Source organism: Halichoerus grypus, chromosome 11, assembly GCF_964656455.1.
Source record: "Halichoerus grypus chromosome 11, mHalGry1.hap1.1, whole genome shotgun sequence".
In the NCBI taxonomy this organism is placed as follows: domain Eukaryota; kingdom Metazoa; phylum Chordata; class Mammalia; order Carnivora; family Phocidae; genus Halichoerus; species Halichoerus grypus.
The window spans coordinates 28,418,311-28,706,668 of record NC_135722.1 but is presented as its reverse complement, the minus strand read 5'-3'; the positions used below and the strand labels follow the sequence as shown (position 1 = coordinate 28,706,668).

The window sequence follows — 288,358 nt, the reverse complement described above, 5'->3', positions numbered from 1 at the left end:
ACTGGCAAGAGAGTTACTCCATAAAATGAGAATGGAATGGAATGCACTCTCACCTTTGAATTCAAGTGCATGTTAAGATTTTTATCTGAAATGAATTCTGATTCATATCAACTTGGACTAAGGGAAAAAAGACATTCAAACATGTGTTTATGCTTGTTGACATGGGTAAAGGATACACCTTAAATCTGAGTCAGAATAGAGAAATGCGTACCACTGATTCAGTCTTACCAAGAAAGTCAACACTCCACATCCCCCAAGACACAGGGAAATTTATTTCAGTGATTGTGCAGTCACTGTACAGCCATAAGAACAAGCTACACTGAGTGCCCTCAACCCTCTCCACACCACTTTGTTCTTTTTAGTTATTGTCTCAGTTCCTCTCTCCAAAACTTTATTTTCCGATCATTTCAGAAAAAAAGAGAAAGGGACATACCTTCCATGGATACTTTAGAAGACTTGATGCTGGTACAGAGAGAGGAGAGAGGGTTGACTTCCATATTGTTAGGAGAGAATTTGTGTCCATGGCAATGGACATCACACACACACACACAGAATAAAACAAACTCATCTCTTTGGATAATGATGCCAGATGCTTGCAATCAGCTATCTTCATTAATTTGAACCACTCAAGCCTTTCAGTGGAGATAAAATGGAACTCCCACATTGGTTAAGATTTAGAGCTTGGCTGGATAAGTCCTGTCAACAAGAAGCAGCAGGTTTTTCCATTTCTTCACTCTTAGCTTATAGTCTACATTCCTCGGATAGACAGTCTTACATTACCTGTTGCTTCGTCCATGATTTCTTATCAGAAATTATTTTAAAGGATATAAAACCATCATATCTAATGGCTTCCCATCTCACTCAAGGCCCATCATCAAGCCACCAGCCAACCACTCACACACCATCTTCATTCCTTCTCCAGCCTTCTCCAGGCACACTAGCCTATGTGTTAGTCCTTGAACACTCTAGGCATGTTCCTGCTCCGGGCCTTTGCACTTGCTATTCCCTCTGACTGGCTTGCTCTTACTACAGTGTACACGTGGTGAAATTGGGTCTTAACTCAAATGTTGCTTTCCCAGTAGTGACTCAAATGTTGCTGTCTCACCTAAAATTTTAACCTCCTCCATCTCCCAAACAATTCTTATCCCTTTTCCTAACATAGGATATGATTCACTTTTTCAATCTTATTTAGTCTGTCTCCCCACTTGAACGTGGAAAGGACAGTGTTTTATTCACTGCTGTGTCCTTAGTGCCAGGAACAATGCCTGGTATGTAGTAAGGGCTCAATAAATACTTTGAATGAATAAATGAATATCAATTATTTACCAAGGGAGACAGTCATCTCCCTTTATTCACATATAAAGGCCTTTTCATGGGACAGTAGAAGCATTAACATGATACTCTTCATTGTAAACAGCTACGAGCTCTTACCATGTATCCAGCATTATGTGAAATGCCTCACACGTGTTATCTTATTTAATCTTCACAACCAACCCCTAAGCTGAGTGTGATCATTTTTAGTTTACAGTGACTAAATGAGAAGCCAAGGAGATCAAGTAATCTGCTCACATTGGCATATTAGTATGAGGTAGATAGAGCTCAAATGCAAGTTGAAGTTTGTCTAACACATAGGTTTCAACCAAGGGTGATTTTTACCTGCCCCCCCCGCCACCCACCAACCTCCCCGGAACATTTGGCAATGTCTGGAGACCTCTGTCATTGTCACAACTGGAGATTGTTACTGGCATCTAGTGGGTAGATATCAAAGATACTGCTAAACATCCCACACTGCGCAAGCCAACTCTCCACAATAAAGAATTATTCAGCCCAAAAGGCCAATTGTGCTGAGGCTGAGAAACCCTGGTCTAACCCCATAGACTGTTCTTAGTCACTTTGCAGTTTTGCTCGATTAGTTGCTAGTAGCAGTGAAAATGGCATCAACTCTTCTAGAAAGCAATATGATGATAGTGTTTCTCGGGAGTGTCAAATGTTTTCATACCTTTTGACCCTGAAATCCTACTTCTGTAAATCTGGCCTCAGGAAGTAATCTGAAATGTAGAAAATGTCCCCAAATATTTATCATGACATTATTTGTAATAGCAAAAAAATGAAAACCACCTAATGTCTTGTAATAAAGGAATTATTAAGTAAACTCTGGAATATCCACTTGTTGGAACATTAAGCAGCCATTAAAATGATATTTATTAGCGTTTTACAGGGAGATAGGAAAATGCTTACATAGAAATGGTAAATTTTAAAAATTAGTTTTCAAAATTATGTATGCAGGAGGACTACTTAAAAGCTGACAAAAATTTTATAAAATTATACAAAAGAGGTGAACCAGAAATACACTAAAATAGTAATAGTGTGGTAGGACAATGGCTGGTTAATTTATTTTTTTTCTCTTTCAGTACTTCCAAAATGTTCAATAATTACAATGTATTCATTTTTTAATGAGGAAAAATACATATTTTTAAAAATAAGGCTTTTTTTGCTCTTGTAAAAAGAAAGAAAGGTAAATAAGACAACTGTCCCTAAGCTGAACTTCAGACCTGTTTGTGGTGGGTTTTTTTCTCGCCAATGGATTTATTGTGTTTAATTAGTTTTTATTACGATTCCTCTTAGGTAGCTTTTGTCTTTGCTGTGGGAAGAATGTCATGGTTAGTTATTTTATGGCAGCTGCAACTAGCTCCATCTTTGCCTGAGTATACCTACCCAAAACATTTCACTCGCTCATCTTAAATTGGTCTTCTAATGTTTTAAAAACAGTTGAGCCCATTAGATCAAAGAAGTTCTACCCTTAGAACCAGGACTGCCATCAAGGCAGGTACTATTCGGAGCCCTGAGGGACACAAGGAGGATGGGATGTGCATGGTTAAGCTCCTTTGTATGGACCTACAAACCCCGGAGCCATGAGTCTGGTGACTATGAGTGGGCTCTGCACTCCAACAGGCCTTGCTTCGAATTCAGATTCACACTCACCAGCGTACCTTTAAGTCAGCTCTTACCCCTCTGTGCCCTCTCTGGATTCCAAGTCTATGTTTAAATCCTCTGTAGGAAATGCTGTTAATGTCTCACAGATCCCATGCTCTTTGGATACTGTGACTTGGAACCATCCACATAAGAAAAACTTGTCCCACGACCCACCTAGTGTCTTATCCTCATCCCGCACCCCGTTTTCCAGATGTCTTTCATTTGAAGGAAACTTTAGGCTTAGCCCATAAAAGTTATGATACCACCTATGTAAGCTCCATTCAAGATGCTCTACCTTTGGATTTTGTTTTCATTCAAAGCTGCCTTCACCCTGTGGACTGCCAGGGGTAAGACTTGGCTTTCTGGTCCACCTGAGGGGCGGCCTGGGACAAAGAAGGAGCACAGACAAAGCTGCTACAGAGGTGGCATCCTCAGTCACTCGGACACTATTTGGGAAACGAAAGAAGGGACACCTCGGTTATTTAATTAACCCACGGAGTCTCTGGAATGTAAACATTTTCTTTGTAAAGCCCTGAGACCTCTCTTATTTCCAACCAGCAGGTCCTTATTTCTGTCTCTCCTGTTCTCTCTGCTCTTGACCCCGCTGTAATGCATTGTTAGATGACTTGTTTGCACAGGTTTTTTCTTCCCCCCCGCCTCAAATTCTTGAGGCATTAGAAATTTTCTCCCTATCAATTTCCCAGGGACTGGCCCTCTATTCCCTAATGGCACCGGACTGGTACAGACGGCAGACAGTGCCTCAGAAACAAAAAGGAAAAGCAGGAAGATAGAGATACACAGAGCCAGGCTCCCCAGCTATTCCCCATGTGTCCCACCGACAATGCTGTGTGGAAGGGAAATTGTTCTATCAGCGACTGTGTGAGATTCATGACCCCACCACAACCTTGAATTGGCCTTTAGTTGTCGCTGATGGGAACTGAAGAACAGCGCCTGTCGACATGATTGCTACTCTCCAATGAATCAGAACATACAGGGCGAGGAGCAGCACATTAAACCAGCAACAGAAATATATCACTGTACTTTTATATAGATGTATTGCTTTTGCCCAGGCATATAAATGATTGGGCCAGGCACTTATTTTTTTTCAAGGACTATAAATTAAAAATAAGCTAACGGTTTTTAAATTATGTTCTTTAAAAAAAAAAAAAAAATCAGGGTAGCTATTTTAAGGCAACAGTCAAATATTTAAAGATCATCTTATATGGATATTTCAGCCCCTGGCATGGGGAGGAAAATCAGCCCTTGCCACCTGCACTCAGGTTACTTAATACGTGGGCACCAGTTTATCATGTGCTGTCATTTGCTAATTGATCTTTTTAAAAAGTAAATGTTTCCCATATTTACTTCCCTGCCTGCTTATTGATAAAAGTATAGTTCACAAATTTAAGTTGTGATTTAAATAGACAGCAAGCATATTCACCAGCCTCCAACAAGGTGCTGTAAGAGTCAAGGTGTTCAGAGAAAGCTAAGAGAAGGGATCAATAATTCTTAAATTTAGGGGTTATAGGGCCCCATTGAGAATATGCTGAGGCCAGTGGACACTCTTCCCAGGGGCACACAGGCATGCTTACACTTATAAGCAAAATTCTTCATTTCACTTCGAGGACTCCCAAACTGTCTGAAGGCCTTCCCTAGAGCCGGGGTTGAGAGATCCCCTGCCTCTGAAGTCATCATGTAAAGCTCTAAAGTGACACTGGGAGGATGGTGGTCAGCTATGAAGCATGTCTCAAGTAGTTGGTTACTAACAATAGGTAAAGTATAGATACTTGCAAATGATTTACTTTTTAGAAGTATGTACGGTTGAGGAGCTTCAAAGGTTTTCCTATAACAGGATCATTCTCAACTATCACTGTGCCAATAAGACTTATGTGGTCTAAGCCCTGCTTACCTCTCTGACCATCACCTCTTACGGCTTTTCTCCTCACCCTAAAAGTTCCAGCCACATGGTTTCCTTTTAAATTTTCAGCTCACTAAGTTCTTTCCTGCCTTGGGGCATTTTTAATGCTGGGCAATGTTCTAGGCACAGTTTGAACAAGGCCCCAGTATCTATCTTTTGTGGATCTTAAAATCTGCAGAGGGAAACACACAATAGGTAGGTGAATAAATCTATAAGTCTGATCATTGCACATGTTATGAAGCAATTAAAGTAGAATGATAATGGGATAGAGAGTAATTGATGGGTGGCCAGGTGATGCCTCTTTGTGGAGATTTTACCTGAGCTGAGAGAAATGAGAACCAGCTGTGGATCAAAGGAAACATTTTGCAGTAGCAAGTGCAAATGCCCTGAGGCCAGAAAGAACTTGGTTTGGAAGGTCAGAAAGGAAGCCATGTGGCATCTGATATGTTCTCTCAGGGAAAAACTTAAATGATCTATGCTGCTGCCCAACTCATTGATACAACATAAAGCAGTTGTGGTAATTACAAATTAAGTCCTATATTTCCCTGCAATAATTTTGAGTTTTTGTCAAAATATGGGTATGCAAATCCAAGTAATCCAAGACCAGGTTTGAGATGGAGTAATATGAGGCTCAGAGGGGTTAAGTAATTTGCCTGAGGTCACACAGCTGGTTAATAAGTCAACTTAGTGGAAGAGACCAAAGCAAAGCCCTGGCTTCTGCATTTGCAGGGTGGTATTCTTGCCTTGTACCACTCTGCCTCCCTATGGTCTTCATATAACTTACCAAAGGCCCCTTTTTCTTGAAAACTAGTCTGGTGCCTGGTTCCATACGCAATTATGGCCCAGAGACACACCATCATTACATAGTTTTTACCTTTATGAACTTTAATTAAAAATCTAGCTCAGTGTTCCTTGATGTCCTGGGTTTACCTATATAGCCAAAGGTAAGGTAAAAAAAAAGTCTCATCCCTTAAAGAAAACAAAAACAAAACCAAAAACACAACAACAAAAAACCCACTATCCCCTCTGGGCCAGGCATTGAGATCAGTTAGACTATTATAGGTTCTGGGTCCTCACTTGCCTCTGGTTGGGCTAGCAGATAGGACAGATGGTCTTTCAATATTGAATGTCCATGTTAAGAAGGATAATCATGCCTCTACCCCCTTTGTCCCTCTGGGCTCCAAATAGCAACTGAATTGACAGCAGTCTTGATTCTGAATACGTGTAGAAATTCTCTGATCTAATGGAATCAAATATTTTAAAACATTAGAAAGAGGGGCGCCTGGGTGACTCAGCCAGTTGAGTGTCTGACTCTTGATTTTGGCTCAGGTCATGATCTCAGGGTCATGAGCTTGAGTTCCATGCTCAGTGGGGAGTCTGCTTGAGATTCTGTCTCTCCCTGTCCCTCTCCCTCTTCCCCCTCCCCCCCATGTTCTCTCTCTCTCTCTCTCTCCCTCTCTCTCTTTCTCTCAAATAAATAAATCTTTTGGTAGCTATAAGCTGGCAAAGACTAAGCTAGGTCTAGCCACTACTACATAACTAACTACGGTACCAGTACTAAACTCTCCATAACAAAATTCTAAGAAAGAGTTTGGTCCAGTCCAATCTTGAAATGCCCTTTTGAACTTCTAAAAAAAAGTTCAGAAAATGAACCTAGCACTCTTCTAGTGCCTCCGATAAAACTCAGGCTCACAGTCCTCTCCTCCAGCATCTGAAATCTATCTTCTTGCCAACAAGTTTCTCTCTCCTTTTTCATACTGCTGGTGGGAGTCATGCCTTCACAAGCACAATTTGGCTATTGGGTATCAAGATGCTCTAAAAACTATGTAGATTTTGACCCAGTAATTGATCATGACAAAATCAGAGATACCTACAAGATTATATGGCAAGATAGTCACAGCAGCTTTATTTATAATGGTGAAAAAATTGAAAATAATCTAAAGGGGCTTATAATCTCCCAAAATGTGTTCTGTGGAAATGGGTCTCCTAATATTCTCTGAACATACATATACAGGATTGGGTGATTAAATGACTTTGAGACACACATACGATATCCCTCTTTTGAAGAGTCACAAAACATATTAGGTAAATCTTTTCTAAAGAATTCCTACAGTAAAGAAATCTATTTTAGCATGTTGAACTTAGTGTTTCTCAAATCACATGGCCATGGAACCCCTTTATTATATAACACTTCTTGATATACTCCAGAAATAAGGCTCTGCGAAATATATTTCAGTAAATACTAGGTTAAATAAATTTACATATTTGTATTATGGAATGCTTCACTGGTATTTAAGACAATGTTAAAGAAGATTAATTCTATGGGATAAGTACTGATGATATATTGTTGAGTGGGGGGGAAGTAGGTTATATAACAATGAATATTGGATTAGTCTAATTTTGAAAAAATGAATATGTGTACATTTAAACCAAAATAGTAACAGATTTGATCTCTTGGTGATGGAATTACTGATGGTTTTTTTCTTTGTGCTTTTCTAAATTTTCCCAATTTTCTATAATAAATAGGCATGAATCTTGTTATGGGGAAAATATTATATATTTTTAAATAATTTCAAAATAATTTGAGTTATCGCTATAGACTGAATATATCCTCCCCAAATTCATATGTTGAAACCTACTCCTCACTGTGATGCTATTTGGAAATAGGGCATTTGGAAGGTGATTAGGTCATGAGAATGGAGCCCTCATGAATGGAATGAGTGCTCTTGTAAAAGAGACCCCAGAGAGAACCCTTACCCCTTCCTCCATGTGAGGACATAGCAAAAAGACAGCCAGCTATGAACCAGTAAGTGGGCTCTCACCAGCTACCAAATCTGCCAGTGCCTTGTCCTTGGCTTTCTCAGCCTCCAGAACCAATGAGAAATAAATTTCTGTTGTTTATAAGCCACCCAGTTGATGGTATTTTGTTATAGCAGCCCAAATGGACTAAGTTATAAAATTGCAAAAAAAAAAAAACCAGTACAGAAAGTTTTCATACACTCTTTACCAAGAGTACTTCCCCTTGTATTAGCATCTTACAAAACCACACAATGACTGAAATCAGGAGTTTAGCACTGATGGAATACTCCCATGAATTTCACCAGTTTCCCCACTTCTACCTTCTTTTAGGTTCAGAATCTAATCCAGGCTCCCACATTGTGTTTAGTTGTCATGTCTCCTTAGTCTCCTACGTTCTGTGACAGTTTCTCAGGTTTTTTCCTTGTCTTTCATGACCTTAATACTTCTAAAGAGTCCTGGACTAGTTATCTGTAGAATGTTCCTCAACTTGAATTTGTCTGAGGTGTTCTTAGGCTAGTTTCATGCATTTTTGACATTTTTGTAAAAATGTCACAGAATTCGTGTTGTCCCCTTCCCAGTACATCATATGAGGAATTACATGATGTAATATTTTATTGCTGGTTTCATGAACTTTGATCACTTAATAATTATCTTTTGGGAAGCTATTTTGAGACTATGCAAATCATCATACTTTCACCTACTAATTTTAGTATCATAATGATTCTTAACTATACAAGTTATTACTGTTGTTTCCTAATATCATTCCACATTTATTAATTAGAAATCTACCATAAGAAAGAGTTGCCCTTTGCTTCCATTTATTTATTTATGCAACTATTTTTATGTAGGTGTGGACTAATGGTTATTTATTTTATTCATGGGTTATCATTAATGATTTTGGTTTCTGAAACCATCCCCGATTTGGCCATTCAGAGCCCCTTCAAATTCACTCCTGTGTGCTTTTAATATGTCCCCATCCTTTTTTTCAGTACTACTTTTCTTTCTGGCACACAAAATATTCCAGAATCATCTTGTGCTTTCCTCTCTTCAGCCCTGGAATCAAACATTTCTCCAAGAGAAACCAAGATGTAGGTACATTGCTACCAGGGAATCACTGGTTCTAGGCCCTTCTAAGTGGACAGAGTTTGGAAATACACAAAGTGTACTCACACACATGCATACAAAAATATCTTTATTTTGAGGGCCCCTGGGTGGCTCAGCTATTGCGTGTCTGCCTTCGGCTCGGATCATGGTCCCGGGGTCCTGGGATCGGGCCCTGCGTCGGGCTCCCTGTTCCGCGGGGGGCCTGCTTCTCCCTCTCCCACCGCCCTGCCCCGCTTGTGTTCCCTCTCTCGCTGTGTCTCTCTCTGTCGAATAAATAAAATCTTAAAAACAAAAAAATCTTTATTTTCTTATCTACCCCTCTTTATCTATCGGGGACTTCATGTTGATAATACATTTGATTCCAATCAAACTCTACAACATTAATTCTAGTCTCCCCACTTTTATTTGTAACCCCTTTCTCTGACAGTGAGAGACCTGGCTTTCATTACCCACAATACATTTATTTATTTGTTCAGTCCCAGAACACACATAAAGAGTTTCAGAATTTCTAGCCCATACCATGTGAAAAAAATTAACTTACCAACTGGAGTATAGTATTTGTACATAATTATTTTTGTCTTTAGCTGAATCATAAGTAAGTACTGCTTCCCAACATGACTTAGGTTACTTCTTCTCTTCTCCTTTTGGAGTGGTCATATTATTATTTTGTCAGTTAGGTTCATTTTTCAGTCAGGTTCACTTTTATGGTGTGTATTCCATTGGGGATCTTCTCATATCCTGGTTGATTTAAACTTTATAAATTTATTTTGGGGGTGAACAAAATGTACCTAAGAGTTAGAGCTATGTATTAAAAATTACACTTGGGGTGCCTGGGTGGCGCAGTGGGTTAAGCGTCTGACTCTTGGTTTTGGTTCAGGTCGTTCAAGTCATGATCTCAGGGTCATGAGATGAAGCCCCACATTGGGCTCCGAGCTTAGTGCAAAGTCTGCTTAAGACTCTTCCTTCCTCTCCTTTTGCCCCTCCCCCCACTCTCTCTCTAAAATAAATAAATAAATCTTAAAAAAAAAAGTACACTCAAGGAAGTGTCACTCTCCCTGATCCCTACTGTACCTTTCCTATTCCCCCATTCTTTCCATCCTTTTCCCATCCACCACCTCTCAGTAACTAATTCAATTACTTTTTAGTTTTTCCTTTCTGCATTTCCTTTGCACAAATGAGCAGATACCTATATATTTTCTTATATCTCCTTCTTTCTTACATGAGAGATAACATGCTATAAATACCCTTTACACTTTGCTTTTTTTCATTTAACAGCATATCCCAGAAATCATTCCGATTCTTTTTTATACTTACATAGTACTTTATTGAGTGACTATGCCATAGTTTATTCAACCACTTCCCTATGTGTGAGTATTTAAGTTCTAATATTTTGCAAGTACAACTAATGCTGAAATGAATAAACTTGTGCATATGTATTTACATATTGTTGGACATCTATCTTCAGTATAGATTCCTAGAAGTGAAATCGCTGCAACAAAAAGTAAGTGAATATGTAGTTTTGTTAGGTATTGCCAAATTATCCTCAAGAACGGTCATGCCAATTTGCATTTTCATCAGCAATATATGTTTGTTTCAGGGTGCCTGGCTGGCTCAGTCTGCAGAGCATGCAACTCTTGATTTTGGGGTCATGAGTTTGAGCCCCTTGTTAGGCCTAGAGCTTACTTTAAAAAAAAAAAAAGAATGCTGGGGCTCCTGGGTGGCTCAGGCAGTTAAGTGTCTGCCTTTGGCTCAGGCCATGATCCCAGGGTCCTGGGATGGAGCCCCGCATCGGGCTCCCTGCTCAGTGGGGAGCCTGCTTATCCCTCTCCCTCTGCCTGCCGCTCCCCCTGCTTGTGCTCTCTCTGTCAAATAAATAAATAAAATATATAAAAAAGGAATGCTTATTTCTCCATTGTCTTGCCAACAGAACGTGTTTTCTGCTGGCTAATTTTTACCAATCTAATAGGTGAGAAAAGGAATGTAAGCTGAGTGTTGATTCACTTTGCATTTCGCTAATAATGGCTGGTGGCTTGAATATATTTTTATATGTTTAAGAGCTGCTTCATATTTTTTGTGGGTGAATTGTCTTCATGCCTTTTTCTCATTTTTGTATCATGCTTTTGGTCATTTATCCCTCAGTTTTTAAGAGTTATTTATGTTCTTAAGTGGATTAGCCTTTTGCAGAATACATAACAAATATTTTTTTCCCAGTTTTGGCTATTTTTGACCTTTTTGAAGGCATTTCTGCTCTGCAAAATTTTTAATTTTATGTAGTCAAATTTATCAATTTTTTTGTCTCTGCATTTCATTATATAATTTTAAGCATGTGCCTATTCCTTACCTGGACTTAGACACTCCACTTCAGTGCCAAGAAAAGTAAGAACTTACTCTAGGGTATTTTAAACCTGAGAGAGAGTAAGGAAGTAGAAAACTCAATGGCCCTGCGATCAGGTGGGCTTTATTCCCACCTCATTCACTTTCATCTTTTAGCTGTGAGACCTGTGGCAAAGTATTTAACCTCTCAGAGCTTAGTTCTTCTCTTCTGTAAAATGGGATGGTAAAATCTACCTTGTGCTGCTAAAAGGATTTGAAATGCTTATTTCAGTGCTTGGTACTAAGGAAACATTTATTATTATTAGTAGTAGTAGTAATATTCCTAATACATCTAATTCTAAGTGATAACTTAATGAAAATCTCAAAAGATGTATCTGATATTTTGTTCCCAACATTATCTCATCAAGACTCTACCACTTTTGGGGCACCTGGGTGGCTCAGTTGTTAAGCGTCTGTCTTCGGCTCAGGTTATGATCCCAGGGTCCTGGGATCGAGCCCCACATCGGGCTCCCTGCTCGGCGGGAAGCCTGCTTCTCCCTCTCCCACTCCCCCTGCTTGTGTTCCCTCTCCCACTATGTCTTTGTCAAATAAATAAATAAAATCTTAAAAAAAAAAAAAAGACTCTACCACTTTTATAAAAGCACAGAATCTAAAAGATTTTCTCCCATTTACCTGTATGTTCATCAAAATTGTTCTCCTCTTTGCTTTCTGAAATACTTTATCTTTTGAAATGCTATCATGTCTCTGTTCTATAATGCATTCAGAGAAATGTGAGGATGAAAGAGTTAACATCCATAAGGCACACTGAACTGACAGATAAGAGCATCAAAATGAGTTCCAGAAAGGATCCTAATTAACCCAATTCATTATCACCTTATCTTTCCAAAGCCCTTTCCTACCTCCAGATCCAAGTTCAAAGTTTTGTGGTCTTTCCCAAAGGACACTTGTTCCATAGAACCAGGAATCTTCAGCTGACACTGGTTATCGTCAGTACCACAAAGGTACTCATTGGAATTCCTGTTGCCAACTGTGCTCTTGCCTTAACCGGCAATTCCTTTTCAGCTTCCCCGTGAAATGAAACAGATGCCCGTAGGGAAGTCTGATGTCACCTTTGTTTTCAGTACCATTCAAAGCAAATACAACCAAGACTATTCCCCTAATCCTTTGGCAGCCGCTTCTAAATTATTTGAACATGATGAAGTTCCCATCTACCAATAAGTTAATTAGGTGGATGTGTGTCCTTATAGAGTACAGATGTCTTGCAGGACAAAAAAAAACAGGAAAAAAATTGTCTAAGGGCCCCATGGATGGGAATAGATCTTCTTCTACTTAACTGATGTTTGTTTTTCTCATTGCCTATTCCCAAGGGAGTGATTTGGACACAGTCCTCCCACCACCCTTTCGTAATTCCTCAGTGCCTCAGGGCACATGCAACTGATAGAGGGAAAAAAAGAGTAGAAGTGACAAATAAAAGGCAACCAACTTTGATTGCACATCTACTAAAATCTGGGTGCTACATTAGCTACTTAGAGATACATTATTTCAATGGTCCTTAGTCAAGGGGATACCACCCTCAAGTGGCATTTGGAAAATTTGTGGAGCCATTTTTTGTTGCCATAATAATTTAAGGGTACTACTGACATTTATAGAGTGGTGTGGTATAATAAAAAAATAAATACTTGTCCAAGTTTTCTGGCACAAAGCCCCTAAAATGCTTGGAATCTTCTGAGCGATAAGAGTGTCTTTTGTCTTCTAATGAGATGGCTGTTAGGCAAGGAGTGGGGAATGAGATGGGGGGATGGGCTGGGGCATGGGGGCCCTAGATACCTTCAGGATGAGGGGTGGTCACCAGAAAGACCAGCCATGATTAGATTGTTGGAACTTTATACACTCCTCCTCCCCCCACCCCCCTACCCCGCCTCTGAGGAGGAGGGAAGGGCTGGAGATTGAGGTCAATCACCAAAGGCCAATGATTAAATTAATCATGTCTACATAATAAAACCGCCACAAGAAAATCCTAAACAATGGGGTTTGGAGAGCTTCCAAATTGGTGAACATATCTCCATCCCAGAAGAGAGGCAGAGTGGCATGCCCAGAAAGAGCAAGGAAGCTCTGCACCTCCCTCCACCCCAGACCTTGCCATATGCATCTCTTCCATGTGGCTGTTCCTAAATTGCATCTTTTATAACAAATCTGTAATGGTAAGGATAGCACTTTCCTGAGTTCTGTGAGTCATTCTAGCACATTACTGAACCTGGAGTAGGGAGATGGTGGGGACTCCCCAAGTGTGGGGAGGCTTGGGCACTCCATTTGCAACTGGTGTCTGTAGTGGGGGAGTCTTGTGGGAATGAGTCCTTAACCTTGGGATCTGCACTAACTCTAGATAGCATCAGAATTGAACTGAATTGTTGGATACCCAGTTGGTGTTGGGAGAATTGGTTGTTGGTGCTGGAAAAAACAACAAAGGTGGGGACCAAAGATGCCTCATGCTTGACATCCTGCAGTGCATGGAACAGCTCTGCAGAAGGAAGAATTGTCCTGTATCCCACATGGCTTTCAAGGGGCTCACTAGTGCAAACCTGTTTAAAATTATCTGAGCCTAGAACTTCATTTTATTTACAGAGTATGTTTGGCATAGTTTTTATATAACTTTGCAGAAATGCAACTATTATGTAAACCGAGGAAAGACTGCACTTCATTTTGTGTACTGTGGTGCACTTGAGTTGGTAACACAACACAGTTGTATTGGTCTGCATTTGTCCTGTCACATATATGGTGAAAAATGTAGGTGTAAACACTGGACCAACTCATTATATTGTCTAGTGTAGTTGTGCCTGAGTATTTATAAATTATTTTATTATAAATTACTTTGCTTTTATATTTTCTTTATTTCACATATGGGCATCTTGGATTTTTAATGTGTGTATATAGGGTATGTTATTTATGAATTTTATTTCAGGATAGTAAAGGAGGCATTGCAAAATATTTGTAATAAAATTACAACATTTGTTCTAGGAGGGTTGAGACTCAATGTATTATTTCATCAACTCCTCACAATGATTTTGAGATCTCTTATTAGCCCCGCGTTACATATGCAGGAATTGCAGACCAGAGTGGCCAAGTCTCTTGCCCCAAATCACACAGCCAGTTAGTAGCAGAGCCAGGATTCAAACTGTTTCTTTCTGGTTCCAAAGGCCAAAATTTAGCAAAAATAAGAGGACAAAGGCTAGAAGGATGAATTAAGGGAAGGATAAGGAAAGCAAAAAAGATTGAGGAAAAAGTATGGAGGAGAAAAAAAGATGCAAATTTATTTTCGTTTCAATTGTTAAACTCTGATGACTCATCTAAATATACGTAAAAGGTTTTCACTGATACTGTTTGGTATCTGTTGCACATAATGTATATTAAAAATACTGAGGATACAAAATAATTTTTAAGTACATGACACAACCCTATTTTTGAAAAACTTGTAGTTCAGAAGATAGAGTATCTTCACTTAAACAAACAACATGGTCCAGCATACCTTAAGTCCAAAAGGAGAGGGGCAGCATCATTTATTCATCTAAATGCACAGCCTAATTTTAAGATAGCCTTTCTTGGGGCGCCTGGGTGCCTCAGTCAGTTAAGCATCTGTGTTCAGTTCAGGTCATGATCCCAGGGTCCTGGGATCAAGCCTCACATCGGGGTCCCTCTCCTGCTCCCCCTGCTTGTGTGGTCTCTCTCTGCCAAATAAATAAAATCTTAAAATTAAAAAAAAAAAAAATCATTCCTTAAGATAGCCTTTCTTTTTCATGCCATAGACAAGGAATGAGAAGCTAAATGGTTAAACGTTCAATGAAAACTTCGTGTGGCAGGATCACAATTTTTTCCCCTCCTCAGTAAAGCTGATTCCTGTATCTGAGGTTGATCCTGGCTTTATGAGACACAACTTAGGCCAGTTTTACTTTTCCATAGCTGACGCTTGGGGGTACCCAGATTTTACTGGAAAAAATACCACAGCCCGAAAAAGGGAGGATCAATCAGGTTGCCAGTAAATGCATCATGCTTGGTGCCACATCCAAAAGCCACAGCCACCACAGGGTAGATGAGTGGCCCACTTCCTGATCCTGTCTGCTGCTCCCGGTTCGCTGGGACCAAAGTCAAGGGAACTGCTGTCTCTTTACCCCAAAGGGAGTTATTTCCCTTTGAGGACTCACAGGCAGAGGCAGATTTCTGTGAAGCTAAAGAAGCTTAAGATTCAGGGACCCTCATTTGGGAGGGGGCACCAATATGTTCACATGGTCATAAGCTTTAATAAACTTCCCAAAACTAAGATATTGTAACTACAATTGGTTAAAGCCACGGTCTCTTTCCTTTTGGGCATCTCCTCTCACCCACATCCGTTTGTGCCAAGAGGGCGTTGGGGTGACAATGGGTATTTTCAGTTCCAGCTAAGAACGTGGGATGGGAATACATTTAGTTGGGGTATAGCAGGATATATTTTTGGGGTTAACCTTCACTTTTCTAACCTTGGTCATTGTGTTTCTTTTCATCTATCTATCTATCTATCTATCTATCATCTATTATCTATCTATCTATCTATCTATCTATCATTGAGATATATTGACATATTAGTTTCAAGTGTACAGCATAATGATTATATATATATGTATATATATAGTATGATGACTCACTTCTATACACAAATAAGTATGGCTATCTGTACTGAGATAAAAATGGCTTCCAAGAATATTCTTATCACTGATTACGCTGGCTAACCCATCACTGAGCACGTCATGAAGATACAAGGCCACAGGGTTGTATGGCATTACCAAAGTGTCAGACGTTCATAGGTCATGTGGAGAAGCAAGGTATGAAATGTTTAGAGCCAGAAGTCGGTCTGTGGAAAGTTCTTCCAAATCCTAGAGTTCATATATAAAAGAAACTTATGGAGGCTTTCCCAAATTTGACAATATTAAAAATGAATTGATGTTACCCATCACAACTGGCATGGTTGAAAAAAATACTTTTCTAATCTATCAAAAATAAAAGACAAATTTTGATATTAGAGGAAAGATTGAATTATCCTTCTCTTCTTTTCCTTAGAATATTATAAAATCATTGTCAAATAAAGAGTTATTCAGAATACTGATCCAAAAATGTAAGGAATGAAAAAGTATTAGAGAGGTAAAGGTTCTGAGCACTCAATTTCAACGTGTGGCAGGGTTTTTCTCCCCCCTTCATCACCAAGCAATTCTTGAACACCAGCTGGTTGTCTTACAGCTCAACTCAATAGTGGCTGATCCCACAGGTCAAAGGCTCAGTCCCACAAGACTACCCCCCTGTCCAACCCACTTCTATCCTCCACCCTCACACTTCAGACACTAGTCGCAAGTCTAGGTTATAGACCAGAAGTTCCCACGACCCCATCCTTGGGTTTGACTGATTTGCTACAGTGGATTACAGAACTCAGAGAAAGATTTCATTTAATATATTACTGGTTGGTTATGAAAGGATGTAGCTCAGGGACAGCCAGATGGAGGAGATGCCTTGGGGGAAGGGATATGGGCCTTCCAGGCCCTCTGCAGACTCCACTTTCTGCAAATTTCCACCAACCTGGAAGCTCATAATTTCAATTATGAAATTGCCTCATAATATAACAAGACATCTTTATGGTTCCCATCACTTAGGGAATTCCAAGGGTTATAGGCTCTCTGTACCAGAAATCCTTTTGGGGTTTTATGGAGGTTTCATTTCATACACATGATTGAAGAAATCATTGGCCATTGACAATTGATTCGACTTCCAGTCCTTTTCCCCTCCCTGGATGGAGGTCAAGGAGGTAGGACTGAAAGTTCTAACCCTGTAAGTTCTCCAAGGTAGGTTCTCCTGGCAACCAGCCCCCATTCTTAGATGCATTCCAAAAATTGCCTCATAATATAACAAGACACCTTTATTGTTCTCATCACATAGGGAATTCCAAGGGTTATAGGCTCTCTGTACCAGAAATGGGGACAAAGACCAAATATGCATTTCTTACTATAAATCACAGTATCACAGAGGTGTATTGGGCAATTTATTAATAAAATTATTATGTTCTTTTTCTGGATGTTGTGATATTTGGATTATTGTCAGTTTTTTAAAATGTGTAATTTGTTGCAATTTATTTTCTTATTCAAAAGAAATATTTATTTTGTACCTAATTTTTTTATCACTAATTTTATATCATTTTTCTTAAAGAGAGCCTTTCAAATTGCATAAGCTTCAGGTCTCACAGGACTTGGGTTCATCCCAGCTCATGAGGCTTGGGTTAGTTATTTTCCAAGTGCTGGTATGCAAAGATGGTTCATTTCATATGGTGCGAGAAAGCTAAAGCTTTAATTCATGGTGGGAGTTAAGGGAGGAAAGATTTCAGGTCAATTGAAGACAAATATTTTTTTATTCAGAGCCTTATAAACCTGAAGAGGGAAGCTATGAGGAATAGTGAGTTTCATGACAGCAGAACTATTTAAGTAAAAGCTTCACAATCATCTGGCATGGCCACTGTCATGCGAGTCCAAGCTTGGAAGGCTGTTTGGGCATAATGGGCTTGCAGGTAGACTTTGCTGCTGAGAGTATCTTCTTCCTCCTGTCTGCTGTACCCTCGGACCCCTCCTTGTGCCCCCAGACAATGCTCTTGCAGTAGAATCTTCGGGAAGCAAGGGGTGAAACGGGGGAGTAATGAGGGCAGAAAACCAGGAACACAACAATCTTTTTATGAAGAGGAACAGAGGGCTCAGAAGTGAGATTAATGACATGGCATGTTCAGCGGTTGAGAGGGAATCCACAGCAGACGGTTTCTAGAAACACCTTCTACAAGCTCCCCAAAAACCTAATAATGTCCTAGGGGAAAGGCCCAGCTTTTCACTAATGGTGGAGGCAGTTGCTTTGCCATTAACCTTTTCAAAGGGTCACTTCCACACCATGAGCCCAACATGCCACCCAGAAAATGTAACTGAACATCAGTTTTGCTTTTTCTCTTGCTTAACTGTTTTAAATGTCCTTGAACTGCATTTCTCCACCAGGCTTAATTTTATGGATTGTGGATTACATTTACTGCTCAGCACTTCTTGCTCAACCCTGGACAATTGCAGACCTACTGAGTTGTTAACTCACATGGTCAGCATTAATGTCTGAGACTAGTTATACCAAATGACCGTAGCATAGCGTGATTAACACCTGGCCTTAGAGCGGCCCAATGAAATCAGCACTTTGGTTCTTCTTTTTCACCCAGCACAAACCTAGGAGGAATGTACAAGTAATGGCTTGGGTTAACTGTGCTTATCTTCCAAAGAGTTCAAATTTCTACCTCAATCTCACTAGCTGCCTTATCTTGGAAAATTGCATTTGAAAGCTGCAGGATGGCCACTTTCCCCATCTTGCATGCAGCTTGCAAGATTTCAGAGAAAGGTGTGACTTCTTCATTGTCACACAGAGTCAGTAGGTTAGCCTGTTTTTTTTTTTTTTTTTCCCACTAGCCCAAGTTACTTGGTTAGAAGAATTCCAAAAAGTTGTGGTAGAAGCTACAAATAGCTTTAGAATCACAGAATCTTGAAGTTGAAAAAGACCTTAAAAGTAATTTATTATTTGCATCTTTCCATCTGGAACATCTCAAATAGAGGTGAGTAGAACCTGCGGCAGGTATGACCTGTACCCAAAGGCACCTTATCTACAGATCAGGATGAAACTCCACCCCTGCCTGATGAATAGACCCAGGAGAACAGAGCACAGGGAGCGTAACTGGTCTCTGAGGGCACACGTAATCATTACCAAAGGGCTCCCAGTTCAGGGCTAATAACTTCGTCATCTTTTCTGGGTCTTTTTCTCATTTTGTCAGCCCCTTTCAGTGTAGATTGTCGTTCTGTGAAAGTCTGACATGTGTCTGGATGCTCAGGTTAGGAATGTCAGCAAGTCTATTTAGGAGGAGGACAATCTGCAGCTTCTGAGAGTGAGGAGAAAATTCTGAAATGTCCTCTCCTGATTCACTCAACCGTCCCTCCCACTGCTCCAGCGAAGGGGAGGTTGACAAATTCCTGATATCAAAACCAGCTGTCAGAACAACATAGGGTAATAGCTGTCCTTGTCAAATGCACCAATTAATTCACCTGACTGTCAATGCTAGGATAATTGATAGACTCCACAATCTGGCTGAGTAATGAAAGTCAAAGGCATTACTAAGTCCATTTCACCTCCTAACAGGTCCTACAGTGGAACTGGGGCTGTCAGAGCTGGATGATATTAATAAACCCCTGCAAAAAACTACAGCTTGATTTTTAAAAGTACGTGTGCAGGCACGGGGAGAGAGGCTCCCTAATCAACTATATCTGTTACTGTGTGACCAATTCCTAACAATATTAACCGAAAATGCTCAAAGGAAAACATGGCAGATAAGTAAACATTCTACTGGTTAATTCTAAGGTTTGTTTGCATGTGGATACATCATTGTTTGGACAGGCCATTAAAGACTGCATGCAGTAGCCTGGACCTTTCTGCACTACTTACTCCCTTTGCTTAAAGTAGAAAATAGAAGTCTGGCTCAACAGATGTATAACCAGAAGATTTGGTAGAAAATATTCCTTCTTCTTATGACAGGAAAATCCAATGACTACCATGCAATGAGAACACTCATGGCTAGAGATCTTTGCTGAACATATGGTGATATAATATAAAATGTGGAATTCCAGGGTGACAGTCACAATTAGATCATTCTGGCGGGGGGGAACCAGGGAAATTAAACGTCTGGTAGATTCCCTAGGAAGGCAAAGAGTCATTTGCAAGGAGGTCAGCTAAGGAAGGGCAAGTAAAGTATACTAGGTATAAACAGGAAAGACATCAAATAAAAGAGTCGTCAGCTCTGTATCTGTGAACAAGGTTGAACTCTGGGGTGTGCATTCTAACTTTGTAACATGTTTCTTATACTAAGGTGTACTATTTGCTGAGCATGAACAATCCTCAGCCCCAAAGTAACAGTGATAACAATAATAACAATTCATTGATCACTTGCTATGTTCAGGTACTTTGCTTAGATTTAATGTACATTATGTCATTTAATTCTCACAACAGCCTTATGAGACCGATGGAAGCGAATGCACATTTTTAATGTCACAGACTTCTAGCTTAACAGAAAGACACTTGTGATCTCCATCTCAATTTTCCCCCAGTTCCTCCCTCCCAAAGAGGAAGGATTCTTTCTTGCTGGTAGAGGGACTAAGTACGGAGCTAATCATTAAAATACTGACAGAAGGGTAGAAGAATACCTTGCTACTGCTGATGGGGGTGGGGGTTTAGTTTTTCAGGAGTATTCCAGGAGAGAGGCTTAGAGCAGATGCAGGAGTAAACTAAGTGGGTGGGGGAGTGCACGGAATGAATAAATACTACTGGGAACCAAGGATTTAAATCTTCTATAACATCCTTTGAGGGAAGCCAGCAAAAAACTGGAATATCCTTTCACCTACTCTGGGCTGTTGAAATCAGGGCTTATTATATAGGACATTACTGAGGTAGAACTACATGATCTGCACGTTCATTAGGATTAGGGCATAAATATTACCCATTGAAAGACAAGGATATTGGAACTCCAAGAAATTACATAATTTACCCCCAAGCTTTCAGTACATTTGTGGAACTGTGATTTTAGCAGCACAGATGAAACTACCCATTTTCCCGTTCCTTCCCATGCCATTCTGGAAGAGTTCCATATTCAAGGATTTTTCTTGGCCAATTACACCAAATCCCTTAAAGCCTCAACTCAGAATTTAGCTGCTTTTGTCTCAGTAATAATACTTCCAAGCATGGAGTGCTTACTATGTGATAGGTTATGCCAAACACTTGACTTATGTTTTTTTCTCATTCCATCCTCACGTCCCCCCCCAACACAGGTATCATTATGTCCATGCACAGAAGAGAACAACGAGGCTGCAGGAGATCAAGTGAATTGGCCACGGGTGCACAGGCAGCAGATAGCTGCATCCGAAGTTGAACCCAGCTCTGCCTAACTGCAAGCCTCAGCCTCCCTCTCTTTCCCTTAGGATCATTTTGATGCTTCAGGTAAAGGCAAATTGTCTGTGGAGAGCATCTTGAATCTTGCTCAGAAACCCTCCAGGCATCCTTCTCAACTTCACCCCTTTTCTTTCTGATTGTTCGGGTCTAAAATGGCCACACCATTTGAATATCCGAGAAGAGAAATGCCGAGCAAAAGAGTGAGTGGTGAATCCCAGGCAGGCTGGGGCGCAGGAGGTCTGGCGCAGGGGATTAGCTTCCTTGGAGCAGCCTGATTGATAAACCGGGATTTGCCTATGCAGGCAGTCTTCAATTTGGATTTGTCAGGATCAGGAAGATTTGTTTTCTTCTGGAGTAATGTGAGGCTCGGGGTGAGTTCAGCGTAATGTACTGTTGGTTCACCTTGACTATGATCTTCAAAATCACCACCATGTCTCTCGAACTACCCACCTAAGAAAACACTGGCATGGATCTGTGTAGTGTCTTCCAATGACAATAGTTTCTCTTGGAAAGTAAAACATTTTTCTTCCTTTCTGTACTTCATCTTGAGTGAAATTGTAAAAAAAAAAAAAAAAAAAAAAAAAAAAAGATACAGTGATAGAAAGGAAGAGAAAAGAAAGAAAGGTCCTGTCCTGATTTTTTTCCCCAAGGATCACAACCAAGGTCCTGGTATCAATGAAAAGTAGATATTTGGTGCCCACTAAGGTCGCCCCTCTTTTTTTCCCCATCATTCCAAACTCCAGAGGCTTTCATTTCATTTCATTTCATTTCATTTTTACATTGGCCAACTGAAGCTGTCATGTTCAAGAGCTAAATGTGTTGTCCTGCGTGGGCATCACATCCATCAATTAATGTTTCTGCCTTCTGTGCTAAAGGAATTATCTCTAAGTTCATCTTGATGAATTTTTCTCTCTACCTCATTACCCAAGCTAGATACAGCTGAGACTTCTCATGTTTAATGGCAACCATCTTACACACATTCTGATTCTTTTGAATGCACACATGCCTATTTATAGAGGCCCATGAGCATCCCATTGACTATTTTTGCATTAAAGACCCTTAAATTACAACAGCCATACAAGTCCCTTGTAAAATAAAACCAAGCATTATAGAAGTGTTTTTAAAAAGGGAAAGTCCTTAAATAGAATTTCTTTTCAATGAACAATAAAAAGTAGAATCACACCATAGGGGCGCCTGGGTGGCTCAGTGGTTAAGCGCTTGCCTTCAGCTTGGGTCATGATCCCAGGGTCCTGGATCGAGTCCCGCATCGGGCTCTCTGCTCAGCGGAGAGTTGCTTCTGCCACTCCCCTGCTTGTGCTCTCTCTCTCAAATAAACAAATAAAATCTTAAAAAAAGAAAAAGAATCATACCATATATATATGTACGGTATATATATATATATATATATATATATATATATATATATATATATTATTGCAATTTGATTTTTTTCACTTACTTTATTTCAAATCTGAGTACACAGTAATAAGATGGGCATTAATAACTGTTACATTTTTAGAGTGTATTTAACTTTTATAGCACATTCACATTTAATTTCTTAATTGCTCCTCAAATGGACCTATGAGATTTTATTAGAGTAGACCCTCAGCCACTAAGAATCCTGAGGTAAATTCCTTATATATTTCTCTGTGTTTACTTGCTTATGTTCTCACTCTCTCAATGGAATGCAAACTTCATGAGGACAAGGGACCCCGTTTGTCTATGTCAGGACTGTTTCCCACTGGTATACAGTAAGCGGTCAATAAATATTTGTGTACAAGTAAATAATAAATAATTTGAAATAGTTCTATCTTCTGGATAAGTGAGTTTGGATTTTAAAAAATCTAAATGAATTTATTGCTGAGATACATAAAAGGCTTTCTTGCCTGTTAAAATGGAAGTGTATTGCCCATAATCTAGCTATTTTGGAGTGGTGTGAGATCATTGCTGTATCATTGCTAATTACTTTGTTGTGTATCATACCACCATGATTTTAGGGCTCAAGATACATCAGGCTTTTTGCCTCTACCCTAAGTGACTTAGACATTCATTTGATTCTGCTTGGCTCTATGAGTTTTCTGACTTAAAAAAAAAATCAGTGACAACTGATAATATTTTATTTCAGCAAATATCTATACTGAGTACCCAACATATGCTAGATTTCATCATGATTACAAAAAACAAAGGTATAGTGCCAAGGCACAAGATCATGTAATCATATTTCCTTGATGTCAGTACACAGGAATCCTCATTTTGTATCTCCTTCTGCTCTGTAATATTATATGGTAAATTTAGGAATCAATAACTGTTAGCAATGTGTGTAAAGTATGAGAAAGCAGGCATAGAAATAAGGTGTCTCCTATTTGTATTGTTAAGAGATTCTGTATGCAGATTGGATAATATCTAGCTGGTGTTTACGGAAGAGTTGTTTTTTTTTTAAATTGCATTTGATTCTCAATCATGTTTAGGGAACTGGGTTCTTTTTAGAGAAGTATTATTCTATGCCCATACAATAGAAATGAAACTGAAACCTGAAAGAATAAATATCTTGCCTAAGTTTTTATTGCTAGTTAGAAGCAGAGCCAGAACCAAACTTCATCTTTCTTAATCACTCACTCCATAGGTTTCCTACCAGACCACAGACTCACAAGAATTTGTAACAGAATGACAAGGTATACAAGCAACACTTATATGCATCTCTGTGTAATACTCCCAGTAGTCTTCCAGAATAGGGGATGAGGGTCAATTATCTTCTTTCCTATTAAGCAGCTGTCTTATGTGAATCTGTCAATATCAAATCATATAAGAGCAGAGTTGAGGCAAAGTTTTGCAATGTGTGTGTAAGGGAGGGGGACTTAGAAAAAACAGGCACAGATATGGGAGCCAATTCAAAAGATAATCAGCTATAATCTCTTGCTATTCTCAAATCTTAAGCTTTTACAGTTGCTCTAGGTATTAGTTTGGGTGGAGTAAAAGCACCAAGCAATGTCAACCCAGAGAATGCAATGTCAACACAGTTTTACTTCTTGTGAACTTGTCTTCAGCTCAGGCTTTTCTTGGGCTTCTTGTTTAGATTAGTTTCCAGAGCCAGGTCACTTGTGGCTCAGGCCTTCTACTGTCCTAGCTTTCTGAATTTTCATGATAGGTGGTGACGTTTGTGTTGACTGACGTTATGAAGGCTCTTCATGCAAGTGCACCTTTACTGAACAAAGTCACTAGAAGAAACTTCCCAACATATAAATCAAATCATGTCCTTTGATCACTTAAACCTTCTACCCTCTTCATATGGTAATTACAATGAAATCCTAAATCGAAGTTTGCCAAGAGGGTAGAACTTAAATGTTCTCACCTCTGTGTGTGTGTGTGTGTGTGTGTGTATGTGTGTGCTCTCACACACACATATTAATTAGCTAGTTGGGAGGAATCTTTTCCCAATGCAAATGTGAAATATCTTACAGTTTTATTTGTCAATTACACCTCAATAAGGCTGAAAAAAAAAAAAAAAAGACTACAATCCTAACTCTTACCAGAGCCTACAAGGACTCTGGAGGTTTGGCACTTGTCCCAGCCCCTCCCCCTCTGCTCACTGGCTATGCTCTGGCCACACTGGCCTCTTTTTCTGCCCCTCTCTTCCTGGAAGCTCTGCATTTGCTCTTCCCTCTGCCTGAGCACTTTTCTTCCAGATCTTCGTATGTCTGCCTCATTCTCGTTGCTTAGGTCTTCACTCAAATGTTTTCCTGTCAGAGACTTTTTCTTTGGCTACCCTCCTTAATGCCACCCACCCTACCCTGCCGGTCAACTTCTATCCCATCACGCAGTTATTTTCTTCATACATTTATCACAATTTAAAATTATCTTTTAAATTTACATTTTATTTTCTTTCCTCGCTGAAAGAATATGAGTTCCACAGGGCAAGGACTTTTAGACTCTCATTTATTGCTGTTTTTCCAAAGCCTAGAACAGTGCCTAGCACATGCAGGGGCTCAGGGTTTGGATGTCGAGTAAATGAATAAAGAGCTCACAGATTAGATGAACACGGATACCTCTCATCCCTGCTCAAGTACGTGGTTCTGCTTTTGAGCTCATTCACAACAGTCAAGCCCTTCTGACTGTGGTAGATTTATAGTCAATAATTCTTGCCCACACTCATACCAGGAGGATCATTATAGAGTCCATATTAATAAATGTGTTTACAGGTCATACATAATGACTGCAAAAGCAATAATTATTATTATTATTATCAACACGTATTGAGCTCGTGCCAAATGTCGGACTCAACACTTGTCTCACATTTATTTCTAATCCTCGCCACAGCCCTGCCAAGTAAGTGATAGAATCCATGTTTTGTGGAATAGGAAAGCAAGGCCACACATTCATTATGTCTCAAACATATCTGCAGGCTCCAATACTCCTCTCAGCAGGTGTAGCAATGCTTACTAATAAACTCCTACTCTGAGCAGACACGCTGTCCGGGACTGGGGACAGAGAGGCTCTCAGGGAGGGATAGGAAATGAGAGTGGTCTCGGTGCTGCTGACCACATGGGGCTGTGGAGACACTGTCCCCATGCTCTGGACCAGCCAGAAAAGAGACTGAGCAGCGGGATGGAAAGAGTGTGGGAATGACGCCCATAACAACTAAGGGTTAATTAATTTCCTGTTTAGGGGGAAATACCCAGGAGTGTGGTAAGCATGCCAGCTTCTTTGAGATTCTGCCTGTGCAATCCTATCCCCTTTTTTGTTATAGTGAACACTTCTCGCAGAACCCATCTGCAAAAGACATTTCCACGGTGCGCCCCTCCCCCCCACCCCCCCCACCCCCCCGCCCCCCCGCCAGACAGCCCCCCAGTCCACGGCACTCCACTCTGTTGACAGTGCGGGCCTTCGCTCCAAGCAAATACCCAGACCTGGCCCCTTCAGAGTTCAGAGGTGGGAACCAGTGGGGGAGGGGCTGCCAATCGGTGTCCTCCGCAGATGCCCGACACTGATGCGGGGGAGGGCTTTGTGGGGGGAAGGTGGGAGCTGGGGTGTGCCCAGCTGGAAGCCGCCCGTAATTGAACACTCGCAGATGGAGACTGAGGGTGATGTGGTAGCCCCGGCTGTCGGCCGCTGCCGCCTTCCAGGCCCCCTTCGGCTGTCTGGGACTCGGGATTCTTTAGGAAGGGCCTGGTGCGGGTGGGGCAGCCTAATAAAGCAGCTGGTCTATTAGAAGATAAGCTTTGTGGAGAATCACACAATCATTCCGAATCCCCCTAATCCCAAACTTTATTGCCCTAGATAATAAGCTTTGGTGGCGACGCTCCATTGAAGTACGGAACTGTCCGCAGGCTGGAGGCACCTGCTGTGTCGCTCAGCTCCAGCGCCGCCACCGCCTTGCACACGATTCAGGGGCAGGTGCACAGCTCCCGCGTGGGCTCCCGGAGGGAGGGAAGGGGGCTGGTCGCGCTCCCCTGAGGGGCTCCAAATACTCTGTGCCCAGGAGGCCTGGCTTAGGCCTGAGAATGGTCTCTCTGAGGCTCGTGTATTAAGCCGTTCTGGGGACTTGGGAAATAAGGAGCAGGAGGGAGCATTTGTTTGTTGGGGATGCTGAGGCTTAGAGAAAGGACCAGCCCTGTGTGCAGACCTCGTGGTCAGTGGATGATCAGTCTCTCCCTTCCTCCTGCAATTCCTTCTTGCCACTGCCCCTGAGGCCCACCTTGACACAGGCTGTTTCCTCTTCTGCCTGTTCGCCTACGTGTCCCCCACGGGGGCTTCCCTGTCCCCTACCGCCATGATGCCGTCTGTCTCCACCAAGGAGATGTGTGTCTTTTCCTATGTGTCTCTCTAGTTCTTAACTCACGTCAACACTGTAGCCCACACAACAATTAGTCAAACAATCAATTTCTTCTACTCCTGTCTCTTCCACTAGACTAGGGCATCCTTAAGGGCAAAGATCATATCTGATTCATCTTGTCCTCAGAATCTTGGAGATGCTCAAAAGATTTACCAAAAAAAAAAAAAAAAAAGAAGAAGAAGAAGAAGAAGGAAAGAGACAAAAAGAAAAGGAAAAAAAAAACAAACAAGCAACCTAAAGGCATATAAAATGAATCCTATATGGCCACTGCGAGTAATGAAGCAGATCTACACATACAGGGCATGAGGTTCAGAGCATATTGTTACGTGGAAATAATGTAAAGTGTCAAAGAGTGTTAAGAATATTATCTTATGTTAAAAAAAAAAGTAATGCTGATGGTAATGGTTGCCTCTGGAAAGTATACGTGGAAAGGGGTTAAAATAGGTAGAAGGGAGACTTACTTTACACTTTAAATCCCTTTGTAAAACTGAAATTGTTAGCATGTGTGAATATGACCTTTTTGAAAGGGTAGAAACAAATCCACTCGCCCTTGTAGAAAGACAGTTGTTGAATGCACGAATAAACCCCCAGTTCATGCTCAGGTCTTACTCCTCTTATTCATCGTTCAAACATGATCTAGAAAGGCGGGATGTGTCCCCCCAAAGGCGTTTGCAGCAGATTCAGTTCCCTGAATGCAGATGAACCTGTTGGGCTGGAACAGCAAAGGGTCAGTTGCCATCCAGGAGCTAGGAAGCTATGGACGAGAAGCTTGGAAGGTATAATGCAGGAACTCAACACCTGCTCCAGAATGTACGACTATGGATGGGAAAAACCAAACTGGCATTTAAGGAACCTCTGAGGAATATTAGATCTGGCAGGAAACATCTTTAAAGAAACCTGTCAGCTTTTCCTTACTGTCTGATTAGGACAAAAATGTTCAAATTCCCCTTATTAACATATACTTTCTCGCTCCCCGCCCCCCCCCCCCCCCGCCCGCCCCCTGCCCTACCTCAACTAGGGTTATAGATGCCCTTTCTGGAAGGTCTGCCCTCCCTCAGATGTACATGACCTAAATTATTTGGCTCCACTCTGATGGTGTATTGATTACTTCCCCATCCCCATAAACAACCTCTTGGCATCTCTCCAGGGGACTGCCTGCACTAGATTAAATTAAGAGCAATCCTGGCTTTTAACAGGGCCTCTCCACCAAGCAGTTGCTTTGTAGGAGTGATTCATGAGTTTAGTTAATGATCCTAATGGCCTCTAATCAGACTTACCCCTTCCTGCAGCATAGTCTTTGGGCTACATAGAACTGGATTTAGGGAACCTTCATTAAGGTTGGGTATATTCCCAAATACTAGAGACAGAATAGGAGAACAAAAATAGTGTGTGCAGTCACCTGCTGAACCAAACGGAGAGCTCCACTCGGGTGGAAATGGCTAATTCTCCTCTTTGAAGATGGCATCCTGGGGACTGCCTCTTCTCTGTGGGTTAATGTGGCCATAAGAGTTCTTTTGGTCTTCCTGCGAAGTTGCTCTTCCAGCTTTTGCTTCTATGTTTTTATAAAATGTGTGGTTGTGGTTATGATTCTGATGCACAGAAGTTCAGGAAATCCCTGCCTCCTTTCCTCAGGGGGGTATTTAGGTTTTAAAATAATCCCCAAAGTGCTAATGAACAATTCAGGACTCCTTCATGGCTTCATTGAAGGATCCCATGATAAACTTTGCCCCACAAGGCTCTGTTTCTCTAGAAAACGCCATATTGCTTTTCTGTGACCTTTCTGCTGACTATGTTCACCTTGATCTGCCTCAAGGAGCCTCTTGGAGGCCAAGGCAGGTGATGTTGACTTTTTTGGTAACTGACGTGGGTAGACAGGGTGCCCTGAGTTTTAGGAACTTCACAACTAATCTTCTTCCCAAGGATAGGACAGTGTAACACAGTGAGAGTTTAGGGCATTGGAGTAAACCTTAGTGGCCAAATACACAGAGCTCCTAGGTCCATCAGCACACAAAATGCCCAAGCCACTAAAAATCTTCATGTGCCCCAGATCATCTACCTTTTAGGGAAATAACCTGTATCATTGATGTAAGTGCAACGGTTCACATTAAATATATTTTGTACGTGTTGAATATATCACGGAAAGTGTTGAAATGCAGGTAACTAGTTGGCACGTTATTACATTTGCAGACATTCAACTAAATATTTATTAGTTTTGATTTTCTGCTTTTTTAAAAAAATATATTGGAACAGTATGTTTCTCAGATCTCAAACACTGTCGGTCTAATAGTCTGGGTGCCCTGTCTAGGTCGCCCAAAGGATAAAAGAGCCCTGAAACCATCCTTTGTTCCCTAGAGGAGTTTATGGTAATGAAGGCAGGATTCTGGAGGGCATCATTTTCACTGATTGAACAGCGGCACCCTTTGGAGTGTTCCAGAGAAGTGTGTCGACCAAGGATCCCTCCATTGCTCTGAACTTCCAAGGAACTCTGCTTGCTTCAGTTAGCCTTTGATGTGTGACACACCACCCCAAAATGTGGCTTAAAACAATAATTTGTTATTTTCACGATTCCGTGAATTAGCTCCAAGGTTCCTGCCTGGGTTCACTCAAGCAGCTGCCTTTGATTGAAGGGTCAGCTGGGCTCAAAGACAGAGATGGTAGGCCTTCCGGCCGGTGTGGCAGTGGGGACTGGTGGCAGGGGTTGCTGGCTGTTGGCGGGGATGCTTCACTTCTCTCCCATTTGGCCTCTCTTCTTCCAGTAGGCTAGACCAGCTTCTTTGTAGGGTGGCCTCCGAGCAGCATTGTGACAGTAAGTCACAACCGCAGTCCAGAAGCAAGGGGTGGAGGAATAGACTCTCCTCCTGGACAGCGAAGGGTGCAAAATTACAGGGCAAAGGGGCCTGGCCACTGGAATGGAAGGAATTCGCAGCCATTAAACAAGAGACCACAAGCATGGCACAGAAGGACTGCAGGTCCCAGAAGCTAGGGAGGGGAGACTGTCTAGACCCTTCTCCTCTGGTCATTCCATCCTTTCTCTTGCACTGCTCGTACACCCTGCAGAGAGGCTACTGATCAGCCCTTTCCTTTCCTTTCCTCATCGAGGAAATGTGGGGTAGGTGCTTAGCTTTATCGGTCACGGGAGGAAGCATGGTACCTGAATGAAATAGCAGAGAAGAGCAGGTTCTCAAAGCAAAATGCTTGGTTGGAATTCTGGCTCTACCACATACCAGTTGTGATACATAAACAAGAGATAAACTCTCTAGGCTTCAGCTTCCTCCTCTGTAAAATGGGATGACCATCGAATCTTTTCTTTCTAATTCTGTATATATGTGTGTTGTGTGTGGATTCAAGGAGGAATGTTCTTTTGCTTCAATATCTGATATTTGTTGTCATAAGTATTAGTTCTTATTATTTTCCAAAGAGGCAGAATTCAAATTAAAAAGAGGTGTCTGAGATAAATATCTTCATATATATTTCTAGAATCTAAAAGAACAAAGAGAAATTCAACCTCCTCAGTTACCCTGACATTTAAGACCCTGTTGTGCTTGAATGTGGGCGAGGGAGTAGCATGAAAAGGGTCCACGTATTATAGTCAGACCAACCTGGGTTCTAATCCTGGCTCTGCCAGTTACTTATTGTGTAATCTTTTTTTTTTTTTATTTTTTAAGATTTTTTATTTATTTACTGGAGGGACGGAGATAGTGACAGAGATAGCGACAGAGAGCAGGAACAGGGAGGAGAGGAAGAAGCAGGCTCCCCGCTGTGGGGTTCGATCCCAGAACCCTGGGATCCTGACCTGAGCCAAAGGCAGGCGCTCCACCGACTGAGCCACCCAGGCACCCCCTTATTGCATAATCTTGAGCAAACTACTTACCTCATGGAATCTCCGTTTCCTCATGGGCAAAGGACACTTCACAACAGCATACACAGTCACAGCGGAGTAGATGTGAGAATTCAGGTAACTTGGGCCAATCAGCGGGCACACAGTAGGTGTTCAAAATACACTAGTTCTCTTCCCTCCACTTTCTGAATTTCCAGTTTCCCGCCTGAGTCCAAATAACAAATTCAACGATACTTCCTGAGCGCCGGCGTACAGATGAGACTTGACTCTTAACAGTTTTTTGTTTGTTTGTTGGATTTGCGGGTCTTTGTCAGAGGCCCACAGAAAGAAGCAGCCTCCCCTCTCTTGAAATGTTAAGTATGTTTTTGTCCTATTGACAGTTCTGTTCTGTCCCTTTAAGGAAAAGACCCTGAACGAGCGGCTCACCCCATTAATGCTAAAGGCTGTGAGTTTTTCAGTTCTACTGAACTCGGCATGACCCCCGCAGACAGTAATTGCTTTAACATAGGGTTAGGCAACAGCAACAAACTTGTCTAAAAATAAGCCGGGGCTTAAAATACAACTTAACCTGGGAGATTTAAGTAGGTAAAGAAGATGGCTTCTCTCTGGAATTGCTTCTTGATTAATCACCCCATCTGAGGCTGTAGGAAAAATGACAGTTTTCAAACGGGGCTTTAAATGTCTACCATTCTACTTTTCCATACTGGCAGGAAGCCAGGCCCTGCAAGCCATTGGTTCTTAAAGGGGACAGGTTCCTTTGGATTTTCCTGAGCCGCTGCTCAGGAAGACAGTGGGACAGTAATGGACAAACTGATAGAGTTTCCATGCTCTTCACTGAAGCTTTGTCCATCTTCAGGACAAACTCGAGGAGCAGCCGTGGAGTCTGGAGGAGGGAAGAAGCAGTATCTGGGGGTATTTCCAGAGATGCTCAGGGCTCAGGTCAAATAGGCTTCCATGTGTCCACTAGCTTCTTTCCAGTCACATTATCCAATATCTTGCATTCTACGAGTGCCCCAGTATTTTATTGACTTGTCTCTAGTCAGCCCTCTGTCCTTCCTGCTGGCCTCTTGTCAATCCCAGGGCTTTTCCCAGCCACCACTTCTCTGAACATCCATGCCTTGAGTTTGGGAACCTTCAGTTTGCAGCCAGTCTGGGGATCACCTCCCGTTCACAGTTGTACCTCTGTCCCAAATGAATTTATGCATGATTTGGGTTAGTCTTGCTTCTCCACCACACCTGCTGGGCACCCATAGCATCACTGGAAGATAACCAGTGGCCAGTCTCCTCGTCTCCATGTCCTTCTATTGGACAAGCTGATTTCTGCCCTCACCTCACCCTGGACATAGTCTCTGTGGGCTTTAGGTAACTTAGGCTTTATCACCTAGGCCTAAAGCATGCCTCCAACTGGTGGGATTTTTAGACAAGTGTTTCATCTGGCCTTGGGAAAGAGATTCTTACCTAAAAGAGATTTCTTCTTGGCTTGAAACCAGATAAGCTCTGTACAAGGATATGTTGGCTTAGTGCTTTTCACATTGTATTCCTCATCCAAACCCCAGAGCTCTGCAAAGGATTCTCTAGGGATTTCCCACTTGGTTTCAACTAGAGTGGTTCTATTCTGGCCAGTCTTGTATACTGTATTGGAGGAGTTCCACCTAAGATTGCCTCTTTTGCCTGTAACATTCATCTCAAAATATCTGCATAACTTGCTCTTTCTCTTCCTTTGTGTCTATGGTTCAATTTTTCTCCACAACCACCCTACGTAAAATGGCAACACTACCTTCCCCAATTTCGTACTTCCTTCATCATAGTATCTGACGTACTATATAGTTAATATTTATGGTGATTCATGCTCCCACTCATTTTTGTTGTTTAGTACTTCATCCCCTGCACCTCAAATACTGTGGACATGTAGGAAGTGCTCAATAAACATTTGTCCAATAAATGAATAAATTATACTTACAGAAAGAGTCCCAGAATTCTAGGGTGTTAGGTCTTACTTATCATAAGTCAAAATGACTTCTTGCTGCAATCATCTTCCTTCTTTTTATTCTATTCAAAAATTTTATAGCCAATTTCACTTTTTTGGGGGGTAGTGCAATGTGTTTCTTTGAGTTTTAAGACACGTATAGATTTGTGTAACAACCACCACCATCACAGTCAGGGTACAAAATGGTTCCATCATCTCCTCCCACCCCCAAACTTCCTACACTGCTCAAGTGAAGTCACATATTAACCCCACCCTAACCCCTGGCACCCATTGATCACTATAGTTTTGTCTTTTTGAAAATATCAAATAAATGGAATCATACAGAATATAACAGTTTCAAACTGTCTTCTTTTAGTCAGCATAATGTCCTTGAGATTCATCCATGTTGTTGTGGATAGTAACGGTTTGTTCTTTTTCATTGCCAAGTAGTATTCCACTGTATGGATGTACCACAGTTTGTCTAAGCATTCACCCACCGAAGGACATTTGAGTTGTTTCCAGTTTCTGGTGATTATGAAAAGAGATGGTATAAACATTTGTGTACAGGTTAATGTGTAAACCTAAGTTATCAGAGCTCTAGGGTAAATACCCAGGAGTGGGATTGCTGGACCATATGATCAATGTATATTTAGTTTCATAAGAAACAACAAATCATTTTCCAGGTCTACCATTTTGCATTCCTAGCCTTAATGCATGAGAATTTCTAGTTTTCTGTATTCTCATCAACACTTGGAATTGTCAGATTTTCTTTTTTTTCCCCTTCCTTCTCTCCCTCCTCCTTCCTTCCTTCCTTTGCCATTTAATAGGCATGCCGTGGTAACACATGGTGGTTTTAATTTGCAAGTAGTGGTATCTCTTTCCCTAATGGCTAGTGATGTTGAACATCTTTTCTTGTGCTTATATGCCATCCATTACCTCCTCTTTGGTAGAGTGTCTATTTAAGCCTTTTACCATTTTTAATGTGATTGAATTTTAGACTTTTTTCTTTTTAATTTTATTTTACTATGTTATGTTAGTCATCATACATTACATCATTAGTTTTTGATGTAGTGTTCCATGATTCATTGTTTGTATATAACACCCAATTTTAAGACTTTTAAAAAAATATATTCTAGCTTACAAGACATAATGTGATTTGCACATGTTTTCTCCCAACCTGTAACTTGTCTTTTCATTTTCTAAATAGTGTCTTTGATAGAGCAAAAGTTTTTGATTTTAATAAAGTACAACTTACCTTTTTCTTTTCTTTCATAGATTGTGCTTTTGGGGTCATATCTAAGAACTCTGCCTAATTCCAGGTTATGAATGTTTTCTCCTATGTTTTCTTCTGAAAGTTTCATAGATTTGGGCTTTACAATTAGATCAATGATTCATTTTGAGTTAATTTCTGTATAAGGTATGAGGTTTAGGTCTAGGTTTATTTTTGTATTATCACATTCCTTTATTTTGCAAGTCTAATTGTTCTAATGCTATTTTTTGAAAGGACTATGTCTCTGCATTGAATTGCCTTTGCACATTAAGAAAAAATTGGTCATACTGTATGTTCTATTTTGAACTTTCTATTCTATTCCATTGAAGTATATATCTATCCCTTCACCAAAACCACATCTTCATGATTAATGTATCATTATAGCAATTGTTAAATTCAAAGAGAATCAGTTCTCCAACTTTGTTGTGGAATAATTTTCTAACTGCTGTCATCTCGTGCTCTGAAAGGAGGAGAAAGTAAAGAGAAAAATCTTTTATTGAGCACTGTCTATGTGACAGAGAGTGGACCATGGAAATTTACTGTATTTTAATTTTTAAAACAATGCATTTCAGGTGGGTATTATTTTACCATTTCTGAAGATAAGAGAACTGAGCCTCAGAGAATTTTAATAACATACCCAAGGCTATGTAGTTAATATGAGGCAGAGCCAGGACTTAACCCCAGATCAGACTGACCCTCAAGCTTGCAACCTTTCTACTACACAATAGTTCATGTCAACTCTTCTGGATTCAGGAGGTATGGAATACGCCTGAGGATACCTTGAATCCTCTGCTGGACTTAATTTCAAAAGAATTTCAAAAGAAATCATTTATGTTTAAAGAAAAAACCCTCTGTGATTTCCCAAGTTATTTTGTTCCCATGGTTGAGATGCAAACATATTCTTATTTATACAGTCTGAACAGAAGGTTTAGTTTGGCCTCTTGAAAAACAGTGCTCAGTTAATAATCTAAGAGTAGGTTGTCACACTGGCTACAGGAAGATAAATAATCAAGGATTCTAAGTCTTTAATTTAATATAACTTATTCTCATTAATTAAATGCCAATTACCTGCTTGTCTTTCCTGGGAACTGGCCTTTGCAATTAATCTTTTTAGAAACGTTGTACACACATGCTCACAGAGGTATTAATATCACTCTCAAGATTTACAGGCACTGGACTCTTTGGCTTAAACCATCCTCAAACACTCTACACTGTAACCGCAGATAATCGTCATAAATTTCCTGACCTTTGACCTAACTGGTTCTTAAATTTCCATTCCCTAACGGGCTTGAGGAGTTCGTATTTATCATACTGAGACGCTTACTTCTAAGGATCAACGCATTCCAGCAAGGCTTGGATTTCAGATCTCTGACCCATCTTCCTACTGGGGGTTTTTGCTAGTCACAGCAGATAAGACTCCTTGGGGACTAAGAGAGTACTCTGTCCTCTTGACTCCCCTGAGCAAAATCATTCATTCACAGACAATATAACCTTGCAAAATACCTTGAGCAACTTGACCCCTTAGAAGCCTTTTGAATGCCCCACCTGTACTGATGTAAGCATTCGATGGCAGCACATATCCACTGCTGGGAATACTCCCATTCCACCCTTTAGCAGCTGCTTGTAAGTATCTGCACTTTTTATTAAATTTCTTATCCTCTAGACTGCTTATTCCTTATGCTTGCACATAACTATACATTTTATGGGTGCTATAAATTTAAGTCTTGCAAGTGGCTGGTGGTTTGCTTTGCAGAGCTAGTCTTGAATGTGTGCCCTCTAATTCCTTATTTGAGCTTGACAAAACAAGGAGACAGAGAAGGAAACCAAATTTATTGAAGGAAATCTCAGTTTACTTGCAAACTCAGAGTCACAGCTTCCTACATCTGATCAGCTTCCATTCTTTCTTTAACATTTCAATTTCAGTGCCCAGAGTACAATGATCTCCATCTCAATCACTAGTTGAATGTTCTTTTTCATTTGCTTATTTTTTTAATTTAAAATAGTTACACATGCACATGCAAAGTGAATTTAAAGAGTGTAGAAAAGTACAAGGGAGATAAGTCATAAATCAACCACTGGAATATATAAAAAGTCTAATAAATGATTTGATAATGGTAGCACGTATGTACCAGGCACCATGCTAAGCTCTTTGCATCTGTTTTCTCACTGACTTCTCTCAATAATCTTATGACATCAGTACTGTTATCCCTTTCATTTTATCCTATTTTTATTTATTTATTTTTTTAAGTAGGCTCCACGCCCGGCGTGGAGCCCAACACAGGGCCCAAACTCACAACCCTGAGACCAAGACCTGAGCTGAGATTAAGAGTCAGATGGTTTACCAACTGGGCCACCCAGGTGCCCCATCACTCTCATTTTAATGATGAGGGAACTGAGGCTCAAAGAGATTAAGAAATTTGATCAAAACCTCTCAGCTAGTGAGTGATGGAATCCTATCTTGAACCAAATCTGTCTGACCCCAAATCCCATGTTCCAAATATGATACTAAAAGTGTGAGCTATTCACCACCATTATCATCTCAGACTCATCTTTTCAACCATATGCCTTGTGACTTAGCTTAACCATGTAACTAAAAATCCATCTGTTAGGAGTCTTTATTGTGGACAGGGCCAAACATCTTGCTAGAGATGCTTCATAGCTTAGCTTGTACAATTCATTCCTTGAGTTTGACCAATCCATTTCTCCAATTTGTAGGAAACAAGGAAAACTGGGCTGGGGATTTCTCAATAAGTCATTATCCTTATATGTAAACATGGCACTATGTTTCCTATCAGCACATCAAGGGCTATAAATTATTGTAGCTTTTTTCTCCTTTAGTAGCAGAGATAAGATTTGCCTCAATTCACTTACATTCTTTGAACCAATCTCCGTGGTCACACCAATGAGTTATTTTAAGGTGCTAGGGCTGAAATTGTGTGGGGCTTTGGATAAGAATAATGAATACTTGTCCCCATTAACACGCTGCTCTGAGCTAAACTCAATCTATTCCACTCATTTGCCAAAGGGTTAGCTTTAGGTCTTACATGACCCTGGCTACTGCTGATTAGATCAGGGGTATGCACATGACCTAGGGTAGCAACTCAATGACTAGGAAGAAGCTGATCAGATACTATTTTTTTACTAAGCATCAGAAAAAGGATCCATGAACAACTACTACTGAGGTGCCTGGAGATTCTTGGCTTGTTCCCTCCCTAGGCTTGCTTATTTCTTCTATTTATTATGCCTGTACCCTTTAAACTGCAGCTACCCACGCCCCTGCTTTTTTCAAAGTGAACTGGAGTGAATTTTGGTTCCTGGGAATCAAATATCACTTGGACAAGAGAGACATATTAAACTTTTTAAATATCAGAAATAGCTCTTTGGAAGTACATATGGGTAAAGGTCTACCAACTAAAAAGCCTAAGATGGTATGTATCAGACTTGAAAGAGTTAACTTCCCACAAAGAACTAAGGGGTTGACTTCCTTCTCTTCAGTTGGGCCCAGATTAATTTTGGTTGGTTGCAAATGGTGTTTTTATTCAGGAGGCATGGGACATATGTGATAAATGTGAGGACTATCATATGTCTTATAAAGAGCTAATTGTTTGTGAAAGATGCTCTCCCAGTGACACGCACACACACGTCTGATACACACTAGCTGCCGGCTCTTCTATAACAATTTCATTAAACTATCCGCCCTTACACCAGAACATAATGTGACAAAGCAAAGATTGTCTTCTTTGACCTTGGCAAGATCTGGAAACATTAAAAAGAGATCAAATACTTTTTTTTTTTTTAGAATAAACAACTTTATGAAGACCTAATCACTCTGCATACTACATTCAAGCATAGGACTTATAAGCCATTTTCTCATTAACGCTGTTGTTAATTTTCATGCTGTATCCAATTTTCTCTGTGTCTCGAACTAACCACTTACTCTAATTTATTAGCTTAAGAATTGCCGAATTACAAAGGTAAGAAAAAATTGTATGTTTCACCTTTCCTCCAGAATTAGACTCCCAACCCAAGGAACTGGAATTCTTCACTATGGAATCATTTCCCCCCATCCTTTAAATTGGTGTTTTATCCAATCTTTGGCCTCTGGAATGCTGGCAGACACGACTCAGAGTAGAATGTAATGTACTGTTTCGTGTCTTTGTAAAAGTCATTTTGCATTTATCTTTAGAATTATTTTATCATTTTACGGACAGTTTAACATATTTACTCATGTGTAAATGGACAATGGGTGAAGATTAGAGAGGCTTCATTTGCAATGAAGACCTCAGTAGAGTCTCAAAAAAAAAAAAAAAAAATGGTTGAGCTACCAGCTAAAGATTATAAATTGTGGATATCAAATTATGCCCATAATCTCTAACCTTTAAGATACTGCTTTAAGAAAAGACAGACAGAAAATTTCTGAAAAAAATGAATCTATCTCCGCCTCACAAATAGAGTCTTGAAACTCAGCACTGTACTGAAGAAATACTTAAAGTCTTGAGTTTATACTTAATTCTTTCATTGTAATTAGAGAAACATATTTGTGGAGAGAAAGTTTTTGACTGACTTACTTGGAATAAAAAGGAGGCACCCTAAAACAGTAGGAAAATTCAGGAACTGCCCCAAAGCTTTAAAGTAGTCAGGGTCCTAGCCCATGGGAGAGATAGTCCATTCTTCATTATTTGGGTGTCCCTTTCAACATGACTTTGCTTGTATCAATGTTAATATTAGCCAGAGAAGTTCTAAATCCTTGAATAATAGAGAGTGCATTCATTTGCCTGTTTTAAGACATATCATCCAAAAACTGAAAATTTAAAAGGCCCCAAACTTTAATTTCTGAGATTTAACATTAGCCAGACCTCTCTGGCTTATAGACATGTTCTCCTAACTACATGGTACAAAGGCCAATTACTTTGTATTCATTTCTTTTTCCAATAAAACATATTTGTCCTCAAACTTTCTTAAATGGATTTACTGATACATTTTCCTGTTTACACACGTCATGGCCAAAAAATAAAAGTTATAAAATATAAGTCGTGGTCTGCAAAAATTCCTAGAGGCGACTGAGACTGTGAGTTACAAGACAGCAGGTGGAGAAAATGGAGTAGCACCACCGATTTTCACACAGGTCACCTGAAGGAAACAGGTTCATTTGCTCTGATTCAGGTCAGATCAGGTGATTAAGGGTTTGGTTGGAGCCTCTCTTTGGCCCAACTCTGGACTAAATCTTATGCTAAACAGAGTGTCTGATGCAGAGTGGCCACACGATAAATATTAGTTACTGGGTGCATGGATGTAGAAGTACAGATTGACTTCCCTGACCTCAATCTAATATCCCTGGGGTACATGTTACTGGCCACTAAAAACACGTGAAAAGTTATTGACTGGGTGTGCCACCCCACTTCCAAACCTCATTCTAGGAATGAGGACTAAAACAGAATCTCTTTGACTTCAGGTGAGCAGTAGAAACATTTTGTAACAAACTAAAACAACTGTACATAGATTCAACTGGAGAATGACAATGACCATTTTACAAAACTTTCAGATGAGAGGGAACTACATAAAAGAAGAAAAATGACCAACATATATCTCCGTCCACAATGCCTCTAGGTCAGCAGTAATTATTTGGGGGGGGGGGGGTTGTGGTAATGAAAAGAGATTGCCTCCACTGAATTACTTTTAACACAGGTCCAAAGTGGTGGTGATGATGGGGTTCTTTAAATAGCTTCGAGAATACTGAGCTTTAAAAACACTAGGTGATGTCCTCAGCATCCCAGCCAAGCTCCTCACAGCAAATATACCAACAATCACAGCATTACTGTCATGGATATAAATATTCATATCAATAAATGGGATACTGCTGAATCCACAAGTATCGCTGGAATAGCCTACATACTGTCACTTCACCAGAGATACATCTTTTTTTTTTTTTTTTTAAGATTTTATTTATTTGTTTGACAGAGAGAGACACAGTGAGAGAGGGAACACAAGCAGGGGGAGTGGGAGAGGGAGAAGCAGGCTTCCCGCGGAGCAGGGAGCCCGACGTGGGGCTCGATCCCAGGACCCTGGGATCATGACCTGAGCCAAAGGCAGACGCTTAACGACTGAGCCACCCAGGCGCCCCAAGAGATACATCTTTTATTTCTTGGGAAAAGTCTTCTGTAAGAGTAACATCCTCACAAAATAGTTTCCCATGTGCCGTTGTGTTGTGTTGGAAAAACCCATCACATATAGACTGTGATGAGGGATCCAGATTTCCTGGGCCCCTACAAAAGCCAGCAGACCTCATATTAATAAAACAACCAGGCAACTCACTTGCCTTCTTTGTTCAAGGGAGTCCTAACATCAGAGAAGATAAATATATCAATTCATAGTTTAGAGAAAGAAAGTGATCAAAAGACATACACAAGTCACACCTCAGCCTGGGAAATCAAAAGGTTCATTTGTGTTTAGATCTAAACCTCTTGCTTTCTCTCCTTCCTCCTCCTATTCCCCCAACCCCCACTTCACTGTTTTATTGAGCAAATTTCTCTGCACAATCTCTAAACTGAAATAATTTCATAGCAATTCCTGGATGCTGTACCCATAGACCTCACCCTTCCTTGGGAAGATGATCTAATAAATGCAAATGCAGGAGAAATAAAATGCCTATCTATCATAGTTCCTGAATCTTTTCAGAACCCGTAGATTCCATTCGTAACATGTGAAACCAACATACTGCTGCCACTGCAACTAGTGGTCTTATGAGTAGCTCTAGATTTTTTATTTTGGTTATTTAATCCTTTAGAAAACAACGTAAGGAAGTTCTTATCCTTCTGGACATCTTATTTGAATTCCATTGAAACAAGCCAGTCAAGGAAAAGGGTTAATTTGTTATACATTGAACGTAGTATTGTTGAAGTAGACACACACACACAGGAGATACTTTAATGCGGAAACAAAGCTGTGATAAGTATTTTTTTTCTTATTTCTATAACTTTCTCAGGTGAAACCTTCCAAGCTGTATTTTTCAACTTTTTGAGTTAAGAATTAAGAAGATAAGCATGGTATTTCAAATCACACCACCATTTATTAATGCTACAGATAGGAGGGCTGTGTTTAACATTTCAGGATCTCTGTATTATCTGATGCTTCAAACTGTTTATCTACATTATCGCCATCATCTAATGAGACAAAAACTTCGTGGAGTGGCCCCTTCAGGTGTTTGAGTCAGTACCAGATCTTACTTAGGAGAATGCTACACTCTGCACTCTCTCAAGGAACCTTCAGCAGTTAAGAATTATCTTGATGTTCCTATTTATCTTGCATTTCTGATCTACCAATCTATGCAAAACCGAGGGGGTAGTGGCCAGATGGCTCCGGCATGGGGAGTTCAAGGAAGTGGGACAAATTGAAAGCAGGAAGGGAACTGCACTCAGGCATGTAATACCTTTTCTCTTCCTGGTAAGTGTGAGTTCAAGAGAGCTCATGGGGGAATCACTGTCCACACACAGCTTCGAAGGACAAAGCTTCTGGCTTCCATACCCCATAATGCAACCCTAGCGATCACACCCACAGGAACCCAAGCTCTTATAGCCGAAGAGTCACAGACCACAGTGGACACCTGGACCAGCTCCCCAGGAAACCCTGGTCAGAAGGATATCAGTGCAGCCCAGGCCAAAGTCACCCTCCAATACAAGTGGAAAACAGCATAAAGAAACATGTGCTCAGGGTAGTATTTCTCCAGAGAGCTATTTCAGATTCCACATAAGAGTAACTGGTGGCCTTGGATAAATCATTCCTCTCATTTATGTGCTGAACGGGAGAAAACAAGTCAACAACTGATGCATGCAAAAGCATTTGGAGGTGATGGATGGAGACATTATGGTGCATTTCGTCAATGGCATGCCATTAGAGAAAACCATTTCATAGAGTAAATTAAGAAAACAAACCAGCTACGTGACACACTTGGAACTGCCACTGGCCAGACCGGTTTTTCTCCTCCAGGAATGAAGCTGCATGGGATTGACATTATCATCATCACTCAGACTCCCCTTGCTAGGTTAGCTGCCAGTGCTTGTCTGAGACTTAAATCCCCAGCCTGCACGTCCCTATAACGATGGCCACTCACATAAGTGGGCAAACCTAGCACAGATCCTTTCTTTTACTGCTCTTTTGGACTATCATTTGAATCTTACTGCTATTTACCTTCGTGTGTCAATATCTTGCTTTCTTCACCAAGTTGTAAGGACCTTTCGTGACAAGAACTGAGCCTCGCAGATGAAGCTTGCTGGTACGGCACCGTGCCTGCAGTGCGCGGGAAATGGCTGCAGATTTCATCTGTCTTTAACTTCTCCTCTCTTTCTCACATACCTGGCTATTGTCTGCCCAACACGGATTAATTCATTGAGACAGCATTTCTTCGGGCATGCAGAAGAAGAGACCTGGTCGCTGACCTCAGGGAGCTCACAGGCAGACCAGCAACAATCACAACATGGAGCAGGGGGCAGTGCCCGTGGGGGACACGGCAGTACCAAAAGGAGGTGTTCTGGGTATGAGCAGGGGGATTCAGGGAAGGCTTCCAGGAAATAGGAGTCCCTTTGCAGGATTCAGTAGTTGGTACCTGAGCACTATAGCCAACGTGTGCAAGGGCATGTTGGTGAGCCCAAGCCTGGAGCATTTGGGTTCCAAGTCATTTGCCGTTTTAGAAGCTTCTACTGAAAATTTCGACCTATTCTCAAGGTCATCCACTAAGGTCAGGGCAGAAATGGGCTATGAGATTACAGGCCCCTTCCCTTGGTAAGCGGGCTCTGAGAGCACTCGGATGCACCTCACGGTAACCGTGGCTTCATAAAAACCAACGCTGATTGATGGGTGCGGGCTCTCTGCCTCTCCGTGTTTAGTCTATGGGTGCTTTTAGTACCACTGTGGCCATGCTTCTTAATGGAAATGCATTTCTCGCTCTCACCATTACCCAGATATAGATGCTCTCAGATATGAAAGGCCTTTTACCTCAAGATTTTTGTCTTGTGAGACAACCCTAATTCAGGAAGGATATAGGAGGAGTTGAGAAGAAAGTACCACAAATGTTTTGTCTTATAGTTTAGAGAGAGAGAGAGAGAGAGGAATTTAAAGAGTTCAGTTTATGTATGGCGTGGGTTTGTAGCTCCATTACCTTGACTTAGTCCAGTTCAAGGAATTCACTTTCTCTTGTGAAGGGCTCTGAATAACCTGGAAAAATAAGCTAAATATTTCCTTTTGCACCCCCCCACCCCTCTTTCTTTTGCTTTAAGAAGTTGTGATGGACAGCATAATAAAATCTTCCATGTATAATGATAGAGCTCTGGGCCTAGGATCCTAGTGATATTAGCATATCAACTCTGATAAATCCATCGGGAGGTAGGATTACCCCCGTTATGCAGGTGTGGAATCTGAGTCTCAGAGAAGTCAAGTAGCACGTCCAAGGCTACCCAGATGGTAAATGGCATTGCTGGGATTTGAAAGCAAGCACATCTGATTTCAAAGTCAGGGGCTCTTCCTGACACCCAATGTCTTCCAGACTGGACATACGCATGTAGGTCAAAACACGTGACAAAGAGCAACATCTCTGTTGTGGGAGGAGGAAAGGGGTGCCCATCAGAGTTGTTATAGGTGGACTGGTTGAGAGGAAAGAAAGTGAATCCTCATGGGAACACTTGGAGGTCAGATGCTAAGGTTTCTTTCAAATAATCAGGTTTAATAGTAATAAACTACAGATAGGCAGAGGTTGTTTTCTGCTATAAAATCACATTCTGTCTGGCCAAACTGATCTCTCCATCTTTGGTTATTCCTGAATGTCAAACTGGAAAAGCAGTTCATGCTCAAAATTAAGAACTCAAATGCCAATGTGGAGCTATCTCTTTTGATCTGCTGTGTGACCATGGTGGCGCCACTGACCCTCTCTGAACTTCTCTTGAGTTGCAGGGGCTGACTTTATGATGGGCACCAGGGAAGAGGGAGGCTTTTCTGAGAGCCTTTGGAATCAGTGTGGTTTTCTCTTCCATGGAAAGGCAAGATAGGAGCAGAAAAGTAGAGATGACATCTTGAAAAGGAAGGGAAAGTAGCTCTAAACTTCTGGAAGAACCTTGTCAGAGAGTGGACACACAGGCAGCGATCTTCCTACTTCATCACAAAGTAGGAGAAAAAACATTTTGCATTTAGAAGCTGACATCCAGAAGGGGGCCTGGAACCTTCTATAAAAGCACCTATTAAGAATGTCCGGTGCTGGAACCCTCCCCACATCCAAATGTCTCCTGCTCCAAACCTAGCAGTGTTTCCAAATGCCTCAGCTTATAGCCAATTTCTCAAAAAATTGAAGTAGACTTTAATTCACTTCGGTTTCATAATTAAATGAAAAGTAATGAAAACTTTTAGGGAAGTGGGAACAGGGCATGAAAAGATACTGAGAAACCAAAATAAAAGATGGATGTTCGGTCCTGATGGAGCAGCACAGCCTTGCTGGGGGAGGGTCGGGGGAGGGGACATTATTCTGGGCACAGGGAGTATTTTATCTGCAATTGACAAATCCCAAATCCTCCCAGCTTCTGTTTCTCCCTACTTAAGCCCTGGGTCACAGTATTTATTTACTTAAGTGACAGAGATGAAGGCAGGCTTAACGCTGGCCACCTGTCAGAAGAACAGTGACCTGCCTCTTAAGGGGGTTTCAGCAACCCTCCCTCATCTTTATAAGACAAAAGGGGATTGGGAGAAAATGTAGAGAAAAAATTCACTAATTGAGCTTGAAGGAGAGGGTGACATGGAATGTAAAGACTCCAAGGAAAGAGAGATGCTGAGATCCACGGGTGCCATTTAAAGCAACTCTAAAGAGTACAGACCCCTTCCTCTCCTGAGATTAGAAGGGATTTGCAAAATATGATACCCACACTGAAAAGTCAGGCCCCCTTAGCTGCCTCTCACAAATGCCCTTGGGGTCCTTCATATTCTTATGAAAGAGGTTCATTATAGTTTCCAAGGAATGCAAACCAATACACTTTCTCAGAAATAATGCCACCGGTGCTCTTGAGGGTGAGGAGGCAACAGACAGGTCCTGCCTGGAGAATTTCAAGGCAGCATGGGGACCTTATTTAACAAACTGGATGCCAGGCAGTGATCTCCACAGCACAACTTACGGCCACTTCATCATCATCGACCCCCTTTTACAGCGATGGGAAGTACCCAGCCGAAGGCATCTGAGCCCGTCCGAGGAGGGGCTTGGACTTGAGCAGGCACACTGGCCCCAGGTCTGTGCTCAGACCACTACGGTGCGCTGTGTCTCAAGCAGAGAGGAAGTGGTCCAATCCGAAGGATGCTCCAACAGCTCCCACATGAGGGGTAAGACATGCCCCCAGACCCCCTATCAGTTTTCTATCAGCTCTTGAAGGGCATCAACTTTTCTAGTCCAGAGGCCAGGTGATAAAAAGGGCAGGGCTATGAATTCAGACAGACCTGGTTTTGAACCTTCCATTTTCCTAGGGAAATTTATTTAACTTTTGGAGCCTTGGTTTCCTATCTATAAAGTGGGGCTTCTGTGACCTCTCCCAGGGTTTTGTGAGGATTAGAAACAAAATATGAGACCTGCTCAGCAGAGTGCCTGGTGATGAAAGGATGGAAAGTGCCAATTTGTAAGAGCTATTTCAAATGTTCCTTTGTTAGAAGGCCCAGTGGAGAAAGCTTCAGGCCTTTGGACAGTCACCCTGGCCCTCCTGGAGGCTATTCATACATATGGAATGGTGAACCTGGACCATGAGCCAGTCTACCCTGTAGATTTAGCAGGCTGGGTTGCTTCCTGCCCCCTCACAATGGAAAGCAATTTCAGTAAGTGCTTAGCTTAATTAGTTTGGGTCCAGACGTGCTGTCAAGAGCTGTACATGCACACTTGTCATCATGATCATCCACCTGTCTCTGGAAAGCCTGCTTTTCCAGAAGTCTGAGCTTAGCTCCAGATGAAATTTCCATTCAGTCACCTCTCACTCCAGCTCCCTAGGAAGAGCCCTGAAGTCAACACCTTCTTCTATTGATGTGGCAGATCAGAGGAGGGTTGTTAACTTCCCACAGTACCTCTTTTGGCCCATCATGGCTACTATGGTCATGGGCCACCTCTGCTTGGGAAGCTCAAGCATCTGCTAGGCGAGCTCAGACCAAAGTGTCCACCACACACTCTGGGTGGCAGCCAAGACGCTTAATCAATATTAACAACTAAGATGGTTACACGTGAGTCTGAGCTGGACTTCTGGCCTAAAACATTCTCTCTACCCAGTGGGTACTGAAATCAAGGATTCTTTTCATCAGTTACACCAAAAGAGTCCACGAGAGAAGGAGGAAAGGAAAATCTGCCAGAATACAATCCAAGGGGCCCTGGAATGTAGACTTCTGGGCTACACTGCAGTTTCAAGATCATGCTGTTTTTCTTCAACGGCTGTTCCAGAGAATATAAAAAAGACATTACTCAGTTTACCACACCCCACCGCCGCCTGTTGAGTGCTGGCTGCCATAACATTTTAGTGATGGACATAAAGAAAGAACAGCAAGGGGGTGACAGTGACCGCTCCTGGGGACAAATGACACTGAGTAGTGGTTACTCTCTTACCCACTGGTTCACCCTCTCACCACCAAGCACACAGCCACGATAGCATCTTCAGCCTCCACTGCACGGTGACCCTTCCTATAGAAATTACAATGGCCAAGACGAAATATTCACCCTCTGAAACCCACGGCAAGATAGATGACAGTGTGATGGAAGGAAAGAGTAGACTGAGTGCCTTATCGATCTACCTGCCAGCCTGTGAATGGTGGGTAATAAAAATTTATTGAAAATCAGGAAAAAAAATCACTTATTCTAATTCTTCTGGAAGGCAGTACTAATGTTGCATATGAATAAATACCCGCTCCTTCCCCAGGACTAAAACCACCATCCTACCAGCCAACCCTCCAAACAGGACAGATTTAAAAATCTTGCAATTTTATTTGCATATAAAGGCCGCTAGATATAGAATATCACAATAAATTTAAAAGAAACAACTGCTTTCCTAAATTTCATTAACAAGATAACATAAAATAGAATAAAGCTCAACAGCATTTACAATGGGAAAACAGAAATGACTATTAGCGACAATATTTTGTGCTAGCGAAGATTGCATCGACACACAGTGCAAAATGGGGGGAGGGAGAGGAAGTAAGAAGACAATTCAGGGTATTTAAATATAAAGGACGACTAAGCCTCATTTTAGTTACCTTCCATTGCATCCACTTAAGTCTGTACATGCCTGTAATTGTACCTAGACTTAACTCAAGCTCTTTGAGACCTTGAGTTCTGAGAAAATGTGTCAGCCCCTTCGGACTTCTGATGCCCTGCTATAAAGCATTCCTTCGCAGTTGTCCTTGGCAATATTAAACTCCTAACTTAGCCATAATACACAAAAAATATTTATATATATATAAACCCATACTGAAAAGGAGTCTGCGCACTCAATTGTTCTTTTAACTGCATGAAATACCTGCTCTTGACAGATTCCATTTCCATATTTTTAAAGCTAAAATAATTTAAAAGAAACAAACAATGAGACCTTGTATAACCACAATATGGATCTCACTAGCTAAGCCATCCTTTGAACGAGGGCCATTTTCTTCCCTGGACGCAGCTTTCTTTATAGTGAGAGTGTGAAGAGAAGTCTTTTCCACGCCTACTTTTGCTGAAAAGATTGCTATAAATCCAGGCCAAGTCTGCAAAAAAGAAGGGTTACCAAGAAAACAACAACAACAAAACATCAAAAAATAAAATACTTCAAACAATACTCTTAAACAGTTGTGCAAATCTGGGTGGTTTTTAAAACACTACCTACCTGTTTCTCTCTTTTTTTTTTTTTCCTTTTTCTTCCAGCTTAAAGCATATTAAAATAAGACTTTCATCACCTTTTAAAAAGAAAGCTTGGCTGTCCTTTGGCGAATACTAACAATTTACAATGGCGTGGCCTTTGAGAAAACGGAAGTCATTTTACAAATTCACAATGCTCCTTTCATTCCGAATGGACGCCCCATTAAAAAAAAAATAATAATAAAGAAGAAGCACAACCTCTAGCGACATTTGTGTTCCAGTAATTTACAAAAAGAACTCACAGGATTTGGAAATAAACAAGTAAGAGAATGTAAGTTTGTAATTAGAAAAATGGCAGTTTATAGACCTTCCCTCACATTCCAATTGGGCTTTTAGAGCTTCAGGAACCCTGTGGGTTTGGAAGGTCAAATATAATTGGAGGGTTGGTCGGCTGAAAGCTGACTGTACACGTTGAGGCATTGATGTACGTTGTATAACCGTCGGTCATAATGCCGTAACCTGTGGAGACAGAGTGTCATGCTTACTGCAATATATACAAATGACAGTGACTCAGTGCTGAGCTGTCAGGCAAGGAAAACTAAAAAAATCTTTGCCAGTGGGCAGTGAGATGAGATTCAATGAAGCCTCCCCAGATGATAACAGCTTTCAGAAGCTGCCTTCCAATTACATTCTGTTTTCTTTAAAGGGAGAATCCTCTACTTCAAAGAAAAGTGATTCCTTTTTTCCTTATTTAAGCATTAGATTTTTCAGGGAAAGACTGTGATTTCTTTACTAGTGAGAATAAAGAAAAAACATTTTTTCCCTCTTTTTAAAATATGATTTTCATTTCAAAGCCCTGCATTAATTACTGAGTTCTAGGAACAGAAAGAGTAACGTAAGAGACTCCTCAGGGTACCCACATCCAAACCCCAGATGGGCTTTGGGACAGGTGAGGAGGGAAAGAGCACTGCATTGGGATTCAGGAGGGGTGGATGCTCAGGTTCCTTATCTATGAGATAATCTCTAAACTGCCTCAATGAAAGTTAACAATATGTGATCTTATCTCCCTCCAATTGTGTGGCGTTGGTGCTGAGTTCCCTTTCATTCAAATAAGTCAAGTAATCAAATATCCAAGTGATTTGCAGAGACCCCGCCACAGGATCGAGCAAAAACACTTCCCACATGGCAGTATATAAATCTCTTGTGACCTATTGGAAGGAAGCTAAGGAAGTTTTTCTGGGTCTTTCGTATGTATGTCCCTTTTATAATTTTTAATTTGTTGAAATTTTTAACATGTTTGCAAGTTTGCACATTTCCCTGGATACCTTATATCTACCTTAGAGTCTCTGCATTGAAGTTTGTAATTCTGTGTTGGTCTCAGGCTCTTATGGAATAGAAAAATATGCACGTGAAAAATTAAATTACCAGGACTTACAGAAATAACTGAGGTTTTTTTTCCTCTTTCCATTTGCTAAAATTTGTCCAAGTAAGCCTGTGGAGAGCTTAATGAGGGTCAATGGAAAAATCTCTTAAGAAAAGAAAAGAGGCATTTAAAATGTGCACTGTTTAGTTCTGGGGTCATAAAGTCTTGTTATCTCTCTCCATCAAGAGGTTGGTATTTGCCCTCTCTCTGCCCTCTTCAGCTGTCTTAAGTGAATAAAAGTGAGACAAGTTTATTTGAATATGATCTCCTGCCTTTTAAGCAAGTTTATTATTTTGGGACATCAGTGGAATTCCCCAATTGTCTGGCTAGTTTAAAGCTAATTAATGATTAAAAAAACAAAAAACAAAAAACACGGATGAAATACAAACTCATAGGCATGCTGCAGGAATTCAAGCCTGATAACCGTCCCCAGAAATGCCAGTTAGACATGAGCTCCCATCCCCCATCCCCCCGCCAATCCTGGATCATGCCTTAGAGAAATGCCCCCTTTTCTGGGACTACAGCTCAAAGTCAGGGTAGGATGATGCCCACTCTTGGGAAGCTGCACCCCTGCATTCCATGTGCTCGGCTGGTGCCTGCACTTGGAGCACGATGAATTTTCTTAGGCACCAGTAGGATGATTTTCAATGCATATGCTTTTAATTCCATGCCTAACCCGGAAGCCAATGGATTTGTGGGCTTTGAAAAACACACTTCATTTTTTTGCTTCATCAGACACATAGGCCTAAACAACTCGCCTGCAGATTCCTAAACAACTCCAGAGGACAAGCTGAAAGCAGAAGCTGGAGAAAATACGGCAGCTGCCTATCTAAAGGCACCCCCAGCACACAAACCTTCGGAACCAGGAGAGACCAGCAGGGCCAGAAAAGCGAAGACCTGCTGAAAGACAGCTTTGTAGCTGTCTAAAAACCCTAGCTTAAAAAGGAAGGAAAAACAAAACCTAGAACCGTAAAGTTTCTGGGAGGCTTTCAGGTTCTGTGAACTTGACTCCAGCTTACCATGAAAGGCAGAACTAGAGGCAACTGGACCAGTTCCCATTAAGGCGAGATTTAATCATTCTGTTTAGCCTCAGCCTGACCTAAGAACGCCGATAATTTCTGAGAAGTCTGAAATGGTTTTCTGAGGTTAGTAAGGAAATAACTACCTGCAAATGTGCAGTTCCTGCCACTTCTGTTCTGTAACTTTCACTGCGTGTCCCAAGTTATTTGCTTCAGAGAATGCCTTGTCTTCCTGGGTCTTCATATGCGTTCCATATGAAACAGTATTTACAGGTAGAAAGAGGTCATGGAAGTTATTTAGTCTAATATCTAGGCCATTTCTTCTAACTATCTTAAAGAAAAAAAAAATTGTCCTTTTTGACCTCAGGGCTCCTCTACAGTGGTGGTTAGCAAACGTTCCTCGTCAGAGCCCTGAGATTCCAGAAGTTGCCTGGAGGAGTGCTGGGTTTTCCGGAAGGTGAACCAGACCTGGTTCTTTCTCTCCACTCTGCTTAAAAGAGAGCAGCTCCATATAAAATCTGTATCAGCTTTTCAGGCAGGTGTTTCTCCTAATCCTTCATCTTATATAAGGGTTCTACCACTGGTAAAAGTTGCTCCAGTCATTCCCAGGGTAGCCAAGGTCCCCATTCTGGAATGAGATCATGGCTAATGACACATCTGGTGAACTCCTTTCGTCTGGTCTTACCTTCATGGATTCCACCAAATACATGGAGTTTGGGTCGAACTCGCCTCTGGACCGTGTTTAAAAGCTCCACGCAGCCCACTCTTTGAAGCTCCTTTGGAACCCAGTCTCGAAAGCCTACGGGCAAAATGCAATCAATACTCTTAATTTTCCTTCTTCAGGTAAGGTTTCATTTAGACTTTCAGGAAGCCATAACTCACAGAAGGTTTATTACATTATCTGTAATCCTAGCCTCTCCATTAAAGCTCACAATGGCTTTTAAGTAACTTTTCACTTGTCACTTTGTCTTCTTTAGGTTCTTGAAAAAAAATTTTTTTTTTTTTGGTTTCCATTTTTTTTTTTCCTTCCTGTTAATTAACATTTTTTTTTTTTCCTGTATGGGATTTGATTTATGCAGCCCCGGTTTCAAATCTTCATGGGCCTAATGACATTTATTCCCGGCAGTCCCGCAATATCTCTTTCTTTGAATATTCAGCTACTTTCTCCTTTTTTATTACATCTTTCTTATAGCAGTTTACTTCTAAGATGGCTCAGAGAAGACAGGCTTAGGAGAGGCTGTCCGTAAACTGGCCACCAGATACCTGGCTCTCCTTAGGTACATCAACTCTTAACCTTTGGTGGTTCCTGCTGACCAAAGCTTGGAACTGTCAAGCTCCTCCTGCAGTCTCATCTCTAGCAATAGGCAACAACGTGACCTCGTGGTGGCATCCCGTAAGCTGGGGCTAATTGACTACCTTTAAAGTAAAAGCCACTTACTTCTATGCTTAACGCAGAAAATCCATAAAGACTGACATCAATTATAGCACAAGTCAGGTATCTGAATGATTATGGTCAGAAATGGAACCCATATGCCTCAGCAGGATGGGTGTAAAGAAGGCAGGTGGGACTAACAGCTAAATTGCCATCAGTGGGAATCCATACCAGAGCTCCATTAGGTGATTTCTACTATTTAGAAATGATCGGGCAGAAAGCGACAGACAAGCTTATTCCACTTTGGCAAAACTGTAGAAACGAAAACAGAGCATCTCTGTAAAAATATGTTACCTGGGATGTGGGAGGGGGAGTGGTTGGAAAGAACATCAGATGAAAAAGGGGGGCCCTATAAAAATTCAACCAGGGGTTTCAAAACTCTGTTAATTAAAGGAAAAAATCCTTAATCCACAGTGATCGGCATATTCCCTCATGAATGTGTTCTTCTCAAAGGGGGAAAATATCTTACTCATATACGATCAACCTGAGAAGGCATCCTGCTTCTACCATAATAGTAAAGTCTTATAGAGAGATGGCTTTCCTTCTCAGCAGGACAGAATTCAAGGCCAATCTCCATCCCACACCCCAATCCAGCATTTTCACAAGAACCCCGATAATGCACTGATTAAGGTTCAACTTCACCGTGCCTGACCTTTTATTTTGGAACTCCTTGATGAAGAACTCACTTTGCTATATGCACAGCCACTCTCTGGATTACTCCATGTTTGCTACAAAGAGAGGGACGGTAGCCTCCCTATGGAAAGTTCCTGGGATGTCTGAATTCTTCGGAGGCTAGAATTCAGACTTATTACTACTGTCACTGGCTTCTGTACCAAAATTAATGGCTTGATGAAACTGTGAATCAATTGTTCTGTTCAAAGTTGTGTTCCAAATAACACTTGAGTCATGTAGATGTTTCTGTGCTGAGAATATCCAAGTCTTATTTACAATAAACAGCCTAAGGGGAATCATGTCTGTACCCAGGAGGCTGCTCAGGCCAAGGATCAAGTTGGCTGGGATGCTCTCTCTGTAGGTCTCGCTGGGCAACTCACGCTGATCAGAATATTTAGCTAGCAATTCAGGAGTTAGTCTCTAATGACTGCAAAATAGGGAAATTAATTAATTACGGATGATACATGTTGTTAGTAAGTATAATCTTTTAAAACATGGGATGGGACAGGATGGAATAGGGAAAAAAGCATGGGGATGGTGATTCCGAAATACTGAAAAAGTCAGGAATTGCTAGATCTTGTGCAAATCTGGACAATTTCCCTATCTGCAACAAGGTTGGCTCCTCTTCTCTTGCTTCTCCCTATCGTTAAAATGTACCACCATAACTCATGCCTTGGTCCTCCCTTCGGCTGTTTCTATGTGAAACGCAGAGCACTGCCTTGGTAAGGGAAAGAAAGCAGTCCTAAGTGGGTTGGAGGAAATAATATTTACAAGGATTAAATTCACAGTAGGGGACATGTGTTAGATTTTTTTATTTTTCAGGCTGACAGAGGAGGGAAGTGATATGGACAACAACCCCAAACCACGGGGAAAAATTGTGAGAATAATTTATTTTGTATTAAGTGTTTTCTTCCTTTTTCCAAACCAAACTTTGCTAGTACTGTACATTTGGACATTTAGTAGGAGCGCAGATTTCATGTTATGTGTTTTTTATCACAATTGAAGAAAAAGAAAACTCTCCTACAGAAAGTGAAGTATCTGAATGTCCTGAGGACACCTTTGTTGGACAGGAAGGGTCCTGGCGTAATAGATACCAGACAGATGGGGACCAAGGTGATAGGAGCATTTGAAAAATGTTCTGTGGCTAAGCCAAAGAGATAACAAGTTCTTGAATAATTAAAAGATAATTATGTAAGTCAAAGAATCATCTTCTGGACCATAATCTGCGTAACTAAAGATGGCTTTGAAGCACACTGGTGGGTGATCTAAACTGGGTGTAGGTTCAAAGATTCTGTAGGATGAGTATCTTTAAGTAACTTTCAACATAAATCCTTACTTAACACCTTAGCTTTAAAAAAAAAAAAAGGATTCTTTGCTCCTATAATCAGCTCAAGTGTTAAACTTTTAAAGATTTCCTAGGAAATCTTTATGGAAAAGGAAAATGAGCTACTTTACCTTATCTTTGGGGGGAGGAGAGAGAGAGAAAGAGAAGGGGGGCAGAGGGAGAGGGAGAGAGAATCTCAAGCAGACTCCATGCTGAGCACGGAGCCCAATGGGGGGCTCAATCCCACTACCCGAGCCAAAACCAAGAGCCAAATGCTTAACCAACTGTGCCACCCAAACACCCCAAATGAGCTACTTTAAACAAAAGTTTCCATCATTTCATTCCTTCGCAAGCCCGCTGGTTGGGAGGTCTATGTCTATGTCTTCCTTCCATTCCCCACTCCACCTCCCTCACCCCTAAGTGAGTACAGTTCTTAAAATAAATGATCAAGCTCAAAAGACTGTGGTACTCCATACTCATTTGATTTTCCCTGACTCAACTAAATAAAAAAATTTAATTTCAAGAACACCTGTAAGCCCAGCAGAACTGCTGAGTTTAATTATCATACTGGTTTCTTTTAAAGACATTGACTTTTCTTTTTGTGTTCACTTTTTATTTTTTGAAGGAAAACGATTATATCCCTGAAGCATTTATTATGTTTTATTATTATGAAAAAAGGCATCTCTTATGACAAAAGGACAACCTTTGCTTCACTTACCTAGAGGAGGTCCGTGGGTCATGAGTATGTCAATGCCCTCAGGGATGAGGTTCCACTTGTCCAGCAGAGACTGACCTCTGGGCAGGTTAAAGCCCCATCCATTAAACCACGGGGTCCTTTGGGGGAGATAATGCACACGGTATCAGGCCAGCAGAGCCGCGTTTCTGCTCTACAATATTTCTCTCTCGCACATTCCCCGCACGGTTTGCATTGCTCTCTTTTCTCTTTTTGATGGTTGGCCCTGGCAGCAGGATGCTTTTTTGTTGACTGCTTCAAAACCAGGGCATTTGAAAGCAAGTGTGGAGCCGGCGAATTGTTCAACCAGAAAGGGGCACAAGAGTCTTTACAGTGGAGACTTTCCCAGCAGACCTCTATCAAAATTTTAACAATGCTTTGTCTTCTCCCCTAAATCTCCATGCTTCCTAAGATGCCTAGTCCCAATCCAAAGCATTTCCACCCTTCCTGCAGTATCTCAGAGATCAGAAATTCCATCAGTACTCCTTCCTCCCCATCACTGTGACACTGCTTCCCCAGAAGGATTCTTACTAGCCTCCCTGGCGAAAAGGCAAGTGCTCTGAAGGCACAGCGTGAACCGCTGTACAGGGAGATGTTCTGAACAGCCTGGACTGGGAACGCTGAAAAAATATAGGGGCTCTGACAGGTGAGAGGGGGGACAGGGAACAAAGAGCAAATGTGGGCTTTTCCTCCTGTCATTAAAAGGAAAATCGGGGGGGGGGGGTCATTCTGGAATCCGCTCTCCTGGCAGGGAAGGTAAGCAGTCTACCCTCTTGGAAACTTCTGCTTCACGAATGAGTTTCTGAGACTGACTGCTTCATGCAGAAGTGAATGGGGTTTTGGTCCATCCTGTGAGCACCTCTAATTGGAGCTGAACATGCGTCTACCATTTATAATAACATGAGAATAACCAATTTTTCTCTACAAATACTACTGGCTAAATCACATCAGAGCAAAGCAGTTCCCAGTGCTGTCCTACTCCCGAACATCTAGCTATAACCTTTATTTTCCGAAAATGACTCTTTCCCCTTCTGTAGGAAAACTCCAATTTGCTAGTGCATACATGCAAAAGACAAGCTGGTCAATTTTCTGGCTAAGCTGAACTTTCCATGCCTACTGAGAGGTGACCCCGTGTCCAAGGCAACCTGGTCAATCACAGCTAACCAAATGAGGTCACTCTTATTTAAAGCCAGTCATGGGCCAGACTATCAGACCCTGTCAAGACTCAGAACTCAGAATGGTGGGGGGTATGTATAGGTAAGGACAGGGTGAAAGGAGGCCAACTGAAAACCATGTGAAAATCCATCTCACAAATGAGAACCTCAGTTCCCACTGAGGCGCTTGAAAGAAAGTTCCAGAGATAACAGACTGTGTGGCCCCAGCTAAAAAAGTGAAACCAAGAAAGTATCTGACCTGGTTCCTAGAATTATTGTCCAAGTTCCTAAGCCATCCTCAGGGGCTTACTTATAATACCAATAATAACTTTCAAAGCTATTAATTGTTGAGGGCTTACTCTGTTTGGTCAAGGAACTATTCTAAACACTTTGTTTGTATTAACACATTCAAATTTCACAACGAGCTCATGAGGTAGCTACTATTATTAACTCCATTTTACAGATGAGGAAACCGAGGCACAGAGCGTTCAAGTAAACACAACCAATAAACTGGACATGAACCCCAACAATCTGATTCCAAAACCCATACTCTTAGCCATCACACAACTCCTCTTCTGACATGGTACTTGAATTAACTTCCTACCTGCTCTGGGTGAGCCCGTACTCTTTTAAGTTTGAGTGTCTTGTTGCTTGAAGCCAAATGAGCTCTGAACTGGGATCAGGTGCATGGTTCTGAAATCCAGCAATGAGATGGGGAGTGGACACCCATGGTTTCTGCCTGCCCAGCTCTTTCACCCTTCTTTTGGTAATGGCATCTGAATTTTCTTTGGAGAACCTCTCCCTCCCCCTCTCAGTACATGTGCTGTGCTAAGGCTGACTCATCGCTGCTCTAGGATCTCTCTGAACAGAGACTGGTCTAGGGATGTACATATGACCAAGCTGGGAGTCATCCTCAGGCTTTTGCTGGTGCTACTGAAAAAGAGCCCATGGGTTCTTCTCTGGGATCCTGGGATCCTTGTGTAGGCTTGGAATTGCCTGGGAGCTTTGTCTCAGCCACCATGCTGACAGCCTGTGCTTGAGGGTCAAACCATTACAAAAAAAAAAAAAAGGAAGAAAAAAAGAAAAAAGCCAAGCAAAGAAACAAGTGTACCCAGAGGATCTTGTTGGACATATGGATCCAGCTGTGCCTAAAGCCAATCACACATTTCCTTCCAAGTATATAAGCTAATAAAATATTTTTCTTTTTATTAACTTGAGTTAGGTTCTGTTTCCACAAGTGAAAGAGTCCTAATACATAAAACTGTTGTATTTAGGTTAAAAATGACCTCTGTACTTACGGGAGGCAACAATGTCTGCACCCACTCCCACCCCAAAGATGTCCATGTCCTGATCCCCGGAACCTGTGAATATATTACCCTACCTGGCAAAAGGAATTAAGGATGCTGATGATGGAGTTCGGGAGCTCATCATGCTGACCTTAAAACAGGGGAGATTATCCTGGATTATCTAGGGGGTAATCACATGGGCCACCCAAGGCGGAGGAGGGAGGCAGAAGAGGAGAATGGAGTGATGTCATGTAAGAAGGACTCAACCTGCTGTTGCTGGGCTCTGCATGTGAAGGAGGAGGAACAGAAGCCAAGGGACGTGGGCAGCCTCCAGAAGCTGGAAAAGTTAAGGAAAGAAAAGGAATTCTCCCACAGAGCCCCCAGGGAAAACAAACAAACAAACAAACAGAGCCCCGCTGACATCCAGAGTTTAGCCTAGTGAAACCCATGTCAGGCTTCTGACCAGCCAACTGGAAGACCATAAATAGGTTCACTAAACTTGGGGTGATTTGTTACAGCAATGAACAGGACACTAATACAGTCCCTAACAGGTCTGAGCCGGCTGGCTCTACCCTCCAGGAGCTGTAAGTGGCGCCGGGTCTCACGAAGCACATGTGCAATCAATCAGCACAGATCTTGGCAGCCACACTGCTTTGCTCAGCTAAACGCTGTGCTCTGGGTTTCCTCGGAGGAAAAGGCAGTGCTTGCTTTCTTATCCCGGGCTGCTAGGGAGGCACAGACATCACAGGCCTGGGGGTAATGCCAGGTGGGCCCTGTCAGGGCTCAATTAGTCCATCTTGCTTGCGTTTATCTTCTAGGACTTCCTATCTTCAGGTTCTTAAACATTTTCATTAGAGTCTGAAAGAGACCTTTCCCAGTTTGGGATGCCCATCCTTCCCGTTCATTTTACCGTGACCCCTTTCCACGATCTGTCTTAAAAGTAAAAAGAAAAAAAAAATGCAAGTTCAAAACCCAGTGAAAACTCAGTGAGCATTTTGGCATGAGAGAGAGAAAAATAAGCAAAAACATCTGTTTTCCTAGATTTTGAAAACAAGCTTCTGGGCCTATGGTTTCTGTCTGAATGGCAAATAAAGAAGGCTTGAAAGAGTCCCAAGCACACCCAAGTAGTTGGTACAATGAGTAGTTGGTACTCTGATTTCGCTGCTAGAGTCTGTCTGTGGGCAGTCAGCCTCTGGACCCCCAGGTCATCCCAGGGGATTCCAAAGTCAAAGGAACAAGACTTCAATTTTCAGTCTTTCTAATTTTCTCTCACAGGGTCTTCTCGGGAAGCCCACAGCCCTAGTACCCCAGGAAGTGCTCAGTTTTGTAAGTGCTTTGCAAGAACAAGACAAACCCATTGTCTTTGGAGACCCCAAATTTCATTTGGTTAATGTTAAGCTTGTGACAAAATCCAGAAGTTTCCAAGTTAAGGGTAAACTTTAAAAATATCTGGCTTTCATTTTGACTCAAACCTGTATGTATGTGTATGAGACTGAGACAGAATTTAAATTATAAGAAAAGGAACATTTATCAAGGCCCTGATATGCTTTACACAGAGGTTTTACATAGACTATTAAACTTAATTACTCATAACAATCCTTGAATTATTATTAACAATCCTTGAATACTGCCAGCTCTATTTTTAGATAAAAAGGCTGAAGATCAGTGATCTCCAGTAACTTGTCAATATTCCCAGGATTGGTTAAGTAGTGGAGCCCGGATTCCAACACGGATCTGCTGGCTCCAAAGCCTCTGTTTTTCCCTTGCACAAGGCTGAACTAAAACCTGCTAGACCAATGATGGTTTTGACTCTCCCACTTACAGAGTAAAAACAGGGCTGCTCCATACAGTCTCTTAGGCTGTGCGCTGTACGACCTCAGGGGGTGCCGTGGTACTGTGTGATCGAAGTGGCTCTTAGTAAAAATGGAGTGTGACTTCAACGATGTTATTATGGCTTTTATGGGATAATTTCTCTTCCTTTAGATCCTCCAGATAAGGCCTTTTCCACAAGACAGTGGCCAGGCAATGGGAAAAGCAGCCCAGTGACGGGTTCCAGAATTATCCCAGCATGGCCATAATAAATAGGGGCACACAGAAGAGACCTGTGTGCTAATTCTCATGCTGGCATCCATTTACTAACTCACGTGAACCTCTGCTAAGAGAGGGATGGTCAGTGGGCCACTTTCCTCATCTGAAAAATGAATGAGTACATGGATTTGATTACTGGATTTCAGTATTGCTTGTAGGTTGCAGAAATCTCATGCGGGAGCCCCACACCCAAAGCAGGTTCATGCAGGGGTGCTCTGGCTGGAGGGCTGGGAAGAAGGGGCTCTGAACCTGCTCACTCACTCGGCTCCCTCCTCCTTTCTGACCTCTGCTTCTAAGCAAAGCCAGCAAAGCCCGGCACTTGATGGTCCTTCTGTGATCAAGAAATCCTAACATTCGGTAAGTCTGTGCAGACTATCAATGTTCTAAATACTGTGAATCACTCTCAATGAACTGCCTAAATTGCCTATAAGGGACCGAGTCCAGTGTGGAAGAAATAGCTGCACCGAGCCGAGACCAAATGTGTCAGCATCAATGAATAATGCTTTATCCAGTTGAGTTTCAACCTGAAACATGAAACCCCAGCAGTGAGCCCATCAGGGGTTCACTGGAAAATATGTGCACAGTCGACCTCCAGAGCCCCACAATGGATTTTGTTCTGTAGCAATGGGGGGTGAGGGGGGAGAGGTGGGGGGAGGCATCCAGGGGAACAATGTCTATTGCCTCAGCCAAGGACTTAATAATTAGCTGTGACTAACAAATACCACATGGGAACCAACTTGTAAGAAAATGTCCCACAAAGCGCCCTATTGCCCGTGGGCCAATCAGAACCCGTAACCCATCCCCTTATAGAGAAGGATTCGAAAACTCTGGAAGGAAGGGGAGCACTACAGCTGCCTGAAGCCATTGGACCGAAGACTCAGATGGATGGAAGCTCTCGAAATTAGGGGCACTTGGCTTCTCGGGGCCGAAAGTCCAGGGGCAGGCGCTAAGGGAGTTAATGTAGGCAGAACTTGTTCCAAACAATGTCAACACAAAACAGGTTTTCTATATGGAAGCAGGTTGAGATGAAATCGCTGCGAAGGTCATCTGTGTTTGCAGTTCACAGAAGGGAACTGCTGGACCATAAATCTGAGGTTGGGACAGGTGAATGGCTGTTTACACTCCCCTACCCACATCAGTGGGGGTTGGGCACACCCTGGGAAAGCAGGATTTGGAAAAGAGAAGGTCCTACTTGTTCTGCTCAGATGGGGGCTACTCAGGTTCACAGCTCTGGTACGTGCTGGTCAACGTCTACAAATTCCCCATGTTCAGACAGGTCCCGGGCAGGCTGCATCCCAAAGACTCGGGATTGTTATAAATAGTCTCCTAAGTGCCTCCTGCAAAGATTAAGGCTTGGGAGCCGGGTGAGCTCCGCTGGGACTGTGCATGGAAGGTGTGAAGGGGCAAGTGCAAGGGCTCACAGCTGGTGTGCTGGCCATGCCACTTAGAGCTGCGAGGACCTGCGGGTTCTGTCGAAGTTCGCCACACTCGTTTTGGAGGCAGGAGGTACGAACATGGATTACGGAATCACAGATCAATCAAGTCCCAGGTCTACCGGCTTGTCGGTCTCCTCATCTTTCAAATAGAAACAAAATATCTGTCTACGTGGGTAAAGTGAGACAGATCATTTATGCAAAACTTTTGGCAGAATACTGGCACAGAGTGTTAATGTGCAGCTTTTAATTTATATATAGGATATATTAGCAATATACACACAGGTACATACACACACACACAGTCGCTCATGTTACTTTTTCTTTCTAGAATTTCCCAAGCTTCGGCTCATCAAATAATAGGCCCTCCTGCTCCAGACTTTTGAAGAGTCCCCAATGAATAGGCAAGCATTGCTAGATGGCGAGATAGAGCCTGATTTCCTCCAGCTGATTACTTATTAAAAGGCACTTCCTCAGCTCACTTTTGAGTGGAAGTTTTTCAAACAGGCACTCGCTCGCTCGCTTGCTCAGTCTTGCATAGACAATCCTGTGGAATGTAAGAGCACAGGGCAAAACGTTAGTCAAGGCTGCTTAGCTAGCTCACAGGTGGTTAGATTTTGACAGGCTCTTAAATTGGGAAAGTTCCAGGAAGGGCGTGACTTCGGGTCCTCGGAATATTAATAACAAGGCACTCGGAGGCTCACTGGCGGCATGGACAAGCTACTAATTAACACCATCGCTGCAGCCTGGCATCTCCAGGAAGCAAGATTCAGAAGCCAGGGGCCAGTTTCCACATACACTTTCTTTTCTAAATGGCACACTTTAGGATTGCAACCTTGCTCACGCCTGGCTCTCCCAGCCGCCATCGGCCCCTCCTCGACGGCACATCACACCGGGTCCAGCAGAAGCTAATTTAACCACCGCTGGTTAAAATCACACCGCACTTCACAGCCCCCTTCACATGCCATGAAGCTGTCATGATAATTCTTGATCTCTAGCTCACCTGACAGCTCAGCCCTCCCTTGACTGCAAAGCTTCCCATAAGTTAGAAATAGCAGTTTCTCTAGTACCAGATGTGTCATCCTGAATATCCAGACGAAAGGCAGGCACCTGCCCCACTCCCTTCCTTGCCTCCTTTGCTCTTCTTAGCTCTGGAGTTTGTGAGGAAGCCAGCCTTCTCTCCCAAGTCCCTCCACTTGGCAGCCTGGAAGGTACCCTTCCGTGCAATTAAAAAGATGCTCTGCATTAGCCCATGGAGGAACGTCACACCTTGTGCAGCGAGGAGACCCACACACACCAGTTGCCGAGGCTAGGAGAGAGAGGGACAGCTTAACTTCGGGGCAAGATTTACAGCCCCGTGCAGCTGCCTGGGAAGCCCGCCTGGCCCAAACCACAGGCTCAGCTGCCTCGAAGGGGCAGTGCCGGCTTCTCTCTCACCCCAGCTGTCTAGTCCCATCTCTTCCCTGTGACTTTGTAATGCGCTCTTTCCTTATGAGGGCCCTGGGATGACAACACACACTGTTCTGATAAAGGGCAGGCCGGGGTGAATAATGCGGTCTGCATGCTGGGGACAGCATGGGAACAAATCTCACCTGAGGGGGTCACCTGAGGCCCCTGAGCTGTGAGCAGGGCCTTCACAAACCAAAGGCCTGCGGTCTTTACAAACACGCCAATTGTGACCCTTTTTCGGTAACGAATAAGGGAACAAGTATCAGAATTAAGCCTCTGCTACCCATTTTCCTTTCCCCTGCTGGAAAGGAGATGGTGTAAGCGGAGTTTGCTTTAGGAACCAAGAAAAAAAACAAACCCACTACGACCTGTTTTCGAACCTGGTGTGCCTTGAATTGTTAAAAGTAACATTAAAGCTTCTGTTGCCTTCCCATTGAGCGGTGTGGGAGACTCCACTCATCTGTCATGCGAAGAGCCTGACAGGGCAGAGGAGGGGCCACAGCAGGACCCCTGTCTTGGGGGGCAGGTGAAGCAGATTTGGGGCATGCCCAGGTGCATCCAGAAACAGCATTTTGTTTTGTGGCTGAGGAAATTAGAGGACCAATACCAGGGTGCCCGGACCAGAAAATGGGCCCTGCATTGCTCTTTAACCCCCATTAGGGAGAATTCCTCAAAGAGGGTATCAGCCAACTCTCCCGGGTTTAAAAGAAAAACGGAGGCTCAGTGGATGGCAAGGAGTAGAAAAGAAAAGGAGCATTCCTCTTTTTTTCTTTTTTGGTGATTTTTAAAATTGTGGTAAACTATATATAACGTGAAACTTACGACTTCAGCCATTTTTTTTTTAAAGTGTATAATTCAGTGGCATTCAATACACTCACAGTGGTGAGCAACCATGGCCACCATCCAGCTCCAGAACTTTCTCATCATCCCAAACAGAAGCTCTGTGCCCACGAACAACCATTCCCTCTCTCCGTACCCTCCCCCCAGACCCTGGCAACCACCATTCCACTTTGTGTCTCTGTGAACGTGACTACTGCAGGTGTCTCATGGAGGAAGAATCCTGCCACATTTGTCCTTTTGGGTCTGGCTTCTTTCCCTTGGTACAATGTGTTCATGGCTCATCCGCACGGTAGCATGTATCAGAAATCCACTCCTTTTTATGGCTCAATACTATCCCATCGTGCAGCTATACATCATCCAATTTTTCATTTAAGGTTTCTGAAAGTCTAGGATGTGTCAGGCACTAAGCTTGGCCACAGGGAGACATGGGGTCCCTTGCTTTGGGAAGTGTGAGGTTACTGAGTTGAACGCCCAGGGAGGAGGGGCTCAGTCTGGTACTTGTGGGGCAATTACTCAGTCGACAAACATAACCTGGATGCCTGTCGTGAGCTAGGTTCTGGCAAGGTAGGTGCTGGGAATCCAAAATTGAATACAGTTTCCAGGATAAACCCACAGCTCACCATCTCACAGGTAAGGCTGCCCTGGATAGAAGCCCTTCATTTCTAAGTACTCTAATTCCAGAGGAACGTGGGGAACACCAGAATGATCTGAGAATTCATCCAGCAATTTCAAGGGAAGACTGGCCCCCAGGCCACCAGGTGACCGGGAGCATACTTGGCAGCACTTTTGGGGGAGGTTTCCTTCCATTTCCTCCTGCATACTCCTTAATAAGGCTGGGCAGCTGAAGCCAGGGCCACAAAACACAAAACCACATCCTACTGAAGACTGAGCTTGTGAGGGCAATGTGTGTCACATGCCTGGCTGGTTCCAAAGCACAGGACGGACAGGATGGGAGGAGACAGGAAGATTGCCAAGTCCTCAGGCAACTTGGCAGAGAGGACCTGTACCTCCCCCTCCTCCCTTTCTACCCTGCAGACGTGTCACAGAAACCTAGTAGGTAGAGGAAGGGTTTCCTAACTCAGATTTCCCAAAAGAGCAAGAAAAGGAGGAAAAGTGGGTTCAGAATTAATGGCATTTTGTCTTGGTACATAGTGAACTCAAGAACTGCTGTTAACAGGCGGGATGGCCTGATGAAATCTGGGCCCCCAACCAGAGGATATTACAACATTTTATTATGCTTAGTTTATTTGAGGATGTGTCTGTATGAGTGTGCATTGTCACACATTTATGTTGATAATGCTGGTTTCTTTTTATACTATTTCATTTTGGGGGGGCCTCACGGGGCAATAGCTGGGGAGGTTCACACTGGCAAGAAAGCCTGCCACCTGAAAAATAGATCCCAAAAGAATAAGTAATAAGTGGACAATAAAATACCATGCAGTCATTCATTAACCATAACAAGGAAGATTGGAAGTTCGGTGACTTCAGTCTGGTTCACCACTGTATCCCTAGCACCTGGAACAAAGCAGACGCTTAAGTATTTGTCAGCTGAATTAAGAGGGACCATTCATAAAGGGTTTGTAACTTCATGAAAAAATGTGTCTACCTTGATGGTCAATGGAGAAGCAAAGTATTAATTTGCATATCAGTATGAATTCAAGTATGCAAAAAATGCTTAGAAAAAAGACACAGACCAACATACTGAATGGTTATCTTGGGGGTGGGAGGAGGATTAGGGATGATTTTTTTCCCTTCTGTTTGTCTACTATTTTCTACTTTTTCACTACTGATTAATATCATTTGGAAAGAAATAATTATTTGGTGTAAAATCTTCATACAGCCAAATGCAAGTTGGATATGGATGGACAGATTCATTGTCTACTTAGACTCTACTCGGACTGCGAGGCAGTTTCCCCAGGGGGTGGAGCACTGTGGGGATGTTTGCTCAGGAGGCTGACAGGGCTTGCTTTCTTTCTCTCCCCTCCCCACAAGGCAGTTTGTGGGAAGAGAAAGGCATCTTTAGCAGCAGAAGTCTTTTATTCATTCAGGTAATTCAATACATGTTTACTGAGCACCTGCTATCTGCCAAGCACTACTCTGCTGGTGGTGGCTCATTTTTCATTTTACTGAGGAACCTGTTTCAACGTGGATAATGTGATATATCTGCATAGTACTTACTTAATAGAAATCATTCCCACCTTTCTTAGTTCACGATAACCCCAAGTGGTGAGCAAGGGATTCATTTAAGAGAAAACAGTATACAGAATTTTAGTGACTTGCCCGCGGTTGCCTTCGGTTGAGGTGGCATGACTACATTTGCAGGGTTAAAACTTAGACCAGTCTGGTTTCAGATTCGGACTGCTTTCTACTCGGCAATGGGATGTCGGACAATTTCTTCCACCTCATCTCCTTTTTTCCATCTATAAAGTGGAGGTTAACAATGGCAACCACACAGGTTCATTGTGAGGACTGGATGTGATAATATATGTAATGCATCTGGCAGGATGCTTGCCCGATATTAAGAATTAAATTTAGCTCTTTTTGTCATCATCATGAATGTTAACATCATTATAAATATTAGTTATCTTCAAGCCCTTGGCTCTTTGTTGCCTACTTTATCTTCTTCGTATCGCCACAAGGTGTACCTTCTCTCCATTGCTCAGATTTAGGATGTAAATACCAAAGAATTAGAGTGACCCATTTGAAAGCAGTGAGCGTTAACATTTCAGTACAGAGGAGCCGGCTTCGGATGATGAGAAGGCAATGAGTTAGAGTCAGAGGACATGAGGTCCAGCCCTGGCTCTTCCAACTTACTTGCTATATAACCTTGGGCAGGTAACCTCTCTGATCTCCTGTTTCCTTAACTGTGCCACAGGGACAATTCTTATGCAACTCACAAGGTTGTCAAACAAAGGCTGGTATGAGCGAGTTGCTAAAGAGAAAATGCCTTCTAATTCCCACGTCACTGGCTGTCTGTGGTGCCTTTGTGCTGCTTGAAGAGCTCAGAAGAGCTGGAATAAGTGACAAGGAGGTCGGATGTAAGTTAAAGTGTTGGCCCCCACTGATCTACCATTTTGGCTCTAAATGACTAGTTGTGGTCCAGACCAATTTAGTCCAGTGAGAAAACTGTGAGTGCAAACTGGCTGTACACACAATCAGGGGGATGAGTGAGAAGCTGGAGCTGCGTCTTCAGTTCAGAGGTTAAAGCATGTAGACAGACCCGGGTGTCTCCCTCCCCGTGCCAGCCAACCATAGATTATTAATTGGGCTCCGCCACCATTATCAAGCCCCTTCCACTGCACGGCCTTGGCAAAGGCGCTTCGGGGAGATCGAAATGCAACGCGAGACCATCCCAACCTGCCATCTGGTTGGGATAACGAGATAGTCACAGGCAGCATTGTTCTTCCCTACTTCTGCCCCTTAGGGCTCAGCTCATATATCCCCCAAGAAGCTTTGCCGGATCCTCTCAACACTTTAATTGTCATTGTGGAATTTATCATATTCTGCATTACCACTGGCTTGTGCACGTGATGCATGTGTGTGTTTTAACTTATTTCCCACCTCATTCCAACAAGTTATCAAAGTTGTGTTATGGGTATGTCTATCTTCCTCAATGGATTGTGAGCCATGCCCTATTCACATTGCTGTCCCTAAGATCTGTGTCCCCAATAGGCACAATGCCTGTTACATAATAGATGTCAAGAAAATATTCGTAATAATGAAAAAAGCAAAAGAGAGTTTAGAATAAGCGCCCAAGGCAGTGATCCAAATAATATGTGTGACTAGAGGTTGGAATGGGGCAAGACAGATGAAGGTCTGAGTTTTTAAAAAACAAAGGCGATTTAAAAATACTGGATTTTGTGTCTCAGAGGCCTGTGCTGCCAAATACAATAGCCACTGTGTGGCTCCTGAGCACTAGAAATGTGGCTCGTCTTGCTTGAGATGTACCAAAAATGTGAAAGTCATGCTGTATTTTGGATACTTCACAGAAAAAACAAATGTAAAAATATCTAAATTTTTATACCGACTGCATGTTTCAATGATAATATTTTGGATACACTGGGTTACATAAAATATATTATTAAGCGAATTTTACCCTTTTTCACTTATTAATGAGGCATATTTAAAATTACATATTCGGTTCATGTTATATTTATATTGCACAACACCGGCGCAGGCCACAGAAGTATTTGTACTATGACTCAGAAATCCCAGTTTAGGGCTTATACCCTAATGAAATCATCCCAAAGTGAGTAAAAATGCCAAGCACAAAGTTGTTCACTGCAGTGTTATTTATAAGTGCAAAATATTGGAAACAAGTATATCCTCAACTCTGCATAAAAATAGAAATGGTTAAGACAATTACCATTATTGGAATATCCAATAAAATGTATATCATGTAAGTGCTAATTATCAAGACTAAGTAGCAACACAGAAAGTTCTTAAGATACAATACTGCTTGAAAAAGTGCTCAGTGCCTAAATCTATGTACAATCTGCATGTAGGCACGTTCTTTCACTCAGCTCATCATACATTTGCTGAACTATTACTGCACCCCAAGTTCCGTGTTAAGGGAAGACTGGAACTGGAGATGAAAGGGGTGGGGGACAGCCGGGTAAATAGACAATGGGGTGTGCAAATGGAAATATCAGGTAGAATCTGAAGGAGGTCACATATAACCCTTCCTGGGGTGAGCAAGGACTGGGGAAAATGTGAAGAAAAACAAGAAAGCTGTTCTTTTGGTTTAAGGTGGGATGGGATTTTCCTTGGAGTCCCAAGCTTTCTCAGGTTTTTGCCATGAAAACACAGAATGGAGATCAGTCTCTGACTCCACAGCGAGCCCCTGGCACCCAGCAGGTGTGCGCTGTTGGTTCAAAGAACTGGGCAGCCCTTAACGGCTCGGCTCTGCGGTCCGACCCCTGTCCTAAAGGGCGCTAACACCTCTCTCAGTCTCAGTTTGCTCATCTGTAAAATGGAGATAATTAAAGTATCTGCCTCATCGATACATTGTTGAGAAAACTTAAACTCAGTAATCCATGTAAAGTTCTTAGCTGGGTGCTTTTGCACATAAGAAGCATTACATAAATGTTGACTTTATTATTATTGTAAAGATTAGAGGAATAGCATGAAATAATTGATCAGGAAGATAAAGTAGAGGGTGGAACAATGCTCCCAACAGTACATTTGAGTGGAACTGGTTCACTTATTTTCAGTTTCTAGAATCATTTATAACCATTGAATTAACTCAACCAAGTTTTCTCCTTTTTTTTTAATGCCTTGAAGGATGATGAAATTATAAGTGTTCTATATAATGTGATAGTGAAATAAGTTAACCAGAGAATTATTTAGGTCTGCTGTCTTTCACTTAGCAGCACAAAAAAGCCAGACTGTACTCTCATTTCAAATTTCACATTTTTCCCCCAGCATGTTACGCATTCGGTTCCAAACTCCTCAGTCAGAATATTAAGCACAATTTATCCACCTCCAGGTGACCTCTCATTAGACAAAAAATCAGGTCAATTGTCTCGTTTCTTAAAGAGTTGCTGATGAAGTCAAGAAATCTTGAAAAAGAAACATTTTATTTTTCTGATACTCTGTCCTGCTCTTTTTCTAGTAAGAGTCTAAGCAAGTTTGTGTGAAAACAGACTCTTTGTTTTATAAATAGAACACTGTTCAAGGTTTTTTAGAGATGTCTGCTAAAAATAAAGAGGGTTATAGTTTACTTCTTTATAGCTCTCAAAACAAAACTAAACACAACAAAAAAGCCTGAGCTTAACTAAATGTTATACTTCTATTTTGAAAGGTGTCTTTATGTGAGTCAGGCATGATTTCTTGAAATGAAATTCCCCAGAAATTAAATTTCCTGTGTTTATATACAAGGTGTGCCTATGTTAAGTAATGACACCACAGTGTGTGTTGTGTTTTTTTTTTTGACACCATGGTGTTTTGTTTTGTTGGTTTTTTTTAAACATATGCCCCAGATGGGGCGCCTGGGTGGCTCAGTCGTTAAGTGTCTGCTTTCGGCTCAGGTCATGATCCCAGGGTCCTGGGATTGAGCCCCACATCGGGCTCCCCACTCCGTGGGAAGACTGCTTCTCCCTCTCCCACTCCATCTACTTGTGTTCCCTCTCTCGCTGTCTTTCTGTCAAATAAATAAATAAAATCTTTAAAAAAAAATAAAAAAAAATAAACATATGCCCCAGAATGAACACAACTAAATGTTCTACGTCCAACCTATAAAGTACTCACACAATTCCTCTTTGAAAATTGCTAACTTTGTGGAGTAGAATAACTATTTATGTATATAAGTTCTTGGTTATTTGCTCCCAAATTATCAGCATCACTTTGAAGCTGAGCCCTTTGGTCCCCAAACTGGGAACTGACTGTATTCCAAACTGTTTGCAGGTTGCCTGGTTGGAACCGGTCAAGTGTCATGGTGCAGAAACAAAGCCAGGTTCCCAGGTGAGTCCCTAGGAGCCAAGCTAATTCCTATTGACAACATACAATGACAAGGATAGCACCAGAGCTCCACCACCACCTCGAACGAGGTGAGCTTGGAAGAAGGCCTGCTTTTCAACTCTGGATACTGGGCACAAGGCTCTCCTGGCCCCGGCTGGATGGAGGCTCCAGGACCAGGGGCAGGAGACTATGAGTTGGACGCAGCAACTGAGGTTTCCTTCCAGGTAGCTTTCCAGGGCACTATTTCCCACAGCGTGCCCAGTAGATTGGATCTGTTGAGATTGTTCAGGATCACAAAGGGTTCTAGGGTTAAATAAGTCTGAGAAATGCTACTTGCTGCATTTCCCTTCCACTTTGGTGGCATAAGGTGAACCTTATCATAGTAAAGACTCTGAGAAGCCCTGCAGAAATCTGTTGAATTTGATGTAACTGAACATGTTCCAAACATATGAGGCCCCTACCAATCCTGTTGCACTGTTCTCTATCATGCCTATTAATGGTAGTTAACATGTATGTAAAGTGTATGATGTGTCAGGTACTGTTCTGAGCACTTTACATATAAGAAATCATTTAATGCAGGTAGAGGTTAAGATTAACCTTATTCTACAGATGTGGAAACTGAGATGAAGAGAGGTGAAGGATTTCCAAAGGCACAGAGACCCCTGTTTCATCACCATGCCAAACAAACCCTGGAAACCAATCTCCTTAAAAGTCACTTAGGATAACACGGCCCCATGGGCAGGCCCCGATGGCCTGCATCACCCTTTTCTTTTCTTACCCCGGCCCTTCCCTCTCACGAGTCTCTTGAAGCTGAATTTGGAAATTTCCCACTTTTGCAACAGAGAATGATAAAGTCAACATGGGTCTTTTTTCAAAAAGACTGAAGAAAGATTCATCCACACTTCCGAGGAAATCAGCTTTACTTTATCCTGGTGTATCAATGTCCTACTGCTGCTATAACAAATTACCGCAAATTTAGTGGCTTGAAACATTTCAAATTTATTATCTTACAGTTCTGGAAGTCAGAAGTCCAAAATCAGTCTCACTGAACTAAAAATCAAGGGACTGGCAGGGCTGGTGGCTTTCGAAGGCTCTAGAGGGAAAATCCATTTCCTTGTCTTTTCCAGCTTCCAGAGGCTGCCAGCATTCCTTGGCTCTGGGTCCTGCATCAATCTACTTGCTTCTGTGGTCACATCTCCTTCTCTCACTTTCACCCTCCTGCTTCTCCTCTCACAAGGACCCTTGTGATTATACTGGGACCACCCTGTTAACATTGGAGATAGACCGTTATGTCCCATACACTCAGACAACCAGGGAGAGTTTAAAAAGTGTCACGGAGCTTCTCTCTTTTACCATCAACAACTCAGCTCCTATGGCCTCTGGACAGCAGAGGTGAGATGAAAAAGGAAGGCAGGGCTGTGAATCTCAAATAGATGTCTGTTTACCTCCAGGGGGCATGGTTCTATACTGGGAACACCTGAATCCACAGATCGTCCTGATTTATCATCCCCGATCAGTAATTGACCTTAAAGATGCTGAGATTTTAAAATTGAAATCACTTCTTTCATATTAACCCAAACCCAGGTCTATCTCTGGTTCTGCTTAAAAATGACACTTTTCGGGGCACCTGGGTGGCTCAGTCGTTAAGTTGTCTGCCTTCGGCTCAGGTCATGATCCCAGGGTCCTGGGATTGAGCCCCGCATCGGGCTCCCTGCTCAGCAGGAAGCCTACTTCTCCCTCTCCCACTCCCCCGCTTGTGTTCCCTCTCTCGTCTCTCTCTCTCTGTCAAATAAATAAATAAAATCTTTAAAAAATGACACTTTTTAAACTCTCCCTGGTTGTCTGAGTGTATGGGACATAACACAGTCTATCTCCAATGTTAACAGTAAGGTTTAAGCAAATTAATACCTATGAGATGCTTCAATCCACGCCTGGCATATAGGAAGCTCTCAGTAAGTGTGATAATTCGATTTGATTGTTGTTACTCTATCACTACCTGAACCATTACAGAGTCATCTGCCAGGTGCTTTCTATACATTAGCTGCTTTTAGCCTCACAACAGCCCTGAGAGATAGGACTGTTATCCTCTCCATTTTACAGATGATCAAATGAGGTGAGGCTGATGGTGTTCAAATCCTCTGATTAGGGTCACATATCTGACTGGCAAAGCTGGGAGCCAAACTCTGTTTGCCTCCAAAGCCCACAGTTCCAATGTTTCGGTCTCCCCTGCACATTTGCCGCCCAGGCTCCTCTGGGGCCAGGAGAGCGTGCCACAATCACAAGTCAAATCAGAGTTAGCAGGACTTCTAGTGAGTTCCTAAGGGGCTCGTGGTTGCAGATTTTCTGAGTTATTAATTCTGCAAAGAACACATTTCTGCTTACTTCGTTGTTGGTGCCAGTGTTTTAGAAAGTAAGGGGAATGGAATTTTTATCCCTCACGCTTCCCCGGCCACCTTTACTCTTTATCTGATGACACACCATCTCCTGTGTGTCGTGGCCACAGCCTTTAGCTGGTCCAATACCTTCTTCTCAAAGCCCTTTAATAAACAGTATTGAAAGTGGCACTGACTTCGTCAGCAAATGGAAATTTCTAGAGTCAAATTTTTGCTGGCTCTTACAACAGAAAACTTTGAACCTGTGGCAGTGGTATTCCATTGCAGTGACTACATTTGGAAGAATACTTTATATAGACAAACTCTGTGGTCTTCTGAGGACTCTGGCTAAGTATACCACAGGGAGAAAGACAGAAAAACATATTTCCTGAAATCTTCACAAACGTGAAGAACAGGAAGCTTGCCAAGTCCATGAGCAATGACACTTGGCTGGCCAACAAAGGCTGATTACCCACCACTATTCATCTCTCTTCCCTAGACTGGAGTCTCTCTCCGTTTTATGAGCTAGAAGTAACCGGGGGTTGGAATCTCCAGCTTTGCCCCTACCAACAACGTCAAACTCCCCAAGGTAACCTGCGCGGGGTAAATATAGAAGCGGCCAAGCAGGGATTTGGTTTCAGGACAGCCTGTCTATAAACTTCATGATTTTCCCCCCTGACAAGATGCAGGGTGAAGTGGCTCAGGAAAGCATGCTCAGCAGAGCACAGGAGAAAAACACTAAATCGGACACCAAGACGCTGGGTTTTAAACCTGCCTTTGAATTATGAACAGTCATGTCCCCCGAGAAGTCACTAAACTCCTTATGCAGCGGTTCCTTCACTTGCCCATCAGCGGGTAGAATGCTGAGTTTCAGCATACTTGCCATTTTCACTCACTGGCAACATAATCTGCCAACCTGAGGTAACAAAGCTTGGTATATAAAGTACATAATGTCCCTTAGTGTCTCTAAGCTGTAAGCTCTACGAGGGAAGGCATTTTTGTATTTGCTGTATCTCCAACAGGGCGGCCTCTTACTGGTACTTGATGAATATTTACGGGATGCAAAACAAAATCTGGAGAGGTAGCCTGGTGCAGTGCAGGGGTTCTCAAACACTAGCGTGCGTCAGAATCGCCGGAAAGGCCCACTCCAAAGTTCAGCAGGTGTAAGGTGGGGCCTGAGAATGTGCATTTCTAAGAAGGATCCAGGGGCTGCTGGTGCTGCTTGCTGGTGCTGAGACCAGAGTTTGAGAAGCACCGGTGTCATGGTCAAGAGCAGACTTCTGTGGCAGACCTCTTTAGTTCAAATCCTGGATGTTAGCCTAATTTACCTCTCTGGGCTTCCTCATCTGCAGTAACACAGATAACAACGAAACCTACCTCACAAGGTTCCTGTGTGTAAAACATCTCGAATAGGGCCTGATACGTCATAAACCTTGTGTTTGCTATATTATTGGGAGATTTTTTTTTTCACTCTTGCTTTGATGTTTTAGTCTGTGTTTATATTAGTTCTTCCAACAACAAAATGAGTATGTATAATTTGGAAATCTTGGATCTCACCCCAGTAGTTACTCTGGACACTGCTGGGGTGCACATTTTCCCCATTGAGAGCGATGTGGAACTTGGGACTTTGCTGAGGAACAGAAAGAGATTTCTCATTTAATAAGTCAATGTATCTTTAGACTTTTAAGGTGACCACCTATATTTTCCAAATCAGGTAACATCGAGGTTCTAGCGATAAGTAAGGATGTCACCTCCTGCCTAGACAGTGTGGCCATGCTGGTCACTTCTAGATGGTCAAGGCCATTGATGGATATCACCTCTCTGGGACTGCCTATGCTGGCCATGGGAGGTGCAGGGAGCTTCTCTATTTAAGCTGAAGGAAATTAACAGTGGAACAAATTAAAACAACAATCAGATTTAAGTGGCCTCTATCAGGAAATTAACTTTAATGGATATTGTCATCACCAGGCCTACCTCAGAGCTGCTGGTCTCCCAGTGTTGAGATGCAATAAAAACTAGGGCCTAAACACTGAGTTACCCACCCACAACTCGGAATGGATTTTCTTTTTACTACCTTATGTTTGCTTTAATATGTCCCTTTCCCTGTTCATTCAAGCTTTTCTGTGATTCTATTAAACTGATTAAACCTCTGCAAATAACTGCACACCTTACTTGCGACAGAAGCTCAAATGGGGACTGGGAGATGCATTCCCTTGTTTTGCCACCTTCTTTTAAGTGAGATCTGAAAGCTTCTCTTTTCCCCATCAAATTCCAACCCTAGAATGCTGTGGGGGCTTAGAAGGTACTATTTTGTTTTGTTTTTCCCCCCTAAGTCCTTTCTCTGCAGGAGGATAAGAACCAACCTTGTTATCTAGGCATGGCGACATCATCTGGGCTTTTCTGGATCAACACTTACTTGAATTCTAGGCTGAGTCTAGTCTCTGGGCTTCCTTGACCCAGTGGACGTATGAGCAATCTTCCCTCTTCCTTCAAAACCACCCTAAAACCTACACTGAACTTGCTACGGCAAGATCCAGAGACCAAGACCAAGATCACTAGATCAAGAGCAATGCAAGGGAGGCAGTAGAGGGTATCTGACCTCACAAGATAATCTTTTGACTTACTAAAAAATGAGCCTCCAGGACCAAGGGGCAGGAATCTTGAGGCAAACAGAGTTGATGGGCCTAGCGAACCCAGTCCACCTGATGGCAGCACCAAGCTTGGACTCCAGAGCCAGTCAACTGTGTTTGAATCCTTACTCTACCACTTTGCTGGGTGAACTAGGGCTAACTTCCTCATGCTTGTTTTCTCATCTGTATAATTAGAATAATTGTTCTTCTACCTCAAGGGTTTATTGTGAAGTTTACTTAAAATATATAGAACACTTTGAATGTTGCTTGACATGCATTAAGTATTAGGTGTTTGTTACATGACTAAAATATGTTGAGCCCTACTATGTGTCAGAAATGACCAGGACATGGCTCTCATTCTCAAGGAGTTCATGGTTCAGTAAAGCAGACAGACTTGAGAAGAAGTAAGTGGTGTGAGTGTGTGTGGAATGATGAATTCCAGTCGGAGGATAATTATAACAGCTTCCTCTTGTAAAACACCTACTAGGTGCTTTCCACACGTGTCCTCTATTTAATCTCCATTAAGAGTTTCACAAGGTAGGTATTATAGTCTTGAGTTATCTATGAATAAGACTAAGAAAGTTTAAGTTACTGACTAAAAAGTCATGGCCAAGTGGCTGAGCTGGGATCTGGCTGCCTCACTTCAAAGTCCATGCTCTTTACCCAGACATGGGAAAGGGGTGAGATACTTCGGAAACCATGTGGAACACAGGAGACTAGTTTTTATTTTAACCCATAGAAAACTGTGTGATGTCAGAGAAATTACCGAGTTCCCCTGTGCTTCTGCTTCTTTGGGTGTAAGACGGCGCTATCTGGGTCCTACCTGTACACACTTGCAGAGTCACTGTGAGTTCAACGGAGATAATCGGGACGGCCCCGAGACGCATCTGGAGTGCCAGAGAGAAGCAGGACGCTCCAGCTCTAACCCTCAGGGGCAAATGCCTTCCCTGACTGATCTGCTACCCTCTCTTCCTTGAGCTGTTCCCACACAGTCCTAGTTCTTCGAGGGCAGGGACAACATCTCCCCCTTTCCTTGTATTCCCATGGCATTTTGCCCAGTGTTAACCACAGAGAAGGAACACACTGAACAGTTGTTCAGAAACAGGACTCTAGCAGGGTAGAAAGATTTAAGTCAAAAGTGGCAAAATGTGTCCAAGAAACTCATAGAGGGATATGGGGTTTGGTGAAACAAGACAAGTGAAACTAAACAAATGAACCGGGAATGAAATGTTGTCCGGTTCTGAAATGTTCCGGGTTCAGAGAAACTCAGGTTAGGCCCTTGTACTTCCAGATTCAGAAAAGAACAAACCTTCCAAACCTTGAGAGGTTTGCCAATCACTAATTATATGCCAATTATTCTATTTTGGGCTTTTGCTAATGAGATCTGGGAAGTGTCTTAATTACCCAAAATTATGAAAATAATTTCAAACTTGACTCTAGGGCTAGTTTTACTCCACTTAGGAAGAAAAATATAAATGAACGTACATGGGGTTATTTTTTATTAAGAAATACTCTGAATTTGCTGGAACTCTAGCTCCTGTTGTAAACACACATTTACAGCTCCCAACACTTTAACGCTCGAAGTTTCAGGCACACTGGCAGGGTCCCTATTACGTTCAATGGACTGCTGGTGGGTTTTGGTGATTTCAAGAAAAAGGTGATCTCTTTAAACTGTGGTGCCCCAGAAATCCCAGTCCTTGCTGAACAAGGAGAAGGTGAATAATACTCTGTGCTCAAGGGCGTTTGGGGAGAGCTGGGACATAGTGTAGAAGCAGCAGTAGACCCCAAATGAGGAAATAGTAAGCTTATGATTTAATATGTGCTTTTCCTCATGAATTGTCTCCTATAGCCCAAGTAAAGGGGATTTCCTTGGATAATACTGTGTCCTATTTGTATACACCTTTGTAATTTATAACCTGTTTTTCTGCGGCATCATAGGGGAGGGAGTCTAGTGTGGAAAGTAAGGACCAGTTTTTGGTCCTACTTACTGTACTACATTGCCTTAAGCAAGTTATTGAAAGTCTCTATGCTTCAGTTTGCTTGAGTATAAATCGATTTATTTATTGTCTTACCCTACAGGCTTAATTAAACAGAGGTAATATATGTAAAGCTTTCAAAGTACCCTAGACTAGGGGTCAGCAAATGATGGCCTGTGAACCAAGTCTGGCTTGTTGACTATTTTTGTAAACAAAGTTTTATCGGGACACAGCCATACCTATTCATTTATACTGTCCATGGCTGCTTCCACACAGTCATAGCAGACTTCAGGAGTCATGACAGAGACCTTATAGCCTGCAAATTCTAAGATATTCACCCTACCCCTGTTATGGACTCCAGAGCACTGAATGAATGATGGTTATTAGGACAGTTGAGGATGGGTACTGTTATGGCATTTTACAGCTAAAAGAAGAAAAGCTCAGTAGAGTTACATTCCTTACTCAAGGTAGCAAAGCTAGTAAGAGCCAGGCCAAGCCTAGGCACTGACTGTCTGACTCCAAGCCCAATATTTTATACACTCTACTCTGCTGACATGTGCTTATTTTACTCAATAAACAATCAGGATCGAGTTGACACTACTGACAAATCAATGACTGAGACCTTGCCTTTGGCATCTGTATGATGCATGCCTGTTGTAGGTCCTGTCAGCTCGGAATCACCACAAGGATGCATCCAGAGGATGCTAAGAAATCCCACTACAACCACATTTTCCAGAGAGTGTACTGTGGAATGATAACAGGTCTGGGTTAAAAAGAGGGTTTCATAGTCAAACACATCTGTGAAAGGCCAAGTTAAAAAGTTTCTTTACTGCAGGACTTCTCAGAGCCTTTGGTGTATTAGCACACATTGAGAATCTCCAAGAGGACAGAGTGAGCGGCACTCTCCAAATCAATCCTTCTCCCTCTCTCCTCATCCCATGGTTATCTAGCAGGACTGGTGGTCCTCAGAACACTCTGAAACAAACACTGCTTTTTGGTCTCAGAAATAGTATTTCTCCATTTCTAAGAGGGACTATACATCCCCATACCCAGATGACATATTTTTTAATTAATTAAAAGAAATTAAAACCAATGAAATGCCCTTTTAATTACAGCTGAAGCATTTACTGACCAAACAGTTCCCAGGAGTTATTACTAGAAACACATGCTTTCCAATGCTGCTGAGGAAAGACTTAAGTAGCAGTTTATGCTCCTTCTAATCTTCCCAGACTTTCAGAACTCCGGGCTGACCATGAGACAATCAAGATCATCTGTTCCATGTGGAAAATCAGAAATGGATCATATTTTTATACATTTGCCACAATTCCCTTCTACGAAACCAATCGCTCTTAGAAACATCTGCAATGTATGAAATACTTACAATTGACTACAATCTTGTGGTAATAGTTTAATTATGCCTCCAAAAGATGCCCCCCTCATTCCAGGAGCCTGGCAACAGATCTGTGAGTCTGTGGTTCAGTCTCATATTTCTCTCCCACTTTGTCCTTTAATTCAATCCCAACTATGAAAGCAGGAAACATTTCTGAAGCTTTGGTCCCAGGGCCATGGCCTGAATTTTCTTGGTCCCCTTTCTTTTTCACATTATATTTTCCCCATTTCTTAGACCCAGTGGGAACCAGTGCGGTGGCTCCACCAGAGCCTTCGGAGCCCCACTCCAGGCTAGGTTAGGCATCCCTCTTATCCCCTCCTTCTCGCTCTGAAACATGTATGTATCATCCTCAAATTGGCTCTTTACGGGAGTGTAAGTCCTACGAGGCAGGTCTTGATTTACCACGGTTATCCTTACAGCCGAGCCTGGTGTCTGGTACCCAGACGTAAAGTAAATATTTGTGTTTGTTGATCTCAGGCTCACTGGAACAACTGGCTCAAAGAGGGTAAGAAGGGAGCATTTTATAGATATTCAAGACACCTGGTTTAAGTAGACATGTAGAAATTGTTGGAGAGTTGTGGAAGAACTGAAAGAACTGAGATGCTCCCTCAAACATGGTGGTTGAAGAAGAAAATCCCAAGACTTTAGATGGGGAGAAAGAAGAGTAGTTACCAGACAGAAATACTCCGGGTATGTTTTAGAGGAAAAAAGTAGAGCCCCGCTAATTAAGATCTGTAATGTGATGTGCTGGCATTCATTCGTGACTTCATTCATTTGGCCACAAAGGCAAATGTTACTGAGCACTCACAATGTGTAGAGGCTGGAGTGACCACCTCCACGTGGAAGAGTTCTGGAATATCACATGCAAGGTGACATTTCCACTCATTATCCACTGGGGCTCCATTTTTAAAAGCAGTGATTGCTATTAAGCTCTGATTCTTATCTGCTTTGGATCAATCACATGAGAAAGTCCTGAGATGCAGTATTGCTATGTCTCTTTGCACACAGAAATGCAAGACTCCTGCTACCAATCCTCCAGACCTGCTTCCCCATCCACTCTCCTGTGGACTTGGTATGAAATGATATATTTTAAAAAATCAAGAAACAGAAACAGCAACAGCATTTATGACGAGGAGATAGTAAAACTACTAGTAGTTCCCACTAACGAGAGCTTCCTCTGTGTCGGGCACTAGGCAGAGTGCTTTCCATGCTGGAGCTTAGGATTACTACTTTGAAGTACCCTCTGTTTTCTGCAACTTAGCGAAGTTAAGTTAACTTGTCCAGGGTCACCCAGCACAGGTGGGAGTCAAGCTCTGGTCTGCCTGACTTCAGGGTCAGTGTCCTGTCTCACTGAGCTCCTTTCACATTGTAGGAGGGGAGGGAGGAAGAGGAGGACAGGAGGTGGGAAGGGGGAGAGAGAAGGCAAAGGAGAGACATCGTGAAGCGAGACAGAAGTTAAACATTTTGGAAAGTTGGCATGGTAAAGTGGAAAGGGCCCAGACTTTGCAGCCAGAAGATCTGGGCTCAACTCTTGGCTCTGCAGAATGAACTTAGGGAATGGGCCAATAGTAGACCCCTCCTCTGGCACCTTCTATCTCAAGAGAATGAGCAGTGAACTAGTTTGAAGGAGTTCTGCCTACCTGAAAACAGTAGGAATCAGCGACATTTCTCACTTAGCAGCAAGACCGCCTAACTAAACAGAGAACTCATCTTAAGCCCATCTTATGCTTCTCCTTGGCACCCAGGTGCTTGGAACGGTGCATTGCTCTCAACCCACATTTGATATATGGATGAATGCAAATTGCTAAGGGACACAAGATTTTCTGGAAAACACTACTTTCAAAGCAGAAGGAACATCTTTTTGTGTTCTTGTCATTTTGTGAGAGTTAAAGCAAAAGCAAAAGCAAGGAAATTGATTAAAGCTTTTTGTAATGAGTTCAAAAATAACACACACACACACACACACACACACACACACACACACACACACACACGGCTATTCACTGGGAAAGTCAAAAGGCAACCAAACAGCATGGACTCAGTGTTAGGTGAAAAGACTATCCTTAAAGCACAGAAAGGTACAACGGATGAAATCGGGAGCAGCATGATTTGCATTCCACCTGCATTGTAAAGTAATGAAAATAAAACCATGTGCCTGGCGCAGAGCTGCCACTTTCAATTGCTCCAAATTGTTTTGCTTGTCTCACGAAGTGCTTCAAACATATCAAATGCACTTGCCTTCCCGAAGAAGTGGTCCATAACAAGACTGGAAATTAATAGTGGTTTCTGAATTACTCTCAAACATACAAATGTCACCACCCCTTTTTAATTTTGTTAAACAGGACACATTTTCCCAAGATGACCTAACTCCATGATGGCTAATCCACTTAAAATAAACATTCCAAATAAACTCACCTCAGGGCTGACACAATAAATACAATGTACATTTACTACGATCCCAAATAAGCTAATAAGACTTAAAAAGAATACATACATTAACTCACTTTAAAAAAGGACATTTGCCATAATCTTGCTCCATTCCACTTTCCCTTGTGGTTTTATATCTTATTTTTGGGTTGTGCTGGTTTGTTGGGATTCTCCCCACTTGCTTAACTTATTCTAGTTTAATAATGTTTAAATTGTTCAGCAATCCACGTAAACATTAACAAAATCTTAACTGCATGTATGAGAGCATTAATTTCTTAAATCCCCATAACTGTATGACATGGAACCAGCCCTTGGACTACCTTAATTAAATAAATTGCAGCACGTCTTTCGACTTCACTTGACGGGATTTCTAGGAGTCAGTGATCACCCACATTGGGATGAAAGAACAGGACACACAGCAATTTCTTAACAGCAACCATATTAATTTTTTTTTCCTCTTTGGGAATTGAGAAATTAAGTTTGGGGGAGATGAGCAGTCCCTTTAAAGCGTCTGTCTTCTCATTCATACTTTTCCCCTGATAGCACCTAGTCTAGGTATCCAGTCACTGCCTGAGTGACCTGTGACAAAAAGAAAATACAAACAGCAAAACCCAGGCTGGCCTCATTAAAACGTCTACTGGGAGAACTCAGTTGGTGAGGAAGGGCTCTGGGCATGTAGGGCTGGCTTCAGGGAAATACTGTTCAACCCTCTCATATAAAGAGGAAATAAGGCTCAAAGGGCTGACATGACTTGTCCATAAACCTTCAACTAATATATAAAACTAAACTCCATACTTTCTGATTCATAAACCAAATTCTTTCCATTCTATTTTTGGACTGGGACTCAGGGGACCTGAATTCTGATCTAATCTGTCACTAACTAATGTAACCTTTTTTTATTGTGGCAAAATACACGTAACAGACAATTTGCCATTTTAACCATTTTTAAAGGTATAGGTGGGTGGCATTCGGTACATTCACGGTGTTGTGCAACCGTCACCACCTTCCATCTCCAGAACTTTTTTTATCTTCCTCAACTGAAAGTCTATACTCATTAAACAATAACTCCCTGTCCCTTTCTCCTCCCTAGCCCTTTCTACTTTCCGTCTTTATGAATTTGACTAAAGTAGGTGCCTCATATAAATGGAATCACACAATCTTTGTCCCTTTTTGTCTGGCTTACTTCACTTAGAATAATATTTTCAAGGTTCACCTATGTTGTAGCATATCTCAATGTCCTTTCTTTTTAAGACTGAATAATGTTCGATTGTATGTATACGCATTTTATTTATCCATTCATCTGGCGATGGATATTTGGGTCGCTTCCTCCCTTTGGTGATTGTGAATAATGCTGCTACGAGCATGGATGTACAAATACCTGCTTGAGCTAACGTAACTTTTGATGGAGCAATTTCCCTTTCTCTAGCGTTGCTATTATCTCTAAAATGATGACAGAGGGATATGTACCTTCTTGAGTACCCCATTTTCTACTAGTACGATCATTTCTCCATAGACCACCCAGATTGTGCTAGGCGGGATGCAGACAGCTATTAATCCAACCCAAATTTAGGTTGATATAAAATAAATGGCTTTGCTGTCAAGGTCAAAGATTTTGAGTTCCTTCCTGGTCCTGGAAATTCCAACTGTGTATAGAAAATGGGATATGCTATAGGTTATAGGCAAGTTTCCTCTTCTACTCTTCCCAGTGTTTCACCCGTTAGGAATTCATTCTGAGTGGGACGCCTGGGTGGCTCAGCTGGTTAAGCGTCTGCCTTCAGCTCAGGTCATGATCTCAGGGTCCTGGGATCGAGTCCTGCATCGGGCTCCTTGCTCAGCGGGGAGCCTGCTTCTCCCTCTGCCTGCCACTCTCCCTGATTGTGCTCTCCACTCTCTCTCTCTGACAAATAAATAAAATCTTTAAAAAAAAAAAAAAAAAGGAATTCATCCTGAGCAAAGACTCTCAATTCAACTCAACCTGACAGTCACTTATTGAGCACCTAGTGAGCAAGCACCGAGCTCTGTGCTAGGGATTCACTGGCTTGATCGTGGCATCACTAAAACTACTTTTGCGAGGAAGACATTGTGATGGAATGACACATTTTTAAAAGTGCTAGCTATCACACAGCGTGACTTAAAAAGAATAAATTAAATCACTGCAAAGGAAAAGAAAAAAAAAAAAAAGCAGTGTAAGTCAGCAGAAGAAACAAACATCTCTCCATCTCCTGGCATCTTTGTCCACGTCTGCTTGCCTGCTGCAGCCTTCACACTCTGCCAGGCTGCTCCAGGCTGATTTAAAATATCTACAAAGCCTGCTCGGCAAAGCAATTAGAGAGCCCCTTGTACATTTCAGTCTGGCTAATGGCTTCCCAAGCCGTCCCCCCGCTAAAGAAGTGCCTCCCAGCAAAAGCAGCCGAGGAGCACCCCTCTGACTCCACACTCCAGTAATGGAAAACAAGCAGCCCAATCTGTTCGCCAAGACAGTCAGAGTGGGCTCCCCCAACGCCCCCCCCAATGCTGACTTTTATGTCCAAGTTACTGATTTCCCTGAAAACAGCGACTCCTAATGAAAATGTGGACATTTAACTCAAGTGCTCTTTTGTAATGGTTTTGCATTAGTGTTCTGAGAGGAAAGCCACCGCAAAGTTAGCATACTGTGTGGTTCTAGCAGGAAGGGAGGGAAGGAGGGAAAGAAAAGCTGTTGAAAACAAAAGGTCATTTTATTTGATAATGTTAAAAGAACATTAGATTTGTACTCTATGAACTGGGCCGCATAAACAAGGGGTCATTCTAGGCAGACAGGCTGCTGTTGGTCAGGGGGCTCCCCCTGAGCCCTGTCTGTGTGCGACAGAGCCCACTGGACCAGAATCTGTTCTCCTGGGCTGCTGTATGCCACAGAATTTCATCCAAGTTCAGAACTTCTGACAGTCTGATTTGATAAAAATCCCAAACCCACAGTAGCCCATTATGTGGGCAAACTATTCATTTTATATTCACCTCCTTGTCGTGTTAGTGCAGAGGTCATCTAAAGAGGAGGCCTAATTAATCAAACTGTCAGAGGCAATGAGGAGGAGCATGTTAATAGGACTTTTATTTCACCCAGGAAAGCGGCGGCCTGACAGGGACCAGAAAATATGGCCTTGGTGTTGCTGTTTATTAGCAATTCTGAGATCAGTGGTAATAGGAGCCAAGCAGTGTGTGGTTGATAAAGTGCAGGGTGTCAAGAAGTAGCAGCAACTCGAAATTAGACTGACAAGAGCCAGCACTCGTTGGATATTGATAGCTGGTAAACAGGAAGCCCAGTGCAAAGGGGCATATCAAAGAGGATGGCATGGCCAAAAAGGGTCTGTGCACTTAGGTGGGGGGCGAGGGAGAAAAGGCAGAGTTCAGATTCTATCCTTTGCCGATTGCTCAAAGGGTCTGCTGCAAAATGAATTTTTCCTTGACTTAACCGGTGTTCTTCGGAGGTTGCACTACACCAGGCCCTGTGCTATTGCTGGGGATGCCAGCCCTCCTGGCTAGTGGGTAGTGCTGTGCTTACTGATTTGGGGAGCAGACCCCATTAAGAATGCAAAGACAACTATCCACCTTCAAAAGAGAAAATTCATATATACACCAAAGACACAAAATTAACATACAATTTTGGGGGTGTTTTAAAACTGAAGTTCCCCGAGAAACACTTTCAGAGGGGAACCCTGGCTAAGAGTTCCCTGTCCATTCTCACCATGCACTGTTGAGGGGGTATTTTTCCAGAGACAAATGAGCATGATTTGGGGGAGGGGCGTGGAGAATGGGACAAACCGTAAGGGCACCATTTTCGTAATAGGGATTTCCACTGGAGGACTACAGAACGTCTTCACGCCGTTCACACTGAGCCCCGTTCTTGTGCTTTCTGCAGCAACATTCTCGCTGCTGAGGAGGGAGCCCCGATGTTCGCGGGAATCAGCCAGCAAAGGAATCCACAGCTCCCGGGGCGTGAAAGGGGCTCTGAGACATGAAGGCACAACAGTAGCCCCCGAGGAGCTCCATGCTCTTGGCACTGAAGCCAGCACCCTCCCCCCACCCCGGAAGCCTCATTCTCTGCCTCTGGACACAGACGCAGGTTTCCGATTGTTTCATGGGTTCCACGTATGATCATGTTAGGCACTGAAGTTTTATAGCTTTATCACGCTGATTCTTACCACGGTAGAAAGGCTACTGCTACCATTCATCCATCTATAAAGACAATGCCTCAACGATTTTAGACAATTTTCTTCAACAAGGATGAAATGCAACAGGTTAACTTTTTTTGTGTTTAGAAGACATTTCTTGGGACGCCTGGGTGGTTCAGTCGGTTATAAACATTGGCCTTCGGCTCAGGTCATGATCCCGGGGTCCCAGGATGGAACCCCACATCAGGCTCCCTGCTAAGCAGGGAGCCTGTTTCTCCCTCTGCCTCTGCCGCTCCCCCTGCTTGTGTGTGTGCGCTTCTCTTGGACAAATAAATAATAAAATCTTAAAAAAAAAAAAGACAATCCCTGACAGCCCAGAAGAGCATCCCCCCCATTATTTTTTTTAACCTCCTCTTTATATGTCCTTCATAGCACTTATTCTAATTCATAACTGGATTTGTTTTACTCCCCCGTTTACTTGCGGTTCTTGTCTCCCCCATTAGACCTGAAGGTTACCACAGCAGGAACTGTGTCTATTTTATACTAATATAGATCCATTCCCAAGCACAAAGCCTGGCACATGGTAGGTGCTCAATAAATGTTTGTGGAATAAATGAATGAGTGAATGTCCCTAAGTAGAGCCGAGAATAAAATTAATTAGAATATCGTGAATCTTAAAGTTCTGATCTGTTTGAATATAAATTCATTACTTCACTACAAGATATTCATTGAGTATCTATTATCGCCAGGCCTTGTCAGACCTGGGAATTCACCTAACAAAAGAGCTTTGACCCTGCCTTCATGTGGCCCTATAGTTTCACTCCCTATCTAGATCATAATAAAAAAATAAACCTAAGGACTGAAGCAATGTTAGTGATAGCAGGTGTTAGTGATACATCTCAGGATGCACAAAGCGATTTGTGCATATTTTCTCACTGATGCTCACAACTATCCTATAAATTAAATGCTGCTCTTGGTCCCATTTTACAGATGAAGATCGGAGCTCTGAGAGGTGAACTGAGCTGCCAATGACCAGCAGTGGGCAAATGGGGGAGCTGGGATTTGTCAACAGCCAAGTCTGAGCCCAAAGCCTGGATGTGTAGGATCAGCAATAGAACCCCTCTCCCCCTGGTGCTTCTAAATCACCCAGGAAACAGATACAGAAAAATAACAGCTACACTTGTCAGAGTTTTGCACCCAGGTTTTGTAGTCCAGAGTTTAATGGCATATGTCATAACAGGAATTTTCAGCTTGCAAAGAATTTCCATGTAAAATGACACATTTCACCCTCAGAAAAAAACTCTGTAAGAGGGAAAAGAGAGAGAGAATATCGGACCCTTTTTCCAGAATAGGTAACAGGCTCAGAGAAGGGCTGGCTCAGGGCCACACAGCTGGTAAGCAGCAGAGATGAGTCCTGAACCTGGTCTCATAGGCTCTTTGGCTTCCCAGCATCACTTTAATTTTGCATTTAAAGGATCCATAAACCATCCCAATGGATCTCTGGAAAATAATCTGTGGGATTAATACGACAGAATCCTGCAAGGGCAGAGTACCAGCATGGCGTGGCAGCAAAAGCCACCTGGGTCACCGTCCCAGCCTCCTAACTAGCAGCGGGGGTCTGGGCAAATCACTTTCCCTCTCTGGGCCCCAGTTTCTACCCCCATAACGAGGGGGCTGGGGACCTCAAGGATGTGATCTGTAAGTTATTTCCCAACCATGAAACCGTGAAGCTCCATCTCACCCCTTGTTTCCTTCTCCTCTTTGGCCTCCTTTCTTCATCTTTTAGCTGCTTTTATGGCATTTGGGAATTAGAGGTGACAAAGTTTGACCCCTCATGACTAAGGACCTTGGCTGTCAGGTCTCAGAAACACAATTTCCACCGCGGCGGACCTGACCCATGTGCAGTGTGAAGTGAGGGCTCAGAGCGAGGGAGATGGTCTTTACCAGCAGGCAGCATTGTGGTGATGGATAATGGAGATCTGAGTGCCCAGGGTCCTCGTATTTATCATCTAAACCGGGGTGATTCAGAAACTTTGCTACTGAGACATCTTCACCTTAGGGCCAGAAATGTAATCTATTAAGAATCTTATCAGGAACCCTCCCACCCAGCCCCCCATCACTGTGTGGGAGATGCTATTTTAATGTTAAAAGAAGCTGGTTACCACAAATGTCCGTTTAACTTTTACCATTTTCAAGTGTGTTCCAATAATGTTAGAGGAACTTTCAAAAGAACACAACTGCTTTGTGCAGTGGGCCTCATTACCGCAGAATTTAAAGGGGTGGGGGTGGGGTGCTGCTTTATCTCCCTGACTGACAGGCTGCTGTGGGAGATCCAGCTGGAGATGGGAGGCAGGAGACCTGTGCCCTAGTTCCTGCTCCCCATGTAACTTGATGTAATCGTGGGCAAGTCGTTTAACCTTCGTTTCTTAAATTGGGAATGGAATCACACCAATTAAGCCTGCCTCAAAGGAACGCGGGGAGCGCAGGGGAGCCAAAGCGGGGTTCTTATTTCCTGCCTCCTCTCATTTTGTCCTTTCTGCTCATGTAATGCTGCCTCAAACCACCTCAACTGGTCACTACAGAATGAAAGCAGGAATCAGACTGTTTCACCTCTCTGCGTAAAATTCTTCAAGGGCTTTTCACTGCCTAAGAATAAACCCCAAATTCTTGAGTTCCTCGCACGGAGTCCTGGCCTGTACCCAGTGCTCTGGCTGCACTGGGGCCCTCTGTGCCCTTTACCCTTTCACCTCAGCCTCTGGATCTTGTTATTTTCTGTTCTGAAGGCCTTCTCCCTCCAGCACTGCCAAGTGGCCAAGGTTGGGTCATCCTTCAAGACCCGGCTTAAACAAGACCCCGCCTGGGGGGTCTATGGACCTATCCTGGCCCATCCTGCAGCATGAATACCTTCTCTGTTCCTAGAGCGCTCCACGGGGACCTTCCTTCAGTCCGTTTCTGTAGTACTGGAAATAGTGATATTTCTATATCCTCTCTGTGGTCCTTGCATCAGGATTACCTGGGGGACTTGTTAGAAATGAGGTCTCCTGGCTCTCTCTCTCTCTAAAAAAAAACGAGGGGGGGCACCTGAGTGGCTCAGTTGGTTAAGTGTCCAACTCTTGATTTCGGCTCAGGTCATGATCTGCGCTCAGTGGGGAGTCTGCTTGAGATTCTTTCTCTCCCTCTCCCGCTGCCCCTCCCCTGCTCATGCACACACTCTCTCAGAAAGAAAGAAAGAAAGAAAGAAAGAAAGAAAGAAAGAAAGAAAGAAAGAAAAAAAAAAGAAAAGAGAAGAAAAAGAAATGAGGTCTCCTGGGTAGCACTCAAACTCACCAAATTACAACTTCTGGAGGTGCGGTGTGACCCGTACCTGCTGAAGTCCGAGAATCAGTGTACCAGCACGTACGCTCGCCAGTGGCAGGAATCCTGCCTCATTCGCTGTGTGTGTCCAGAGCTCACCACAATACCGGGCACACACAGGCACTCAATAAACATTTGTGAATGAAGAAAGAACTTAAGCCCTTAGGACACAGGCAGGTGGAGTTCTGGTTCTGGAGGTCTGACTCGAAGATGAGTTGCCTTAAGATGTCTCTGTGATGAGGGAGCAGAAGGCTGGCTGAGGACAAAGCACACGCTGACACCCTGCAACCCGCCCGCCCACCCCCAGCCCACTCCTGGGTGGGACACGTGTGACATTCTTCCAGGAATCTCCCAGCTGTCTTAATGTTAATACCTTGCTGGAGGTGAAAACAACCTTAACTTGACAATGGCAAGGCTTCCGGTATCTTGTAGGTCCTCTTTAGCATATGAAAGTTCTTTTGAAACCTCCGTTTTCCTTCCCTCCCCCAACCCCACAGTATATAATCAGTCACCCCTCACAACCCTGGTGCAGCAGCTCTTTCTGCCCACGGGTCCTGTCCCCGTGCTTTAATAAGCCACCATTTTGCACCAAAGACATCTCAAGAATTCCTTCTTGGTTGTCGGCTCCGGACCTCACCCCACCGAACCTCACCTATATTCCAAAACCACATCATCTGGACACGCATTTTGTCCGGCAGTGTGGGGCCATAAACATCGCTGTTAGGAGAAAAGACCCAGGAGAACACGGCCACGTTCCTTTGCCAACATTATTCTATGTGGCTCTGCAACAAGGATGGTGGGAAGGGACAAGGAAAGTGGGGTTTGAGAAAGAAGGGCCTTGAGGGCCGCTGCGGATGGAGACATCACAGAGGAGACCCTCCTGGCTGAGGATGCCCAGCATGCACTGCACCTTGCCCAAATGTGGCTTCCTGGTGAAGTGGGCAGGCAGTCCCTGAAAGGATGTGCCATCCAGTCACGCGCTGTGAGCACTGAAGGGAAACAACTCTTTGAACTGTTTTTTCTTCTTTTTTTCTATTCAGAACATTAAACAAATAGAAAAGGCTAAACTACCAGCAGCTAAAATCAAGCCTCTGGTGACAACGAAAATAGAAGCCATGGAGTCCCTGGGACCTTTTCATTGTAAAGAGAATTTGGTGACCAAGCCTACAGGGGTACAACTGTCACATGAAGCTGCAGGCTCGGTCTGGAAAGCCTCCACACCCCTCGGGCATTCTAGGTCCAGAAAGACGGGGAACCTGCGCAGGAGGATGCGCTGCCTCTATGCTATCCAATGGCCCTCAGGCATCCCTTAATTTACTCTTCTTCAAAACAATCTCTTTCAATTGAGGCTTTGCAGGGGCCATAGCAAAATGAAGATGCAGACCACTTTATTTTATTTCGGGGACAATCAGATTTTTCTCCAATAGAGCAATTTCAAGACTGGCTATTTTTGTAAATAGGGTACCACAGCCCCAACAGTAAGGCCGCACCCCAGATACATGATTCTGGTGGCATACGGTGACGTTTCACTTAATTCTTTTCCTTTTAGGAAAATCACTGATTTTCCCTCCCTACAGGGAAAACTGAGTGCACCAAAATTTCTGGTCATTTTGTACAGTTTGCTCTCTGATTTAAAAATGGCAGATTTCATTGGACACTGATAAGACCAGGAAAAAAGACTGTTTCTTCCACTCTGAGCTTCCCACTTGGCTCAAAAGGGCAGATGCCCTCCTGCTACATCTAACTCTTGATTACTCCCTTCCAAGGCTGCGGAGGAATCTCCGACTTGGTCTCTCTGGGGGGGCTTTGCCCCGAGCGAGGTGGGACCAGACAGCATTTGAATAGCATTTGCATGCGGCTGGAATCAATAAGGCAACTTCCGGTGCTCCGTTGTCCGGTGCCGCTCTAGTACACAAAAGAGGTCAGGGGAGTGCTCTTTTTTTCCCCAAAGAGGTCAGCCCCGATCTTGTCTCCAGGCCACACCCCTTTGTTTCATGCATTTCTTTGAGCAAGCAACTTCTTCAAAAGATTCCTTTTAAAAGGAAAGGGGTTTCTTTCTTACCTTAGCCAGGAGACTATTGTTGCTTGAAAACAAAAGGAATCTGCACCTTAATCCCGATGACATTGCTACAGGAACCTTATTTACAGTATGACAAAAACCCGTTCCATTCTTACAGCCTCATTAAATCTAAGCCTCATTTAACTAGCGGGACATTTTTACAATGGGTTTACTGGCGTACTGTGATAAATGGCTGTCTAACATCTTTCAACAATAGCCGGGCTACAGCCATAACCATGATGTGTATAAACACAGCATCAGTTTAACAATGCACAGTGCTGAATAGCAGGAAGTGAAGGCAAACATTTTCGCTGGGTGTTTCTGTGTGTGTGTGTGTGTGTGTGTGTGTGTGCGTGTGCGTGTGTGTGTTGGTTTGGGGGGGGTGGAATTCACTAGAGGGAAAATTTATAAAATTTTTTACAAGTTTAATGTTTCTGCTAAGGAGAGTAAAGATGACCTTTGCAACTCATGACCTATTTAAAAAAAAACAGTTTCCTGAAATCTGATAATTTGATCCCTGAAAGATAAAAGAGATCGGCAATAAAATGAAAATGACCCTGTTCCCTATCTATTTTAAAAAATCCTGTATCCAAAAAATGAATAGAATGGCTTGTGAATACACACAGGTCACATGTCTACAAGATGAAGTCCAGCTTGCTTATTCAAGAATATAGGTTAGGATGCCAGGCAAATCAAAACCACCACGGTCAGGCCAGATTCTGAAGCCCAAGGCACTTTAAAAAATAAAAACAAACAAACAAATTGCATTTTTTTTCTTTGTGACAGAGAACCTAACCATCACATGCATACTCAAGACGGTCCGGGCTTCTTCCAGGTACCTGCGGGTGCCAAAGAAGCACAGGTTTCCTAAATCAGGAGACAAACTTAAATGTACTCAACACATTTAGATCCTACCTGGGTTTCCACTGGCCTCTGATTTAATTTCACAACAAATGCTATTGCATAACTGGACAGAGCAAAGCTCTAGTATTTCCACTGGAGACTAAGGTCTGACATTCTGTCTAAATGAAATTTCCCAGTTGTCCCAAGCAGTTTTTACCTTGTTTCCACGCGAGCAGTTTGAAATGTCACCACCTATTGCTGCAATGACAAGTGAGCAAAAGCCAAACCTGGCTTGGCTGGTGCTCAGAGCGAACAAGCCTGTGCACCAGCCTCGTGTCCTCTGCCCAACTCCCCTCAGGGGCACTGGCCCATGCTCTGTCCCATCAAGCAAAGCAGCCAAAGGGACCCAAAAGCTGTGCCAGTGACCCTCTCCAAAGGCTAATTAGGAGGAACTGTGGACAATTATCACTGAAAAGAAAGGACCCTTGATCTCTGTCTCCTTCCCTCCCTATGCTTTAAGAATCAAAGGCTGCCTTTCGGAGTGGGTTTTGGCAATAGCTTTATTTTTATTATTAGAATATACACATAAAGCAGAAAACTAGTTTTCCATTAAACTAGTTTTCATAGCATTTAATGGAAAACTAGTTTTCATAGTGTTAAAAGGATTAAAAAGCTAAGTATATGCCTTAGGTTACTCCAGTGTCTTGTTTTTTTCTTCTTCCTCTTAATACCAAAAGGCAGCTTCTGCAACCTACACCTTCCTCTCCATCTGGGATGGGAGGTAATCAGAAGGCACGGCTGCCTGCTTCATCAACAGTGTGAATCAATTAAGCATCGCTATTCCCCCCAGGAAGCCATCCCTTTGCAGATCAGCCTGGCTTCACATGATGAGATGTGGGAACTCCGCACTCACAAAGGTAAAGATTCTTCATCTGGACAGTCCTGCCAAGATCATAAGAGCCTTTGGGCATATCCAGAACTCACGAACCTGCTGGCCATTCTGCTCTGAGAGACTGATAAACTGATGCTCTGACCAAGAGGCTCTGTTATTCAGTTTCCCCACCCTCACATAGATAGGACACTGGCCTGGGTAATGTTTCATCATATTCTGAATTCAAAGGCTTTATGTCTTCCCTTTGAAATAGAGCATAATTTGTAAGAATTTAAGACTCTCTCCAGACAGGACCTTAATTGTTCTTTATAAATATTATTTCTCTATAGAAGATCCCCGAAAGTGAGAAGCAAAGGAAGAATCTGGGGAAAATTCATCTGGGGAAGAGATGACTAAGGAAAACACCAAATTGCTTTTGAATACCTTGAGGAATTGTCTGACATGTGGAGTAAGGCATAATGGATATGGGTTCAACCAAAGGAGGTTTGAGTAGAACATACAGCCCTGCCTGATGAATGGGCCTCAGCTGAGAGGAATAAAAGCATAGCAGAACGAGAGGAAGGGGGACTAACTAGCACCCAACCAGCAAAATCAATCCTGACCATATATGGGGTAACAGGTGTCCTGGCCACATTCCATTTACTACTTGAGGGATTCAGCTGAGAGTAGATGAACTCATTCATTCTCATTCTCTCTCATATTCTCTCTCACTCTCTCGTGTATGTATGTGTGTGTGTGTGTGTGTGTGTGTGTGTGTGTGTAGTAAAGGACTGCTGGCACAGTCATTGGCTGGCTAGATAAACTTTAATGAATATGCAAGCCTGAACTTTTATAATCCTAAAAATCAAATGGAAACAGGAATGAAAAGAAATGGCCTAGTGGGGGCGCCTGGGTGGCTCAGTCGTTAAGCGACTGCTTTCGGCTCAGGTCATGATCCCAGGGTCCTGGGATCGAGCCCCACATCGGGCTCCCTGCTCTGTGGGAAGTCTGCTTCTCCCTCTCCCACTCCCCCTGCTTGTGTTCCCTCTCTAGCTCTCTCTCTGTGTCAAATAAATAAAATCCTTAAAAGAAAAGAAATGGCCTAGTCTCCACTTCCTATTTTTTTTTTAGCATCCCCTTTATTTTGTAGGCACAGTTACCTATTTTGGACCTTTCCAATTTCTTAAACAGTGCCATAATGGTTTCACATATAAGATCCTTTTCACTGACAGTCTTAAAGCACTATGTGAGCACTAATTATTCATCAACCACATAATATGAATGAAAACTATCTAAATTGTCAAATACATAGCAATAGGAACAAATTCACACCTTGAAAAAGTGACCTATATCCCTGTTAAAATTAACAGCGCACTGAGAGAAGTTACATCGAGAAAAGTCAATTCCTGATAGCAGTCAATTTTCTTCTTAGACTTTGTTTGATAAATGTTATTCTCTGTCCTCTAATGGGAGAGAGTTCACTCATATGGTTTCAGTCTGTGAAAAAGACTCATCAGCATTTATGGAGTAAACCAATATGCTTTGAGAATGTACCCCCAGCACTGCTCCCTGGACATGTTCTAAAGGAATGCTGACAAGGAAAAGTGGGGACAAAATGAGGGAGAGATTTTCTGCCTTCGTATGTGACAAAGTTCTCTTGGGGGCTTGGCCTTAAAGATGACATAAACACATAATAAGAAAGCTCAAAAGGAATTTTTCATTCATGTATTAGTCTGGCATTTTGACCTTCTAATTTTTCAAAACAGTCCTTTCTTTTTTAAATTGCTGAAAGCTGATATCCTCCAAAAGTCACATGAGAAGCTTAAAAGGATCCCTTGGCATTTTCAAATTGTTGACATGTGCCTCAAGTTTGTAAAGTTTCAGACCCTAATAGTACCGAAAAGTAAATAAAGGTCCATGGAAAAAAGCTAGCATTTACTGGGTGCCCACCAAATTCCAGGAGTCTTTACATATGCATTTAATCTGCAAACCAGCTATTTCACAACCTTTATGCTGATGAGGCTCAGAGAAGTAAAGTAATTGGAGCAGAATCCTCCAGTTAGTAAAGAACTGAACCAGGGTTCAAACATGGTTCTATGTCCAAAGCCATACTCTTTCCAACACACCCGAGGATCACAATACAATTTGCAACTTATGCCTTTTTGGCATTCTAGAGTCAGTAACAAGAGTCATCTGGGATTTTCTTGTGGACCTCCAAATTCATATTTGCATCTTAATTCATATCTGAGTCTTCCCAGAATCTATGTTCTCAGAGTAAAGATACAGTTTGATGACAAAGATGAACCAATCTGCATTAAATTCCTAATTTCCAAATGCCCAGGACAATCTCTGGTGCTGCAGCACCTAATGGAGTCCTTCCCATGACATGAAAGCAATTCTCGGCACAGGGGAAGGAGCCCTCACTTGAGCTAAAGCCCTGGGCTCTCGTTCAGGCTCTTCCAAAGCAGCACCTCCCATCTGCTTCTCAGTCTGTTCTCTCTTGAGCTAAATGAGAGATGAAAATGAGAGGATCTCCAAGGTCCTTTTCAGTTCCATGGATGAGAAAATGTTTTGAGGTTGGGAGAGGAAAAGTTAAAAAGTAAAATAAGAAAACATAAAATGTTAGCGATGGAAAGAAATTCAGAGATAAATTAGTACAATATTTTCATTTCATACATGAAGAAAGTGAAAGCCAAAGGGACAAGGTAACAACTAAAATTACATGAGTAGGAAGTGAACGTGCACGTAACTGGGGTTCCCTTGGGTTTCATGTCCACCCTCCTTCTACACTGCAGAGCAGAATGAGCTTGAAATAAAACACATAATTAAGGGGAAATATTTAAAAATCAGTAAAAAACACAATTATCTGTATCCCAACCAACACAGATCCTGAATTAAGAGAATTTTAATTTACTTTGCTCTCCACTTTTTTAGGCAAGAGGCAGAAAGATGCCCCCATGAGGAGTCGATTTACAAGGAGTAAATCTAGGAATAAATACACAGCAATTCAAACACCTATAGCTTCAGAGCCAGTTGTTCTCACCATTTTAGTGGGCATAAAAACCACCCTGCTAAATTATCCTGCTAAAGTGCAGATTTCCTGCTCCCCACCCTCCCTGCAAAGTTCTGATTCATGTCCACATAGGGCCCGGGCACTGGATTATCAAAAATCTAGGTCAAGCCTGAGACCTGCATTCAGGAACCACATGTTCTAAAGCTAGATGAGTGGGGCCAATAAAATTTGTTAATTATGATCACCTGGAGACACTAGGGGATCCTGACTTAAAATTCCTAGGGCAATTTTGAACGGTTATTAAAATAAAACATTTTTTTAAATTTAATCTTCAGAAATGTAAACTTACCAAACATTCCATATACCAAAGACGCCTGTTTATCAGTGTTGTACTACTGTCTGCGTGCAATGTTAGCACATTCATAAATAAATCCAATTCCTTACGTGGGACTTTTATGGAGCCATGGAATATCTGGTTTGAAATAGACAAAGTCACTATGACAACTCTAATTTTATAATAAAAAACCCCACAAACATCCCAGCACACAAAATAAAAGCTCAACTATGGATTTTGAAATGCTGCATCTCTTGAGGTTTTTCTGCAATTGGAAATGGTCAAGTCTTCCTAAGAAGGAAGCCACGGCAGGGCCTTTTGGGTCACGTTATAAGGAGAGGTCTTGACAAGAAGATCATGAAATATTCAGTAGAACTGTTCTCAAATCCACAAAGTTTCACACAGAAGCTCCTTCTCTGGGTCTTATTATTCCAAGATATATCGTGAGTTAACAGAGTTACATGAAATTACAAATAACGTTCTCCTGCCCCCTCCTCTTCACCCCGAACCTGCCATGTGTGTGGCTAGGCTGGACTACATAGGCAGTAACAAACATCTCTTTCTCTTTGGGGATTCCTGAGCAGAACATGTGTGTTGTGACAATTAGTTTTGCCCAAGGGTGGCAACTGTTTTCAGAAAGCCAAAGTGACACTCTCTTTTTCCAGACATGAAAGGACATGGTTTGAACTATCTAGAGGCAAACAGCAGCAAGGAGTCTTTATCGGAGACTGAGCTCAGCATCTGCTCCACTTTGCCGCCCACATGGATACTCGTGTAGGAAAGAGAAAACACTGGGGGCTTGGCCATTACAGAGGCACACAGGGCATTTTGTACTTGGCACAACCAAGACCAGGTGCACCCTAAAATGAAACAGCGACAGACAGATGAGAGTTTCACACCCTGCTTCCAGCATTTTCTGTTTAAATCCAGAGTATCCCGTGTTCTTCTCTGCGTTTATTATGCCATAGTTATTACTTTTTCCTTTTATTCTCTTTTTATCCATTTCTGCTTCTCTTGGTCACCATATAAATGTGGAGTCCAATTCCCTACCGCACTCCCACAAATTGGAGAAAAACCTTTCTTGACAAGAATCAGTAGTCCACCAGTCCCATATTTTGCAGGGTATGGTGGGTGGGAATTATGTCTGCTGAAAAGAACGTCATGGATGGTTGATGAGAAGGTAAAATGGTGCAGCTGCTGTGGAAAATGGTATGGCAAGTCCTCAAAAAATTAAACATAGAATTGCCATATCATTCAGCAATTCCATTTCTGGCTACATACCCCAAAAGAAGAAACTCAAACAGATACTGTACACCCATGTTCATAGCAGCATTATTTACAATATTCAAGAGGCGGAAGCAATCTAAGTGTCCATCTGCGGATGAATGGATAAACCAAACGTGGTATGTACACACAATGGAATATTATTTAGCCTAAAAGAGGAAATTCTGGCATATGCTCCAATACAGATGAACCTTGAAGATATTAAGTGAAATAAGCCAGACACAAAAGGACACACATTGTATGATGCCACTTATATGAGGTACCTAGAGTAGTCAGATTCATAGAGACAGCAAGTACATTCGTGGTTGCCAGGGGCCAGGGTGGGGGGGTAGGGGAATGACAGTTAGTATTTAATGGCTATAGACTTTCAGTTTGGTATGCCAAAAAAGTGCTGGAGATGGATGGTGGTCATGGTTGCACCATATGAATGTACTTAATACCACTAAACAGTATACTTAAAAATGGTTAAAATGGTAAATTTTGTCATGTGTTTTTTTTTATCACAATAAAAAAAAGGAGCTGATAGGAAAATGATGATGTTGCACCAAAGACACTGTTGAATGGGATTCAGCTAGCATATCACTTGTGCTGCAGCAAAGTTGAGAGCCAGCAAATCCATCCCTGCTGGAGTGGAAAGGATGTTCTACCTTCTGCAGAAGTACAAAATCCAGCACCCTGAGGCAGGCATTTGATGAAAAGGACCCTAAAGAAGAGAAAAGGTTCCGTGGAAGTTGACTACAATGGCTAAATCTTCTTTATGAAGAGTAAATGTTCTTTCAGCCTTTCCATATTTAAGCAAAAATCATCTTGACAATTTAACCTCTTGAATTTTTTTCCCAAGTCTCATTTCATATTCTGAAGGTAAGAACCATATATTTCCTATCAAAAATGGAAACTTATTTATGTTTCAGGAGATTATCCTGTGTCAACATCCAGGCAGCGATGCTGGGTACTCACTGTCCTGCATAAATTCATCTCATCAACTTATCAACTGTAATTCAACAAGTCTGTGTGCCTCCTTCAAGTGTTGCCAGATTCAGAGGTCTGGGAAGTGGAGCGTTGCAGGATACTATGGGAAATACTGCAGTTACCAATAGGGCGATCTGCACTAAAAGACTCACAAAGCTCTGTCCTGATCTGGGCACGTTTTGAGAACATAAAACTGAAAGTTCACATTTAACACCTGTTCTTCATTACTCCTGTCTTCCAGGGTAAAGACATCCCTGTTACCAGGGAGTAATCAAAGATATAAACATTCCTTTAACTTAACAATAAATGGAAAACAGCAAAAAGCAGAATGCAAATTCTACAAGTGCTAACCCCCAGCACAAACTCATTTCTGTTATTCTAAGACACATATGGAAAGAGAAAAAAATCACCCGCAGCCTACAGATTCAACTTGGGCATGAAGGAATCACAAAACTTTAATATACGTTTTGTGTAAAAATCACTGCCTAAATAATGCAAATAATTAAAAATAATGTAAAAATACCAAGGGCCTTTTAAAAGTATGTTCAGAAATATTCTTAAAAAGGAAAGGGAAAATTAATCTCTTTTAAGAATTATTTTAAACAATGACTTCCTTCATTTAGGGTAAAAAAAAATCCTGTTTCTATTTCTGGCCCACAATCTATTTTCCTGGACTGGATCTCCAAGAGCAGTTTACTAACGTCCAAGTACTTGCAAACAAGGAATCCAATAATACCCCATTCCCATCCACTCTAACTCCCATTTAACAGATAAATAAAAAGCCACTGTAGTATGTTTAACTGATGGAAACTGAAATATATAGATGTATTTATTACCCACATGGCAAAAACTACGGAAAAGGGCATAGTCCCTATCATCTGGTATTTATTTGGTGGATGGAAAGTTTAATAAGAAATCTAAAAAGGCACATATGAAGAGATTTTAAATCTGGAAAGAAAAGGGTCATACAGAAGGGAATCAGTTGGGGAAAAAAGTACTAACCGTGGGAGAGAAGAAAGATAGATTTTCCTAAAGAACCTGTGGTTTAGGAAACAATGAAATAAAATCATTAAGAATAGTTGAGTGACTATGGGATGGAATCTGTCAATTTATATGCAAATGGTAAACTTATGAAAGAGGGAGAAGAGGTTAAAAATCCCTAGTGCCCTTTCTTTGCACAGATTTATATCACTAACAAAGGTTTCTCTGCCATCTATTCAGGCCAATTCTGAAATATCAGTTACAATATAATACTGAGAGACCCACTGAAGAAAAGACATACCAAATAATTGCAATTATATAAAGGAAACGAGCTTCAAAGGAGAGCTGCCCACTTCCTGTCTCCAGTAAATAGTTCAGAGTGGACATTTGTTAGTTGCTTTCCCATGCTCATTCCTCCATTTCCTCTTCCCCCACAGTCCTGGCTTCCACTTGGGGATCCATGGTAAGCTGACTGAACTCCAGGCCAGCATCGCAGAGCTTGCAACCCAGGCTAAGGCCATTGGTGCATTCCATCCCTCTGGCTGTGGCAATTGGTACAAGGGTAGAGATATTCAGAACCCACTGCAGGATTTTACTGAGGCCGCCTTCCCTCTAGATGTGGTCTCTTTTCCCCACTTAGTCCCTCAAAGCCACTGGCAGCCATTTTGGAAGCATGAGGAGACAGTATGCCCGAGAATGGTGCCAACATGTAAGGAATGGAAAGGGAGAAATAGTATCCCAGTCACATGTTAAGGCCACGCTAAACCTTCTGATAAAGCCACATCTACTTTAAATTTTTTTCAAATACATAAGTCAATACTTTCCATGCATTCAAGTCAGTTTGGGTTGAGTTTTCCATCACTTGCAGTATAAATATCCTCACTGATATGGTGTTATGCCCAAATTGTTACTATATATGTGTATAATTGATATATATAACTGCATATAGTATATTAGTTTCAGGTGTACAAAATAGTGATTTGACATTTGTATACACTGTGAAATGGTCACCACAATAAGTCTAGTTACCATTGGTCACCTTATGAAGTTTATATAATATTGACTATGATATATTTTTAATAAGGCAAAATATCATTAATATGGACTATACTAATGAATTTTAGAAAATGTATATCAGGGAAGAGCTAAGCTGAAACTTAACTATGCAATGTTTAAAGAAACAAGATTCAAACAGAACATTTAAACTATTAGATTATAAGCAGTATACGGTAAGCATTCAATAAAAACTGGATTAATTACACTGATATATATTTAAGATATGTTAACAACTATGCAAACACTCATTATAAGTATGCAAAATGAAAATTTGTATGAGCCTCTTTGATTTGACCTTTTATTAGAACTGAAGTTACCAGACTTTTGGATCTCATGACTAGTATAATGTCAAGGAATGTGCTGGGTACTCATCATAAGTTATTATTTTTTCTTTCACCATGAGAGGATTCTAAAACACAAAAATGTAAATTCTCACAAACACACTCACCATACTCAATTATCATCTGCTACATTTCATTTAAAAAAAATTAAGGACCAAAAATGTAGGTAGAACATAATTTCAAATAGGTAGACTAGAAATAAAGGCTAGTCCTTCCCAAGAAAAATAAGTTTAAAGATACAATGAAAACACAAAACATATTGTCTTTTTTTCTCACTCTGTCATGATAATACTGTGAAAGTTTACCTTCAGTTTCTTAATGAACTTGACTGAAGGAAACCATTTTTGAAACTTAGGCTTTTCACTAATTCAGGCTGTCTCTTTCTCAATCATCTGGATAAATGTTTGTGGTTTGTGCCACTGGGCAAAAACCTGTTTACCTGAGGTTATTCTGACTATGAGAAGAAACTCTGATCAAGTTCAGAGAAAAATGTAGGCATATGCAAGATTGTTTCTTATTGCTCATCTTCAGTCAATTCACTTTTATGATTTATAAAATTATAATTTTTTTAAAGATTTTATTTGACAGAGAGAGCACAAGCAGAGGGAGAGGGAGAAGCAGGCTCCCTACCGAGCCAGGAGCCCAATGTGGGGCTCGATCCCAGTACCCTGGGATCATGACCTGAGCTGAAAGCAGCTGCTTAACTGACTGAGCCACCCAGGCGTCCCTATAAAATTATAATTTTATCACTTATTTTGTTTTAGTTTCTATTAGGATGGTGCAAGAATTTAAATAAGGATGTTCTCAAGGAACTTAGCGGTTTGGGAAAGCCAATACTAAAACCCATGAGACACCTGGGTAATTCTCAGGCTCTATGGTTCAATCCTACTCAGCTTAGAGTTTAGCTTTTGTATTAAGCAAATGGAGTCTATTTCTCTGATTCCTATTTCTACCACTCACTAGTCACCTCTGGGTCTCAGCTCCATGGTCTGTGCAATGACAGTTAGTATACCTTCCCCACGTGTTGTGATGGGGAAATAAAATGTTTATCACAGAGTACAGCACATGTTAAGTTCTTAAACAGGAAGAGTGAGACTATGCAAGTTAAGAAGATCTCAAGTGGTTCAAGCTGGAATTGCATTTAGAGTTTACACAGGTATGTTAGCAGGTGAAGCTGGAGTATTAAGCAACTGGAAATAGAGATGGGGTCTATGACATATTGGAGCATACACGTATCACACGAAGACCTTTAAACTTATCTGTTTAAAAAATACTGTTCATGGAAAACAATACACCTGAGGTCCAAATGTAGCCCTAATTCCTAGTTTGTGGCCTTTGGCAGGTAGAACCTGAAGACACAGTGAAAAGCAGAGGATTTCAGTGAATGGAGTGTCTCCGGAAGCTTGTAGTAATAGTAATGCTTTTCCGACTTGCTATCATATTGCTCTATTTCATTCCTAATCACAGCACCTACCAGTACCAGATAGTCTTCTACATCAATTTTCCTTTCAGGCTATTTTTTTGTTGTTGTTAGAATGGAAGCTCCATGAGAACACAGACTTTGCTCCTAAGCCTGGCAAAAAAAAAAGTGGTCCATAAATATTTGTTGAATGACTAAATGAACATTATTGTTATTTGGTCCCATGGATTTCTAAACAGAATCACTACTTTCAAATTAGGAATTCTAGTTTCTGAAATTTAATAGATTTATCTTCTTTTTTTTTGATTTATCTTCATTTTTGAATGAGGACCCAGCTAGGAGAGCAATGTATGATAGCCAGGTAATTCAATAAAGCTATTGATACTACTATGGAGCATTAGCTTCAAAAGTGTTAGAAGAGGAACTTGGAGTTAGCAATTGTAGGCTATCCCTGCCTCCCATGGGGCTGGATTGACAAAGGCAGGAGGTGCTGTTGCTGGAAGCCATGATCACCCTCACAGCTGAGACCATCATGGCCCATGCAGCAAAAGCTGGGTCCACTGAGGAAAGGGTTCTCCAGGGGAAGCCAAATTCCAGAGCCCTGTGCAGGCCAGATGGAGCCTGGGAATCCTAGTTGGTAGCAGTCAGCCTGCCCTGTTATGCAGGGACGAACAGGGCGAGGGTGAGGACTGGATCCATAGGCAAAGAGAAAAGGATCAGAGCAGCTTCCAACTTTTAATCTAAGCACAGGTCAGGGACTGAGTTGTTCTCTGTCATCTTTCTCCAGTTCAAATGCTTTTGCAAATTCAACTGAAACAGTACTTTTTGGTCCCCAAGATAAACTGAGTTTTTGGACTAAAATGCATCTGAAAGAGAGAATTATTAAGACTTGCACAATGATGACATTCTGATTCTTTTTTTTTTTTTAAGATTTATTTATTTGAGAGAGAGAGAGAGAACACATGTGAGGGGGGAAGGGGCAGAAGGAGAGGGACAGGATCTCCAGCAGACTCCCTGCTGAGCTCTGAGGCTCATCCCATGACCCTGAGATCATGACCTGAGCCAAAATTGAGAGTCGGACACTTAACTGCCTGAGCCACCCAGACACCCCTGATTCTTTATGTCTGAGCCAACCCTACTTGGTAAGAATGGAAAAGCATGTTTATTTTTTTTTAAATTTTTTTAAAAGATTTTATTTATTTAGACAGAGACAGCAAGAGAGGGAACACAAGCAGGGGGAGCGGGAGAGGGAGAAGCAGGCTTCCCGCTGAGCAGGGAGCCCGATGCGGGGCTCAATCCCAGGACCCTGGGGTCATGACCTGAGCCAAAGGCAGACGCCCAATGACTGAGCCACCCAGGTGCCCCTGGAAAACCATGTTTAATACTATATCTATTTGAACACACTTCTGAGCCTCTGAATTGAAAGAGTGTATGTGCGTAATATTATAACAAATACTTTAAGCCTTTACAAATTTTTACCTTCACATATGAGAGAATAACAGATATATTAATCTCTGTTTGATTTTCCTCTTTTTCTCTCCCTTATTCCAAGAAGGGCTTTGTGTTCCTTTGCCTCGGGGGTGTTTATATATCATGGTTTAAGTAGAAGTTGCCAGAAACACCCCTACTCCCACTCTTCCTGGCTTTTGTTTTCACTGAGGGCATGAAGCTAGGTCAATGCACTGGGGAGGGAGGCTGGGTGAGTGCCCTTGGGGACAGGAGTGGGGGTGAAGGACTACCAGGAGCCATCAAGATAAGCAGAGGGAGAACTCCCTCCTCCACAGTGAAAACAGAAAGACTATCTGGAATAGTGAGGACTCAGATGGAATTTCTGACAAGGGGGCACAGTGAGTGGGGGGCTCACAAACCCCCAGCAGGAACAGCTGTGCTATGATCCTCAGGAGGTCAAATCATGCCCTCGCTCCCAGCTTGGACAGCAATTTCCCAGCCCAAGTCAGGGGAAACAGAGCCATCCCCTGCCTTCTAATGCCAACAAAGGGCCTATCAGCAGTGGACCCCATCCACAAGGTCCCCTCCAAATGGCCCAAATCTCGTCAAGGCCCTGGGTTGGCTGCCAGGGCAGAGGGAGCCTTAATCATGGGTGAGATCTAATTTCTTCCTATGCGAAGAGGTAAGGACTCAGATTTAGATTTATTTCAACTCTAAAACAAAACAAACAAATAAGAATGATGTGAAATTTCTTGCATCTGTGTATGACAGCATAACATTCACACCTGCTGCACATGTTTAAATGTTTAAAAACTCCAGCTGCTGGTGCAGAGTTGCTGCTCACGCCTTGGGCTTTCATCAGTAGATGCAGCTGTGGAATTGCTGGGAGTGGGAGGGGTTGTTCATATTCAGAACCCTTACCTCCGTGATAGACTTGCAGATGGCATGCCATGGTAAGATGGCACAGATGCCTCTTAGAGATCACTTGGGGTCAAGAGACAAGGCAACAGAGCTCCCCAGAGGCTCCGGATTCAAGTCAAAGATGCCATATCTTAAACAGTGTTTCTCAAGCTTTGGTCCTCGTGTGCTAGAGTCATGAGTCCCTCACCACATCTGTGTACCACCTGTACTAATATTTACTAAATATTTCTCTGCATATGGATTCACTTTTATTACTTAAATTTATCCTCACCCTCAACAATAATAACCATGAAATCACGAGTTTGGTGTACTACATATATACTCACACACTTTTCAATATGCATGCAATAAATACAAAATTACTCAAGAACAAATGCTCATCTGTGCACTGCCTAAGATTATGTCATGCTTCATTAAAGTGGCATAACAGGCCAGTTTGGGAAACTGAATCACATGCATTTATGTAAGAGCTACAATCGTTCTGGATATTCTGATGGCATCTTCTCTTCCCTTTGATCCCAGTTTCCAGACTTTGATAACTTTCCGATGATGATGGGTCTGAATATAAAATGATATGGAGAGGCAGAGAGTGAGGTAGGGGTTAGAAAGGAGGGACAGAAGGAGGAGGAAGAGATGAAATAACGGGAGACGTAGAAAAAAAAGATGTGAGGCAAGAGATCCAAACAAAAACATTAACGGCATGGGAGCCTCTGTATTTGTGTATGTGGGTGTGAGTCATGCGATCACGCCAGGAAGTATGTTTATCAAAAACATGGTTACCTCATGGAGGGGCAGTACTATCCTAAACAATTACACAGCACTGGTCCCAAGCATAACCTGAAAAGAGGAAGCATTTATGCTTGAATCCCCCAGATTCTCCTAGGCCCCTTGTAGTCCCCCCCGCTGCCACTCGATCTGTGCCTTTTTGCTCTGCAGAGACTTAGAGTTAGCTGCATAGTCAGCCCTGCCTGCCTCCACACCTTCCCCACTTACCTTCCTTATCAGCTCAGGAAGAAATTTCTGCAGAACTCTTCCTCTGGTCACTGATATCTCTGGGAACCAAATCCATTAAGATATTTTTGATCCTTACTCATGCTATTTTGAATGTCTGGTGCACAGGAAGGAACCGATAAAAATAGAATTACAATACCCTTACTGCCAAAGTAGCAATGGGGCCGATTAAGATTGATGTCTGAATAAATACACAAGAGCAGGCCCTACATTTTAATAGCTTTTGATGGAAGTAGAAAAGGAGTGAGTGCAGTTTTCACTGACTGTATGTGTACACATTTCTCTTCCCTTATCACGCACTTTTGTCTTAAAATATGGCTCTTCTTTTTCTTTAAATATTAAGTCATGTAGAATAACACCAATAATATATAAAAGCATGGCTGATACTCACTGAGCACTCACAGGATGACAGGGCTGATTCTAGGAAGTTTACATGTACTAACCCAGCTAATCCCCACAACAAACAACCAAACAAGGACGCGTGGATACTGTGATTCCTTTCTCCTAGATGGGAAACTCACAATCAGAGATGCGTAATAGCACAGCAGAGATCCACGTCTAGTCCTGCTTCTCCAAATGAGTATATTAGCATGGGAGTTACCAATATCTCTTCATCCCAACCTCCTCTGCAGTCAGAGCCTCTGAGATGCACGTTTACATATATGTAAAGTCCTTCAGAGAGTGCCGGCCACCCAGTAAGCTCTGGAACGCAATGCTGCATCATCGCCATCATCATCCTTTCTTCCATATCCTCCACTGATTAGGAGGAAAATTCTCTCTTCCTTCCTCTCTCTCTCTCTCTGCACCTATGAATCTTATGATATAAAACAAGTAAATTTCAATGAAAGGGTCATGGCCTCATCCCTACAGTCTCTCCAAGGAAAGGAGCTAGGGTTCACTGTCTTGTCCTGGCGGTTACCTAGAGAATTCCATGGGGACTGCCTCCAGCCCAACGAGAACCATGTCCTTCAACTAGCAACATTCAACTTCTGGTCTGCAGTCACTTTAACTCGAAGAGCCTTGTTTATCTGTAAGTGGTGATACTTGTGGCTTGGTGATTGAATTCTTTTAGCTGTCCGTTTTAATCATTCTATCCACTTTTATTTTAGCATATTATTTTATGTAATTTTATCCTTTAATTTTGCTTAACGTTTTACTTTTCAGGTACAAATAGGATGGTCCATCATGAAATGAACATCTGGGTAGGCAGTTCATGATTCAAATACAAGAGGTTTTAGAAAACTTTCTCCCTTCTCTTACTCTCTACCCTGTTGGTCCAGCATGAACTTCAGCAACAAGTCTGCCATGGTAAGCAGCGGACACTGCTTAAAAGTAGACTGCCCACATCTTCCTATCATTCACAGTCTCATGTAAATCATCTGTACCCTGAGCTACTTGTACCTATACTCCAAAAACCTCCCACTCCTCCCAGCCAAGAGTGTGGGGGTTTATTTCTACTTTCAGACTTGCCTTGTTACTACTCTCTCTTAATGCTTGGTACCCAATGGCTGCTTCTCTCCTTGCTCCTTCCCCCACCTCATCTGCTCCAAGTCATCCTGTCTGGGTTTCCAACCTCTAACACTCTACATGAATGTGCCTCCAAGGACAACGAAAGAAGGGCGCTTGTAGGATGTGCCACCTAGGAAGGGTGCCCACTATATCCTAGGCAAATAATCAAACATTTCCCACAATAGGACTTCTTAGAGCAAGAGTGTAACTTAACAATCCATTATCAGGTTACTGGAATCACTTAACACTAGTCAGCAAGTCAGAAATCTAATCTTGATTTCTCCCTTCCCCTGAGCCCATCAGATCCAAATCTTCTGATTCTACCTTCTCAACATGTCTTGAGTCTCCTCTCCTCTTCATCTCCCCTGACAATGTTTTAAGGAAGACTCTCCATATTTCATTTCTGGACAATTCCAACAATATTTCTGATTATTGTTCCTAGTCTCATTTCCTTCTCCACTCCCTTCATTTTAGTCTATACTGCAGCAAGAGTTCTTTCCAAAATATAAATTAGTCAAATAATTCTCCTACTTCAAATCTTTCCATGGCTCACCAGAGCCAGAAGACAAAGTCCAAACTCTTCCACCCGGCATATCAGGCCCATTATGGCCCTCTTTATACCTGCATTCTATGGCAATGGAATTACTTTCAGATTCTAAAATTTTAATTGTTTCTATTCATTGTATGTGCAGCTCTTTCTGCCTGAAATATCCTCTTCTAGATTCTTCTCAGTCTTCCTGAAGGCTTTCCTTAACCACCCAAGCGGAATCAAGTGCTCATCATGCCTCTGTCTCCAGAATAATCTTACTAAACTAGCTGTAGCACTGGTGTCAATCTATTCAATGATCTACTTGTCCTCTCTTTGGTAAGAGACTCCTGAGGTCCTCTACGGTCAGTATTCTGTATTGTTCAATCTCCTATTCCCAGCATCGCACCTACTTAGAGAAAGACTTTTCACATTTTGCAGATAGCTTTTTGGCCCCACCACTAAGTTGAGGCCATGACTTGACTTTTTTTCATTAAACAGTCTTATCAAATAATATTTTTTTTTCAACTGAGGACTGGGTCTCATTAGTAGGTCATGAAAGGAATTTAGTGACCAGCATTTAAAAAATGAAATACACAATGAGATATTACTGCATATTCATTTGGATGACTATTATTCCACCCCCTCAATCCCCCCAAAAAGTACTGGAGAAATTGGAGTCCTGTGCTTTCCTGGTGGGAATGGAAAATGAGGCAGCTGCCCTAAACAATGGTATGGCAATTCCTGAAAGAGTTAAACACAGCATAATTCAGTAATTCCAGTTCTGGCTACATATCAAAAGAAGTGAAAGCAGAAACTTGAACAGACATTTGCATACCATGTTCATAGCAGCATTACTCACAACAGGCAAAAGGTGGAAGCAATCCAAATGTCCTCTGACAGATGGATAGTAAACTACCTATGATCTATACATACAATGGAATATGATTCAGCCTTAAAAAGGAAGGAATTCTGACACATGCTGCAACATGGATGAACTATGAAGACATCATGCTAAGTGTAATAAGCTGATCCCAAAAGGACAAATATTGCCATGTGATGTATGATTCTGCTTATTTGAGATACCTAGAGCAGTCAAGTTCATAGAGAATATAGAATAGTGGTTGCCAGCATTGGAAGGAAGGAAAATTGGAGTTGATGTTTAACAGGTACAGAGTTTCCATTGGGAAAGATGAGGATGTTCTGGAGATGTGACGGTTGCACACATTATGAATGTACTTAATGCCACTGAACAGTATATTTAACAGTGGTTAAAATGGTAAACTTTGCATTATATATATTTTACCACAATTTATAGAACAAAATAGAATAGAGTAAAAAATATCAAAATGCATCTTATGTACAAAGGATAAGCATGTTCTATGAAAGTTGTATTTCTTTTTTTTAAAGATCTATTTCTTTATTCTGAGAAAGAGAGAGAGAGAGAGCAGGGGAAGCGGCAGAGGGAGGGGGAGAGAGAGATTCTCCAACAGACTCCTCGCTGAGCAGGCAGCCAGAGATGGTCTTCAATCTCATGACCCTGAGATCATGACCTGAGCCAAAATCAAGCTTCAGACACTCAACCAACTGAGCCACCCAGGTGCCCCACAAGTTTTACTTTACTAAATGTTTCTATATACTTATTATTTTTTTTTTGTTGTTAAAGATTTTGTTTATTTATTTGACAGAGAGAGATACACAGCAAGAGAGAGAACACAAGCAGGGGGAGTGGGAGAGGGAGAAGCAGGCCTCCCACAGAGCAGGGAGCCCGATGCGGGGCTCGATCCCAGGACTCCGGGATCATGACCTGAGCCGAAGGCAGACGCCCAACGACTGAGCCACCCAGGCGCCACCTCTACATACTTATTTTTTAATGTAAAACAGATTTCTTACTCTGAGTTATGATCAAAAAGTTTAAAAGCCACCATTCCAAAAACTTACTTTTAATACCTATGATAGCCTATCATATAAATATAGTGCAATTTTTAAACCAGTCTCCTACTTTTGGACATTCAAATCATTTTCTTTGTTCCCTCCCTCCCTTCCCCTTCTCCCTCCCTCTCGCCCTCCTTCCTTCCTTCATTCGTTCTTCTTTCTATTCTCTGTAATGAACATTCTTAAATAAAACTCTTTATATGCATCTCCTATTTCACCTCTTGTCATGTAACTATTTTTTCAGATTGTTTCTGTAATCATTTTTTGCACAGCACAATCCAGCTCTTCAATGGTTTCAATTTTGCCTTCTTACCTGATTTGCATTTCTAACCCCCCTCCTGCCTCATCTTATTGCTGGAACTTCCTCCATCCACTTCACTCCCCAACAGACAACTTCAATGGCAAAGAGATGGGCACATTCCTTCCTCTGTAGACACTGCCACTGTCACTGTGATGCACAGCTTCTAAGATGCTCCCAGTGATCCCGCTTCCCGGTATTCATGCCCATGTGTAATCCTTTGCCTCTTGGGTAAAGGATATGGGCATAGCCTAGTGATTTGCTTCTAATGAAAAAAAAATATGGCAAAAGTCATAGAATGTTACTTCTGATTAGGTTACATAGATGTCGGCTTCCATCTTGCTGGTCCTCTTTTACTCTCTCACTTGCTCACTCTGATTCCAGCCAGTTGCCATGTTGTGAGCTGACATATGGAGAGGCCCACATGGCAAGGGATTGAGGAAGGCTACTGGCTAACAGTCAACAAGAAACTGTGAGAAACTGGGGCTTTCAGTCCAACCATTTGCAAAGAACTGAATCCTACCAATGACCACTTAAGTCATCTTGGAAGTGGATTTTACCCACATCCGGCCTTGAAATGAGACTACAGCTCTGGACAACACCCTGATTATATACTCTTGCTAGAACCTTTAGTGGAGGACCCAGCTAAACTGTGCCTCGATTCCTTACCTATGGAAACTATAAGATAATAAATGTTTGTTGTTTAAGCACCTAAATGTTGTGATTTTTTACATAGCTGGAGATATCCAATACAGGCACAATCTCAGAATTTCTGGTTGTTGGCCTAAAATATATAAAGGCATTTACCACTCCAGAATTTTCAATTCACACCACTACCCACTGTTGAGAGCATTTCTAGCTTCCAATGCCAGAAGCAAAAATATTGGGATCAATGAATAACCATTCTTGAAAAAAGAGGCTACAAGACAAGCAGGACCAGAAACTCTCTTGTTAGCCCTTCATGCATCTTGTGTTTGTGTTTGTAGGAGAGGACAACTATGACCGTTGTCTGTGGTACATTCACCTTCTTCCGGTGATAGCGCACCAATTTTCCTTTGAAAACTCACCTCTATTCCACTGTTAATTCAAGTGGTACAGGTGAGACCCACCCCATGTTGCACTTGCCTCAGGAAGGAGTCTGGCTAGGCCTAGCCAATTACAGCATTCCATCCTCCTTCCCACACTGATGGGTTCTGGAAAGGACATGTAAGTCAGAGTGGGATAATGAGACTCTCTTGATTGGATGTAAAGTTGAAACTGCCAGCAGCCACCACAAGGGGAGAGTCTGTCTACAGAGGAAGCCAACAGACAAAGATCCATCCAAGAAATAGAGATGGGTTCCAATAATAACAAATGGGTATCTGGATCAAGCCGTGCTCGATGTCAGTTATCCCTACGGACTTCTAAGTTACATGAGCCAATAATTTCCCATTTTTGCTTGAGTCATTTTGAATGGATTTCTGTTACTTGCAACTAAAAGAGTTTTAACTAATACCCTCATCCTGCTTTGCTCCTCCAATGTTAAAAAAAAAAAAAAAAGCTGTGTAACTTGACAAAGAATGTTGCTGATACGAATTGAAATTTTTCCTGATTACAAAATCAACAATAGCCTTGAACTGTAAGGTATTATAAGCTTGTTTCTATAAATTGATTCTCTTATATCTAAGATGGCTGGATATGGAATCTAGAATTTGGGTTATTTCACTTAAGAAAACTTGAGCTTCTTCCCATCTTTTTCTTCTCTCCTATTAAAGAAATGACTGATATAAATATGCCTCATTAACTCCTTCTTTCCTTCTCTTCTTCCTTTCTTCCAAAAATATTTGATTAAACATAGCAATAAATGTTGAATGAAATAAGAAAGCCCCAGAGGACTACATTCTGTCTAATTTCCTTTTAAAAATCAACTTTATTGGTATAAAACTTATGTACAATAAGCTGCACAATAAGCTGGAATTTCTCAGATGTATACATATGTGTATACATATGTGTAATGATGAAACAGGGCCACAATTAAAAAAAAAATTTTCCATCACCCCCCAAATTTTCCTCATACCCTTTGCAGTATGCCCTTCCCTCTGCCGCCAGTAAGCGGCAACCACTGATCTTTGTGTTAATTTAGATTAGTTTGTATTTTCTAGAGTTTCATATGAATGGAATCATGTTTTATGTACCATTCTGTGTCTGGCTTCTTTCCCTCAGTATATAATGATTTTGAGATTCATCCATGTTATGCTGAATGTATCAGTATCTCATTCCTTTTTTTTTTTTTTTTTTTAATCGCTTGGTAGTATTCCAATGTGTGGAATTTAATACTTCTTTACCCATTCACCTGTTGATGGACAGATGGGTTGTTTTCTGGTTTGAGTTAATGTGAAAAAAGCTCCTATGAACTGTTGTGTACAAATCTTTGTGTGGACATACATTTTCACTTGTTTAGGGTAAATATCTAGGGAGGAGAATGGCTAGCTTGTATGGTAGGTAAGGATTAACTTTCTAAGAAACTGGTAAAAAGTTTTCCCAAAAGGCTGTAGCATTTTATACTCATATCTCCAGTATATAAGAGCTCTGTCAGTGGCTCCATGTATATTAATGTCATTTTCTGGTATTGTTAGTTTTAAAAATTTTAGTCCTTCTGAAGGATGTTTAATGGTATCTCATGTGGCTTTAGTTTGCATGTCAGACATGAATAATGATGTTGAATATCTTTTTGTATGGTTAATGGCCTTCTGTTTATATTCGTTAAGGAACAGTCAATTCAAATTTTTGACCATTTTTTATGAGGGTATTTGTCTTCTTCTTCTTAAGTTGTAAGAGTCTTAGTTTAGCTATTCTGGATACAGATTTACATAATTGTCAGATTTACTTGTCAAGAATTTGTTCTCCCAGATTGTGGACAGCATTTTTACTTTTCTAATGGCATCTTCTGAAGAGGAAAAGTTTTTAATAATGATAAAATTCAATTTGTCTTTTTTTATTCTTTTATGGTTCATGCTTTTGTGTGTCCTATCTAAGAAATCTTTTCCTACCTCAAGGTTGCAAAGATTCTCTTTTCTTCTGAAGTTTTATAGAATTAGTTTTATATCTCAGTGTAAGATCTATTTTGTATTTATTTTTGTATATGGTGTGAGGTATGGGTCAAGGTTTTCCATACTGATTATTTATTTGTCTAAGTACAATTTATTGAAAACTATTGTCTCCCTTTAAATTGCCTTGGCCCTGTGTCAAAATTCATTTGATCATATATGTATGGGTCTGTTTCTAGACTCATTTTTCTTTTCCACTGAACTATATCTCTACTTTTCACCATTAATACACTATTTTGATTAGTAAAAGTTTAATGATAAGCCTGGAAATCAGATAATGTAAGTCCACCAACTTTTATTTTTTAAGTGGTTTTTGGCTATTCTAGATCTTTTTCATTTCCAAATAAATATTAGGATCAGCTGCTTATTTACAAAAATCAAAAGCCTATTGAGATTTTGACTCAGTAGAGTGAGTTGAATCTATACATTAATTTGGGGAGAACCGAACAGTCTACAAATACAGTATATTTTCATTTGTTCAAATCTTTTAATTTCTTTCAGCAATATGATTTAATTTTCAGTAATAAGATAGTCCACGTTTTGTTATATTTACCCTTAGCATTTTATGTTTTTGGTGCTATTATAGTTAATATTAAAAAAGTCATTTTCAATTTTATGCTGCTGGTATACAAATATACCGTTGATTTTTGTATATTAATGCTGTACCTGTAAACTTGCTAAATTCACTTATTCTAGATTCTTAGAAGATTCCTTAGGATTTTGTTTTGTAAATTCCTTAGAATTTACTAAATTAGTATCACATGCAAAAAAAGACAATCTTACCTTTTCCTTTACAATCTTCATTTTATTTCTTTTTGTGCTTGATTATATTGTTTAGGGCCTCAAAAAATTTAGTGTGTAATAGTAGAAGACCAGGAATCCTTACCTTGCTCCTGATCTTAGTTTGAAAGCATTCAATATTTATCATTAACTATGATGCTAACTGTAGACTGTGGCCCTATATCAGATTGATGAAGTTCTCTTCTACTAGTTACTGAGAGTTTTTATTATGAATGAGTGTTGAATTTATTCAAATGCTTTTTCTGTATCTATTGAAATGATCACATGGCTTATCTCCTTTATTCTGTTAACAGGGTAAATTACATTGATTTTTTTTTAATGTTAAACCTATCTTGAATTCTTGAGATAAACCCAAATTGTTTGTAATACATTAAACTTTCTGTATGTTGTTGGATTTGATTTTCTAAATTTTGTCAAATATTTTTGTGTCTGTTCATGAGGCATATTATTATGTAATTTTGGAGGTAATGTCTTTGTAAGATTTTGGTATTGATGTTATGCTGGCCATAAAATGAGTTGGAATGTATTGACTCTTCTACTTTCTGAAATAACTTATGCAAGATTTGGTATTTCTTCTTTGAATGGTTTGATAAAATTCACAAGTAAAACTATACGGACCTGGAGTCTTCTTGTTGAAAAAGTTTTTGAAAATGAATTCAATTTCATTGTTATATATAGGGCTATTCAAATTTTACACTTTATCTTATATCTTTTTTTTAGTGAGTTGTATTTATTTTTAAAATTTATCTGTCCATTTCACCTGTTTTTTTTTGGCATAAGGTTGTTTATAATATTATTATATTTTTAATGTTTCTAAGATCTATAGTGATAACTCCTCTTTCATTCTTGATATTGGTGATTTATTTTATCTTTTTTTCTTAATCATTAGAGGCTTATCAATTTTGCTAATATTTTCAAAACTAGTTTTAGCTTTGTTATTTTCTGTTTTCTATTCCATTGATTTTTGCTTTTCTCTTTAGTAATTCCTTCATTCTACTTACTTTGGAGTTGTTTTTGCTTTTTCTAGGCTCCTGAGGTGGAACCTGTGGTAACTGGCTTAGATATAAACATCAGGGCTAGAAATTCCCCTCCAAGCATGGTTTATCTGTACTCCACAAATTGTAGTGTGTTATACTTTCATTTACTATTCAATTTGAAATTGTTTCTAAATTTGGGGATCTCTTCTTTGACTCATTTAGAAGCACGTTGCTTAGTTTCAAAATATATGGAGTTTTCAAATATATCTTACTATTATTAATTTTTTTAAAAGATTTTATTTATTTGACAGAGAGAGACACAGCGAGAGAAGGAACAGAAGCAGGGGGAGTGGGAGAAGGAGAAACAGGCCTCCCGCCGAGCAGGGAGCCCAATGCGGGGCTCGATCCCAGGACCCTGGGATCATGATCTGAGCCGAAGGCAGACACTCAACGACTGAGCCACCCAGACGCTCACTATTATTAATTTCTAACAAAATTCCTTTGTGTTGAGGGAATATACTCTGTATGATTTCAATCCTTTTAGATTTATTTTGTTTTATGATACAGCATATGGTCTACCTTGGTAAAAGTACTATGTGCTTATTTATTTGAGAGAGAAAGAGAGAGTGTTGAGAGGGGCAGAGGGAGAGGGAGAGAGAGAGAAGCAGACTCCCTGCTGAGTGTGGAGCCTAATGTGGGGCTTGATCTCATGATCCTGAGATCATAACCTGAGCCGAAATCAAGAGTCGGATGCTTAACCAACTGAGCCACCCGGGTGCCCTGATCCTCTATGTTTTACCAATTTTGTGGGGGGGGTGTCTAGTTTTACAATCAATTAATGAGAGATGTGTTAAAATCTATTATGATTATGGAATTGTCTGTTTTTTCCCTTTAACACTCTCAATATTGGCTTTATGTATTTCGAAGGTCCAATGTTAAACACATACACATTTATGACTGTTCTGTCTTTCTGATGAACTGATCCTTTTATCATTATGGATGTCCCTCTTTATGTATGGTAATACTTATCTTCTTAAATTCTATTTTACCTGATATTAATATAGCCACTCCAGCCTTTTTATGCTTACCATTTGCCTGGTACATCTTTTCTTATCCATTTACATCAACCTATTTGTATCTTATATTTAAAGTGCATCTTTATATTTAAATGTGTCTTTTGTAGATAGCATATAATTGTTTTCTAATCTATTCAGATAATCTCTGCCTTTTAAGTTTATGTAATATAATTACTCATGTGAGTATATGTAGGTCAACTCTTACTTGTTCTCTATTTGTCCTCTTTGTTTTTTGTTCCTCTTTTCACCCTTCCTGGCTTCTTTTGTATTACTTAAAAACATTTTACAACTCCATCTTATCAACTCATTTTTAAGCTTTACATCTTTATATAGTATATTTTTTTAGAGATTGTTTTAGTTACATTATACATCCTTAACATTTTACAACCTACTTAGAGTTAATATTGTACCATTTCACATAAAATGTAAAAGTCTTGAGATCACGTAAATCTTCTTACCTTACTTTGTGACATAGCTGTCATATGTATTATGGCTATGTTATTTATAAGCGCAAGATATTATAATGTTTGCTTTATGTCATATGTATTTTTGAAAATAATCAGTGGAAAAAACAGGTTTTTATATTCAACCAGATATCAGCCATGTCTGATACTCTTAATTAATTCCTGAAGATCCATGTTCCCCTCCAGTATCATTTCCCTTCAGTGTAAGAACTTTCTTTAGCATCTCTTATGGTGTGGGTTTGGTAGGAGTGAATTTTCTTTGATTTCCTAAATTTACCTGAAAATGTTATTTTGCTTTTATTCTTCATGGATATTTTCACTGGCTACACAATTCTGGGTTCACATTTTTTTTCCTTTTAATTCTTTAAAGAAGTTGTTCTATCTTCTGACCTCCATGGTTTGATGAGAAGTCTGATACCATTTTAATCATTGTTTGCTATATATAGTATGCTGTTTTAGTATCTGGCTGCCTTAACTATTTTCTCATTTTCTTTGGACTTCAGTAATTTGACTATGCTATTGTTAGGCATAGTTTACTTGATATTTTCTCTCTCTGGGCTTCACTGAGCTTTGAATTTGTAGATTTATGTCTCTCAACAAATTTGGACATTTGGGGGCCCTTATTTCCTCAAATAACTTTTTGGTTCTATTCTCTCTCCTCTCCTATAGGTCTCAGATTACCTGTATGTTACACTTTTGCTATTGTCCCATAGATTACTGAGGCTGTTCATTTTTACAATAATCTTTCCTTCTCTTCTTTAGACTGGTTAACTTCTATTAACCTACCATCAAGTTTACTCATTCTTTTCTCTGTTAGAGAGAAAAATCTGCTATGAAGCCCATATAGTGAATGATGTATTCAACTATTACATTTTTTGGTTCCAAAATTTCCATTTCGTTATTTTTTATTTCACTTCCTGATATTTCCTAACTTTTTATTCATTATAAACATATTTTCTTTATCCTTACTTAGCATAATCACAATATCTGCTTTATTTTTTTTAAGATTTTATTTATTTATTTGAGAGAGAGGAGAGAGAGAAAGAAAGAGTGCACAAGCAGGGTGGAGGGGCAGGGAGGGAGGGAAGGAGAGGGAGGAAGCAAGGGGAGGGAGACAGAAGGAGGGAGGGAGAAGGAGGAAGAAGGAGGGAGAGGGAGAAGCAGACTGCTGAGCAGGAAGGCTGATTCAGGGCTTAATCCCAGGACCCTGGGATCATGACCTGAGCTGAAGGCAGAGACTTAACCCACTGAGCCACCTAAGCACCCCATAATAGCTGCTTTAAAATCCTTTTCTGATAATTCTAATATCTGATTCATCTCAAGGTTGGCCTCTGTTCATTGTCTTTTCCTTTGACAACACGTCACATTAATCTTGGCTCTTCACATATCAAGTAATACCAGATACTTTGATGTCATGTTGTGGAGACTCTGAATTCTGTTAAATTTCTCAGAAGAGTGAGAGTTCATGGTTTGTCTTAGCAGGCAATTATCTTGGTTGAAATTGAACTCTAAACTCTGTCACGTCTGTGGTGGGCAGTAGCCCAGACCTCAGTTTAGACTGCTTTTAATCTGTCCATCATGCATAGCTCAGAAATCAACCAGGGACTTGGATAGAGACTATACACAGAATTTGGTGTTTCTCTTATTTGGCTCTTTTTTTTTTTTTTTTTCTAGAATTCCCCCTCACTCTGTGGTGGCTCTAGTTAACTACGATCTTCTTCAAAGGGTTCTTCCTGCCTAAAAGAGTGCAGACTCTCTGTTGGAATTTTAGCCACCCAATGCTATAACTCTGCCCAACTGTGGCTTCCCTCAGAGAAAAACCACAGAAATGGAAAACTCACTCTATGCTTGATACTTCCTCCAAGTTTCAACTCCCCTCCAAAAATCTACCTGCTTGTGTTTACTCCCCAAAGTCCTTAGGTAGTTATTTTTCATTTTTCCAGAGTTCATAGTTACTTGTAGGAGGTTCAATCTGTTAGGAGCTTATTCCACCTTAAGTAAAGCAGAAGCCCATAATATTTTTTTATGAAGTTTAAAACCAATAACCGTCTGTGTGTGTGTGTGTGTGTGTGTATGTTAAGACAAATCTGGGGCGCCTGGGTGGCTCAGATGGTTAAGTGGCTGCCTTCGGATCAGGTCATGATCCCAGGGTCCTGGGATGGAGCCCCACGTCGGGCTCCCTGCTCAGCAGGGAGTCTGCTTTTCCCTCTTCCTCTGCCTCTCCCCACTGCTCCTGCTCTCTCTCTCTTTCTGTATCTCTCTGTCTCAATGAATAAATAAAAAATTATTAAAAAAAAGACAAATCTAAATAAGCAAAGGAATGATAAAGACAAAATTCAAGTTAATGTTTACCTGCAGAAGAAGGAGGGACAAAAGGGGAAAATACACAGATTAATACAAATTATTGTCAGTGTGCTAGTTCTCTGGCTATGTGTGGGCTAACAGATGTTTACTACACTATTCATAAATGGATAAATATCATGATAGTAACAAGGCCTATACACAGACCAGTGATGACCCTGTGTCATGAACCAAGGCCTTCAATATATTTCCATCTAAAAACAAGTGTTCACAGAGTCCTCACCTTGTTTCTAGACTCTTTCTTTTTTTTAAAGATTTTATTTATTTATTTGAGAGAGAGAATGAGAGACAGAGAGCACGAGAGGGAAGAGGGTCAGAGGGAGAAGGAGACCCCCCACTGAGCAGGGAGCCCAATGCGGGACTCGATCCCAGGACTCCAGGATCATGACCTGAGCCGAAGGCAGTCGCTTAACCAACTGAGCCACCCAGGCGCCCCTTGTTTCTAGACTCTTAAAAAGTCTGAATATTAACAGGATTCTGACAAGCTCCAGGATCTATGAAATGGCTAAGGATTTATGAGATTCATTTATAGATAAAATTTATGGACCATTCAAATTTAGGGACATCTTAGACACATGGTCAATAATGAGAAAATCCCCTAACTAATGTTGTCATTTTGAATAAGAACGATAAAAAGACAAAACCATGCATGTGTGCATTGTTTCTTTATTCACAATACATACAGGCTCTTTGACCAAGACAGGGAAAAGTTCCCAAGGGTGTAGAAGCAAGAAATAAGAAAAGAGAATGAGTGTAAGAATGTTGAAGCATTCTCAAAGCAGCTAAAAACTTTAGCTTGCATGCCTAAAAGCATATCCACATGTCAAGGACCGTGGGACATTTTCCCAGAGGTGACTGGACACGAAGCCTCCCTGGTCTTAGTATCTTAAACTAGGCTGAATGGAACACCAGGGAATATGCTGGAGGGAGAGAGAGCACACTGGCCGAAGGGCTGGAAAAAGTGATGCAATCGGAGGGCTCTTTCCCATCTCTAATTTTATGACTCTCCCGTAAAAAGGAAGGAGAATTCAAACCACTTCAAAATAAGATCAACGGAGACCTGGCTTGGAAGACTGGATCTGATGAGAAAAAAGTTTATAAAGATTTATTTTCATGGTTGATAATCACATTCCATGCCAAAAGATACCTCTAACTGACAACCGTTTTTCATAGCATATATAGGGTAAAATTTTAAACTAATGCAGAATAACTTCTCTGGAAACTGTGAACAGTAGGGGGAGAATCTACAAACAATATTCACTGTAAAATAAAGGCTTTCCTTCCCGACAATCAGAAGCTTGACAAATCATTCCAATGTTTTATTTCTCGGGATATTTAAAAGAGCACAACAAACAAAGCTCTTCATTTGCTTGCTATCTGGTTTGATTTTAAGAAGAGTGCAATCCCAAAGACAAACCTCAAAAGGAAAAAAAAAAATAATATTTGATTTTCTTTTATTTTTTTCTTATTTGATGGCATTAATAATAAATTGCAAGTATTTTCCCAAGTCAAGGAAAAAAAAAACACCTTTCTGTTGCTTTCTTTGAAACATCCTTAAAAACATATTTTAAAGACTATGCTTTATAAAACTTTTTTTTAGACAGACAGAAATTCACTAAATGCTCTAAAATTCAAAATCTCTAATCAACTGAACACCCCCGGGTGTGAGGAAATAGGGCCTCTTTGGGGGAAGGTAATCCTAATTATGTGGCATGCTGGAGAGGCACCCAAGTTTATGTCAGTAGCAGATTCTGATAAGATATGCACCAAAAGAATCAGGCCTGGACTGTTTCAACGGTGGGGGGGGGGGTGTTGGTGTAATGTTGGTATTTAACTGTGATCTAGAGGCCAACAAAGGGCAGGGTGGACAAAGCAGAGCCTAATGAAGCTGCTAGTGTCTGGGGTGAAAGAGCCACAAAGCCTTTCAAATTAGCAGCTGAATCCTGACACTCATTAGTGATTATACATGCAAGGGCTGCAACTTAAAGCTCCAACCAGTAAAACAGCCAAGACACTGCATACACACAAAGGAAATAAAGTATGTACAAAAATAAAAAACTAGAACCTTTCAAATGTCTTCCCTTTCACATTTTGACATTTTTCTTTTTTTTTTTTTTTTAATATTAATGACAAGACTGCAGAGTGCTTACCTTCCAATTTGGTACTAAAATAATTACCAGTACGACTAAAATGAGACTTTCATTTTTTTTTAATCAAGGAAGGTCTAGTCAGAAATTGCTTCTGCTAAGTTCTGTACAAGACATAATATACTCTTGTTAACTAACAAAACCAATAAATCAAGCTGAAGCACTTATTAAAGTATCTTACAGCACTAAATTTATCACTGATGACAAATTTAATTTGGGACTCTGACAGTTTGCTCCTTGCTTGTACTTCAACAGATTTCTTTCTTTTTTGGCGGGGGGGAGGGAGTAGGGAGCACGGGCAGTTATTTCACAAATAATGAATGCTGAAATTTACTAGAATTTTTTCGAGTCATAAAAGACAACTTCTGATAGAAAACTGTGTTTTTCCCACAGCGTCACTGTCACTGGGGGAAGTTATGCATTAAAATTCTTTTCCAGCGATTCTGTCCTTCGCACATTAGAGTTAGCAGAATTTTTAAAATGGTGATAATGAGCACTTCACGAAGCAATTTATAATCATCACTCAGTTAACCCACACTCTATCTCCACAGTTAGGTCAGTGCACGTCCCTTGATAACGAAGATAAGAAAATTAAGATATCGAGTTTTCCCTACCGAACAGGTAGAATAATTTTAATCTATGGCAAGGTCATTCAGCACAAGGTAGGGTGAAAAGTAAAGAATTTCACAAGACTGTGTTGGGTTTTCTTATAATTACCCAATACCGTAGCTAAAAGGATGATATTCCCACTTTAAGGATCAAAAGAGAATTACATTACAAATACACATAAAATTATTATTAATAGGCAACCTTGGCTAGACACCATACTTCCAGACTACATGATATGAATAATGCCTTATTTTCTGTTCTGGTCAACTGCACAACACAACCAGGTTACAGAAGTTATATTTTCTATAAACTTTTCCTCCTCCTAAAACATAGCTCTAAATTCTACATTAGCATTTTCTGGTTGTCTTTTCAAATGGTGTTTTCTTTCTTGACAATGCAATCAGCATATAAAAACCAAATTTCACCCCCTGGTCCCAGTTAAGGCAAAACCAAGCAGCCTGAACCACAGCCTGACAAGGAGAACGCATTAAGCTCTGGAACAAAAGCATCCAAGTCGACCTGTTTTGCAGACTGATTAATAGAAACAAGCTCCAAGGACTAATCACAAGCCGAGCCCTGTTTTGCAGATTAATAGAACAAAGACACACGCGAGGAGGGGAGGTTACAGCACTGGAATACAAATAAGCAAAGGTAGACACCAGGCTTTCCCCTCCACTCAAGTCACCTCCTCTAAAGCCAGATTTACTGACCCAAAACCAGGGTGTCACATTCAGGGATGACTCAAAATGCAGCACCAAAGAGGTCTGGCTTCTCTCCGTCAGCCTAGCACCAAATGAGCCACCTAGGTTCCACCTTCTTTGGACATTCTGATTTAAAAGAGGAGACAAAATTTCTCAGCAGGACAATGCATGAGTCGGGGTGCTTTCAGGGCGGGGTGCTTTCAGGGAATCTTTTTCCACTTCAGCCAGGCGATCCACAACACTTGCTGACTGGGACAGATGCGTCCAACTCCCCATCTTTTGCAATGGCCTCACGGTGACACAGGTAATCTGTGAAGTGTGTGCATACAGGCAGGCGCACAAATATACAAGAACTCGATTCACGATGACAGAACAAAGTTAGAATAAGAGGGTCAATTTCCAAATTACCCCTAGACACACATTTTACAACTGGAGAATGTGGCTTTTTTTCCTGACTGTAAAAATGAAACTTAACCACTCTAAGCATATACAAAATCCCAGGAAAGTAGAATGAAAAGAAAAAAAAAGAACACTCATAAAAGAAAACCGCTGTTATATTTGTGGTGTATTACCTCTCAGTTTTCATTTTCTCTATATATTTATATACACTCTTTATAATGTTACGATCCCTCTGTATATTTTTGGTGGGGATATGGCTTTTGAAATGCTCAGTGCCAAGCATAAGAAGAAAAACACACCATTGCTCTCCGATGACTGATGCTAACTCTTGAATGACTAAAACCAGGTGAGTGTATGAGTTTTTACTGGAATTGTAAAATCTTCATCCATGTCAGATCTGGTAAACTGAAGACAGTTTACACAGCTTGAGAAACAATCTTCAGGAATGGAGAGGTCTACTTTTTGCCTGATTTTTCTCCTTGATGATTTTCTGCAGCAACTACTTTCTTTTCTTCTCTCTCTCTGTCTCTCTCTCTCTCTTTTTTGTAGACAAAGCTTTTTTGGTGTCGTTCAGAAGAAGAGTATTTGAGTCAATGGGCAGGGAATGGATTTTCTCTGCCATATTTGTATTCCGTGTTATCGATAATCCAATTATTCTGTTTATTGCAACAATCAACAAAGTAAAAATACATTTATAATGAAAATCATAAATTTCAGCAGTTACAAAATCTCAGAACTGACTCCAGAGCACAGTTAAGCCTGTGGTTTACAGGCTAGCCAAACTTCAAAATTTCCAAAGAAGTGATCGTGTTTCTCTCTGGCTTTTCAGGAGACTTCGAACTCTCCAGAAGGTAATTCCTCTAGCAAATAAACTTAAAAACCAATACCTTCCTTGGTACCAGATCTTCCCTTTAATGGTAATATTGAACAGCACATACGATGTGTTTGAGCACAGGAAGGTACTCAATACCCCGGATATCCCCCTGCTTTCACAGGCCTGCCTTCGAAGCTTGCCTTGCAAGGGGCAACCACACAGAACTCACCTCTGGGAAGTGCTGTCTAAAAGCACAAAGCTCAGGGCCAGCATTATACACACACACTTGGGTTTTCCATTTTCCTACTCATTCTGCTCAACCTACAGGTAAATACTTGTCCTTACAGAATTATATTTTTTTTTCAGGGAGAGGCTGAATTTGGGTAAGAAAAGGAACTTCCTTGCTATTTCCTTTGAAAAAACGGTAAGTATCAAAGGAATGCTTAGTAACAGAGGCATCATAAGCAAAACCTACAATCCTCATTCTCAAATGCTTCCTATGGATTTATTTACTTATTTATTTTTTAAAGATTTTATTTATTTATTTGAGAGAGAGAGAGACATCGAGTGAGCAAGAGAGAGCATGGGGGGGGGGGGAGGCTTCCCACTGAGCAGGGAGCCTGATGGGAGGGCTCCATCCCAGGACCCTGAGATCATGACCTGAGCCAAAGGCAGACGCTTAACCCACTGAGTCACCCAGGCACCCTGGATTCATTTATTTAAATAATATAAAAGTAAACCCCACAAACTAAGTCTCTTAAACAAACTTCCTTTCCACAATCTTTTTTTTTTTTTTTTTGGCATAACACCAAAGGAAAAGAAGAAAAAGAGCAAGAAGGTGGCTAGTAACAAGCCAACAGCATATTTCCAACTAGTCTTGCCATCAACAATTTCTGATTAGGTTTTAGTCTAGCATCTCTTATTTTGTTCTGTAAAGATCAAAGCAAGAAGGCTTTTTTTTAAAATTGATTCCTGATTTACAATAAAAATAGAGACCCCAACTATGGCTAGTGAGAGGGGGATAGATTTTTAAATCATTAAGACAATACGAAGTTTTTGCCCAGTTTCTGTCTTCGGTAGTCCTCCTTCTAGAACCATGGTACTCCAAGCTACTTTCCATTGCTCATGAACCCTCCGGTGGTATGGAAAGTATTCAGTATTCAGTATTAAGATTGATATGCCCCACAATTTCAGTATATACTGTACCTTGAAATCGAGTGAGAAAAACAGTGATCTCCAGTTATTAAGCCACATCAGAGGCACTTAGTTTCGTGTACAACCATTTTGTACATAATATGTAAAATAAGTGCCTACCCAGTTTTACAAAAAAGTGGAAAATCAGTGTGTCAACTCTGACTTTTTTCTTCCTTTATAAACATCATTGGTTTTATTAGCCTTCAATGTTGATTTACTGTAGGATCATATGAAATTTTAGCACTATTTTTTTGGGGGGGGGAGGAGGAGATGTGATCTATCCTAAATCGACCATGCCAGACATTAGGGACATTAGGACTGAAAGTATCTAAATTACCCAAACTATCACCAGCACCTTCAGATGCTGGCTTGGGAAATTTTATCTTGGGAAGAATCTTATTGAGGCTGGTTCCTAACCACTTTCTCTAATTTGCCTTTATACTCGAAGTGTTTCCCTTTGTTGCCTTTTTCTTTTTTGCCACAAATTTCATACTTGGACATTGTTGGTCTTAGTAACTGTATTTACACTTTAACCAAGCCGATCTTTTCTCATATTTGAGCCAAACAGTCTTTCTAAGTCCTCCCCTGGATTAATGCAGATTTGTAACTCATCTCATCACTCTTTACAGAATGCACGCACATTCTGTGAACCCACAGGCTTTCACATTTGCCATTAGCTTCCTGTTTGAGCGGCCCCATGGAACATTCCACATTCAATTTATAGTCTCCATCCAAGATTACCTTTATTTTTCCTGGGTGAAAATGCACTACCAAGCATTACTCATACATTTCAAATGATACTTCATGTAAGTGACCTTAAAAATGCCCCCTCTGTCTTCATTTAACAGACATCTATTCACACTTCCATGTCTTCTGACCACATGCAGCCCATGTATGGGGTACCTTTCCTAAATGGTTTCCACTTACCCAGATCCTAAGCAACCTGCCATGCAAGGAAGCTGTACACTATTTGCTTTTAAAAATTTTTCTTTCTCTCTCTCTCACACACACAAACTGGAGGAATCATTTTTCTAGATTATGCTTCCTATTCATCTCTTTTCTGCCTCTTCACTTCTCCCCTTCTCCCCTGATGTACCAGCACAAAAAAAGAAAATAAAACAGAACAAACACAAAACCAACCAACCAAATAAACAAACAAAAATAATAACCGTTATAAAACTACACAACAGTTACCTTCCAGGGGAGAAAATAATATTTACCGAGCATTTACCGAATGCCAAGAACTTAACATACATGACCACATTTTAATCCCATAAAAATACGCCAAGTAGTGAAAAACATAATGGCTTTGGGGTTGACTTCCAGTTCTGCCACTTCAGGAAATGTGTGTCTTTGGGTGAGTTAGTTAACTTCTCTTTCAATTTTTATCATCTCCCCAATGGGGATAATCTTATTTTCTTTATAGGGTCGATGTAACACTTAAGAACGATGTGATATAAGGTACCTGAATGTGGGTGATGCTTAATATATAGTAGTTATTACTACTTGCATACCCATTTGACAGATGCAAGTACGGCTGAGAGAGATGGAATAACTTGCCTAACAAAGTAAATGCATCCTGTCTCTAAAGTCTGCTGCCTCTACCCTCCACTGCCTCCCGTCAGTAGGGAGAACAGGGTTGCAGGTGTTTAAGCTACGTCCAGTCTGGGGATTAGACCTTTCAGGGTACGTCTGCCCACTGGGGAGGTTCTGCCAGAAGTTTGTTAATAAACCTGAGGAGCAGATGGCTTCAGGGAAGAGCAAGTCAGAAAGAAGAGCTTAACCCAGTTTCAACAAAGCCTTCCCTGTCAGAGGGATGTCCCTGAGCACAACATGGTTTGGCCTGTCCCCAACAAGCTCCCACGGGCTTAGAGGTGAATCATTAGGAGGTGCGTGACATCATGTCTTGACTGCTTCTCACAGAGCAGCCCAGAAGGGCAGAGGGCCTCTCTCCTGTGGAGCAGAGAACAGAGCGTGGCTTTGATTATCACGCCCCTATTGTGAAGCAACTTGGGCAGCCCGCAGACTCATCGGAAGGCGGAAAAGGAGGAAGACCGTGCAGATGTGGTGCCGGGCCAAAGGGGAGCACTCCGTGGCAGCGGCAACCTCCAGAACGTGTGCTCCAGGGCCCATTTCACCTTCATCACTGATCATTGGGACGATTAAATGAACCTGGGGAGTTACTGGGACTCACTAGGGGGCACATGGGCTCTATAGGGCAGAAGTGCACGGCGGGAGGCAGGGCAGCAGCAGTGACTGGAACCAGGCAAATTTGGATCAAGACTGTCAACCGGACCCCAGTGCACTTACTATCTGGTGATACCTGGAGAAATTCACATTACACTTACAGTTCAGAGTATAAAATCAGAAATCCATGTTGGTCAAAGAGCTTGAAAAGAAATGGCACAGAATCCACATGACTTTATTCATTTCTAAAAATTCAACCACTGGGAATTTGACCATTAAGAAAAGAGAATACCACATGTCTGATAACTGGTTTCTAATGTCCAAAGAACTTTCTGAGCGCCCAGCTGGTCTAGCTTCCTACCAAACTCACACTTTACACTACCTACTTTTGCTGCAGCTTCAAGAAACAGTTTTCAACTCTAATAGAAACTTCTACAGTTGCTCCTAGCCTGGGGATAAGGCATCTGAAGTACAGAAATGATAAGAAAGAACCTAAAAATACTGTTGGAGTCTTCCTCTGAAAACTCTCACTGCCTTCAAGGTTAGGTTTGTCCAACTACTCCCATTCCTCACCTTTTTATTAAACATTGCTCACCTGGAGAGACGTTCTACTCTCTATATTTATGAATGTTCAGGATGGATCTAATAGGAACAAAGCTCACAAACATAGTTTAGTGCTCTGTTTTGTTCCATTTTGCTCTACCATCTCTAGTCCTCCTGATAGATTCATGGCTATGCTTGATCTCATATTGGAAATATTCTGTCCTTTGCAACTCATGACTCCTCTACCTTCAGTCTGTCGGCGACAGACATGTCTCTACCACCACCGCCCTCCTTCATTCATTCAGCTGATACGGACTGAGCACCCACTGGGCTCCCCGAGGGGACGCAGAGAACAAAGCTGACAGGGACCCTGCCCTCATAGAGCTTAGAGCCACCGTATCATCGCCTTCCATCCCCCAGCAGCGACTGTGGTTGAAAAGGAGCCTGTTCGTGTTATACGAGAAAATGAAAGAATGGCCAGCAGCCAGCCAGCCGGCTGGGTCTCAGTGGTAAGGGCCAGGGCATGCATGCTCCCTGGAGCCTGGGGTGTGGACCCATGCGAGGCAGGCCTGACCTCAGCAAGGGCACACTCCCAGCACTGCCTTCTTGTTGCATATGCGGAGGGCTGCGGTATTCCTCAGCCGCTACCTGGTGCCACAGAGGGAAAAAAGCCACAGGCACCCAATACTTACTCCCCGCGGATGTGTGTGCAAAGGAATCTTGAGTCATCTCTACGGAGCAGAAGGACCAGAAGGAGGTGATCCATGTCTTATGACACACTGAGACATAGATTTTTCACAGAAAACCCTAGATTCTGTAGCTCGTCAGGCAAACAAATATTGGATCATTCCTTTAACTGTTTCCTCAATATCCTACTTTCCCCCTAGGAGCACCTTACTCAGAATCCTGAGAGCTCCTGAAGAGTATTAGCCTGGATTTCTGTGTGCCCCTTCTGCAACTAGATGGAAAAAGCTAAGCTCAGGTCAAGGAGTAGAAGGACATCTGGTTACTAGGATATCCCAGTTTAGTCTAAGGAGCTCCGCATAGGAAGGCTGGATTCTAGTCCTTTTTCTCCCCAATCCCTTTGGGCAAGTCACCATCTCTGTCAAAAATTCTATCTAGGCCTCCTCTGGCAAAAGGAGGCAATACTGAGCAGCACCTGACATAAAGGCACTTGTAAATGCTGCTATTATTAATTATTGTTATTAATACATACTCTGCTTGCTTCAATCATTTAGAATTATTTTTTAACTTAAATTTTAATTATTTAGAATTGTTGTGAAGCCCAACTGAGAGAATACATGGGACAGTTCTCTGAGTGAAGTCATCATCCACATGTGAGGTTATTATTGTCATTTGCTAGTTGAGGTCATCTCTCAGAACGTGCAAGCAAAAATTTAATTTATGCCAATAGCTGATATTAAGCATATGTGAATGCACGCAAACATTTCTATGCCCCCCTCCACATTCTTTTACACAGCTACCACCGACACGTCAGATAAAGGCATCAGGACAGACTTTAAGGGTCTGGATGGAGCAGGGTGGAAAGGTATTGAGTGTGATCCAACAGCACGGGCCCTGCATAAGCCGGCTTCAGAATTGCTACTTACTGATATGGCTATGAATGGGACGTAGAAAGCAAAGTGATCGGTTTTGCTTTCTCCTTTTTCAAATAAACAGGGCACTTGTTAAACCAGAAGTGAATCTGATCCCACGCAGCTTTAAGAACAGTCAGCTGCATTCTGGAACAGGCAAAAATGTAAACAGAGCCTGTAACCCTAGAGCAGGGCAGAACACCCATAGGTTTCATATGGGAGAGTCTATGGGCCCCGTGCCAAGAAAAATGAAATGTTACCCTGGGCCTTTAAACAGAATCATGTAAAAGCAGAGTGCATATTTGTTTAACACATACACAGACCTTTTTCTGTGCGAGTACCTTTCTGAACCCTCCTGAATAAAAGCTGGAATCCCTGGGACAGTGGTAGGAACCAATACTGTTTGTACATTCCTGTTCTTTAGCATGAAAGGACTTTCCTGCTGAACATGGAGAGGTTTCTTTCTTTTCTTTTTCTTCTTTCTTCTTTCCTTTTTTTTGGCCCAAGTTAATTACAAAGTATGACTGTGAAAATAAAATAAATGAGCCCATTCCACCCATCCCCATATCTGAATTCTATCATATGAGCTGCCAATTGGTTTCCTAATCCTCTTACTCAATATCTGCTGTTAATTTGTTCACTATTTCAAGAACGTGAAGACTGTCAGCAAAATACATGATGCATTATAAAACTTATAATGGGAAATAAAAACATCTGAAGCTTTTCTGACAGGGTAAACATAAAGTACTATTGCACTGATCAGAACAAGGAAATGTGAGCAACCTTGTAGCTATTTCTGTGCAAACACAATTACAAACGCTGCAGAGAGAGGCATCAACACTTAACAACTCCCACTTTCAAAAATGCTGAGAAAATTATACCTAAATGAATGAATGGATGAACTCAACATGTTTGTGGATCTGCAATGAGGGGAGGGGAGGAGGGGAAAAAAACATCCTGCTCACCCTTCCTTGGCAGATGCAACTCAATGGGCTTTCTCTTGTTCCTGCAGCCATTTTAGAATTACACCACCTAGGCCCGATCTAATTTTCCTGCCGCAGAAGTTAAGGCACTTCCTCCACAGTTACTAAATCTGACAAATTACACCTGGATCTACTCTAACATGAAAAAGTGTGTTCTTTGTTCCTGACCTCCTGGTCAGCATCGAGATCAAATTCCTGGACATCGGAAAGCCCTGCTCATATTCATTAAAAGCCACGGGAGACCAGCCCTGCATTTCTGTTCAAGAGGGGAACAAGGTGCAGCCACCGAGGAACAATAGGACTGCTCTGCTTGGGTCGGAGCACTATGGGCTTTTTACTTTCTGCAGCTTGGCTCCTGATCAGTTAGTACCTGTATTTTTTTCGACACAGCATCTTACCATCAAAAGAGCAATTGAAACAAACAAAAAACAAAAAAACAAAAAAACAAAGGGGCTGGTCGATTTTTAAATGGTGAGTGCGTTTCCTGAAACCTGTTTGTACTAAGATGCTGGCTATAGATCCAGTAACCAAAAATACAAAGCTGATTTCAAAAATTCCACCTTCCCCCCAACCTTGGCCAGACAAACAGATTAAAATTTTGTTTCCTCCTTCAAGCCATACTCTCAGCCTTTGGAAAAGACAGAACTCAGAGTGATCATAAACAGGAAATTAGGAACCAAGGTGGTGGCAGAAAATCAACACGAGGGATACAAGAAATCCACAAGCTTTCCTGTCGTGGGACCCAAGTCCTAGGCAGACCTAACCTCCTGGCAACACGAGACCCTCTCTTTCTCCCCCAAAGAGGGACAGAAAAGCATAATAGGAGAAGTTAAGAAAAGCTGTGTCTAAACCGTTACTCCCAAAGATGCTAATACATCAGGCTTGATTCCTTTCTTCAAGATACTTGGAAGAACAAGATGGTGAAGGAATATATACAGAAGTCACAGAACCTGCCATGAGGCCTCCCGAGGCAGGGGTGCTGTCTGGATCTAGTCAGCTCTTGCCTTCCTTCCAAGGGAGCACCTTTCTTCCGGGAGAAAGCAGCACACTTACGTCTTCATCTGTGTAGGGAGACCACTGAATTTCCCCAGACCTCTTCCTCAGGAATCTAAGAAGTACCACAGTGCACTCCTACTGCAAACACACACAGATCCTTCGAAGTGTTGTGAGTTATTCTCCCCATACAGATCCCGGCTAAATTGTAAATTAGAGACATTGCTTTAATTCTCTCTCATCTTTGGGAAGCTTTCAGCTGTGCTACAAGTTAAAACAGTGTAATGAATACGGACTAGTACTCCTTTTCTATACTAAAAGCAAGTCACGATCCACATTTTTAAAATACGGGAGTTACAGCTATCTTCCTGGTGGGATGGCAGTCACCTTCGAGAAACCCATGACAGGATGGAAATCCTTCATATGAAGGGTCTTATTTTGATTTGTTTGGAAATTAAGACCATTAGTAATATCAAAATTCACTGGAAAAGCCTGGGAATCAAACTTAAACTGGTTTACATTATTTGGGGGCTGGAGTAACTAATGGGTTACTAAGCAGGCATTCACCTATGGGTGAATCTTGGGGATGGAAAAACCTAACTTCTGAAGGGAGTAAAGCTCTGGTATAAATCCACCCAAACTTTGCTTCTAGTCAAATTCTTAAGTGAAAGTGGTTACAACGTGTACAAGATATTAAAATAATCAAGCATGCCAGCAAATATGGATACTCTTTGAAAATTTTAGCTTTGGTGACTATTTAAGCGAGTGGTGGATTACAGATACTAGGGCAGACCTCGTTGGCCCTATTTTACAAAAATAGAAGTTCAGTGATTGGCTTTGTGTCACTCAATCAGCAGCGGCTGAATTTAAGCTCGAATGCACCCCATCTGACTCCCAGTCTAACAGTCTTCGTATGAAGATGGACAAAGGTATAAAGTAGATTTAGAAGACTAACCCCCCTGTAATCAGTCATAGCTCACACTCATTAGATGCTTACTCTATGCCAGGAAGTCTTTGGTGTGCTGCAGATGCATTAACTCATTTATCCTCATAGCAACCACATGGAAGAAGTAATGCTGCTATCTCCCACTTTAAAGATGAGAAAACAGAGACAGGGAGATGTTCAGAAACCCGCCCAAGGGCTAAATAAATGGGAGAGCTAGGAAAATCTGTGCTCTCTGCACAGAAAGGCTAGCACGGGCATTCCCAAATCAATGTTCAGATTATCAGCAGTTCTGGGGATATTAATTTTTTTTAAATTTTTTAATTTAAATTCAATTTAGTTAACATATACTGTATTATTAGTTTCAGGGGTAGAATTTAGTGATTCATCAGTTGTATATAACACCCAGTGCTCATTACATCAGGTGCCCTCCTTAATGCCCATCACCCAATTACCCCATCCCCCCACCCCCTTCCTCTCCAGCAACCCTCTGTTTGTTTCCTAGAGTTACAGGTCCTTTATGGTTTGCCTCCTCCTCTGTTTTCATCTTATTTTATTAATTTTAACAAAATATCTTCACAGTGAGATCCAAATTACTATACCTCCAAAATATATATTGAAACTGAAATTTGCTTTTCATCAACCTCTGTATTCTTAGTCAAAAGACAAAGTACAGCAATTCCTATGGGTGACACAAATTCCATTTAAAGATCTCCCTTATTGTAAAGAAGTGCTAGGCAGGAAATAGTTTAAACTTTCTGGAAATCACAACATGTTATGTGTAAAAACAACTTTAGGATAACATTTCAGAAGACGCATCCTGCCTACCTTCTTGATTAAACCATCTTATTAAAATAAACAATTTTTGAATGACATCAATTCTGCTCAGACATAAACATTGTCTGAAGTCTTCACGCCCCATCACATCACATATTTCTGCCATCAAAAACGGATTATGCCCCATTACATCACATATTTGAATTACTATGTGTTTAGTGTGTTTTTTTAATTTTTAAAATTTTTATTTTATTTATTTATTTTTTAAATTTGAGATGCTGCAAGATCTGCCTCACTCCCTCATTCATCACAGCCGTCAGCTGGTGTAGCTAAACCTTATCCTATACAGATTTGAATCTGCTCGGATAATGGAGGAAGTCTGTTTGCTATCATCATTTCAGCAACTATCAATCCGGAGGTGTCTCAAAGTCTGGCTTGTTCAGGAACGGCCTTCCATGTTCCGTGCCTTCGAAAGTCTTTCAAAAATCAACTTCAGGTATTAAAAAAATGATCTTAACTCCACACAGAGCTTCTCTGCCAATCAGAGGTCCTTCCTCACCTCCTGCATCGTCATTAAGAAGAGAGCTGTGAGGATGGAAAAGCTCCCTCTCTGGCCCTTCGCTCAGAAATGCTCATACCGACATCAGGCGTTACCCTGAGACCAGTTTTCAGATTACACTTGGATAGGACCAATTTCTACTGTTTGTTCTCTTGCCCTTTACCACCTGCGTATAAAAAACATTCACTGATGTACATTAGTAAAGCTGGACATCATCACTGCAGATTATAACCCCCAATTACCACACCGCTACCATCACCATCTCAGTCATACGGTGCACCCCGTAGTCAAACTCAAAACCAGGATGCTGCCACTCAGAGTCTGGGCAATCCCTGAGCAGTTACTTAATCTTTCTGTGCCTGAGTTTTTTTCACCTGCAAAATCAGAATCACAGCAGTGTCCGTTTCTTAAAGGCATTTTAAGGAAAATGAGATAAAAGATAAAAAGGCTTAGAACAATGCCTGGCATATAGTAGGTCCTCAAGTAAGCGTTCATAGTCATTGTCGGGTTGATTTTTAAATGAAATATACTTCCTGTATTCACTCATCAGTCCTTCTGGATACCAACTAGTAAAGCTAGGAAAAAAAATGATCAACTGTCGAGAAAATAACCTCAACTTTCTACTCTACAGAGAACAAACCAAACTGTCGAGTGGGATGGCCAATCTGAATTCACGCTCTTTGTCCTCTTCCAGGCTTATCTGTAAATCCTAGCACAGGGCTGGGATACTTCTCCAGGTTGGGTGAGTAAAGGTTAGTTCTTCTGCTCTATATACACACAGAGCTCTCAAAAAAGTAGATAAATAAAAATCCAAGGCTCCTCTGATATTGATCTTCTAGTCTAAAACTCCCACTTCTAGTCTAAAACTGGTTTGGAGGCTAAGTGACTTGCTCAAGTTCACATAAATACTTAGGAGCAGTACTGAGGCCAGAAAATGATCATCATTACCCTAAGCAAACCACCAGGCACTCTTCCACATCCATTATAAAACGTCACCTAATTTAATCCTCATAATAATCCTCTAAAGTAAGTACTATCTCCACTGTCTTGGAGGTGCAGAAACTGAGGCTCATCCTCTGTGAATTAACTTCTTCAAAAGCACACAAGTGACAAATGAGAGAGACAAGATCAAATGCTTCCTGTCTGGTCCCAAAGAATACGCACCTGTTTCAAGTTTTCTAGAGCTCAGTGCTAGAATTCTCAGCACTGAGCCTCAACCTGTAAATTTCAAACTGAGTGTACATCAGTCTCGTCTGGGGAGCTTTAAAAATACAAATTGCTGGGCTCTACCTCAGGAAGGAGAATCAGAGTCTCTGGGGGTATGGCTTCAAAAATCTGTACTTCTTCAGAGTTGGTCAGGTGATTCTGATGTGTAGCAAGATTTGAGAAAACCTAACCTAAGCAAGATATGAGTGTTTCCAGTGTAAAATGAGAAGGAAATGAGTTACCTAAGGCTGATGGCATGTTCAGAGTAGCTGAATCCACGTGAAGGGTCACGGTGACCTTCCCCCAAATCCTTCTGTGTCCCACAGACACACACATAGCCCCAGTCACATAAACATATGCATATCTACCAAAGCCCTACTTCCATTGATCTTGCCTAAGGAAATCTGCACCACGGTGAAAACAACAAGCACCGTTCTTTCCAGCAGTGCTAGAATCTGTGTTGTGTTGGAAATACAGCAATAAGCTTTCTTTCCACCCTTATCCTTGCCATTGAAAGCACCTACGTTTGCATCATGATTTCTTAGTGCTGAACTAAAAACAAGAAGGGGGAAGATTGTTCCAATGAGCACTTACCAAGGTGCCCCGTATATCCTGAATCCCTTCACTGTTACCTCCGAGTCTTGTAAGTAAATACTGTTTGTCAGGAGGGACTGAACGTTGTCAAAGTCCTCTGGTTTCAATTTGGACACAGAGGGGAAACGGTAGTAGTCCTGTTTAACAAGGTCTGCCATGAATTCCTTATCAAATGTCAGTTCATGATTCCCAGCAATCACTATTTTATATTCATATGGCAGGTTTCCTGAAATAAGAAAAAAGAGTACCAATTAGCACGTTCATTTCCCATCACGAAGTACAACAGCCGAGACTGTGTGATTAGCAGACAGTACACCCGAATGAAATAGCTCACGCATTCCTTTCTATTTCCATGGGAACCAAAATTTATGACTACGCCTTTATGCTAGCAAAAAAAAAAAAAAAATGACAATAAACAGGAGAGAGGAAGCTGCTAAGAAGCTTAAAAGCTACTAAGAAGACATTCAGCTTTCTAGTTCCATTTCCCTCTTCTGCATGCTAGAGATTTACCGTGATGAATCTACACTGTGATGAATCATACTTTATAATTATCCAGTGAAAAGCACTTTAATCACGATCCTTAAAAAAAGGTCTGGACTTGGTTTGGTTCTCAAAAATTAAGCCAACCAACTGTTCTTAACAACTCAAAGGACTGCCTGATTTGTAGTATATCCTTCAAAAGTATATTTGTAGTAATATCATACAAAAGACATGGCGTAGCCAAGCATTTCACAATGTACATAAAGGAAAGGAACTACAGAGTACAATTTCATATTGTAAGTTAAAATTTACCTTGTGGCTTGTGAATAAAAAGAACATTAATAATGGCCCCCTGATTAGAAGGCTAACTTTCCTCCCATTGGGATGGGAGAAGAAACTGTAAAGCTTAACCCCCTTTTAATATTTATGGTATGGAAATGTGAGTTCTCGGTGTGTGCTTTTTATGCAAAAGTTTCCCGATCAAAATGAGATAATTCTGGGAAGAAGAATGAAAGCTATAAAGGAAAACCCAAACACCAGACTTCTGCATAGATTTATAATGTTTGAATAAAGTACGGATCATACATATTAATAACTCACCGTGATGCTATAAGAACCAAAATCCAAAGGGAGATAGTGCCGGGCAGCTGTCCCCATCCTGAAATTAATGCCCTTTTCTCTTCTTTGTCATTACCCATCCCTCAAGCCTCACTGCAGAGCTGCTGCTCATTTTATTTTATTTCATTTTATTTTAGGGGAGAAAAGGGTGGGGCAATGGTGCCTATAATTCCAGCTTCCTGAGACTCCTGGGTCCAATGCAAAATTAATGTTTCCTGCTATTCCAGGAAGAATGAAAGTTACCACTAGCAGGAAATTGAATACACTTGTTGTAGGAATTGGTCCTTACCAGCAAGCCAGAGTCAATGATTTAATTAATGAAGCTTAGTGGGGAGGAAAATTATATTTTGGGGGTGGGGGCAAGTTTTGCCATAGGTATTTGGACCTCAGCAATGCAAACTGCAGAGACTATGCTGTGAAGTCCTCAATCTCAGCAGCGCACTGCAAACATATTTGCTAATATTGAAACTTTTTTTTTTTTAAAGAGAGCAAACGCCAGTGGGGGTGAGGGGCAAGGGCAGAGGGAGAGGGATAGAGAATCTTAGGCAGGCTACGTGTTCAACATGGACCCCGATGCGGGGCTCGATCTCACAACCCTGAGATCATGACCTGAGCCAAAATCAAGAGTCGGACGCTTAATCGAATGAGCCACTCAGGCGCCCCTGAAATGATTTTTAAGATCACCAGAATATGCTCTGTAATGCTATTTTCTTTAGCTTTCAATTTTTAGGTTTCTATCAGTAATGAAATTGCATCTATAACACATGGTTTAATAGGGAGGCTTAAGAAAGAGATGAAAGCAGTCAGAAAATAACACCGCAGGAAGCAGAAACCACAAGCATCGTGGCCAAGCGTCAATGGATATCCTTGACTACTAGTGCACAATGCTGTTCGACGTGCTTTTGGCCTCAGTTATGTGTAAGGCTGTGCTAAAGAGCTCACAGAAAATAGGAAGCCCCTCTCAAATGTATGTTTTTGCAAGTTTATAATGTGCACTAGCATAAGGCAATAAGGAGTGTGATGTATGTTGCAAGCTACTCGGATAGAATTATATTTTGCACAATTCCCTACACTTAAGATACAGTTGAGAGATGTATTAACAGGCCATAAATCCCCGACACCACGCACACTGGAAATTTGTGAGATGCCCCACGACTTTAACATCATGGCTCTGTGACCCCCTTTGGCCTGATACTGCACCCCCAGAGTCACCTGTGCCCCCAAAGCCAGAATGGGCTGACACATTTTCCTTGACAGTAATCTCAAGGCAGGTCGGACCTGCATGAGTCTTTGAGCAACTCTACTTGTACAAGTCATGCTATAGCTGCCCAGTTCCGTTTTAATCATTCATGATGATGGACTCACTGTAAGCCTTTCTTTATGCACCACTGCTCTTGCAAGAAGGCTTAGCTTCTCACTTTTTCCATTTTAGAGTTTTGGTTCAGGAATGGCATGAGTGAGACTGAGAAACAAGGCAAAGGAAGTATATTTTCCCTCTTTGAGCCATTTTTTTTTTTTTTTAGAGAAAGTGAAACTGCTGCAAAGTAAATCTTCTTCAGGGAGACAGGTCTCTTCAGTGTCTTTTAAATCAAATTTTGGAGACTCAGCATAAAGAAGTAGCCACCAAAATGGAGAGCCACGGAAACAGTGGTGATATTTACACACTGCCAACAAATTCGTCTCTTTCTGAGACTCCAGAAGTAGCTTCCAGCTTTCATCCTCTGTTACCTATGTTAGGACACTGTCTGACATATATTTATATATATGTAATTTTTATATATACAATTTTTATATGTAATTTTTTCTGAACTGACCTTTCATTTATTATCTGCCAACCTTTGTTTTATATGAAAAGTGTAAGCAGGGCAGCTGACAAATCTGTTACTTGATGGTATTTTTTTTCGAGGTTAATTTGGAAGGCTCTGCAGGCAAGCTCGAAACTTCTTGGTATTCATATAGCATCATTTAAAAATTGTCAGACAAAGAGGTGCCTGCCTTGATCCATTTTATTCAGATCAGGCCATTGAAGTTGACCTGCCTGAATAAAAAAACCCGAGACTATATACAGTTATTCTAACATGGAAAAATTCTTGCTTTGAATGACCTAAAGAGCTCTAACTAAGCATTCCATCTTTCCCAAGACATGCTATATGTTCTACAAGCGATATACAAGATTATTTTAGGTGGAATGGAGATAAACTTTTGACAAAACGTCAAATAGTTCTGTATGTTTTAAAAATGCATATTTGGAAAAATACAATATGACAGTACAAATAATGATATATGGCTTCATTTTTGGTTTCTGTTTTTCGTCTCTACTTTCATTTTTCTATTTTTACATATAAAATAGGAGATGATTTAAAGAAAACTATCGAGCAGATAATAATACAGACGATTCACAAGTATGGCAAAGTGATGACTATAGCAAGTAAATAAACGAAATGTGGGAAATTAGCCCATCTTCTCATGTTTCTAATAACTGGCCTCTTGATCTCATTCTTCCCACTCTCACTGGCGCTTTAATTTTCCAGACATCTATTTTTGATATTTTGGGTATCTCTGTCTCTATTTAATCCTCCTTCTTAATGAGTTTTTGTTTACCAAACCCAAGAAAACAAAAACAAGCAGCCATGACACACACACACACACACACACACCTCTCACATACAATCCTAAGCCACGCTTATTTTTGAGATGCTTCTTCATTTCACATCTAAACTTTTGGAAAGAGGATTCCAGAAGCTTGCAGCTGGTAGGCCAAATACAGGCCACAGATGTATTACAGTTGGCCCTCAATGCTGTTTTGTGTTTTGTTTTGTTTTTAAATTGAACTAACATTTAGAAATCAGGAGATGTCATGCAAAAAATTCTGATTTTCTAGCTACTTTTGGAAAATCAGAAGACCAGTCAATACTGACCTTCATCCAGTTGGCCACAGACCTTTCCACTCCCTATGACTTCTCACACCTGGCCCACTTACCACGTTTGTGTTGCCTGATGGTCCCCTCTGTTATCAGAATTAGCAACTTAAGAGACACGTGGTCACTCAGAACTTAGCCCATGCAATCTGGCTTGTGCTTCTATTCTCTTCCCAAAGCTTTCCCAGAATGTCAATAGTAACTTACTAAGAGCCAAAGCCCAAACATTTTCTCACTTCTCATCTCCATGGATCATACCACAGTGACATCCCTGTCCCTCAAAGTCTCTACCCCCTTGACACTGGATGTTGTGCTCCCCGGTTCTCCTCCTCCCTCTGTTGCATTTCTTTTCCTTCGTCTTCTTCCTCAGCCCCCTTTGCCTCCTGTCTCATTCTCATTGACTCATTACATTCTCCCTCTTCATCTTTACTTCTATGGATATTAGTTAATATTTTCTTACAGTATGTCTCACCCTATTCTATTCTCTGTGATTCAATTTTAAACTATTACAATTTAAACGATGGAGGCAGCATAAGGTTAAGGGCAGGGACTCTGCTGCAGGCTTCACCACACATTGGCTGCATGACCTTGGACGGAGTCCTTATGTTCTCTCAAGTGTGCTAGCAAAATGAGGATAATAACTGCACCCACCTCATAACCTGTGCTCAAGATAAAATGAGATAAAGTTTCTAAAGCACATGCACGGTATGGACTAAACAATCGGTGCATGTTAATTATTTTTTTACTCCATTTTTCTTAGTTTTGCTTTTTGCATGTGACTTGTCTCCCCCCTAGACTGTGAAATCCTTAAAGGTATGGATCATGGCTTGTGGCTTCATATTTGACCCAAAGTACCCAGTTCCATACCTTCCAAAGGGCAGGCACATGAGTACTATTTGCTGAATAAGTGGAAGAATGAACGAACTTCTGCAATATTTGCCAGGAGCTTTCTTAGGAGAATTATAGAACCTGAGCTTGTCATCTTGGGATATGACAAAGTTTAACCGCTGTCACATTGTCCTCCAGAGACACTCAGAATTTACCCAGTTTAAGCCTCCGGAAGTGTCCCATTCTCTGCCCCCAAATTCAGTCTAGCCAGAAAAATCTCTAACAAACCATTTTTTTAACTGGCCTTTTCCTCAAATTTAAATGGGGGAAAATAATACTACCTCCCCCCAAGGTGTGGTACACATTAAACAAGATGCTGCATGTAAAGAACTTGCACAGTACTTAACACGTCAGGATGACTCAACAGATATTAGCTGTGATGTAATGGTTGTTATAATGATTACCCTTCCCAGGTGCCATCCAAGAAAATATTCGTTGATCCACAAATTGGATCACTCTCTGGTCACAGTGTCTCAAGGTCACTGCTCCCAAGGGAAAACATCTGAGATGGAAAAGAGAACTTTGATTTTTCAGAGGCAGGGGCTGGAGTGGTCTAATGTGTCCTTCAAGTCAACAAAAGTATTATTAGGGTCACAAAGGCATCTGGATCTACATGGCATGGTGGGTGGGCCTAAGAGGCCTTCAACCTGCACACGGATTGCTTCTGTCAAGATGATTCTAACCTTGCAAAATGTGTCTCCTGAACACACCACTTCTTTCCTCCTTCTGTTACCCAGTTACCCATCACTTCTGGTATTTACTGACTGCTGAAAAATGTGCCAGGATCAGCCTCTCACTCACAAATGAATGGAATAAACCATGACTGATAACATCTCTCCAGAGGGACTACTCACCTGGAATATCCCTAATATCCTCCTAGAATCAGATGCTATATACGATCTCTATATACTCAGTAATTAGAGAGGAATAGAAAGTCTAGAAAAGTTTCAGATCTCCAGTTATGCACATGTCTGATAAATCCACAACAACTTTAAAGCAGACCAACAGTGAATTGTGTCAAGGTCAGCCTCCCTTCCGTACCAAACTCTGGACAATTCGTGTGTGACTTAAAGCGGCTCCCATGAATCACAACACATGACCCCAGCAGGCTCTTCAGAGACAGCCTCATCTGGTGATTTGAAAGCTGTGTTCCGTGAGCCTCCCCAGGGCTGGAGCAGGGCCACGTGAGGAAAGAGACAAGGGCAGAGGCGAGTGACCCGTTCCCGCGTTCACCACAGCCGTACTGCTTTCCTTTCCTTTACAATTTGGGGAAAGATTTCGTGTGAAGACTTAGCCCTGGCTTAAAAATATTCAACCGAAAAACCTCTGGTTTATCCAATTCCATTTCCCTGATGAAAAAAACGGAGTGCCAGAGAGGTGCTGCCACTTGCTAAGCTAAATCATGGGCCACATTGGAGGCAGAAGTGGGACAAGAATAGCTCTTCTGTCCCCCACGCTAGTTTTCTTTCAGGTGATCCCAAATTTTTAAGACTCTTATGAAGTTTGGCTAGGTCTGACCCACCTCTTACATGACTCCTCCTCATACCATTCGTCCATCTATGGCGATCCTTTTCCCTAGATCTAGGCAGCGGTGGCCCTTTCTGTTTGTATCACAAAATAGAACTGGCTACGTCATGGAGTTCTCCTCCAGGGGTCATGAAGCAGTTTCACCTTCACACTATGACAACACACATTCTGGCTCAACTAAGGCATTCCCCAAATGCTACTGCAGCTGTGGGTGTAATTTCTTACCCACCCGCTCTCAGAAGAATTTGGGAGCCTACCCAAGGAAGGGAAGGTCATGGCCTTGGGAAGGAGAAGGAAAAAAGGTCCTGTGCCCAACTTTATGCAGGGTCCCAGAATTTAAAAACATGTTGGCTATATTATAAGAACTAAGATGAGACTTTGACAGGGGAATAGTAGTCCAAGATAATAAACCCAAATGCCTACAGGGACTAGATAAGTAAATAAAAAATGTGAATTGGACTAGGTAGAAGTAATAGAGGGTGGTGAGGACCAGCACCCGTGTGTATCACCATTTAAAAATAAATATATATAAGCACTGCTTTGGCCAAACAAGATTCCTTGCTAGCTTGCCCCCCCCCCCAATAAAAGTTAATGTCCCTCAAAATTAAGTATCATACAACTGTGACCTATTTTTCTGCCACAAATAATTATAGGATATATTCCTCTAGAAAATTTGAGTTCCAGTCAAATCAAAATCCAAAGTCAATTCCAGAATAGTCACTTTTCTTGGGAATCTCCCTACCACCTGCAAGAAGATGACCCCTGCCGCATATTCTCTATTCCTCATGAATGGTGAGTATGGGAAACGGGGGTAACCAAAATGGCCATTAGGTTGTGGCAAATGCCAAATACTGCTTTTCCCATGCCCCATTTTTTATCAGGGATCTGATGAGCAAGGCTAACTGACTGCTATCTCCTATTTATTTCTACTAAAACTGAGGGAAACAAAAACCCAGAGTACAATAGCAGTTCTTTGTGAAGGAGAACATCCCAAAGCAAACATGGCTTGCCAGGTATCGTGGGTAAGAGAAAACCTAAGTATATAAAGGTGACAAATTTCAAGATCTCCAATCTCTAGGCCCACTCCCCTCTATACCCTTAAATTATAGGCTTTGAAAATATATAAAGAAACCAAAAATGTGTAGCATAACTCTCATATTAAATAAAGTTTATTATGCAGCAAGAAGAAAACACAGAGATGACGAGAAAAGAGAACCTGCTGTAGCTTCCAGATACCCAGGAAAATCAAACTCACAAGGCACAAGCTTCAGGCCTACTTTCCCTTTCCAGTATGCTAGAAAAAAAAAAAAAAAAACTAATCTATGAAATGAAAAAAGAATAAAACAGATATATAGCCAGACCTATTATCACGGGACTGTTTCTAAACAAAAGAGATACATTATAATTCAATCACATTTCTGAAACCTTCAACCTGCGTGGGGGCAGTGCCAGGGGCCTGTTTTGAAACACTGCTCCCTAATGCCAGTGTTATAAAAGGACCCTGTTATACACCCAAGGTGGATAAAAGGCAATTTTTTTCTGTTTAAAATTATTATTGTATTTTTAATATCATGACTTCAGCGGAGAGGGAAAATGTTCAAACTCTTCAAGTCTCTATTCCACTGAGAACTAAGAGTAACCTGGGCTTGAAAACTGTTCAAGCAGAAAATTTTGCAGGAGGATGAAAAGAAATAAATAATAATACCAGTGGCTAGGAGGATGGAAGAACTATGATGCTCTGGGATGGACTAAGGAGAGTGTCATAGACATTCCTTCCCTGGATTATGGGGGGCTGATAGCTGAGCAGGGCTGAGCTGAGCCTGGAGGCAGGGAGAAGACTGTCAGCTACAAGCGGGCAGAGCCCACCTTTCCCCACTGTTCTCCCAGCATCTAGAAAAATGCTTGGCATTTAGTTGGTGCCCACGGCCTACTTGTTAAATGAATCAACGGACCTCCGGCAATCCCTCTCGGCTCCACAGTTTGCACTCACTTGCCTGGGCTGCAAAGCCACCAGAAACATTCAATCAGGGCAAGCTCCGTCTCTGACCTCAGTCTGTCCCCCGTCAGGCTCCATTAATTTTCACAAGTCCTGACAGCTCTAACGTTAATACTCACACTTGCTGATGGAGCCACACAGCAGGTTCAGACTGCTACCTTCTCCTCTGAAACTCATGCATTAGGGTTTCTTCCATGCTTGCAATGGGAAACCAAGTCTAAGAAATATTAAACACAGAAAACTATATTACAATAATGTCAGGGTTGAGCCGGAAACCCAGGAGAATGAAAGGAATGCTGAGTGAAAGCCCGGGTCCAACTGCAGGAATTAGGGCTAGCGTAAGAAGCCACAGCTGAAACGCTCCCTCCTCCTCTTCTTCAGCCTCCTCCATAAAAAGAATCCCAAAGTACCAAAGATGCTGTAAGCCTTAATCCATACAAAGGAGACAAAAGTCTATCCCCCGCCCAGGAAAGCAGACCCCTTCTGGACCTGAACGGTCATCAGTATATGGCACTGAGCAGTATAAACCACAAGTGAGCAGGCTCTGTTAGGACCCATAATGACTAAAGACATAAAAACAGCTCAGAGATTTGATTGTGGCTCAGCAGCAACTTGTTTGCATGTGTTCCCTGTCTCAACCATAACCTTAATCCAACATAACTTCTTGTGATTTAAACACATATTCAGGCACACACACTCATTCACACTCATACATGTTAGAAGGTAACTATAAGGTAGTAAAAACAAATGACAATATCTTTTTTGTTTCCCAACTGAGTATCTCTAAGTTGCCACCCAGACCAACATGGCACATTCTACGTATGAAGATGTGGCGGTGCACTGTCCACTGAAATCCAGCTCCAATTATACTCGAGTATTACCATCCGGCTGGACAACTACAGCCACAGGTAGCTTCCTCACTTCACACTCTCACTGACAAGTGCAGGCCTTGGCTTGTTGAGAAAGATTTATACCCCGTACAACAAATTTCAGCGGAACACTCAGAATATCTCCTTAAAGACCCTTTCATCGACTTCCTCAAGCTTCAGAAAACTGGATCCAAATCAGGGTTCCACTGGACAGTCACAAGAAGAACTGGTCAAGACACTGTCAATCTCATCTAAAACAGCTGGTGCATGTTTCATTCAAACGTACTGGAATGTAGGGATATACAGCGTGATGGGAAGATCATGGGCTGTGGAGTCAGACCGATTTGGGACCAAGTTTCTGGTTCTGGCACTTACTTTATCTCTGAAACTCAAAAACCTCAAACTTAAAACATGCTCTTTCACCTCCATATTACTCATCAGAAAAAAATGAGGATAATTGTACAACCTACACGACAGAGTGGATGTGCACACCGAGTGAGATCAGGAAAGGATCTAATATGAACCTGACACATAAACGATAATTATTAACATCATAATTTTTACCCTGTCTTCTGTTATGCATTGTAACCTCATTCAGGATAAGGGGCCCATCTCCAACTTCCTACCACCTTAAAAGAGTATTCCACAAATATCTTTAATAAACTAGTAGTGTTGACTGGCAAAATCTATGGTGAGCTGAAGAATATTGTTTTTTCCCCCACAAAGCCTTTAAAAAGCAACTGAGAAAAGGTGCTCCTTCCAGCATTAATCATAAAACGAGTGGCAATTATTATACTGAATAATTAGAAGAACAAATGCAATCCTATGTTTACATTTTCAGACATTAAATATGCTAAAAATCAAATTAAATAAAAATAACACTGATATAAAGACCATATTCTTTAAAAGAAAGAACACTTTTGGGCACCTGGGTGGCTCAGTTGGTTAAGCGACTGCCTTCACCTCAGGTCAAGATCCCGGAGTCCTGGGATCGAGTCCCACATCGGGCTCCCAGCTCAGCGGGGAGCCTGCTTCTCCCTCTGACCCTCTCCTCTCTCATGGTGTTTCTCTCTCTCTCTCTCTCCCACTCTCTAATAAATAAATAAATAAAAATCTTTAAAAAAAAAAAGAAAGAACACTTTTAGAGAATTCTGAATTCCCTCTCCACCTTAACCCTTCAAATAGTAATAAAAAATCTTTTTTTCTAATAAATATTATTATTTTTGCTTGCTAAAATAATGTTTGGGCAGATGCATGCAGGATTTCAGTGTGCAATGATTCCAGGGGGCTGGTCCACAGAAGCCAGAACAGAGGGTTGACAGTGGAAATAAAATCTCTGCCTTAACAGCACCACTGGGGCTAGATGAAAATGGTCTTCTAGAACTTGATTAAAACTAAATTGAAAAAGAACATATTTGGCTAATATTACATTAGACTAAAATATAGAAATGAACCCTAATATTCTCAAAATCTAATAAGAAAAAGCCATCTCAATTTCCAAACTTTCAAAAGCATCTTCTTTAAATGCATCACAGATCAATTTACATGGTACTTTTACCAATAAGCAAAACCAAATCACAGGTTCCAATTGGCTTATATTGGAAAGTATAAGAGCAAATGCTAGAAAATGCAATTACTGCAAACAAACTCCATTTTCTCCCCTCTGAAGGGAATTTCAGAGAATATTTTATTGCCATCAAATAATATTTCTGAAGGCATCAATACACAATTCTATTTTCTTTTCAGAGTCCCTACTCACTGGATAATCTAATCCACTCTACAGAATATCTTGAAATTTAGAGAAGAGCCCAGGAAAGGGAATATTACCTTGCACACACATCCTATGTCAATTTTAATAATGTGCAATCTGGACAGGACACTGCACAAAGCAAAATTTAGGATCCAATAAAATTGACTTTTCCTATTTTATAATTCAAAGTTTTGATGAAACATTTCAAGGATAAAATTTTAAAAGAAATCTCTCAGGGAAGGTTATTTTGATCAAGAGTGACAGTGATGAGATGGAGGAAATGGAGACCACGTTCATTTCCTCTTCCGTTTCTGCTCCGCTCCCCCCCCCCCCGCCAACTGGCAAAATTTCCTATTAATAAGAATTCCAGATAATCAGGAGCTACAAAGTAGACTTTCTGGGGGTTATGAAATCATGAAGTGTACCAGTGATAAGGTTTGGTTTCCTTGAAACACCAGTACCAAAAATCTCTGATCTCTTTCCTTAGGTACAGTTTTGCAGCCTCATGCCACAAGCCTCCCCTCTGGGATAAAATAGTACAAAGTAGTATAATTCTTTAGGAAGAAACCATTTTTGGAAAGTCTATTATGGCCCTTGGAGGTCCAAGGTTCCAGGAAGTGGAGTTGGAGGTCTATTTCCCTTTCCCATTTTTATTCCTTTCCCATATGTCATGGGTCTGAATGTTTATGTCCCCTCAAAATTCATACGTTGAAATCCTAATCCCCCATTGTGATGGTATTTGGAAGTGGGACCTTTGGCAGGTGACTGACTGGTCATGAGGGTGGAGCCCCCACGAATGGGATTAGTGCCCTTATAAATGAGACCCTCCAGAATTCTCTAGCTCCTTCCACCATGTGAAGAAACAGCAGGAGGGCATTATCTGTAAACCAGGAAGAGGGCTCTCACCAAAAGACTGTGCTGGTGCCTTGGTCTTAGACTTTTTAGCCTTCCAAACTGTGAGAAATAAATTTCTGTTGTGTATAAGCCACCCAGTCTGTGGTACTTTGTTATAGCAATCTGAGTGAAATAAGACATCATGGTTTTCTAGTTTCCAGAGATCTAGCCCTCAATATCTTAAATCTACAGTTCAAGACAAATTGACACTGGTCTTCCTAAGTCCATGTTTTCTCATAGTGTGCTTAAGGCATATGGTGTTCTTTACAGCTCTCCTTAAATTCAATTAAATATGTTAAGGAGTCCAGGTAATCACGGCACAGTTGGAGAGCGTACTCATCCGCTGAACGCTGTTCCCAGCAAGACAATAAAATGAAAAAAGAGCAGAAGTGGTCAAATGTTCTGAATATTTGAAGTCAGGTAAACACACACTGCTTTAGCCTTAAATTTTCCATTAAAAGTACATGTCCATTTTTCTCCCCATATCATACACACCCAGGCCCTCTGACAAGGTATGGATTTCCCCTCCCTTTAGGTTTGCATCTTTTATGAGCTGAATTGTACCCCTCAAAATCCATATGATGAAACCCTCACTCTCAGTACCTCAAGCATGTGACTGTACTTGAAGACAGGGCCTCTAAAAAGGTGAATAAATTGAAATGAGGCCATAAGGATGGGCCTTAATCTGATCTGATTGCTCTTCTTATAAGAAGAAAATAATAGGGATGCTCAGTTGGTTAAACATCTGCCTTCGGCTCACGTCATGATCCCAGGGTCATGGGATCAAGTCCTGCATCGGGCTCCCTGCTCAGAGGAGAGCCTGCTTCTCCCTTTGCCTGCTGCTTACCCTGCTTTGCGCGTGCTCTCTCTCTCTCTCTGACAAATAAATAAAATCTTTAAAGAAGAAGAAGAAAAAAAATATGGACCAGGAATGTGCTCCCACATGAAAAGCCACAGCAAGAAGTTGGCCATCTACCAGCCTCCAAACCTACTGACACCTTGATCTTGGACTACTAGGAACTGACAGAACGGATAGAAAATAAATTCTGTTGTTTAAGGCCCCCAGCATGTGGTATTTTGTTATAGCACCCCTAAGAAACTAATACATCTTACTATAAGGAAGACTTTGCTTAATCCATCCTACATACTAAAGCTGAGGTGATCTTATCAGAATACAAATCCAATCATATATTCCTTCCATACACTTACACATTCACCCACTTGAAAATCCTCCCAGACTCCCTATTATTGTCTACGGACCAGAGGCCAAACTCCCTGTGTGATGTGTGTAACTCTTTGTCACCTGGCCGCTTCAGCCACTCCTCCACTCATACACTGGGCTCTGGGCTTGCCAAGTGCTTGCAGCTCATAGAATGAGAATGTGTCCACAGGGATCTTTCTCCCACTTGACCATGGACCTCAGGAGGATCGTCTATATTTTACTCATCTTTGCATTCTCAGCAGACTTCAATAATTATTTATCAAACAAATGAATGAGTGAATGAAGAATGATTTTATCCTGGCTAAGAATCATGTGGATATGAGTAGTTAGCACCTCAATTTTGGATTCTGGATGGCCTTAAAGTGTGACAAATCCTATTTATCTTTTATCCTCAGATGGCACCAATTGAATACGTCATGAAGTATACTATTCATTTGCAATTGAGAAGCTAAGTCTAATTTTAAAAATCTTTTATAAGGAGACTTGGTTGTTGTTGTTGTTGGGGAAGGCAAAGAGATTGGCCTGCACATAGTAAGGACTCAGTTTTGTTGAATGAGTGAACAAATAAATGGATGAATAAATGAAAGAATGAACTATACACACCATACAAATAATGTGTTTCAATTTCAAAACAGAAGGGAATTACTACTGTTGCACGGTTAACATTACTCATTTAAAGATTTTTCCAACCTTTGTTCCCAGGATTGGGTAGCTCAGAGGAGATAATCAATACTGGAGTTAATGGAATAGCCATTCATTATTTGAGGAAGGTGTCTGTATTTCTTCTTCACTGTATCCCTTCATCTGAAAGTTCTTACCCATAGGCCTCTCAGGCAAATCACTGCTGTTTTGACAGCTGGTTTTCCCGAGGCCACTCTTTACAAATGAGCCTACTGCCTGGGCCAGACAGGACATGTGTGTGCATCTTCTCAGGACCCCAAGTCACTGGGTCACATGAAAGAATCCACACTAACATACTTGCAGGGCCAGCTTTTTCCCTTTGCTTCCTACAGAAAAATCAAGAGGCAGCAGGGTGCTCCTGACCTCTTCTCCTCTAATTCCAGGCTCACTGAAATTCTATCCTAGAAGAGTCCCCAGAGATCAGAATCATTCTTTCTCTGGAATGGGAACCTAAGACCCAGCAAGGTTAAATGACTCCTCCAAGGTCACCCAAGGAGTTAGCTGCAAGGTGGAACTCCCCATTTTGCTGACCCGTGTTTTCCCTTTCCACCATATCATACAATGACGGAGTCAGAGATAGTCTAAATGATTTGCTTTACAGATCAGGAAATCTAGGTTCAGAGAAACTGAGAGGAGTTTCTGAAGACAGTGCCTACAATCATGAATCTGGACTCCTAAAATCAACCTGCCACTACCCGCAAGTACCATCCAATAACCCTCTGGGCATATGGCAACTAATTTCTTCATATCTCAGAGATACACAGGACTGCTCCAAGTTCACTGTCAGAATAATCTTTCTTCTTTTTTAAACCTCTACTATTATAGTTTAAGACCATTTTCTTTCATTTGACCCAGGGAAGGCATGTGTTTAGTTATTTTAACTGTGAGTTTAAATCAGAGAGTAACTTAAGAAATGATTTCCCTGGACCCAGCCAATGTCCTTCCAAATTTTTCTTCTGTTTCTGACACTATGACTGAGGCACCTTTGCAGAAACCAGCGGTAAAGAGCTTCCATGAGGCTAGCATCCAATTTTTACTTATTTTTTTCCACCAGAAGCTAAGAAACGGATTTGCTTACTCTCAGCCAATATGGTACCCCTTTTTCTTATCAAATACCAAGGTGGTTTCTCAAAGTTTTGAGCAAAAGATTTTCTAAACTGCTATCTTCTTATAATACATAGGCTCCTCTCAACCATGTAATCATTTCTGCATGTCTCTGAAATACTAGCATTTTTCACTGGGATTATTCTCAGAGTGGGAGGTAAAACCAGTATCACTGATTCTTAAATGCTGAAAGTGGAGGTGAAACTTTTTTTGAAAAAGACTATTCTTATTAATTTTTTTCAAAAAATGAACTCTTTGAAGTGTTTTAGCCAGAAACTGAAGATCAGATACACTAGCAGGAAAAGAAGGTCTTTTTGCAGGTTCTAACATAATTCTCTACAACTGAGAACACCAACCACTTCTATTCAAACCCATCTAAAACCTGTAAAGTTAATTCCTTAGTAGGAAGGTCTGGCCAAATTTCAGTTCTTTGGGTTAAACTGTTACTTTTTAATTCCGTCATGTGGCATTTCAACTGCACATTCTCAGATTCACCCACTTTGTAGTTTCCTTCCTCTTTTAGCTCATTTAAAAAGCTGATTTCAAAATTCTTGCAAAGTCAGGTCTCAACCTAATTTCCTAATCCAGCAGCCTTGAGGAAAAGAAATCCTATTAGATCCCATTAAATCTCATTAAATCCCTGACCCTCTCAAAAGTCGGGATGAGATTTGAGAATGCCCATGGAATGATCACAGTCTTTCTACTATGGTCACACTATTCCACAAGATTGCTGAGTATGACAGTCAGTATGCTTGGTATGGGCTAGGAATAAAATGATGCACAAAACAGAAAAGGGTCTCTTATGGAGCCCCTTATGGAGCTTATCTCAGCTGGGAGCAACAGACAATAAAGAAGTAAATATCTACTAATACAACTTAGGTTATGGTAAGTGCTAGGCAGGGAATTAGCAGGTGCTATGAAAGAGAGTAACAGAGGACATCTACCGAGATACAGCAATCAAGGAAGGGGTCTTTGAGGGGGATCAGTCAACATTTTCAGTCTGCCCAGAGCTTTACCAATTATCAGTTAAGAAACAGACTTTCCTAATCATGTGTAACATAATGTAAGGAGGCATGAAGCACATCTGTGCGTGTGTGCACACACACACACACACACGAAATGTTTAGAACAGTATACCAAACACACGGTTCCTTTAAAATCTCAATTTTCATGAGAACACTCAAATACTGCCATCCTCTATTAGTGATTAGCTAAAAACTAACTAAAGAATATTTTTTCAAAACCTACTCTTGTGATTGAAAATCTAAAATGTGTTTATTCAACTTCGTGCCTTGGTAAGACAAACATAGTAAGGGTCTCATGTTGAAACAACTATGCAGGAAGTAAAAAATGTACCAGATTGGACCAAATGTATGCATACTCTCTGTTCATGTATTCATCCCTCTCCTCTCCACTCCCACCCCCACCCCCAGAGAAGCCATGTGGTCAAGAAAAGTGGGCCTATTCTTAGACCCAGGTGAACTGCTCTTGACTAATTGGTAATTTTATTTCCCTTGCCAGTGACTGGTTTAAAGAGGTGCATGTCTCCCAGTCCTAGTCAATGAGACAGGAGGCGCAGTCTGCTGAAGGGCTTCTGGGAAACGGTCACCACCTAGACAAAGAAGGAACAGCCCCTCTTCCCACTGAACTTCATGCTACGCCTTCATGCTCTGCCTGGCATTTCAACAGTCACTCTCCAACCTTTGTGGCAAGGCTAATAACATATGAGAACAGGAGAAAGGAATGCTGCAAGAATTCAGGCCACTGAATTACCAGATCCTGAAAAATGCTTTACTCCCAGCCTTCTTGTTATATAGGATAATAAGTCCCTTGCTGTTGAAGCTATTTTGTTTCTTGCAGCCAAAAGCCTCCTGATTTAACTCACTATGTTTATACTTCCACATGCCTAATTAATAGTGTTTCTCCCCAACACTGCTATTTGTATACCTTCCTCTCCTCCTTACAATATAGTCTGGTAAGAGATCCTGATTTGCGATTGGCACAGATACTCAGAGTCCCTGTAAACAAATCAAAAGATGAGGATAATTATGAAACCTAGAACCAACACAAACAACACTTACCCTCTGTTGGGCACCGTCCTGAAAAACTATATACATTTAACCTACTTAATCCTTGCATGAAACATACGAAGTAAGGATGATTATCCCCTTTCACAGATGAAGTAACTGAAATACACAGAAGTCACGGTGGAAAAGAATGGCCTATTGTTAAGGGTGATGAGAGCTTGTAGAATAATATCCCTGAACTTGACAACTGATACTGTCCTAAGTAAGAACAGTGGTGGTGAACTGGAAAACCCACAGAAGAGCTCATTAAAGCTCCAACTATTTAAATCCACCAGTAGAAAATCAGATTCCATAGGTCTAAGCTAGATTTCAAGAATCTCGGTTTTTAACTATCCACCTAGGACATTCTGATAAGCAGTCTGTTTGAGAAGACACGAACTTGAACTAGGGAAAACCAAGCTGCTCAAGATTTGCGGGACCTACCAGGATAAACTGAGTGGATCTATTAACTCCTTTTCAAATAAGTAAGCAAAAAGCTTCAAAAGTTAATTCCCCTTGGAAGGGTTAGATAACCTTAATTCTGTATAGGTTAGAATCATAAACCAAAGTTAATTTGCTTCCTAAATCCTACAGGGCACAACAGTTGCATGTGTCCTCTTGTCTTCCTGACTGCCTGGTTCACATACTGACCCCAACTTGCCCCACAGATATGCCAAGAACCTCCACAAGACATGAAACAGCCTACGATGTGAAGGAAACTTAAAAATCCCACCAAGCCAAGGTCACAGTCATTTCAGGAACTTGCCAATAGAGATACTTGGAAGTCTGGATTGGCCATTAAGAGTTAAAATAAAGCAGGCATACACTTCATCATGGCAATTTTCTGTCTACCACAGTCAGAGAGCATGAATATGACCAAAGATGAATGACACCAAACCAGGGACCTGCCCATCCTACAACATGACCGACACTGCTAATCAATCCTAACATCTTTCCCACTGAGTCTGGATGTGGCAGGAAGATTCCTCTTAACAAAGTGCTTCAGGGCTGAAACTCCTTAAGAACACGAATAAAAATTAGCCCTCTTACTAATAGATCAAAAAAAAAAAGTGAAAATATTATGCCTTCACTTCCCAGACACTTTTCTGGTACATCCAAATCTCGCTATTATTATTTCTACAGCTCCTCTCATCTCTTGGTCATAAAGAGCACTTGGATACATGTTTGCTGAATTTAATTTAGTTTTTTTCTACGACTTTGGCCAAAGGATTTAGCATTTCCCCAACAGGAATATTAAACCCAGCAGAGCCCGTGAAACACTGGAACCAAAACAGTTAATTAGCAAGTCACCAAGACTGGAGCTCCTAAGAAGCAGGAGGCACAGCGTAGAAAGCTGCCCATTTTTCTTGTAATAAAGAAAATAAAGACAGTAATTCTAAGAACATTTATTAACCCCCCAGTATGGGTAATTGCCATCAGATGTGGGTCTGTCAGTCTTGCATTAACATAAGCTACTGCATCTTGGTTTTCAATGGCACAGTAATGCCCATGATACTGCAGATAAGTGCTAATGCTGGAGTTTTGAGAACCAAGCCCTGTGTCCAGCAAATGCTTTTAAAAAGATTTCACTCTCAATGGTTGCTTGCCCAGAGAAATTCATTTTATGTTTAAAAAAAAAAAGCAAGAAAGAAAACAAGGAGGCATTCAATTGAGCAAGCATTTTCTTAACTCATTTTAAGATAATCTCTTGCGTTCACCAACAATTCCTCCAATGGGTGGACCCACAGAGGGAGACTCTGTATGGTTTGGCTGTATGCTCCATTCTATATTGGTGTATGACCTAAAATCATGGAATGGCGATAAAACAAAAAAAAGAAAGGCTTTATGATAGTCAGGACACGCCGACCAATTTTAAATTGAATTACACAGCCTGCTAATCTTTATGATGGGATAAAATTTCTTTCAACATTATGCATTATACTAAAATTTGCAGCACTTCCCCCCCCCACTTCTTGAGCTGAGAGCCCCCCACGCACACCTCCCCAGTGATAAAGCTTCCTTTTAACGCCAAAATCATTGTTCCTGATGACTGGGAAGGCAGGGCACGGCTTGTGCAAGATTTCATTTTTATAGCTATTGTTAGTGGTGTGCATCTATATTTCACACCAGGGTATACCCAAACGGTATTGTGAACCCTGGACATATTTTCCTAATATCCACAAGCACACATTTTTAAAAAAGGATAGATTTGAACACAGACATATACAATGAAAGAGATTTTTAAAACCAATAATGTTGAGGAGCTTTGTGAAGTGTTATAAAAGGATGTGCAGAACACTGCATATTTGATGAAGAAGGCAGATTGCAGAAACTCTGAACTATCTAAGTCCAGAAGTGGGAGTAACCCCACTGAAGGATGAGCCTTTCTGGGCTATGTTCGTATCCGTTTGGTGTGTGTGTCTCTCTCTAGGTGACGGAGGCAGGATACTAATGTGAGGGGAAAGAGCTTGTTCCAAAAGTTCAACCCTTCTAACTCCGATGAAGAGAATTAAGAGAGGACAGCAAGAACTGCCTGCACAAGTTTCCTGATCCTCCTTCCTCCCGTCCAGGGAAAGGGAATTCCCAAATTTACCTTACTAAAAACCACATATAAAATACTCCTAGGAGACATGACCCTTCTTAAAACGTAAGATCCTCCCTTACGTTCCCAATACCTTAGACTATGGAATCTTACTCTGTGAAGCATTTTGGCTTACCAAAATAAAAATGAAAGACACACCCATAAACACGGAGTTGTGAAAATGTCATGTTCCCTATCACTGAGTTCCACCTCCTTTTTTTTTTTTAAATCTTTGCAAGGTAGGTGGAGGCCATAGGTAAGAATAAAAACTTAGATCTAGGAAGCACTAATAGAGTTGTATATGGAAAATTATGAGCTATAAAAGAACTACCAGAAACTAATAGTTTCTGTTTTAGATTTTTCTAGAAATCCCAGACATTCATTTAACTGACACCAGTCCCGCGGAGACACAAGCCGGCTGCTTTCTACAGTGCACGGACTAATGACAGTCACAGTTATCCCTGGGGACACCCCTATGTGCTTCTGCTCCCATGTGTGGCGTCCCAGAGCCACCTGCATTTTCCTCCAACTAGTTTATGTCAGCTGTACTTTTTACCAGAAGTACCTCCTGTAATTATATATTACTTAAGATGATGAAGCAGGAGCGTTAAAACACTATATAAATTTGCTGTTGTACAAGGAGTAAAGGACAGCCCTTTAAAAAGTGAGGGGAAAAGAATCAGGAAAATCTAGAAGTAGTCTGTACTCAGATTGTTTTGTAAGGATCTTTACATTCTTCCTCGTCAATAAATAGGCTAAAATGGAAAACGTGATAAAGATGATAAAGGTGAGATGAAGACAGTAAGTTATATGTGTGATCTGCCCAAGAAAGGCAGCGTTGATCTCTAACCACAGTGTTCGTATCCAAAGGAAGGGCTTTAGCGAGACCTCGGAAGACTGGCCCCCACACGTGCATCTGTGTGCCTCAAGTTAGAGTAAAAATGTCTGGCTACATGATTATCATCGTTACGGTTTCCTGCTTTAGCAGTCTCTGGCACGCTGGGTAGGGGGGCTCTCGCCCGAGTCGGGCTGCAGAGGCACACACAGGGAGGTAGACGTTATGCCTTTCGCCACCCCTAACCCTCGCGTGGCCTTCTCAAAGAACAAAACACGCAGAAGCAAGAGCTATACAGGTCCGACAAACATGCAGACACACATGTATTTTCGGTTTCTACCTATTTTTATAGGAGAATCACAAGTTTCCTCACTTCCACAGTGCTAAATATACAAGTTTAAAGACGCATTTGTCAATTCATATACTAGTCATTTCTTTTGGCCTTAGGGTTCCATTGCTTTCTGAATCCAGGCTTTCTGCGAAGAAAGGAGTCATAAAGTGAACAATGTGAAACTATGCAATGAAACAAGTGAAAATATCAGTTTGCTTTCCTAAGTCATGAAAGTCATAACTGATGGCTTCCTATGCAGGACTAACTACATGCAGCTCTCTTGCACCCTTCACAACCACCACCACTGAGACTATGCCCTATGCCCTTGTTCGATGAGCAACTCCAAAGTCAGGGGTTAAGTGCGCAGGCCTTTGATACGTTGCTGGCACTCAATTGCAATCAGCTTTGTAATATGAAATTATTTAGAGTCAGTAAGTAAAGAACTAGACAACCTCAATTTCCACATTTTATAGAGAAACCAAAGCTCAGAGATTGTCTAGTCTATAGTCAGATGTCCTCACAGGGCAGTTCAGTCTCCTCAAAACAGAGAGTTTACCTCCCAACCTGATTTTCATACAAAGCAAAAGAATTCAATGTAGAGGATAAATGAGATTCAACTAAGTGGCAGGGAGAAGGGAGGTAGTACAGTTTAATTATACAACTTTACCCTGAAAGAAGAAAAAAAAATGTGCTGTTTCCTTCCTGTTCCTGAAATTTCAATAGAGTTTAAGAAACAAGTGGGGGGGAAAGTTTGTGTCAGTTTCATAATGCACACAAAACTTGCTGTAATAACATCTAAATCTGGTAGATTAATAATGCATGTTATAGTTAGCTGCTTAATTATTCATTTTGGATATACCAAATAGGGTTTTAAAACAAACTCCAGATGTGAAGAGAGCTAGGAAATACAGACTATAATAAAAAATAAAAGTCATTTTTCCCCAATGTGATTCTTTCCTGAAACATTGTAAAAATCTCCTCTAATTTGCAAAATTAGAAAGAGACACTTTGATTAAGAACTTTATATATATGTTTTGACAATTATGTGTGTTTTACAGACTATTACGAGGACTAAAATCAAATGCCCTATATATCCCATTTCAAAATATTTACATAAAAATGTGGCATATATCACAATATCAAAAGATCACAAGGTGACAAAAGTAAATACTAGCATAAGAGCATTAATCAAAGATATGTAATAAAAAAAAGCAAAAAAAAAAAAAAGAATGTTCATCTGGGAGGCAAATCAAAATAGCAGACTACTTGAAGGTTGCCTTATATGGTTGCAAAAGTTGTTAACTGCACAACAGCAGCAGTCAAAGAGGTGAGTGGGAGCTGTGTGCCATTCAACAAACATGTACTCATCAGGTCCAGGGGGCACCTCTATACACTTGGTACAAAAGCACCTTATGGACAAATAGCAGCCCTAATCAGGAACAACTTGGAGAAATGGAAACATTTCTAAGTGAAAGTGCAAGACTCCTCCTATTTCCTTCCCTAAGTAATAAAATAGAAAAACAACAAGAAGAATAAACAAAAACAAAACCAAGTGTAGAGATCTAACTGTGAGTTTCAAAATGAACCCACATTTTAGGCTAAAATACGAATGCCTACTAACCAACTGTCTTTGAAGGACTCCTTCAACCCACGGCTCTGAAATGTGCCTTCAGGTTTCCACAAGGACTAACTCAGCCATGCCAGAAACACAGAGAGAATCTGAGTGTGCAAGTTTTTAATACCAGGTTATCAAGAGTCTTTTGATCTCATTACTTAGCACATTCTGCCCAGCAGTCTAGCAGCCTTCAATCAAACAAATCTAGTTTTTTGAGTTCATTGTATCTCCAACTTTTCTGAAACTTGAAATTAAATTCAATATAAGAAGTAAAAAATTTTAATTGACAAATGATTAATCAACTGGGGCTACCCATTGGTGTGAGAAGTGCTGTCTACACACGAATGGTCCTTCTGGTACTTCACCTTGGACTCCACTTCCTGCTCCCTAGGCTGGTGGCCTGCCCCACGTGCAGGAATGGCTGTACTGAATTACGTGGGCTATGCTATAATTATGTCCTCTTCCCTTTCATCTTCCTTGCACGACTCCAAGGGAACATGTGTAGGGTGAGCTAATGATTTGCTGCGTATCTCTGATGAGTACTATATTATTTGCATCATAATATTTTCATTTCTTCCCCCTGTACATAATGCCACGTTGACAGCAAGGTCAGTTAAGTTACTATAAGGGATTTTTAATGAAAACAATTATAAATTTAAAATAACTGTGTTTAAAGCACTTAACAGTCACTAGGGTCAAGTGATTACTGCAGTTACAAGACCCATGGGACATGTTCACACCAAAACAAAGTGAATAAATTACCTCAGCTGGCGCATGTAATCACTAAGTGACCACAGGGGTCAGGCAGAGTGGAACCCTGAAGACTTTCACGCAAAACCAATAATGAAAATTTATCAGTCAAAAGGGGGAGGGGGGCTGGGGAAACGTCAAGAATTAGTGCGTGCAGCGACAGACTAGAAGCACAACAGACTCTCCATGCCCTTTGAAGGGCCAGGCAAATGACATTTGAAAACCCAGGGGACAGCTGGAAAAAAGATTCCAGGAAACAATATGCAGGCGGGCTGGGAGGAGGTAGAATAGCTAAAATGCAAGTGATCTATGAAGTATGAGCAAGTTCAAAGCCATACGGAGGGCCACTTTGGTCTAAGGAGGACTGTCCCTATCCAGAAACCTGTGCCAGGGTCTGGAAATGTATTCAGAGGCTGCACTATAAGACAGTGAGGGTTGTGATGTTAATGAAATGATCATCTCTAACATCTACATGGCTTTTCGTATCTTCTGTGTTGCAGAGAAGAGGTGGCTGAAGTTCAGGGAAGCAACGCATTTTGTTCATGGAAGTACAACTATGATGTGAAGAAAACCAAACATTTCTTAAGAAGTCCTTATTTGCTAAAGATTCCACTGGAGTGAGTGCTCAGGGGGTTCATAATCGAAAGAGGAGACCAGAAGTCCTAAAAGTAATGTGTGCTAATGGTCTGAAGACAGTGTGGAAGGGAAGAAGGGATTGATTCCCTGGGAAGGCAGGGCCAGTTTCAGAACAGAAGTAACTTTGAATTGGGCCTTAAAGAATGGACAAGAGCTCACAGAAGAAAGGAACAAGACTGGCAGGATCAACAAGAACAAATATTCAGTTATTCAGCAAAAATTTATTGAGTGCTTACTACGCACCCAGCGCTGTGCTTGCAACCCCATCAATGACAGGGAGCAAGAGAGACATGTCTGCAGCTCTCACGGAGCTTGCTTTCATTCATCTATCTGTTCACTAATGCACATGTTCTGAGAAGCTCCTACGTGTCAGTAAGTGTTGTAGGTATAGAGAATATAGTGGAAAACAAGAAAACTGTATACCCTCATGGAGCTTGCCCTCATTGGAGGAAGAACAATAAATAAGACATAGAAGTAGGAAAAAGAAGATCTTACCAAGGAAGTGGCATTTGAACAGAGACCCACAGACCAAAGAAACTGTTCAGTACAAAGGTTCAAGGTGGAAATACCATGACCAGAATGCGGCTGTGGTTAGAGATCAGGAAGCAGGGAGAAGATGATAAGACAGAAGCCCAAAGAGCTAAGGAGAGGATGGAGGGAAGTATGGTGGGAAGTGAGGCTGGAGAGATAGACTAGACCATTTCATGAAGAGCCTTGAATGTCATGATGGACTTTATCCCATCAGTTAACGGTTCCTAAAATACATTCCACAAAATGTCAGTCTGGTGGGAGACCTCATGGAAAAAGGGTTCTGTGCCTCCATCTCTGCATCTATGAAAATGGTCATAACAGCATCAACCAACTTGAGTATTGTGAAGATTAAATGAGTTAATTCTTGTAAAGGGTCTGGCAATGGTGAGTGCTCAGTAAATGTCATTATTCATATATGATTCCAAGAAAGAAGAATGGAAGGCTGAGCCTTGGCAGTTTCTTTAAACACAGTGGAGGTCTGAAAGACACTTCAGGTTCCTAAGTTAACAGTGATGTAAATTGGAAGGGGAATTCAGGAGAATGAGCAGTCTTTGGGAGAGATATTAATTCAGTCTGAGATACACTGGTTTTGAGATACCTTGGGTACCTTCTACAATCTATGGCAAAATACCTACTCACCAGTTAGGTACAAGGCTCTGGAGAAAGAGAGATTAGGACAAAATCAGTACTCCATTCCATAAACAAAATCTCAAAGAGTAAGAAGAATCTCCCAGATTCGATACACAATATTAACATAGGAAGACAAATGGCACCACACCAGACAGAAAACAAGGCCCCTATTCCTGGGCCCTCCACTAACAAGTCTGTGCAAAACCGAGTAAGATAGTGAAACTCTGAGTTCCAGTTGCCTATAGAAAAGGGGGAAATCACACTGACAATCAGAGGCTGAATGCCAAATGCAATGATCTGCCCTCTTGTTCCCTTCTGCATTCTCAGTGCCTGTCACAAAGGACCTGGCCCTTACAAGGCAGTTAGAATAGATGCAAATCATCTTTTGAGGTTGAAGTCCCTTCATGTTCTGGGAGACAAGGATCCTGCTCCAGGATTTAGCAATACCAGTTGACCCTTGGACAATGCAGAAGTTAGGAGCACCAACCCTCCCACACAGTGGAAAATCTGCACATACACATTTAGTATGTATTATATGTATTATATACTGTATTCCTACAATAAAATATGCTAGAGAATACAACATTATTAATAAAGTTATAAGGAAGAGAAAATAATCTACAGTACTGTAAAAAGTCTACATGTAAGTGGACCCATGCAGTTCAAACCCATGTTGATCAAGGGTCTACTGTACACAATTGGGGCTTCAGTTTTCCCTCTTGGATCAGATGGCTTGGAAAAGCTGAAGACTTTTTTGTTACCAAAAAACTCTTTTTTAAATTTTATTTATTTATTTTAAATAGTGATACAATTATCATATAGAAAAATACAAAAAGACTCCCCCTTTCCAAAGAGTTTTTACCTGGCTTTTTCTGTTTAGCTGATGAAATGATGGTTATATATGTCCTGCCCATGTCTGTTTCTTTTAAAGAGATGCTGATTATTTCAGAAAAGGAGAAAACAGGAAGCTTTAGAACCGAAAGCTGGAAGAAGCATGGAGTCAATGTCCAGTTCTTACGTTGACTCACAGTATGACCCCAGCCTGTCCTTCCACATTTCTGGATCTCCATCCATCCATCAGCAAGACATCAGCAATACTGTCTGCCCATATCAACCTCCCTGAACAATTATAAGCATTAATGATCTAATATACTCAAAGGTACTTTGAGTCCTTTGGAGGAAGGATGTCATATAAATTAGAAGCATTATAATTAATGTAATTTAAGAAAATGGCTGGCCGTAACAAAGAAGATTAGGTTCACACGGATCACAAATGACCTAGTCATCGTGTCCTCAGGTCACTAACGATCCTTCCTAATGGAACAAAATCCAATCTTACTTCATTGAGCATATTCAGTTGCTCTGTGTTTGGGTTCATTTTTTCCCCCAAGAATCTTACTTAATTCTATATCAAAATTGAACTGTGCTTTAAAATTAATTTTGTCCTTATTGGAAAAATGTTTTATATATAAATTAGACCATGAAGTAATTCACTTTAGGGAAAAAAATTCTTCAATGTAAAAAAGGACAAGTAGATACTAAGCATGAATCAACTATTTGGGTGAAGCAAATATACGAGTACAGACAAGAAAACAGGATGTCTGTATCCACATGATAGAATATATAGGCACCTCATAGGCACTTTTTAAAACTCTGCAATCTCATACTAAGGAAAAAAAAGCAAAAACCCTAAGTAAATTGCTTAAAATAGAAACAGAAGCTATTAAATAAGTTGTAACTTTAGAATGATAACTGGAAAAACCAAATTATGAATCAAAAGCTAGAAAGTACAGCATGTCAGATATTGGTTTTTGTGAGCAAGCTAAAGATTAAGAAACTCCTTTGATATTAAACTCTAAACAATAAGAATCAGGGAATTCTAGGCTCTAAGGAACTCTCTGACACTTTCTTCTCTGTAAATCATGGGAAAAGTCATCTTGTTCGTCCTTCTCAAAGCCTCCTACAAAACCTCTTTATTAGCTATGACCATTAAGTGATAATAAAGTTATATGTCTATAAACTTTCCAATGAGGCTCCCTTGATCAAATCATTTTTGAAACTTTTCATTGGGAACTGCTAGGCACTTCACCGGAGAGCACTGTGTCACACCATTGTTTTGCTTTGTTTATTTTTCTTACTGAGGTATAACTGACATCAAATTCTATTAGTTTTAGGTATACAACATAATGATTCGATATTTGTATATGCTGCAAAATGACCACCTCAATAAATCTAGCTAACATCCGTCACCATACATAGTTGCCAAGTTTTTTTCTTGTGCTGAGAACTTCTAAGATCTAATCTCTTAGCAACTTTCAAATATGTAATGCTTGTATATAACCATCCTAGAGTATATAGTATTACACTATACTCTTACACTGTACTACGTAACTATACTAGAGCATACAGTATTATTAACTATAGCCACCATGCTGTACATTACATCCCCATGACTTCTGTTGCCATTATGTCACATCATTATTTTTTATTCCAAATGGTATCTCTCAACTTGCCCACTTCACAAGCTCCAGTTCCTAATAATTTTGTATTGTTTAAGAAAAAAATCAGAAGCCTTAAATGTGACAACCATGTCTAGAAATCATTACGTGTGAGAGTTGAGAAAATAAACTGAAGTCTGACACCAATAACCTGGCTGAAGGCTGGTGCGGTGGAGTTTCCAAAGCAAGAGCCAGTGCACAGGGATGGTTCCCAGAAGGAAGCATGGTGACACTGACAAGGACAGCGAGTGTGCCAGATTCAAGATGGGGACAGGAGGGACATGACAGGACACTGAAGAGAGGTCTCTGAAAAGGGGAGGCCTGGCCCCTCAGGTGTGTAGCTCAGAGGGAATTAGAATTTAGCGAGATGTCGATGTGTGTTGGATGTGTTGTGTGTGCGAAGGAGACAAGGCCAGGGTGCTCACCCTTTTCTCTGCTCCGCACGCAGAATGGGCTTCCGGCCGGCAGGTCACTGCGGCATAAGAATCTGTAAGACCACTTTCCCTGATTAAGTTCTGCTCTCCCAGGGAGTAAGAGACACGCACCCACAGGACAGGAAGAAGTCATGGCGCACTTAGCATTTAAGAGAGCAAGTTACGCTTACTGACCATTCACTGCCTGGATGCGGTGGGCACCCATTATATTATTTGACCCCACAACCATCCTTGTAGGTTAGATACACTAAGCATGAATAATTCTCCTTTGACAGAGGAATAAATCGAAGATCGCAGCATTAACAATATTGAGATCAGGATTTAAACACAAGCAGACAGAGTCCAGTACTCATGCTCTGAACGCTATACCGCACTGTCTTTCTATACCTCGGTACACACACACGCATTCATACACCACGGAACAGGATGCACGCCAGATGTGAAGAGACGTTATCTGTGAACTGTAAGATATCCTGGTGATCTATTTTTTTTTTTTTACCGTTATTTACATTTTTTCACCATGAGTATGTAAGCTTTCACCATTAGAAAAAGAGTTTGCATTCATTTTTTAAAAAGCCCTTAGAGGATGGAGATTTTTCTGACACTGAAGACATTCAGAAACACGTGACACAAATTTTCAAAGACTACTGAAGAGTATTAAGGAGAAATTATAATCTTAACAGAGGGACATTTGACAATATATAATAAACCATTTTTTTAAGGTATGTATCATTTGGACCAACAATTCTACTGCTAGAGAGAGATCCTACAAATATAACTTAAGGATGTTTGCAAAGAGAGAGCAGGAAGGATGTTCATCACACCAGTGCAGATAATAAAAGAATGAAGACTTCTTAGGTGTCCAGTAATAGAGATCTGGTTAAATAAATCAGAGTGCACCCACACAGCAGAATGCTATGCTAATGCAGAGCATGATGTGTTAAAATTTTTTAAAGTTACAGGATAATATGCACAGTTGTAATACTTTTTAAAAATAGTCATTAAGCAAAAAGCCCTTAAAGGGTGCATATTTGCTGCTATTGAGAACATTCAAGACAGAAACAGAAAGTCAAAAAAATTCTCTCACATTCCATAATCAAAGACAACTACTCTAAAGATGGGATTATAGAGGGATGTTTATTTTCTACTTTGCACACATCAAATACTTGAATTTTTATAATACATGTGTATCTTATTTATATTAAAAATATTCTTTTTTTATATTAAAAATATTCTTTTTTTATATTAAAATATTCTTTTTCGGGAAAAAATATTTTAGCATATTTATTGATGTGGAAAGTTGTTTGTGATATATTAAGATGAAAAACACATAATAAAACAGTACTACCATAAATCTCTATTTTGGTAAAAGATGTGTGTGTGCATGTGTGTACGTAAGTATTAACAGAAAACATTCCATAAAGATTCACACTAAAATGTTAACTGTGGTTATCTCTGGCCATGGGTAATTTTGTTTTCTTCTTTCACTTGTCTCTACTTCCTAAGTTATCGGGCATGCACATGTATTACATGTATTATAAGAATAAAATAAATAGCCCAGACTATGAAAGCTTTTCCTAAAGCCTAGCTCCAAAACTCTGGCCCAACAGCAAGATCGCTGGAAAAGGGACATAGTCTCCCAGTACGATTATTCCGAAAGAAGCAAAATCAATTTATATGTCTATGATCTGTGATGTTCGTTACAGTCACACTCTGTTATAAACCATGCCTAAAGCAATGCTCCTACAAATATGAATAACCTTCTTCTTGAGATTTTCCTTGGGAATATTTTCATTCTTCCTTTCAGGCCTGGAGAAACTGAAGCTCAAAGCTATTATATAACAACCAAGACCAAGGAAAAGTCATAATGGAAAGTTCATGGCGTTGGTGCTGTGCTAAAAGGGATTCTGACTAGCCAGATTGTTACATGTAATCTTTAGGCGGAAACAATAGGCCACCCAAGAACTTGGTCTAATTATAATAGGAAACAAAACAACAACAAACCCTTTATAATATTTCTGCACCATATGTAGGAATCATTAACAATAGCCAACTGGGTGTTATAAATACTTTGAGGAGAAAGGGAAAAGAGAAGGAAGGGAATAGAAAGAGATTTTACATACGGAACTACGTAATTTTGAAGTCTGAGCCAGAAGTACAGGGAGAAAAAAAGCCTTGTACTGTTATGTTCATTCATTCACTCCATGATTGCACAACCATTTCTGGGCACTATGTTTCAGGCCCTATACTCCAAACTGGGTGTACAAAGAGTGCTCATTAGGCACACACTGTTGTCTAGTAGGGTAGAGACAAGCAAACAATTACAGAACAACCACGAATGTTCAATGTGTATATGCCATATTCAAAGAGAAGTCTACCAAAAATATGCTGAAGATGAGAGGACAGCAGGGATGAAATCGAGTGGACAGTGAAGACCAGTAAAGAGTATCAAAGAGGCACAAGCTGGAAGAACACAGCGGCAACGTGAAGGAAGACCACACGTGGCCCAATGGCTCACAAAAACATACCTTCGGGCATATCAGTTGTTCAGAATTTACTACCAATAAAAATAATCACATTGTAACTAGCAAGCATTTTATAGTTGGCAAGTTTATTTTTAAGCCAAGCCTGTAGTGATTAGGATGCATTTGTGCCAAGATAAAAAAGAAAATGCTGTAATGGCTGAGTGGCTAGGATCCCAGTTCAGCTCACCAAAGTCTCTTCACCTATAACATACCTGCAGCATATCTGACCTGACATATTAATGGGACGAGAGGATTTAACTATCACTTTAAAAAGCATTTCTTTGGGCAAGATTTATCGGTCCCTCTTTCCCACAACCCTGCAGTCCCTGGCAATAAGAAGCCACATGTCTCTCGGACCCTGGGCTGGTTCCCTTCCAGACAGCCCCGTGGGTGGCAGCTGGGTAGGGAGAAGGGGAGGTGGTTTGCGAGATGGAGGACTCCAGTGTCTGATCAGCCAGCCTCGGGAGAAGTGAAAAACAGGATTCTGGTAGCTCCCTCAGGATGGCAGAGAGTGAAATTTAAAGTTTCACCCTCCAACCCATGGGAGAGATTTCCGAGGAAAGGGGCCAATGCGGCAACAGCAGAAGCTATCAGAATATGCTGGTTTTTTTTTTTTTTTTAATTCAAGTGTTCGCAAGTGGGAGAGACCGGCCCACAAAAGAAAAGGTTTTCGGGCTCCAGTCAGTGGCTATTCACTTCAAGGACCAAGATGAGTACAATGAAATGCTACTGTCACAACATGATTTAGACACCTCTTGGAGCCTATGTGCCTGGCTGCATCTTCAGTATTCTCTATGGATATTTACCTCCTTGTAATTCACTGCCATTGGAACTGCCTACACCAAATGCTAAGAATGCTTCCCCACCTCGCAACACCCTCCCAGCAGCCAGCCACCCCCCATACAGAGGCAGTGCCATAAAACTGTTGTAACATGACATAAACCCACCTTAGACCCTCAGCATCTGTATGTGTGAGTGTGTGTGTCAAAGGAGGCAGTTTTTCAAAGAACCACCATTATACCCAGGAGAGGGTCCCTCCAGCAGGGATCCTAAGCCCCACACTGGGAATAGAGAAAGACAGGAGGACACACTAGGGAAATGGAATCTGATGGACCCAAGTTCAAATCCTGATGTGCCCACCTAGTTGTTATGATCATAGATAAGTGAACTTCACCAAGGCTCAGTGTCCTCGTAAGTATAGAAGAAGATAATAGCTTACTCATCAGTAACAAGAGCTACTTCATCAGTTATTGTGAGAACGAATGATACCTGTAATTGGGGGGTGGGGACAGGTACAGTGTCTAGACCCTACCCCCTACAGATAATACATGCTCGTTCAACACCCCTCCCCATTCAAGTTCTAGTCCCCATGTGGCCATCTATTTTCTGAGTGACTCTGTGTGATTCATTTAATCTCCCACCTCAGTTTCCCCTTCTCTCAAATTAGGAGGTGGGACCTCTAAGGCCTCTAAAAGTCTTAGCATTCTGTCTAGTAAGCGAGGCTTGTTGTCAGCTTCTACTCTTAATACCTTTTTAGTGCTCCCTCTTACAGTCCAAATCCCTCTTTAAATCCACAGTACCAGTCCCTTCTAGTTTCTGGTTTTGGGATTTTTTGCCTCTGGCTCTGTTGTCTTCCCCCATACTAGTTATTGAAAGTTGTCTACAGGCCAGGGCTGTGTTAAGAATGGTCTAAGCTTTATCACAGGGTGCATACGCACAACCACCAGGGGGTACATTATTATGATGATGCCCATTTTACAAAAGAGAAAATCAAGGCTCAAGAGTTTAAGCAACTTACCAAAAGTAGGGAATTCAGAACTGGCTCTTCCCAGCTGCTTATAATCCTTATATGGTATCCTACCTGTCCAAGTTTGACTGTACCTAGTTTGAGCTCTATCTTCTTATGACCCTGTGCTGTGCTGGCTTATCTCATAAATCACTTTGTATTAATAACTTTGTGTGTTACACCTGCCAGGTGGCCTACGCACGAATTAACCAGGACTCATCGCCTCTGAACCAACAGGAAAGTCATGATGGGATTCTCAGGCCCTGCAGCTGATACGTCAGGGTGAGATTCAAGACAGACAGGACTTAAAGACATCTTTCAAGTAATAGCACATGGACAAACAGCTACTCATCTTCCACATGAAACTGCTGGAAGCTACCTTGTTTTAGTTCAAGTCTAAAGTGCAAGCTTCCCCACTGCTCCGAGCCCATTCGTAATAGCAGAGTAGTAACAGAAAAGGGCTCACACTTTGGGGTCAGACAACCCCAGGCTGAGTAGTCAAGTGAACCTGAGTGGATTTCTCTGATAACCTGAGCTTCTTATCTGTTAAATGACCTTGGGTAAGTCACCCCAACTGAGCTTCAGGTTCCCAATCTGGAAAATGGGGTAACACTGGCAACCTTAGAGGGATGACATAGGGACAGAAGGAATGCCTGGCCTGTAATAGAAATACATGAGCCTGTTGGAGAAAAAAGGAGCTAGGGGGGATGGTCAGGTTGTTTCCAATAATCGGGAGAGTCTAGAGTGGAAAGATGGAAATCAGTGAGAGGTTCACTGAACTTGAAGTGCCTTCCAAAATTTGTAAGGACCCATGCCAGTGAGAACTAAATGCCCTGTTATGACAAAAGTCCTAGACCGATCTGACCCCTGATTCCACTCTACTAGGTCATCTGGCAACTGCTGCTAGAAGCACTTTTTGCAGGTGAGAGGCTTCCGTTGAGCCAAGTGGTAGAGTGTAATCTCACATCCCCTCTCACTCTCAGCACCATAAGGTTGCCAGGGTAACTGAGCTATTCTGGTCCTTCCCTATGGGATCCCAACTTTATCCATATCCCATGGGTTCCCTTTGGCCTCATGTTCTGCAGCCCCTGCTGAGGCCTCTTACTTCTGCCACACAAGATCAGAGGGGAAATGAGAAGAGAAGGAACTGACCATGCAACTGGACCTTAGCATTTTATTTCCTTACCATTTTATTTCCTTAGTTACAGCACATTTCCATTTACAGAGTACTTTCCCTTATAAAATCTCCCAGTGTTTACTTCTAATCTACTAAATAACTCCTCTGACCTCTTCTTGTTTTTACCCTTTAAATATCTGTTGATGGTCCATTCACCACATTCCCCATTCAGTTATTAATGGCCCACAAAAACTTACTAGCAGCAATCATTTACTGATTAATCTGCACGACAATCCAAAAAGACAGGTAGTATTAATCCTTAGTTCTGCAGAGGGAAACCAAGGGGAAAAGAGAGGTTAACTCAGTTGCCCAAGGTCAGTGGCTAAACAAGATTATAACCAGGATCTATCCTGTCTTGTACATTCTATAAACACTTCCCACAGTGCTATTCCCTTTCTTTACAAATCAACATTGTCAAGGCAGCTAGATCTTTCTGTGTTGAGATTCAGTTTCACACAACAGTTTAGAACTGTCAAGATTCAACCTCAAGTAATTCTGCCTGCTAACACTTCATAAATAAAAGTTGCTAAAATTAAGAGATAATAGTACTTGAAAGCCAATTTTACAAAGAGAAAAGAGAAGTGAAAAGATCAGGATTATAGACCCAGCTCTGCCACAAAGAGACTCTGAGAGAGTCACTTAACTTCTCTATATCTCTGAGTTACCTATAAAAATGGGATTATGCTGAATGTTATTTAAGGTACCCTGCTGTTTAAAACAAGAAGACTGAATAACTATTAAAACAGTTCAAAATATAAAGTTCCAATATCCAACGCTGCCGAGATCATGCTTACACTGGTATATCCATTCATTGTTAATGAGGTACACAGCCACAATCCCCTTGGAAAGCAAGATGCCAATACACAGCAAAACACATAAAGAATTTCATATCCTTTTACTTAGTAATTTAACTCATACAACGTTTTACCCTAAGAAATAAGTCAATAGAAGCAAAAAGGCATACATAAATGAAAACACAAATTTCAGTGCTAGGGATCAGAGGAGAAATTATCAAATATCAATATTCATTTTTAGAGGAATCCCTTATTAAATAAAAGCACAGAACAATATTAATGTTATGTTGCTATTTAAAAGGATGAACATGAAAATTATGCAAAGTCGTTGAAAATCATGTCAATACTATTCAATGAAAATAGCCAGAAGTAAAAGAGCAGATACAAACTCTGATGCCAACTACATAAAATGTGGATAGATCGACAAAGTCACGGGAAAACTGAAAACAGTTATGTTAGCAATTAGGCTTAGTTTTAAAAATATTTTAACTGTTGTTAATGCTGTTTTTCCATTCACACATTTTATCACCTCATCAATTATTTAAAAATTTCTCAGCCCCTGCTTTAGTTTGATGGAAAATGAATTTTAAACTTTCTGCCTAAATCTCCTGAGTAATTTTTATTGGTTGACATATTATTCATGACATTATTCTTCCGGAGTGATTTCTGCTCTTTACTATATAATTCTTCAGTGTCTTTAGAGATTCTAAAATCTCAGAACCCTTGCCTTCTTTCCCTCACCTAAGAGGATTCTTTTAAAAGATGTGTCATCTAATCTAGTTTTGAATAACCCCATGATTGCCTTGTAATGCTAATATCTGGCCACTGCCTGACCCAGGAGCCCACATTTTTCCATAACCCTGACCTGTGGGTGTCTCTACAGTAACCACAAAGTTGCCATTATCCTTTTCTTGGTGTATCTAGGGTGGTTTCACATTCCAAGTTTGGGGAGCTTTACAGCAAAACAACTTATCATTTCAGGGGTTTTAGGACATCCGTTGGTTCACTTAGGAAAGCTGCCCCCAAGGAGCACTGTGCTAGGACCCTCCCTTCATAGAAGGACTTTCACATCCTCCTTCATTTCTTAGAAATATTCTCTTACTAGCAGGTCATTTGTACATCTTTGCTCATAATATCTGGGAAAGACTGCAGAGCCAATGAATTAAAAATATGATTCTAGGTCTCATGTGTGCCAATGAATGCCCTCATTAAAGCAGCATGAGTGAGATGAGATGGGTTTCAAAGCTTTCCGTCCCTTTGCCCCAGAGCCGCTGAGGCCAGGCACTGAAAGGATGCACAGTAAAATTAAATATCTAAAAATTCATCTTTAATTAACAGAATTGGATTAAAGCTAGACACCACCGCATATCATATGAGAAATGGCTGAGCTGGCTTCCAAGTGCTCTAATTCAATTAGGACGCAGTGAGTGACACTCGGACGGGAAAGGTTAATTGGGGGCGCCAGAACGCAATCATTCCTTACCTAACCAGTCATTAAACTTCTTAACCTCTGAGGGCAGTCCCAGCTCGGTGAAATCGCCTGTGTGGAGAAGGATGTCCCCATAAGGCATCTGGATACCATCTGTTCTGGAGTGCGTGTCTGAGATGCAGACAAACCGCGTGTGGCCCGCTGGTTTTGGAGTGTCATATGGGATGGGGTCGACCCTAAAGTAGACATAACAGATCCCATAACAGTTAAATATATTAGAACCCTCGTAATTGTCATTGCACATACATATCGACGGTTATCCGTGAACGCACCCAGATAAACTGAAGCAAAGGCAGAAGGGGCCTTTGCAACAAGGGAGACTTTGGGGTGCACAGGAGAAAGCATCCCCCATCTACGACCCCACTGAGCAAATTCAAAAAGGCTTACTTACCTGGGAGGAGAATGAAAAGGAAAGAATATCTTACATGTAAAATCAGAAATAACCCAGGAAATGGATAGAGTGATTAATGGTGAAGTTTAGGGATACTGAACCCCAACTGGGGAAGCAAAATTATGCTATTTTCTCTCATCATGCTCCAATTGATCCCACTACTCATTAAGAAATGGATAACTACATTTATTCCTTCTTAAACATGCATAACTTAAGCAGTGAACTAATTTACGGAGAACACCTCGCACATGCTTTGCCAACTGAGATGTGGAGAGATATAGATAGTTCTTATATTTAATTTCCTTTCCACAACCATTCGACACCGTATCTTCTTGTTTTTGCTAAGTGATTCACAAATCAAACAGTGGGGAGAGAAGGTTATGTCAAAATAACAGGACTTAAAAGAAAAACACTGAATGTTAAAAGAACTTTGTCAAGCTCCTTCTTTACCACAGTGAATTATCTGCAGTCCCAGTTACACCTTAGATGACTTGCAACGCTCAAACGCCTTGGGCAAAGATTCTATTCAGTATAATTCGTAAGCCTTTTAATGGGTGTGTATAGATCTACATATGCATTAATATATGTATACTTTTAGAGACCTAAGCACTGTGAAATTACACTAGGGCATAAGAATCGAAAGGCAAAATGATCAACCCGAAGCAAAGAAAATGAAACAGAACAGTCTCACTTAATTGAGTGTAACAAAGTGTGCTAAATAAACTTCGTAAAGAAATGCAAATATGACTCTTCAAGCATACAGTTTTAATTATTTAAGGGGTTTGTAGCAGAGTTAAGGATGCTTTAACTATATTAACTCTACACTGACAGCTTCCTTTAATTTCTCTGTAGGAATGTACACTTATTTTGGATTATGGGTGAAAAGAAGCAGTTATAAAGGCAAAGAGAAGGTCACAAGAGAGGCAAATATGCAATGCAGAGATCAAAGTGTGAAACATTAAATAAGGAACAATATTTCATGTCACAGCCCCGCCCTGCATCGTTAACATGCAGCAGAGAATACACTGAAAGCTCAACACGAGATTCCCTATATGTGTTGTCTCTACAGGCTTTAATTTTTCTTCCTTTTTTCCACTTTTCTGAAAGAAACGATCTGTTTTAACAATGGCAATTTTAGTGAGGAGAATAAAGACATCGATATACAACCTGGATAGTCTTGAATTTCTTTTAACGGTTAATCTTTTAATGTAATTTTCTCTTTGTCACAGGAGAAGGTAAGGAAGTGAGAAGAAAGGAGAGCAAGAAGAGAGAAAAGAGGGAGGAGAGGGGGAGGGACCGTGAACTGGTTAACACAGTGGGTCTAACTGGAAACCCAAAAAGAAAGTTTAACTTCTGCAAAAAATTAATGAATTTTTCCTGTAAAGGCTAGAAATTAATAATGCTATTACCATGGAGAATGTTATTCACTAGTCCACTGAGATCTCATGAGTAACCTGGAAACCCTTCTGATTATTTCCGATGTTGACTTTTCTATATATATAAAAGTGTCTGGTGTCTTCCCTTCCATTACTGAGACTCTATTACACTCAGTCTTAGTGGTTCCAGTCTCGTCAGTATCTCCTGTCTTCTAAAAGTAGTTTCCCGAGAGAATGGATGACTGTTTTCTGCAGCTGACTGGAAGGGAAAAGTGAAAAGTGATAGTAATACTCTGTTTCCATGTCAAAAGTTAAGACGCTCGCTGAAATGGGACTGTGCACACTGATACTTAATCCACCAACATTTGAATGAAAATTAAATAAATATCAACCACTGGACTTCTAAATACATGAATAATTCAAATACACGTATATGTATATACAGACACACATAAGCACATCTTTATTTTCCAGTTCTCAACCTAATGGTAATATACAGACACAGTCCCTATTTCCTCTTTTCCGTGACTCAGCTGAGCTCCAGGCACAAGTCAAAATCCTTTACAAATCCATCGGAACCTCTCAGAGGGACATGCATTATAGTTATCATTTTGAATTTATTAGACAGAAAGTAGCACAGATAGAAACCCTTCACTGTGCACAGGCCCTTATTCTGTGACTTCTCCTCGGTTCAGAGAAGCAAATCATCAGATGGTACATAATCTGTCTGTTTCCCATCTTAGTTCTAGACTGGGCAATAACTTTCTGAGGCCACTGATGGGAACACCAGTCAGTTTTAAGTGGCTTCCACTTTCCTCCCCACCTTCCCACCTCCTCCAGAGAAACATTTAAATGTCCAACAGAATTAACAGTGAAAGAAAGGCCAAGGAATAGAAAAATAGAGGGGAAAGGGAAAAGGGAGAAAATGCGTCTTCTTAGCTTTGAGCTGAAATAAAATGAGTCAGAAGGACACAGGAAGACTGTCAGAGAAGATTCACCCATCAATATCACCAATTTGATGTCACCAAAGGGAATTAGGTAGACGTTTAAGAGAGGTATGGAGGATTGGTTCAAGGTAGAGGCCTGGGGAAGGGAAGGGGGGAGGTATAAAGAGGCAAATGCGGAAGTCATGTACATCCTCTGACCCAGAGACATGGATGTCCTCTGTTACCCTCAGGACTCAAAACAAGGCAAGAGATGGTTTCAGGAGACAAGACAGCACAGCATGTCAGAGGAACGCTGCAGGATAACATGACAAATTTCACCCGGGGGGGGTCACAGGAAGGAAGACATGTCCACCCAAAGACATCCAGAGTTGAAAATAAGACATCTAGCAGAGTAGGCAAGTTGCAACAGATATAATTAAAGTTGAGACCACCCTCGGGAAACTACTATTTCCAAACTGGGCATTTGGTAAATGCTTTGGAAATAAAAGTCAAGGCAGTCAAATATTTTCAGTGTAACAGCATGTCTAAGGGACACCCCGGCTACCGTTAGAAGATCTACCTGTTCGCATTGTGTGGAGACCCACAGACTACATTTTCCGTCTTAGTTAACTTCACTGCTTACTGTTGATGCTGCTGCTTTCTCAAATGATCGACCATTTCCCCTAAGGCATCATGTCAAGTATCCTAGCAAGTGAGTATCTTACCAAGGCAATCTAACCCCCAGAGCCAGATTCAAATATCACAGTGAGATTTGCACGTACATTTGAGTACACCCAGGGGAAAACAAGATGACATGGGCAGATGAGAAGAAAACACAGCCTCATAAAATCCCAGAGCCGGACAAAACCTTAGCGGGCATTGGGTTCAACACTTTACATGAAGCTTCTACCCCATCGCTGCAGTTTGCTTCCCAATGTTTCCAGAGAAGGAGAGCTCCTGAGCTCCCTCTTCTTCCCTGGGGCCCCCCATTCTGGTTTTCTCAATTGTTCTACTTGCTAAAAAGTTTCTGATTCAGAGTCTACACCTCTGCAAGCACAGAGAAAGCTGAGCACGGTCCAAAGAGACTTAGCCCAGAGCCCGAAAATGAACAATGTTGGCTGAGGTATTTGCTTCTGGCAAGTCGTTTCATTCTTTGGGGCTATGTTGCTATGAGGATATAAATTGTCAAATACTGGGTCTGGCACAGAGCACATGCTCAGAAAGCAAAGACAGAGAGTGACATAAGAGTGAAGCAGGCTTGACTATCTGCTTTGACTCTCACTCCAGATTTATTAACAGTGTGACACCAAACACGGGACTCAACTCCTGTGTCTTGGTTTCCTCACCAATAAAATGGATATAAAAATAGTACCTCTCTCATAGGATTGCTGTGACAATAAAAAAGTATCATGTACTCAAAGCATTTAGAACAGTCCGACACACAGCAGACACTCAGGAAGTGGTTTTTGGCTTTGTTTTGTTTTTTACTAAGTAGTCGTATTTTTGCTACTATTAGTAGAAATAGTATCTTTTAGTTTCTCTGACCTCCATCTCTTCTGTTACAAGGAGGTAACAGCTACCACAGGGGGACTTTCTGAGAGTTAAAGGAGGTCACACAGGGCGCCTGGGTGGCTCAGTCAGTTAAGCGTCTGCTTTCGGCTCAGGTCATGATCCCAGGGTCCTGGGATCGAGCCCCGCATCGGGCTCCCTGCTCGGCGGGAAGCCTGCTTCTCCCTCTCCCACTCCCCCTGCTTGTGTTCCCGCTCTCGCTATGTCTCTCTCTGTCAAAAAAATAAATAAAATCTTAAAAAAAAAAAAAAAAAAAGGAGGTCACATAAGCAACACCCAGCACCGTCCGGACATACACTCCACGGTCAGTAATTACATTGATTTCCTTCCTCTTACTTTCTTCTTTCATCCCAATCTTCTGCATTTGAAATACCAGAGAGTAAGAATCCAGTCCCATTTTCCCTCTGACTGTTCTTCAAATATTTGAGGACAAGTACCATAACCCCCTGATATCTTCTCTACTCTAATTGAGGTTTTTTCAGCATTCCCTTGTGTGTTAAGATTTACAGTGCCCTCAGAGCCCTAGTGGTCTCCTCCTCCATACGATCCGACGGGTCTAAACGCCTCCCTGGGCAGTGTCAGAATTCGTGGGCCCATGAATTCATTGGCCAGTGAGCTGCGTATCAAAGACAAATGTTGTTAGGTGCAGTGGAGAGATGACGGTGCTGGGCACACTGGTGGTCTTTCCGAGAGGCGCTATCGTCAAAACATTTTCTAATTCAGTCTCCAGGGTTTGTGCCAAGCCTCAAATCTTGTTCTCGAAGCTTGACTGTCAAGTGTTTATATATCTCATTGCATATTCAAACAAATAAACCATTCTCATTTTTCCAGTCTTGACGCATTAGAGTTTTTTTACTCATAAAAAAATATGATAATATTACTGCTTCCACTATGGAATACTCTTCTGACAATATCTGTTATTTGTCCCAATAACAAATTCATACAGTGTTTCAAGCTCCATTGATAGATCTTCATAAAAGCTGTTATCATGTCGTTTGTTATGACATGGATTTCTTCTTTAGACCATGTGTGCAGTAAAAGCCTTGTGTACACAATTAGCCTATAATTCAGTGGGAGAATAGATTATTACCCTTACAAAGCATTTTAATGGGAATCAAATGTATTTACCACCCCCATTCCACTTGAAAATCCTGATGCTGTTCATGCATTCCACTGACTTTATCTCTAAAAAGTTTTCCAAGGTGACATTAACCCTTCCATTTTTTTACCCAGAAAACTTGGGTGGCATGAAAGCCAAAGTTATATCCACCCTAGATATACTGTTTGCTAAAGATATGCAAAGCCCACCAGCAAGACAGTGAAATCCAAATACCTGGTGTAAGTTAGTAAAATCACAGAATTTTATATTGGAAGAGACTTTAGAGATAGTCTAATCCTCTGTTCCACTTCTTTGAATATCTTCTTCATGGTCCGCCTTACTCATGTATACTGCTACTTAGTTTCTGTTAAGTGGCCTACCCTTTTTATATATTTTTTAAAGTTTTGCCCTAAACAATATCATTTATGAATTCATGACAGAGATATGCTGGCTTTATGTTTTAACTACACATTAAAATAAACAGAGAACTACTACAATTTAAAGGTTTCTCCACTCTAAAGAACTAGAACTCAGATTTCCTAACTTCCAATTTCTCTTTCTACCCACTTAATTTTGGAAACTTAAAAAGATGCTAGCACTTGGAGAATAAAAAAGATAAAAATTATAAAATGCTAACAAATCACCTAAACTCTAGTAGCCACTAAGATCTAGTGAGTCTGCTTAAAATTATTGGAGTTCAGTGTCGAAAATATCCAAATTTTAATGCTGTGTATATTAACCCCTCAATTCTCATGTAGGTTATCTAGTCAAAAGGAATCTCTTAAAACCTTAAAAAAAAATCTGTATATTGTAGTATGTTGGGGGAAGTGAGCAATTTGAAAGTTTGATTTTTAGAATACTGGTAGAAATTAAAAGTGTTCCTCATTCTCAGGTATGTCAAGTCACGTGTGCAAACTGATTGTAAATGTTTCCAAATACATGTCTCTTTAAAAGGACTACTTTAGGGACACCTGGGTGGCTCAGATGGTTAAGTGTCTGCCTTCGGCTTAGGTCATGATCCCAAGGTCCTGGGATCCAGTCCCACATCGGGCTCCCTGCTCAGTGGGGAGTCTGCCTCTCCCCCAGCTCATGCTCTCTCTCGTACTCTCTCTCTCTCTCTCTCAAATAAATAAATAAAAATAAAATGTTTAAAAAAAAAAGGGACTTTAGTTGACAGATGAGCCTCATTGTTTTTTTTTTGTGTTTGCTTGTTTTGTTTGAAAAGCCCTGTTTGTGGAGTCGAGGAGCTCCTGTACTTTTACTCAGTGGTCATCACTTAGCAAGGTGACCCTGGGCTAGTCACCTCTCTTCCGGCCTCTTCCTTAAGTGTGAAAAGAGGGGCAAGACCCAATGACCCCCACATGACTAGCTGCATGGTTTCTACATCACTATTCGTTTAAGGCTTCAGAAATAATTCAGTCTCTTAAGTAGCTTAAAACATGTCCTTTCTCTTTGCAATTTTATTCTCTGCTTTCCTAGACAATGCAAAGATAAACGCAGTCCAGATCCATCCAAATATAATCCGAATTAGCCAGACTTGATATGGAAAGACAAGTGAAATTGCAATGTAGGACTGTAGAAAAGACTTCCAGGGCTATCTAGTGTAAAAGAGAGCAAAGCCAGAATTGCAGTTACCACAACAAAACAAAAATTAAAGGGCATGTGATTTAACTAAGTTGCGTCAGAAGTGTGGCTGTTCTCATTTTTCTCAAACTATGAGCTGGCAAAATTCTCCCACTTTAGCCATCGTGGCCGGGGAACAGTAACGGTGCTGAAACACAGTAAGTAAGCATAACAGAACCAGATGTATAAATATATTCACATTTGTACCAAGGGCACTGCTTTTCTTTAACCGCTGAACTGCTGTATCAACACTGTTCTATCACCGACTAATTATAGCTAACAAAGCCCACTGCACAAAGTATGTCTCGTCTATTTTTTCCTAGTACAGAAGTACAGTGCCGACATTCAATGAATATTAAGTGGTAACAATTGAATTCTTTGAGCACTGTATCCGATATGAATTCATGGTCTTTCTACCAATGCCATTCAGGTGTTTTAGTGCCCGTCAGGCTAGCGATTTTATGAACCACTGAAGCCTCTCAGATGGCACGTTGTTGGGTCATAAATATCTCACTGGAAATGTACTATATCCAGAGTTAAACGGTTCCCTCTCTTCTAACCTAAGAACCAAGTTAATCGGCTTACGATTCTGCGTGGAGGCCTGGCGTCTGAGAAAAAGGGGCATGTGACGCCATACTGAGTGTCTGTTATTCCACACAGTGGGTCAGGCATTCGGTCAATAACCATTCCTTAGGCACCTACCTGTATGCCAGATACCATGATAGGTCCTAAAAGGACAAAGAAGCAACAAGCATGGTTCCTTTAAGGATTCTGCAGTTGATCTGTCAATCATTTATTCATCAAATGCTTACTGACATGCCTGGTTTCTGCACATTCAGTCGTTTCACAACATTTAAACAGGTGACTTTCAAAACAGTGTGCAAAGTAAGGCTCTGTGAGGTGCTGTGGAGTAAAGGAGAAAATGCCCGGCACTGCTTGCAGGCTGGGAAGGAGGACAGGGGACATTACAGCGGGCAAAGGACAAGGTAGTATGCCCGTTTAAAATGCCTGGGACAAAGGATCTTAGGCTCAGGAAGCAGGAGAGTGGCAGGAAGCTGGAATTTGAATTGGGATTTCAACAAGCATAGGATTTGGAAAGTCAGGCAGAAAAGAAAGGCTGTCCAGGCAACAGGAGGAGCAATGTGGAAGCACTTAGCATGTGCAGGGGCCTCCGAGTAAAGAGGTGTGGCTGGGGCGGTCACAAGACAGTGAGCAGTGGAAGGTCTGAGAGGCCAGACTGTGGAGAGCCAGATGGTGGGGCCTGAAGCAGCCCTGAAGGCCGTGGAAAACAGCCTCCTCCCTCACCCACTGAGAGGTGCAGGGGGCCACAAAGAAAGCAGGCTTTTACAGGAAAACTAAGGCTCTGTGCAGAGTGTGAGGGGAGGTGGGGGTGGGGAATGGAAAGATGGAAAGACAGAAAGGAGAGGGTATGGAACAAGAGCAGTAGAAACCTGATGATGATACTAAGACCGAAGCCCTGGTGAGCAGACCTCAGTGAGAATCTGAGAAGTAGCCACAAATGAGCTACAGCATCCTACGCTGTTAGGTCTCCTCTGGCTCCATCCTGAGCACACTTATTACCGATCTGGTGCTACGGACTGAATCTGTGTCCTCCCCCAAAATTCGAACGTTGAATCCCTAATCCCGAAGGTGATAGTATCAGGAGATGGAACATCTGGGAGGTAATTAGGTCATGAATGGGACTAGCGGCCTCATCAAAAGTGACACGAGAAAGATGATCTCTCCTGCGGCCATGTAAGGACAGGGCAAGAAGGTAGCCCTCGACAAGCCAGGGAGGGGCTTTCACCACCAGGAATCAAATTGGGGGGCACCCTGATGCTAGAATTCCCAGCCTCTGAAACTGTGAGAAATAAACGTTGCATAAGCCACCCAGTCTATGGTATTTGTTATAGCGACCCAAACTGACTAAGACTAACTGGATACAGACATAAACTTTTTTGGTTGAAAATAACAACAGTAATAATGAGGAGCGACGGCAGCAGTCTTCATTTAGAAGGCAGGCACCACGTGATGCCCTTCACGTGATGGTTTTCATCTAATCCTTGCGGCAGGTAGCCCGTCTTTCTCCCGTTTTACGAATGAGGAAACGGAGACTCGGCAAAGGCGCAGGGCTAGTAGGTGGCTCTACCCCAAAGGGCTACTCAGCATCTGCTCTGTCCTTCTGCCATCCTCCAGCTATACAACCTTCTCTTACACGACACAACACCCCCAGATGTAAGAGCAGACTGTCCTAAAATGGAGTACACCAGGTTTTTTTTTACCTCAATAATTACAATTACAACTTCAAAGACAAAATGTGGGTTATTTGCAAATACAGGTCCATCTGAAAACGTCTTCATCTGGCTCAGTCCAGTAGAAAGAACCTTAAGGGACATAAAAAACACAAGCATTTAATTTTTTAAATGTTGGGAGTGACATTCAGGAGGAGGTGTTGGGTCTAACTGACTAAACAAGATTTTTTTTTTATTAAAACTCCTAAAGGGGAACAAATTCTACTGTATTTCTCTACCATTCCAACTCATCAAAGCCAAGTTTTCAAGGCTTAACGTCTCACAAGTACTTGTTAATGGAATTCATTGTTTAGTTAATTGTGCTTATCAGAAGTACAGGTAGCTTCATATTTGCATGGCTAATGGGCCTCCTTTAAAGTGTGTGGCCATTTCAGTTGGATTTTAATGATCTGTAATTTTTTTTTCCAACTTTGGGTTGAGTTGATTGACTTACTTTCAAAAAAATCAGTCATGCCTCAGGCAAAAAGACCATTTTTGCTACAGTTGGGACATCTTGTTAGTACATTTCAAAACAAATGCTTATTTGTAAGGCCACTTAACATGATGCCAACATTTAACGACCTTTCAAATACAATAATTTTCAGACTCAATATATGATACTCTGGAGCCTGTTTCATAACAATAAAGAGAACTATTTTACCTTACATCTTTACCCCTTGCTGAAATAGCTAGTCCATTATTCAACCATAAAAATTACATAGTTCCCACACAACAGAAGCAGCCATGGAGAACTTTTTTCCTCTCTGGAAATGAATACTTACTACCTTGGTAGAGTATGTCATTGTTTACGTGATTATCACAAGGTTGGTATATCGAAGGTACAGAACTGATGGATGACTGGCCCATGATCGAGCATATAGTATCTGGTTGAAAAGAGAATCAAATCTAGGTCTGACTGTAATTCCAGTGGTCAATTTACTTTGAATAGTAACAAAGGGAATACCTTCTATCATGTTATAACTTCTAATTAGCACTGACCAAACGCTGCCCAGATTTCTCTGGGGAGTGACACGAGCAAGGTCCACCAACAGGTACGACTAGAAATTAGTCTAGTCCTCCATCCCAAGCTTTTAAATGAGCCATTTTATTCATTTAGCTCACAGATCAGCAAGCTATAGCTCATACGAAAAATACAGCCCAATGCATGTTTCTATAAAGAAAGTTTTACTATAGCACAGCGACATTCATTTGCTTAAATATTATCTACGGCCACTTTCAACCTACAAGAGCAGAGTCGTAATTGTATAGATGCCCTATGGCCTGCAGAGTCTAAAATATTTACTATTTAGAACTTTCCAGAAAAAAGTTTGTCCACTCCTGATTTTGTCACTCAACAAACATTAAGCAACAACTGTATGTTAGACATTATATTACTAATAATAACACCTAATATTTAGCAGTATCTGTAATGTGCTTTCCTATATTCCTATATTATTTCCTATATTATTACTATGAATCGTCTCAAGATCTCTGCATGATGTGTGTGCATGTGCACACACACATGCATGTGGTTGTTTGTATTCTCCAAATTTTACTTAAGATCCCACATTAAGCTTGGGACTCTTGATTTGGAACCTGTCTAAATCATGAGTTTCAGCCCTTTGCTATGCAATCCTGTTTCTCAGAGGTGACTTTGGAATGAGCATCCTTTTAATGGAATGCTGAAGCCTCTGGGCATTATCTGATCCCATAGGGATAAATGCCTTAGCCTTTGGGCTATTTTACAACTTGGTAACTTGTAGATAAATGAAAGCAATGCAAATAATTCTTATCTATAGTTGCAAGTAAGTTCTGTCCAGTGGAGGTTCAACTGACTCCCCCCTCCAGTTCTGAATCCATTTTTTTTAAAGATTTTATTTATTTATTTGACAGAGAGAGAGATACGGATAGCAGGAACACAAGCAGGGGGAGTGGGAGAAGGAGAAGCAGGCTTCCCACCAAGCAGGGAGCCTGATGCAGGGCTCGATCCCAGGACCCTGGGATCACGACCTGAGCCGAAGGCAGACGCTTAACGACTAAGCCACCCAGGCACCCTTTTGAATCCATTTGTAAATTCATCTCAACATTCTTTTAGTCCAAATAAATTTGTGGTGCTCCTGTGAGCCTATTACAACAAATTTCTCAGTTCCCTCATTTACTAGTGAGTTAAATAAAAATTTTAACAAGTGTTCGTTTTATATCCGTGTGAGTCAGGGTTCTGAAGAATTATTCTTTAACAGGGGTTACCAAGATGCCATTTACCATCTTGAATCTCACAGTTTTGCTTGGGAGGGTGTACATACCAAGATGTAATCAATGTGGCCCTAAATTTTATATACCTATGAAGGTATGGGAGGAGGGAGAATAAGAGGGAACACAGTGATTAAGAGGTCACTTCAAGGGTCATTTTTGTCACTTAAAGCATCAATAAGACCTAGGTTTAGACCATGGCTCTGTCTGTGCCCAGCTTTGAGACCCTGGACACGTTACTAAACTCCTCTAAGCCTTCGTTATATGTCATCTATAAACTGGGGATGATAGCAGTAGTTCCCTCACAAAGTTGATTAAACAACTATTGCTTATAAAGGGACTGGTGCATATTAAGTGCTCAATAAATGTTAGACATCATTACTGAGATTCTTCTATGGGCAATATTGAAGAAAGGAATTAGTTCTATTTGGGGACAGTGAAGTCTTCCCAAAGTGGGTATATTTGTCTGGGTCTGGAAGGAGTAGTAGGAGTTCACCAAGCAGACAGCTAGAGTAATGTCCTTCAACATAAAATGAACAGTGTTTTGTTGTGTTTCATTTTTTTCAAAATCAGAGGTGTGAAGGTGAGGAAGGTAAGTCAGAGTGCCAAATTTACAAGAAGGCAATTCCCAGGTAGACACTGAATTTATAAGGTGACCTGAATTTTCCTAAAGTTGTTAAAGCCTGTACCTCTCTACTTCACTTCAGGACTGCTAAAGCCAGGTAGGAATGCATTATTCAGATACTAATCTTCACAAAATCCAGAGACCAAATCATCATGACTACAGTTATGACTACTCACACCAGTTCAGTACACACTGGGGACAAGGGTATAAGACCACATTTTACAGGAGCCAAACGTATACATTGTACTTTTAACAGCTTTTATTCAGTGCAAACTCTCTCTCTCCCCCACCCCTTTCTCTCTCTCATTCTGTCTGTCTTTTATACACCCATGAAAATAACACACAAATCCAATTACACTCTGTTCTTATCCTGGCCACACCCAATTTCTTTCAGTGTCTTGTTCTATGTCATTTCTACATTCTATTACTGGTTTCAGGATAGTTCACATATAAAATGATCCTGTTTTATTTCAAATCAGTGACTTCCCTGGATACTTTGGATAAGAATAAATTTCAGATAATTCTCAATTCTGAGTCAATATTTGCTAAAAGTTTACTAGAAAGTCTTCATCCACCATGTTTGCATAATTCTTTTTGCTCCTTTTCACTCCTGCATACACCCATTTGAATGCTGAACCGTAGAGGGCCGGTTATCTGACCTGTGCCTTCTGCAGAGGGCCTACAGGTCTGCTAAGACTCAGGCATGTCACCTATCTCTTTCTGCTAGAGCAATGATGGATAAGATGAAAAGGAGGTTAGATATACTTTAGCTTTTTGGCAGGAAAATAACTTCTCCATAAGCTTTCTCCTTTAAAAAAAAAAAAAAAAAAAACCACACACAACCAAAAACCTTACAGGTACTCCCTGTGCCCAACTATCAGATATCAGCCCGCCCCCAGTCTCCGGAGGTTCTGCTGTGTGATTGTTTTCAAGTTCTCTTCCTCGAGAAGAGGTGAGCACGTGACCGCTGCCGTCCATAAAGGCTGAAGTGAGTGTACTTAGCTAAAGGGCATTGTAATAATTTTTCTCTTCCACGTGAGAAAGTTAGCCTTGAAAATTCTCTGGCTCAGTGCCTGTTTTTAAATCATCTTTTAGGGAGGGGTGGCCAAGGGGGCATGTTGGAGCCAGTCCCCTTCTCACTCCCGTATCAACTGCTCTTTAAGATCACAACAACAATAACAATAATAATAAAAAGACGGTAGCCCCTATCAAGCCTTCAGATTTGCTTTCAAGGCAGTGCTAAAGACCCGATATTTTAATAAGCAATGCCTCCAAATGCTCATTGTGGGAAAGCAGTCCTGGCTGGTAGATTAAACTTGATTAGCATAGGGGCTGGCGCTGTTCTATACAGACAACATGATTCCCGTTGGAATCGAGGGTGAAGGGTGGCCTGAGAAAGTCACTGAACAGATTTGTAACCCCCAACTACAAATCAGCTTCTGATTCCAAAGAAATGACTGTCTTTCCCCCACCCATGCTGTAGCATGTCGTCGTGTTAGGAAACACAGTCAGAATCGTGAACCCATTTCAATAAATACAGCAGCAGGACTAGAATATAATTTTTCCTTGTCCTGACTCCTAAATGTTTGTTTGCTTCAGGACCCATGGCCGGGCAGTATTCCCATTAGGACCCTGCAGAGGGGACGTGAGAAGAGCCAGGAATTCTGATGTGAGTTTGCCAAAGCAAAACTTTGCGGAGCACTCTTGGCTATTTAGCATACAGATAATGTGCAGAAGCACTTGGCCTGAGGGGAGGGACAAGCTAACACACACCTCCACTTGGTGCTCCCACAGCTTGAGTGGCTGAAGAAATGGGCTCCTGAATGAAAAGGTAAACCTCAGCCAGGCCTTCCAGGGGGTTCCCTAAACAGCCTTCACTTGGGAAAACACGCAATAAGAACCCCCACAAAATCAGTTTAGGGCTGGTCCTTTTTTGATGAGAGGCCACAAATCAATGTAATCGGTGAATAGTGCTGCTAGGTTTCTGGATTCAAGTTATTTTTTTTTTAACAGACGACTGAATATAACTCAATTTGTTCTCCACAAACTGAACTCCTGTGGGAAAGTTCCAGTTACAACGTAAACTCAAGTCCATTACTCTGCCCCTTCTGTCTGCCTACTGTTCCCTCCTTCATCTTTTACTTGCACATTGGTATATTCCTTCATACTTTTTCAAAAAACTGGTTCATGTATAATCTGGTTGCATCCTCATCTTGCAGGTAAAAAGATCAGTGTTATTATTCGTGTTGAGTCTAAGATCCAGAAGGGTTAAGTGACTTGCTCATGGCCAATGTTAGCAGCAGAAATGGATCCAGGCTCCATGCTTCCCAATGCTCAGTAATAAAAACAAAAGTTACCCTCTGGGAGTGCTATTTACCACAGTGCTTCAGGCATTGTGCCAAGCAAGCAGTTTATGGACATTACCTCATCTACTCCTTCCTATAAGGTGGTACTATTAATCCCATTTTACAGATGTACTGGGTTTCTGAGGTTAAATAATTTCCCCAAGGTCAGCGATGTCATAAATGGGGAAGCCTCGATTTTAAGGAGAATCTGTCTGACTCCTGGCTTACTCGCTTACACTGCCTGCCTCCCAGGCATTACCTGCTTCCATGTAAATCCAATGTGAAACTGAAGAAATACAAGTGTTCTCCACATCTGAACATTTCGAACACTAGGTACTACTTTTAGATACCTAATAAACTTCTGAAATTCTAGTTTTATCCACTTTGATACTGTCCAACAGAAAACATTAAAAACTACTAAGTGTTACCTTTGGTCAGGTGTTTTTACTGGTCTATCATTTGTTTCTATCTCTTAGTCCGGTTCAAAGAAAAACAGATGGTTCAATAAACATTCCTGTATCAAACTTACTAGAATGCCCAGAAAACTTTATGAGCTTAATACATTCTCAAGAGACAGCATGATTTCAGACCCCAGATACGCAACACGCAAGACAGACAACATGATTTCAGACCCCAGATACGCAATACCCAAAACTTCTCCGGAACATGGCGCTACTGAGCCCCATGCTTCAGTTTTCTCCCATTTACATGAGGGGTACAAAGACTCACCTCACAGAGGTGTTCTGAGGAAGTCAGGAGAATGCACTGAACATGGCTATTAAGGATCAATAACTACCACAATTATCGGTTTTGTCATTATTTCTGTCTCTGCAAAATTTCTCAGGATTGCCCTAATTTCACGAGGTTGACGAAACCTGAATCCTCTCCTTAACGAAGTGTTCCAAATACGGCTCTCTTACAGACAGATGATAAACCCCCTGCACCCTAACTGGGAAAGAACACACCATTTTGTAACTCATAATTCAACTCTATCTCTTAAAATTAGTATTCGCCTCATACTATTAAAACTGTCAAGTCTTCCATATCACCTCAGTACATGCGTCAAATAGGTATTATTTTACACAAAGTAACGTGTTAATTCAGTCAAATAAGAGTCACCAGAATCACAAACGGAAGTGACTTTCCCTGATTCACAGAATCGAGTTACCCCCACATATGAGAAATTATTTTACTGTGAAAAAAAAAGCTTTTATTCTTCTAATTGTAAAATATATACTTGCCAAAGTTACAGATAACTAACATTAGTAAAATTAAGAATATATGTATAAAGAGCAAAGAAAGATGAACCCCTATTCATCTACCTAGAGACAGCTACGAGTAACGTTTTGGTGTCTTTCCATTTTGTCTTTTCACGATGCATTTTTAAAACATAATTGGGATCATTCTGCATTCAAAATGTTATATTCTGGGAATTTTTTGCTCCACTTAAGCCACTGTAACGTCAGCATTTTCAATGCTACTGCAGACTCTTTATAAACGTGTTCACTGGCTGCAGGATATTTCATGGGTTAGTTTTGTCACAATGTTCTTAACCATTTCCCCTTGCTGAACTCCTCCAAAAGGCTTTTAAGCTGTCAAGCCCAGACAAGATTTCTAGACACACGGCGCTGACAATGGGGCCTGCCTGTGGTCATGAACGGGGCCATTCTGGGAACTAGCTACTTAACTTCTCTCCATAAGTGAGAAACACGGTGGGTCTTACTCGTCAAATACCAACAGACCAGGAGTTCAGTGATGTGTGAACCCCAAATGCCAGTACTTCTGGGCAACAATTACAGCAACTCCTCTAAGATAAATAAAATAAGGTTCTCGACAGTCCTGGCCACCCACCGTGAGCACAGGGAAGAGTATAAACACCTCCCACCTGTGCAGCTTGCCGCGTGTGCTCCAAAGCCAACAGAGGGCACAGATGAGCGTATCCGCATTTCTCTTCTTCCCCTAAACAGTTTATTTCCAAAAATCACTGTTCCATCCCCACTCAACACCATTTGCTACCAACTGCACCATGAAACCTACTTTTTAAAGTAATGTACCATGTTCATTATATTTTCTTTCAGGAAAGAAAAAGAGGCAGAAGGACAAGGGTTATGCAGAAGAAGAAGAAGGAGAAGAAGAAGAAGAAGAAGAAGAAGAAGAAGAAGAAGCAGCAGCCGCGCCAACATAGATCTTGCTTTTAGACACAGAATGTAACAATGAAGTTAGAAAACACAATTATCAATGCTCACACATGAGCTTCATGCTTATGCACGACCATCATATTAAGATCCAAAATTCAGTGCACCATGCCTTTCGATTTAGGAACTTGAGAGTTACATTTACATTTCCCACAGTTCAAACAAACAAACAAACATGGATTTTTGTTTTAAGTACTTAAAGCTATGCAAAGAGAAGGCAGCATTTGTGAGCCTCTAAGCCCAGTAGATGGAATTTTGAAAATCTTCACTGTTCTGTGAAAAACAAGATTGAGAAACAGGGAAGAAATTACTTTAAGTCGAAAGTCAGGATGGCCTCATGGAAAAGAATGGGCTTTGTCACAGGGACAGCTGGGCTGGTATTCTGATTCAAGCCTCATGAAGGAGGGATAAATAGCCACTTTAAAGATTAAATATGGCATCTACAACTCCCAGGACTATCTCTGGCACGAGGTAGTCCATACTGCAAGAAGGAGGAATGGTCAGATTGCACTGAAAATTTATGAGTGTAAATAATCATAAACAGAAGGTCAAGGACCTTATAAAATTGAAGACTACTGCTTCTTTTTCTTTAACCTTATGAAACAAACTAAGAACAAGGGAGAAAAAAAGCACATCCTAAACTTCTGGTTTGTCTTGGGGCAGCTTGACCAACAATAGGGTCCTTAGGGCACTCTGTGAATTTCCCAACTGCAGGGCAGGGTGCCCTGCCCTCATGTGTGTTCTCTACCCAGACCCATGGCATCTTCATGCCCACCACTCAGTTCAATTCAAGACCAGGCTTCCGAACCAATCCTGACCAACCCTCACCATAGACAGCACTCAGAAAATCCCAATCCACGCCTCAAGCAGCTCAGGGACAAGCCATCTGACACCTACCTCGCTCTGCTGCACCTTTTAACATTTCAGTTCTAATAAATGGGCTTTTGCCTCCTTCCTGTTACTAAGCTTTTGTAACCTCCCACATTTCCAGGGACTACAATCAATTTGCCCTTGCACTGTTCCTTTAAGGCTAGGCTCCTATTTTTAAATTTCTGCCCCCAAACTTAAGGATATCCACGAGAGGTCTGCAGCGTGCTGCCACACTGTCTTTGAGTTAGAATCTCCCCCACATTTGCCTGCCCTCAGCTAGCCTCCCTGACACAAGTTCACCGGTGTACAGCTCCAGACAGCCACGTGAGCTCTCGTTCTTTCAAAACCTGCAGCTCACACCAACCCTAAAAGCAGACAGCCTCTGGGACTCCGCCGCAGTGTGCTGGGCTGGACAATCTGGCCTCCTCCACCATTTTCTAGATGCCATTGTTCACAACAGCAGGATTATCATCACCTACTTTGCTCACTCCAGAGGACAAACCGTTCTCACTCAACTGCAAATTATTTTTTCAATGTTGGATTCTTCTTCTTTTTCTCTATAGAAACAACCTCAGTTCAGGTCCTCTGAATTGGTCTTTTAACCATCATACACACCACTTGGGACCCTGGTCACTCCAAACACCACCATAATATCGTCACTCTCTTGCTTTACGGATATCAAAAGATACACTGATTCATAAATTTTTAGCATCAGAAAACAGTTTTGGGGACCTATTTTAACATCTTACAGAGAAGAAAATGGGGCTCAGATATTGAGAGACTTGTCCACTATCAAAGCATGAGTCAACATTAATTCTGAAATTAGAGGCTCCCAGACCTAGAGCCTCTCAGGCTACTGATATATTCTTCGATGACCACTCCTCAAACTAGTAAAAAGAAGAAATTCTGACACACTTCTCCAGAATCTGAAATTTTTTATTTCAGTCAATAAAGGGCCCAGTCTCCACATATTTATTTCATACTTCCATAAGCCCCCAAACATACCTCGAAGTAGAGAAAATCTTTTCCTTCTTAAATTTTTACACTCAGTTTTGGGTGTTTAGTTGAATGGGTTAACAGTCTTGAGTGTTCCCTCTGGAATTCCATAACCTGTGAACATGATGTTTCCATGTGAAACTCTCCATTGCATTATCACCTAATCCCAGTGGCCTTGGGAGTGGAAAGTCCAGGAACTAATACAAGGAATTGTGAGTAACTTCAGCCTAAAATCTTAGAATGCCTGAAATCCAAGGATCTTTGGAAACCATCTGCTCTAACTAGTATTTGTTCCATTTTACAGATGAGGGAACTGAGACCTATACCATTTGATGCTCAATTGAATATGCTTTTCTCCTTTGACCCTTCAGGCTCCAAATAACGAATTCCTCCATATTTGTGTTTCTGAATAAAAAAGTCATGCTAGGTCATGCTTCTCCACAGAGCCTCAACCGGTGGAACTATTCCAAAAAATATGTTTGTGGATCTGGATTGTATTTAACTTCATGTTCTTCATGACTTCAGTTCCACATGGTTTTATCATGAGCATTGTTTTGGAAAAGAAAAGAAAACAGTCAAAATCCAAATTTTTAATTCATGGATCTGTCACTGCCTCTTTGACAGACTAGCATGATTCATAAACTCAGGAAAATGTATATTTCATTGACCAGCTGTGAAATCTTAATCTTGATTTTCTTATCTGCAAAATGGGAATAATACCACCTACTTCTGAGGGTTTTGGTGAGAACTGCATAAGATAATGTACTAAAGCAGGTAGCACTTAGCTCGGTGTACAGTAAGTACTCAATAGTTGATAGCCATTATTCTATTATTATTATTATCTCTGTGGATGCTACTTTGTCCTGTCTGGCTTGCCTTTTTTAAACCCGCTTCCTTGGATCTAACTTAGGCTGTGTGCCCTGCAGTCCAGAAGATCTAAGATGCCTTAAAGGGGGCGCCTGGGTGGCTCAGTCATTAAGCGTCTGCCTTCGGCTCAGGTCTTGGTCCCAGGGTCCTGGGATCAAGCCCCGCATCAGGCTCCCTGCTCTGTGGGAAGCCTGCTTCTCCCTCTCCCACTTCCCCGCTGCTTGTGTTCCCTCTCGCTGTGTCTCTCTCTGTCAAATAAATAAATAAAATCTTAAGATGCCTGAAAGAAGAGAGAAAAGGGGTTCTCCAAAAGCAGTGTTTAACCACAGTTAACACAATAAAATGAGGAAAAAAGCCATCAGAATGGGAAAAATAACCATAAAAATAAGGGTTAGATTTATACTCTAGGCTAGAACAAATTTTGTATCGAGGCTGATTAGCATCATTGGTGGGTATTACATTGAACCATTTTCCCCCATAATAAATTGGTAAGATTACCATTTTAATTTATTAAACAGTCCCAGACTCAGGCAAGTTTGCTTGCCTAGAACATAGCAGGGGTTCAATAAATATTTGAATTAGTGAACGAATAAAAGAATGACCATGTCAAATAAGCAAATACATATCAAAACTCTGATACAATTATATCTGCTATTCTGTTTATATGGCAAAGTAAGTTTTAGAATATTTCTATCTTACCTAGAGGTATCAATCCAAATTTTTTTATTGGAGACAATATATAATTTTATATAATCAAAATAAAATAATTCAAATGTATTTTTAGAAATTGATGGTATATTTTCACTTATTCATGACTCCTGATAGCCTAAAAGCAGCTATTATGTCAAGATAAATTATTAGCTTTCACAATGGTATAATAAACAGAGCTATAATTCATGTTCATTTGGAAACATTCTTCCCTAGTTATTGTGAGATTCAAAACACATATATAGCCAGAAAATCTATTATGATTGTTAGTTTCCTTTAAAAAAATTAAAAAAGAATGACTACTTGTTAAGTAACCAATCAGTAAACATCTCTAATCAGCCATCTTGGTCACTTAAACAACAAAATGTGCAATTATTTCGGTCTCCAAGCTGAGAGACCCTATTTCCCATTCATATAGGATCATTTGGATCAACTGTTGGGTCAACTTTCCAGTAGTCAGTCCAATATCTTTATGGACAAGTAGAAAGTTCCTGTAGTACTACATATATGAAAACTCTTCATGGCAATGACCGTAAGGGGTCCAACCAAAGAAGACATTTAGTCTAAAGAGCTCTGTGGCCAGAGTGAGAACATCAAAGGTAGGAACTCCCGAGTGAATTCTATTCCTTGGGTGTGTTGAACTGGCAGGTGCCAGGAAGGTATGAACAAGTATGATGAAGATGATTTCTGTAGCTGGAAAATATGGAGAACTTTTTCCATATATGCCCATGAACCGGCTTCAAAGACAAACCCTGAAGAGAGTTTCATAACTGTTCTCTGCAATGCAGTTTTGCAGGACTCGGTGATAACCACACCAAACAGAATATACACACACACGTATATACGTATGTATGTACTTTTATTATTCTACTCATTCAGGTGAATGTATTAAAAAGAAATGAACAATCTGGGTCAGTAGTTTATAGTCACACTGCTAGCATGATAGTGATAGTCTTTCTCAGATTGAACGTTTGGGGTAATCCTTTATCTTTCTCTTTCCCCCAAAGCTAGAGTTAAGCTATTCCCAGAACTGCCTCTGTTTATAGGTACTTTGTAAACTGCTTTCCCATACCCTTTTTTCTCTTTCTTTTGTTTCCTTCCTCCTTTCCTCTCTCCCTCCTTCCTTGCTCCCTTCCTTTCTTTCTCTTTTCTTCCCCTAGCTTGGGAACACTGAAATTTGCAGAGAAAAAACTGAAAGCATAAAAATGCTTTACAGTCACAACCAATTCTTTTCAAATAGTTAGCAAACCTGGTCCTCCTCATTTGGACAATTACAGCCAAAAGAAGGATCTAGTTTCAAAGTGCAGCTGTTCATTTGAAGTGGGATAGGCATGGTTAATTTTTTCAAGGAGAAAATGGTGATGAATGGAATAGAAAATAAAGATATCTTTTAAGCTAGATCAAAAAAAAATTATTTTAACTCAAGAAGGTCATCAATTTGGAAATATTATCCAGAGAATTTTCAAATCACAGAGAGGAGCTTTCAGGAAATCTTAAGTGACTACAAATGAAAAGTATGCCTCAGAGACCGTAAATAAAAGTCACAGTAGTCATACATGCAACTTTAAACCATGCAACACACAAGGTGGAGGAATCTTAGGGAAGCCACTGGGATCCCAATGCATATAATTATCCTCTTTGTAAACCACACAGCACTAGTAACAGTGGTCTCTACCATTTTTACTAATAAAATTTTATTGTAGATTACAGTAACATTTCAATTCTTATGACTTCCGAATATTATTTTGCAGACTAAAACAAACAAATGATCTTTCAAACTACATCTGATGCTAGTCACGCAAGTATGTTCCCTTTGTGAAAATTCACTGAGTCAAATACAGTTAATTTGTACACTTCTCCATACATAGGTTATGCTTCAGTGTAAAGTTTACTAATTAAAAAGAAGCTATACTCAATCCTCTCCTTCTGTATGACATTTTTTAGATACATCTTTTAAATACTATGAGAACACAAAACTGCACATCTCCTTCAAAACCTTACCCAAAAATTTTGTAAGCTATTTTAGAATGTTATTTTTTCTTTTGGGTTTAGTATCATTAAGTCTTCTCTTCTGATAGGAAAAAAATGCATGCTCTCCTATTTTAATTTCCCACTCACTATATTTAATTCTTCCCATTTCTCTCTACTAATACCTTTCCAAATAAGCCAAGATCACCATTCATTACTAAGCACCTTCACTGTTGGTATATCACTAAAACTGGCCTGCTTTTTCTTCTTGAAAGCGGTCTTCCCGTTCGGCAAAGGGCATAATCAGCACTAGCTGACTGCTGCTTTGTGGGGTTTATCAATAATGTAGTTAATAAAGAAAGGTTTTGTGGATAACCACACTGTGTTATAGGTTATCTAAGAACTCATACCTTTTCTTCAACTTCCATCTTAAAAATTCATGAATCAAGAAAACCTGAGGGAGGAGGAGGGTGTTTTGTGAAATAGGGCATTCTCATTTGCCACTGAAATTACTGACTTTTGGAGTCAGAGATTTTATTGTTGTGTTAAATTATTTATTTTCAAGGAAATAAGCGTGGTAATCTCAAAATGACTTTTAAATCATTGGCCTTAAGAATATCTTCTAAAGAGCTGATTAAGATATGTATTTTATACTGGTCACTATAAAAAAAAAGTGGTGACGAACTGAAGTTTTTATTTTGGTGTTTGTTTTTGCGTAAACCATTTTCTGGAGCCAAGTGCCTGAAAAGCTTCAGATTGCTTTATACCAACCAACAGTGACTGGCATTTACTCTTAGTAAGCAGAAGTTGTCACAAACGACAGAAAGTGATTAGCAATCACTTGCTACACGACGTGAGACAGTCTTAAAACACCATTTACCCCCTACTGAACCAATATCTTAGCTCATTCTAGAGAATACGAACAAGTATTTCTCCAGCAACTAACATAAGTGAAAATATGAGCTCTAGCTCTGTAGAATGCAACAAATTTGGTCACAAAGGAAAATGAAAGCAAGCACCCTAATACTAACTCAAGACACTTTAGTTGGAGAAAAACAGCCTGCATCCCATAACATTTTATGATACCAAATGAGATGCAGGCAATGTAATTTCACTTATGTGATTCACTTACAAGCAATGCAAATGCAATCTTGCTGATTACATTTAAAACAAAAGACTGAATCTGCTTATTTATAGAGCAGACCAAGAGTCATGCAAAAATCATGCTACTCCCCCCACGAATATGGAACAAAAAGAAAACAATCTGCCTGAAGACCTTTTCATCTCCACAGAAAGAAAAATGATGTTAACAGTGAACCCTGAGTTGACCCAATATGCTTAATAATGTGGCTTCTTGGTGGCCTCAATAGAAAACAAGGTCAACTGTGTGAGTAATCATTAGCTGAGGTGTACAACCCACATGCAAACAATGTCCAGGGTTTTATTTGTGTTACAGAAGTGTTCAGGAAGCGCTTGCATCTATGTTTAATTATTTTAAACCTTCATTTATCTGTGGGTGTGTGTGCATGCGTACACACAAACGTATTTGTATATAGACAGTAGAGATGTATAATTTCTACAGAGAAATGTAGACTGCTACAACCAATATATTCACTAGCTGGACTCCTCGAAATGCATATTTTATGAACTTCTCTGCCTACTAAGATGGGGTCTTGATCATTCCAGAACTACTAATTTTAATCAACACCAAAAACTTAGAGCTTTTATTAGAAAATTTTCCTATTATGAAGTTCAACAGTTAGAACTCAGTGTGAAGGTTGCTGCCAAATGCCATCTCTGAACTTCCCAGAAAAGCAACAGAGCCGGAAAAATTCTCCTATTTCCTGTGATGCTCAGCTTTTAAAGATCTAACAGGTACTCCTCGCTAACCACCAGCAACTGAACCAATGCCCAGCTGTCAGCCGTCGTACCAACAGCCTAGGCACTTGGCTAGAGTCTTATTGAGAGTTAGATCTGCAGCACCCCAAGCGAGGAGGATCATCGCCAAAGCCAACTTGGGCCCAGCTGCAGTTTTAACAGAAAGAAGTTTGGTGTGATACCTCACACCTGCCAGAGAGAGCATTTTCCAAGAGGGAACTTGCATGTGGCTGGAAATGCTCCTTGTGGAGTCACTCGTGGCTACAGGGTTTCTCCATCTTAATGAAGAAGACACACTTCAGTGGTCTACCGAGTGATGCCAACACCAGTTATGGATAACAGGAGCAATTTTCTGTGCAATAACACCACTGTTTTTTGGTCTGAGACATCATTTCCAAACAGTAGCCTCTGAGAACTTGTCAAAAATGGGGGGCCTTTGAAGCTGCCCTTGATCTTGGATACTCAGTCACAGTCAGGTCTCAAGACTACACTCAAATTGAACTTGGTAACGTTTATTGCTTTGAAGCATCCAAACTTCCGTCCTTGTGTCTCCAAATGGAAAAGACCTAAAAGCATATAGGTTTGCTCATTTCCACACAGCGCAAGCAGTAGGCCCCAAAACCATTTAACTTGTTTGGAATGTGAGCCATTATCCAAGCCCATGGCATATGGTTGCACACTTCACAACTCCTGCATCTTAGCAAAAATGCAATTGGCTCTCCAAGCGTGTAGTCTCTGAGTAGGAAATGGCAGCGGTTTCTGGAGCCCTGGGATCCAGAAGATGCCTCCAGATTTGAAAGGAACCAAGGGACACAAGATTGGTAGTGGTAAGAGCAGGAGGAGATATTATAAAATGAAAGCAAAGTGTGATCCCCCAGGGCAGAAAACAGTTGCTCCTGTTTAATTGATACTGCTTTCCATCATAGGGTGCCTCCTCCAGGGAGCCTCCCTTCTTTCATGTTTGGGACAAGAGTCAGACGTGAAGATACTTTGACCTGGGGTATGTCTACAGGGAAAATTAGGAAATAAAACTGGAAAGCAATTTAATTGACTTAATTGTCAGATGAAAAAGGCTTTATTTCAGACATGTTCTTGAAGAAATTCTCCCTTGCCTCTCCTACTCGGTTAGGATTTAATATCTGCCTCAAATTCTAAGTTCCTTAAGCACTTTCTGCTCAGTAAGGGTCATAAAGACTATGACCGGCAGTCCTGTGTGACCTTGATCACGTCCCTCAACCTCTCTGAGTCACCAACTAGCCATATGTAAAATTCTCTACACATGTTGCGCTTACAGTGAACACAACACATGGCAAGTACACAAAAATACACCTTGATAGGCTCCTAATAAGGATGCACACATGATTATTTTAGTAAATATTATTTAATTCAGGTGCATCTGATTGTCTCCCTAAATAGGCAAAACACCCCTAGCAGACAACAATGGGTAGCTTACAGTTCTATGCTATTCTGACTGCTAGACTCAAGAAGACATTCATTTATTCATCAATAACTATTTATTTATTATAAGAGACACTGTGCTATGCCCACGGAATAAAACAATTAGGTGAAACAGTTACTATCCCTAACCCACCTTGCTACTTCCAGTAAATACTGATTGATTCATTCATTGAAACATTTTCTGTGACACCAACTTCCCCCAGACCTCCCACTCCTCTTGCTCATTTCCTCCCTATCTGTAGATGGTTTCCAAGACTTCCATCAAGGAAAAAAGCTCTTTGTCTTATGCCAGTATTTTAGAGGTTCTCATTTCAAAAAAAAAAAAAAGGTGTTAGAGGATCACAGAATCACAAAAGAGGCCTCAGTCACTCAATGTCAAAATATGAGAGCTACCAACAAACCATCCTTCAGGTATTGATGAGTGAGTGACAGCAGGTGGCAGGGGCATCTTCAGCAAACTATATGGAGGAACACTGAAGCAAGCAAGGTTGGCAATAACTAGTCCTGGCGTGAGCATTATAATTGCAGGAATGACTTGACTTCTCTAAAGACAATGGGAAGATTTTAGGTTCAGAGAGAACGTACCACGAGGACAAAATTACATACATACATGTTGAAGCCTGTTATTAATTTGTTAAAGATGTACTTAATTACGGAGCCCTTGGGCATTGTGCTGGATTCAAGATCAGACCGCATTAGCCCTGCCCTGACAAAGCTTCTAGTCTGGAAAGAGAAATAATGCTATCTTGACCATCCCTTTATATTTGCAAATGTAATTTTCAAAACGGAGGTAATGGGTACTGTAACGCTTCTGGGTTTAAGTCTTGGATACTGTGTAAGGCTGCTCTTTTGACCTTTCTTCCACAGGCTTCTTGGCCTGGGACAAGGCTCTGAGAAATGAGTGCGAACAGGAAATGTTATAGACACTCTCCTACTCCGGCGAGTGGAAAGTTGCCTTTCTTTTTCTATTTCTTACCCTTTCCCCAAAATCTCACCGTTATTTCCAGGGGTTATATGGACAAAAAGATACATATCATTAAGTATTTTATATTTTAAATGGCTCCCCCCAATTCACTGCAAGTTCCTTGACTCTGTCTGCCCTCAGCCTCACGTGTACATGTCTGCTCAAGCACACACCGGCTTACGAACCGATTCTCTGGGGTGCCGCACCTCAGCCTCCCCAGCTGCACCGGAAGGTGTGCTACGTCTGACAAAAATGCTGGTAACATGATACGAGCAAACACGGTGACAGGACTTACTATGTCCCAGGAAATGTTCTAGGTACTATACACAAAGCAACCGATTTAGCATCCATGACAGCTCTAGGAGATAGGTACGAATTTTTCCCCTCATTTGCAGATGGGAACACAGAGAGGTTAAGTAGCTTCTCCAAAGTCACAGAGCTAGTAAGAAGCAGACCAAGACTCAAACCTTGGCAGTCTGGTTCTAGAGTCCACACTCTTAAACACTACATTCTATTGCCTCTCTATCTTCTCACATGGTGAAGCTCAGGAATATATTCCAGACCCTTAGGCATTTATTCTCAAACTAACCTATTAAAGCCTCATGTGTTAAACTTGACTATGTTTTCTTAATTTATGGGGTAGTCACACTATCTTAAAAATACACCCAAGAGAGCAAAAAGAGGGAGAGGATGGTAGAAACAAAGACACCTGATTCTATGTGCATCGAACACATGCATGGCCCCTAATCTGACTCTGTATGTGAGTAAAAAAGATACATAAATCTGGGTAGATTGGTTGTTCATATAAACAATTCAAAGCCTTATCATGCCTCTCTGAACTGACTCCAATTCATCAAAAATGTAAGAGCAGGTTATATACGGCACCCTCCATTAGCTAAAAGACACCAATAAATTTCCAAAATGTAGGCTCAGCACCAAAACATATATATATAAATATATATGTATGTATGTATGTATGTACGTATGGGTGGAGAAATCCCCACATATATTGCAGAACTCCGTGCAGCTTGCGTCTTCTCTGTGCAGTCTGGATCATGCATAATGCAACACCGCAACTGCTAACAGCAGGCGCGCACCAGATAATTTACACTTGTTTTTATGGACACGAGGAACTGATCTTTGAAGCTGTCCCTAATGAGATTCCGCTTGGCCCTAACAGCATCCTGAGAGAGTGTTCCGGTTTTCTACTTGGCATCCGGTGCATATTTATAATGCAGAATACAAGCTCATTTAAATTGCACATGTGGATTTTGGTGTCTTCCCTATTTTAAAGAAAGATTTTCATATCCTAAGGAGCACCGACTCCTCAATTACTAAACCATACTTTACCTAAACAATGTCACTGCCAGTCACTACAGGTACTTATCAGAGAGGCAGGTCCATCAAAGGGCCTCTACCTGCAGGGCAAAAAGCTCCCCCAATTGTAGTCCAGCCCTCACGTCCAGAAATTCAATTAGGTCTTCAGCCAAAGGGCATCTCCAGAAAGCCTAATTATACAACACCTTCCTTAGGAGACACAATTGCAGGGACAGTCAGGGGAAAAAACCTGAAGTCAGTCACCCAAATTAAAAACTTCCTGCCCCAAAGTGCTTGCAACGCAAGCCTCTTTTTCTTATTATCTCCCCTCTTTTAAGTTCTGCTCCATATAAAATTTTTCCTTAAGCTTGCCACTTTATACGGGCTTTTCTAATCATTTGGTTTTCAAGGGGTTTAGAGCTTACTCACCCATAATCAGAGCTCCATTACATACGTACTTTGAGTTTCATCTGTTTTCCTTTATATTACATTTTTAAAAAGGTTTTCAATCTTTATGTAACACCAGTGTTGCTAGGATGGTGTTACTGTACTTAACCCAAATCACAGATTTCTGTCAAAATGGTTATTCTATAAGAGCTTATTAATAGTAAGAGTTTATTATCTCAAAAAATAAAGTAGTTACAAAACATACAAGTACAGAATAAAACTGATTCGCCCTATGCAAAATGCATGATTCCCATGGTAACAGATGACCTGTTTTCAAGGTCTTCATTTCAGGTCAACTCCACAGATTAGGGGCAGTTGTCAGTCAGACTCCTAATCATGGGGCTGAAATATACCCTAAATTAATTTCACGCTTCTATCCAATAATTGTTGACTCCAAATAGGATCAATAAATAAGCATTTTACAAAGGAATTAAAACAATATACTTTCTAATGCCTCAGTTTTTAGAGAAAAATATAGGAAACCCAAATCTTTAGGGTCAAGTTGAAAGTGAAACTGATGTTTTTCCCATGTTAGGACTGAGAATATACTGTTGTCAATGCAAATGTCAACTGAAGCCAGGACAGATCATAGCATTAGTGTAGGAGTATCAGAAATACTCACTCTGAGCTTCATCCAGCTCCACCCTGAAAAAAACACGGGAGACTTACATAAGTTACCCTTTTTAAAGCCAAGTATTTGGTCAAGTCTAAATACATGCTCTCAAAATGAATGGATGATGACGAGGGAGCACAGACTTCTTGGAGAAGCACATACTAAGAGACTACTGAATCCTTGCAAACTCAACTTTCATTCATTCATTCAACAGGTATTTGGAGAGTATCTAGAATGTGCCTAGTACCGTGACAGGTGATCTGGATAGAGGCAGGCAAAAGGAAAAGAAAAGAAAACTACAAAGACAGAGTAGCTGCTTTCATAGCCTAGTGGAAGACAGTCATTTCACAAATAATTTAAAAATCCATTTATGGGGTGCCCAGGTGGCTCAGTCGGTTGAGCGTCTCACTCTTGGTTTCAGCTCAGGTCATGATCTCAGGGTGCTGGGATGGAGCCCCACGGCTGGCTCCCCACTCAGCAGGGAGTCTCCTTGTCTTCCTCTCCCTCTGCCCCTCCCCCGACTCATGCTCTCTCTTCCTTTTCAAATAAATAAATAAATCTTTAAAAAATAAATAAAAATGCATTTATGATAAGTGGAGTCAAAGAAAAGCATTACTTGTAGGTACTCCGAATACAGAGCTTTCTCAACTTATAATGGGAGTTACCTCCCAATAAACCCATTGTAAATTGGAAATATCGTAAGTCAAAAATGCATTTAATACATCTAACCTGAGGACCATCATAGCTTTTTTTAACCTAGCCGACCTTAACCATGCTCACAACACATAAGCCTACAGTTGGACAAAATCATGTAACGTAAGGCTTATCTTATAATAAAGTGTTGACTATCTCACGCAATTTGCTGAATACCGTACTGGAAGCAAAAAACAGGATGGTTGTATGGGTACAGAAGGGTTGTGAGTGTATTGGTTGTTGACTTTCATAATTGCATACTGACTGGGAGCTGGGGCTGCCACTTCCCGGGATCGCCAAAGGGGACTGAATCCTGTATTGCTAGCCCAGGAAAAGATCCAAATTTAAGTACAGTTTCTACTGAATATCACTTTTGCACCATGGTAAAGTCGAAAAATCTTATGTCGACTCACTGTAAGTCAGGGACTGTCTATACATATAAAGGTTCACATAATCCAGAGAGGGGGTAGGGGCTCCTCTAAAGAAGTGACAAAGGAGGAGAAGGGAAACAGTATTGAGGGAAGAGAGCTGTCAACGTCATTCCGAACCTCAAAGTTTAGGGCAGTGGACCAGCCTGATGCTCTCCCCACACCTCTTCAGTACCACTCACTTGAAATAAATTAAAAATAAAAAATTGAGGAGGTGTGCCTAGAAAGTTGGATTTACGTGTCTTCCCTTCAATGTCAGCACCAAAAACAGGATCGAAGACCTTGGGAAAAATCGGTGGACAGATCACCAAAGTTGGCACTAACTGCTGCCAAATGTCTGGCTGGCACCAGAGTACAGACTAAATTGGCCATAAAAACCTCACTGTAGTCCTTGCTCCTCTCAAAGGAAATGATTTCGTGATTCACAATGAGGCTTACCCAGAGGCCAGTCTTAGGGGGAGGCCTTGAATTTTGAGCTTAACTCAATTGCACAGTTTAGGGCAAGAGTTTCATGTTTCAGATGTGCAGTCAGGTAATCTGATCCCATCAGCGTTTTTAATGGCTTCTAAAAAATCGAAAGTGTTAAATCATTTTCCCAGCCTCCCCCAGAGCGGTCTGAGGGTGTTTTTCTTCCCCAACCTCCATTCTCCTCCCCCCAGTCTCTTATTTTTCATACTCAAACTGTTACTAAGTCTGAGACACTAATTTAACACACATTTCTTAATCCTCAAGTCTGACTGTAATTTGTGTGCTGAAAGAGTACACACATACCTAATATACTCCCTTTAAAAAGCACTGACCCAGAGGAAATAAAAGGATAATGCAATATGTAGAGATGGTGCTTTCTTTCAGAAACAGCATTATTATCGTGATTCCTTATAAGCCTGGGGAGAACATTCTCCGGTTCTGGAGAAACCAAAGGCAGCAGACCCATGTACATCCCACAGCTCCAGTAAAGGCACATCTCTTAGAGTCACACTGTCTCAGTAAGTTCATACAGAGACTCCGTCCCTACCTCCCAGTGTGGGAGTCCCCCCCTGCCCCCCCTGACCCGGGAGACAGCACAGCCCCTAAAAACTTTCAAAGCAGGAGGAAACGGAAACAAAAACAAAAACTTCTCAACAAGAGTAAAACAGACACGCCACGTTTAATGGCATCAGAAAAAAAAGTTAGGATGGGTAATGATGGCCCACGTGCCACCATGAAGACTCTGTGGCAGCTCAAGGGTTAATGTTGGGGATGCAGTCACAATGAACAATATTATTGATAATAATAGCTACCATGCATTGAGCATTGAGATGCTGTGCTACGTGCTTTACTAAGCACTAGGCATCCTCTAATATAAACTTGACTGTTACCTAGTGAAGCATATATTCTTATGATCCCCACAGTAAAGCTAAGGCACTAGCAGTAGAGAACATACCAGAACACATGCAAGGGGCATGGGGGTGGAGAGACAGACCGGGATATGGATATACTATTGGGGGGGGCTTTTCAAATTCCTTTTTTTTTTAATATATATATTTATAAATGTGCCTAGATTTCTGCTGGGCACCAACCACTCTCCTCCTGAGTTCTCCCCTCCAAAATATATGCATTCAGTCTTCCCATCGCTCATGTTCTTCTGTTTACGGCTTTATTAAGATATTAAGTCCAGCAGGGGCTCCTGCAGCCCGTGGTACAGCACCTCGCAAAGCAGCACTGTTTGTTTACAAGGTGATACAACCTTCCCCGCAGAGTGTGGGGGCATGACTAAAATCCACTAATGGCCAGAAAGCTCATTTTAATTCTACACTTAACAAAATAAACACCTCATAAAGGCAGGTAAGCAGAAGCTACTTTTCACTCTGGACTGCTTTGTCTTAATAACCTTTGAAAGGAAGGAACGGACTGCAGGAACCGGCTCTCGCACACGCAGAACACAATTATGGCACAAAGAGATTGTGATAAAAGCCAAACCCCTTATGCAAAGTTAAATTATTTTTTCTTCCTGGGAGGAGGCAGTACCTCTCCCAAATACAGACCATTGCTAAATTGCAACGGTTCTTTCTCTGCAAATTCTGGCTGCATTAGTGGGATCTACAAGCCTGTCTGAAAAACCAGGGCATTTGATTTCCCCGAAACCAATTCCCAAAAGGGCTGATTTCCCCCCCCCCCGCTCTTTTGTCCACAAAAAATGAAGCTCCACTTACATGTTGGAGGAAATATTTCAAAACATTCCCTTTTTCCTCAAAGTGTAGAATTTATGGTAACAGATAATTAACAACAAATGACAAACAATCTGAGCAGTAAAGGTCCCAGTTTGGTTGCCAAGATGATGGTATCAAATTCCAAGATAAACAGTGGAGCGTGCCGACTGCCATTAACGTGGAGGGGTCGAGATGGAGAGATGCAAAACAGGCCAGGCATCCGCCACCGAGGGGCACAATGTGGAGCAAACCACCTCCCACGGGGTTATTATCTCCCTTCTGAGCCCTCGAGAGTGTCAGTGGGTGTGGGGGTAGGACGGAGCTCTCTCCACTGTACTGAACAGACACCCAAGCCTCTATATCTCACATAGGGGAAACATTAATCTTCTTTGGACTGCATTAGGAAAGAATGAGGAATCAATATCCTTTAGGAGTTAACACCTCCTTCCTAAGTTTGTTCTTCCCAAAGATTTGAACTCCCCATCTTCTTTTCTCTGAGTTTGTTGAGTCAAAATAGGTTTCAGTACTACCAGTTGTGCCCAGACTGTGAGGGTTAAGAACAAAGTGAAAACAAGTTAACCTGTAAAAATTGGAATTTGAGCACAACATATGGTAAGTCTCCCAGATACTAACAGATGGCCAACCTTGGGAAATCGCAATTTCAGATATTCTTACATTTCTCAAAAGCCAGTTCATAGTTTGCTATTTGTTAAATGGATTTTTTTTTAAATATTGAAATACAAACCTAAAGTTTGAATTACCTACAAATTGTCCTTCTCAGAGACCAAAACAGGTCAATGTATCAAAAATTGCTATTCTAATCCTTTCAAGGGCTGGATTCGTTGGTATGTGGGGTTGGGATGCATAACCCAGAAAGCTAAGGTGCAATTTGTCTTATTTCCTTGTAAAGTCCATCTTGACTGATGGTGAAGGATGCTGACACTCTCCTGGTATTACAGTCAAGCCCAAGACCAGGAACATCATAATTGCAAGAAAGAGTTATGATCTCATGTATATATCTGCTAGTCTGTCTTTCTCTTTCTCTTTCTCTCTCTCTCTTCTTTCCTCCCTCCCTCTCCTCTCTCCGTCTCCTTCACACATACTCCCATTTCTCATTGTATTCCTGGCCCACCCATGCAGGACCAGTATGCAAAAGTTGGTAACATTTTTAAAAATGAAATACGTTAAACATAAGGTAAAACCAAGAGCAATGGGTATGATATTTGTGATTTAAAAAGAAAGTATCTAATACAGTCTGATAGGCCTCTAGTTATCTTTGAAGTCTTAAGGCAAAGCAAAATGAAACAAAAAAAGAACTATTTTCCAAAACTCGGGACTAAAATAGAGCTGGTATACTGTCTATGTCACAGAAAAAGGCTAAATCAGGAAATTAAGGAAACATGCTTAAGTTGCTTAGCTGGTGGAAGACTTAATTTTTTTCTTGATTTCGGTTTTAAGTCCTTGTGCAAAACACATTTTAAACTAAGTGTGCAATATGTAAACGGTTTGAGACTTGGTCTGTGGCCCAAATACCTAAAACCAAATACCACAAGTAAGCCACTTTTCTTAGCCAATCAGTATAAATGCCAAAATAGCCCACCGCAAGATGGGAAAAGATATTTTTCCAATCCAAGAATTATCAAATCTTTGAGCTGGAAAGTTTTAGAGGCTTTCTGCACAAAGAAGTAAGTGGGCTTGAGTAGAGTCTGTGTTACGGCAATCTTTCAAGGAATCCACTACCAACAGAGGAACCAAGAATGGTTTAATTCTCACTGGGAATTTTAAAGCTCAATAATATCAAGTGCTGAACATTTACCTGTTTGCTTTATTAATAGTACTAGTTTTTCTTTTTCTTTTCTTTTTTCAACTGGTGTCAAGAACTTTACTACTTAATATAAAACTGCACAAAAATTTAAACCCACTAGAGGGGCTTATAGTCTTGATTTGTGGTAAAGAAGAAAATATGGAAAGCCTGCAAAGATGCATTTTCTTATGTACATTTTACCCTTCTACAGGGACAGAAATTGAAGGAAAAAAAAATCTTCAAAACAAAATAGAATAAAAATATGCGGACCCAAATACTGCAAGGGCCAATAAATCCAACAGAGTTTCCTCTTTGCAGAGTTTGTGTTTCTACACAGACAAAGCCTCCAAGTGTACTTCTAAAAAAATAAAAGAGGCAGACTAACATGGTGGTCTGCAAAAGAGGGAGAGTAGTTTTGTCCATACTGATATTGAAATAATAGCCCAATCATGCCAGGATGGCTACTGAAACATGTAGTTTCCAGCATGCTGTGGAAGTCTAAAAGGGGAAAAAAACATGGAAGGAAAGAGCTGAGGAAAAACCTGAAAAAGAAGAAAAACAAGCTGATGGGCAGATCTTCTGAGACTCCGCGAACTTCTTTTCCTTTTTGGAAATAATTCAGAACTACCAAGAGTTTGCTGTACAACACATGGTAGATTCAGGGACATTGGCTTTGTTTTGATATCTTAAAATCTACACCTTCATAAGCTCTAAAATCTCAGAATTAAAATTAAATATGTCTCAAATACAGACTCCCTATTGCATTACTTCCTGGTTAGCCATTTTGTATGTCTTTCTCAAAACATTTCCATGAAGGAAATTAAAAAAAAAAACGAAACTGTACTTAGAACAGGCAATAGATTCAATCCATAAGGAGAGGTGATTTGACAGTTTCCCAATTTCAGGATGTGTCTATCCATTGACTATGGCCACACTTGCCTATGAATCTTTCTTTATCTCTATAAATGTAGGTAAGTATTTCAGAATTTAAAATCCAGGCATACCATAATAGATGGGATTTACTTTATTTGTCAAAATTCTTTACCCTCCCCGAAAGTCAAGTAACCAAAAAACAAACAAAAAACACTGCACAGTTATACAACATACACCCAGGGTTCTAAGAACAAATCCCCATATGGACAAAAAAAATTCTAATTTTAGGTTGCCTTTTTAATGCTCGAATGCAAACAAAGAAATCTACAGAATAAGAAAAAAGTCAAGCTCTAAAATGAAGTCAAACTGTCACGGACCACAAGACCAGTACCCTCAGGGAGTATATAGGAAAAAGAACTTATTTAAAAAAAAAAGAAATGAGAGAGGAAAAGAAAAATACTCTGTGTTTACATATGAGTGCAAACGAAAAGAGCCATTCAGCATCTCCACGATGAATTTCAGATTGAAAACATTAACAAAAATTATGGCCATGCTAATGTGCAGGCCAGTGATAAATTTGTAATGAGAATGAGCATGAGAATGAGTGGCTTACCAAGAGAAAAAAAATGTTTAGAATGTTTTTTCAAACAGCTAATGCAGCCCAGCTCCAGAGCAAAGGATGAATTTCTACCCTGTTAGTAAAGTGCAATTGTATAGAGCCCCAGACATTCATTCATTCATTGATATTAGTCTTCCTCTGGGTGAGAGTTAGAGGGGTCATTTCTCTTCTTCTTCTCCACCACATCCCCATGATGCCTCACTGCTATATTTTTTTTTCCTACAGAATACCACTAATGATGAGGGATTTATATTCTTAATTTCAAACAGACCTAGAGATAAGATAAGAAGCAGGAGAAATCCGAAACTGCCGGAGTGGGAAGCGATGATGCTAAAAGGGCACCAAGTTCCTGGTGAGGAACCTGAAATCCAGAGAAGCCCAAAGTACTAATGACCGTAGACCTAATTAGTGACCAAGACAGGACTAGAATCCAGGTTCTCTGAAATATGATCAAGTAGTCTACAGCAAGCTACCTATTTACTGATACTGTGTACTCTGATAGCTTCCAAAAATGCATCTAAAAAGACTTCTTAATCAATTTCATTTAGGTATAGGACTAGAAAGAAGGCAACCTCTATGGCACTGCTCCCACCTTCCCACACGTGAGCAAGTGGAATTACACTGAACCAAAAAACAGCCTTTGGTCTATTCCTCGGTTATAACGTGAAATAGAAGAAAACACCACCGAAAGAAGGTAGGCCCAAAGAAAGTAGAAGATTTACATTTGTGGGAGCCTTCAGTGCAAATCTTGCAGACAAGGCAGAAGGACTTATAGACAAATTGCATTTTTATCATTCTTAAAAAAAGTTTTTATCATAAAAGTATTACGCAGTTGTTACAATAAGAATTCAAATTATACAAAGGTATATAAAATAAAAAGTGAAGGGTCTTTATCCACCAACTCCCTCCCCCAAATTCATTCCCTAAATAATCACCAGTAATGTTGGTCTTTATTTTTCTACACACTTTTATATTTTTTTAACCAAAAGACACCATTCCATAACTCTCTCGTGTAACTTTGTCTTTGTACCTAAGGATGCCTAAGGCAGACCTGACATAAACATTTACTTCCCAGCACCAGAAATGAAACTTCAGATCACACACACACACAAAGTCCTATAAGAATCTGGCATGGAATGATCACTAAGCTACCCTAAAAGCTTCAGATCATTTTTGATTCACAATGTCCAAGCAAATACTGACCAGATACTTTATAGTGCAATAAAAAGTAATGAGAACACAAGCTGGACTTGTCAGGTTTTATACAACAAGAAGTTCAGAAAGGAAGATGTTAACACTGATGTTACCAGCTGGACACAAGACCATATGGAAAAGATCATAAATATTATCACAGCATCTATTTATCAAGTGCTATATCTTTCAGGCACTCTATGTCATATGCTTTATCTCACTCAATACTCACAACTATCTTAAAGGGTCATTCAACCCATTCTACAGATGAGAAGACTCAGGAATTTTTCCATCATCACTCAGCCAAGCTAGTAACAAGCAGGATCAACATCTGTATATAGATCTCTGATTTCAGACCATATTCTCAGCCATCATATGAATATTGTCCTCATTCCCTAGCCAAAGCTGTGGCCCTTTGGACTCAATCCTGGTTAATTATAGTTGATTCTTGATGCTTCTGTTTTAACCACCACCCCAGGAGGGGAGCCTAAAACACTGATGAGGGGTACAAAACCCTGAGAACAGCCCATGAGGAAGAAGGCCACTGTGATTTCACAGAGAATAACCAGGCAACACTCAGTTCACTGGATTCCTTCTCCCCTCGGGACTGTACCTCCCAAGGAGAACTAAATGAGATAATCCTAGGCTGTTTATGACCTTGACAGGCACCAAGAAGTCAGAACATCTGCCAACCCTGACAGTCAAATATCCTACTCAGAAAAGTTTGCTGGGAGTGGTTCCTTGAAGAAGACAGGACAAAACTTACCAGTGATTTTCTTGTTCATTCATTTTTACTCCACTGGTTTTCAAAATGAATTGAGACAGCTTAGAATTAAAAATGCAGAATCAGTAAAACAATCATTAATAACAGCTAACGTGTATTGAGTATAAGCTATGTACTAAGAACTCCTCTAAGAATTTTACAAGTAATACTGTTTTAACCTTCACAGCAACCTTTTGAGATAGGCACTACTTTTATCGTCCACATTCTACAAATGGAAAAAGAAAACACAGAGAACTTAATACATTTCTCCACGGTTGGTTACACAGCTAGTAAGTGGTGCAAACCAGGCTTTAAATCTAACAATCTTATTCCCCCAGAGATGTCAACCACTATGCTACGCTGCCTCCCAAAACAAGTATAAAAGAACAACAGCACAGTAATATTCCACGGGTGTTGACAACTGAAGACAAAGACAAGCATAGGACTAAAACTGAAAATAAAACTTGATACGAGCTTCCTAGCAACCAATTCTTAAAGAAAAAGGTGAGGAATTAACCTCAGTAGGGTGATCAACCATCCTGGCTAGCACAGGACTAAGAGGTCTCCCAGAACACAGGACTTTCAGTGCAAAAGCTGAGGTGGCTGGATGCCCTACTGAAAAAGGCCTTATAATATTTTATTAGGCCTCACATAATTAAAAATAAACAAAATCTTTATGGTGCTTTCAAACCTACATTGGCCCCTTCAGCACCTCCTCCCACCAACATTAAAAATACTAAATAATTTTCTCTACACTCTGCTTGGGAAAAATGAAGGGATTGTAGAAAAATGAAGCACTGTTAATTGTTGGTTTCCAATCATCACATCTATCACTGTTTTCAAGAGTCTGGGTAAGAGGGGCATACAAATTCTTGGCTAAATTCTGCCCTATCAACTCCAGCTGTGCTTTCATTTTCTTTCCCAAGGTCATTTAAGATTGCTTTCTTAAAAAAAAAAAAATCTTCCTTTAGATTTTGCCATTTGCAACAACAGGGATGGACCTAGAGGGTATTATGCTAAGTGCAATAAGTTAGACAGAAAAAGACAAACACCATACAATTTCGCTTCTATATATATGTGGAATCTAAAAAAACAAAAGAGATGAATAAACAGACCAAAAAAAAAGCAGAAACAGACCCATAAATATAAGAATAAACTGGTGGTTGCCAGAGGGGAGGGAGGTAAGGGGATGGGTAAAATGGATAAAGCGGGGTGGGAGGTCCAGGCTTCTGGTTATGGAATGGGTAAGTCATGGACATGAAAGGCATAGCACAGGGAATATAGTCAGTGGTATTTTAATAAAGTGTTGTATGGTGATAGATGGCAGCTACACTTGTGGTGAGCCCAGCAAAAGGTATAGACTTGTCCAATCACTATGTTGTACACCTGAAACTGAAGTAACATTGTCTGTCAACTGTACTTCAATTAAAAAAAAAAATCTTCCCTACGTCACAGGTAGAGATGCAGGCCAGTGGTTTTTTTAGAAAGCTTGGTGGCAGCCTCGTCAGAACTCATGGGAGAAACCAAACCAAGACCAAGTAGTAAATCTCCTAAGTCACTTGAAACAATAGCTCTGAAATCGGTGATGAGCTTGATGAAGATGAGGACCAAGTTTTATGTATCTGTATTCCCCCTATAGCAACCCCTTGCAAATAAATGCTGTCTTAATTGCAATCTTAATCTCACTATGTCAGAGCTAAAAAGATCCACAACTGTCATTCAGTGCAAATGTGTACAAATGAGTAAACATGGAGCATGGAGAAGAGAAGTCAATTGCCCAAGGTGGGTCACAAAATTGACGTGAGACTAACTGAATTAAATGGGAAGTGAGCTATTCCTTAATTAAGGCAAGAAAACCCCACTAGGTTCTGTGAAAGAAAACAATGGATCACTTAAGGTGCCAGGATTGTAATTCCAATTCAGGTGATCCATTATGGGATGTAAGTAAAAAAGGAAAGGAAACATTTTAAGGATCCCATGTAAAATAATGAGCAACTCTTCAAGTGGAAAAGACAAAATATTTTTAGGGAAAGGAACAAACCTCTGCCGTGATGTGTTGAGACCTTCAGAAAAACCGAAGAAATTTTAGACTAAATATTTTATGGATATTTTCCAGCCAATTTAAGTTTCTATTTAGACTAAGTGCATTTTTTTTTTTTTTACTATAAAAGAAATATAACATGATCACATTTAACCAAGATACCTGAATGCCTAGTATGGGCCAGTCACTGTGCTAGGGCAGCAAACAAGGAAAAGTCAAGCCAATGGGAAGGTGAGCCAGCTACTTGATAATACACACACACCTTCATACAAACATTCAGAATGTTAATACAGAACAGAAAAATTCCAATGAGAAAATCTCCAAATCTCAATCACAATATCTCATCTCAATGCACAGTCAAATCAGTGGATCAATCCATCCATCAATCAGTATTTCTGAACAGCTGTTACCTGCTCAATCACTGCTTTTAAGAAACAAATGAGAGAGAGATAGAGCTAATAATGGTATGGGTTGAAGTAGGGACTAGGGGCGTCGTGTTGGGGAGGGGGGCACAGTCAGTTTGGACTGGGAGAGACAGAAGAGGTTTTATAGATGGAGAGAGGGCTGAACTGACTTAAGGCATGTGATGAGCAGAGCATAAATGTGCTTCTCACAGCTGAGGTGCTCAGGCAACAGCAAGCCCACCTGTGGCTGGAGCAAAGGGTTCAGGCAGAAAGCCCTAGGTAGGTGATGAAGATGAAAAAGGCCAGCTGGACCCAGACCAAGGATGAGTGCTCTACTCCAAGGTGGGAAGTCTAGTGAAGGGCTACACAGCTGTCCAGGCTACCACTGCAAACCTCATTTTGCAAGACTTTTTTTTTTTTTTTTTTCCAAAAAAGGTATATGTAATTTGATCCTTTGATTTTTTCATGGCTAGATCTAAGCAGATTAGTTCTAAGGTTACATGATTTTTTAAATATCTCTGTTCGTTCCCAGTTCACCAATAGAGTCTTAGGGCCGTGAACAAGGGAAGACTTAAGGTGATATTCCATATCAGTCATCTTCCAAGGAATTTGAGGCAAAACATACTTTCTTTTGCCTGAAAGGAAACAGAATTCACAAAGTTCTTTGTGATTCTTTAATACAAAACGTCACACTGGCAGAACAGAGCTAAAGGTATCCCAAGTCCAGCTTGCACAAATTCTATAACATATTTGAAGAAAAAGAAATCATTAGAAGCAGAAGAATAAAAGGAAAATTTGAAATGAACAAGACTTATTGTTCAGAAAAGCCATTTTAACAAAGGAAAATCGTATTCACCTTAAAAACTTTTCCTTAAAATCATGTTAACAATCCTTCATAATCACGAATAAATTGTGATTTAAAGAAAGTATAAACTCCTTCAAAATAGTTCAGCACTAACCATTTGCAAGCATTTCTTTCCCTTTTTCTTCTCTTTTTTTTTCCAGAAATCCCATCACAGGTAATTGAGTAGCTCTATAGAATATGCTTGTAAAGTAACATCCTAGTATTTACACTAATACCCAGGCAGTCAAGAGAATCCTTTTGTTTCATTAGTGTTTCTAAATTTGGGGGGGCGGGGGTGTGTGTGTGTATGTGTGTGAGGGAGGGGGAGGCCCTACTATTTTTTAAATGCTCAAATAAAACAAATACCATAAAAAAGAACTTGTGACTTAGACATGCCCCGAGCTCAGTTTTGCCAGGAATGGAAAAAACAGTCAACAGAGCCCTAACCTCCTTTCTCTCTTGACTATACAATAGTGTTCAAAGAGGTTTAGTCCTACTATGAAAGACTCATGTTAGACATTGGAAGGGTCTAATAGAGAATGAGCACCAGGCATTGAATAAACTAGGGAGATGGTGACCTTTTGCCCCTTGTGCTGAAAGCCCAGCACATCCTGTAGCAGAGGAACAGAAAAAAGCCGGTGTGCATCCAGGTGCTGCAAAATCCTTGCCTCTGGATTTCTCCCACACTCTGTTCCTTAAACAGTCTAAAACTGAAACAGGACTTAAACGGTATTAGCGAGTGAGAGAAAAGTACAATTCCTGGAACCAACTGTTCCACTGTCCCTTAATCCTTTGTTCCCCATATTGTTTGAGTCCTGCAGCACACAGCACACATTCCACTAGCAACAGGCAAGACAATGGATTTAGCAGCGGCTGGACAATTAGTCCCAATTAGGCCTATTTCCCAGCTGAATGTAAAGGGGTAGTGGGGTGAGGTGTGGCGGGAAAAACTACAGAAATTTTAAAGAAATATTTCATCGTGGAGGCAAACAATACATGTAAAGCAAACTGAACCAGGGGTCAGGAGACTGCCAAAAGTCACTGTGTGACACTGGGCAAATACCTTAACCTCTCTGTTGTTACCCACAAAATGCGGGCAACCGACCACCACCCCTTAGATCTGGTGATCCAACGTCAAATTGTGGTTTTCAAAAGTACACTGAAAATCTGAAAAAGTTACACAGATGCAAGGTATTCCTCTGAGCTATATTTGGAAGCACAGATACTCATCTGTTTTACAAATCATATACCTTTTATTCTCCCTGGCAGAAGTCATCAGAGACTTTCTTATTTTATTTCTATTTTCTTGATTGCTAATTTTTTTAAGTTCATGAGTGATACTTACATATGTACATGTGGCGGCTGGAATCTGCTCTGGTTGATATTGTAGTGCGTGAATGCCTGGGTGGGGTTTGAGCTATACTCATCCACCGTTATGGTAACTTTGCCTTGAGAAGGAATCCCATGAGCCATCCTTCCTCCCTATAGGCATGAGCAATTCACAACTTTCCGGAGCAAAGGATGGACGCAGGCATGGTGTGTTTCAGCCAACCTCTGAACCCAAGGATCTACTCATCAATACCACTGTGCGTTTCTGGAAAAAAAAAAAATTATAAAATGAGAACAAAGAAAATGAAGGTGCTCTAAGAAACGTCAAATATGACACCTGGACATGAAATGGGCTCAGGAAAAATCTTAATGTGTGTCGTTGCCCCGTGAATACAACCTTCCCCAGCACTCTATCCTGCATGCACTTCAGAGTGGACCCTGAGCTCCATATGACATTGCTGGCTGCTGGCAAATCACTTCAGTGGCGTTCAAACTAAGATTTCCTCTTTAATTATAATTATGGCACTTAACATGAATTACAGAAGGGGCATATCCACAGTTGCCATGGTGTCTAACTATAAATGGTTTGTGCTCGAAGTGGAGAATCTTCCAAACCTTCCCTGCTAATTGGAATGTTTGGTCTGTACAAAGTTGATGTCATAGAATAATGTGAAATCTCAATGCTTAACACAGCCATATAACACGATATCAAATGTAAGTTTAAAACGCTGCACTTATAATAGATACCTGTGTATAGCTATAATACGCACATAATATAGGCACATGTTACATGCAATTTTTTCTTTCACAAGCAGTTCCCCAAATACCCAGGTACTCAACACCTGGTATACATATGTATTCCATTCTGGCCAAGAATCTTATGGTAAGGCAAATCCTTCTTGCTAAATGTAATATGATTTCTTCAAACACTACAGTCACGCGGGGGAAAGTCAAACACATCCAGACTTGGACCACTACTTGGATGCATTCATTACGGCCCCTCTTAGAGCCCAAAGAGAGCACTGAAAGGGGGCATCCATTACGTCTACCACCTCATTCTTGCCTGGTGCTGTATAATTCTCAGCAGCTGGTTTCATCCTCTCAAAATTTCCACTAGTTTTGATTTTTCTGATAAATGTCAATATATTATTTGCTGCACTGGGTTGAGAAATGAGGATGTTTATTTTTATGGTAGGTATGCAAAGACTAAGAGAGCAAATCCCTGCACTGAGGCTGTTGGAACTCATCAGTGCAACAAAGAAGAAACAGGTAGCACCCTCCTTGAGTAACCCTGGGGTAACCCACGCTCCTTAAGTGCTCTGCATCAGAATATTTTTGCCATGTGCACCATTAAGCTCCAGGAATCTTAGCTGTTATCTCAAATAAAAATATTTAGAATAATAACATTAGATTTAAATTTGGCATGAAACACCTTAGATATCAAGCAAAAGGCAGATGGCCTGCCATAGGCCATTTATTTTATTATTTTACAACCCGGGGGTTGTGCAGTCCTCCATATGCTAGCTAGGCTAAGAAATTCCACAGCGTTCTACTCAAATCATTGCCTTCTTCATATTAGCAAAGCAAGCTAAATGACACCCACCTTGCCTTCGTTCCTAATGCACAACGCCACTGCCAAGACATGAATCCCTGGTGTTCTGGCATTTTAAACAAAGTGTCACTTTGGGTTCTCTTTCTTCTTCCTGACTTCACGGGAGGTAGGAGTCCTTTAAGCACTAGTTGATAGACAACCAGGCCGGTAGGATTAACTAAATTAAAATCTTTCCCTGCTCCTTTGATGTAAGATGTCTATAAGAACTGCTTACAAATCATAATGTAGCAGTTTTCATACCAAGTTTGCAGCTGTTTCCTTAATTTCCCCCACAATTATATTTTACTGTTATTTTGCATAACAGTAAAACACAACACCTGCTTCAAATTGCAGTCCTGTTCTAAGTACTGTAATTCTCTTTTGAGACACAAAGTACCGAGACACTACTGAAGCGCAAAACTGCATAATTGCGCCATGCTGAAAAGTAAATACAAATGAAAACATCTTCCTGTTATAGAAATGACTGTCATTAAAAAGAATGTTAGCCATCAAAGCACAGAGGGAAAAAAAATACACATTTTCAGACTGCGAGAACTTAGTGTTTGCATAAATTAAAGAGTGGTGTAAAAATTACATGGCAATTCTTATGTTCCTGCCATCAAAGTCTATTGTGTGAGATACGCAGCATTAAGAAGCAAAGGAGACAAAATTCATGTCTACGCCACTGTGACCTCTCAATAACGATCTCTGCACTCTGTGACAGAGAAAGGTTTAAATGTTCCTGGAGTAAACTCACCAATTAAACTAAGCGAAAGAGCCCAGAAATAAAATTTCCACACCTATTATGTAAATATCTATGCAGTGACTTAGAGGAGTTAGGATTAGACCCTCCCATTTGAAGCAGAGAACTTAGAAGGTGATCAGTTCACACTCCTCAATGGTCCAGTCTATCCTAAAGTCCAAGTAGGATTGCCTTTTCTATCAAGTGAACATCTGTGCCTCTTTGCACCTTTGCCCCAGCAAGACAAATAGAACATCTTTTCATCAGCAAGCACAGGCCCCTGTAACTCTGAAGGGCTAAATGGGTGGCTGGCACCTCATTTGAATTCATCTTTACCATGTTCTCTTTCAAATGTTTTATCGAAAGAGTGCACCTGCAGTGTCTACCTTCTTTAATCTGGAGTCCTTTGAAGAAACTGTCGGACTGAGGCAGAGAGCTTCAAAACTTTCACAGGAACCTTTACAGACAAGTCAAGAAAAGGCTTATTTTTTAAAATACTATGTTCACCCCCACTCAGGTATTAAACACCAACACATGGAAAAGGTTTTTTTTTTTTTCTAGCAAACTCTCAAAGAGAGGGGACAATGGCCCCTCCTCTGACCTGAGAAATTTGGAAAAAGCTTGAAACAAGACAGAATGATACACAGCCTAAAACTATCCAGAAGCTGATTTACCTTGCTTCACATATTTAGGCAGTAAAAGCTTCCAAATGTTCAGATTTTGGAGCATCTCATCCTCATTACACTTACATCACTTTTTACATATAATATTTAAAGAGTATTCTTTCAATTTTCATTTTATAATTTCAGCACATTTGCTCCACAAAACAAAGGAACCTGGCACTAAATGCCAGGAATCCTAAAGGAAAATCTAAAAGGGACTGACATTGCCAAATATTCATGCTGGTGCTAGTTTGATTTTCGCCTTAAAAAAAATCATGTGGGCTCATTTTGCATTTCCTAGACAGCAATCGAGTCTCCTGCCCCTTAAGCTGTGCAACTTGCAATGTTCTTTTTCAGGAATCTAGCTGGAAAACCTTTTAAAGTCTGCTGGCAATGAAAGGATTAAAAGCTGAGGAATTAAATAACTGTCTCCACCTCCTAGACACCAGAAGTCCAATTTACCTAAAGTTTCAAAGCAACAACTCATGACCTCCCTACCCGAGCTCGTTTGGCACAGCCTATGAGAAAGGAGCCCGTGATTTCCTCGTTTAAACAAGGATGCTCATTTTATTCACTAGCCCTGAGAAGATCGCCCGACCGCCTGGCCGGACTTTGGAACTCGCCTGCTCCAACTCCACCAAATTTCGCTCTCTCCTCCCTCTGCCGCACGGATCGAGTGATTTCTCAACTCACGCCCCTACTCTTTTATGCCCACCTCCAGTTACTCATCCCCGTATCCCGGAGCGATGCCTACAAGCCTTCTCAGAGGCTTCTCCGCCAGGGTTTTGAGAGGGATGCACAAAGTTCCACGTGCCTCTGTCCACAGAGCGCCCCCCCTCCCGCCGCACTTACACCTGAACTTGTCTCCAGCACTGCGGACACCCGCCTGGCACATTCTTTCGGAGAGAAAGGGCAGGACTTTTCTCCTGCGCCTCTGGCAACGCGTAGAGCCTATATATGGTGGGGCGGGGGGCGCGGAATTCTCCACTTTGGATTGGTTTGTTTGTTTTAAATCTAGGGTGGGCAGTTGGGGGGGGTGTCCTTCAGCAACTACACACACACACACACACACACACACACACACACACACTCACACACACACTCACACACTCGCCCTGCCCTCCCGGCTCACGGCCGGCTCGTCCGGGCTACAGCTCCCCCTTCCTTCCTGGAGCACCAGCTCGCCTTACTCGCTCAGTCCCCCGTTGCCACCACCGTCGCCTCCGCTACTGCCGCCGCTGCTAGCACTGCTGGAGCTGGCTCTCGCGGCCCCGGGCTCCGCCGGGCGCCTGTCTCTCTTTCTCTCCCCCAGCCCCGGATTGATTGATGACCACCGGCGGCCAATGGCTCTGACACCGCGCCATCCTCGCTCGAGCATCACAGCCCCACGCCCCCGACGTCAGCCTCGCGGGCGCACTGGCATCCCCGAACCCTCAGAGCGGAGCCCGCGCCCGGAGCCGCCACCGCCGCCTCCCTGCTCTCTGCCCCGGAGCTGCCGGGCTGCTTTCCTGGAGCGGCGGAGAAAGGAAGGGAGGGAGCCAGCGAGCGTTGGAAGGGGGTGTGGAGGCCACGGATTTCCCCTCTTTAGAAATCTTTTCTTTCCCTTAAAGTTTTGTTTGTTTTTTTCCACCCGGACCTGTTTGTGTTTGTTTGCAGCATCTAAATCAATTACACATTTTGCATGACCCGCATTTGCTCTTAATTTGGGGTATGTTGGGGGAGGGGGTTAGTAAATGTTCTATAAATCTACCCCACCGGGGCATCCTTAATTTCTTGCTGGTGGATTCTAACTCCCTCCCCGATCTCCGGAAAAATGCCCCCTTCATATCCTAGGCCGCAAAACCCCGGAATTCAAAGGCTTTACAAAGATAACCCTGTTCCGTGTAAATAGCAAAGAAACTCCTGCCTCTCTGGAGAAGAAATCGGGCGGCAACGGTTACTTTTTCTCCTCGCTCGTCCCCCCGCCGCCGTGCCCGGGTCGCAGGCTCGCTCCGCAGGCTGCCATCGTGAAGAGACCGGAGGCGGCAGGGGACAGCGAGGTTGGGGCGCGGGGACAGGGTGAGAAAAAGCCCCGCGCGAGAGCTGCGCGCGCGCGGGCGGCCCCGGGGGCGGCCCCGGGGGCGGCCGCGGAGCGCAGCCAAAGCACAAAGCTGCGCGGCGCCTTCCCGGCCACCGCACCTCGCTCGGGCCGCCTCGGGCGCCCGGGGCTCGGGCCAACACAATGCACCCGGGCCTAGGCCGGGGCGGTTCGAACACATAACCCCGGGACTTTCTAGTAAACAGCTCGCCTAGCCCTCGTCCCCACCCCCATCCCCGCCGCCTGGCTTTCGCTGATGCCCCTCGCGGACACCCCCTTCACCCCTCCTAAGAAATCCCGGCGGAGAAGGGAGCGGGAGGTGGGGACCCTGAGAGGTCGGCGGCTGAGGACTGGGGGGTGGGGGGGAGGGGAAATGAGCAGAGGGGCGAGATGGGGAGTGGGAGGGAGACAGCTCCTGAAAAAGAATTTGCTCTCGCTCCGGCGTAGAAAATACGCCCTCCTCGGGTTCCGAATTGCCCGGGAAGCGCCCGCTCGTGCGAATGTCAGGAGCACCGGGGCAGCCGCGGTCCGCAGCCTCCGAGCCCCTCGCACGCGCCTCTGACAAGGCACCTCTCACCCGGGCTCCGCTTTGTGTGTGCATTTTTTTTTTTCCCTTCCTCTCGCGCGCGGCACCGGGCGCCCGGCCGCCTCCTCCCCCTCCCCCGCCCTCCGCCTCCCTTCCCGGGGCGGATTACCTTTCCCGGGCTGCGCTCCGGGTCCCGGGGATGCCTTCAGCGCCCAACGAGCAGGCGATCCATCGCGGAGCGGCCCGAGCCGGAGGGAGGCGTGCGGGGGGCGCGCGGGGGCGGCGAGGGGCGCGGGCGGGCCAGAACCTTCGACCCCGGAGGTCCCGCCGCGGGCTGGGGCGGGGGGCCGGGGGGTGCGGCACGAGAGGGAGGCGGGGGGGAGAAAGGACCCGAGCAGCCTCGATCTGGGGAGAGAGCTAGCGAGGGGGCGAGGAGAGGGAGCGAGGGCGCGGCGAGCCAGAGGGAGCGCGAGCGGTGCAGTGACAGGGACTGCCACTGGGGTCAAAGGAGCACAGCTCCAGGAAGCAGGGCGGCTGAGGCGCCGCTCCGTGCGCGCTCCCCGGCGGGACCCCGCGCCCCCGCGCGCCCCTCCTGCAGCCCGGGCCCGCTCGAACCCCCACCGGCGCCCCGAGGCCCCGGGGTTGCAAGAGGAGGAGGGAGCTGAGGGCGAGGCCGGCAGCCTGCTGGTGCTCTCGGGTCAAGCAGGCAGCAGGAAGCTGAGCCGCAAGTTCATCATCAGGAGTGTGATCAGCGTAAAAATGATAAGGGACTGGGGAGGGGGCGGCTGCGGAGCCCCAGAAAAATAAAGGGAGTTTTCCCTCCAAATGGGCGTCTTCTGCAAAGAGAACACCCAGGCCCCCCCCATCCACCGACCTGCCTGGGGCTCTCTGGAGTCCTGGCACAGCTCCAGGGCGCCGAGCTCGCCGCGGGGGCAAGGGGAGCGGCTCGGGCACTGGGCTCAAACCGAGGAAGGCGACCCTGGGTCCCCTCCCATCTGCTGAGCTTAGGCTTTCCTGGGGGAGAGCTGTGCTCTCTTTCCTCAAGGCTTTCAACTAGCCAGATACACACACACGCACACACACACCTTTCTCTCTGCAATGTTGTTCCTGAGAAAGAAAAGGCCAACCCAGCTGATAATTTTTTTCACCTCCATGAATTAAGGCAGGTTCAGAATAGGGGGGTGAAGAGGGCCAAAGACTCTTAATTGTTTCCATTTTTGTCTTGGGAGCACATATTCCCCCCACCCCAAAATAAGCACTTCAAAAACATTTTAAAAATTAAAGTTGGTCCTCTGTTTTCTGCTACTTTGGGTAATGGGGAAAAAAGACTTTCAGAATTGTATGCAAACAACATAAGGAAAGGAAAGGCTGCTGAAATGCTAGAAGACAGAAGACAAGGAAGAGAAGGCTTTTAGCAAACTTGGTTGGCGGAGCTGTCTATAAAAGATGAGGTGGCCCTGTGATGTTATGGCATTGTCAGAGCTGAAGGATTGGGACTACAACCAGATCTAATTCCTTTCCAGGAGTCGGACTCAGAGATCTAGGCATTCTCCAAAGGGAAATCCAATGGATGTGTGTGAGAGAGAGAAGTGTGCTAAGTATACTATTTGACAACTGACTAGACGTCCTGGCTGAAATTATATCCCCTAAAAATAAAAAGGAGCCATTTCAACCTGGTCTGTGGCCTCTGTGCTGAGACTAATTGGTTTCCAGGGTCTGGGGAGGAAGGGAGAGAGGCTGGTAGGAGCCCCTATAAAAGAAGATCAAACGGAATTCACTTGAAAATATTTCCCTTTTACAATGGGCTTTCCTGGCACTTGAATTTTAAGTAACCTATCTCTTATGCCTGAGCTGAAATGAAGGGAGAGATGGTGTTGCTAATAAATTTATTTTGTTGTACAATATGCCCAGAGTGTCAGTACTTGTCAAATGTTCTGAGATCAAGAGGACAGTGATTCTCCTTGCCCAGCACAAATCACAGCAAGTGGCACTGACATTAAAGATGGCAAAGATGGGGGGAGGGAAGGGGGGAAGCACCTTTAAATTTTGTTTTTGTTTTCCAGCTTAGCAGCAAACACTGACTAGAATCATGTTGAAGAAATGCTTGGTTTTGTTTCCCTTATTCTGAGTTAGCAGTGCACTCGTCTTATCTAAATGGTTTGAATTTTTTTGACTGATTTGGGCTGATTTAATCAGTTAAAAAAAAAAAACCCACAAGCCAAATAATTTCTGTGGTTTTCTTCCTTTTTTTTTTTTTAATAACTGGTAGTCAATCAAAACAGCCAAACTTAAATTCGTACATGAACCTGAATCTATATATGTGCACACAGATAATAAATAATAATGTGTTCTACTTAGTGGCACATTTTACAGGATATTTAATGCTATACAAAACAAGTGGTTGATCCTTTATAAAGTTGATGAAAATTTGTATATCATTCTACTGAGTGGGGAAAAACAGGCAAAAAAAGCTGTTTGAAATTGTAACTTGTAGTGTAGGAAGAAGTCATCCTCTTCTGTGTCCGTGATGATCAATTATCCACTGGGAGAAGTAGTGACCAAGCTGTATTAAGGCTGTGAATTTTTATCTCTATTAGGTTACCAAAATAAAAAAGCCAGAGAAATAGAAATAAATCTAAATAGTAAGTCAGGAACAAAAGGGACTCACTTCTCAAATAATTCTCATTACATGGATTTGAACATATTGTGTTTTGTTATATCATATTGTCCTTCAATATAGAGACCTACACTAAAAGCTTGTTTTAAAATGATTGGATGTGAACCATGTCTGTCCCCTGACATCACCTTTGAAACATCGAGCCTCATTAGAGCAAACTTGAAATGCTATAAGCTGGGACTTCTTTTTTTTTTTAAACATAAGTGAGACTGTAAGCTTCATTTTTTTGTCATTGTTAAATTCAATTTTTACTGTTTATAATGGAAAACAAAAGAAGGCTAAAAATAAAATGCCAAGTTTATGATTGCCTTTATGCAAATATTACAAATTTTTCTCTTTAATGGAATGTAAATTTGGACCCTTTCTCCAGTGATTTCATCGAAGGAACTGGCAAATATGCTTCCTGATAGCCTGCTGCAATATCTTTTAAAATATCTTTTCAGAATGCATTTAGGGAAGAAAATGAGAGAGCGGAGCGTGGGAGAACTTTGGGTGGAAGCTTGGAAAGTGGATGCTACTTCCCTTGAAAGCTTAATACTTTATTTGGCATTAGCTCTCATTCTCCTTATGAGGACAGGTTTTCCAATACTTCAGGGACATGTGTAACTGAAAACTTGGTTCAATCCTGTGGTTCTTCTTCAGAAAAAATTTTATCACAACTATTGCATTTCACTGAATAATTTTATTGAAATTATATACACCAATCTAACTCTATGAACAAACAGCAACTATTTTGCTTCTTTTTCCTTTAAATTTTCTGCATCTTTATCATTTTCCAGCAAAGCTTAAGATTATAGGTTATCAAAAATCAGAGCCTGCCAATAGAACTATTATGGTGCAATTCAAAAAAATCTGAGCCAACGAACATCCTTATTTTATTCTTAATTCCTACAGTTTTTACATTTTTGACTTGTTTCAAATGTTTTTTGCTATAAACTCCTCAAGTTTAAGAACTATGCCCTTTATCCCTTTGTGTCCTTTATTCTTACGTGCTGTGTACATAGTAGAAACTTGGAAATATTTACTAAATGACAGTATGGGTCAATAAATGAGAAAGTGAGTAAGACAAGGCATGAGTGAAGGAGACAACTATACAATCAAGGAAAATCCATACCAGATATGCAGGAACGGAAATGATGTCACGAGACCAGTGTCAGAGGATAAGAGCTAAGAACTCGTGGTGTTCAAACAGTACATTTAAAAGGGTTTTCTAACATCTTTAGAAACATGAAATAATACATAAGATTGTTTCAGAAATTTATTTTCTCATAGAGAAACTGAAGATTATCATGTATCACACCTGTTTAAAGATAGCCTTTTTAAAAAATACAGTAACATGAAAAAAAATCCCCGAGTAAAATTTCTATCTTAAAATTTACAGAGATGATGTACCAAGATATAGTCCCAAAGGAAACTTAGGTGATTAACCTGATTTTTTGATAGATCCTTTTTGAAGTTCTCAAAATAAATATATAATGTGTTTTGTCCTTTGTATTTAAAATTTCCTTTTGGTGAACCAATAAAAATGTTTATGACTGAGAAACATTCAGGAGACACTAGAACTGAGGAAATTTTGCTTCACAAAATAAATTTTTAAGACATTATCTTAGAAAGGCTAATCGTTGCCAGCAGCTTAAATAATAAGCATGGAAGGAGTGGAAATCTTAAAATTTTGCAAAACTCACTAATTCTTACCATACTTACTAGCCAACGTCTAGCATGTATCAACAACTCAAACAAGTATTATTTATGCAATAATAATTTTAAAAATTAATTTTAAAAATCTGACAAGATACTGAGCATGTGTTAGTGTGTTTTCCATTTTAACAGACTTGAATGATTTCTGTTATCAATTAATATTTGCCAGGTTTTTTCCCATAGCATGATCCCAATTCTGGAAAAATGGTAGAATGGTAGTGGTACTTGGGACAGGCTTGTCATGGTGGAAGAGCATTCTCACTGAAGTAAAAGGCAAAGTAATCTCTTTTGAAAGATGGGCATGTGGAAAACCCATAATAACCTGATTAAAGAAAATGTATGTGGGGGGGTTTCAATTTTAATAATTCAATTTGACAAGTTAGTGTAAGATGTATTAGTAGTTTGAGTAAGCAATACATAATGTAATTTTTCTTCTTAGTAAAAATAAATGAATGAATACATTTTTTAAAAACTGAGTTTGAGAGACAAGCAGAATCTAAAACCCATCTCTCTCTGTATTATTAATGTAACAGTTTGATTATTCAACAAATATTTTTTAATCTTCGCTCTAGGCAGAATACTTATACCATGCTGATGGTCTAAAGATGGAAAAAGCAGAATTTTCCTCCATATTATAAAGTACATAATCTCATGCGCATGAGCAGTCTGATGTTAAATAATCATACAGATAAATATAAATTATGTCAATGAAAAGAAGAGGCATCTGGTGCAAAAAAAATAAAACCCACAAAACAAACAAAAACAATAACAAAAAACCAAAACTGAAACATACAATAAGACTTTTTCTCCTCTGAGGTTGAGTGAAGATTTCCCTGGTGGAGGGAAGAAATACAAGGATACCATAGGAAAAAGAAAAGCCGTGTTGGGGTAGCTGAGTGAGGAATCGCATGGTGCCTGAGAGAAGGGTCTAGATCCGGATCTGTACACAGAGGCCAGGACCAAAGGGCCAGGCTAAAAGCATTTGAAGGTCACAGCTAAGGCCCTGTTCAAGATGTTTGACTTCATCCTGAGGGCAACTGGAAGCTGTTTTAGGATCTTAAGTAGAAAGGCTAACATGATTAGATTTGTGTTTTGAAAAGGTCGTTTTTCCCCCAGCGTGGAGAATGGATTTTAGGGGGTGAGAGTGAACATTGGGAGGCCAGTTAGGGGTTATTGCTGGCAATGGGTTGAAGATGATGGTAGCCTTCAGCAGCATGACAGTCTGGAGGAGACAAGACACGGCGAGACATGAATGGATTCAAGATATTCGAATAAATTTTACATAATAAAAATAAAGATTACTGGAATATTGAAATACTGGTGGGAGCCTGGGTGGCTCAGATGGTGATCCTGGAGTCCCGGGATCGGGTCCCGCATCGGGCTTCCTGCTCAGCGGGGAGTCTGCTTCTTCCTCTGATCCTCCCCCCACTCATGCTCTCTCTCTCATTCTTTCTCTCAAATAAATAAATAAAATCTTAAAAAAAAAAGAAAGAAATAAATACTGGCATGGTATTCCCCAGCCAGAGAGGCTGAGCACGATACTTACCTAACATTTTTTTTTTAACCTAACATTTTTCTAACACACAGATCCTAAAACTTTATCTCCCATTCAGTGTCCCACGGCTACTTATGGCTCACACGTCTGGACTTGTTCTTATTTCAAATGAAGCATAAATGCAGGAGGTAAGTGTATTTCTGTTTTCCTATAAAGATTTTAGACACTACATCACTTCCATGTCAGTCCTCATTGGAACTAGTTCACTTATATTTAAAACAATATTCTAAGGGAGTCTTCACAAGTAGCTGTTTTCTAAGGGAAATCTTCAAAGAAACAGATATACTTTCAGAGGAAATGCATAGACACTGACTGCAAGTAAGAATATTGTTCTTTCGACAAGGGATTATTCCATGTGGACCCAATCAATCTTCCCAGACCAATTGTAAGAAAGATGTTGTAGTCGCTGGGTTTCTTACTGATACAAGGTACGTCACTATGGCCCTGCTGGGCAACTCAGGCTTCTAAGAAAAGATGCAATGGAAATGCAGCAAATACAGACATTTCAGGACTTCTATAATGGCAGCTATGGTTTCTAACTTCACCCCTTTCTTGGCATTTCCACATCTTGAAAGTTCCATCAATTTCTTCTGTTCTCATGATTCCCCATAATGAACACCCCTAAACAAAGTAAAATCTGCACAAAAGAGAACAGTTGAATAGCCAAGATCTAGAGCACATGGTTTTACTAGAAGCTAAAATAAAAGGAAGGTTGACTGGAGGGTAGTTTAAAAAAAACCACAGCACTATATCAAAATCCCTATTTCATGCTCAGTACAGAAGGAACTTTAAAAAGATTATTTTTTCATTTTCAACTTTTGTTCCTTTTTCTATTCATTGTTTTGTGACAATTTGGAAAACACAGACAAGCAAAAGGACAAAGTTAAAAATTAGCTGTGATTTCATCATTCAGAAATATCCATTATAAACATTTTGTTATATAGCTTTGCAGTCAAATGTAGTTTACAAAAATGGAATAAACCTGGGAATGCAGTTAAGTGTAGAGAGTGGTAGTTGAGAGAAAAACCAAGGTTGGAATCCCACTTCTGGCTCTTACTATTTGTGTGACTCTGAGCAAGTTGCTTAAACCCTCTGTGTCTTGGTTTCCTCGTTTGTAAAAAAGAGATATTAAATATACCTGCTTCATAGAGTTGTTACCAGGATTAAATGTGTTAATATTTTTTCAAGCACTTAGATTAATGCCTGATACATATTGAGCAATGATTATAAGCTTTGTACCCCATTTCTAAATCTTTTTAATACAACATTAATACATAGTCATAAATAAATTAAACCTAGAAGTACATCAAGAAGTAAAAGTTCTCCTTTTTCTCTCATATCCCATCACCTATGTAACTTATTCCTTCAAAGGAATAGAATACTATGAACATCTCTCCATGTCATTAAACATCTTTCTATGGCTCTATATACTAGAACTTTCTTTAAAAGGAGTGCAATGCATGTTATAAGTTCAGAATACCCAACAGTCCATGTTCCATCTCAAAATACTACACATATATTATAACCATAGAGATTACTTTAAAAGATATTCCCTTAAGGATTCAGTAGTCCTAAAACATATTAAGAAAATCCTTCTGCTATTCTTATCTATGGGAATGATTGAATTGATCTTTGAAAGACGAAGATACTTAGAGTTTTATTTTCAGTTTATTAATTCCCTTCTTTTGAAGCATGAGCAATATTCTAAAAAGTAAAATTAAGGATTTTATGCATGGCAAGCTGCAGTTTTGGGTTATTTATGCTGTTGAAATTCATAAGCAAAACAAATAAACTGATAGTTCGTAGCAAAATGATGACCGGTTGAAATTTGAACTTCACCTTCAGTTGTTGATATAACACTTATTTGCATACTTCAGACTTGTCTAGAATATATAATGGGTCATAATCTGTAGCATTCATTTGCCAACGGGAGGTTCAAGATGTGATGGCAGGAACATGGGAAAGTTGTTACGGGAATTTAAGGGAGGGGGATAAAAGAATTCTTTGGAACTTGGCAGCTTTTTGGCAAATTGGATGGCTGTTGCTTTTCCACCAGCTGGGACATGAAGTATATGGAAGTGTATATGGACAGTGTTTATTTTATCATAAGATCTTCACATCAAAATTAAATAGTCTGTGGTAATCCTCAACCTTCACCACACACACAGGCTAATCTAGTTAAACAAGTATGAGTGTGTTTGAGTGTCAAGGAATTGGCCTGGTGGATTCTAAGATTTTCATTTTAGAAAAGTCTGTAGTAAGAGAAGAATGTGTTCTACAGCAGCTATTATCTGGTATCTGAATTTGCTGTTGGCAAACTGGTCCTTGCATGTCTTTGAGACATATGGAAATTGATGATGAAAGTGTCTAGTGTAACTAGAAATATAATCTGATGAAAACTGAAGCAGTGAACTGTGAGAACTGTTAAACCAGTGTCATCAAACAGTGCTTCGAAAATAATGAAACAGAACTACTAGCCCTTTATGAGTAATATTGGGTAAAAATGAGAAAAGCACATGGTATATACAAAAAGTTTAAATATATGAGGTAATGCTCTTTTTAATTACTATTATTACAAAGACCACTCCAAAAGTCTACACCCAGACTCCTTTCCATTTATCTCTAAGTAGACAATGACATCACGTCTCCTCTAAATTATTCAGACTCAGGGGATGGAATTGGCTCATTCAATAGGGAATGCCATGTTTGGTGTTGGCACGGTACTTAAAGCCTCTCTCCACATTATCCCCAAACTGAAAAGCACATTTGATGGTGGCCAAATGATTAAAAAAATTTCCCTCTAGACTTTAAGCATTCAGAAAACCATGAAGAACAAAAATAGAACTGCACCATAAGGTATAATCATAAAACGTCACAGAAGAGGAAAACTTAAAAAGTAAAAAAAAACGCTCCAGTCATCTGAAGGCTAGCAGTTCGTGAAGTCATTAGAAGTCATTCCATACGGGCTGAGTTTGAGAAAAAGTCAGAGGTTGCTTTGTTCTTGGCTCTGAGTGAAATCAAAACCTACCCAGATCCTATACAAAGCCAACTGCGGTCCGCCTTTTTCTTGCTCGTGCATGCCACTAAACGCACGTAAATGACTTATGTTCAGAAAAGTCTGTGATTCTGTTCATATTAATCCATGTCTCAGGCTGGCAAAATGCCTACGCACAATCAAAAGGGGGGGGCGGGTAGAAGCCTGCCTTTTCAAACAGGCTAGAAAATTTGTACCAAAAGATCACAGGGCAACAGAGACAGCTGGAAAAATTGGAGCTGGGGCTCTGATTTTTGTGCCAGTGTTACACCTAATGCAAAGGGAATGCAGATGATAGATTGAGAGTTATGTATGTTGTTTAGCTGGGGGCAGTGTGCTCGCACAGAGGTAAAAGTGTAACATTTTAAAGGTGATATCACATTGTAAGGTAACACAAAACCCCTTGCTGTTGCAAAGAATTAATACTTCAGAATCCAGGACAAGTTGCTAATAAAATAAGGTAAACACATACAAAGAATAATCATGAAGCCAAAGCTTCAAAATTACTCAATAGAAAGGTGTTTCACTAATGTCTCTTAATAATCATGTCTTTGGAAAATAGTGTTAACAAGTGTTTTTACATCTATAGAATTTTCTGCCAGATGGTTTAAAATGCTCGGGCTCCAAGGGGTTTTCAAATCAAAGGTTCTAGGACATTTGCGCTTCTAAAAGGAATGTGTAAGATTTTTCTTGGGTTTTGTAGTGGTTTTATCCATAATGGAGAATAAAAAACCAAGGTATTACATGTAATTCTCTGTATCATCTCTATTTGAACAGACCTTTTCATTCGAGGTGCTATTCAATATAATTTTGTTCAGATGAAGTATGTCTTCCACAACTAAAACGTTGTGTATAAAATGGAGATCATTGAAAGTTTTATTGAGATGTGTTCAGGGTCTCCCGGGTCCATGCTGATTCAGGTTGTGTTTTCAGACTCCCAACTCTGTGGCCTTTGACAGGCATGAAGAAAAGCAAGACCAAAACAGTTCTCACAACACAGCCGGTGGTCACAAAGAACAGCCCATGGAGATGTCTGTCACTGGAAAAAGCAGCCTCTGGAAGAGAACCAAAAGAGGGAAAGAGGTGGAAATGGAGAGAGAGAGAAAGAGAGAGAGAATGCGTGCACGAGGGAGAGAGAAAGAAAGAGAGGGAGAGATTGAGAGACAGATTGAGAGCAGATAAAATATAATATTTGAACCCTAAGAGATAAAAATTAAATCCTAAAAAAGTCAGTAGCTGGAATCACAGGCATATATTTTCCTCCTCTATTTATCTCTAAGAACTCCATTAATAAAAGAGTTTGAAAGTATAGGTGGTCAACAACACAATGACATTAAAAAAGATAATCTGCTAGAACCTTCTGGCATCTTAGGGAAATTGGCTAATTGGTTCCAGGGGGAGGGATGGAATAGTTCTAGAAACAACAAACAGTCTCTTGCTTCGTTATTTATTTTGATGTTTTTATCTTTAGTAAAACGCCATCATATTCGACATACTAATATCATTTGCTACTTTTCTAACTTGCTTTTTTTAATGTATTTTTTTAATTATTATTATGTTATGTTAATCACCATACATTACATCATTAGCTTTTGATGTAGTGTTCCATGATTCATTGTTTGTGTACAACACCCAGGGCTCCATGCAATATGTGTCCTCTTTAATACCCATCACCAGGCTAACCCATCCTCCCACCCCCCTCCCCTCTAGAACCCTCAGTTTGTTTTTCAGAGTCCATCGTCTCTCATGGTTCATCTCCCCCTCCGATTTCCCCCCCTTCATTCTTCCCCTCCTTCTATCTTCTTCTTCTTTTTTTTTCTAACTTGCTTTTTTGACATCGATGTGCTCTTATGTTGAAATTTTTTTCTTTGTAGGGTGATTATTTTGTTGACCACCCGATAATAGGCAATGGAACATACATTATTATTTAAAATGTGCACACAGGCCCTGAAGCTTTTTTAAAAAAAAGGGTTAAAGTACTCTTAGCACATATATACATAAACTCATGTACCCCTAATATGTAAATTCTTCAAACAAGCCTGGTTAAGATAAAATCATAAGCTAATATGTAGCTAGGCTGCTGTCCTGACATTCTCTCACCACTTTTTTTCTTTCTTTCTTTTTTTTTTCTTCTGGTTTTCCAAATAAACAGCAGGCCCTGAGGGCTCTTTGAACTCACTAGAGTGTTTAGCGCCAGCAATCACTGGTTCATGTAGCTTATCTTTTCCTGGTATTTCTATGTGATTTAATAGTTCCAGCCTGGCCAGGGGAATGAAAACTTCTGGGTCTGTTTCTGGAAGCACTGCACTCCTCATTGCCATCTGTGATAAACCAAATAACCTTTCTCTGCTTCAGCTATTTTTTTTATAATCATGTCTGTTTTGCAGCAATGCAGTGAAGCTTGATAAAATAGTTGGAGTTGTTCGCCAGAGAAGCAAAGTCATGCAGGTGTGTCTAGTAATTAGTTAATGAATAAGTACCAACCTCTTGATGGTAATATTAATTAAATATCCAACATTAAAGTGGCATTTAATTGCCAAGGGATTAATAAAACAGATCCTTACTCTACTAGATAGGGATTCTTTAGTGATAAGTAATAGAATCTGACCCTGGCTAAGATCAGCACGAGAGAGTTTATTGAAAAGTAACAGGATTACATCAATCAGGAGGCTTGGGGTGGTGGATTAAATTTTCTGAAAATGACTGCTCCAATATATATTCTATCCCACGTGTGCCTCTTACAATATGATGTTGATGGAGTTCTTGAACTTGGGTGTACATTTACAGTGCTTTGCAATCAAGTGCCAAGGTGACACCGCCTGACTTTGGGGCTACGTCATAAAAAGAGACAGGGCTTCTGCATGGTTCTTTCTTGAGGTGTGTATCTTTGGATCCCTGAGCTGTAAGAAGTCTGGCCACCCTAAATCCACCATGCTGGATAGACCATATCAAGATTTTGCAAGATGACCAAGGAGCCCCATTTGTTCTGGTCCCCAGCTGTTCCAGTCTTCTCTGACCAGGTTCCAGACATGTGAGCAAGCCTTCAAGCCCTGCGGTTAAGCCACCCCAGGCAAAAATAAGTAGAGGAGAAGCAAGCTGTCCTTGCTGGGGCCTGCCCAGATTGCAGAGTCAAGAGCAAAATAGATGCTGTTTTAAACTACTAAGTTGGGGGTGGATTGTAAAACAGTTACTAGTAACTGGAACACTAGGTCAGGAAGCAGGAACCAATGAGAGAAGATAGAGCTGGGAACCAGGAGCTAGAGAACTACCTTGTGGCATTAGTCCTGTGATCGTGGTACTGCCACTAGGATGACTCATGCCAAATGTCTCTTCAATCCTGGGTCACTTGCTTCAGAGTCAGAATCCTGGAGAGTATATCCACGGACCAAGCTGAGGTGGTAGTTTAGCTCCTGCCTGTATCTGAACAATGCAGGAAAGATTTGGTAAATAGAGCCCCCCCAGCAGCTGCTGTGACTCCCCAGTAGGAAGGCGGACACTTAGATTGATCATAGCCACCAGGACTATGATGGGGAGAGAGAAATGTTCCAAAAAGAATATTGAAGTGTTTTGCAGAGGGCAAATCGCTGACAGAAAGTCAAAAAACAGTAAGTCGACTCAGACCACATTCCATTCTACTTAAATAAACAATTTTTTTCTATAGTTATAGTATCCTTGAATACAAATTAATTGCAAGTAACATGCATATTTTGTCTGCTAATGGTGTTATTGAATAAAGTTACTGAAATGGTCTTTGAGATGAAGTAATTCATAGGGTTAAAAGATATTAGATATTACGTTGCTCCCTTTCTGTCTTCCTCACCACCCTCCCTCCTTCCTACTCTTCCTCCCTCCCTTTTCTTTCCTTTTCTTTTCTTTGCTCCTTTCCTTCCCTTTCCTTCCCTTCCCTTCCTCCTTCTTTCTCCCTTTCACTCTTTCTTTCTTTCTTTCTTTCTTTCTTTCTTTCTTTCTTTCTTTCTTTTCTTTCTTTCTTTCTTTCTTTCTTTCTTTCTTTCTTTCTTTCTTTCTTTTCTTTCTTTCTTTCTTTCTTTCTTTCTTTCTTTCTTTCTTTCTTTCTTTCTTTCTTTCTTTCTTTCTTTCTTCCTTCCTTCCTTCCTTCCTTCCTTCCTTCCTTTCTTCCTTCCTTCTATGATCTTTAATAATTTAGTATTTAGCTCCCAGTCTACAAAATATTCACAAATATAAGAGACTATAGATTATAAAAATACTCAGAGCTGTCTTAAACCAATTTTATGGAACAAGATGGAGGAATAAACAAATAATAAATTGATAAAATACTAAAATTTTCCAAAGCCATTGTTTCCGAAACTATAGTTCTTTTTCACTTGAATCTGTTTCAAATGCCATGGCTCAACACATGCACACATACACATACACAATTACCTCTATCATTTTCAACAAAATAAGTTGCTCAATTTCTTGAAAATAGTGAGACTCACTGATTGTTCGAATGGATCAGAGGTTTATTTGACTGAATTGAAAGGTCATTGATCCAGTGGCCCCATGGATAGAAAATGTAAAAGATAATTTTCCCTTACTGTCATTGCTCATTCAAGTTTTAATTTGTTTTAGTTATTTAACAAGAAACATTGTTCTCTTTTAAACAATAGTGCAGCAGTGGAAAAAATGATTCTTCATCATTGAGATTTCTCATGGTTTTTAAACAGGAGAAATAAACACATTCTTTAAACCAAGATGCCTTCTTTTCTGTAGTAAAGACATCTATAGAAGACATAGAATTTTCACCAAAATTTAAAGCAGAATTACACATATTTTAGACACAATATATACTGAAACAATACATTATTGCTAAGAGAGTTTATTATCAGTTTCTGGAACATGCATGGACTAGATTAGGGAATACAACAAAATGTGAAGAATTCAAGCCAAGCTTAGGAGTCTTACATAGTTTCAGACTTTATTGGTGAAATTATTAGATGGATGGATAGATACATACATACATACATACATACATACATCGATAGATAGATTGATCTCAGAAATTGAGAGTTTCTAAATTCTATTTTGAGATGTAAGTGATTGCTTTCCTCCTTCTTATTCTACTTTCCCCCCCCCCACCCCTTTTGCTTCTTTTTAGCTTGATTTGGCCAGTGAAATCTGGCGAAATCAGAGAAGTAGCCTCAGTGTGAAAAGGTAGGGTAAAAATGAAAAGATCAGCATCTCTACACAGTCTCTTACTGTTGTTCTTTCAGTATTTTGTGAAAGTAAGATTTCTGAACCTCAGCCCGACTGACATGCAGGCTGGAAAATTCTTTGGGTTTTTATTATTATTATTATTTTTAAGATTTTATTTTATTTATTTTAGAGAGAGAGACAGAGAGCACACGAGTGGGAAGAGGGGCAGAAGGAGAGGGAGAAGGAGAGGTAGAGAAGCAGACTCCCCGCTGAGCGTGGAGCCTGAGATCATGACCTGAGCCACAATCAAGAGTCTGACGCTTAACCAACTAAGCCACCAGGCACCCTTGGGCTGGAAAATTCTTTGTTGCAGGAGCTGGCCTGTACGTGGTAGAATGCTCAGCAACATCCCTGGCTTCTGCCCACTGTGCTAGCAGCTAGCACTTGAGTCTTTTTTTTTTTTTTTTTAGTTGTAAAATATACATAACATAAAATTTATCATTTTAAACATTTTAAAATATGCAGTGCAGTGACATTAAGTACATTTATATTGTTGTGCAACCATTGCCAGCATCCATCTCCAGAACTTTTCCATCTCCCCAAATTGAAGCTTCATACCTATTGAAGAATAACTTGCCTTTCCCACCTCCCCCAAGCTCCTAGTAATCTCCATTTTACTTTCTATTTCTGTGAATTTGACTACTCTCGGTGCTTTACATCAGTGAAATCATACAATATTTGTTTTTTGTTTTTTGGTGTGTTTTTTTTGCGACCAACTTATTTCACTTAGCGTAATGTCTTCAAAGTTTATGTCAAAGCATGTCAGAATTTCCTTCCTTTTTAAGGCTGAATAATATTCTGTTTGACAGATATACCACATTTGTTTATTCATTCATCTGTCAATTGACACTTAGTTTGGATTCACCTTTTGTCTATTGTGAGTAGTACTGCTGTGAACATGAGCATACAAATATCTGTTTGAGTTTCTGCTTTCAGTTCTTCTGAGTATATAGACAGAAGTGGAATGACTGGGTCAAATGTCTCTAGACATCGTCAAATGTCCCTTGAGGGGCAAAATCACCCATGATTAAGAGCTGCTTGCCTAAGGGAACGAACTTCTTTGAACAAAGGTATTTCCACAGAACTGAATTATGAAATTTGTGGTTTAAAAGGAACATTACAAGCCATCATGATGTTGCATGAATCATCTCTGTCTCACCACGGAGACTTATGTTTGGCCACCAGCAGTGCTCGGGAACCCAGTCACCCTAAGGTTACCTCAGACTTACCCTATCAGCTCTCTCCTTACTCTCTTTTGGTCCACTGTCTCCTTCCCATCATGCTAAGAACATATTCATGTCTTTATATCCTATATCTTCCACCTGCTAGTCATCCTCAAACATCTTAATAGAGTAATCTATAAAACCTCAACTCCCATTTATTCTTTAATCAATTAACATCTGAAATTGCTTTGAATACAATCACCTAACTGCTAGATTCAATCACGTTTTCTCTTATCTTTATTCTAGACAGAGTCTTAGCAATATCCAGTGTAACCTGACCTAACACTCCTGCGGGTCATTTATTCAACAAGCATTTATTGCACGGACTATGTATCACCTTGTAATAAGGAATGTCACTGGCCTTTGTCTCTGCTTCCTGGAGGTAACCTCTAAACCCTTAGAATTTCCCAAGTAATGAGGTGTATCTTTGCTATTCATGGTCTATTCCTCAGATCACACTTGAAAGTATGCTTGAAAGTAGGCCCCTAGTAGTTTATGCTAATGAAATGGGCCAAGATGGGGGCTGGCTATGCTAGAAAGACCAACCATGCAATTAGACTTTGGACTTTGAGCCACATGAGATAAGCCTGACCTCTGAAGAAGTGGGTGAGGCTGGAGATTGAGTCATATGGGTAATGATTGAACCAATCTTGCTTTTATAATGAAATTCTGATAAAAACTCTGGATACTGAAGTTCAGGTGATCTTCCAAGGCAAATACTCTGTGTATTGGTCCACATCAGTGTGTTGAGAGTGTAACATGTATCCTGAGGACAAGGAAGCTTCACAGTTGGGACCTTCTCTGATATCATTCTCTATACCTCTCCTTTGGGCTTGTTCTTCTGCTTTGTATTCTTTTGGTGTAATAAAACTATGATCATTAAGTATAGTACTAATAATCATTAAGGTACATGAAGTATCTTCCTGAGTTTTATGAGTTGCTCCAATGAATTTTCTAACCCTAAGGGGTAATGGGAAACTGAATTTGTAACCAGCTGGTCAAAAGTGATGATAGCCTGAGGACTCCTCAACATGGGGCTGGTGTCTGAAATGAGGGCAGTCTTATGGAGGACTGTGCCCTTCACCTGTGAAGTTTGGTTTAACTCTAGGTAGTTAGTGTCAGAAATCATTATAGTCATTCTGAGAGACTGACTCTTGAATACCATGTCAAACAAAACATTGATTCCTAGCCTCATGGAACTTAGAATAGAGAGGGATATCGAGACATCAAAATATAACCAGAAAACCAAACATAGAAACTCCTCTGGGTACAAACGAGTTAAATTTCCAAAGATTGTTTATAAGTCTATTTGTTCTTAAGTCCAAAATGATGCCATACAAGTGATGAACACACGCACATCAATTAATGTTAGGTTTTACTTTGTTTCCATTGTAATCCTATGCCACTAATTAGTAGTTTTCATCATCCTCACCGCTTGCACATTCATTGGACATAATGAGATTAATAATGTTCATAAAACACCTTGAAATTAAGCACAAACATAGCAAGCACTCAAGAACTGAGAAAAATGAAAACAGGATGACTAAGATTAAAATAACTGTACATGACCACTTCTGTCTTCAATTGTTGGTGAACAGAGCTGACTTGGCTTTGTTCCAGAACAAAGCTTTATTTATACAATGTCTATGAATTTCTTAAGTTGGACTTCACAAAGAGAGGCTATACAAACATACATCTATCTGAATAAATAAGTGGCTCATAGATGGAAGTTTAGGGAAGGCTTCTCAATTACCTGAAAGTTAAGTAAAAATCAGTCAGGCAGAGTGGGGAGAAGTACCATTGAAGGAAGAAGTTCAACAGGTACAAAGATCCTGAGGTAGGAAAGAGTTTGGTGCTTTGGAGACAAAGGAGAGTCTATGGAGAGAATGTGTCTGGGAATGAGGAAGTAAATAGGTAAAGGGGTCTGCCTCAGCAAGTCGGCACCAAGGCTCAGGTATCAGAGGGTGGTGATGGGCAATATGTTTGGGTCAATACTATGGCTAATACTGGGAAACATGCCAAACCAGTCACAGCACGGGGGTGTGAGCCTACTGGGGAATACAGACGTGTGTGTATGTGTGTGTGTGTGTGCTTGCTTGTGTGAATGAATGACTTAGAGCTATAATAATTGGGGGTCGATAATAGGGAGACATTTGACTGGAATTAAATCAGGAGCTGTATGAATAATTTCCATGAATTCTTTTAGTTAATATTTAATAGCAACACTATGAGACAGGTGTTGTTATTGTGAATCCATTTTAAATAAGAGAAAGGAGTAAGGTTAAGTGATTAGACTGGGATTTGAACTCAAGCTGTGTGGCTTCTGAGCCCTGTCTGCTAACTTGGTTCTAACAACCACGCCCGCATCAGCATGTACCACAGGGGAGATGGGTTCTCTTTCCCAGTGCACAGTGGACCCGTTGTGAAAATAAGAAAGCTGTGGCTGGATTTCCACACACCGGCCTCCGGTCAATGGGGACTATGAATTGCTCTCATAGCCAGCCTTGAGCCAGGCATCCACACTTGGGACTAGCAAAGTAGGCAATGAAACCTAAGTTCTCTAAGAATTGGAAGTGTATTTGGGGAATGAGTTTCCTTAGAAGACTGGGCTTTGTTCAAGTGAAGAGGATTTGGCTTGTGGAGGGATATTGGGATATTAATGCAAAGGGCACTGAATTTCAACTCATGGCTGATAAAATCTAGAGTATCTCAGTTCTATGAAGTCGTCCTGCTCATTATGGCTCTTCATTGCCAGCATAGACAGCTCCCCTTCCTGACCCTTCTGTATGCAAGCTGAAGGTCCTCTCAACTGATTTCATTTATTTTCAGTTGGTATCAGTCCAGCATCAAACTGTCCAAGTCGAGACTCATCAAAGTTACTTAACTATATTTCCCCAAATTCTCCAGTGTTTCTGTAGTGCTAGGCACGCTGATAGTCCTATTGTCTCCCAAACTTCCTGTGCCTTCCCACCTGAGTGCACATTTAGTAAAAAATAGTCTTATCCATTTTATTCCACTTTTAAAGACCATTTCTACATCCTTCCATGAAGCTATCCCTTGAAAGTCACTCCCTTTCTAGATCAGCCATTGTCTGTGTGAAGAAGGTTTGCACATGGTTATATTTGTCCTTTATTATATCCTGCTTCAGTTTTCCCCCAAATGTTCAGTGCAGACACCAACGTTTACGTGTGACAAAGTCCTGGTGGGCACAGAGGAGATTTCAGGTGGTTCTACACATGTAGCAATGAATTGTATTCATGTCACATTGTCAGAAATGTATTTCCTCTTTGATTCCTTTTCGGTAATTGGAATTAGAACAAGTAAAAGTTATCTGTTGTTTTTTTTTTTTTTACCAAATGTATATTTAACACCTATATAACTCACAAACCTCCCTACATAGAGATGAAAATCCCTTAGTATCTGTATAGAATATAGTAAAACATTTCATTGTATTTATTTTTATAAATATAAATACAAGGCAAGTAAGAGAAATAAACCATGCACTGTAATAATATACTTTTATTTATTTATTTATTTATTTATTTTTATTTTTATTTTTTAAAGATTTTATTTATTTATTTGACAGAGAGAGACACAGCCAGAGAGGGAACACAAGCAGGGGGAGTGGGAGAGGGAGAAGCAGGCTTCCCGCCGAGCAGGGAGCCCAACGTGGGACTCGATCCCAGGACCCTGGGACCATGACCTGAGCCGAAGGCAGACGCTTAACGACTGAGCCACCCAGGCGCCCCTGTAATAATATACTTTTAAAAATTGATAGATTTAAATTAAAATAGAAGTAAACCTTAAAAATTGAGCAAACACTAGTAGAGTCTGTATGTAAAGTTGTCACCATGAAGCATATAATTCACCAAGGTAAGGCTATTCTTAAGAAGAAATAATGGATGGCCGGAGGAACACTGATGTGGATATTGAGAAATCTTGGCTCTGGCAATCAGAGCTTAAGAGGACAAGTTCAGGAGTCAAGTCACCTGGTTCTACCACATGTTAGTGGTGTAAACTCAGACGATTACTTAGACTTTTAGGCAGTACTGTCTAATAGAACTTTCTGTGATGTTCTTCATGTTCTATAATTAGAGGTGAACACTATAGTAGCCACTACTGAGCACTTGAAATTTGGCCTATGCAACCAAGGGGCTGAATTTTAGCTTTTATTTAAATTAATTTAATTGTAATCGCAACATGCGGCCAGTGGCTACTTATCACATAGTTCAGCTCCAAGACTCAGTTTTCTCATCTATCAGATAAAGATAATAATAGCACTTGCCTCAGAGGATAGTTTGAAAATTAAACGAGATGATGCGCACAAGGCACATAGCTTAGTACTTGGCACAGAAAAAGAACCATTTTAGCATTATATTTAACTAGCTTTATTGATAACTTGTTTCACATCTCTGAAATTCAGTCGTTTCTTCAGTATTTTAATTTAATGGCGTCTAAGATCATCTGAGTACTGATGTACCCGTTCAGTTCTGCCCTAAGACCCAAATGTAGGATGCATAGTAGAGACTCCATAAATAGGAGCAAAGGAGAGCTTTTGTTGGAGTGGATTTTTTTTTTTTTAATCTGATTTGAACTCAATTTCAAATTTCTTGGAGTTGTGAAAGTTTAAATGTCTAAGACAATAAAAGAAAATGCAGGATGACCAAGCAAAACTTCGGGTAAATTAAAAATATTGCTTTCTTTGAAAAGTGTTCTAAGTTGGATGTCAACTTTGTTGACTTGATTATGCAGTGTGTGAAAATTTCTGATATTCTGGCCTGAGTGTATCAAAGAGCCTCCCTCCCTTAAGAATAATGAGACTTGCCATTTATTGAGAGCTTCTGGTGTGCCTAGCAGCTGCCCAGTTATTCAGTTATTATTGCTTATTCTACAACACTCTTACAAAGCAGGTGCTGTTATCCCTATTGTAAAGGTCAGGAAATGAGCCTTGGGGAGATCAAATGAATCCTCTTGGTCCTACACCTAAAAGTAGAATCCGGCCCCACCTGGTTCTAAAGCTTGCTGACTTTCCCCTACAATACATGGCATTTCTGCAGGCACATCTAATGAAGTTATAATAATTATACAATATAATAATAATGTGCAATCCTTATAGGAGCCAATTAGCTTATAGTTTGGTTTCATCTGAATCTATATAATTCTTCAGAGTTTCCAAAGCTGTAGCCAAGGGTTGTGATTTTATTTGCGTGGTTTGGAGGGTTCTGCTGTGAAGGCTAGAAAAGAAATTACTAAGATAGAGCTAAGGCTTTCATAGTTAACATTTGTTGGCAATTAATTGGCATCGGGACCTCAGTGCTTTACTTGAGAAATCACGTTTGATCCTCTTAACCCAATCTGACACCTGCCATTCTTATACCTATTTTATTGACAAGTAAACTAGGCACAGAGGGCAAACAACTTCTCTAAGATCACGCACATGCAACTAAGATTTGGACACAAGCAGCGTGACACCAGCATGCAGGCTGTGAGCTACCACATTGCACTACCTACTCGTAGTGCTTGTGTGAGGTCTGAGCAGCCGTCAGCACTTGCTTGCGTGTGCTGGACTTGGGTTTCTCCAGCAGCTTCCTTATCATAACCCGAGTCTTTTTGCTGTGTCCCCATAATACTTTTCTTCTCCGTGCCTCTCCTTTTTCAGCTGACCTTTTGTGCCACTCAGCTCCAAGTCTTTTTCTCTGCTTATTTTTACTATCTATCGGGATACTTATGTAACATTAGGAAGTGTGTGAGTTTTCTGCCAAAAAAGAAAAAGAAAATCTTTATTGATGGGAATAGTGAACTTTCAAAGCACCTGGAATAGAAAACTGTGAATTCAAAAAGTAAAAAAGCTCAAATCTCAATTCCTTCTTCATTTTGCCAGTATGGTTTTGAAGTAGTAATAGAAAGAGAAGCTGCAATATTTTCTGTTAAGAGAGTTTGGTTAAAAAAAATCTATATAACTTTCTGCTTCTAGAAAAACTGCGGCTCTCAGGACTACAATATTTAAGGATATTAATGAGAAATATCCAAGGGAAACACTAAACATTGAGGGAAAAATACATTTTCTGTGTCAAGGAAAAGATATTTCTGTGTTGTAAGTGGGCCAAATTATGAGAACTATTCACAGACTTTTTTTTATAGCGCTTACCAGAGCAGTTAGGATAATCTATGCTCTATTGCATCATGTGGTACTTTCAGGGTTTGGCATTTAAGTAGGATACATGCTAAACTGAAAATATCCTCTTGTTAAAAAGAAAGAGTGAGAGAATTCTATGAGAGGTTTTTCACCTGTCAGAGGTTATTGGAAGTTGTAATTCAGGAAAAAAAAATAGAATGTAAAGACATAGGTTGCCCAATAGATTAATACTACTTAGTGAATTTTTGGCCTCCTTAGTGATAGAATGTAAAGACATAGGTTGCCCAATAGATTAATACTACTTAGTGAATTTTTGGCCTCGTTAGTGGGGCTTCCATTTGACAGGCAAAGAAGTGACACATTTTGACGATGACAATCATGAGAATCCACGGTAAAGGCATTCAAATTGTTCTTAGAATATGTACAGAATATGCAAAAAAACCCAGCTAAGATTAATCAATAGTTTCTTTTCTTCCATTGCAGCCAGACTAGAGGTGACGGAACAAAGTTGGATGCTATATACTGAACTCTATCATTTGTAGGTTTATATGAGAATTTATATTTATTCTAGCAACTGCTTTGGGCACATGCTCTGAGGTTCTATAAACTGTAAGTCTCTGTGTTTCTGAAAGCTATGAGCTTTCACCAGGGAGGAAATAATATATAATAGGCAATATGAATCATATTTTTATCTGATGTCAACATTACAGGAAATGTGTTGATTTTAATAGGGTAAACCATATGAAATTGTCAATATTTGACCGTTTTTGATTTACAAAATGTCAATTTTATATGGTTCAACCTAATATTTTAAAATGTGAATAAATCACAAGGCAAAGATATTATTTTTGGATTCTAACAATAACGGGAGCTGCATTGGAATTTGTTCCAATTACAGAAGCTATGGTGATTTGAACACTTTTACTTCAGAATTGTATTTGGAAGTGATGGGCTGAGAAATAAACAGAATTTAAAGTGTTCTCTGACATTCTTAAATATTGTATCAGACTTGTTCACCATAGAAGACACTTTGAAAATTGTCATAGACCCAAACAAACAAGTCATAAATAGATAACGCAAAACATCTAGTGATGGGGTTGAGTGTGTTCTGTGTCAGCCTGAGCAGCAATTAAAAGGCAAAGAAAAGCATAGGTAGCTTTTCCCCCTAGGAAACTCTACAGCCGTACAAAGGGTCTCTTGCTTATATACTCATAATTAGGTTAATTAAAACAAGAAAGAAAAAGTACACCATACATTAGGAATTACATAAGACCTTGGTCCCTTGATTTAGATGTGTGGGATTCACTTTGTCATTCAAACTATGAAGACACCTCTCCAAGAGTGAAAATGAAGTGACTCACCACGAGTATCACTACTCAACATCAAAGGTCATCTAGTTCCCAGGAAGAACAATTAGCAAACTAGCAAGTTATCCTCCACCCCAGTGTTTATCTTGAAATATTTCAAACCTACAGAAAAGTTGCCAAGCAATACACTGATTTTCCATACACTCACCTAGATTCACCAATTGTTTGTTACTATTTTGTTTCCTCTCTCTCTCTCACTTTCTCTCCCCCTCAATTGTTCTATCCACTCTGACAATCATAAATAAGCAAAGATATATCTTAAGGTTATTTTCAGGGTTTTTGAATGCTCTTTATGTCAGGTATGGATCTTCCCCTTTCTTCAGTTTAACCAATGTGTCAAAGATTCATAGATTCATTTCTGTCTTTGGAAAGTACCAGCTTACCTCAGGAATTCCCTCCTAATCCAGCTCACTCCATACCACAGGGTTCTAAAGTTCATTCCTTCAAGAGAGAGGAAGCAGGGATGGTAATTTTATCATTTACCCATGGGGCATGTAGGTGACAGCTATATATTCACTTGGTGCCCTCAGCAACAAAACAAAGCTCCAACAAATCAATTTAAAGGGGGAAAGGATTATATTACCTTCCTCCTATCAATGCAAGGTCTAACTTTTCACAGCAAAATCCTGTGGGGGAATTTATGTGTTCTTCTCACCTGATTGTGTGCCTCACCTGGAATAACCTGCTAATGGATCTCCCTGCCTCCAGTTTTTCCCTCTACTCTAACTCATCCAACACACAGCTGCCAGTTCAGCCTTCTGGATACTCTACTTTGATCATGTCACTACCCTGGCCAGAAATTGTTGTTGATGTCTTATGTCCAATAGGATAGATTGCAAAAGTCTTCACCTAAGACTGGTATTCCCCTGGTAGGACCTGGTATGGCTGTATTGGTTGTTGAAATGTTGCAATACTTCCATACCAGTTGGTAAAGAGAAATCCTCTACTTGCTGACTCTATAAATTACCTAAAGATCCAGACCAGCAGCTGTGGCAGAGGGTGATGGGGCTTGGGAATGGTGCTGGTGTGAAGGTGTGTGGTCGGTGGTGATCGCTTAGGGACTAAGGTAGTTGAGGTGGGGCCAGTGGTGATGCCCGTGCAGCTACCATCCACTCAAAACCAAGAAGATATCATCCTTGTTTTAGGTCTTACCTTCAGATCATGCATCCAGTCTACTAAAAATAAATAAGTAGATAAAAAGTCTCCCATGCATCAAAAAGGGGAACCCTCTTGTACTCTTAGTGGGAACGTGAACTGGAACAGCCACTCTGGCAAACAGAATGGAGGTTCCTCAAAAAGTGAAAAATAGAGCTATACCCTGTGATCCAGTGATTGCACTACTAGGTATTTACCCAAAGAATACAAAAATGCTAATTTAAAGGGATTCATGTACTTTGATGTTTATAGTAGCGTTATCTACAACAGCTAGATTATGAAAACAGCCCAAGTGTCCACTGACTGATGAATGGATAAAGAAGATGTGGCATATATACATATATATATTACTCCGTCATAAAAAAGAATGAAATCTTGCCATTTGTAATGACATGGGTGGAACTAGAGGGTATTGTGCTAAGCAAAATAAGTCAGAAAAAGACAAATACCATATGATTTCACTCATATGTGAATTTAAGGAACAGAACAAACAAGCAAAGGGAAAGAAAAGTGAGAGAGGTAAACCAAGAAACAGACTCTTAACTATAGAGAACAAACTGATGGTTACCAGTGGGGAGCTGGCTGGGGGGATGGGCGAAATAGGTGAAGAGGATTAGGGAGTGCACTTTCATGATGAGCACCAGGTATTGTATGGGAGTGTTGAATCACTATATTGGACACCCGGAACTAATATTACACTGTATGTTAACTAACTGGAATTTAAATAAAAACTCAAGTTTCCCATGTGTCACCATCAGCACCGCTACAATCTAGTCCAACCCTTCATCAGCTCAACCTTCACATCAACATGTCATTCTCCACTGACCAGCCAGAAGGATCTTAATACTTATATCCGAACATACCAGGGCACAGCTTAAAACTGTCCGTGGCTTCCTTGCACATAGTAGGTGAATATCCAAGTTCGGGATCATGGTCTATAATGCCAGACAGGACTGCTTACCCCGTTCTTCCCTTCTCCCCGTGCTCTTCCTGCTCTGGCTGGATCTCCACCCTTCAACTATTCTGAACTTATAGCCTTCTCAAGACTTTTAGCATTTGTTCATTTGCTCTTCTTTCCACTTGGAACAAACTTCATACATTTGGCTTCATGACTGCCTTCATCTTGTAAGCCATGCCTTTGTTGGAAGTCAGTTTCTCAGAGAGGTTTCCTGGGACAGTTTTGAAAACCCTTATCTCCCCTACTCCATTACCTCATTTCTTTGTTGTATTGCAGAACGCCTGAAATCATCTTATGTACCTCTTTGTTTTCAGCTTTATTTTCTATCTCCCTCTACTAGACTCTAAGTTTCTGGAAGGCAGCTTTCTCTGTCTTGTCATTGATTTCTCCTGGCACATAGAATAGTGCCTGGCCTGATACACGTTTGTTGACTGACTATCTGATTGACAAAAGCACTGAACACAGTGCTCGGCACACAGTAATTACTCAATATCTGTTAGCTATTTTGTCATCATCATCACAGGCCTCTATTCAGTTATATATCTGTTGACCTCCCCTGCTCTTTTGGCTCCATCTCTCTCACTTTCGTTTTATTATTGTTATCTTTTTCTCTTTCTCAGTTTTATATCTTAGCACCAGCAGTATGCTTGGCACTAAACTGATTTTGTTGAAATCTACTTTTATTACAATAAATAATAATCAAACTGTTATAGAGCTCTGATACTTCGGGGGGTAGCTTTATCCCCCTTTTTTTCTCTCAATTTTGACTTTGGGAAAAGAAAGAATCAGATTTCTTGCAAAAAATTGGTTATAAATTTCTCAAGTTATGCATATTTCCTATAAAACAAATGTAAACTGGCAGCCTGGAGGTTCAATATAGCACTTGGATGAGATTTGTTTTGCTCAGCAACATATTAAAGTTTTTTCAGCATACATTTAAAAATCAAAAGAATTCACAGTTTTACTTGGAAAAAAGAAATTACATTTTAAGTTTCTCTTCAAAAAAAGAAAAGAAGAAGATCTGGATATAGTGAGCTCAATTTCATGCAACAGTTGGCTGGATCATGAGCCCTTGAGGTTGCCCTAGTCCCAAACTATTCATTCTCATTCATTCGTTACATGCCTGGATCCCTGGAAGAACTTGAGCTTGTAATTCCTATTGTAAAGAATGTTTCCATATGGGGAATCATATTGTTTTTTTTTTTTTTACACCTTGCTAAATGGAATTAGAATTTCACAGCTCATCTGATCCAGGGTCCTGGTTTCATTTGATGAACTAGGAGTTAGAGTAGGTATTTTAAGAAAGGCCCCTAACTTAGATATAATGGAGACGAGTGGGGGGCAAAAGGTAGGAAAGGGACAGATTTTTATGGGACAAGAGATTTATTCAACCTTATGGATGCTCTATTTTCAAAAAGAATGTACAATTATAAATTTTAAAAAAAATAGTATCTTTCCCAGGGCATTAAAAGAGGGTAGATTAATGGCAGGGCCTTGAGGTTTAAGAATCATGAGTTCTACGGTAAATCCACTTCTGATAGGAGTAAGGAAGGAAAAGAGAAGGAAGCTTTATAAGAGAAGGAAGAAAGCTTTATAAGCAATCATCTAGGCATGAAACATCTGTGCTTACTACAATATCCAACATGAAACTCAAGACCTGCTCCGTTAAATGGATAGAAGCTGAAGCACGGGCTTTGTGCCAAAGCATACTGTTATTTTTTTTTCTTTTATTATCCACTTTATTCTGGGGGTAATCCTTTTCTTGGATCTAAGGATTCTTAGATCCCCTGCAGCCTGAGTTTCCCAGGCTCCCATGGCAGCTGGCTTTGGCTAATGGGAGCCACTAACTTGAGGTGGGAGGAGGCGAGAAACCAGGGAGTTTCTCTCCCTCCCTCTCTGTCTGGATGGCACGTCCAGAAGCAGCTGTCTCCTCAGTGGTTCTGTCTCCCTTTGGATGAACTCTTCATGGGTCTAGCTTCCAACAAGAGACTTCTGCCTCTAGGTCTGCTCACGAGCCCCTTCCCTTTGTCTCTCCACCAGAGGGGTGGTGGAACTCGCTGCTGGTGTCTCATCTCTGGGTTACCTCATTGTTCCCTCTTTGGCTTTTCAGCTCCTCTGTCACCCGTGTAATCAATTCCCTGCATTAAAATCCTCTTGTTTTAAATACTCAGGGTGGATTCTCTTTTTCTATTGGAATCTGACTGATGTTGAGACAATTTTGTATAGTCTTATTATTACACTGTACTCATGCTTAATTCTATTGTCTTACTATTCTTATTATAAACTGTGATTTTTTAATATAAAATCTTTATACTTTTGTCACCATATTCTTTACATCATGAATATAGTTTGTTTATTGGCCTGTTTGTTTGATAATTTGAAAGTATCTTTTAACTATCCAGCCTATGATAAACTTTGGTTGTATAAAAGAGTGATCTTCCTTATGCAGATACCATTCATAGAGTAAATCTGATGAATGAGATATTGAAATACCAAAGTAGTCTCCAAATATTATTTTTATAAAACATATGCACTTACTATGGGTCTAACATAAAACCTGTATTGATTGTTGATATAAATAATTCTTGGTTATAATAAGTAGTTTTTATTATGGAAAATTTCAAACAAACACAGAGTAAATAGAATTGTATAATAACCCCAGTGTTACCATCATCTAGCTTCAACAATGATCAACATTCTGACATTTTGTATCATCATCTATACCCCCATCCCATCACCACTCCTCCACATATGTAGACTTTTCAGATTGACTTCTTCCACTTAGTAATATGCATTTAAGTTTCCTCCATGTCTTTTCATGGCTTGATAGACCTTTCCTTTCCTTTCCTTTCCTTTCCTTTCCTTTCCTTTCCTTTCCTTTCCTTTCCTTTCCTTTCCTTTCCTTTCCTTTCCTTTCCTTCCCTTCCCTTCCCTTCCTTTCCTTTCCCTTCCCTTCCTTTCCTTTGCTTTCCCTTCCTTTCCTTCCCTTCCCTTCCCTTCCTTTCCTTTCCTTCCCTTCCTTTCCTTTCCTTTCCCTCCCTTTCCCTTCCTTTCCTTTCCTCTCCTCTCCTCTCCTCTCCTTTCCTCTCCTCTCCTTTCCTTTCCCTTTTACTTCCCTCCCCTCCTTTCCCCCCTCCACTCCCCTCCCCTCCTCTCCTCTCCTCTGCTCTCCTCTCCTCTTTCTCCTCTCTTCTTTCTTTTCATGCTGAGTAATGTTCCATTGTCTGGAATGTTATTTATCCATTCACCGACTGAAGAGCATCTTGGTTTCTTCCAAGTTTTGACAATTAGGAATAAAGCTGTTATAAACATCTATGTGCAGGCTTTTTGTGTGGATGTAAGTTTTCAATTTTGGGTAAATACCACGGAGTATGATTACTGAATTTAATGGTTATTAATAATTGATCCAGTTTCTTTACTAGATATAAAATTATTCAGATTGTCCATTTTTTCTTGTGTGAGTTTTTATAGATTATGCCTTTGAAGGGATTGGTCCGTAGCATCTAGGTTACCAAATTTGTGGGTATAGAATTTTTCATAATTCCTTTTTTATCCTTTTCATATCCATGGGTTCTGTATGAATGTTTCTTCTTTCCTTCTTGACGTTAGTAATTTGTAAACTTGTCTTCTTTTTTCTTAGTTGGCCTGACTAAAGACTTACCATTTTTATTGATCTTTTCAAAGAATCAGTTTTTTATTTCATTGATAGTCTCTATTGATTCCATTTTTTAATTTATTCATGCTTTAATCTGTATTCTTTATTTTTTTCCTGCTTCCTTTGGATTTAATTTGCTTTTCTTTTTCTAATATCTTATGGTGAAAACTTAGATTATCGATTGTTAGATCTTTCTGTCTTTCTAATATAGAAATTCAATACTATAAATTTCCCTGTAAGCACTGCATCCCACATAATTTTGATAAGTTTTATTTTAAATTTTTATTGAGTTAAAAAAATTTTAAATTTCTCTTGATATTTCTTCTTTGACCATGTGTGATTAGAACTGTGTTGTTTAATCTCTAATAATTCTCCAGGTATCACTGTTTTCTCTTCCTTTAAATTTGCTAAGACATGTTTTATGGCCCAGAATATGGTCCATCTTGAATGTTATAAGGGAGTTTGAGAAGAATTCTTAATCTGCTGTTGTTAGAAGAAGTAGTCTAGACATGTCGACAACAGCCAATTAATTGATGGTGCTGTTGAGTTTAACTATGTGTTCACTGATTTTCTTCCTGTTGTATCTTTCCATTTTTGATAGAGAGATGTTAAAGTCCCCAACCATACTAATGCATTTCATTTATTTCTCTTTGCAGTTCAATCAATTTTAGCCTCACATATTTTGATGCTCTGTTGTTAGACACATACACATTAAGGACTGTTATACCTTTTTGGAGTATTGAACTCTTTATCAATATGTAATGCCCCTCTTTATTCTTGATAACTTTCCTTGCTCTGAAGTTGGTTCTGAAATTAATGTAACTACTCCTGCTTTCTTTTGATTAGTGTTAGCATGGTATATCTTTATCCATTTAATTTTAATCTAGACGTGACTTTATATTTAAAGTAAGCTTTTGTAGTCAACATGTAGTTGGATATTGTTTTTTTATCCACTCTAACAATCTCCTGTCTTTTAATTGGTATATTTAGACAATTGCCTTTTAAGGTGATTATTGATATAGCAAGATTAATATCTACCATATTTGCTACTCTTTTCTATTTGTTGCCATGGTTCCTTGTTCCTATTTTTGTCTTTCTCTACTTGTTCTGCTTTTTATGGTTTTTTTAAACTGTTTTTTGTTTGTTTTTGTTTTTAGATTTTATTTATTTATTTGACAGAGAGAGACACACACAAGCAGGGGGAGTGGGAGAGGGAGAAGCAGGCTTTCCGTTGAGCAGGGAGCCTGATATGAGGCTCGATCCTAGGGTCCTTGGATCATGACCCCAGCCAAAGGCAGACACTTAAGGACTGAGCCACCCAGGAGCCCCGTTGCTCTTTATGGTTTTAACTGAACATTTTATATGATTCCCTTTTCTTTCCTCTCTTGGCATATCAATTGTATTTCTTTTTTTTTTTAACTTTTTTTAGCGGTTGCAAAAGTTTGCAATATACATTTACAACTAATCCAAGTCCACTTTCAAATGACACTATATTTCTTCACATATACTAACAAAATATATCTAATTCCTCTTTTATATCCCTGTTTCATCACTATCATTCATTTCACTTATATATAAGCATATATACATACATAAACATATATAATCAAATACATTGTTGCTATTATTATTTTGAACAGTTACTTGATAGATCAATTAAGAATACAAAAATTATTTTACCTTTACTTATTCACTCTCTAATGTTCATCTTTATTTATGCAGATCTATGTTTCTTGACCTATATTATTTTCATTTTCTCTGAAGAACTTCTTTTAACATTTCTTTTAAGGCAAGTCTACTGGCACCAAATTCCCTCAGTTATTGTAGTTTGAAAACATCTTTCTCCTTCACTTTTGAAGGATAATTTTGCAGGGTACAGAATTTTAGTTTTTTTCTCTCAACACTTTAAATATTTCACTCACTTTCTTCTTGCTTTCATGATTTCTGAGGAGTCAGATATAATTGTTTTCTTTGCTCCTCTGTAGGTAAGGTAATTTTTTCCTCTGCTTCCCCCCCCCCCAAAATTGCTTCTTGATCTTTGATTTTCTGAAGTTCTAATGTGATATATATGCCTACATGTAATTTCTTAGCATTTATCCTGCTTGGTGTTCTCCAAGCTTCATAGATCTTTGGTTTGGTGTCTGACATTAATTTGGGGAAATTCTCAGTCATTATTATTTCAAATATTGCTTCTGTTCCTTTCTGTCTTTCTTCTCTGCCTGGTATTCCAATTATAGGTATTATTACACATTTTGTAGTTGTCCCACAGTTCTTGGATATTGTGTTCTTTTTCTTTGAGTCTTTGTTCTCCTTATTTCTTAAGTTTGGTAGTTTCTAATGTCATATCCTCACCCTCAGAGATTCAATGAGCCCATCAAAGGCATTCTTCATTTCTGTTACAGTGTTTGTGATCTCTAGCATTTCTTTTTGATTCTTAAAATTTCCATCTCTCTGTTTAAATAATCCATCTGTTTCTGCATATTGTCTACTTTCTCCATTAAAGCTCTTATCATGTTAATCATAGCTTGAAAAAAAATTCCTGGTCTGATAATGCCAATGTTCTTGCCATTTTTGACTCTAGTTTTGGTGCTTGTTTAGGCTCCTTAAACTATAGTAGGTTTTTTTGTTTGTTTTGTTTGTTTTGTGTGCATGTGTATGCTTTGTCTTTTAGTAAATTTTTGTTAAAAGGCAGACATGTAAAAGGAACTGCTGTAAATAGGCCTTTAGTAATGTGGTGGTAAGGTGGGGCGGGAAGATGAAGGCTTCTATGGTACTGTGATTCGGTCTCAGTGAGGCTGTGGCCCTGGGCATGAACTTCACTAGTGCTTTTCAGTCACCCCCTGCCCCACTTTAAGTGGAACAAAATTGTTGGTGGGGGCTTGAATTGTGTATTTCCATTCCCCTATGTGGATGGCTAGAAGGGGCTGGAGTTGGGTATTTCCCTCTTTCCCCCAGGCATCTGACATCACCCTAGCAGTTTATGTTCTGGTAAAATAATTTCTTCTGACAGCAGGCCTTATTTAGAAGGAAAGAGTGCTATAGCATATTTCAAAATTGTCTCTCTTTCCCTCCCCTCCTGAAAGCTCAGGGGATTTTTTCCTGATATTGACTAAGAGGACCCTTTAGAGCTCCTAAAAGTGGAACACAAAAGTGTGAGAGCTTCCCTATGACTGGGTCCCTCTGCAGTTTTTCTCTCTCAGGCTTGTCCACACTTAGCCTCCAGCAATTTGTCAATTATAGTTCAGGTTTTCCTATACTGATATTGGTCCCTGTGTAGGGTTCTGCTTGTAAGTTTGTGCTCAGTTAAGTTGTGATTCTCTGTACTGCCGTCTGTCTCTCCAATTCGGGGGGGCAGTGATTTGCCCTGTCACCTGACTTCTCTGACAAATATGACTTGTTGATTTCTCAGTTTGTTCAGCTTTTAAACTTATTGTTAGGATGAAGACTTTAAATCTCCTTACATACAGACCAGATGTCAGAAGTCAAGTCATTTACTTTGTAGTGGCTCAGTTTCATTGTATGTAGATACATTAGTCTGCCTCCTCAATAGTAATTAATCTTTTTTTAAATTAAAGGGCCATTCAGAAAAAAAAATCATGTTAAAAAGACACATTTGTTTTTCATTTAAAATGAAAATTATTTTGTCACATCTCAGGAAAATATATACATTTATAATTTAAACTGAATATACTAAAGAGCAGCAAATATGGAGGCACTTTTCCAATTATTCATGCTGAAATTGGATCTTAGATCCCATGGAGAAGCTGGGCAAGAGTCATCCTCTGAGACCAACAATTGCTCATCAAAGGACTACATTCCATTTTAGGTCTAAAATTACATAAATGCTAAAATCTTATATGATCCCACTACCCATTATAAGATATTTAAAGTCCCAGGAGATAAAATATTGATGCTATTTTAGGGAATGGGAAAATTATATAGATAGTTAATTCTATAGTAAGTCACAATGACAGATTTTCAGAAAACTGAAAACCTGTTCTCTCACAGGGAACTAGGTGATAGTTCACTTTTTTTAACCCTTTAATCAGTTTCTGAAAAATGCGAATTTGCCCATGAGCAAAAAATCTAATGAGACATGAATATGGAAAACCTCCAGAGATGCCATATCAACTGCAGAGCTCACAAGTTGCTCATCAGAGACTAGACTATTTCAGATCTTCACAGAAACTTTCTGTGAGTATGAGTGAGAGGGATGGAGGCATGAATGGCTACTGGGCTGTTTTTTAAGATTTATTTATTTATTTATTAGAGAGAGAGAGGTTGAGAGAGAGAGAGAGAGAGTGCATAAGAGTGCATGAGCAGGGGGAGGGGCAGAGGGAGAGAGAGAAGAAGAGAAGCAGATTCCTGCTGAGTGCAGGCATGTAAGGGCATGATCTCATGACCCTGAGATCATGACCCGATCCAAAATCAAAATCGCTTCACCCACTGAGCCACCCAGGAACTCCTGAATGGCTACTGGGCTTTTAAAGGAGGGGGTTCATAGGGTTGAGATTCAAAGTGTTGAATGGAGCAAAGGGAAAAGGAAGAAAATAATGATCTCATTGGAGTAGAAGAACTAAAAAGATTTTCTGAAGATCATGAATCAAGAGAATGAAATAGATATGAAAATTTTTGGATTTATATGGGCATCAGCTGTTGAAATTTTGCATTCCACACATTGCTTAAGTGGACCCAGATTTGCAAAGGTGAAATGTTGGCCTGCTAATCTAATGCATCTCTTAGCTTTGGAAGACAAGGGAATATATGCCTAATTATTATGCAAGGGAAAGCAGATGAAGATGATGTGGACTCAAGTGATGGGGTTGTTGGATCTTTGACTATTCAAACAGAAATCCTTTATCTTCCCCAACACATTGAGTGTTCCCTTCTGAAAGGAACTGCTTGAATTTCTGCTCACTATTTTCCTACTGAGAAAGGAAAATAAACTAATTGCCCCCATAAATTGCATCATGTTCTTCACAATCTCAATTCCTCAAGGAAAACCCCTTTGTTAGCAAACCCAAACAGAATAAAGGTTCCTCTTCTATGTCCCCAAATACTTGTGCATATCTGTGCCATAGCCCTTATTTATCACTCTGTATGGCAGTGGGCCTCAACTCTTAGGGTTTTGAGCATAGAATTTTTGGCAGAATATTCAAAGGCATTAACTCATATCTATCAATATAACTGTGTTCATTGGGTAGCACTTCAGCCTTGTGTTGTTATCTTGAGTTGTTCAACTCACTGATTTATACACTCAGGAGGCAAACTTCTCAAGCTTTTTGGTAAATGCACAATTTCTCAAAAGTAGTGGCTTACTATTTCACCTTTTACTCCTCACAGTTCTTATCCTACAATATACCACATTTTCATGAGCTCTTCAACACCTCATCTGAGCTCATTGTATATACCCTACTTAGGATTAATAAAATAAAATTTTCCAAATGATCCAACTTTGGCACATAACTATGAAAGATTCAGAGCACACCAGTGTCACTTCATAGTGTTTGAGAACCACTGTTATATCAAAATAGTTGTGGGTTTTTTTGACCATCTATTATGATCAAATAAATGAATGATTTGAATTGAGCATGAGGTACTATAAATATTAAGCCTATATCTTACAAATGGAGAAATTTAAGGGACTTTAAAAAATATGCCATGCTCTAAAATTTGGGCGTTTAATTTTTAATTCCCATAACTCTTCGATATAAACCACCACTAATTTTCAGAACGTTCATATAATTTTTTTTTTTTTTTTTTTTGGTAAACATGCTTTCCCTTTCTTCCTTCATCTGGTCTCTTCTTTGTCTTTTGCTTGACAAAAACGTTCCTTAGTTTCTTTCCTAAAATTTCAGTTCAGTACAGCTCAGAAGTTACATGAACCTCAGTGTGAGAAACTTCAAAACAATAAACTTTTTTTTTTTTTTTTAAAGCTGAGGAATGTATTTTATGGGGTCTGCCCAGGAGAGTTCATTATTGTAAAGCTGGTTGTGGCACCTAAATAATTAACCTATAACCAATATATGTGTGAAATTACTGCCTTAAGCTTGCCTTGGTGACTGTTTGCCATTAAATTAGTAGAATAAATAATTTACACCAAAATGTAGGCCTGAGATAACACCATTAAAACTGATAGGACTTGTTCATTAATTGTAAGAAATTAGATGAAACCCAATTCCCCAAGTGTGAGCTCTCCTGTGATATAAACGGTATGTTAGTTCCATACTTGCATGAAGGAATAGATGAAGATCCTGAAATAGCTCTGCTGATGCACTATCTAATGGAGTAAGGTGTGTGTAAAGCATTGTACTAAATACACATGGAAGAAAGGGGGAGCATCTGTGTGAAGCTTTGAAATGATTAGAAGCGAGCCGATGAGAACAAAATTTTTTGGATGGAAAAGAAAATAGAATTACTTATTTTTGTTTTCAGTTTATGGCAATGGTTCTTGAACTTTTCTTGGTCTAAAATCATCAAGAGTACTACCCCCAAAGAAAATCTGATTCAGTAAGTCTAGGGTGGGGCCCCAGAATATTCCTTTTAAACAAGCACTGTAGGTGAGTGATCCTGATACAAATGGTTAGTGGACCAAATTTTAAAGAAGCATAGTTCTGTGCAATTTGATGGGTTTGACCACCTTGCCAAGGGTCCATCTTGTTTACTTGTCCAGCTCCAGTAATTACCTTGGTGCTTTCATTTAATAAATATAATTTTTCCAAAGAATACGTTGTGCCTAGCTCTGCACATAAAGTGGTCAATAAGGCAGGTGGAGCTTTGACTGCTTGGGTAGAGGGGGCAGTTTTCAACACTTCACCTCTCATCACATTCTCTGAAAGTGGCTCTTTTGCAACAATTTCAAGGTAATATATTGACATACTGGTGGGGACTATGATAAAAAGATGTCAAAGCAGTACAAACCAAAAGTTAGAATGTCTGATACATAATGGAAATAGTGCTCACAGGGTGAGCATCTTAATCTGTCCAGGCTGCTATAACAAAATGCCACAGATTGAGTATCTCAAACAACAGAAATTTATTTCTCACAGTTCTGGAGGCTGAGAAGTTCAAAATCAAAGCACCGGTTTGGTTTCATTCTGGTGAAAGCCCTCTTCCTGGCTCATAATGGGTGCCTTCTCTATGGTGTCCTCACATGGTGGAAGGGGGGTATAAAGGAAAAACTCACTTCTGTGTTTCTCCTTTCCTCACACACTACTACCACATTCACAACCCCTCAGACACCAGATGTATGGATTTTTTTCCCTGTTCCAAGCAATTCTCTGTGACACCACCTGGGTGTTCTACAATTCAATTCAATTCTGATTCTAATTGGAGTTAGCACAGACTCTACAAGTTGAGAGCTGAGTCCTAAGAGACTGCTCCCCCACTTCAGATACCAATCTCAAGTAAGAGGTCCCCAGGTCACCTACAACTTCTGTCTGACTTGGCTATAAATCAGAGGTTCCCATGAACCTCGCCTCCCTTGAACTGGATTACTTTCTAGAACAGACACCGAATGCAGGGAAACACTTATGTTTACCAGTTTATTATATGATACAGGATATGGAAGAACAGCCAGAAGAAGAGATACATAGGGTGAGGTCTGGAAGTGTCCAAAGTGCAGGAACTTCTGCCCCATAAAGTTGGGGTGTGCTACCCTCCTGGTACATGGATGTGTTTGATCTTTCTGGTGACCAGCCCCCATCCTGAAGCTATCCAGGAGCATACCATGAGTTGCCTGATTAGAACAAAAGACTCCCATCACCCAGGAGATTCTAAGGCCTTTAGAAGTTCTCTGTCAGGAACCAGGCCAAAGATCAAATATTAGAACCAAAGATGCTCCTAGTGTTCTTGTCACTCAAGAACTTACAAAAGTTTTAGGAACTCTGTGCCAGGAACCAGGGGCAGAGACCAATATCTGTATTTTCTATTATTTCACAGGGGGCTAGCAAACTTTCTGGGGACTCCTTCACAGAGACACTGATCTTATTTACAAGGGCTTCACTCTCATGACCTAAGAACTTCCTTAAGGCCCCACCTCCTAATACCATGCCATTAGACATTAGGATTTCAACCTATGAATGTTGGGGGTGGGGGGACACAAACATTCACATCATAGCAGTGAGACAGATAGGAAAGAGTTATGTTGCCCTCTTTATGTTTTGCTTCGCCATGAACCAAGAGGACTGACCTTATTTCCTGGTCTATACCTCCCCTAAGGATGCTCTCTCTCCTATTGTTAGAACCAGGGGGTACCCCAGCCTGGTGGAGGACACAGTATCAGATAGTTTTCAGTCTGATGTATTACATAAAAGATGCTAAGTTAGCATGTAACAAGGTTGCTAACTTACTAAGAGCTTGGGGGTGGGGGGGACATTGTTGAGGAATTTCTGTTTGAGCTGACAGTTGAAGTCAAATTTAGCTAAGCCAAGAGTGTGGGAGGGGAGATGATGTGGTGGGGGGGAGGTTTTCATGGAAAGCAAACTGAATGGTGGGGTGACTTTGAGAAAGAAAGCCTAGTTTGTGACAAAAGCTGAAAAACCAGTAAGGCTGGATCCTTAGAGAGTGATGGGAGATAGACTGAAAAGATAAGCAAGGGTCAGACCAAGGAGAACTTTGCAAGTCGCTGAAGATTTAAGCTGAGTGACTAGGCACTTAATAAATACTGTGATGGAATATGGTGGACTCTCCTAATTTTCTCCACCCCTCCCCCCTTCTTATATGCTCAAAGGGCTCCAGTTTGTTTGAGTTCAACGATATATCCAGCCCCAGGTGAACAAAGGTAGGTCTAATACATTTGTGTCTATTTTCTTCCTGTTTGCCAGCTATTTATTATCACAGCCTCCCTTGTGTGGAGGAGTGGCTTACATATGGCCTATATCTGGCCAATCAGATGTAAGTTTCCCTTCACTGCTGTAACAAAATGTTACAAATTCAGTGCTTTAATGCACAACTGTATTCTCTTAAAGTTCTGGAGGCCCGAAGTCTGGAATAGGTCTCACGGGGCCGAGGTGGAGGTATTAGGAGGGCTCTTCCCACTAGTGACTCCAGGAGAGACTTGGTTCCTTTGCCTTTTCTAGCTTCCGGAGGCCACCTTTGTTCTTGGCTTATGATTCCTTCCTCACATGGCTTCAACCTCCCGCCAGTCATCGTCTCATCTATTTCTCTTCTGTGTCAAATCTCCCTCTGCCTCTGTCGCATAGGGACACTCGTGATTACATTTAGGGCCCATTCATAATCCCCCATCTCAAGATACTTAATCATATCTGCAAAACCCTTTTGCCATATAAGGTAATATTCACAGGTTCTGGGGACTAAGACATGGATATGTTGGGTATTATTCAGCCCGCCTCAAGGCTTCTGGATAACCTGATAATTGGAGAGCCCTTTTTTCAGTCTTTCCCTTCATTGTTAAGAATTTTTTGGGAGAGACTTTATTTTTTGTAGCCATGGTGTTTTATTAAATTTTTTTAAAATATATTTTTCCTCGGGGCGCCTGAGTGGCTCAGTCGTTAAGCGTCTGCCTTCGGCTCAGGTCATGATCCCAGGGTCCTGGGATCGAGCCCTGCATCGGGCTCTCTGATCGGGGTGGGAAGCCTGCTTCTCCCTCTCCCACTCCCCCTGCTTGTGTTCCTTCTCTCACTGTTGTCTCTGTCAAATAAATAAATAAAATCTTTAAAAAAAAATAAAAAAAATAAAATATATTTTTCCAGCTCTAGTGAAGTATGACTGACAAATAAAAATTGCATATATTTAGGTTATAAAATGTGGTTTTTTTGAAAGTGTACAATGTGATGATTTTATGTACATATAGTGAAATGTTTAGCACAATCAAGTCAATTAATACATCCATCATCTCACACAGTTATTTTATCTGTGTGTATGTGTGTCTGTGCTAAGAACACTTAAGATTTACTCTCTTAACAACATTCAGGGGTACAATACAGTATTATTAACTATAATCACTAGAACTTAATCATCCTATAATGGAAAATTTGTACCCTTTGACCAACATCTATTTTCCCACCCACCAGCCACTAGCTACCACCATCATCCTTTATGGTTCTTTGAGTATGATTTTTTTCGATTCCACATACAAGGGATCAATACAGTTTTTTTCTTTCTTTGCCTGGCTTATTTACTTAGCGTAACGTCCTCCAGGTTCATCTTTGTTGAGGCTTTGATGGCTAGGGCTGCTACAGCCATTTTATAACCAGTAAATGACATCAAAGGATAAAACCCCTGCATATGAAGGACTGAAGAGCCTGGGCTTTTGAGAGCATTGAGCTGCTGAGCAGAACCTTGAACAATATGCCTCCAAACTTCCTGTTAGGTAATATCATTGTCTTTTCTGTTCAAGTCATAGTTAGTTGCTATTATTACTTGCAGCTGAATATATCCTCACTGCTCCCTTTGACAGATGAAGTTTGGTGCTTTTTGCAGCTGGGAAAATGTTATGATCAAGACCTCAACACTGTGAAAATAAAGGAAATCTCATTTAAAATGGAGTTGGGAAGCCCTGAAGGGGGACCTCTTACACACTACCATTCACAATAATTAGCATACCACACATTCTCCAACAGCAAGAAGCTTAGTTTACAAACAGCTGGAGCAAGGAAGAATTTCTCCTTGCCCAACAACAGCCCAGCCAATGAGAACTCAGTGAAACAGCCCCTCCCAGCTTCTGCCTTTTCCCTACAAAAGCAAGCCGCTCTCCTTTGTTTTCCAGACTTGCATATAGTTTACCATAGTTTGCTTGTCCCAAATTGTAATTCTTTTTCTTTTCCCAAGTAAACTCATTTTGCTGATAAAATAACTGGCTCTTTTGTTTTTTTTAAGGTGAACAATTTTTTTTTTTTTTTTTTTTAAGATCTTATTTATTTATTTGACAGAGAGAGAGAGAGAGAGAGCGCTCATGAGCCAGGGGAGGGGCAGAGAAGCAGACTCCTTGCTGAGTAGGGAGCCGGATGTGGGACTGGATCCCAGGAGTCTGGAATCATGACCTGAGCTAAAGACATCATGACCTGAGCCGAAAGCAGACACTTAACCGACTGAGCCACCCAGGCACCCTAAGGTGAACAATATTAATATAGAAAGAGACTTTCAGGGAAAGGGGGAATGAAGAGAACATCTGGTTCAGGCTTTCTATTTTAAAGATGACTAATTTGAGAAAGATTATTAATTTGAGGCTCAGAGAGGTGATAGATTTCTGCAAAATCAACAGCCAAAATTTAGCTCACACCCTGGATTACAGTTTCATCAACTGGCTCCTGCTTCAATAATATTTCCCCAACCCATGAAACCTCAGAACAATAGAAATAGCTGTGAGGGGAAAAAAGGCAAAGAACAAACATCTTATGCTTTCTCTGTGATGAAGGCTTTAACCAGGTTTCAAGTTCTTCTAACATAATATAATTTAATGGGGAGAGCTCTTGACATTAAGAGGCAAAATTTATATTTAAAAGGCTAGGACCGTGACACAGTAAGGCACTTTAAGGATGTTGGCAAAGAAAACCAAGAGTAACTGATGGTTGTAATTACACAAGAACAAAGAAGTTGATTCTCTAGAATTAAAGGTGTTTCAGTGTCATTGATGCTCCGGGGGAGTAGGCACCTGGATTTTCTTTCCCCCCTCGGGACAGCTTTATCCAAATAAAACACAGTGTGTTTCATCACTCATAATGGAAAGTGCCCGTCACTCCTTGAACATCATCATATGGTTGGTGGCCGGTGGATAATGGAGCACTGAGTGTCAAGGTGACTGGCTTTCAATGCACACAAAACTAAAAATTATAGACCTGTCATTCCAGAGGCAGGCCACAATTAGCTGTCTATGCAACTTGAAATTTCCATTTTGCCAGCTGAGTAATCAGTTGACTGGAGTTTCTCATTTTGGATGCATTTCCAAGCCTTTTGTGGGCTGCTCTTTTAAAATGTGGATTCTGAAGTAAATAAACAGTGCACTTAATCAGATGTATTCTTTTTAGAAACACCCTCTTTCCAAACATATAGGCAAACAACAATATTGTTATAATAGTAACAATAGTAATGTGAGGAAACAGTATAAGCCTTGGGTACTTCATTTAGAGATAGTAAAAGTTCAAGCCAAAAAATAAGAATCATGCCTGGGATCCAGGGTTGAGAAAGTGAAACAGATTTTGGCAGCAGGTAACTTGATAAGGTCACCAAGTAAGAAGTAAAATCAGTACTAGAACAGGGAATTTCAGTCTTAAAAATAATCACTAACTCAAAACTATCTGTTTGCCTGTTTTCTATCTAGATTTAGTTTCTAATTCTCTGTCTGGGTTCTATCTTTTCTCTACCCTAGTCTTTTGGAGCTAGAAAAAATGATGACAAAATGGGGTCTATTGAAAAATTGTATTGCAATTTTCATTCAGTTGCTGTAAGTGCAGTAAACTCCAGGGCTCTACAATCTGAGATCAGATTCTAGAGCATTTAATTGGACATGGATCTTTACCCTCCTTGTCCCTTGTCCCCAATCCACATTACTCTCCCCTTCCCGTGGTTGGTCCCTGTCTGAATTTAAATTGCCAAGCCATGAGGACACAAGTGAAGTTGACAATCGATATAAATCGAGGAAAAGATCAAAAGTCCGAGATCAGAAGTCTTTGACTGAAATTCTCTCTACAAGTCTTGGAAATCTCATGATTTTCTTTAACTTCCCATCATGATTTTAATTATCGGTAATGTTAGGCAAGGTTGCATGGAATAGAAGAGATTTGCCCCATAGAGTAAAAGAACTGATTTTGTATTGTATTGAAATAGGTCCTAACTAGACTGCTGATGGTGGAATATTGACTATTCTATTGTTTTTGAATGACTGTCATATTTTACTGGGAATTGATTTCTGAGCCTCAGTCAAGGAGTGATTGAATTTGCAATTAGAGTCACTCTGTTGTGTAACTCAGATTATGCAAAGATCATTCTGAAACAGCAACTGAGCTATCACCTAAGGTTGGTTTATGTCTTCTCCTTAATTTCTCTGCCTTTGCCTCTGTCTCTGTCTCTCTCAATTTTTGGTGTGTATTCAGTTTTTAAAGGACCAAAAGACCTTTTTTTCATGTCTCCAGGAAAAAAAGGACATAATCTAGAATTAGGGAGACTTGACTATCTGTTTTATAAGAATACACCTAGCAATTGGTTAATATTCTGTCTCCCATCTAAAAAATAGTAAGCTTTGTCATTGATTCCTAATGATTAGCACAAAAAGGGAAGAGCTTTTCAAAACTAAGAATCTCTTTAATTCCAACAATGTCCATTTAAGAAAAATAAACTGTGAAGATAAGCAAAGGCTATGTTCTCTAAAAGAAAGCATTTTCAAATGAACAGAACAAGCAAACGCGGACTTAATTAGGTAGAGTCCGGTGGGTATTAATTATTCACCTTTCCAGGGCCAGAACGGTGATGCTAAAGAAATGAAATAAGGCATGCTATTGGCTTCTCTCCTTTCTTTTCTGGAGCTGCTGCTCTGATCTGAACTGGCTGAAGATGTGATAGCAGGAGGACAGAATGAAAATTTGCCCTTCCCTTCACAATTGGGGGTGGATTGTTTTTGGAAAGTGTAGTATCCTCCATTGAAATAAAATGTTATTGATTATCTGCTTTGAGACATAACAAACTTTCTTATGTTTGGAATATGCACATACTATTCTGTTATGCCTTAAAACTAGCTAAATAAATACCTTAAAAATAGCTAAATAAACTTTGTCCTCATTTTCAGAGTTCCATGTATTCTAGACTTAGTATTCGGGCTAGTAGCCAAAGTGGCCAATAATTCAAATTGATGGTAATCATTTAGAGACTAGGACTGTTTACTTTTGCACAGTCTCTTTTAAAAGCATTCTTGCACATCTGCTCCCTTCCCCAGGTGAGATTGCATGATGCACATGCAGTCTACCAATGAAATATACTTAACTCCAGCACAGTAAGGGATCAGCACTTATGTGAGTACCAAAAATGTGTTAGCTTTAAGTGGCAAAATGTGGGGTCCGAAAGAACCTAGGGATAAGGGATTTAGCAAATTTGTGTTCTAGGTCTGACAATGATAATGACTACTTGTTACGTACCTCTCAATATTCATTAAAATGTGTGTGTGTGTGTGTATGTGTGTGTTGGGTGGGTGGTGGTAAGAGCGTGTGACAGGATGGGGCTGGCGGGGATGGAAGCAGAGAGAAACTCACCAACCCTGAGGAGTGTTTCCAAGAAGTGAGATGCCTCTTTATCATGTCTGCATGCTAATTATACTTGTACTCTACACACTTTTAATTCTTTAGGTAACCTCATGTTAACTACCTTTTATAGTTGAGGAAACCAAAACTCATGAAGACAAAGTGACTTGTCCCAAATTGGACAGCTTGTCAATAACAAAGCTGGAGCTAGTCCTAAGCTTCTGACTTTCTGTGTAAGATACATTTTTTTCCTAAATGAGTTGTTTTAACCATGGGACTCTGAAAATAAAGCAATCTTTTCAAAGTAGACTGCATCCCTGTAGGTTCTTTCAAATAGCTCTTTTAGAAGTTGAAATAATTACATCATCAAGTCCGTTATAAATGTCAATCCACTGTAGAAAAATATGAGTTCTATATATCTTAATTAAGCTACCTTTTAAATTCCATCATAATAAAGGGAAAAAATTATAGATATATAGCATAAGATTCCACTCTTAAGAAACCGTTTTATTGAGGGAGAGGTATTTAAAAGCTAAAGAACAGAACAGAAGTCAAAAATACCAAATCAACTTGTGCAATGCTGTTTAAGTAGAATTCCTTGGTAAAGCTGGAAACGGCTCAAAGGAATGTATATTTGTAGACATGTGGCAGAAGTTTTCCTTAAACTTGAATCAGCTGATTCTATTTTTAAAAGCCATATTCTTTTTTAGTAAGGTCCAGGAATCACATAACAAAGTGTCCCTTCCTTTGTGAGAGTTTTCTTACTAGACCACAGTTTTCTTAAAAGATTGAAAGATTTATGAAAAATACTGTGACTCATAATAGATACTCCATTTCTATTAAATATAAGAGACTTTTAGTCTCTAAGTTAAGAGAAACTCTAAAACGCCTCTATAAATATATTTTTTTCATATAAGTTGCTACATTTGTAAAAAAGGTAGGTGAGTCAGAAACAAATGTTATGGAGAAGGTTATTTATAGACAAATATAATGAATACATTAAACTCCAAATTGGTACAGCTCTAATAATGTGTTCTACTTCTCTTCCAAATCTCCTTTCATTACTCTTTTGTAACAGACTTTCTGTATATTATAACTCACTGATGCCGTGGTGGTGTTTTTCTGGGGAAAAGTGCCTTTTTTTTCCCCAATGGAATAGAAGTTAACCAAATTTTATAGCTTAGTTAAACTATTTTTTGCAGATCACCAGAATTATGCCATTACTATAAATTATCTTAAAATTGTATGTACATAAAGATTGGCCATTTAATGAATGTATTATTCTTTGTTAAGATTATAGGTGGGCTTATATCCCACACTAAAGTGGTCATAAATAATGTAGTGACTGCAAAGTCAGGTTAATATTAAAAGCAGAGTTTTGTGGTGCATCTTAAATACCAGCATTCTTAATCCTCCGGTTTCAAAAAAGAAAAATGACAACAAAAAGTCATGTAGCAGTAGTTTATCCCTAACCTTCCCCTGCCACCCCCACAATTCATCTGGCTAAGTTTTGTGGGGCTTTTTCTTTTCATGAAAATTATTCTGTCACATCATGTGCGTGTATCTGTCACTGGATCTGAATTGCATGTGAATTATACCTTGAATAGATGCCCCAAAGTGGAGGAGCGAAAATGTGCCCCTTCTGAATATTTTAGACTTGTATGAGTTCTCTAATATTTTTGTTTTTGTGCAAGGCCGCTGGTAAGGCGGCCTGGAGCCTTGAATGCTGACAGCCTCCATTAGCATGAATGCTGTTCTCTTATCTCCCCTCGCTCTCCTCCGCTCCCCCCTCGCTCTTTCTTGTCTGACGGCTCCCTGACATCGTTGACAAGGCTGACACCACCAATCAGCTTCGACTCAGCAAGGTCACTGTTCAGACTTGACTCGTGATTGGCTGCAGCGCTTCAGCGTGTTATTACTGTCTGATTTGATCGGAGGCAGGGGGTGGTCTCCAATCAAACAGAGAAAAGGTCCTAGAGAAGGTAATTAAATCCTGTCAGAGGCAATTATCGGTTCCAGGGCCATGACTCTGGCCCTGAATGCAGATGATCTGAAACTGTATTCTTGTAGAAATTCAAGAGGGCTCCTGGCGTGGTTCAGCTAGGCATAAAGCAAGCAGCAGGCTTTCTGCAAACAATGCAGCTCTGTATTTTGAACCTTTCTGTCTTTTTTCCCCTTTACCCGAAGACTTCTGTTTTCACTGATCAAAAATATTCCTTTTCAGGTCACATTCTAATTAATTTAATAGACAAGGTTTCCCTTTCTTGTACATAAATAATGACGAGTTTTACCAAGGAACTTCTGCCCCCAACACGGGCTGTAACAAACAGCCTTTATCAAGGCAAACCAAAGCGTTTAATGGAAGGACACCAATCTGCAGTTTAGACCGAGGGAGAAAAAAAACTGAAAGCCTCTAACAGGGATGTTCTGCCTGAGGTGGACCCTGCCCTGTCTGTTTATACCTTACCATGCACATGCTGGAGTTTGCTGTTGTGACAAATCTTGAAGTTTCTCCAAGGTAGTCAGTCTCTCAGCGATGGCAGTATTATGCATTGAAGGGCCATAGTTTTTAAAGGACAGAAAAAGGCTGCAGCAGATTTTAGTAAGTGAGGAAAATGTTTCTCTCTACCCCCGGAAAAATATTTAGGAAAGTTAAATTTTGAAACTGGCCTGGAAAATCAAAACAGAAAGAAAGGAATGTTGTGTTTTTAATTGGGACGGAAAAGCAAACGCAAACTCCATAGGTACAATTTTGCTTATTTATAGAGGACTTCAGTTTTGTTCCCCTGTGTTATTTCTCTTAACTGCTATTTGCTATTAAGTAAGCTTTGCAATGTGGTTTTTGCCCGAGAACCTAGCACTACGAAGTGAACCTCTCTCCAGATCCTCAATATTATTAATTGTTCTCAATGATATTAGTTAGTTTAGCATGAAAAGCATTTGATCCAGTATGAAGGTACATCATAAGTTTCTATATCCTCACACATTGGCTTTAACAGGCTTTATGAAATATTGCACATAATAAATGCCAACCTTCGAAATGGATAGCCTTGATTTCAACCTTTGTGTTTTGTGAACATGGGTATTATTTTGTCAAGAATAAGATGTCCGAAACACCATTAAAACAATTTCTGTATTGTTGCTGATGAAACAGTTTAACCACTAGGGTTTCTCCCAAGGGAACAGTTACCTTTCCTCTAATCTTGGTTGTTTTCTTTGTTCCTAAAGCACTATATTCCTTAATATGCCTGACTTTATTTGTTTTGTTGAAACATAAACAGATGCTTTAATCAAAACATCATTTAAAAAAAGTAGTCCCTGCTACTAGTCCATTAATCAGGAAGAAGTATCAGGCTAGGAGAGAAATTTGTGGGAGAAGATGTTAATAATAATGAAACTGTTTTGGACACTGGTCGGCTGGATTAAAAAAAAAAATCTCAAGTTCAGATCTGCACACATGACTCCGAAAATGATGTTTAATTCATTCCATATTGCGTTCTTGGAACATCAAAGGCTTCATCAACTTCCCTAATAAAGATAAAATCGATATGTAGATAGAAACAAACTGCCCACAAATGTGGCAGCAGATTTTAGATCCTTAGAACTGAGGTTCGCTGCTATTACAGAACTGTTTTGCTTTTCCTCCATCTGAGTGACAACTCTGTTTCACTTATGAACTAAGAAGTTTATTTTTATGTGACCAATCATTGTATATTACTGTCTGGTTAGACTACTGGGTTTGGTTTGGTTTTGTATTGAAGTGGTGGCTGTCCGAATGAAAACACCTCTTTTGAAAGAAATCTTCCTCTATGAAGAAAAGAAACACGTTTTGTAAGTAAAATGCAAGGTAAAAAAATGAAAATGTTTTCCCCAAATAGTTAAGATCAGTGCTTGCTCCTAAACAAGAAAAAACAAACAGGAGAAAAGAAAGGACAAAAGACTGGACCATGTACCCAGTTTATTGAAGAGCCCCAATGCCTCTTTTAAGCTCCCTCACTTGAGGACAGGGATCATGTCCCACTCCATCTGGTTTGGCCAGAAAACCAATAATTCAAAGACCAAATCATTCCACTGACCTTTGTAGGACACCCATATTGGCCTCTGTGAGAGATGACCACTCCCAAGTTGAGATTCTGGAAAACATCAGTGAGTATACGGGAGCATTATTTAATCAGAGAAGGAGATTAATTAAAATGTCCTATTGGGGAGTGGACCCTGATCCGAGGGCTGTTACCTCTGTCAAAGTGTTTAATTTGTGCTCTAAATAAAGATGGGAGCTTCTTTAAGCTATTACTTTATTGTGTTAGCATCTAAGCACTAACCATCAGAATTGCTTTAATGCAAAATATCTGAGGTTATTAGAGTTATAAAGGTGGGCTGTCTGCATGATGTGTCTTTAAAAGGTGTGTAAACAGGTCTCTCCAGGGGACATTGTGTTGTGTTCAATATTAAAATGTATTTTAATATTTACAGTGTTTATGCAACCTTATGTTCAGTTGCTTTGGTCAGCATTGTTGGAATGGGAAAAAAGGATGTCTTTTAATCAGTCTTTTCCAGATTTCTGGTGAATTTCCGGTGCAGATTTCTGCACACTGGGTGCAGGAATACACAGCCCAAACAAAGCCCATTGGGGTACATTTTCAGGGTGGTGCATTTGGGAACAATAAGTTATGAACAGTAATAGGAGCTAGGTATACGGTTCCCTGCCCAACACCAGAATCAGTGTACCCCACTGATTACTGAGTACACTGAAAATATTGCATAAATAAGATAAAAACCATCTGCGGTTCTTGTAAATTGGAATTCCTCAAAAGCAATTGAAAAACAAGAAAAGATGACATGAAAATCACTATTAAGCAATATGTACTGAGAACTATATATTTTTTAAAAGGGGGGTTGGCGGTGAAAAATTAGCTGGGCCTTGTCACATAGGGAATGAAAAAAATTAACTTTCACTGTTCTGTGGTGTGGCTGTGAATTCGCTATATTGCAAGCTGCAGATTCACCCCTCAAGGGATCTGAAAACTTATCAGATTTTATTAATTTATTGGCTCTGTGCGGAGGTGTATTGTAAACCAATTTTAAGTACTTCATTTTGGTATTTATTCACTGCTTACTAAAAGAAGCAGCCTTTTCTACAAACCCCGAGGGTTTCCCTAATCAGTTATATTATGCCTTTCCTCAACCTGAGGATATGAAATCTAAATACATTTCAATATTTTATTTGATGTTTCTTAATGGGTGTCACCTTCATTCCTGATTTGCAAAATTAGGGACATTTTCTTTCAGCAGCAACAGCAGAATTGCAGATTGAGGGTGGGATTGAGCAAGTGTCCCCTCTTCTTATTTTTAGTAGGTGCCATTTCTTACCCCCTTCTTCTGGAGACAAAATCTGGAAATGTGGGTAGTGGGTTAGAAATGCTAACTTTTTTTTTTAGTTGACCATGGATGTATTTTTTATTTCTCCCTTTCCAGAATTTGTGAGATATATATATATATATATATATATATATATATATATATATATTGAAGTATAATTGACATACAATATTGTATTAGTTTTAAATGTACAACATAGTGATTTGACAATTATATACATTATGAAATGCTCACCTCAATAAGTGTAGTCACCATCTGTCACTGAAGTTATTACACTTTTATTGACTATATTCCCTATGCAGTACTTTTCATCCCTGTGACTTATTTATTTTATCACTGGAAGATTATACCTTTTAATCCCCAGAAATACTAATTTTAGAGTGTGAAGTTGGGTGGCAGGATCAGAGAATGGTGGGGAGGAGAGGAGAGCTGTGGTTTGGCACCAGGAGATCCGAAGGCCAAGCAATGGGAATGAAGAAAAGATGGAAGTCATGACAGAGGGGCTGCTGGGAGAGAGGTGAGGTAGAGGTGGAAGGTGAAGATAAAAAAAGAACACCTCCTTGGTGAGTGGGAAGGCTGAGGGGCACCTGACTGGAAGTCATAGGAGGCTCTTGGTTCTAGATCAGGCTCTTCCCAATTAGCCCCCAGGAATATAAACTCTGATGAGCCTAGCTCGGCATCTGCCCCATTTCTTTCTCATCAGACCCTCAGTGACACCTGGATCCAGGCAAGTGTTGACATTCTCCAAACATGAGGGCCGATGTCAGTGTCAGTATGAAAATTGCCCCTTGATCAAATTTCTCCTAAGAACTTTGAGGTTAGTTTATTTCTTGCCTCTTACCTCTGTCATCTTTAGATATCATTGCAAATTTTTTCTTTCATGTTCTAATACTTAAATTCCTCTGTCCATCTACTACACCCTCCTCCCCCAGTATTCATTCCCTCCCTTTCCTTCTCCCAGCTCCTTACATAGTATCCCCAGAATTCCACAGTCCATTGCTGACAAAGTCCTCTTTCTCTAAAGGGGATTGAGTCTCCTCTTCTCTTAACAGAAACTCTGCTCTTCCTTGAAGATAGTACTTCCTCTGTAGCCATCGTGAGTGGAGGCCACTCTTTCTGAGATATTCCAAGAACTATGGAGCAAGGAGGCAGGGAGAACATCCTCATTGTCACTTCCAAATCCCATGCCAAAAACCTGTGGTTATTTGACAGCCTATTCCATCTGTCTCTACCATCCTCTTTTCTTTTCTGGCAGCTTCTCATCTCCTATTCCATTTCCACAGGTAAGAAAAACTTTGTCCCTTGTCTCACCTTCTTCCATCTATATGTGGGACTTCTATCATTATCCAGGAAAATTTCAACAACCACATACAAAGTCTACTGACATCCTTGCCTACACGCTGTGGTAGATCACAAATGACTACAGAGTCTTTGAAGCTCCTGTCATCAAGAGATGGAGTCCATTTCCCTATCCTTTAAATCTGTACTGGCGCTGTAACTTTTTTGTCCAATTGAATGAGGCTGAAAGAACACTAAGCTACTTCTGAGGCAGGATCTTAAGTTGATTTGTAGCTCTCTCTGTCTCTGTCTCTGTCTCTGTCTCTGTCTCTGTCTCTGTGTCTTTCAGAATACTTCTACCTTGTGAACAGGCTGATTGTAGCTGATGGGAGAGAGAAACTACATGGAGCAGAGCAGACCAGTTGAGATCCAACCACCAGGTACACAAGTGAGGCCACTCTAGACCATCCAGACCCAGCAGAGCTGCCAGCCAACTACAAGAGCAGAGGTTTCAACCTAGACCAGAAGAGCTGTCCCAGCCTTTCTGGTTATTCCAGTCATCCCAGCCAACTGACAGAACATGAGCTAAATAATAAATATTTGTGGTTTTCTGCCACTAAGTTATGGAGTGATGAGTTAAACAGTGAAGTTTAGATGAATCCTTTGGTGTCTGGCTCACCTTTTCCTTATTCTATAAGAATTCTATCTTTATCCTTGAGAAATTTCCTCATTCACATAGAGGTTTGACTGACATCCTTGTCTTACATGATTTGGCTTCTTCATCCCTGAAGAAGTTCACCCTCATTTTGAAAAACAAATACAGCTAACATTAATAGGATGTGGAGAAATGGGCAGAAAAGAATAAAGGGGAGTAGGACTATGCCTCCAGCTTGTGATCTAAAGAGGTGAAATCCTTTTGGATTGACCGCAGAACTGATGACAAGCAAGTGTGAAACTTTCTGTTAAAGCAGAGACACATCTAGACAATTTAACCAAACTTTTTTGTCTAAAAAATATCTTCCCTAAATCTGCCACGGGCTATGCCTCCCCAAATATATATTTGAGAGAGAGAATTGGACAACTGGGGTCAAAGTTTGGTTCAAATATGTTGTAATTAAAGAGTGTTTATAATCATGGGATCTCAAATAGTTTAACAATTGGGTGATAATAATTTTTTTTCATTGCTCAATAATCGACACCTTGAGATCTGAGGAGATGAGGTGCCAATGGATAAATTTCAATGGCTTCCAGAGAATAGGTGGGAGAGAGGAGACCTGAGTGGTGGTAGATATAAAAAAATAGGAAATAATATGAGGATGATGGGGAAGTAGACATAAATTTTTGAGCTAGGGAGCTTGATAAAGAACAGATATCAACAGTAGAGGAAGATGCTGAAGGAGAATGGGCACTGTTGGGCCCTTCATGAATCTCATGAAACAGAAAATTCAACTCTCTGGGCCTCCCTTTTCTCCTTGGTAAAATCAGTGGGTTGGACGGGACAGCAAATTTTTGACATGCTTACAACTATTTCTTCTTTCCATAACCAGACTTTGATAACCAATTACATCCCACTGTCCTGTTCAACCTGGACGTGGCTTCCCAATTTCCTTCAGTTGAACAATCCAGGCAACTCAATTAATACATTAGAGAAATGAAATATTAGATGAAAACCCATTCCTTTATCCTAGTCTATGTTATCTCAAACAACTTGTACAGTATTAAAATTCTTTCATGTTTGATGTGGAAATACCTCAAATTTTCCCTCCATCTCTGCTTTAGGAGATGGTACAAACAGTGGCATATTATAACCTGACCCCTCACGTCAAATTACTTCAAGTTCCAGAAAAAAAAAAGTCAATATAGATATTTGTTCTCTTCAATCTATTTGTCAAAATTCTAAACATAGAAAACAAAAAAAGACATTTAAATTGAATTTTATCAAGATGAAGGGGAAAATTGATTTTTGACCACATTAGCAGATGTATAGATTTCAAGGAACCAGCATTCAATTTTGTGAGTTTTTTTTTTCCCCATATATGTCAGATTGTAAATCAACTTTGGGGATACAATGACTGTTTTTTGTTGTTGTTTTATTGGATTTTTCTTAAAGCAGAACCCAAATCTAGCCTTGAAGACAAAACAAAAGTGTCCTCAAAACACAAAACTAACCCTTCTTTCAAAGATCATCTGCATTTCTCCTCTTTGTTCCGATAGAAAGTGGCGCTTCCCAAATGACACATCGTGTTGGAAAATTGTGGCACAGGGGCGACACCCAGTTTTTAAAGAAAGCTTATTAACATATCTTGAATAATCTTACCCTCTCCCTATTATACCCTATGATACTTCCCTTGCAGAAATGTAAGTTATGTTCTGAATTTTATTTCAGCAAACAACCCTTAATAAAGCCAATATTGAATATATATTGAATATGGTTGAATTATTTGAAAAACCTGTCTTCCTAAAACTTACACTGTCTATGGGTCATTTTACACTTTAAAAAAATATGTTGTGTCCTTTTCACAATATAAGTATAATCAATATTCAGTTTGGAAAACTTGGCAAACACAGAAAACACAAAGGGAAAAAAAGATTCATATTTCTTCCATCCAGAAGCTGCTAAGCTTATCATACTTTTATGTCCTTTAGCTCTCCTTCCCCCTTCCCCCTCCCTTCCCCCTTCCTCCCTCCTTTAGTCATTCCTTCCCGCCATCTATCTGATACCATGAAGCATCTATTGCTTTCTTATTGTCCCTGTTTTACTTTTAGCAACACACTGTGCAAATGCTCCAGATAAATGCATGTTCCTCCTCAATATTTTTTTCCTTGGAAGTTATTTGGAAATATGTTCATCTTTTGCATACCTGTCATTAATTAACTATTATCCATCAATAACTTGAAACGTTTTATCAATTAACTATTATTCATCCATACCTTGTAGATTGTGCCTGTCTTGCTTTTTCTGTTCTCTACAATAAATGCTAATAAAAATAAATGTTCCTTGTATTTGCATAGAACTATTTGAACTCTTTCACACATTATCTTCCTAGAGTGGCATAGCAACCCTTTTAGATAAGTAGGTAGGAAATGGAAATGTGCTCTTATCCTCATTATTATAAATGAAGAAACAGATGCAGAGAAGTTAACAGTAAGCCAGCTAGCTAGTTAGTGGCATAGGCAGGTTAGAGACTGAGTTTCCTAATTCCTATTCAAAACTCTTTCTTGAGAAATACACAACCTTCCAAAAATATATAAAAGGAGTCTTTAAAAAAAAAAAACACCATATGTATAACATTTAATGTAAAAAAGGGAACTCAAATAGAATTTGCCACTTTGTCAGGCTCAACACATAATTTTGATGTGATGCCAGGATCTAAGGAGGATAGGCACACAATTTCATCATTACACTGAAAATAGACATTTCAAAGTGAGCACGGTGGACAAATTAACTCATCACGGACAGATGATAGTTGTTATTTTCAATTACTCTGTGAGTTCTTTTCTTAATAATATTACACAGTTGCAACTATCTAATGTTATTTGGTGTCCAGTAAGACATTTGACCTTTAGGGAAGAAAAAAGTCTCTGTGATGCTTTCTTAGTCATGAAAAACTTAATAATATGAAAATCAGTATGCCTTTAAAAATTAAAGTGGGAGGTAAATAAAATAGAATCCAAATTTTTAAATTTACACTCACAGTACGAACAAGAGGCAAGAGTTTTCCAAACTCAGTTTGGCTGCTTTCTGTAGAAATGACATTCCTGCACAGGTGTCTGCTGACTCGGTTTTGGCTTTACACTTGGAAACCCTGCAGAGGTAAAGAAATTTCTAGCTCATGGTTGTCAAGATATTAAACCACTCTTTAAAAAGAAGCCTTTGTGGGATTCTAGTGTACGAAATAGAGAAATGTGGAGCAACCATGGATAAAGCAGGAGTGAAAGGAGGATGAATCCCAATACACATCAAGATTTATTAATATTTATTTATCCATTCATTTTTAAGCATCTGCTGTCCTTGGTGATGGGGACCCTTCAGAGGGCAAAAAGAAATAAGGTACCTGCCCTCAGGAAGCCTAGAGTCTAGTAGAAAAGACAGATATTGATTAGACAATCCTCCTCTCAAGTATAAAACTGCAGTTCTGACTATAATGCAAAGATGTGCATAATGCCCTAAGAAATTTTAATGGGGCACATGGTCTACGTGAAGAGGCCAGAGAAGTCTTCTTCAAGGGAGTGGTGTTTGGCTTGGATCTGAAAGATTAATAGACATTTACTAAGGAAAGAGGACAATTAAGGTACACTAGGAAGAGGGGAAAATATGTGCCAAGAGGAAGTAAGAGGAACTGAAAAATAAAAAAAGCAGTCCTGGATCAGGGACAAGAGAGGGATGTATGGAATAAGATGAGCTGGATGGGCAGGTAAGGGCCAAACCATGTAGGGCACTAGCTGGCTGTTCTAAGGAATTTTGTCATTGTTGTAAGAACAATGGGTGTAAGAGACATGACTCAATTTGCAGTTTTGAGGAGATCACTCTGTGGTGGTACATAGAGCACTTTGGGGGGTGGGGTGGGGCTGTCAGTGGCTGTGAGTGGACAAGTCAATGGATGGGGGCCATGATCCAGGCAAAAGAGAACAAGAGGAACAGTGGAGGCTATGTGGAGCAGGGGATGGATTAGAGCTGTTTAGAAAGCAAAGTTTGCAGGACTGAGGATATTAGGGGAAAGGAGTGAGGGGAGAAGATGTTAAGAGCAGGTTTCTGGCTGGTGTAATAGTTAACGCAACTGATGGCGGGGGTTCATCTCTTTAGAGCAAGGGACAGCAAACTGTCACCTGTGCACCAAATCTTGCCTGTTGCTTGTTCTTGAAAGTAAAGTTTTACTGGAACACAGCCATGCTCTTTTTTTTTTTTTAATATATCATGTGTGGCTGCTTTTCTGCAATACATGTAGAGTTGAGTAACTGTAACAGAGACTGGCTCACAAAGCCTAAAATATTTATTATCTGGGTCTTTACAGAAAAAGTTTGCTGACCCTGGCATTAGAGAGGGTCTACTGGAAAAAACATGAGCTTGGGAGGAAGATAGTGAGTTTGATTTGGTACATGTGTTTGAGGTACGTTGAAAAAGCCAAGAGATAAAGTAGGAAGTTACAGACCAGATGCTCCAGGTGGGATAAATGTAGGAGTCAAGCGTATGAAGGCTGTAATGAAGTCATGAACAGGGATGAAGTCAGCTAAGGGGAGGTTAGAGTGACAGAAAGAAGATGCTTAGGATAGAGCCTGGAGAAACTCCATCATTTAAAGGCTAGGGAGTGTAGTGGTTAGAGAGAGTGTGATGCCACACCACCTGGCATGACCGAACCCACGAGTCTTAGTTTCCTAGGGCTGTTGCAACAAAATAGCACAACCGGGAGACTTAAAACCACAGAAATCAATTCCCTCACAGTTAGGAGGCCAGAAGTCTGAAATCAAAGTGTTAGCAGTGTTGCCTCTTTCTTAGGGGCTCAGAGATAGAAGCTGTTCATACCGGTTTCTTACTTTTCGGTGTTGCTGGCAATCCTTGGCTTATGGCTGCATCACTCCTATCCTACGTCTGCTGTCACATGGAGTTCTCCTTATATGTCTCTGGATCTGTCTCTGCTCTTCTTATAAGGACACCTGTCGTATCCGATTAAGGGTTTATCCTATGCCAGTATGACCTCATATTAATTGAGCTAATTCTATCTGCAATGATTCTATTTGCAAATAAGGTCACATTTCAAGATTTGAGGTGTACCTGAATTTTCGGGGGACACTGTCCAACCCGGTGTACCAGGGGAAAAGATAAGTTTCAAAGGGAAGTGGTGTCAACAGCATCTGATGCTGCAGAGAGGTTTAGAGAATGGTTTCATACTTGTTCCGGTTTATTGGAAAGTAGAGGCCTGTAGATAGAGGTTAAGTAGATTATACTTAAATGTGGATGTGCAGATTCCCTCCTTGTTTCCAGTCATCCTGGAGTTTTATTGATGACTTGTACTAGAGAGTCCATCTTTATCTTTGAGAGAGGGCCCAGTTGGTGTCCCTCGTGTGGCTGAGGGGTCCTGGCTCTGGAGCAATGTGAGAGTGCCGATGCCACCTTTGCAATTTCTCTTTTTGATCTTTGCAGCCCCTTGATTTCCCTTGGAGATCTTTCCTTAAGTAATATCCAAGCCCTCTCCTATTTAGAGTGCACAAGGGCTAATGGGATCACTAGCTGAGGTGAAATGGTTGCAGATGGTAATGTGAAAAGACTAATTTATTTTCAGAGGCTTTTAGGAATTCATGTGCTTTTAATGATAGCTTACTATAACCACAAATCCCTCATTTTCATTCTTTAAAGGGAGAGGATATTGCCCATTATTAACAACAGAGGAAGATAGGGTAGGCAGCTAATTGACCCAGCAAAGCTGACACAATTGTGGTGGGGTTATGAAAGCTGAAGAATTTTACTATGCTCCTAGGACTTTTGTCTCATTTTTTTTTTTTTTTTTTTTTTTTTTTTTTAAAGATTTTATTTATTTATTTGACAGAGAGAGACACAGTGAGAGCAGGAACACAAGCAGGGGGAGTGGGAGAAGGAGAAGCAGGCTTCCCGCCGAGCAGGGAGCCCGATGTGGGACTCGATCCCAGGACCCTGGGATCATGACCTGAGCCGAAGGCAGACGCTTAACGACTGAGCCACCCAGGCGCCCTGTCTCATTTTTTATATCGACTTTTTTTGACCTCTTGGCGAACCATTTTCACCTGTTCGTCTCTCTTCCTCAGTCGAGCTTCCAGCTGGCAGGCCCACAGTGAGGTAGGTTTTCTATGATCTTTTTTTTTCATCAAAATCTGATGCTGCCTGGTGCTCTCACCGGTGGCCTGGTGGCTTATTCTTGAAGGGGGCAAAAATGGGTGGGACTAATTCCTGTCTGTCAGTCTGCTCTGGGGTCCTGTTATCTGCTTCTTAAGCCAAGGGGGTGGGGATAATACGTTGCCTGTCACTAGGGATGAGGGAAAATGGGGGTGGGTAGGAAAGGAAAGGTGTGCTTTCTTTTAATATTGACATGAGGGAGGGGAAAAAGTCTTCTGCACCATAAATTGTTAATTTCAGGAGGGAAAATGTTGGTTCCTTCCCTGGCCCTGTAGGCCACCTGGCCTTGGTGGGACCACATTTGTGTAATTCTAATAGGCCAGAGGCACTAAGACAGCGCACAGCAAGGCCAGAACTCGCCTTTGCTGAAAGCTTCCACTCCAACCACCAGCATCTCCACTCCTATTGAATTCTTGGTTCTGCTACCCAGAATTCTGCCTCTGAATTTCAGGTTTATTCCTAGAATTTCCAGGTCTTGAAGCTTGGATTTTTCTGAAGGGTTTTTAGAGGGCTACTCTGGCCATATGAACTCTGTCAATGCACTAAATATCTCTTAACCTGTTACTTCCACTTTATATGTGTACTTATAAATGGGGTATGATGTCTTCTTATTTCTAGGGTGGGTATGAGAGCTAAATGAAAACATATATGAAAGACACCTCATATACAGTAAGCACTTAATAATGGTTGGTACAGTCATCATCATCATCATTAAAAGGAGAATCCATGGTGAAAGTGCTTTAGATACATATAATGAAATTTGTAGGGTTGATTTCTAGATAATATTAATTATATCATGTACATTGACACATTTTCCATATTTTATTTGTAATTCTACTTTCTGCTCTCATAAAATCCCTTAGAATGGTTGGGGTGCCTGGATGGCTCAGTTGGTTAAGTGTGTAACTCTTGATTTCCACTCAGGTCATGATCTTAGGGTTGTGGGATCCAGCCCCATGTCAAGCCTCATGTTGGGCTCTCCCCTGGGTGTGGAACCTGCTTGAGATTCTCTCTCTCCCTCTCCCTCTGCCCCCTGCCCCCATCCCTGCTCACACCTGGGATCTCTCTCTAAAAGAAAAATCACTTAGAATGACAATAAAAAGTAACGATGAATTATTTGGAGGGATACAGAAATAGGCATATAGAAAAAAATAGTTAAGGAAATTGTATTTGCTTTGGTTTTATATGTTGTGTTGGCATAATCTGCTTTTCTTTTCATACGCATGTGGCACCCGTCCATGCTTCTATAGCCTTTTCTGTTTCCTGGGAGGCTACCCTCTATGGACTGAAGTTCCCTTGCCTTCTCCTGAGGGGAGGCATCAGTAGAAGATTAGAGGGTTAGAATAAAGTAAGTTCGGGTTCTTTGTTTCCCTGGCTCCTTAGCTGAGGGCCATTGTTCCTGTCAGGCAGCTCTCCCTATAATTACAGGTACAGGTCTCAAAGCTCCCATAACCTATTCTTCCTCCTTTCTTCCCCATTGTGCCTTCAGGTCTAAGGATGGTAACAGTCCTAGATGTTGCTGGCATTGCGATATTTCACCCTTCCTTGCAGGTTTCCCTTAACCTTTCCCATACCCTTATAAATAGTCCCTTTGTTAAACTCTCCTTAGTGAACCTGTTTAAGTATGCCACCAGTTTTTTCACTAATACATGAGTGCTTCACCAGTTACAATTTAATTTACCACCATAGCTGAATTTTGTGTTTTTTAAAATTTTTTAAAATTCTATTTTATATTTAATTTTAATTCCAGTATAGTTAACATATAGTATTATATTAGTTTCAGGTGTACAATATAGTCATTCATCAATTCCATACATTACCCAGTGCTCATCACCTATTTCACCCTTCCCCGCACTCACCTCCCTTCTGGTAACCATCAGTTTGTTCTCTATAGTTCAGAGTCTGTTTCTTGGGGCACCTGGGTGGCTCGGTCAGTTAAGCATCGGCCTTCGGCTCAGGTCATGATCTCAGGGTCCTGGGATCGAGTCCTGCATCGGGCTCCTTGCTCAGGGGGAGCCTGCTTCTCCCTCTGCCCACTGCTTCCCCTTCTCATGCTCGCTCTTTCTCTGAAATAAAGTCTTTAAGAAAAAGAGTCTGTTTCTTGGTTTGTCTCTCTCTCTCTCTTTTTTCCCCCTTTGCTTGTTTGTTTTGTTTCTTACATTCTACATATGAGTGAAATCATACCATAGCTGAATTTTGAATAATGATTTTAAAAATGGCACCTGAGATTCAACAGAAATTAGTCCAATATATTTGTCTTCAATTCCAAATATTGATTTATGGAAGTATTGAAATGATGATTGCTTACACTCTCTTTAGAAATATTATTATTTTTACTACTATTTCAGTGCCTACCACCCAGGATCATACAGGATGTAAGAAGACATAATGAAAGTAGTCCACATTTGTAAGAATTTACAATGAACCAGGCATCCTTTAAGCTATTTCAATCCTCAAAATAGCACCATGAGGTAGTTACCATTAGTATCCATTTTGTTTTAGAGATGAAGAAACTGAGATGTGGAAAAGCTAAGAAATTTGGTCAAGATTCGACGGTAGGTAAGTGGTTGAGTCATCATTTCAACCCAAGCATTTGGACTCCAACACCAGCACCTGGAACCATTGTGCTGTAAATGACCCAACACTGTAGTCATCAAATGACTTTGTAATCAATTTCAAAAAGTGAAGGTAGCCATCAGAGTCCCAGCAGGAAATGGATGACACACTCAAAATTGCTAACAGAGAAATCTTTAATAACGGATATATTACAGAGTTTAGGGAAACTCCCAGGGAAAGGTGCTATCCTCCAGGGCTAGTAACAGTGGGAAGCTTTACCACACTAGACCTAAAAGGATAGGGTAGGGAGTGGTTGCTAGAATCTCACCTCACCTATGGGTGATGATTGCCAGCTAAAATCTGTGGCATTAGTTGAGGAATGGTGTCAACTGCCCTGATGACACAATGAAGGAAGCAGAAGAAATACTTCCTTCTCCTCTTTCTTCCTTCCACCCATGTCCTGCTGTTCTCTCTTGTTGGAGACAGAGAACACAGAAAGCCAAGAGCCCAGTCGACACAGTCGGTAAAGCTGTGTCTCCCAGGTCCAAAGTAGGACGAGGAATATCTTGGAAGGGTAATGGGAAATATCCAGCAGGGTGAATTTCCCTATTAAGGAAGTATCTTTTTTTTTTTTTTTTAAAGATTTTTATTTATTTATTTGACAGAAAGAGACACAGTGAGAGAAGGAATACAAGAAGGGGGAGTGGGAGAGGGAGAAGCAGGCTTCCTGCTGAGCAGGGAGCCCGATGCGGGGCTTGATCCCAGGACCCCGGGATCATGACCTGAGCCGAAGGCAGACACTTAATGCCTGAGCCACCCAGGTGCCCCCAAGGAAATATCTTTTGCTCCTGGAATAGTTTTATACAAACCTGAAATCTAAACTAAAATTAGCATATTTATATATACAAGGTATATAAAAAGAGCCCTTTTTCTTTTTCTCTATTTTTGTTCCTTTTGGAAAGGAACTGAGCTTTTGTAAATGCCCTCACATATTGTTTGCTTAGTGAAATCTCTGTGACAAAAATGTTTGTATGTCTTTGAGTATGTAAATATAAATCAGTGGATAGAAGCCACATTTTGTTCCCAAAGAGTTATCAACTCAAGATTAGGGGTTGACCTTTAAGCTACTGTGTACAGTTATCATAATACATAAGGAATATTATCGGCTAGAGTAATTTAAAGCCATTCACATCTTTAAGGCTAGAGATTGGACTGATCCAATCATAGAAGTTTTAATAAACCTTTAGAAATTGTATGAACCTTTTAGATCATCTGGTTAACTTCCCACTCATTGAAGGAATGTTCTCTATAAGAAATCCTAAAAGATCATTTTCTAAACGATGAATCCATAAATCAAGGAAACAGAACTTCTTAGAATCCTATGACATTACTGATCTGTAATTCTCACCTTTTCCAGAATGGACTTTACCCTCTCTTCCATTATTATTTCTATAGTATCCTATTTTATACCAATCATATAGTTACATTCAATTTTTGAAAATATTGCTTCAAGTTATCTAATTTTGTAAGTGAACAGGAATCAGAATATGGCAATGCAGAATGGAACAGTGAATTAAAACTCTGTTCACCTATCTAAGCATTTCTTGGGGAAGGACAAAAAATGTTTAGATGCTATGCTTGATTCAAGCTTAGCATATTCACCTGGATGAGACTCTGTACTTGAGTATGTGCCATGAATTATGTTTTACGTGTTTCATTTGATCCATACAATAAGGTAGGTACTAAAATTATGCCTATTTTATAGATATGAAAGTCAATTCATTTCCTATAAGTAGACAGAACCAAAGTTCTGTCCTAATTCTGCCACATTTCAAACAATGTCTCTCAAGACAGTAGAAGGAGAGAGAAGGAAAAATGCCTCTCAAGGGAGTACTTGGAAATGTGTGTGGGTATTTATTATTATTATTTTTTGACTATCACAATGGTTGGGGAGTGCTATTGGTGGCCAGGGTTGCCAACACAGTAGTGCTCAATTAAGAAACACTGACCTAATCCACCCTAAAATAAAGTAGAACATTGGAATTGTTTAGCTCTTAGGAGGAAAATTAGAATATTCACACATTGATTACTTTATAGGTTTTGATTATGTATATATGTCTTTGCTTATTTAAAAAATGCATGGGGGAAGAAGTTAGATTTTTATAAAATGGAAGCTGAAGGAAAATCGTCATAGTCTAAAAAAACTAGAGGACCATGTGACTACAAGTTCTGTCGAATTCTAGAAACCTCATTTGACATCATGGTTAAAGTCGGTATGAAGAAATAAAGATGTATGGATTGCCAGTATTTATTAGTGTTTCAGGCAGTACTTTTAAAGCAGCTAAACTGGTGTTCGAAAGATGTTTCTGGGAAGCTTTCTTGTTAAGCTCATCTCCTTTCTTCTAGAGGATGAGTTATAGCCCAGCCATTAGCTCATATACTTTCTTGTTTATGTCCGATAATGTAAATTGCCTGGAGGCAGGAACAAACATTTGGAACTTACTAACGGTCTTCCTTTTGCTCTGATTTGAGAGGTGCAGACAAAGAGAAGCACCTTCTTGGATGATTCAGTCTCTGGCGGGAGTTCTTTACCACACTGGGCTTTTAGCTTGTGTTCAGTGGTTGTAAAGCATGTCCCTGGGGGTTACTGTAGGAAAAAGCGAGGTAGGGATCGGGGGTAAGTGAGGTGCAGGCTGTGGGCAGTCTGACTTCAGAGCACCTGCTCTTCAGCGTTACGGTGTAGAACAGGTTCAAACCTAGCTCTACCCCTTATAAGCTTTGTGACCTTGAGCAGGTTACTTAACCTCATTTGTAAAATGGGGGGAATAGTAGCACTCGTGGAATGGTGAAAATTTAATGAGATGATGGGTATAAAAGTACCCGATAAATGCAAACTATTATGATGATCCGTCATCTGGTCCTATCCTATCTCGCCGGCTTCTAGTCTCTCTTGACAATTCCACACTGTACAGTATAGTTACATCAGACTAACTAGTCAGCATTTCCTACTGCTGGAGCTCACGCTGCACCTCTTTTCTGAAATACCACTCTTCTACTCTATGGGGCACAATCCCACTATCCTTCCAGGTCCAGCTAAAATGTCCACCCTTATCAGAATGAATTGCACCCTCTTTTCGCTTCTGTGGCAGAAACATAGCCAATAACCGGTTCTGAACTCGACTTTATGAACACAACCCAGACTTTGTTTAAGGCAGAGATATGCCACGCCCCAGGAAGGAGCATGATTGTCCTAAACCAATCACAGCAAGACCTTTCCCTGCTTTCCCAAACCTCAGAGTATCTGGAAGTGGTCATGTGATTCATTTCTGGCCAATAGGATATGAGGGCACGTCAGCTGGGGGAACGTCTGAAGAATTCTTTGCTTTTTCAATAAAAGGACTAACGTGACTGCTTTGCTTTTCTTACCTCTTTCTTTCGTTGAAGATGTTAGGCCCATATCAGCTGCCACTATCTGAGACAATGGGCTCTAAATATGAGAAAAAGATCAAGAAAATTGATGAAAAGTTGACTCTAACGTAACTGAGTTTCTAAACCAATGGAAGCCACCTGACCTCATATTTCTTATTATGTGAGAGAATAGCCTTTATTTTTTAAGCCCTTGAAAGTCAAATTTTCTGTTATTGCAGCTAAATGTGTTTCCAGCTAAGAAGTAAAAGTACTTAAAAATCTCAGGTATTTTTCTTTTAAGAAATATTATATATACTCATTGCAGAAAACTTGGAAAGTACAAAAGGGCCTGTGGTAGACTATTTTTATAAATATTTGGAGCCTCTCTAAATATTTGGAGGAATGTAGTTCCTTGCCTGTGAACACAGGGTTAGCCCTATGGCTTGCTTAGACCAATGAGGGAAGTGACATATGCCTCCTTTAAAAAAAAAAAGCCATTTGTTTCTACCTCTGTCAGGACAATGGAATGTCCCACGTAGAGCTTATCCTGCAGCCACAGATAAGAAAGATAAGAATGTGGGGCAGAGCTGTATCTAACTCCAAGGTAGACATGAAGAAGAGAGACAATACAGTATCGGGATCATTTCTTCTCAAAGCATAAATGAACCTGAGCTGACTGATTTAGAACCAGGAGAAAAAGAAGAAAAAACCTGTATTAGTAGTTATTATTTCCTTATTAGTAGTAATTTTCAACACATATTTTTAATATTTCAGTCAAGTCAAAACTTCTATAATAGGATTATTTCCCCCACTATTAAAATTCTTTAGAATTTTCTTAATTATTACTTCATGTCATATCATTCAAAAATACTTTTTACAAACCACATAAAGAACATTTGTGTCATTATATGTGTGAACACAGAGCCTTCTTTAGAATTCCTTACATATTTATGTAGCCAAGTATCTAGCATAGTACCTGATACATGAGCTCTCAATTTTTTTTTTTTTTTTTTGTTCAAAGAGAAGAACAGAGATGATATGGTCCTGTGGCAGAGATAGAGTAAGAGGCACAAGAAAAATGCCAGCATAAACTACATTTTGTCTGGTTCCTTGTTTCTTTTTGAAATTAATCACTTACAGCTTCTCTGTCTATCCCTGTTATATCCCATTTCTCACTCCCTTGTTGATATAGATAGGAGGACTCCAGAGAACTATGTGCTTAAAGGTGACTGCTTTTGGGGCGACTGGGTGGCTCAGTTTTAAGCACCTGCCTTCGGCTCAGGTCATGATCCCAGGGTCCTGGATCGAGCCCCAGGTCAGGCTCCCTGCTCAGCGGGGAGTCTTCTTCTCCTTCCGCCCCTCACCCTGCTCGTGCTCGCTCGCTCTCTCTAATAAATAAATAAAATCTTTTTTTAAAAAAAGTGACTGCTTTTTGTCATATAATTAATTAAATAATGTATTCCTATTTTTATTCAATAAAATTTTTACTGAGTAAATGCCTATAATGTGCCAGGTGATGTTCTAGGCCCGGCAGATACAGAGGTAAATATGATGGTCAAGGTCTCTGTTTTATGGGACTCCAGTTCTGCTAGCAGCAGAGGGGAGGTAGAAAACAAAGGTAGCAAAAAACAGAAAAATGACTGCACATAGGGCTGTATTACAAAGAAAGTAAAACAGGGGGTCGTGTGGTGTAGACAGCAAATGGGGATGTGGAGAAAAGAGTGGAAGGCTTTAGCCTGGGTGATGAGAAATGGTCTCTCAGGAGGTGACCTTTGAGCCGATGTCCTGCATGGCAAGAAGTCTTCAGCTGCGTGACAACGTGAGGTGTGAGTGTGCCAGGCAGAAGGAATGGTGGGTGCAAAGGCCCTAAGGAATAAGCTGGCCATACTTGAGGGAAAGAAAGGACAATGTGATGAGTGAGGGGACTTGGAGTAGGTGAGGTGAGGAGGTGGACAGAGCCTGGACTCCGCGCAGTTTTAAAGAGCATGATAAGGACTTCGGGACTTATTCTAAGGGGGGTAGGGAAGCCAGTGGAAGGCTTCATGCATTGGAGCAAAATTGGAACAAAGTCTGCTTTCTATTAAAAAATGTTCACTTAGCTGCTCTGTGGAACACACGGTGGTGGGAGGATGAGCACGGAGGCAGACAGAGTAGTTGGAAAGTATTGCAGTTCTCTAGACAAAAGTTGATGGTGGCTTAGATGATGATGGTTTTGGTGAAAATGGAACCAAGTGAATGGACGGGGAATGTATTTTGGGAGTAGCACCATCAGAACTTGTTGGAAGGTTGCACACGTTTTGGGTCTTCTTCATGTTTTGTGCAGTGGTGAGTGATGCTGGGTGTGAGCCTGGTGTGAAAATATCTCTCTTGGAGTCCTGGTTCCAACACTTCCAGACTGTGCGATTTGGAGTAAGTCACTAGACTTCTGTGCTTCAATTTCCGCATCTGCCCCATACTTCACAGGGTTGAATAAATGAATCAATGCTTGTGGGATACTGAGCACCATGCTTGGCCCATAGGCAGCAATTGCATAAATTTTAGTTATTATTATTATTATTATTATTGTAAGACTATGTGATTCATGATATTTTGTTCAAAGACAAGTGTACTTAAACCACTTGGCTTGAAGTGGCTAGTGAAAAGATATGGGGCAAGTAATGCAGGAGATTTATCTCTTCTGTCTCCCAGAGGGATAACTTTTGATTTGGTCTAGACTGAATGGCTGGAGACATATTTTCCTTCACCAGTAATAATTCAGCGCAGGATATAAAAACTGTTCAGGAAGAAGCATAATACGCTTTTTTTTCCATCTTTGTTAATTCCCCCTAAGATCCCCCTTTTTATTCTAGCACATTATTCATCTCTAATATAAAGGAGATAATGTGGAAATTAAAGTGCTAATTTCAGCTGTTATGGGAATCAGGCCACAGTGTGTGGATTAAGAGACAAAAGAACAGGAGGAAAAAAAAAAAAAAAACCCTTCTCAGCCAGGTTGCTTTGAGCCTATGGATTTTTACGAACAATTTGCCCAGCATTGAACGGAAAATGACCCTTTTATTGGTAAATTTCTGAATGCCATAGAATTTAGTGACACTCATGGTAATTCATGGTACCATACGTAAGTTATAAATGTTTCTTAACTGATAGACTGTGAGAAATGTTGAAGGCAAGGTGAATATTATAATAGTCTGCCTTATTGTTAGATTTTCGTTCACTAACAGTAAAAGGCTGCCATTTACTGAGCGCTGACCAAGTACCAGGAACGGTTTCCGACATAGCCTATCTTATTTAATCCTTACTGTAACCCTGTAAATAGATAGTGTTCTCTCCAGTTCAGAGAAGATGAAACTGAGGCTCAAAGAGGAGAAGTAACTGGCTCAAAGTTACACACAGTAAGAGGTAAAGCTGGAATTTGAACCCAGCTCCATCTCTAAATTCTATGCTTTCAGCCACCCAATTACAATAGCTGCCAAATGTCTTTCTGGATTTTATATAAATCACATCTGTGCTTTATGTGAAATAGAAACCTGTAGGAATAAAAAAAAATAGTTTCTTATAGGAGTAAGGACAAACATGTTCACATATTATAATTCAGGTGGAAAAGATACCTTGTTTGTAATTCATTTTTAGAGTCAGTATCTTATATTGTTTACCATATGCAGTAAGCCTGCATGTGTAAGACTTCTCCTTTCTTTTTTTTCTAGGTTAGAAATCACCCATCCTCCAGTTTAAAGACAAGTGAACAGGGGAAATAAACCCTGAAATATTAGATTCACGTATGGCTTGGTTTGTCTTCGAATTACTGTTTTAATCACTTCTAGCCGTGAACCTTGTCAAATTGACATTTTGTTTATTTCAGAGAAAAATAATATAGACCAAAGTCATAATGTCAGGAGAGTGTATAGAAATCCTCCCTAATCCATCTCATCCCAAGGAAAAGTGCAATGGTATTGCCTTTCACAGATTAACTCCTTCATTTCATGAGTGGAAAATGTCCTAGAGCTGCACCATCTGAAATGGTAACACTAGCCACATGTAGCTCTGGAACACCTGAAGTATAGCTGGTCTGAACTGACATGTGCTTTCGAGTGTGAAACGCACGCCAGATTTTGAAGACTTAGCATAACAACAAAAATAATGCAAAATACCCCAACAATCATTTTTATCGATTACATGTTGAAATGATAATACATAGAAAACAATGGGTTAAATAAAAGACTATGAAAAATAATTTCACCTGTTACTTGATTCACTTCTATGTAGCTCTCAAAAAATTTAAAATTGTACGCCTAGCTCACATTACTTTTCTGTTTGGTAGTGCTGTTCTAGAGTCCTATATTTAATGTATTTATTTTCAAACCCATTTTGGAGGTTATTGGGGGAAGGATTCATGCCCTTGGACACACAAAGAGTGAGTGTATAATGCTCCACTTCTGATATAATGTAAAATCAATACCAGATCCTCATCTAATTGCCAAGGGTAATAAACTCATGCTTAAGTCCCACAAAACCAGAAATCTTCTTGGGAACTCATCTGAATTATGGAAGGCACCCAGGCCTTGCAGTCATGCAAGCCTGATTTTAAGTATCGAAGAGCCATATGACCTTGAGCATTCGCCACCTCTGTGTATCATTTCATGTCCTCCTAGCCCCAGCTCGTGTATAGCCCCTGCCGTGCCAGCCACTTCTGCACGGGCTTTAACCAGCTTGGCCCAGGTGAAATGGGCCAGCGTCTTGCCACCTTCCACCCTCATCTCTAGCTTCCTGCCCCAGGGCTTAGATGCAGGGCACCCACAGAAGCGTTCTTGGCATTGTATAAACATGTACAACTAGAAGGGCAAAGCAGTTAGTACCTGAACGGTCACCTTGAGCAGTGAGGGTAGACAACCAATGGTAAACCCTTCCCTCTCTCCTAACCGAGGTGCCCAGTTCTATGACACAATTCATAGACCTCCTCAGAAGGGTACAGCGGGGTCAAGCTCTGTCACCTTCAGAGGTGGCCAACTTTATAATGCATCCTTGTATTGGCTTTTCCTTCTTCCCTGTTTCTTTCCCTGCCTCCCTCAGTCCTGCTCCCTAGTTCACTTCCCAAATAAACTATCTGCACACCAGCCTTTGCAGCAGACTCTGCCTCTGGGTGGGGGGTGAAGGCTAAGGCACCTTGAGCCAGTGAGGTGCCTTTATGGATCTCGAATTTTCCATAGGTAAATTGGGGATCATAATGTCGATTTTTAAGCGTTATTGTAGGAATTAGAAAGAACGTATAAATCTCCTAGCAGAAACTTTTGACAGTCATTCTTATCTTCTTGCTTGACATTTCTGAAGGTGAAATCCCAAGTGGATGGCTAAATAGCATCCTTTAAAGTTCTTTCACATAAGCCTTGGGAAAGGCAATGGTTTTGAAAACTTTTATTTTTCTGAGGGGAGGGTCTCAACTTTACCATTCTAAAGTAACCCAAGTGGACTAGAAATAGAGATGTATGCCAAAGGAAAAGTCTCTTCCTTGGTAAAGTAATTCATTTTGAAATGAGCCGGAGAAGGACATGATAACCCCATGGGACACAGGGTCCTGGTCTGGGGTCCAGCACCCTCTCCTTTGTCTCTGAAGTCTGAATGTGAGAAATACAAGCACAGGTGAGATCACACGCACACACACACACACACACACCCAGTGGGTTTAGAAAGAAAAGCAAATGTGCCCACCTACTTTAAAAAGAAAGTGTTGAGTTTAGCATGCATTAAATATCAGACAATAAACGCAAATGTGAAATATGCTTTTTATCCCCCTAAGATGTACCTAATTTCTAGGTAGAGGCCCCAATCTATTGATAGTGGAAAATTAGTCAATTCCAGGGAACCTCAGTTGATTTGAGGTTTCTCATTTCTTTTTCTGCCTGAGGTTGCATCTAAGTTCACAGGGGGACGGCCGGGGTGTCAAGGCACTATGTATCATAGTCATGGTCATTGGGGTCAGGAGAAAAGAAGCTGTCTGGCTCTTAGCTGCCTCTTTCTACACTAGCAGCTGCTGAAATGTATAGGGGCCTCTACAGTACCTGGTTTTTCATGCCTGGTCACTGGTCCATTACATAAATGTCCTGGTATAGTCTCCTGAATTTGACAGCCCAACCTCTCTGGGTTCTCCAGTACCCCATGCCGTGTCCATGCTATTCTCAACTGCATGCGGAAAACACATCTTCCTATTCCCTGTAACACCTTGGGTACTCCTGGAAGTTGTGTCAGCAGCTGTCAGAGGCAGCAGAAAGGCTTCCTGAAGATGTCCCATCTAAATCCCCAGAATCTGGGTATGTCTTACGCTTCACGGCAAAAGAGAGTTAAGGTTGCAGAAGGAACAAGGTTATCAATCAGTTGAATTTACAATAGGGAGATTATCCTGGATTATCCAGATGGGCCTGTTGGAATCATAAGGGTCCTTCAGTGTGGAAGAGGGAGGTAGAAAAGTCAGTGTCAGATTGATTCGATGTGACAAAGACGATGGAGGAAGATGGAGGAAAGGGGGTGCAAGTGAAGGACAATGGGCAGCTTCTAGGAGCTGGAAAAGCCTTGAGAGCCTGCAGAAAGGAATGCAGCCCTGCAGACACCTTGATTCTAACCCACTGAGACCCAATTTGGAATTCTGACCTATATAACTCTAAGTGAATGAATTTGTGTTGTTTTAAGCCACTAACTTAGTGGTAACGCATTAGGCAGCAATAGGAAACTAATTTGCTCAGCCATTTCTATACCGACTGGAGGCTTTTCTACCCATGTTGCCACTTCGCTTAGCCCTGTGCTCCGAGGGGCACACAGGTCTCCTCTGTTCTCAGATCACAAAACTCAGCAGCGGACTCTTGTTATTGTTTTGTGCCCTTGATTTCATCATGTTGAAACTCTGCCAAAACTTATGCTTTGTATTTTCCCTCTTAACTCTCTTTTCTTTCCTCAATACTTTATCAACTCCGGATTCGGGGGAAAAGTCCAACTCTGACCAATTACAGATTCCTCTGAATCTACTAGCTATGCCAAGACCTCTGCAAGAATCTGACCCATTAGCTGCATTTTCCTTTCCCTAAGGCAGGAAGTCTAGAATATGTGAGTATCTGTTTGTATGAAAGAAATATCCAGAAATTTAAAAACAAAAATAAAATTAAGTAAAACCAAGGAACACTAGCTAATAGATAAAATCTTGTCTTATTATAATATCATCCAGTTATTCTTTAAAATAAGGTTTTTGGGGGCGCCTGGATGGCTCAGTCAGTTGAGTGACCGACTCTTGATTTCAGCTCAGGTCATGATCTCAGGGTCCTGGGATTGAGCCCACATTGGGCTCTGGGCTCAGCAGGGAAGTCTGCTTGTCCCTCTCCCTCTGCTCCTCCCCCCACCCCAAATAGATAAATAAAATCTTTAATAAAATAAAATAAAGTTATGGGTCAATTTAAAAGTTTTCATTTTCAATATAAATTGTTTGTGTATGGCCCATACCACCCACAGAAATGTACCATGCACACACTCTTAGACGATCAGAGAAAGAGAGAGGAATGACAGATAAGAGGCAGGAGGAAATAGACAGGACCTAAATAAGATGGAGAAAGGGAAGCAATAAGCTAGAAATGACCTGCTGAGAAGATGGCCAGAAATGCTTGTGTCAGAAGAAGGAGGACATCAGAACCAGATAACTCCCTACTGAGGATGGAGAGGCTTCTCCAGGGTTTTCTCTAGAGAATAGTGAATTCCTCTTCCTGCCAACTCATGAAGGCCTTGATTTTCAAGTTTTTGCCCAGATTTTCTACTTCTGTTCATTAATTTTTTTCCCATGGATTTCTCATTGTTTATTCCCATCACTAAACTTTTTGGGTATTCTGTTGAATTTCATAACATTTGTCAACGTTTGGCAAAATTCTTTTGAGCATCCCCTTATGTGCCAAGTATCGTGCTGATGAGACATACTAATTTACTGAATCAAGTGAACAAAGATAATTTGTTCTTAATGAATAAATATGAAGGTCAGAAATAATGAAATGACTAGAATGGATATAGAGCTATCTATCTCAGCATTTTCCCCCCATTCAAAGAATTTATAGCTCTTTACTAAACAAGATGATCAGTTATGTAATAGGAGAGATAAGTGAAATATTCACATAAAACTTTATATTATATATATAAAGAGTTCTCTCTCACCAAATTGATGATATATTATTATTATCATTCTTCCAATTTTGCAACTAAGGAAAATGAGTCTCAAAGAAGTTAGGTGTTTTGACCTAAGTCATTTGAGGCTGATGCTCGAATCCAGGTCTCTTAACTTCAAATCTTGTGATTATTTTACCATACCATCTTACTGTACCATATACCACATTACTAAATAAATGTGAATTTTATTATGTATTTCAATTTTACATTTTATTTTATAAGCTGTTAAACTATGCAGCGTATTCGGTAGCAATTTTTACAGAGACAAGCATTAAAATTCATTCTAGTCCTGAAAAATTCACCTTTTCAATTTAATTGACCCCTACTGGGGTCTACTTTACCTTTCCTTTCCAGTACCCAAAGCCCCACCTTACCTTTGATATGGCTACAGTGGAGGGTTACTTGAAGTCCTCTGTATACAAAAAGTTGCTTTATATTTGTGTCTTCACCTCGTACTATTCCTGCTTGGACTCCTGTTCTTCCTCTTCTTGCCTCCTTAGAGAGCAGCTACTCTGACAGCACTGTGTACCATTTAGTGGGAATAGAAACTGGGAACAGAAGAACCCTTGTAGGAGAGAATTTAGTACCCTTTAAGTGAGAGGTCGTAAGGTAGGGTGATGGCAGTGGATCTGAAAAGAGGGTATACTCGCAAAAGAATTTGCTGAGGCAAAACTGACAGGTAGAAGGAAGGTGTCAAACATGGGCACCTTGGAGGATGATGAGGCCACTTAATTAAGAGAGGGGAACATAGAGGAAAGTCAGTTCTGCTTTGTGCATTTTACAGCTGTAGTGATGGTGGAACTATGATGAGAAGACGTCCGTCAAAACTGGAAGGAAGAATGTGCATCTTAGGAGTGATGTTTGACCTGGTGGGTTAAGAGTCATAAGTACAGATGGCCATTTTTCTGGTTTTCCTCTCCTTACAGAGAGGATGGAGGAGAGGGGGCATGTGTAGGTCCGTGGAAGGAGGGCAGGCAATTGGAATGTGTCTTACCAGAGGTAATGGAGCATTAGACCAGGATTGAGGCTAAGATTAGAGAATGCCAACGTCCAGCTGGAGAGTCAACTCTGAAGTAACTTATAAAGCCAAGAAGGGTCTGAGATAAGGACTCAAAGGTGAGGTGTGAAGTTAAACAAACTGGAGAACTACAAAATATGAGCTAAAGGAAGAGGGGTGGTCTGAATGCCACTAGTTTTAAGAGATGGCCAATGCCCATGGTGGGACTTTGGCATTCATGGGGTAAATGGATCAGGATTGTTTAATGGAATAGGCCCAGTATTGACACATGAGCAAGGACAACTTGGAAGTTACTCCTCAAACTTAGGATAGGATAA

At 40.6% G+C, this 288,358-nt stretch overlaps 1 protein-coding gene and 1 long non-coding RNA gene across 10 annotated transcripts; one reads left to right on the top strand and one right to left on the bottom strand.

Moving 5' to 3' along the window:
- Nucleotides 1–47,005: 47,005 nt before the first annotated feature.
- On the bottom strand, nt 47,006–217,521 carry MPPED2 (metallophosphoesterase domain containing 2). 9 transcript variants are annotated; one of them, XR_013442382.1, is made up of 8 exons: nt 216,659–216,802; nt 210,908–211,156; nt 168,932–169,113; nt 133,313–133,538; nt 54,463–54,578; nt 51,002–51,115; nt 47,903–48,393; nt 47,006–47,783 (listed from the first exon to the last, which is right to left on the bottom strand). XR_013442382.1 is itself a non-coding variant. In XM_078058272.1 (7 exons), the coding sequence occupies exons 2-7, from the start codon at nt 211,033–211,035 to the stop codon at nt 48,275–48,277; spliced, it is 885 nt and encodes a 294-aa protein (XP_077914398.1). In that variant the 5' UTR covers nt 211,036–211,156; nt 217,364–217,521; the 3' UTR covers nt 47,872–48,274. The 9 variants fall into 9 exon arrangements, 8 of the variants coding, with proteins under 8 accessions (XP_077914398.1, XP_077914395.1, XP_077914399.1 ...); XM_078058272.1 differs by lacking the exons at nt 47,006–47,783; nt 216,659–216,802 and adding an exon at nt 217,364–217,521 and having other exon boundaries at nt 47,872–48,393; XM_078058269.1 differs by lacking the exon at nt 47,006–47,783 and having other exon boundaries at nt 47,872–48,393.
- Nucleotides 214,751–215,515, top strand: LOC144379428 (uncharacterized). Its single transcript, XR_013442383.1, has 2 exons — nt 214,751–214,883; nt 215,199–215,515. It is a non-coding gene; the product is annotated as an uncharacterized LOC144379428 (long non-coding RNA).
- Nucleotides 217,522–288,358: the final 70,837 nt, after the last annotated feature.

Coding starts and splice junctions, on each gene's coding strand:
- MPPED2 (XM_078058272.1), bottom strand. CDS start 211,035: ATGGCTCATGGGATTCCTTCTCAAGGCAAAGTTACCATAACGGTGGAT. Junction 169,114..210,907: donor CAGCCGCCACATGTACATAT/GTAAGTATCACT, acceptor TGTCTACTTTAG/GGTCGACCCCATCCCATATG. Junction 54,579..133,312: donor AGGATATACGGGGCACCTTG/GTAAGTGCTCAT, acceptor TCTCCCCCAAAG/GACCCCGTGGTTTAATGGAT.